Source organism: Schistocerca piceifrons, chromosome 1 (genome assembly GCF_021461385.2).
Source record: "Schistocerca piceifrons isolate TAMUIC-IGC-003096 chromosome 1, iqSchPice1.1, whole genome shotgun sequence".
In the NCBI taxonomy this organism is placed as follows: domain Eukaryota; kingdom Metazoa; phylum Arthropoda; class Insecta; order Orthoptera; family Acrididae; genus Schistocerca; species Schistocerca piceifrons.
In genome coordinates this window covers 717,691,050-717,979,407 of record NC_060138.1, presented here as the reverse complement: position 1 = coordinate 717,979,407, position 288,358 = coordinate 717,691,050, and the positions used below count along the sequence as shown (strand labels likewise).

At 40.7% G+C, this 288,358-nt stretch overlaps 1 protein-coding gene across 2 annotated transcripts; it reads right to left on the bottom strand.

The window, feature by feature from the left end:
- Positions 1-77,125: 77,125 nt before the first annotated feature.
- Positions 77,126-266,531, bottom strand: LOC124711018 (dosage compensation regulator). Of its 2 annotated transcripts, XM_047240969.1 has the most exons (25): positions 266,417-266,496; positions 266,166-266,331; positions 239,956-240,058; positions 237,628-237,797; positions 222,775-222,972; positions 202,021-202,160; positions 183,384-183,430; positions 172,123-172,352; positions 165,615-165,776; positions 156,624-156,821; positions 156,317-156,530; positions 155,898-156,137; positions 155,583-155,791; positions 146,295-146,409; positions 125,945-126,039; positions 124,803-125,015; positions 124,536-124,710; positions 122,242-122,418; positions 120,464-120,654; positions 118,002-118,163; positions 97,864-97,968; positions 96,640-96,755; positions 89,861-90,064; positions 86,887-86,987; positions 77,126-77,635 (listed from the first exon to the last, which is right to left on the bottom strand). In XM_047240969.1, the coding sequence occupies exons 2-25, from the start codon at positions 266,220-266,222 to the stop codon at positions 77,511-77,513; spliced, it is 3,747 nt and encodes a 1,248-aa protein (XP_047096925.1). In that variant the 5' UTR covers positions 266,223-266,331; positions 266,417-266,496; the 3' UTR covers positions 77,126-77,510. The 2 variants fall into 2 exon arrangements, with proteins under 2 accessions (XP_047096925.1, XP_047096926.1); XM_047240970.1 differs by lacking the exon at positions 266,166-266,331 and having other exon boundaries at positions 266,417-266,531.
- Between the last annotated feature and the right edge of the window lie 21,827 nt (positions 266,532-288,358).

Below are 288,358 nucleotides of genomic sequence, written 5' to 3'. Positions count from 1 at the left end.
CTTCAACTTGGCAGGTATAGAGTGGGAGTGTTATGCCATCAAAACTGGTGCCAGAGACAGGGATTCGAGTGGCATTGTTTTGGATGTCCTGTCTGAAAATTATCCTGATCAGATAGTTAGAGAACCAACTCATGAGGATAACGTCTTAGACCTGAACTTACCGAATCAGATAACATAGAGGAAGATATCAGTAATCATATGGCTGTGATAGCATATATGACAATGGGTTCTACAAGGAATGTAAAGAAAGGTAGAAAGATATATTTTCTCAGCAAGGGTGACAGGATACAAGTTTCAGAATATCTCAGCAGTCAGCATCAAATATTTGGTGATGAGGAAGAAGATGTGCAGAACAAACGGAAAAAAATTCAAAGGCATCATTCAATATGCCCTAGACAAGTATGTTCCGAGTAAGGTTCCAAGGGATGGGAAAGATCCAGCATGGTTTAATAGCTGTATTAGAAAAGCACTATGAAAACAAAGAGAACTTCATCTCAGATCCAAGAGAAGTAAAAACCTAGCTGACAAACAAAAGCTGAGCGAAACGAAAATGAGTATAAGGATCGCAATGAGATGTGTTCAATGATTTTGAAAGTAATACTTTGTCGACCGACCTGAGTAAAAACCCTAAGAGATTTTGGTTGTATGTAAAATCAGCAAGTGAGTCAAAATCATCTATTCATTCTCTCAGCGACCACACCAGCCGAAATACTGAATTCGGTCTTCCGAAGTTCTTTCACCGCGGAAGATCGTAACAGCGTCCCTCCTTTCAATCGTCGTACAAACGTCAAAATGGCAGATATTGAGATAACCGATCGCGGAATAGAAAAGCAGCTACAATTGCTTAGTAATGGAAAGGCGTCAGGACCATATGACATGCCTATAAGATTCTATAGGGATTATGCGAAAGAACTTTCTCCCCTTATAGCAGTAATTTTTCGTAGATCGCTTGAGCAACGAAAGGTACCTATCGACTGGAAAAAAACGAAGGTCATTCCCATTTTTAAGAAAGACTGTAAGACAAATCCACACAATTATAGACCTATATCGTTGACGTCAATCTGTTGCAGAATTATGGATCATGTTCTATGCTCAAGAGTTGTGACGTTTTTGGAAAATGAACCTCTCCTCTGTAAAAATCAACATGCATTTCGCAAACACAGATCCTGCGAAGCTCAGCTCGCTCTGTTCCTCCATGAGATCCACATTGCAGTGGGCAATGGCGTTCAGGTTGATACCACGTACCTTGGTTTCAGTAAGGCACTTGACACATTCCCGCATTGCCGTTTAATGAAAAAAATACGAGCTTGCGGAGTATCGGACCAGACTTGCAACTGTATTCAAGACTTTCTTGCAGGTAGAACTTAACACGTCGTCTTAACAGAACAAATTCTACAGGTATAAAGGTAATAATATCTGGAGTACCACAGGTAAGTGTGATAGGACCGTTACTGTTTACACCATTTATAAATGATGTAGTAGAAAGCGTCGGATGCTCTTTGAGGCTATTTGTAGATGATGCAGTTGTCTATACCAAAGTAGCAACGCCTGAAAATAGTAATAATTCGCAGAACGACCTGCAGAGAATTGATGAATGGCGCAGGCTCTGGCAGTTGACCCTGAATGTAAATAAATGTAACATTTTGCCCATACATAGGAAAAGAAATCCACTACTGTACAGCCACACTATTGATGACAAACAGCTGGAAAGAGCGTCTGCTGTAAAATACCTAGGTGTAACTATCCAGAGCGATCTTAAGTAGAATGACCACATAAAACAGACAGTGGGAAAAGCAGATACCAGACTCAGATTCATCAGAAGAATCTTAAGGACATGTAACTCATCCATGAAAGAAGGCTTTTGTTCACCCAATTCTTGAGTATTGTTCATCTATCTGGGATCCCGATCACGTAGGACTGATAGAGGAGATAGAGAAGATACGTTACAAGAGAGGCATTGTGCATCACGGAGAGATTTACTATTGAAATTTTGGGACACCACTTTTCAGGAGGAGTCGGACAACATATTGCTTACCGCCACATCCATATCGCGTATTGACCACGAGGAGAAAATTCGAGAAATTAGAGCCAATGCAAAGGCTTATCGACAATCATTCTTCCCATGCACTATTCGCGAGTGGAACAGGGTTGGAGGGATCAGATAGTGGCACCGAAAGTACCCTCCGCCACACACCATTAGATGGCTTGCGGAGTATGATGTAGATGTAGATTTAGATTGACATATACAATACCATAAACAACATAGCAGCAAGAGCTCCATGTTCAACATGGACGTACCATGTAGACAAGTGAATCAGGTCCCCTGTTGCTACCTAAATCATGTTAGCAATAGACATTTGTTTGGTTCTTTATGATACCACCAACCACAGAAATCTGATAAAAGTATTCATAAACTTGTAAGTTTTGCTCAGAATTCAGTAGCTTCTGTCATAATATTTTGAATAAAAGACTTGAGCCTCTTTCATAAAGAGATCCCAAAACAGAAAAACTTAATTGAACGTGAGACAAAAATCAAGAATATTCTCTGGACATAATATTCATATAAATCCATCAAAATCTCTTCAAAATACACCTGCTAAGCTTTGTATGCATCTTCTGTGTGTAATTTCTTTTAATATATTTTGGCATAACTTTAGGTAGTTGTCATAATAGTTCACTGAAATATAACTCTTTATACAAATGAATTAGAGTACTCCTTGGCAATATAGGTGATGTGTTAGATTCTAACCTACTCATGTTCCTTCTTTTGGCAGGTAATACACAAGGACGTGTCTGACATCCAGATTCATAATTCTCCATTTTCAAAGACCTCTTTCTTTTGTGAATCGCTCATTACTACGTTCATCTTCAGTGGCCTGTCGAGTTCTGCGCACAAATGCTTCACCAAGGATTGTAGAGTCGTCTGTGAGGAAGTATACGCAGTATGGAATACCAGTCACAGAGCACAGTTTCTGCCGTATGTCTGAGACCATCATCTTGATGGAAGTGGAAATGTTCTGAAATACCCAAGCATTTGGGAAATTTTTTGTAGGTGCTCTTACAATACATTCGTATTTCTACCATAATTAAAACTGTTCGTATCACATCACAAAAAAGGCGAATATTTCCTGGGTAGAGTGACGGATATAAAAGAAGGAAATTAGCTTTTCGAGTTATCTGGCAGCTTGAAAGACATTTAAATCAAAAGATCTTGACATATTCGGGATTCTTTACTTGTCAGTGTTAGTACACATGTCATGTGGTATAATGCATCGTATCAAGTAAAGCGACAAGATACATGATGTCATGTATAACAGGACACATGCCATCATGTGTTCCAAAATGGCATTTGTCATGTCATGCAGTATGACGCGATGTGTCCCCACTCTGGGATACTTCATGTTATACATGCACCTCCTCTCTCAGGTACTTCCTATTGTAGTGGCACATAAACTAGTGTCTACTTGCTCTTATACCTCTCACCATATATGTTACAGGGGGTAGGTTTTGGGGAGAAATCGTCCCCTCAGGGGGGAAAAAAGATCAACCCCCCTCCCGACCTAGAAATGAACTTAAAAAAATTTTTAAATGTCCCACGAGAAACAATACCAAGCCCATAAATGTTGCCCCCCGTCCCAGATGAACTTCTTTAGGAATTACATGTAGGCTCTACAGCTATATGATATTATATAAACAATATTGTTTACTGTGACTGGTGAACTTTTGGATTTAGGGCACAGGATCATGGACTTAGCATATAAATTGCAAGATGCAGATGTGCCAACACCTTGGAGCTGAGACAGTTCACTGTCCTATTTTTATTCGCACAAGTTTGAAACATAGAAGTGGCGTGCATGAAAAAACTCACAAAAAGCATGTTTTTTGCACGTAAAATCTGAATGAAACAAGATTTTTGAAAGTGAGTTTTCAATTTTATCATAAGAATGCATTTTTTTACTTATTTGATTCACTTTAAACTGTTTCTGCACATCCTGTTCATGTAAGAACATATTTTACGTGCTACATTTAGCTCGACTTTAAACCATCGTACCTCGACAACGGATAATGATTATTGGATAAAAAATTCGTATTTGACTTTACTTATTTATCTACGTTTGTGCAAAGGTTTAACCAATTCCTGCAAGTTTAAAGTGCAGAAGTAGGGCTCTGCAAAAGCCTCCCAGGAAACGTATCTCTTGCATGTAGAATCCGAATGGTGTGAATACAAATGGTGCCATTGCCTGAGCATTAATTTCAGCCCAATTAACATCTTTCGCAAAATGAATTAATAAAATTAGGCAATTTGCCTGGGCGCCAGCCCCAGTTTGTCACTCAAACCTTGCTTGAATATAGTGTAAAATAGCTACAGTAATACAGCTGTTGGAATAGCTATACAAACAGCCTCTGGTCCAGGCTAAACTGAAGGGTTTTCATCCCATGTCCTAGCTCAAATAGGAACTGAGCTACAAGAACCTCCCCCCAAAACCAGGATTCTGGACATCGTCTTTCGAGACATATTTGTTACTGCCCCAACTGGGGTACACAAACGCACATTATTTGTTACATGTACTGTGACTTTGTCCCATCCATCTCTGGCTGTACTTGCACATTTCTCTTGTAGTGGTTTTCCAGCCTCCTTCACACTAAAAGCTGTAGAGCATAACGACTTAAGTAACAGTTACTGAATACACAGATTCAGAACATTTTCACGAAGTGGTTACAATCTTTTCTTTGAAACTGAAATTCCATGTTCAACCACTTTTTTCTACAATTGCAAAGCAATTTTGACCTCATAAAAATTAATGAGACTTGCACTGCTGTTGGCATTTCATGCACTTTCACACACCTCCCAAGGAGGTTTTCCTCTGACATAGAGGAGCACAATATTTCTCTTCCATTATCATCTCTACCTTTTCCAACTTAATTCTATTTAAACAAGTTTAATTCTGTCAACTTGCAAAGTTGCAACCTCAGCTGACATGTGTTGCAGAAATTCCAACATGTTTCCTTCTACCAAGTTCCTTGTCCACATTGTATGCAGGTTTGAGAATCACAAGGAAACTAGTCAGTTTCAGTCATTTCAATTATCACTTTGAATGGCATGTTTAGCCCTAAAAGTAATAAACGTAATTTTTGTGTTGTGATTTATTACACATATTTGTATCCAATCAGGTATGGTAAATTGCATTCCATGTATGAATACTTTCACACATGTAATTTGTGAACAAGAAAAATGAGACAAAGTGTTCCACAAATTTGGACACCTTAGTACAATATCAGATAACAAAGGAACGGCAAACACTAGACAGTTTCATAAGTCATATGAACACACTATCAGCCACAAGTAGTGCCACTATCTTCACAGCTAACTGTATCACTAAACATTAATCCTTTTGTGCCCAGTGAACCTTGTGTGTCTGACATATAAATTTATCTTCCAGAGTTCACGAGGATAAGAAAGTCCAATATCTGTGTGGTGGTGCGATTTAGTGTCGAATGCAGCAACCGCGTGGAGCCAACAGGCTCATTGTTTGGGGTGCAATACACGATAAATCGATTAATTATTTCAGGCGTGCATTGTGTGCCTCGTGTTTTGGTGGTTTTATTCATTTATTTAGATTTTTTGTGTGGAGTCGTCAATATGATGGCGTTTGCAAACGTCAAGTACAGTTACAGACATAAAATACATTTAGATCTTAGCCTTACAGATAGTAATTAAACAGTAAATTGACGCTTGCCAAAATATATTACATTCTACACATATTAATACAGCAAATTTTTTTACACGTTATTTTACAGTTCTTAAACTTAACCATTTAAAATTCTTTGAGTGAATAGAGACACTTTTCACTTAAGAATTCTTTTAGTTTTGATTTGAATTGCTTTTTACTTCTGTTTTTCATGAACTCTGGCAGTTTAGTACACCATATCAGTCCATTAGCATATGGGCTCTGGTCTATCATTTTTAATCTTGTTCTTTGTTGGTAGTAATTGTCTTTGGTCCTGGTGTTGTGGTCATGTATATCACTAAATTTAGTTACTTCGGTTTTCTTGGAGACAAAAAAGTAATTAATTTATAATGATACAAAGAGTATATTGTGAAGTACTTGTGTTGTCAGAAAACATCACAAGAGTCTTTACAGCCTAGTCCATGTATACTCCTTAACCCTCTTTTTTGTAGCAGTAGTGGTCTGTTAAGATGAATGTCTGCATCACAACCCCATATTTCTATACAGTAGCTAAGATGGGGATAGATCGTGCCATAATACACAGTTTTAAACGTGTGGGTGCGCATCATTTTGGACAGTTAGCTAAGAAGATACAGCCTGTTGCTGACATTTTTACATACAGCGTTAATGTGGCTAATCCACCGAAGGTTTGAGTCCACATGGGGACCCCTAGAAATTTAAACTCGTTTGCTTCCACTGCACTATGCCGTATACCTCATATACACTTGTGTGGTGTGAGCTGCCAGTTCTAAATACTAGGGTCTGGGATTTATTTACGTTGACCTTTAATCCTTGTGCATGAAAATATGAACATAACTGTACTATCTCAGTACTTGCTGAAAATTTCAGTTCCTCACAATCTTTACCATCACAATCTTTGCCATGAAATAAAACAGAGGTATCATCAGTATAATTTCCAATGTGGGAGTTAATGGGGTGTACATCATCATTAATACACTACTGGCCATTAAAATTGCCACACAACGAAGAGCATTCACACAAGGTTGGCGCCTGTGGCGACACCTACAATGTGCTGACATGAGGAAAGTTTCCAACCGATTTCTCATACACAAACAGCAGCTGACAGGCGTTGCCTGGTGAAACGTTGTTGTGATGCCTCGTGTAAGGAGGAGAAATGCGTACCATCACGTTTCCGACTTTGATAAATGTCGGATTGTAGCCTAATGCGATTGCGGTTTATCGTATCGCGACACTGCTGCTCGCGTTGATCGAGATCCAATGACTGTTAGCAGAATATGGAATCGGTGGGTGCAGGAGGGTAATACGGAACGCCGTGCTGGATCCCAACGGTCTCGTATCACTAGCAGTCGAGATGGCAGGCATCTTATCCGCATGGCTGTAACGGATTGTGCAGCCACGTCTCGATCCTTGAGTCAACAGGTGGGGACGTTTGCAAGACAACAACCATCTAACGAACAGTTCGACTACGTTTGCAGCAGTATGGACTATCAGCTCGGAGACCGTGGCTGCGGTCACCCTTGACGCTGCATCACAGACAGGAGCGCCTGCGATGGTGTATTCAACGACGAACCTGGGTGCACGAATGGCAAAACGTCATTTTTTCGGATGAATCCAGGTTCTGTTTACAGCATCATGATGGTCGCATCCGTGTTTGGCGACATCGCGGTGAACGCCCATTGGAAGCGTGTATTCGTCATCGCCATACTGGCGTATCACCCGGCATGATGGTATGGGGTGACATTGGTTACACGTCTCGGTCACCTCTTGTTCGCATTGACGGCACTTTGAACAGTGGACGTTACATTCCAGATGTGTTACGACCCGTGGCTCTACACTTCATTTGATCCCTACGAAACCTTACATTTCAGCAGGATAATGCACGACCGCATGTTGCAGGTCCTGTACGGGCCTTTCTGGATGCAGAAAATGTTCGACTGCTGTCCTGGCCATCACATTCTCCAGATCTCTCACCAACTGAAAACGTCTGGTCAATGGTGGCCGAGCAACTGGCTCGTCACAATACGCCAGTCACTACTCTTGATGAACTGTGGTATCGTGTTGACGCTGCATGGGCAGCTGTACCTGTACATGCCATCCAAGCTCTGTTTCACTCAATGCCCAAGCGTATCAAGGCCGTTATTACAGCCAGAGGTGGTTGTTCTGGGTACTGATTTCTCACGATCTGTGCACCCAAGTTGCATGAAAATGTAATCACATGTCAGTTCTAGTAAAATATATTTGTCCAGTGAATACCCGTTTATCATCTGCATTTCTTCTTGGTGTAGCAATTTTAATGGCCAGTGGTGTATGTAGGTTGCTGTCTGGTATACTTTGGTGTATATGTTCGAGGATTAATAATGAATGGATGTACTGCACCGTCATCCAGACGGTACTCGCAAAGTAGAGGAGCGGCAGTTTAGCGTTGATACTGAAATTGGGAAGCATGCTGCCGTGTCACTGGTTGGCGTTGTAAAAAAACTGGTAAAATTTCTGAAATTGATCGCACTATCAACTGTGACACATATTACAGTACATTAGTGGTGTCTTTCCCATCCCATCTATCCACTGGTACGCTGCTGATTACCACATAATGATTGACTGACATCAGTCGTTTGAGATGGAGAAAGAGTCTTGGTGGAAGGGTAACACCTTCTGGGAATAGGTAACACCAAAACAGTGATCGCGTATGTGACTGCAATATGAGGAATCAATCGAAATGGAACACTGAGACATCAGGTATCTTATCACTGTGAAAGATGCGTTTAAATGTAGGGGTCGTCAGTCACCTTAGGACAGCAGTTTGGAACCGTTCCACAATGCTGCAAAACTATTCCAGTTTCCTTATGTTTTGATTGTCTTTTATTTCAATCATTCAAGGTGTGTGTTGTGGGAGCAGCAGCAACATGATTTACACCATGTAATGTCCAGTTTCTGCGAGAGTCAGTGGATCCGAACAAGTTAAAGTCAGTTTAGAACTTGACACAGACCTTGAAGTCGTGATGGAAAAAACAAAACATATGGCAGTGTACAAAGAGTGTTACAGCAGGAAAAAAATATGCATCATAGAACAAACAAGGACCCTCTTTGCGACTGATAGTCTGTGGGACATAGCCCTCCTACAGTACAGGTTACTTTACACTAGTCTGTGCAAGAGACTTCAATCACTGGTCACATGCTGCAATGGATCAATACCTGTATATTTAATAGGATCACCACATATGGCATGCAGACAGTATTTGTTTTCATTGTATCGAAAGAGAGAGATGCAGTAAAAATCTTATCGAGTTCTCTGTGGGATGAATTTAGCGGAGCTTTTGTAGTTCGTATTTTTTCTCTGTTGGATGGTACAAAATAACGATGATAGAATGTTTGTTTGACAGACGTGAATGCGCCCTGAGGGATGCAGATCTCTTTCGGACTAATGTACCCATACGTAGTTTGGGAACGCATTGCAATGCAGTAACAAAATTCTCGTCCTTCTTCCAGTTCCTGTCTTCCTAATTTTCCCGATAATAAACCCCACCATAACTAGTGTTACTGTCTTTCATACTACCTCGTGTTGCAGGAGAAAGCTTCGTTTTGGCGCTGACCTTACACATCGTACACTGTTGGTGGAGCTACAACAACATGTTCCCATTTCTAGATAACTTTCTTACCCTGTTACTGCAGAATTTATGTCTGTTCTGACTTAAATTGGAACGATCACATGCGCAAAGCTGCAGGGATGGCGTGGGGAGACTGAGAAGCAGTTACAAGATGCTTAGGAACTGTCTAAAACCGCGTTGGATTTTCACTGTAGCAGATAGGTTCGAAAAAGGTGACTCGTTTCGAGATATGAGAGTGAAACGAATACGACCTACTAGTGGGTGTAATTATCGAAAGACATTTCCATAGGATCCAACGCAGGTTCGTGGTTGAATGAAAAGGCTTGATTCCAAATCGCGTACAGCATTTCTATCAGAAAACGTAACACTACCAGCGACTCTAGTGTGTACCTGTAGAATCGAGACCACTTTTTATGCAGGGTGATGGTAACATAGTCATTGTGATCATGGTTTTAATAGCGCGCTGTTTACGCGTAGAGTATGTAGTCGCCAGTAGAATCCTTCCGCAATCACCTAGAAATGACGGTTCTCAATAATACTCCTAGAAAAGAACATCTTCTTCCTTCCAGGGATTCCCATTTGAACTAACCTGTGAGTGTAATCCGACCACTGAAAAAGAAAAATTACTCTCCATGCAAAGTGATCCTTATGATCAATTTAATTAATTAGCCTAACAATTTGATATCAGTGACATGCTGCCCGGCGGCTATACACGATGGCTGCGATATTTTTTAACGATGTTTCAATCTTCCAACTGTACAGGGAGAGACAACCATTGTAATAAAATCAGTTGCTTTACCGAATTTATTAAGTGATACAAAGTATAAAACTTATATTTAGCCGGCCGAAGTGGCCGAGCGGTTCTAGGCGCTACAGTCTGGAACCGAGCGACCGCTGCGGTCGTAGGTTCGAATCCTGCCTCGGGCATGGATGTGTGTGATGTCCTTAGGTTAGTTAGGTTTAAGTAGTTCTAAGTTCTAGGGGCCTGATGACCTCAGAAGTTAAGTCTCATAGTGCTCAGAGCCATTTGAACCACTTAGATTTACAACTTCTCTGTGCTGTTTCCTTAAGAGACTTCGTATGTGGCAAGGCATTTGATTACCTTAAGAGAGAGTTCGAAAGTGAGAGGGCGTTCTGTGACAGTGGTAGATCTTAGAGCTCCAACATGAGCCAAAAATGAGTTTGATATTCTAATCGTGTGATGCAAGACGTGACAGATAAGAAAAGATGTTTTTCTACATGATTAAAGAATACTTAGAGGGAATATGTCCTATGTTAAAGTCCTGTACAGGAGTTTCGCAACAAGTAACGACGCTTTACCGCTGTGAAAATGTGTGTATTGTCCGATTTCTTGTATCTTCGAAAATAACTCCTATAAACGGGAGGAATCTACATTTTGCGTGAGAATTTTAAGGTGTGTGGTGAACATCATTTCTTCGGATTGGGTAAAGTGGATTTTTTTAAACTGGGTGGTCTATGTCAGGGTGGAATTGTTTTCAACTACTGTATACACACAAGCTGCTGCTGCTTGTTTCGCAGTGCACTGTGGCTGCCTGCAAGGCCGGAAGTAATGGATTAGCTCAGCCTTTGACTTGTACAAAGAATGCCCCTACCTGTCTGATCTTGCCCTCGGCAGCGAGGGGTGGCGATGTGACCAGTGTGCCATGTGAGCGCGACAGAAGCGGATGTATGTGTGTTGCGTGAGAGAAGATTTAGAAATGATGGACGTTTGCGCTGAATGTTGGTGAGGGCGGCGTTTGAGCGGTTTGGCGCACCGTGTGTGGACGTCTGGGAAGTGAGTGAGAGGAATGTGCGAGTGTTTTCAGCTGTCTTCGACATCTAGCCATGACAGCTTATTGCTACGGACTGGATCGTGAATTAAGTGTATAATGTTTAGCGCTTCTCCATACATCGGCATGGACTCTGTGTTGCAGTGGTATTTGCCGTTTCTGTACTCTCACGCAGTAGAACCTTCCTCCCTCCTTCCGAATGTACTCGTAGAGGAGAGAATCAGTTTAGAAAGTCCATAGTACTTTTAAAAAACCAGTCGCGGCTTCAAATACCCAACTGATCAATTTATTGTTTCTGATAATTGTACTGCGTGCACACATGCGTTTGGGTGTGGGTCTGTCTCTCCCAGCTGGCGCAGATGAGGTTATCCTGCTGTCGGCAGTACTTACTTTGTGATAGCGAGTTTGTGTGATCGGCAGGATTTGTTTTCACTAGATTTGTTTAGTGGAAACGTTGTGGTGGAGGACTTCACGTACAAGACCCCAGATATATTTAGCTTTACAATCTGTGACGGAAATGTCATTACTTGATTTGCTTAATGTTTGCATATGATAGTCAAATGCTGAAAACTTGTCTTGTTATGAAGAATCATCGTAAGATGTAAATGAGTGTTTTACTTGATCTATTTGCCTCCTGTAAATTGTTAACAATTAAGTTGACAGAATAGTGCAAATGGATTATTTCTCTCTATTTTTGATATTGAAATTGCGTCAGTTTTTCCTTTGTCTCCAGCATTAGCCAATAGGAATAGAGCATTCTGAAGAGAGATGAAAACCCCCATCATCGTTTCTCGAGACGTTAGTTCACATAGACAAGCAGGGAGTGGCTTCTTGAGAGCGAGAGAGAGAGAGAGAGAGGAAGCAAGTCTGGAATTCGTCGATCAACAGAACGCTACCACTTGATGCTTTGTTTGTGTTCTGCAAGATCAAAGGAAGCCGATATCCCATCCATGGTCAGTGGTATTTAGTAATGTGGTCTGTAAATAGGACATTGGGTTGTATTGACCTTGCTAACAGCGGCCTGACGATAGACAGAGATGCAGCAGATCCCAAATGGTGGCTACTTCCTTTCCATTCCCTTGTGATTACAGTTATTGTGTCATGGGGAGCAAGGGGGGGGGGGGGGGGGCGGGTGCAGTCATGATGTCTACCTAAGTGTAGGAACCCCATCTTTCTAAAAAACTGATTAAATAAAAAATATGTATCAATATATTATCAACTTTGATTTGAATTTCATGTCATGAGATCCTTCTTCTCCAGGATAGAGTGAGTCTTTTTCCTACCAATTTCTTCTGGGACAAGTGGGGAAGGAGAGGGCGAGAGGTAAGGGGGTGGAGGGTCCTCTGGTTGTGGCACTATGCACTAGCTCAGTCGATCCCTGCTTTTGAAGATGAGTGCACACAGAAGAATTTTCCATTGAGACGACACTCCAATCTGCCACAGTGTAATTATATAATCAGTACATGCAGTTGCTGGACGTGAGCTTTTCCCGCCAAATAAAAGTGAGATCCACCCCATATAAACAGAATTTTATAAATAAACAGTATATCCTGTGCTATATAATTGAATGTCTTGTCATGAGATCGTTTCTATCCATCACAGACTGCAGATTAGAGCCCATGGCGGTGTCCATTCTCAGTCAGGAATTTGCCTCGAGTGTGACCAATGGCGCATGCAGGCCCAGCAGTGGCACGTTACAGAAGGAGAAATACAGAAAGGGCGCATGTTTCAATGGGAATTTCTCAGATTCTTTTGTCAGGAATTAGATTGACATCTTGTCTGTCAGTTGCAGGGCATGAGTGGTCACTCCTGGATATTGTTGTGGAACATCGCTTTGCTGAACCGCGAGCAAGCTGTGTGTGCAGTAACATGAGCAGGCATTGGGTGCGGTTCAGTGGACAGGAGACGGCAGACAGAGCGTATTTCATGATCGAAAGACTTTTAACAGTGTGATGGGTGTTTCATGACGGTATTCCTTACGCGATCAGTATGAAAAAGCATTGCGATTGTTTAAATGTTCCATATATCACCTGCCATCCCATAAATTGTTTAAATAAACAGTTTTCCACACAGTGTCTAAATTGCTTAAACAATATTCCATACACTGCAATCGATTTCCCTCCAATGGTCTATCAACAGAGTCTTTTTCCCACCAATTTTTGGGTGTGGGTGCGAGTGGAGGTTTGAGTGATTTACCAGAGAAGGAGGGGCTAATTAACTGATCAATATATTTAATTAGTCAGTCAAATTGATTTCAGGAGTGTGCCTGCATCGGCCAGGCGAGTTCCCAGAGGGATAGGGAGTGGGGGAGGAGGAGGCAGATGTGGAAGGGTGGGGGAAGAATACGTTAGGGACATGTCAACCAAAAGGAAGGCTTATCTCCAGGGGATCACAATTCACTTAGCAGAATGGTAGGTTAAGGAGCTGTCAGTCAAAAGAGAACAATAGCTATGCCCCTGAATATATGGTTGCTCCTGATGTAGGTAACCTGCAATGTGCACTAGAATGTACTTTGTCCTACTACTCCTCATACCTTGTCCACAACAAAAGCCTTTGTGAATTTTTGAACGATTTCGTACAACCTATTCTCTGTATTTGTTGTTACCAAATGCGTGCGGCATCTGAATTTGTCTGAAGTTCTAGGTGCATCTCCTACAAACTTTGATCCTCGCCAACTACACTCCTGGAAATGGAAAAAAGAACACATTGACACCGGTGTGTCAGACCCACCATACTTGCTCCGGACACTGCGAGAGGGCTGTACAAGCAATGATCACACGCACGGCACAGCGGACACACCAGGAACCGCGGTGTTGGCCGTCGAATGGCGCTAGCTGCGCAGCATTTGTGCACCGCCGCCGTCAGTGTCAGCCAGTTTGCCGTGGCATACGGAGCTCCATAGCAGTCTTTAACACTGGTAGCATGCCGCGACAGCGTGGACGTGAACCGTATGTGCAGTTGACGGACTTTGAGCGAGGGCGTACAGTGGGCATGCGGGAGGCCGGGTGGACGTACCGCCGAATTGCTCAACACGTGGGGCGTGAGGTCCCCACAGTACATCGATGTTGTCGCCAGTGGTCGGCGGAAGGTGCACGTGCCCGTCGACCTGGGACCGGACCGCAGCGATGCACGGATGCACGCCAAGACCGTAGGATCCTACGCAGTGCCGTAGGGGACCGCACTGCCACTTCCCAGCAAATTAGGGACACTGTTGCTCCTGGGGTATCGGCGAGGACCATTCGCAACCGTCTCCATGAAGCTGGGCTACGGTTCCGCACACCGTTAGGCCGTCTTCCGCTCACGCCCTTGGCATCGTGCAGCCCGCCTCCAGTGGTGTCGCGACAGGCGTGAATGGAGGGACGAATGGAGACGTGTCGTCTTCAGCGATGAGAGTCGCTTCTGCCTTGGTGCCAATGATGGTCGTATGCGTGTTTGGCGCCGTGCAGGTGAGCGCCACAATCAGGACTGCATACGACCGAGGCACACAGGGCCAACACCCGGCATCATGGTGTGGGGAGCGATCTCCTACACTGGCCGTGCACCACTTGTGATCGTCGAGGGGATACTGAATAGTGCACGGTACATCCAAACCGTCATCGAACCCATCGTTCTACCATTCCTAGACCGGCAAGGGAACTTGCTGTTCCAACAGGACAATGCACGTCCGCATGTATCCCGTGCCACCCAACGTGCTCTAGAAGGTGTAAGTCAACTACCCTGGCCAGCAAGATCTCCGGATCTGTCCCCCATTGAGCATGTTTGGGACTGGATGAAGCGTCGTCTCACGCGGTCTGCACGTCCAGCACGAACGCTGGTCCAACTGAGGCGCCAGGTGGAAATGGCATGGCAAGCCGTTCCACAGGACTACATCCAGCATCTCTACGATCGTCTCCATGGGAGAATAGCAGCCTGCATTGCTGCGAAAGGTGGATATACACTGTACTAGTGCCGACATTGTGCATGCTCTGTTGCCTGTGTCTATGTGCCTGTGGTTCTGTCAGTGTGATCATGTGATGTATCTGACCCCAGGAATGTGTCAATAAAGTTTCCCCTTCCTGGGACAATGAATTCACGGTGTTCTTATTTCAATTTCCAGGAGTGTAGTATTAAGTTTATGCAGTGGCGTCTCGTTTTTATCGTATAAGCACCCAGCACAGGCACAAACTTTGTCAAGTATCTGTTGGCTATATTTTGTCCAGAGAAGAGACCTGATGCTCTTGCATGCATAGCAGTTAAGTTTGATGATTCATCAGTGGCTGTTGCAGTTGAACACATCCATGACTCTGAATGGTTGCAATAAACCATTCTGCAACCATTCTGAAGGAAAGGAATTTGAGAGACGAGCCATCATAAAAATCTTTGTGCTTTGTGCTCCCAAATGATAACTGCGGGCATTTACTGTTTTGGGCTTCACCTGAGAAAGTGGCACAATGGAGGTGGCTAGTGTTTGCAAGGGTGGCCGACATTTATGCGCAGTCTGACAGCCGCTAGTGTCATTTAATAGCCGTTGAAAGCATTTAGGTAATTGTAAGGAGCTACACACTTTTGCGCTCTTACTCAAAAGTGATGGTGGTACCAGCACCAATAAATAGGCTTCATAGGATTTATCTGTACTTGTATTTTCGTCCTGTTGATTGTTAAATACATGATACCATGTGCTTTGTTTATGGCTTCCAAACACTGTACTTTTTGTAGTGCCCCTTGACGCTCTGCCAGCTGATCTGTAGCTGTCGCTGGTGTGCTGCTCGGAATGGTTGGCCCAGGACTGCCAGTATTCTTTCATACCTAATTGCCTTTTGGGATATGCCCCTAAAGTCATTTCAACAGTGGAATTTCAGTTATGACGATTCTAACTTAAGGACAACACAACAACCAGTTCCCAAGAGGAGAACGGCCGTGTACCGCAAGTAACAGCCGTGTACCGCAAGTTTCTAGAGGAACGGAAGGTTCCAAATGATTGGAAAAGAGCACAGGTAGTCCCAGTCTTCAAGAAGGGTCGTCGGGCAGATGCGCAAAACTATAGACCTATATCTCTGACGTCGATCTGTTGTAGAATTTTAGAACATGTTTTTTGCTCACGTATCATGTCGTTTCTGGAAACCCAGAATCTACTATGTAGGAATCAACATGGATTCCGGTAACAGCGATCGTGTGAGACCCATCTCGCTTTATTTGTTTATGAGACCCAGAAAATGTTAGATACACGCTCCCAGGTAGATGCTATTTTCCTTGACTTCCAGAAGGCGTTCAATATAGTTCCGCACTGTCGCCTGTAAACAAAGTAAGAGCCTATGGAATATCAGACCAGCTATGCAGCTGGATTGAGTTTTTAGCAAACAGAACACAGCATGTTGTTCTCAATGCAGAGACGTCCACAGACGTTACAGTAACCTCTGGCGTGCCACAGGGGAGTGTTATAGGACCATTGCTTTTCACAATATATATAAATGACCTAGTAGATAGTGTCGAAAGTTCCATGCGGCTTTTCGTGGATAATGCTGTAGTATACATAGAAGTAGCAACATTAGAAAATTGTAGCGAAATGCAGGAAGATCTGTAGCAGGTAGGCACGTGGTGCAGGGAGTGGCAAATGACCCTTAACATAGATAAATGTAATGTATTGTGAATACATAGAAAGAAGGATCCTTTATTGTATGATTATATGATAGCGGAACAAACACTGGTAGCAGTTACTTCTGTAAAATATCTGGGAGTATGCGTGCAGAACGATTTGAAGTGGAATGATCATATAAAATTAATTGTTGGTAAGGTGGGTGCCAGGTTGAGATTCATTGGGTTCAAATGGTTCAAATGGCTCTGAGCACTATGGGACTTAACATCTGTGGTCATCAGTCCCCTAGAACTTAGAACTACTTAAACCTAACTAACCTAAGGACATCACACACATCCATGCCCGAGGCAGGATTCGAACCTGCGACCTTAGCGGCTACGCGGTTCCAGACAGAAGCGCCTAGAACCGCACGGCCACACCGGCCAGCTGAGATTCATTGGGAGAGTCCTTAGAAAATGTAGTCCATCAACAAAGGAGGTGGGCTACAAAACACTGGTTCGACCTATACTTGAGTATTGCTCATCAGTGTGGGATCCGTACCAGATCGGGTTGACGGAGGAGATAGAGAAGGCCCAAAGAAGAGCGGCGCGTTTCGTCACTGGGTTATTCAGTAAGTGTGATAGCGTTACGGAGATGTTTAGCAAACTCAAGTGGCAGACTCTGCAAGAGAGGCGCTCTGCATCACAGTGTAGCTTGCTGTCCAGGTTTCGAGAGGGTGCGTTTCTGGATGAGGTATCGAATATATTGCTTCCCCCTACTTATACATCCCGAGGAGATCACTGATGTAAAATTAGAGAGATTAGAGCGCACACGGAGGCTTTCCAGCAGTCGTTCTTCCCGCGAACCATGCGCGACTGGAACAGGAAAGGGAGGTAATGACAGTGGCACGTAAAGTGCCCTCCGCCACACACCGTTGGGTGGCTTGCGGTGTATAAATGTAGATGTAGATGTACAATATCTCCGAACCAGCTGGGGATCGAACATATGCCTGTTCAGTTAGCAATCCACCCTGCTGACCGTGCAGCTACTAGGGTGGACGGGCTTCCAGTTGGCTCCTCCCCTAGTGTGTGCAGTTTGTCACCACCTGACGCTAGCTATGGCGCTATCAACATTAACTACATGCAATCTGAAAGAGCTTCTGACGTATATTATGGTGCCGTGAGAGGCATCTCTGTATCTGTGGCGACAACAATTCGCATATTTTTTGGAAGGCATTCTAGTCCAGCATCTGTCACGAATTTTCTCCCTAATGACAGAAGTTTTTGTAATAGCTTGTTGAAGGATCTGTTTCCCAGTTGATCATGTGTTAGTAACCGTTGCAGCCTTGCTGAAGGGGGTAGACCAGGGTAGAAATACATTTGTAAGCCTAATTTTTCCTATTGGCTTAAAATGTTCCATAGAGAGTCTATTTTTAAGATTTATGCATATAAAGTGTGCCATAAATCTTGAAATATGTTTAAACCGCGCTTTAATGCGTGAGGGTGTGGCGCATCCGAGCACTCTAATGCAATCGATGTAATACTAGTACTACAGTAGACAGACGGGAAAAAAATCACAACACCAAGAGGGAGTTGTGCGACATAAACGAAACATAGTAGACATGTTACTACTTCTCAAAGATGATCTCGATTCAAATTTCGCGCCAGTCGCATAGGAGTGACACTAATAGCACCCCCTATGAGGATGCAAATCAGGTTTGCCGTAAATACGCGCCGTAACGGCCGTGAGCATTAGTTACCTTTGAGTCTGGACTTGATGAGATGATGTTAATCAAGAATGCCTTTAAGGCGACAAATATGCCAATATCGACGACTCAGTGGGTTTGAACAATGTCATGTAATAGGGCTATGAGAAACTGGATGTTCCTTCTACGACACCGCCATTTGCGACTCCAGTGGTGTCAAGCGATAGCTCATTGGAAGGCAGGGTGGAGGTCTGTGGTGTATTCCGAAGAAAACTGGTCCTACCTAGGCGCCAGTGATAAGTGTGTGTTGGCTAGGAGGAAGTCAACTGAAGGCCTGCAACCAACCTGTGTCTGCGTGCTAGATACACTGGACCTACATCTGGAGTCATGGTCTAAGGTGAGATTTCGAGTAACAGCAGGAGCAAAGCATTTGAGAGGACATTTTCCAACAGGATAGCACTCGCCCACTTGCCGCCTGGCCTGCTCAATCACTAGACCTGTCTCCAGTCGTGCACACATTGGACGTCATCAGGTAACAACTCTAGCATCATTCAAAAATTGCAATAATGGTCCCTGTATGGATCGACCAAGTGCAACAAGCATGGAACCAAATCCCACAAACTGACATCTGGCTCCTGCACGACACAATGCATGCAGATCTGTGTGCTTGCATTCAACAGTCCAGTGGTTACTCCGGTTATTAATGTACCAGCCTTTCACGTTTGCCATGATTTATCTCGTGCTTACATCAATCTGCTATCTTGCAATGTTACTTAAATATGTTACCTAGACAAATGTATTCCTGAAGTTTCATTACTCTACATTTATTACTTTTTGGTGCTGCGATTTTTTCTGCAGCTACCGACTGAAATAGGTATCCTGTTACTTGCGTCTGCTTAACTTGTCATTTCGCTTGTTTTTTGTATGAATTAAAGCATAAGTGCATGAAAATGACAAATACACGTATTTATATGCATAGAAAAGGTTCAAATAAAAATCCCAGCTGCGCAAAAAACGCTTAGATTGGTAACTGGAAGCCAGTCAATCGATATAATTTGGAACATCATAATGATTTCGATATTGGCAAAAAATAGACCAACTGTGAGGTGAGGTGTTGGCATTACCAATTAAAGGTTCATGCAGTTTCAATAAAAATACAAGCTGAAACTTTAAACACTTGTTTTTCCACAACATTTTTCAGTTTGGTAGGAGTAATAACTGCTGAAATATATATGTAATTACGTTATTCCTTTTTGTAACTTTGGAATCGGCTTTTTTTATATCGTAGTAGTACAATTTTTGTGATATATTTTAATTTAAATTTTTGCTGCGCATTTTTATAACGATTTTTTTGTCGAAAATATTGACTTTCATTTCACAGTGCCACCAATTTCTTTAAATAAATATTATTTAAGTATCCCTAGATTCTATGTTAGATGATTTCATCAGTTTCACAGTTGTTCTTAAAATTTTGTTCTAGGTTGAAAATTGTGGCGTTCCGAGAGCCCACCAACTGCCCTCACACTCACTGAAGGCCTTTTGTTGATGTCGTGTAGCGCCCTTTGGATGCAACTTTTTTCCTCTAAAAGTACTATCTTAAGCATTCTTGAGAGGTGACTATCAACAGTCATCAAGTAACGTACAAAATGCATGTTTGACCATTTGCTGCTTTTATTTCAAACCCAAATATCGATCGGTTGCAGTCACAGACCATCTTCATGGATAAAGATTAAAACAGTTCAAGCCACAACATTACATCTGCCATTACTTAAATAATGGCCATGTCTCATGTGTACAGTGTGTCATGAATTCCAGTATACGATACAGGACTTTTAGAAGCAAACATACTAACAAGTGCAAACAGAGCTTTGTATTAGTATATTTGCTTCTAAAAGTCCCTTGTCATATACTAGAGTTCATGACATGGAGAGGGGGGGGGAGGGGAGACAGGGGATATCCTAGAGGGGGGGATTTCCCAGAGTGGGTGGGGGAGAGACCCACCAATAGGTTGGAGTTTTCCCTCAGGGGCAGGATTCGCCATCTTGAATAAATTAAAACTGCACCAAATTAGGCTTTGCACTTCTACTGGTGTTAAGTCAAAGTATTCTCATATTTATCTTGGTAGGCATTGTACTAGTAAATAAACAAAATTCTTCTAGTACTGAATACACAATCAGCGGTGGAAGCATCCTCTACAGCTTTTATTCACTAGTGTTTAGTGTGTACTGAACTTTCTTCCTCCATCAGGAATCAAATCAACTGTTTCCGAGTGGGATATCGTTGAACAAGCTTGAATTAGCGACGTCAGTTAAACAGTACTGTGTTGTGTCTCATTTCCAGTCATGTGCATGATGCCTGCTTTGCCATATCCTTACTGAAATAGTGTAGTGTTGTATGTTAACGAATAAAATCTATTCCCTTCAGCACATGGTGGACATGCACCTGATGTATGAGGTTGCAGATTATACTGCATCTGAGGCCACACGTTTGTATGCTGAAAGATTTCGCAATAGACATTTACTGCAAAATACTATCTTTTGAAGATTACATTAATGTCTTGTACGGACAGGCCCTTTTGAGAATAGAGCAAATGCTGTTAGAACACAATGTAGAATATCGAGTACTTCGTCATATTGAGCACAATAATGACAGCAGTGCCAAAGAAATAGTAGAAACTGAGAATGTGACAGCGTGGAAGTGTTGTGAGAACAACTACTTTATCTGTGCCATCTTCAGAGAGAGCAACATTAGTTATTTAGTTAATTAGTTTCATGTTCCATGGATCATTTTGCACCATGAATCGTAATAATGTGGAACAAATCATTTTGCATTCACATTCCAAGTTAATTAGTACATATGGTTATATTCTAAGTATTTCTAAATTGTTTTTCCTTTTTTTTACAAAAAGAAAAAAGATATACAGATATTGTGAGTTAATAAGTCCTACCCAACACCTTTTACACCATACAGTAACAGAAATACTTCTGTAGAACAGAAGGAGTTGTCAAGGAGAGACTTTCTCAGTTTGTTTTCAAAGTTTACTTTACTGTCTATCAGACATTTTATATCACTGGGTAAGTGATCAAAAAATTTTGATGCAGGATTGTGCATCCCATTTTGTGCTAAAGACAAAGCTTATTCGGAGTAATGAATGTTATTTTTCTTTCTGGTATTTTAATTATGTAGATCATTTTTCCTTTCAAACTGTAGTGGATTATTTCCAGCAAACTTCATGAGGGAAGAAGTATACTCTGAAGCAATAGTCAGAATACCCAACTCCTTAAACAGATGTCTACAAGACAGTTGTGGGCGAGCACCACATAGTATGCTTACAGCACTTTTTTGTGCAATAAAGGCTTTCTTTTTTAGAGGTGAGTTACTGTAGAACATTGTCCCATGTGACATTACTGAATGACAATAAGCAAAATGTGTCAGCTTACTGATTTGTCAGTCCCAAAGATTTGAAATGATTGTTTTAGGAGTTCCAAAATGTGCTTTTTCCTATTTAAATTTTCATCAATATGGGCACCTAAGAATTTTCAAGTTTCCATCATATTTACTATTTACTCACCATGTATTATATAATCATTAGTCTAGTAACACTAGACTGCAGAACCGAACATGTTATGCCTTTTTAAAATCGAGTATGAGACCATTTGAAGAAAAAAAGTCAATTATACTACTAAGAACACGATTTACCAATACTTCTGTTTCTGTATCTATGCTTGAATTGATTACAATACTAGTGTAATCTGAAAAAAGAATTAATCCTGCTTGTTGTGTATTAGATGGAAGAATGGTTACATATAAGATAACAATAGTGGACCTATGATTGAGCCTTGGGGAACCCCATATGTGATTTCTCCCTAGTCAGAGTGATGTTCCCAGTCTATATTGGTTGAACTGCTAAGTTCAACTTTCTGCATTCTTTTGGTTAGATATGAGATTATCCATTGATTGACTGTACCATCAATCCTATAAAACTTCAATTTATCTAGAAGAATACTGTGATCCACATAGTCAGATGCCTTAGATAGGTCGCAGAAAATACCAACTGTCACTATTTTATTATTTAATTCTTGGAAAATCTGGTGAGTGAGCACGTAAATGGCATTCTCAGTAGAGAAACCCTTCTGAAACCCAAACTGTGATTTATGAAGAATATTACTTTTGCTAAGGTGAACTACCATTCTAGAATACATCGCCTTCTCAAAAATTTTGGACAATGATGTCAGCAAGGAAACAGGTTGGTATCTGTTGACATCTCTCTTATCACCTTTCTTAAAGAGAAGTTTAACAATAGCATACTTCAGCCTCTCTGGAAAAATGCCTTGAGTTAGTGATGCATTTCATACTTCAGATAAGACTAGGCTTATTATATGGGAACAAATCTTTAGTACTACTGGAAACACCATCACAGCCAGATGAGGTTTTATTTTTGAGAGAATGTATAATTCTTTTAATTTCAGAAGGAAAAGTTGATGATATGTTCATATGATTGAATTTTATAAGAGTTACTGTTTGCTTTTATTCTTTCTGTTATATTTAAGAAATGTTTATTAAATACATTTGCTACCTGTGTATCATCATTTATAGTCCTTCTATTCAGTTCAATAGTGATGTTATCCTGTTCTGTGGCTGGTTGTCCTGTCTGTCATCTGACTAAATTCCATATAGCCATAAGTCTGCTGTCCATATTACTGATTTCTGACATTATGTGCATGTTCTTTGATTTTCTAAATACCCTTTCTTAGTAATTTTGAGAAGTTTTTGTACCACACACTTCTAAGTGCTCATCACTATACAATCACCTTGTCTCAATGTTTTTGAAATTGAGCAGTGTCTTAATATACCTTACTGCAACAATTTTCAATCCAGAAAAGCTTTTAGTACTTGATTTTCTGGGGTTGCAATCTCTGGTACAACACTCTCTGTCTCTTTAATATTCATTGGTAAAGTAAAGTTCGCGAGGAACAGAGTACAGAATTTTTGCAACACTCTCATATGGGTAAAAACGAATCCATTTGTAGTACTGAAAACAAGATGACAGCAGTTAAGCACTGGTGTATGGGCTATCATAATTGGAGGCAGATTAGTGTGACCTTCTATTTTGCATGGAATACTCACTGGAGCATCACACATGGGATTTTTAATGCTACATTTAAATGTTTTGCTGGAAGACGTTCATCTATACTTATGTCAGAACATATGGTCCATGTATGATGGGGGACCACATCATTTTGCTCTGCAAGCAAGAAAAATTTTAAATCAGCATTTCCCAAATAAATGGATAGGTGGTGGGGCAGGAATATACTGGCCTGCTGTATCTCCTGATCTCAATCCATTTTTATTTTTGGAGTCATTTGAAGGACATAGTGTATTCAAGACCTACTGCAAATGTTGAGATTCTTCAACAGCATGATCAAGAAAGGTTCCAGCAGATACAGCAGACAACTGCAATATGGGAGTGACTAAGACAATCTGTGATGCTGCATTTAGAAGCTTGTACTAAAGCTGTTGATAGACATTTTGAGCATTTCATTTAGCCAACAGAAGACAATGCTTGAAAACAAATAATACCTGTAGAACCAAGCTTGGAGGGAGGCGGCAAAAAACAAAGCTAATGTGTAACAATAAAAAAGTGTCTGTAATTAAGATATTAAAAAATTGACCACATGTTTATATGAACTTTTTTGCTACTTTTTAAGTCCTCTATCTATTCCCCAGAGCTTTTACATATATAACTTAATACTATTTAATGTATTGATTCTTAAATTTATTGTTGAAGGAGAAGGTTAATAATCAAATTCGTCTTCCACAGTTGGAGGGACAAGATAATACAGTTAATTGCATCTGTAAATATGAGTAGATTGCCATGTTTGCAATTTTGTGGTTGTAGCCCACTTGCTTCAATAATAAGACTAAATAGGGTCTACGTTTTGCATCTCCATTTTGCTGCTGCACATACTCAAAAACTTTTGTCTGTGTACTTGCTCTTTACCAACAATATTTTATACTCAGAGGCTTGCTTAGTCAACTTTGTGAGTTCAGACAAGTCTTGTGGAAGACGTGATAATTCATCAGCAGTCAGGTTATCTTTTCCTTTGACATAGATCATTGTAACCAATATTCCTCTAAGGTCTGTACCCACTACACCAGCTGGTCATGTAGCAGTTTAAAGATGAGCAAGAAACTCAGGGCCTGATAGTCGCAGAAGATTTGAAATTGTATACCATAAACATAAAAGTGGAACTTTTTCACAGCTGACATGATGGCCTCAGCTCCCAATTCGGTCACAGAATAAGAACTTTCACAACTCGAAAGTACATGACTTGCAAAATGTATAATTCTTATCTCTTCCAGAATACCTTTTTCCTCAATTTGGAATAAATATGATCCCAAACTGTACGAGGATATATCCATTCCTAAACAAAAATCATTTAACATATTCGGATGGTACAGAATTTTGACTTCAACAATGCCTGCTTAACTATTTCGAATGTATGTTATCATTCCACTGACCAAACCCAAGGCACATTCTTGCCTAATAGACATAATAACAAATCACTGTTGAGTATCCGGTCTTGCACAAAATGCCAGAAGAAGCATACTAACCCTATAAAAGCCTTTAAGGAGCTCCGGAACGCCCTATACTTGCAATGTTAAAATAACGCTTATAAATTACATCTTTCCTCACAAAGTATTTGAGGTAGTAAGTTGAACTTTTTACAGATTATTTATTGGAATATGGGCTACAACTTAACACAGGGATTTTACAAAATTTTAGTTCAGTTATTAAACATGATTTTTTTTCAATTGTAATGAAAATTCACAACATTTTTTTGCAATTTTTTATTTATATATTCAAAAATATACAGTTTTTTAGAAAAAGGCTGTGTTAAATTATGCAGAAGGTACTGTGTAACATATACTGAAAGTTTGAAACAAATATGTTTGGAAGATCCTTAGAAAACATGTAATTAGTATGAGAAAATAAAAGTTTTGGGAGTCAAGCGACAAAGATTGGATTAACTTTTTAGTGCATTCCAGGTCCATAGGATGGATTATCTTCATCCTCTGCAAACTCCTCCTCCAGCTTCCTCTTGTTCCTCCTCCTGTTTACTCTTGCTTGTATTTCTAGACTCTTTACAGCCCTGTCTGCAGCCCGAAGGCGTTCCTTGTCTAAAGCAAGCATCACTCGTTGTTGTGTTCATAGATTTTGCTACCATTTTCTTCAGTTGCAGTTACTGCAACACTGTTCCAAAAGGTGGTCATGTATGAACACTTATCACATTTCAGTTGTATTTCACTAGCAAGTCCTACGTGCTTTATTATGGAGAGTTCCAGACCAACTTCACTACAATGAATACATCTTACACAGTTTGAAAAAATTCCTTTGAGAACCGACATATCAAATATTTCATTCACATCCGATTCGCCCATAAAACATTCATAGTTTTCACTCATTCAACCAAGCTTCTTCTGTGAAGTATTTTCTTTCCCACTTTGACTGCTATGGGCAGGTGTACTTGAGAGGTTAGGTTCACTCACTTGGTTATCGTCTTTATTGTTTACAATTATAACACATACCTTTGGCTTTCCAACATTTCTTCTTTTCTTAAAAGCCTTCAGAGGATTTCTAATAACTTTACTTTTACTCATTATTATACTTCAACAAAACAGAGACTCAAGAAACAGAATTAATTACGAATATTTTCGAGATAACGACAGAGTAAATAAACATGAAACAATCGACAATCACACCAGCGATATATATTGAACCATCACAGGTTAGCCACAACACATACTTTATCTCACATCACTAAAATGTACCTGATGAACACGGACGTTAATAATAACACCATTTGACAGCAGTTTAACAGCGCCACAGTGGGTCACGCCCATGTAGAACACATTTCAAAAAAAATTTAAAAATAGTTGTAGTCTTCGGAATTGAATAAATTATATATCTATTAAAAGGTAATAGTCTGCAGATTCAGGAAACGCAAAAAAGTAAAAATTGAACTTTTCATGATTTTGAGCCTTTCCGGAGCCCCTTAACTGTTTTTTAGTCCTTGGCTGTGAGAATTTCTCAATTCCTTGGATTTTTTTTTTATCATGCGCTATTCCCAAGGGTAAAATTACGTGACCCAGGAATTTTATTTGTTCTCTGCCAAACTTCGACTTTTCTAAGATGGCAGTCACACCTGCTTCTGCGAATTTTTGCAGAACTCTCTCTAGTATGTGGATGTGCTCTTCCCATGTTTGCGATGCTATTAACAAGTCACCCACAAACAGAATGACTCTTTCCAAGAGTTCTGGGCCTAACACTGCGTCTAATGCAGTAATGAATACACTTGCGTTCACATTGAGTTCAAAGGGACACTTTCGGAACTGGTATCTCTTCCAGAAAAAATGAAAGCTGCGTATTTCTTTCATGATTAAGATAACAGCATCTACTAGAACGAAGATTTTAAGCCGATCGATGTTAAATACTCAACAACGAAGAATTTTTGGCTTTGTCTCTCCAGGTTCTCTGGTATGGTACATACTGGTACTATGATTTTATTGATATTTGTGGCGTCCAGAACTAATCTAATTTTTCCTGCCGCTTTTGCCACCAAAACTAGTGCACTGCTGTAAGGTGAAAGACATGGCTCGATAATTCCCCATGGGAAGAAAAAATTCGTGATGCTTACCTCAACATGAAAGAGGAAGCTCCTGTGAGAAAGAAGAGACACAACGAGGGACTAAAGAGAAGACACTATTATAATGTTGAAGATTTGGAACTATTGAGATCTCATTCAAGATCTTCACTTCAGGAGAAGTGTACCAAAAAGTGGCAAAGAATATACCATGAACCGTATGTTATTATAAAACTGCCACCTCCAGGTGTGTATCTGTTGGCATATCCAAAGACATTGAAAATAAAGGGTGTGTATCCTCATAAGGATTTAAAAACGTTCTATAAATAATTCTGTGTATTTTTTATATATATGTCATGATTTGTGTAACTGTATGATCTGTAAATGGTAGTTATTTAAGCTACATAATTTGTTTCTTATGATATGTGTATCGCCATTGTGTGCCATGAACTGGTGCTCTAAAATGAGTGAATTTCACTCCAGATGTAGGGATATAACTATGTGGTTTATGTATGGTTACTAACTCCATGCTTGATTTTCTTGTCAGTTGTCAGTACTTGTAGGATAATCTGCATATTGTTTTTTTTATGCTGTAGGTTATTCCATTTTTTGCAAGTTTCTGATTTTTTGTCTTAGTGTTAAGTGAGTTTCGTGGACTCTTTCGTCTGAATAGGATATCCTATCTCTTTTCCTCACCTATTGTCCTTTATTAGTTTAGTGTTCTAGTTTTTTTAACCCTTCAGATCGTTAGATTATGAGTATATGCATAACAGGTCACAGATGGTAACATTGTTGCTGTTTGACTGCAAAGGTAAAACTTGAAAATATTATTATGTACTTCTAATTGTTCTCTAACATTATGTGTTGTATTTTGCTGCGATTACTGTGTCTCATGCTAACTAGTGACTGTTCTGGACAGTATTCTTCAGAATTGTGTGAATTCGCCTTCAGCGGTATGAAGACAGTGAACTTTGTTCCTGTGACTTGTCTTACAATGAAACTTCAATGAAAGTGTTGTCGATTGACAGTGATGTTGTTTTTGTTGTGTTAGGCAGACTTGTATTACTATGGAAAGGCAGTGGTCCGAGCTGCTCAGTCGCTAGTACGCTTGTGACTGTTTGCACCAATCTTCTCTAAAGAGTTCTAGCGACATTTTTGAATGTACGAGGGCAGTTCAATAAGTAATGCAACACATTTTTTTCTGAAACAGGGGTTGTTTTATGCAGCATTGAAATACACCAGGTTATTCCCCAATCTTTTAGCTACACAACACTATTTTTCAACATAATCTCCATTCAATGCTACGGCCTTACGCCACCTTGAAATGAGGGCCTGTATGCCTGCACGGTACCATTCCACTGGTCGATGTCGGAGACAACGTCGTACTGCATCAATAACTTCTTCATCATCCGCGTAGTGCCTCCCACGGATTGCGTCCTTCATTGGGCCAAACATATGGAAATCCGACGGTGCGAGATTGGGGCTGTAGGGTGCGTGAGGAAGAACAGTCCACTGAAGTTTTGTGAGCTCCTCTCGGGTGCGAAGACTTGTGTGAGGTCTTGCGTTGTCATGAAGAAGGAGAAGTTCGTTCAGATTTTTGTGCCTACGAACACGCTGAAGTCGTTTCTTCAATTTCTGAAGAGTAGCACAATACACTTCAGAGTTGATCGTTTGACCATGGGGAAGTACATCGAACAGAATAACCCCTTCAGCGTCCCAGAAGACTGTAACCATGACTTTACCGGCGGAGGGTATGGCTTCAAACTTTTTCTTGGTAGGGGAGTGGGTGTGGCGCCACTCCATTGATTGCCGTTTTGTTTCAGGTTCGAAGTGATGAACCCATGTTTCATTGCCTGTAACAATCTTTGACAAGAAATTGTCACCCTCAGCCACATGACGAGCAAGCAATTCCGCACAGATGGTTCTCCTTTGCTCTTTATGGTGTTCGGTTAGACAGCGAGGGACCCAGCAGGAACAAACCTTTGAATATCCCATCTGGTGAACGATTGTGACAGCACTACCAACAGAGATGTCAAGTTGAGCACTGAGTTGTTTGATGGTGATCCGTCGATCATCTCGAACGAGTGTGTTCGCACGCTCCGCCATTGCAGGAGTCACAGCTGTGCACGGCTGGCCCGCACGCGGGAGATCAGACAGTCTTGCTTGACCTTGCGGCGATGATGACACACGCTTTGCCCAACGACTCACCGTGCTTTTGTCCACTGCCAGATCACCGTAGACATTCTGCAAGCGCCTATGAATATCTGAGATGCCCTGGTTTTCCGCCAAAAGAAAGTCGATCACTGCCCGTTGTTTGCAACGCACATCCGTTACAGACGCCATTTTAACAGCTCCGTACAGCGCTGCCACCTGTCGGAAGTCAATGAAACTATACGAGACGAAGCGGGAATGTTTGAAAATATTACACAAGAAATTTCCGGTTTTTTCAACCAAAATTGGCCGAGAAAAAAAATGTGTTGCATTACTTATTGAACTGCCCTCGTAGCTGTGCATGCTCGGGACAACGTATCTGGTGTTGCGAAGATATCTCAGTGTACATTGTGGACTATTTATATACAGGAGCGAGTTGGGTAGAATTGAACGCTTCAGATAGGCGCTACAATTAGCTGTTTTGTCCTTGCTCATTCCTTTGTACCTTGTTGTATGTCGCGAGAACTTCTATCTTGGCGCTGTGAAACCTTAGTCTTTCCATCCCAGCCTCCAGTCCTTCACTACAGCTTCGCATCTAACCACTTCACTAGCCATCACCACATCCCAAGGTCTTGCAGCTTCTCACCATCCCTGCTGTACCATTAGCATCGCACCGTCGATATCGTACCATTATCACCGCATCGTCAACGTAATATCCAGAACATGATTGTCTGTTAAATGAATCTTGTATTGTGTTAAAAACTCCGTTTTCAATTATTATAAACAGTCCTGCGGACATTTAAACGATTTTCTGTGTTTTTGTTCCATACAAACTAAGTAACATTTTTTTTTTTCAATATTCATGCTGAAAACCAATATATTTGATTCAAAGTTCCGGTGTTTTTGCTGAATATGATAATTATAACTGGTCTGGAGAGACCCATTGAGGAGTCTTGATTTCGGGATTCCTCCATCAACCGCGCCCGAATTGGTGGTCCTCATTTCAATTGTAAAATCCATTCCCGAGAAAGTTAGTATGATTATGTATGCCAACCAGTAATAAGAGTTGCTAAGAAAGTACATACAACTTAGTGATTTAATTTGTAACCATAATATTCATTAACGATTTAATTTCTAACCATAATACTCATGAACAAGCCGTTTAGAAACTTCAATACCTTGAAAATTATGTTATGCCAATTTATCTTTCTGAATAGATGTTGTAAACACATAATCATCTGAAAAAAAAATTTGCGACCAAAAGGGGGCATGTAATGTCCCTACATAATGTGAACTGACGGTTCTATGGTGTATAGTAATGTGCTTTTGTTATTTGCGTCATATCTGTTATATGATGCATAAAGGATGCTTTATTTATTCAATGTGCGTATGCAACACTGGCTCATAATTTTTTTATTGTTGTGAATGAAGAAAACGTATATAGATCTTAATAACGCAGCGGTGCACTCAACTAATATTATTGTAATATTCTGGCTGCGAGTACCACCAGCGCTATCGTAATTGAGACGACAACGCTCTTTGCTGCGAAAAAGAGCATCAGTGGCCTTTGTAATTTTGGACAGTTTTTTTGGGGTCACATACGCGTTTTGCCTATAGACGTAATTTGAAGTACAGAGGAGATACAACTGGTAATCGCAATTATGAAGAATAAAAAATTTAATTTGTGAAAAAGAAGGTAAACATTGTCTACGAACTTTTATTCGATGTTGGATCCCCGGACCTTCACAAAACGATTAGTATATTTAGCAATACAGTGCTTAGTGATTTCTTCGCAAATTAACAATACTGGGAGAATCTGCTACTATCGCGGTTCGAACGACGCGAAATATTTCGCTGTCAGTTTGTGTGCTAAAGACGTTCCCTAAGCGACCAGTTTGTTACTAAGAAGATATCATACTGCCACTGTTGTTCAACCTTCCCATTCTGAAAGCGTTTCCAGAAAATCTTATGGCGACTGTGAGTACTTTAGCCGCCACGAGAGGCGGAGTTTTCATCGTGAGTTGCATTTCTCCGACTTTGCCTCCGTTCTCTGAGAAAGGGAGAATCACAAACGTTCGATCGCGAACTCATCCGGTACCTAACCCGTTCTCTCCTTACAACAGCCACAAAGGAAACATATTCATCTACAGGCAAATTTTTTCGCACACTTTCATATTAGACAGGTCAAAATTTTGAAATCTACGCATCCGGGCAAAAAATCAAAAGAGAGATTAAACGGAGTACCTGTCTGATCTGTGTCAAAGTCAGAGGTCGAGTTAATTAATTTTTCTTTACGACGTAGCAGTTCATAATACCCTGTAGTCAATGGCGTTATGCAATTTGCAAAAACATAGGGTGGCCAACGGCGTGAAGGGTCGAGCTCCCATCATTTGAGCAATTTTAATTTTTACAGTTCACTTGTGTGAGTGCCATTATTTACTATCTGTTCGTCTCCCAGTAGCAGCAGTGAATGGCAAGGAAGAAGAAGCCTATCTGTAAGTATTTGTCAATTCTTTTTGCTGTAACAATTTGGTTGTTTGGAGTGCACATGTCACATCACTCCAAATTATACTGCTCCCATGTATGCGTATTTTACAGATGTTATTGTTGTTATTGTGACAGATGGGAGCGCATAGAAGTTCCTGTCTGAACTACGAGGTGCATTCAAGTTCTAAGGCCTCCGATTTTTTTTCTAATTAACTACTCACCCGAAATCGATGAAACTGGCATTACTTCTCGACATAATCGCCCTGCAGACGTACACATTTTTCACAACGCTGACGCCATGATTCCATGGCAGCGGCGAAGGCTTCTTCAGGAATCTGTTTTGATCACTGGAAAATCGCTGAGGCAATACCAGCACGGCTGGTGAATGTGCGGCCACGGAGAGTGTCTTTCATTGTTGGAAAAAGCCAAAAGTCACTAGGAGTCAGGTCAGGTGAGTAGGGAGCATGAGGAATCACTTCAAAGTTGTTATCACGAAGAAACTGTTGCGTAACGTTAGCTCGATGTGCGGGTGCGTTGTCTTGGTGAAACAGCACACGCGCAGCCCTTCCCGGACGTTTTTGTTGCAGTCCAGGAAGGAATTTGTTCTTCAAAACATTTTCGTAGGATGCACCTTTTACCGTAGTGCCCTTTGGAACGCAATAGGTAAGGATTACGCCCTCGCTGTCCCAGAACATGGACACCATCATTTTTTCAGCACTGGCGGTTACCCGAAATTTTTTTGGTGGCGGTGAATCTGTGTGCTTCAATTGAGCTGACTGGCGCTTTGTTTCTGGATTGAAAAATGGCATCCACGTCTCATCCATTGTCACAACCGACGAAAAGAAAGCCCCATTCATGCTGTCGTTGCGCATCAACATTGCTTGGCAACATGCCACACGGGCAGCCATGTGGTCGTCCGTCAGCATTCGTGGCACCCACCTGGATGACACTTTTCGCATTTTCAGGTCGTCATGCAGGATTGTGTGCACAGAACCCACAGAAATGCCAACTCTGGAGGCGATCTGTTCAACAGTCATTCGGCGATCCCCCAAAACATTTCTCTCCACTTTCTCGATCATGTCGTCAGACCAGCTTGTGCGAGCCCGAGGTTGTTTCGGTTTGTTGTCACATGATGTTCTGCCTTCATTAAACTGTCGCACCCACTAATGCACTTTCGACACATCCATAACTCCATCACCACATGTCTCCTTCAACTGTTGATGAATTTCAATTGGTTTCACACCACGCAAATTCAGAAAACGAATGATTGCACGCTGTTCAAGTAAGGAAAACGTCACCATTTTAAGTATTTAAAACAGTTCTCATTCTCGCCGCTGGCGGTAAAATTACATCTGCCGTACGATGCTGCCATCTCTGGGACGTATTGACAATGAACGCGGCCTCATTTTAAAACAATGCGCATGTTTCTATCTCTTTCCAGTCCAGAGAAAAAAAATCGGAGGCCTTAGAACTTGAATGCACCTTGTACAGCAGCAGCAGCAGCAACAATCACTGTCCACAGGATGCCTTCCCGACCTTCACATCTGGTGTCATTTGATTATGTCTCAGCACAGCCACATCTGCAGCATTTGCTGTCCACAGGATGTCTTCTTCCCGACCTTTTGAACCGTGCGTTATTCGATTATATTGTAGCACAGCCAAAGCAACGGCAACAACTACCAGAATTTGAATCTCATCTGAGTGCTGGCAGAATACTGCTATTCACCAATGCGTACAATTTAACTGCAAGTGGATCTAAGTGTGTGGATGTAGGCCTAGAGCCTCACAGTGACTTTAATGTGGTGACTGAGATAGAGAATGTTCAACATCTTGGCACAAGAGTGCAGTACTCGTGGTGCAAATGGGACTATTTGTGCAGTATGTAGAGTTCTTACACAGAAAGATAACAATGGAATACAACCCATCACATAATCCTATTAACATTAACATGTTAAAGGGTAAGGTATCAGTTGTCGATATGGATGGAAATGCAGTGCTTGAGCTGAGATCTAAAGATGCAGTCACATACATTAAACATTCAAATGTGGCGAATTGTAATAACCTGTCCAACACTTTACTGATTGTGGCAGACAGACTGAGCAGATGGTGTCCGTATGATAGAGCCACATAAGGGATTTTATTGACTAATTGCATGCACACAATGTAAATATAAATCAGTTGAAACGGTATGTGGATGACTGTGTTCATCCAACACCAAAATATGCATTTGGAAATCCTATAAAATCTGTGGAGGTTTAATTTACTGAAGAAATGCCTATGTATGTAATAGCACCTATAGACCTGGACATGATTCAGGCTGAATTAAAGGCATATCAAAAATTATTATTTGGAGAATATTGTAAAAATTGAGAGATTGTGTGTATATATGTGTAAATAAACAAAAATGTCCTACAAGGAAAAATTGTTCTTAGTTACCTCTACCGTGCAGTAACCTTCATAGCGAAAGGATTAGGGTCTTTTCTAAATGATAACATCGATGTAACAAATTAACATGTAGTTTATTATCATTGACAATATTATTTTTAAATTTTCAAAAAAATAGGCTATTTATACGCAGAGAGAGACATCACACTATACATGACTATAAGCATCTGATTGCAGAGATACATCATAGCAACACTAAGGGACAGCAGAATGATTTTTTATACAATTCATTTTTAATACACAACTACAAATGTCCCATTGCACAGGTATGTCATAATAATACAATACATGACAAACAGCATCTGATTCCAAAGACACGCTAATTCGAAGAGATATGGAAGAATTATCTTTTACATACATGGCTAGTAACGTATGATTGTGCAGATACATCATACTAATGCAATTCATTGTTTTTTACCATAGCATATTTTGCAAAATGGTGGTAAATATTAACACAACTTACTGTGACATTACGGTAAGTATGAATTCTACAAAAAATGTTGGTCCTCCAGGCAAACTGTATGTTTGACTAAATCTAAAAAATGGTAGCCAATATTAATAAAATTAGCACATTTTGTACCTAGTAGCAAAGTATTGGAGATTTTCTGTTAGCATTCAACAAATGTCGAGACTGTGTAACACTTTTACATCAAATATTTGAGTGCTGTGCGTATGGGTTATCGTTTTTGTATGTTAGAGTATTTCTTCAACACACATGTGGATTAGACAGCTGTTTTCTGCCGTGTGGATAAATGCGTATTTCTATTCAAGCCCCAGCTTTTCAGGACGAACATTCCATCAACTGCGGTGTATAAACCAGCATCAATGTGTTCCTAGCCCCAGTTAAATGATACCAGATCCCTGCAGTATAATTCAACTGATAGTTTGCCCACTCCTCTAGAGGAATTGTTAATTATGTGATCTACCCATCGACTCTTCAGCATTCTTCTGTAGCACCACATTTAGAAAGCTTCTACTCTCTTCTTGTCCAAACTATTTATCGACCATGATTCACTTCCATACATGGCTACACTCCATACAAATACTTTCAGAAACGACTTCCTGACACTTAAATCTATACTCGATGTTAACAAATTTCTCTTCTTCAGAAACGCTTTCCTTGCCATTGCCAGGCTATATTTTATATCCTCTCTACTTCGTCCATCATTAGTTATTTTGCCCCCCAAATAGCAAAACTCATTTACTACTTTAAGCCTCTCATTTCCTAATCTGATTCCCTGATTTAATTCGACTATATCCCATCTCCTCGTTTTGCCTTTGTTGATGTTCATCTTATGTCCTCCTTTCAAGACATTGTCCATTCCGTTCAACTGCTCTTCCAGGTCCTTTACTGACTCTCACAGAAGTACAATGTCATCTTCAAACCTCAAAGTTTTTATTTATTCCCCATGGATTTTAATTCCTACTCAGAATTTTTCTTTTGTTTCCATTACTTCTTGCTCAATATACAGATTGAATAACATCAGGGAGAGGCTACAGCCCTGTCTCACTCCCTTCCCAACCACTGCTACCCTTTCATGTCCCTCGACTCTTATAACTGCCATCTGGTTTCTGTACAAATTGTAAATAGCTTTTCGCTCCCTGTATTTTACCTCTGCCACCTTCAGAATTTGAAAGAGAGTATTCCAGTCAACATTGTCAAAAGCTTTTTCTAAGTCTACAAATGCTAGAAACGTAGATTTGCCTTTCCTTAATCTAGCTTCTGAGAGAAGTCGTAGGGTCAGTATTGCCTCACGTGTTCCAACATTTTTACGGAATCCAACCTGATCTTCCCCGAGGTCGGCTTCTAACAGTTTTTCCATTCGTCTGTAAAGAATTCGCGTTAGTATTTTGCACCGCCGGCGGCGGTGGTCTAGCGGTTCTAGGCGCGCAGTCCGGAACCGCGCGACTGCTACGGTCGCAGGTTCGAATCCTGCCTCGGGCATAGCTGTGTGTGATGTCCTTAGGTTAGTTAGGTTTAAGTAGTTCTAAGTTCTAGTGGACTGATGACCACGGATGTTAAGTCCCATAGTGCTCAGAGCCATTTTTATTTTGCACCTGTGACTTATTAAACTGATCTTCCCCGAGGTCGGCTTCTAACAGTTTTTCCATTCGTCTGTAAAGAATTCGCGTTAGTATTTTGCACCGCCGGCGGCGGTGGTCTAGCGGTTCTAGGCGCGCAGTCCGGAACCGCGCGACTGCTACGGTCGCAGGTTCGAATCCTGCCTCGGGCATAGCTGTGTGTGATGTCCTTAGGTTAGTTAGGTTTAAGTAGTTCTAAGTTCTAGTGGACTGATGACCACGGATGTTAAGTCCCATAGTGCTCAGAGCCATTTTTATTTTGCACCTGTGACTTATTAAACTGATAGTTCGGTACTTTTCACATTTGTCAACACCTGCTTTCTTTGGGATTTGAATTATTATAGTCTTCTTGAAGTCTGAGGGTATTTTGCCTGTCTCATACATCTCGCTCACCAGATGGTAGAGCTTTGTCATGGCTGGCTCTCCCAAGGCTGTCAGTAGTTCTAACGGAATGTTGTCTACTTCCGGGGCCTTGTTTCGACTTAGATCTTTCAGTGCTCTGGCAAACTCTTCACGCACTATCATATCTCCCATTTCATCTTCATCTACATCCTCTTTCATTTTCATAATGTTGTCATCAAGCCGTCGCCCTTGTATAGATAGACCCTGTGTATACTCCATTCAGCTTTTTGCTTTGCTTAGAACCGGGTTTCCGTCTGAGCTCTTGATATTCATACAAGTGAGTCTCTTTTCTCCAAAGGTCTCTTTAATTTGCCTGTAGACAGTATCTATCTTACCCCTTGTGATATATGCCTCTACAACCTTACATTTGTCCTCTAGCCATCCCTGCTTAGCCATTTGGCACTTGCTGCTTCATTTACTACATTTTTATATTTTCTCCTTTCATCGATTAAATTCAATATCTCTTCTGTTACCCAAGGGTTTCTACTAGCCCTTGTCCTTTAACCTACTTGATCCTCTGCTACCTTCACTATTTCAGCCCTCAAAGCTACCCATTCTTCTTCTATGGTATTTCTTTCCCCCATTATTGTCAATCGTTCCCTAATGCTCTCTACAACCTCTGGTTCTGTCAGTTTATACAGGTCCCATGTCCTTAAATTACCACCTTCTTGCAGTTCTTCAGTTTTAATCTACAGTTCATAACCAATAGATTGTGGTCAGATTCCACATTTGCCCTTGGAAACGTCTTACAATTTAAAACCTGGTTCCTAAATCTCTGTCTTACCATTATACAATCTATCTGAAACTTTCCAGATCTCCAGGCCTCTTCCATGTCTACAACCTTCTTTCATGATTCTTGAACCAAGTGTTAGCTATGATTAAATTATGCCCTGTGCAAAATCCTACCATGTGACTTCCTCTTTCATTTCTTACCCCCATTCCATATTCACCTACTACATTTCCTTCTCTTTCTTTTCATAGTATCGAATTCCAGTCCCCTATGACTATTAAATTTTCGTCTGCCTCAACTATCTGAATAATTTCTTTTATCTCATCATACATTTCATCAATCTCTTCGTCATCTACGGTGCTAGTTGGCATACAAGCTTGTACTATTATAGTAAGCGTGGGCTTCGTGTCTATCTTAGCCACAATAATGCGTTCACTATGCTGTTTGTAGTAGCTTACCCGCACTCTTATTTTTTTATTCATTATTAAACCTACCCCTGATTTTGTGTTTATAACCCTGTATTCACCTGACTAGATGTCTTGTTCCTCCTGCCACCGAACTTCACTAACTCCCACTATATCTAACTTTAATCTATGCATTTCCCTTTTTAAATTTTCTAACCTACCTGCCCAATTAATGGATCTGACATTCCATGTTCCGATCCATAGAACGCCAGTTTTCTTTCTCCTGATAACGAAGTCCTCCTGAGTAGTCCTAGCCTGGAGATCCGAATGGGGAGCTATTTTACCTCCAGAATATTTTACCCAAGAGGATGTCATCATCATTTAACCATGCAGTAAAGCTGCATGCCCTCAGGAAAGATTACGGCTGTAGTTTCCCCTTGCTTTCAGCCGTTCGCAGTACCAGCACAACAAGGCCATTTTGGTTAGTGTTACAAGGCCAGATCAGTCAATCATCCAGACTGTTGCCTCTGCAACTACTGAAAGGCTGCTGCCCCTCTTCAGGAACCACAGGTTTGTCTGGCCTCTCAACAGATACCCCTCCGTTGTGGTTTCACCTACGGTAAGGCTATCTGTATAGCTGAGGCACGCAAGCCTCCCCACCAACGGCAAGGTCCATGGTTCATGGGAGGAAGAATGGTACAGCAGCAAATGTAAAAATTTCGCATTTGTATGATGTGCTCGATGGTGTGAAAATGATTGTTTTTCATTTTTCTATGATACTTATTTACCTCTGTGGTATCAAACGATGGACATAGTCCAAATAAAGAAGATTTGGTTGTTCATTTTTGCCTAAAAAATTAAATTGTTATGTTTTCTTAATTTAAACAACTTTTATGAACAGTCTTTCATAAAACATCGATAATTAAGAATTTGTATTTGAAATGGAAACAAGAATTTCAGGCCAAATATGTAATTGGAAACAAGAAGACGTGCATTATTCATAAATATGATGATGAGTTTTATAATTACGAGATGTAGGTATTTCAGATTGAACGAGGAAAAAAATTATGTTGGGAGATTTGAACCAGGGCACGAGTATTTGATTCATACTCCATTTCGCTACCGACAGCGCTACACGTTCACTGTGGTTTTGATATTCAATTTCAGTATATACAGTACTGGGAAAACTTCAAAGCCGATTATGTCCGTAAATTTATGAAAAAACATTAAGAACAGCCTATTTCTCGGCACTTTTTAATCGTGTTCCACTCACGTGTTCACTACGGAACAGAAAGCAGCCTCAGCCATTTTCATATTGCGCATTACCAGATCGACAATCAGAGCACAACGCTGTAGAGGCTGTGACTGTACACGGTTTTTGAAATAAAAACTACGTAGCTACGGCGTGATTAAGAGAAACGTTGATAGTTGTTAATACATCTGAATGTCTTAATGTTTCATTCTACGTAACTTAGTAATAAGATATCTAATACATAGGTAGGACCTTCTTCCAAGAGCTTAACAACACCAGTGTACGTGTGCTACGGCTTCTGATCAATCATAGCGTTTGTGTTTTTATACATCAGGTTTATTATAGTAACAGTATTTAAATATGAACGAGGGTATACCGTACCTAAGTTGAAGTTGTATGCCACTTTGGACTAGGAAGAGGCAGGAATTAGCGGCTCTTACTAAAGCTCGAGAAGAGAAGTTAAAAAAATTAGGCGAACTATCTAATAGTATTACAATCATAGGGGAAGCTTTAAAAAGTTTATAAACAACCACATAATCTCTATCCAAGGAGTTACAGACAGAGATAATTCAACAGGGTGATCTAGTCAAGAACGAGGTAAAGAAGTAAACAATAACACAAAACAAACAGAGTAATTTTTAACCCATGAATAGAGGAGTATATAGTAGCAGTATTACAAAAAATTGTGTTGCACTTTATTATTTAGTGCTACTGTTACAGGACGTTTAGTTTAGAGTTAAGTTTATAATTTAAGTCTTTCTTTATTGTTAGTTTAAATGTACTAATGTCATGAATGATGAATTGCTTTGGATGAAGCTCACGTACATGAGAACTTGTTAGAAATAGCAGTGCTTGGTTCTGAAGATTTTGTAGTTCAGCAGCAACTCCGCTAAATAAATTCTCCGGTCCCCTGAGTCTACAAAGTTGCTTTACTTGTACTCATACAATCAATGGAGACTGCAAATCTGAAATTATAGTTTTACAATGAGACTGGATGAACTTTATGGCAGCATAGGATTTGATAAAAATAAAAAGCTGATAATGCTGTTTTCCAAGGAATAAATGTGTGTCCACGCAGATTCGGCCGTTGAAACACACAACAAACGTCGTTCCGAAAATACTACAGGTGTAGTCTATAGCCATAATAGTGTAACAGTCACTGTTTAAAGAAACAAACTGATTTTATACATTCTCACTAAAGAATATCTATCCTTAGTCCTTTACATACATTTTAGGGTGAAGTTTTAACTCACTGACACTAATTTCGCTGTTGAAACTAAAAAACTTTCAGCAACCTTTAATGGCTTCCAGCAACAATACGATTACCACACCAAATGAGACTATTACAAATACACGTACTATGTCAACAAAACCCAAGACAAAATAGAGTCTATCTATGATATTAACATAGCCATTGCATGCTCTCCATAGAGTAACGCTGGATTTCTAAATGCATCAAGCTCACTCACAGGCGAGTTCCATTTCGTATTTAACAAGTTAAAACGTTTTGACAGTAAAAAATCTCATTGGCTCTGCGTAATTTCATAGAAAGTCCTGTTTAGGTTTGTTAAACAAATAAATAACGTCAACACATTATGATATGGGAAGTTTAACTTAACAGACGGACTCCGTAATTCTAATTAATAACACTCTCTTGTCCTATGGGTGGGAATTTGTCCCTAAAGGCGGAAGACTCAGCAATGATCAATGGCATGAGGATGCAGAAGGCTATAGAAACCACTGCATTAAAGACACATAACATGTATCCATAGGGCATGGGGCCTATCATGATGATCTCTCTATTGGCAAACGATTCCGGAATGACACGTAACGGGTATCCACAGGACATGTGGCCTGTACTGAAGAAGTGTCATGATGATCTTTCCATTGGCAAAAGATTCTGGAATAGTTCCCCATTTGGATCTCCGGGAGGGGACTGCCAAGAGGACGGTGACCATGAGAACAAGACTGAATAATCAACGAAAGGATAACGTTCTACGATTCGGGGCATGGAATGTCAGAAGCTTGAACGTGGTAGGGAAACTAGAAAATCTGAAAAAAGAAACTCAAAAGCTCAATCTAGATACAGTAGGGGGTCTGTGAAGTGAAATGGAAAGAAGATAAGGATTTCTGGTCAGATGAGTATGGGGTAATATCAACAGCAACAGAAAAAGGTATACTGGGAGTAGGTAGGGCAGAGAGAGAGTTACTGTGAACAGATCAGTGATAAGGTTGTTATCGTAATTGACAGCAAACAAACATAGACAACGATAGTTCAAATATATATGCCGGCGTCGCGTGCTGAAGATGAAGAGACAGGGAAAGTATATGAGGATATTGAAAGGATAACACAGAATGTAAACGGAGATGAAGTCATGGGGGACCGGAATCCAGTTGTAGGGGAAGGAGTAGAAGAAAAGGTTACAGAAGAGTAAGGACTTGGGAAAAGGAATGAGAGAGGAGAAAGACTAATTGAGTTCTGTGATAAATTTCAGGTAGTAATAGCGAATACTTTGTTCAAGAATCACAAGAGGAGCAGGTAAACTTGAAAAAAGTCGGGTGATACGGGAAGATTTCAGTTAGATTACATCATGGTCAGACAGCGATTCCGAAATCAGATTATGGATTGTAAGACGTACCCAGGAACAGATGTACTCTCAAATCACAATATAGTAGTGATGAAGAGTAGTCTGAAGTTTAAGACATTAGTCAGGTAGAAACAATGCACAAAGAAGTGGGATACGGAAGTACTAAGGAACGACGAGGTATATTTGAAGTTCTCTAAGGGTATAGGTACAGAAATAAGGAATAGCTCACTAGGCAGTACTGTTGAATAGGAATGGACATCTCTAAAAAGGGCCACTTCAGAAGCTGAAAAGAAAAACATAGATACAAAGAAGGTAACTGCTAAGAAACCGTGGATAATAGAAGAAATGCTTCAGTTGATCGATGAAAGGAGCAAGTACAAAAATGTTCCGGGAAACTCAGGAATACAGAAATGCAAGTCGCTGAGTAATGAAATAAATAGGAAGTGCAGTGAAGCTAAGACGAAATAGCTGCATGAAAAATGTGAAGAAATCGAAAAAGAAATGATTGTCCGAAGGACAGACTCAGCATGCAGGAGAGTCAAAACAATCTTTGGTGACATTAAAAGCAGGTGCAACAGGAAACCCACTGTTAAATGCAGAGGTGAGAGCGGATAGATGGAAACAATACATTGAAAGCCTCAATGAGGGGGAAGATTTAGAAGAGATAGGGGATCCAGTATTAGAATCAGAATTCAAAAGACTTTGGAGGACTTAAGATCAAATAAGGCAGGAGGGATGGATAACATTCCATCAGAAGTTCTAAAATCACCGGGGGAAGTGGCAACAAAACGACTATTCACGTTGGTGTGTAGAATGTATGAGTCTGACAACATATCATCTGACTTCGGAAAAATATCTTCCACACAATTCCGAAGACTGCGAGAGCTGACAAGTGAAAGAATTATCGCATAATCAGCTTAAGAGCTCATGCATCCAAGTTTCTGACAAGAATATATATAGAAGGATGGAAAAGAAAATTGAGGATGTAATGGACGACGATCAGTTTGGCTTTAGGAAAGGTAAAGAAAGGCACGAGAGAAGCAATACTAAATAAAAATCAAGACACGTTCATAGAATTTGTCGACCTGGAAAAAGCGTTCGACAATGTAAAATGGTGCAGGATGTTCGAAATTATCAGAAAAATAGGGGTAAGCTATAGGGGAAAAGGGTAATATACACACATCAAAAAAAGTTTTGCATCACCCCGGTTCCCAGAACTCCTGAAGTTAGACGTTGTCTGTGCATATTGTATCACAGACACAGTCCCTTTGACTGTTCAGAGATGTCACTAAACTCGTCCAAAGACGTAAACAACCACGGATGAGCAGCGCCTATTGGATGGAGAGGGTCCGACAGCCGATCAGTTCCAGTCATTCCACCAGGAAGGAGGTACACGGCTCGTGTTGTCTGTAGTTCAACCATGCCTAGACGGTCAATACCGCGGTTCAATCGCGTCCGCATTGTTACTTTGTGCCAACAAGGGCTCTCAACAAGGTAAGTGTCCAGGCGTCTCGGAGTGAACCAAAGCGATGTTGTTCGGACATGGAGGAGGTACAGAGAGACAGGAACTGTCGATGACATGCCTCGCTCAGGCCGCCCAAGGGCTACTGCAGTGGATGACCGCTACCTACGGATTATGGCTCGTAGGAACCCTGACAGCAACGCCACCATGTTGAATAATGCTTTTCGTGCAGCCACAGAACGTCGTTTTGTGACTCAAACTTTGGGCAATAGGCTGCATGACGCACAACTTCACTCCCAACGTCCATGGCGAGGTCCATCTTTGCAACAACGACACCATGCAGCGCGTAAGATGGGCCCAACAACTTGCAGATTGGACCGCTCAGGATTGGCATCACGTTCTCTTCACCGATGAATGTAACATATTCCTGCAACGAGACAATCGTCGGAGACGTCTTTCAACCTGGTCAGGCTGAACGCCTTAGACACACTGTCCAGCGAGTGCAGCAAAATGGAGATTCCCTGCTATTTTGGGATGGCATTATGTGGGACCGACATACTTCGCTGGTGGTCATGGAATGTGCTGTAACGGCTGTACGATACGAGAATGCCATCCTCCGACCGATAGTGTAACCATATCGGCAGCATATTGGAGAGGCATTCGTCTTCATGGTCGACAATTCGTGCCCCCATCGTGCACATCTTGTGAATGACTTTCTTCAGGATGACGACATTGCTCGAATACAGTGGCCAGCGTGTTCTCCAGACACGAACCCTATCGAACATGCCTGGGATAGATTGAAAGGGGCAGTTTATGGACGACGTGACCCACCAACCACTCCGAGGGATCTACGCCGGACCGCCGTTGAGGAGTGGGGTAGACGGGACCAACAGTGCCTTGACGAACTTGTGGATAGTATGCCACGACGAATACAGGCATACATCAATGCAAGAGGACGTGCTACTGGATATTAGAGGTACCGATGCGTACGGCAATCTGGACCACCACCTCTGAAGGTCTCACTGTATGGTAGTACAAAACGCAATGTGTGGTTTTCATGAGCAATAAAAAGGGCGGAAATGATGTTTATGTTGACCTCTATTCCAATTTTGCGTACAGGTTCCGGAACTCTTGGAACCGAGGTGATGCAAATTTTTTTTTTATGTACAATATGTACAAGAGTCAAGAGCGAATAATAAGAGTGGACGGCCAAGAACGAAGTGCTCGGGTTAAAAAGGCTGTAAGACAGGGATGTAGCTTTTCGCCCCTACTGTTCAATCTGTACATCGAGGAAGCAATTATGGAAATAAAAGAAAGGTTTAGGAGTGGCCTTAAGATTCAAGGTTAAGGGATATCAACGATATGATTCGCTGATGAAATTGCTATCCTGGGTGAAAGTGAAGAAGAATTACATGATCTGCTGGGTGGAATGAACAATCTAATGACTGCAGAATATGGATTGAGAGTAAACCAAAGAACGACGAAAGTAGTGAGAAGTAGCAGAAACGAGAATAGCGAGAAACTTAACATCAGTGTTGGTGGTCACGAAGCAGATGAAGTTAAGAAATTCTGCTACCTAGGCAGTAAAATAACCAATGGCACACAGAATAAGGACATCAAAAGCAGACTAGAAATGGCAAGAAGGGCATTCCTGACAAAGAGAAGTCTACTACTATCAAACGTAGGCTTTTATTTGAGAAAGAAATTTCTGAGAATGTATGTCTGAAGAACAGAACTGTATGGTAGAGGAACATGGACTGTGGGAATACCGGAACAGAAGAGAATCGAAGCATTTGAGGTGTGCTACAGACGATGCAGCATTGTATGGTAGTGAAACATGGACTGTGGAAAAACCGCAACAGAAGAGAATCGAAGCATTTGAGATGTGGTGCTACAGACGAATATTGAAAATTAAGTGGCCTGATAAGGTAAGAAATGATGAGGTTCTGCGCAGAATCGGAGAGGAAAGGAATATGGGGAAAACACTGACAAGGAGAAGGGGCAGGATGATAGGACATCTGCTAAGACATGAGGGAATGACTTCCATGGTACTAGGAGGAGCCGTAGAGGGCAAAAACTGTAGAGGAAGACAGAGATTGGAATACGTCAAGCAAATAATTGAGGACGTTGGTTGCAAGTGCTTCTATGAGATGAAGAGGTTGGCAAAGAAGAGGAATTCGTGGCGGGCCGCATCAAACCAGTCAGGAAACTGACGGGGGGGAAAAAAGTAATCTGGAACTTCATGCCGTATCGCAACAAAAACGAGACAGTGTCACGATACCTCAGCTCTGGTAGACAGGATACAGGAGCTCCTCGCGCCAGTAAAACGCCTGGCTGCATTAACGTTTCAGACCGTAAACAGGAATCTCTTATTTAGCTGCTGTACATGCCTGGCTGTAACGACAGGTGAACAGCTAAAGCAGAACTCTATGCTCGAGTGCAATATGAGTGTATATTCATAGCTATAAAACTCGTGTGCTGCCCCTCAGTTTTGATCCCTGAGTTATCTGTATGCCCTAAACAAATTAGCGAGAATATTAAAACGGCTGACTGATATTAAAGGGGAAATATAGTGCTAATTACGTTATAGTTATGCTTAAGAACTTTTGCCTGACAGAAAGAAAGCGTATGACTGCTGTTTTTGTAACACGTGTGTGACCTTGTTGTAGGAGTGGACTGAAGGTTCAACAGTAGTCAACATTTGTTGTAACATAAATGATCAAGTTAATTATCATAATGCACTAAATATTGAGAAACATATTACGGCATTGAACCTTTTCTCGTAAAATTAATAAAAGACGATACCATATGCTACTGGCATGCTAGACATTACTGTAAACAGATTTATACAGATATTTTAAATGTAATCATTACTCTATACCAATAAATAATTCTAACACTGTATAATTATTTATCTGAGAGAAGTAAAAAACCTTTAGTAAATACTTCTCCATTAGTACTTTGAGTATGGAACGAAACTCTCATATTGTTCTAGGCGTTTGTACAACTGGCAACGGCAGTTTATTGACTTATCCATGCCAACGAAGTTAAAAATATTAATATTTATTCAGTCTAAAATCGAAATCTAGAGTACTACCATAAGCAGCGTCATGCCTGTATATATCACATCTTTGTGATAATGAATCAACTTTTGTTAGCTTTTGGAATAAGGCATTGTTTAGCGTACAATGATAATACAATTAATGTTATAAATCAGTGCGAAGTGTGGCCTATATGATACAGTTACATATTCAGTATTCCTTTGACAGCTCTGGTGGTTTTCTTTTTCCAGAAGCGTACTGTTAGTGAACGCCTAAGATTCTACAGAGACTAATACAAGAAAATTTTAACAGGCGGAAGCGCAGCATGTAGGCAACTGTTTTTCACTTACAGTTGTTCCTTATTTGAGAAGGATAAAACTACTTTTAATTGCTTGCTACATAGCTGCTGAGTGTGTGCCTAACATGCCAATTTGAGATCTAGGTGTATGGCTGGTCATCTGATTGAGCACACTTATTAACTCCGTCACTGAGTTTATAATGGGAAACATAAATAGCATCAAGTTCAATGTTATTTAAAATATAGATGTCACGTGAAAAGAACAAGGAAGAGTACCTATTATGCCTACCTCCTTTCCCACCTTAAATAGTGGGACGTATTCTGGAGTAATTTGGCAGCAGTTAAACAGGTATTCTACCTGTATCGTGTATTTGCATTATGGAGATGGGGTTTTTTAAAACTAACGAAAAGGGCAAGGGATAAAGACTATTTAAACAGTGACTACCGTCACCACAACAATGTTGTTTTTGTTGTTACTACTCTCTTCAGTTCGAAGACTGGTTTGATGCAGCTCTCCAGACTATCCTGTTCCGTGCAAGCCTCTCCAGTCTCCGAATAGCTGCCGCAACCTACATCGTTTTGAAGCCACATATTTTATCACTGTTAACATAAACTATATGAAAAATGAGTAAATTCCAGCGGCAAATATAAAACAAAGGAAACAGAAACAAAAGAAGCAAAGAAAGCAAGCGAAATGAGAACAAGTAAGCGATCTGGAAGTATGCAAGTGCAGCACACGTCTTCGCAGCTACTTTCTGAGCGGTAGAATCCACGCAGCCAGGTGTTTTTGAAGCCCGGTGGTTGTGATTACGTGATGTCGAATTCCGGTCCGAAACGTCATCGCAGCCAGGTGTTTTACTGGCGCGAAACACTCCGTCAGGATATGGCATTTCGTAGAGTTATCAGTCTTTACTGCACTCTGTTAGCAGTTTGATACACTACTGGCCATTAAAATTGCTACACCAAGAAGAAATGCAGATGATAAATGGGTATTCATTGGACAAATATATTATACTAGAACTGACATGTGATTACATTTTCACGCAATTTGGGTGCATAGATCCTGACAAATCAGTACCCAGAACAACCACCTCTGGCCGTAATAACGGCCTTGATACGCCTGAGCGTTGAGTCAAACAGAGCTTGGATGGTGTGTACAGGTACAGCTGCCCATGCTACTTCAACACGATACCACAGTTCATCAAAAGTAGTGACGCGTATTGTGACGAGCCAGTTGATCGACCACCATTGACCAGACGTTTTCAGTTGGTGAGAGATCTGGAGAATGTGATGGCCAGGGCAGCAGTCGAACATTTTCTGCATCCAGAAAGGCCCGTACAGGACCTGCAACATGCGGTCGTGCATTATCCTGCTGGAATGTAGGGTTTCGCAGGGATCGAATGAAGTGTAGAGCCACGGGTCGTAACACATCTGGAATGTAACGTCCACTGTTCAAAGTGCCGTCAGTGCGAACAACAGGTGACCGAGACGTGTAACCAATGGCACCCCATACCATCACGCCAGGTGATACGCCAGTATGGCGATGACGAATACACGCTTCCAATGTGCGGTCACCGCGATGTCGCCAAACACGGATGCGACCATCATGATGCTGTAAACAGAACCTGGATTCATCCGAAAAAATGACGTTTTGCCATTCGTGCACCCACGTTCGTCGTTGAGTACACAATCGCAGGCGCTCCTGTCTGTGATGCAGCGTCAAGGGTAACCGCAGCCATGTTCTCCGAGCTGATAGTCCATGCTGCTGCAAACGTCGTCGAACTGTTCGTACAGATGGTTGTTGTCTTGCAAACGTCCCCACCTGTTGACTCAAGGATCGAGGCGTGGCTGCACAATCCGATACAGCCATGCGGATAAGATGCCTGCCATCTCGACTGCTAGTGATACGAGGCCGTTGGGATCCAGCACGGCGTTCCGTATTATCCTCCTGAACCCACCGATTCCATATTCTGCTAACAGTCATTGGATCTCGACCAACGCGAGCAGCAATGTCGCGATACGATAAACCGCAATCGCATTAGGCTACAATCCGACCTTTATCAAAGTCGGAAACGTGATGGTACGCATTTCTTCTCCTTACACGAGGCATCACAACAACGTTTCACCAGGCAACGCCGGTCAACTGCTGTTTCTGTATGAGAAAACGGTTGGAAACTTTCCTCATGTCAGCACTTTGTAGGTGTTGCCACCGGCGCCAACCTTGTGTGAATGCTCTGAAAAGCTAATCATTTGCATATCACAGCATCTTCTTCCTGTCGGTTAAATTTCACGTCTGTAGCACGTCATCTTCGTGCTGTAGCAATTATAATGGCCAGTAGTGTAACTTACGAGAGTGAAGAAACACAATTTCCACCCTAGTTCTAATTTGATAAAGCCAAGTAATTAAGTTATTTGCACACCACAGGGGATCCTTCAATGTGCGAGGTCTACCTAATCCAAAAGCAGTATTCTTAGTAGACCCAGAGTCTGGCCAAAAAAAGGGATTATACAATATTGACACGATAAAGAAATTCATATGTGCAGGAAAATTTGTGATCTTTGCAGTTTCTGCGACTTGACATCTGTCGCGTACCATACTCGAGTTAAGTGTTTACCTGAAGCAGTTTCTTCTTCTGTTACTATCCTGTGGTCTTTAACATAAATCCGTTTACTACTGTCCTACCCTATAGGTAAATATAAATTACGAAATTTATAGACCTAGAAGGTAACAAAGTGTATTAGCATGAAAGTTATATATTAGTAAATGATGATTATAAATAACGAAAATTTAACATTTCTTTTAGAGTGTGACTATTTGAGATTAAGCACGCACAGTTGCAAGAAAACATCGCAAATGTTATGCAAGAATATTTCCCTTTAATAAAAATAGTGGTTGTGTTTATATTAACCTACTAAGGGAGGTTGGGCACTACAAGCGAACGAGTACAATGATACAGTTACTTGTTAAACAGTTTTTTTAGTTACTTCCAATCTTCAAGCTAATCATAGGGGTGAGGGTCAATTTTAGGATCAGTTTTCGAGGCATGTGTAGACAAAGCAAGTTCATTCTGTGAGGTATGTAGAACGCACTTCATCCTCTGGCATCTCGGTGAAGAACCCATCAGGGAAGGATCTTGAGATGTGGAGTGGTATGGGATTCTGCCTTGGGGCTCTATCGTCTTTCTCTCTCTGATCCCCATAAACCGAATTTTAACTTTCCTTTCTTACTTCTCCAAGAGAACTACCTATTCTATCATCGTCTTTCCACATCCATACGTTTCTGTACCTGAAACCTTTCTCTTCTTCAGACCACACGGTGGTAATTACAACCTACTAACGAAGTACATCGTGTATTATCCTGCTCATATGTAGGGTTTCGCAGGGATCGAATGAAGAATAGAGCCACGGGTCGTAACACATCTGGAATGTAACGTCCACTGTTCAAAGTGCCGTCAGTGCGAACAAGAGGTGACCGAGACGTGTAACCAATGGCACCCCATACCATCATGCCGGGTGATACGACAGTATGGCGATGACGAATACACGCTTCCAATGTGCGTTCACAGCGATGTCGACAAACACGGATGCCACCATCATGATGCTGCAAACAGAACCTAGATTCATCCGAAAAAAGGCAAACCTATGTTTCTAGCATTTGTAGACTTAGAGAAAGCTTTTGACAATGTTGACTGGAATACTCTCTTTCAAATTCTGAAGTTGGCAAGGGTAAAATACAGGGAGCTAAAGGCTATTTACAATTTGTACAGAAATCCAGATGGCAGTTGTAAGAGTCGAGGGGCATCAAAAGGAAGCAGTGGTTGGGAAGGGAGTGAGACAGGGTTGTAGCCTATCCCCGATGTTATTCAATCTGAATATTGAGCAAGCAGTAAAGGAAACAAAAGAAAAATTCGGAGTAGGTATTAAAATCCATGGAGAAGAAATAAAAACTTTGAGGTTTGCCGATGACATTGTAATTCTGTCAGAGACAGCAAAGGACTTGAAGAGCAGTTGAACGGAATGGACAGTGTCATGAAAGGAGGGTATAAGATGAACATCAACAAAAGCAAAACGAGGATAATGGAATGTTGTCTAATTAAGTCGGGTGATGCTGAGGGAATTAGATTAGGAAATGAGACACTTAAAGTAGTAAAGGAGTTTTGCTATTTGGGGAGCAAAATAACTGATGATGGTCGAAGTAGAGAAGATATAAAATGTAGACTGGGAATGGCAAGGAAAGCGTTTCTGAAGAAGAGAAATTTGTTAACATCGAGTATAGATTTAAGTGTCAGGAAGTCGTTTCTGAAAGTATTTGTATGGGGTGTAGCCATGTATGGAAGTGAAACATGGACGATAAGTAATTTGGACAAGAAGAGAATAGAAGCTTTCGAAATGTGGTGCTACAGAAGAATGCTGAAGATTAGATGGGTAGATCACATAACTAATGAGGAAGTATTGAATTGGATTGGGGAGAAGAGACGTTTGTGGCACAACCCGACTAGAAGGAGGGATCGGTTGGTAGGACATGTTCTGAGGCATCAAAGGATCACCAATTTAGTATTGGAGGGCAGCGTGGAGAGTAAAAATCGCAGAGGAAGACCAAGAGATAAACAGATTCAGAAGGATGTAGGTTGCAGTAGGTACCGGGAGATGAAGAAGCTTGCACAGGATAGAGTAGCATGGAGAGCTGCATCAAACCAATCTCAGGACTGAAGACCACAACAACAACAACAACAACAACAACACAACGAAGGACAGCTGGAGGAAGAAGGCACACATATGAGGAACTGACACACGTGCTGTTACCGTGAGACAGGCAATGTGTTTGGCGTTAAAATATGTTAGACACGTCACATAAACAGGGGGAAGAGGATGGAAAAGGAAACTACTCCCTAAGAGGATGACGACATGCTAACATGGAGGGGGCAGTGAGAGTAATAGTTTGGCGAGAGAACCGTAGCTGGGACTACCGTTACATCCGGTGACAGAGCACTGATAAATTGTTTAACAAGCGACACACGAAAATGATACAAAAGACCCAAATTATCTGTGTTGAGACAGCACTAATAAATAAATGACGGGAGCAAATGGAATTAAAGGTTATAGTCATTAATATATTTCATGGCTGACAAGTTTTCCCAAGTGAAATTCCCTGATTTTTAGACAAGTTTTAGCATTTTTCCCTGACAGATTTTGAGATCTAAAGGATTAGTAAAGACATAAATTGACAAAAAATGTAAGAACTTCTATATTTCTAAACGTGTGAGCAAAAATCGAAAGTGCTAACATCCACATCTTTTGTAATGAACTGGTTTTAGATGGAGAGAGCAACCAAATGGTATGTGTGTTTCATTAAGTCTACTGTCGTTTTTTATTTTAATAAAGCAAAACACATTAGGTGATAAAAATACGCATTTTGTTGGGGTTACAAGACAGATTTAAAATACCTTCACTGCTTTCAGAAATAACCTCAGAAAAAATGTAGGCTTCTTGAAAGAAATGTATAAGATGGGGAAGAGTTGTATAAACCAACACTATATGTGACTGGCAATAAAATGTTGGTTCTACTGTGTTCGTTATTGTCGGCTATTACCCGCTGTGTTATGTCTATTATTCTACAGCTATTGTGTGGTTTTTCTTTCAAGAAATACGTGAGTACATAGTGTACAAACTGCCAGCGACAGCCAGAATTTTCTTCTTCTGATCGTCCATACTTCCTAATATATAAACTACTTTCGAAGTGCTAAAATGTACTAGAATAAATAAAATGTCTATAAAATGCCACACTGTACAATGTACCTGCGGTGAGACAGTCGCAATTCCTGAAATGCATTGCCCGTGGCCGGCCGGCGTGACCGAGCAGTTCTAGGCGCTTCAGTCTGGAACCGCGCTGCCGCTACGGTCGCCGGTTAGAATCCTGCCTCGGGCATGGATGTGTGTGATATCCTTAGGTTAGTTAGGTTTAAGTAGTTCTAAGTTCTAGGGAACTGATGACCTCAGAAGTTAAGTCCCATAGTGCTCAGATCCATTTGAACCATTTGCATTTCCCGTGGCTACTGGTCTGTCGTGGAGCTCCACAGTCCTGGTTCCATGGATAAACCACAAAAATCCGCCGCATTACGTCACACACAAACATACCTGGCCTGTGGGCAGATCTGTGAGACCAGATCTGACGGGCAGGGCCCGTACTTTAGCGGGAAACGATAGGCTTCAGATCGGCAGGCCCGATCCGTTAAGAGAAACCCACAGAAATAGCCTGCAGTTCTGGCCCGTCATGGAAATCCACACGTGAGGTCAGCTATTCACGTCACAGACACCATGTTGATGAAACGAGACTGGTGATCAATCCATGCAACAGACAACTTGCTCGAATACTCGGAGAATCAATACTACGAGGATATGTAGCAACTCACCGTGAAGATGATTGCTGAGCCGCGCGGTCAGGCACAAGCACACTCTCACATCTAAATTTTTGACCATAACCTTTGTCAGAAAATAAGAGCACACAGGCATTGTCACAATCGCTCAAACACAACTCGTGCGTACATGACCGCCGTATCCGACTGCTGCGTCAACAGTCTCTGAGAATCAGATCCAAACAAACGACTCCTCGTGCTGTATAGGGACGTGGAAATGGATTAATAATTGCTTGAATAATTGGAAAAACTGATTGGAAAGAATAGTCGAGAAAATTATGAAGGTAATTTATGAATCTGTGCACAATCGTGGGTGAACTTTAACTGATACCATTATCAACAGATCTTTAATATCATTACGCTCAAGGTACATAAACATAATTTGCATTGAGTACTGCTATTTCCAGTAATGTGCGGTACCAAGTAATCACCGCAACTATTGAAATTTTCGATCTGTCTATACGTTCTTAAACACACGAAACGCAATATTTTTAGTATAAGTAAACCAAGTTTAATAGGTGCCTATCAAGTTTATGTCATTACCTTCACATTAATCCCGTGGTGTTTAGTCTAGAGTGTGACAATGTCGAGGCAGGAACGCTCTTACAGATACGGCATTAATTATTCTTGTCTGTACCGAACGCCTTGATGCAGGATCTCGGCGTCCGCCCCAGTAGCTGAGTGGTCAGCGTGACGGATTGCCGTCCTCTGGGCCCGGGTTCGATTCCCGGCTGGGTCGGAGATTTTCTCCGCTCAGGGACTGGGTGTTGTGTTGTGTTCATTATCATTTCATCCCCATCCGGCGTGCAGGTCGCCCAATGTGGCGCCGAATGTAACAAGACCTGCGATATGGCGGCCGGACCTGCCCCGCGAGGGGCCTCCCGGCCAATGACGCCAAACGCTCATCATCATCATCATCATCACCAGGATCTCGGCGGCGAGTGAAATGATGAACAGATAGGAGTTGCACTTATAACCGTGTGAATAAATATTCCCTTTCTAATAACTTTTTATAATACTTTTAATGGACGGTTAAAATACACATTTTTAATAATGCTGGTACGACGGGTCCAAGCTATACGTCCGCACGCTACCACTTCCCGAAACAAAAGGGTGAAGATACACAAATTAATAAATTGAAGAGCGTATTTTTTAGTTTGTTTCATACAGATATTTAACGATGTATCAAAACATTATTCTTTCCACAAAACAACTCGTTAATTTACTTTTGGCGTTCTTTGGTTTATAACTCATTCAGTTCACACATAGGAAAAGAAAACTAATATGATTCAATACAATGACTCCCTGCCTCTCGTCGGACTTGCGTCTCGCGACCCGCTGGTCGGCGGCTGCTACGCTAGCGGCAAGAAGTGGTGGCAGTGCTGACTGCAAGCTGAGGGGAGTGGTAGGAAGGGAAGAAGCAGGAAGAGCATGTCTATGTGGTAAGAATGAGGAACTAGGAAAGCGGCGCACGTACTCAGCTGCGACCAGCCTGCGACTATGCGTGACATATCAGTAAACAAATGATTTCATCCACTGAGACAAAAACGACATTTTTCCAGTGTTTCTTTTTTTTTTTTTCAAATTTCCCTGACACATTTGGAATTCCCTGATTTCCATAACTTGTGGCAACCCTGTATTTGCTTAAGAGACATAAAATCGGACTCATGAGCCATTAAGTAGATGTGTCTTAACTTATAAACATTGGAGAGATTAAGAGCAGTCTTAGAATTATTCGCAACAGAACTCGAGAAGCTAATTTTTAATACATACACCATAGCGAGTATTCATCTAAGGAAACGAAGAAAAAGTATGTTTGAGACACTGCTTTCCCGCGCCGCACTGTGCTTTTGTAATTTGTTTTGGTTGTAGTAGGAAGGGGACGGCTTTGATAATAAATATAATAGGAGTGAGTACAACCCTGGCAACAATTAATTATTGGAAGGTGAATACTACTTGGAGAGGCATGCAGGAATGTAATTATTAACTAGTGGTAGTACCCAACCTCCCCTATAAACGTTATATAAACCCAACCACTATTTATATTAAAGGGAAAGAAAATGTACAAAAATCCCTGATACAAAACATACAGGTTAACTCTTCAACAAATAATGCAAATTCTTGCAGAACGTTTGCTATTCTTTATTGTGTAATCCCTTTTCTTGACCAGACTCTGGGTCTACTAACATAAAAGGAGGATTATCATTAGGTGATTTAATAGAATATATGTAAGTTATGGCATAGCAAGTAGCATACATTAAAAGGTGCAAAAATGAATGTGTAAGGAAATATACATTTGGAATAACTGGGTAGAATCGATACGCTGCAGACACATTTCGTTGTTGAGAAGTATAAAGATAAGGGTAAGAGGCTGTACATACTGTCAAATATTTAGGATGGGGTGTACCCTATTTTATACAGGTATTGCAGAGAAGAAGGAAAGGCAACCCAGGGAAGAGATGGCCCAGTTCCTGTTCAGATGAATCCATACACAGAATGGCCTTAACTGTTATTTACATAGTATCTGCTGACAGGAGAAGGTGCAGGTGGAGCTCTTACAGAGGTAGGAAGCTGTACAATGTCTGTTACAGTGTAGTTGTATTCTACAAAATAGTTTAACAGACTTACCTAGGCACTGATGATTCTTTGCATTTACGTTCCCGCACATTTGACTTATTACACGTCTGAAATTTGAAATTTTAGATTGGTGTGGATTAAGATGCTATCATGTAACTCCTTGTCGTAAAGACGAATCTAAACAATCTCTCTCTCAATCACTGCACCAGCTCTCAGGTTTTCAAGTCTCACCTGATGCAGTCCCCAGCCATCAGTCTTTCCGTCTCGTCCCATCTGGTAAGTCTCCCCTCACCCAGCATGCTGGGGACTTTTCTGAACTCTACCCATTTTCTTAAACCTTTCCAGTTACTTTCTTTCACTCCTCTTCCTTCCCCTTCAACTCTCCCACCAGAAGAAGTAGCCACTGGCTCCAAAGGTTTGAATACGCAAAACCTTTTTCCATACGTGCAGTCTCCTGCCACAACTGGATGAGTAGGTTTTTTATTTATTCAATTACATAACATTGTCAAAAACTAACGCTAAGAGCTACTTAAGAGTGTAGTTTTCCTCCTCAGTAACAAACAAAATATGTATACATACAATAATTTTTAGGCTGAGCTTAATTCTAATTGACACTGGTGAATTTGTCCATGAACTAAGTAAAACTGACCACTTACTCAGGGGCAGAGGATTAAGTAGCACAGTCACTGCTGGGTTCGGAGATGTGAGAGAGGGAATGCTTTATTGTTTGTCTTCCAGCACCGACACCTCATGGGCATGTGCGAGTCGTATCAATTAGTTATTATGGTATAATGGATTCACGAATGCACATTATAAAGATGGCCATCTTCAAATGCAATACATATTTGTACCAAGAAATAGAAAATAAAACTGAAGGGTTTGCAACACAACAAAGTGAGTACAGAAAAAATTACAATTAAAACTTTTAATAAACATTTCTGATTACGAATCATATTGCATAATGGGTTTAAAAATAAGTAAGCCTACAATTACTCTTATTAATCAGTTAATTTCTCATTCTCAAAGACAATATGTCAAAACTTTGTCATGCAATTGCAGTGCCAAATTATGGTCGCTGAAGGTCTAAAACGGTGACTAGGCTACATGAAGTATTCCAAATGTTGCAGGCTTTTAACACTCAGATGAATTCGCAGTTGCGAATAATGACTACCATAGGCTGTAAAATGGAATGACGACAATGAAAACTTGTGCCAGATTTCCCGCTTATTGCGAGCGGTCACCGGACGTCCCATGAAGCTTGTTCAAGTTCATCATTGATCCACTCACTCAGTTTTTTTATTAGAGAGAGCAGCTAACCCTCTGAATGAATTTCTGATTTCATTTTGTAGAATGTTCGTTGCATCTGTTCAGGACGGACGTCCCATGACACCTGTTCAAGTTAACTTAGTTTTTTATTACAGAGGGCACCATTTGGCTATCCGTGCACGACTCACGGACAGACCCAAACTTCCATATTTTAGCAACCATACATCTATGATCTGTACTCTACACCCATCGTGTGTATTGCCGTACAGATCAGACGTTGTGCTTGGAAGTTGCATGCCCGGTATTGGCAGATAAATATGATATTGCAGTGCCTGTGTTATTCTGATGACGATACACTGCGGTGTTACAAAATATATCAGATGAATTCGCAGTTGCGAATAATGATTACCATTGACTGTAGAATGGAATTACGACAATGAAAATTTGTGCCGGACCGGGACTTACCTGTTAGGGAACACACATAATGGATGTGCGAGTACAGATTGTAGATGTATGTTCGACGACATATGGAAGTTTGGGTCTGGTTGTGAGTCGTGCATGGATAGCGAAATAGTAGCTGGCATGGTAAAAAAAAAAAAAAAAAAAAAAAAAAAAAAAAAAAAAAAAAAAAAACACGCAACATATTTTAACACTCAGTACTTGGGGACAAGTGTCCAGCTTATTGCACCCTTCTTACAGGTAGTCCATCAGGGGCTCATAACATACCAATTTATGTAGGTTACCAATTATAATAAGATTGTAACGTACAAGGCCAGAGGTGCTGCTGCCACAGTCAGTACTTTTATTTGATGACCACTGTACTAGACTATAGCAGGTAATGAACAATGGTATGGTTGAATACTGTATTTACCAGAGTATAAGACAACCTCCTTTGTGAGTAACCTCCTCTTTATCAAGAAGCTTCTTGAGAAAAAAATATTTTTAACATTCTCTTAACCAATCAAAATTTCAAACTGTTTTACCCAGAAAGTATCTGCCTAAAAAAGTTTAACATTACCCCTATTGTAAATTTATGCCATTAATTGATTGTCTACATTTTGATAATACATGCAGAAATAAAATAAACTGTTTATATAAATTTGCAGACCATTTCCTTTTCTATATTTTTTGCTTACCAACCCTTTCGTCTGTGGTATCACTATTTTTGATCATCATCATCCTAAAAGCACCATTGTGAAATTTTTATCTTTGTTGTCACGAACAGTTGCCTGTTTCTTCCAAATACATTTCGATTTTTGAGGTTGTGGTTACCATGGGACCTGAGACCACAGCTGTTTTTATACAAATATGAGATTCATTCAAATGAAACCTGGTCAGTGCGTCTACCTTTGCCTTACACGTAAGGTGGCACCATGAAGCTGCATGTATGATGGCGCCATCTGTTGGTAGAGAGACTGACACGTGCACACCGTTTGATGTTGCATAGTGCCAGTGTGGTTTCACGCCGAAGAGAAGTGGTCACACAAGTTATTGTCCACTACCAAACATGCAGGTGAGTAAGCAGGAACAGCGAGGAATGATTCGATTTTTGGCGGTGGAGGGAGTTGGAGGCCGTGAAATGTATCGACGGATGAAGGCTGTGTACGGTGAGTAAAGTCTGAGTTGTTCAAGAGTTGTGGAATGGTGCAAAGGATTCCTTGAGGGACATCAGTCACTGGAAGACAAAGCTCGTCCTGGACAGGTTCATCAAGTCATCACACAGGAAATGGTTGCGAAAGTGAATGCTTTAGTCTTGGACAACCGCAGAATCACTGTGGACCTCTAACACAAGCTATTTGCGGACATTGGTTCGCAACGGACGATGAAGTGTGTTACTGAGTTCAGGCCTGGATCCGACAGCAACCTACTAGCTTCTTCAAGGATGGAATCGACTGGCTGGTGTCACAGTGGGATAAATGTGCCAACAGTTTTGGTGACTATTTTTGAGTATGTCTACTGTGTATGACTACATTTTTGAGTTAATAAAATCGTTACCATTACTTTACACAAGTGACTGGGTTTCATTTGAATGCCCCTTATATATATCATAGTTTGCTTCTATATGATCCAAAAATGTTACTGTCTCTTGCTTCTAAGCATATTGTCGGCACACCACCTTTTACTCCCATCATGTCACTGGTGAGTGTCCACAACATTGCAGCATGAAACACTTAACAGAGTTGCCACAAGTTTCCACAAATGAAATCCCCTGATTTCCAGACAAGTTTTAGTATTTTTCCCTAGCACATTTTGAGATGTAAGTTGACAATCTGTCTTTGCAGCTATGGTACAAGCAACAATAGTGCAAATGAGGAAGTATCTAAAAAAAACTTGAAGCAAACGACATTTCCTTATGTGAGCAAAAATCTTAAGTACTAACACCAACACCTTTTGTAATGAACTGTTTTTAGATGGAGAAAGCAAGCCAAATGATATGCATGTTTCATTAAGATCACTGATGTTATTTTATTTCAACAAAACAAAACACACTTGGTGACAAAAACACCCATTTGCTTGGAGTCGCAAGACAAACTTAAAATACGTTCACTTATTTCAGAAATAACCTGAGGAAAAAGTAGGTCTCTTGAAAGAAGTGTCTAAGGTGGGGTAGAATTGTGTAAACCAACACTATAGGTAACCACCAATAAAATGTTGGTTCTACTATGTTTGTTATTGTCTGTTATTACTCACTGTGGTATTGTTGTTGTTGTTGTTGTCTTCAGTCCTGAGACCGGTTTGATGCAGCTCTCCATGCTACTCTATCCTGTGCAAGCTTCTTCATCTCCCAGTACCTACTGCAACCTACATCCTCCTGAATCTGCTTAGTGTATTCATTTCTTGGTCTCCCTCTACGATTTTTACCCTCCACGCTGCCCTCCAATACTAAACTGGTGATCCCTTGACACCTCAGAACATGTACTACCAACCGATCCCTTCTTCTAGTCAAGTTGTGCCACAAACTCCTCTTCTCCCCAATCCAATTCAATACTTCCTCATTAGTTATGTGATCTACACATCTAATCTTCAGCATTCTTCTGTAGCACCACATTTCGAAAGAATCTATTCTCTCCTTGTCCAAACTATTTATCGTCCATGTTTCACTTCCATACATGGCTACACTCCGTACAAATACTTTCGAAACGACTTCCTGACACTTAAACCTATACTCGATGTTAACAAATTTCTCTTCTCAGAAATGCTTTCCTTGCCATTGCCAGTCTACATTTTATATCCTATCTACTTCGACCATCATCAGTTATTTTGCTCCCCAAATAGAAGAACTCCTTTACTACTTTAAGTGTCTCATTTCCTAATGTAATTCCCTCAGCATCACCCAACTTAATTCGGCTACATTCCATTATCCTTGTTTTGCTTTTGTTTATGTTAATCTTATATCCTCCTTTCAAGACACTGTCCATTCCGTTCAACTGCTGTTCCAAGTATTTTGCTGTCTCTGACAGAATTACAATGTCATCGGCGAACCTCAAAGTTTTTATTTCTTCTCCGTGGATTTTGATACCTACTCCGAATTTTTCTTTCGTTTCCTTTACTGCTTGCTCAATATACAGATTGAACAACATCGGTGAGAGGCTACAACCCTGTCTCATTCCCTTTCCAACCGCTGCTTCCCTTTCATGTCCCTCGACTCTTATAACTGCCATCTGGTTTCTGTACAAATTCTAAATAGCTCCCTGCTCCCTGTATTTTACCCCTCCCACCTTTAGAATTTGAAAGAGAGTACTCCAGTCAACATTGTCAAAAGCTTTCTCTAAGTCTACAAATGCTAGAAACGTAGGTTTGCCTTTCCTTAATCTTTCTTCTAAGATAAGTCGTAAGCTCAGTATTGCCTCTCGTGTTCCAATATTTCTACGGAATCCAAACTGATCTCCCCCGAGGTCGGCTTCTACCAGTTTTTCCATTTGTCTGTAAAGAATTCGTGTTAGTATTTTGCAGCCGTGACTTTTTAAACAGATAGTTAGGTAATTTTCACATCTGTCAACACCTGCTTTCTTTGGGATTGGAATTATTACATTCTTCTTGAAGACTGAGGGTATTTCGTCTGTCTCATATATCTTGCTCACCAGATGGTAGAGTTTTGTCAGGACTGGCTCTCCCAAGGCTGTCAGTAGTTCTAATGGAATGTTGTCTACTCCTGGGGCCTTGTTTCGACCCAGGTCATTCAGTGCTCTGTTAAACTCTTCACGCAGTATCATATCTCCCATTTCATCTTCATCTACATACTCTTCCATTTCCATAATATTGTCCTCAAGTACATTGCCCTCGTATAGACCCTCTATATACTCCTTCCACCTTTCTGCTTTCCCTTCTTTGCTTAGAACTGGGTTTCCATCTGAGCTCTTGATATTCATACAAGTGGCTCTCATTTCTCCAAAGGTCTCTTTAATTTTCCTGTAGCAGTATCTATCTTACCCCTAGTGAGATAAGCCTCTACATCCTTACATTTGTCCTCTAGCCATCCCTGCTTAGCCATTTTGCACATCCTGTCGATCTCATTTTTGAGACGTTTGTATTCCTTTTTGCCTGCTTCATTTACTGCATTTTTGTATTTTCTCCTTTCATCAATTAAATTCAATATTTCTTCTGTTAGCCAAGGATTTCTACTAGCCCTCGTCTTTTTACCTACTTGATCCTCTGCTGCCTTCATTACTTCATCCCTCAGAGCTACCCATTCTTCTTCTACCGTATTTCTGTCCCCCATTCCTGTCAATTGTTCCATTAAGCTCTCCCTGAAACTCTGTACAACCTCTGGTTCTTTCAGTTTATCCAGGTCCCATCTCCTTAAATTCCCACCTTCTTGCAATTTCTTCAGTTTTAATCTACAGTTCATAACCAATAGATTGTGGTCACAGTCCACATCTGCCCCTGGAAATGTCTTACAATTTAAAACCATTATATAATCTGTCTGATACCTTCTAGTATCTCCACAATTCTTCCATGTATACAACCTTCTTTTATGATTCTTGAACCAAGTGTTAGCTATGATTAGGTTGTGCTCTGTACAAAATTCTGCCAGGCGGCTTCCTCTTTCGTTTCTTACCCCCAATCCATATTCACCTATTATGTTTCCTTCTCTCCCTTTTCCTACTGACAAATTCCAGTCACCCATGACTGTTAAATTTTCATCTCCCTTCACTATCTGAATAATGTCTTTTATTTCATCATACATTACTTCAATTTCTTCATCATCTGCAGAGTTAGTTGGCATATAAACTTGTACTACTGTGATAGGCATGGGCTTAGTATCTATCTTGGCCACAATAATGCATTCACTATGCTGTTTGTAGTAGCTTACCCGCATTCCTATTTTCCTATTCATTATTAAACCTACTCCTGCATTACCCCTATTTGATTTTGTGTTTATAAACCTGTAGTCACCTGACCAGAAGTCTTGTTCCTCCTGCCACCGAACTTCACTAATTCCCACTATATCTAACTTTAACCTATCCATTTCCCTTTTTAAATTTTCTAACCTACCTGCCTGATTAAGGGATCTGACATTCCACGCTCCGATCCGTAGAACGCCAGTTTTCTTTCTCCTGATAACGACATCCTCTCGAGTAGTCCCCGCCCGGAGAGCCGAATGGGGGACTATTTTACCTCCGGAATATTTTACCCAAGAGAACGCCATCATCATTTAACCATACAGTAAAGTTGCATGCCCTCGGGAAAAATTACGGCCGTAGTTTCCCCTTGCTTTCAGCCGTTCGCAGTACCAGCACAGCAAGGCCGTTTTGGTTAGTGTTACAAGGCCAGATCAGTCAATCATCCAGACTGTTGCCCCTGCAACTACTGAAAAGGCTGCTGCCCCTCTTCAGGAACCACGTTTGTCTGGCCTCTCAACAGATACCCCTCCGTTGTGGTTGTACCTACAGCACGGCTATCTGTATCGCTGAAGCACGCAAGCCTCCCCACCAACGGCAAGGTCCATGGTTCATGGGGCTAGGCACTGTGGTATATCTATTATAGAACACTGTGGTATATCTATTATTTTACAGGTACTTTGTGATTTTCCTTTTGAGGAATATATGAGGACCTAGCGTACAAACTGCCAGTGACTGACACGATTTTCTTCTTCTTGTCATTCATATTTTCAAACATATGAACTACTTTTGAAGTGCCAAAATGTACTAGAACAAATAAAAAATTTATAAAATGCGACACTGTACGACATTCTTGCAGTAAGATAGTCGCAATTTCTGAAATCCATCGCCCATGGCCACCGGCCTGCTGAGGAGTACCGCACTCCTGCGTCCAAGGATAAATCATGAAAATCTGCTACATTACGCCACACACAAATAGATCCGGCCTGTGGGCAGAACGGTGAGCCTACATTCGATGGACAGCACCTGTACATTAGTGGGAACAAAATGGCTTCAGATTGGGTCTTGCTGCACTAATTTATTCTAACAACAACAATTACATTCAGTTTAATATGATTTATTTGATTTGAGGGACATTTCATACTGGATTACTTTTCCTTCTTGTTTCACCTGAATGTCACCATCGAGTTTTAAAGCTGGTAAAGTTTTTTGCCCGATATTCTAACACATGAATGGTGATCAAATTTCTTATTTGAACCCACTTAGTAAATCATTACAGTCTCCCACAGCTAAACAAGATGATAGAATTTAGTGCTATTTCCTCCTGTGTTTCACAAATTCTGAAATTTTAAGCAGAGCAATAGGTTATTGTAGTGACTAGTTCATAGCTACTTGCATATCCCTTGCACTAGCACCATGTGAGTCAAATGTCATGCGACTGTTAGAGAGATGCTGATACTGTATTGAACATATTGGCATATTGAGCCTCTTCAAACAGGAATATCAATTGCCCAGCCCTTACGAATTTTTCAAAATAAATATACACATGACCTCAGTTGCCAAAGCTTCATCTATGAATGTAAGTTGGCCCCTATATACTATATTAAACAATGTAAAAATGTTAACCTCAGCAGCGATAGTTTAATCTGCGAATATATGACAACCCTGTATTTTTTGAATGATAATTTGGGAGAACTTCATCTTATAATCAGGTAAATACTGTCACAACTATTTTGAATGAAATATGTTAAGTATGAAACGAGGCGATTAAAGAGAGACTGTCTCATCTAAACATGCTAACTGATGTGATAAATATTTTTCTAAAGAGAAAGTGCAAAGGCAAGAGCTATTTTGAAAAAAGAAAGTGTACGTAAGAAATGATGAGTCAAAATATATGTTATGTAGAAAAGGAATGATAAAAGTGATTCTTGTAGTGCGCACAAATAGATATTGAAGAAGCACTTTGGGCGATAACTGTCAAGTTTATCATGGGAAACCTAATAATCATTGATTACAAGGACTGATGGTGGTGGTGGTGGTAGTAGTAGTAGAAGTAGTAGCAGTAGTAGTAGTAGTAGTAGTAGTAGTAGTAGTAGTAGTAATAATAATAATAATAATAATAATAATAATAACACAGGGTGTATACACAGACAACGGAAAAAATTCCCATGTTCCTCAGTTAAAAATAACTTTTTCCCGGATGAAAATACACTTTTTCTATGTTAAGTGACAGCATACTTTCCCTCGGAACTGTAAAACTTATAAATTCTTTGTATGGTTAAGGTTTAATACACCGGTATAGAACATCCCGGATCATGGGGGCGGGGTGTGGGGCCTTTTGGAAAAAATTTTTATGTGCAACATGTCCCCTGCATATTTTCGTATTACAAAAGTGTATATTCAAACTCCATCAAACACAGCACATTAATTTCTGAAGCACTGAAATCAAGATTGTGATGGGGTTTTGTAAGCCAGTCATAGTTCATGTCATGTTATCTCACCAGGTGATGGTAGCACATATTCAGACCATAGGACACGTGGTGTAGTCAGCCAACAGCAATATCAGTGTTCAGTAGCATGAACACACAAATAGGAAAAGTTTATAGTTTAAATTAATATACATAGAGTATCTTCCAGAAAAGCTAAACTTTCACGTATAATGTTGGTCTTTTGTGTGTGTGTGTGTGTGTGTGTGTGTGTGTGTGTGTTACACTCTAAGATACATAACACAAAAGTGCCAGTAAAATTTTAAGTAATGACATAAATGTCTGGTCTCTAAATTCTTCTCAGTGGCTGCCCCTCAAAGTGTTGAGTTTTAAATGAGAGTCAAACACTCTGCGATTTAAGAAATTCGAAGCACATTCTCGCACGTAACGTAATTCATCTTCCGTAAAATGCAGTTGACTTTGTATGTAATTCTTTTCAAACCACCACTAGCAATATTGTCCCACGACCTGTTAGAATTCATTTCAGCAGTTGTCACTGTGCCAAAAAACAGGCGTTACTGCGCATGTAGCTACAATAACGTAGGAAGCCTGTATGTTCGTATTTATATAGCATTAAGACATCTTATATTACGTCACAAATGAAACAGGATATCACAGGATACTCCAAGAGCATTGGAATTTCGTAAACCATACTGAAATGCATAATTCAGCTTAAAGTGCACATTCATATTCCCAGATTAAAAAAAAAAGTAGGCCCCAACCTTATACTAAGCTTCTAAGTGTGGTTTTTGGGATGAAAATTTTCTTCGAGTACCAGTACTGTATCATCTCGTTTCATTCTTTATTATGGCATAAAGCCATACGTGGCAGACAACGAAAATGTGCACTTTAAATCCAGCAAACTGTTGAAAGAAGCCAATAGTGTGGAATGAAACACTTCGTTACAAATAAATTGACTGCCTCTGTGTAAAAGTTTTTTGAAAATCGGCAAAAATAACTTCATTGTTCTGTAAGGCGATTAATGCTTTACTGCCAAAAACGAGGAACTAAAATAAAACCAGAAAAACTAACAACATATTTTAGCCTTCCACAATTATGTGGATGTATTTTAATTCACTTGATAGCTCCTGGCCATAGAAATCAGTCCCCCCCCCCCCCCCCCCCCCATTTGACGTGAGAGCTGTAAACAAAAATGTGCCACCTATGCACCCAATACAACTCAGACGGCTATGTGAACGCATGAATATGGCAGCTTGGGTGCACCAGAAAAATTTTGTTGGGTAGCATCTGGCTGCTTGTTGCTACTTCTGATACAGCTAACACCCATACTTCAAATAGCTTAATGTAGACAGTTGTGACGTCATGCTCATCAGAAGCAGTTTGTTGTTACGGAGTATTGCATAGTCTTCGTGCTAAGGCCTTTGACACATTCTGCTGTTGACAGACACTTGTGTGTGCACTGTGTTTTGTTGTTGTAAATGGAGTATTTCCTTCGCAACTGAAGTTTTATTTTCTCTAGTTTATGTTTTATTGCTGCAGTTGTGGGCTACAGTAAAATTCTTTGTTAGAGTATCGGTTTTTACCAGTCAGAATTACAAAAATATAACTGAAAACAAAAACAAAGAAAAATTCCCGGAATTCTAAAAAAATACACGGGTTTTTCCTGGCTTTCTCCTGGATGAAAAATTCTCGGGTTTTTCCCAGATTTCCTGGCTGTCCCAGGGTGTATAAACCTAGTAATAATAATAATAATAAATCCCGTGGAGTCCCGGGAAAAGAATAGGCCTCCGGTATGTTCTGCCAGTCGTAAAAGGCGACGAAAAGAACAAACCACTAATAGGGCTAACCCCCCTTTTAGTGTGATTAGTTGGTTCAGGACAGAACTAAAGAAGCCTCAGACAAGCGCCGTCATGGTCGGGACGATGCTTGAACCCTATGCCCACCCACAATGGTAACGACACTGCTAGCCAACTGGAAAATGATTTAAATCCAAATAGAGGTGTTTTGCAGGATATGCTTCCTGCAACCACCCTAGAAGGAAAACAAAGACAGAGGATGAGATGGTCAGATGAAGTTAATCGACACCTCATGTTCTGTTATTACCAAGCAACAAACCTAGGAACCAACACAACTGGATACAGATCACAAGTATACACAACATTTATTACCAGATACCCAGAATTAAAATTTTTAACAGAACAACGACTAGCTGATCAGATCCGTGTAATAATCAAAAATAACAGGATACCCCAGTCAGAATTAGAAAATATCAAACAACAAGTACAACAAATACTGGAACAAAATAATGTGCAATCAGAAGAAGAAGAAGAAAATACAGTAATGGATTCAAACATTCCAGAGCAAACAAACAAAGGACAACACGCATCAATTAAACAATCAGAGGAAAACGAAATCTTAAGACAGCCACCAGAACAAGCACAAATAGAACACGAAGTGACACACATGTTAGATATAGAAGAAAAATTTCAGCTGACATATATAGAATACAAAGACACAAATACAGACATTAGACCATTCTTGCATAGACCACCAAATAACCCACAAGTCAAAACAACAATAAAAACTATCAACACAATCATACACAACAAAATAAATGAAAACACAACTATGGAAGAGTTACAACTACTGGTTTATATAGGAGCACTCACTACACTAAATATACACACTAGGCAGAGATCAGAACCAACCAACACACAGAAGAAACCCACAAAACCAGCATGGCAACACAGGCTACAGATCAGAATAGAAAAACTGAGAAAAGACATCGGACAGCTAACACAATTTATAAGAAATGAAATGTCAGAAAAAAACCGAAAAAGGTTAGGTAAAATCTCACAACAAGAACGATAGAGCATTTAGATGAAAAGAAGCAGAAATTACAAGCATTGGCCAAACGACTTAGAAGATACAAAAAAAGTGAAAATAGGAAACAAAACCAAATATTCAACACAAACCAAAAGAAATTTTACCAGACAATAGATAACACACACATTAAAATACACAATCCACCAAACATAACAGACATGGAACACTTCTGGAGCAACATGTGGTCAAACCCGGTACAACATAACAGGCATGCACGGTGGATACAAGCAGAAACAGACACATACAAGATGATACCACAAATGCCTGAAGTGATAATTTTGCAACATGAAGTCACCCAAGCAATTAATTCTATTCACAATTGGATAGCCCCTGGAAAAGATAAAATAGCAAATTTCTGGCTAAAGAAGTTCACCTCAATACATTCACATCTAACTAAATTATTTAACAGTTACATTGCAGACCCATACACATTCCCTGATACACTTACACATGGAATAACTTATCTGAAACCTAAAGATCAAACAGACACAGCAAACCCAGCTAAATATCGCCCCATAACATGCCTACCAACAATATACAAAATATTAACTTCGTCATTACACAGAAATTAATGACACATACAACACAGAACAAAATTATAAATGAAGAACAAAAAGGCTGTTGCAAAGAAGCACGAGGATGTAAAGAGCAACTGATAATAGATGCAGAGGTGACATATCAAGCTAAAACTAAACAAAGGTCGCTACACTACGCATACATTGATTACCAAAAAGCTTTTGATAGTGTACCCCACTCATGGTTACTACAAATATTAGAAATATACAAAGTAGATCCTAAATTGATAAAGTTCCTAAACATAGTAGTGGAAAAATTGGAAAACCACACTTAATATCCAAACAAATTCAAATAATATCACATCACAGCCAATACAGATTAAGTGTGGAATATACCAAGGAGACTCATTAAGTCCTTTCTGGTTCTGCCTTGCTCTGAACCCACTATCCAACATGCTAAATAATACAAATTATGGATACAATATTACTGGAACATACCAACACAAAATCACACATTTGCTATACATGGATGATCTAAAACTACTGGCAGCAACAAATCAACAACTCAACCAATTACTAAAGATAACAGAAATATTCAGCAATGATATAAATATGGCTTTTGGAACAGACAAATGTAAGAAAAATAGCACTGTCAAGGGAAAACACACTAAACAAGAAGATTACATATTGGATAACCACAGCGAGTGCATAGAAGCGATGTAAAAAACAGATGCCTATAAATATCTAGGATACAGACAAAAAATAGGAATAGATAATACAAATATTAAAGAAGAACTAAAAGAAAAATATAGACAAAGACTAACAAAAATACTGAAAACAGAATTGACAGCAACAAACAAGACAAAAGCTATAAATACTTATGCTATACCAATATTGACCTACTCATTTGGAGTAGTGAAATGGAGTAACACAGACCTAGAAGCACTCAATACACTTACACGATCACAATGCCACAAATATAGAATACATCACATACATTCAGCAACAGAAAGATTCACATTTAGCAGAAAGGAAGGAGGAAGTGGATTTATCGATATAAAAAACCTACATTATGGACAGGTAGACAATTTAAGAAAATTCTTTCTAGAACGAGCAGAAAGTAGCAAAATACACAAAGCAATCATTCATATAAATACATCGGCTACACCACTGCAATTGCATAACCACTTCTACAACCCTTTAGATCACATAGCATCAACAGATACGAAGAAAGTAAATTGGAAAAAGAAAACACTACATGGCAAGCACCCGTATCATCTAACACAGCCACACATCGATCACGACGCATCCAACACATGGCTAAGAAAAGGCAATATATACAGTGAGACGGAAGGATTCACGATTGCAATACAGGATCAAACAATAAACACCAGATATTACAGCAAGCATATTATTAAAGATCCCAATACCTCAACAGATAAATGCAGACTTTGCAAACAACAAATAGAAACAGATCACATCACAAGCGGATGTACAATACTAGCAAATACAGAATACCCCAGAAGACATGACAATGTAGCAAAAATAATACATCAATAGCTTGCCTTACAACATAAACTTATAAAACAACACGTTCCCACATACAAGTATGCACCACAAAATGTACTGGAGAATGATGAATACAAATTATACTGGAACAGAACCATTATAACAGATAAAACAACACCACATAACAAACCCGACATCATACTCACCAATAAAAAGAAGAAATTAACACGACTAATCGAAATATCCATACACAATACAACAAATATACAAAAGAAAACAGGAGAAAAATTGAAAAACACATCCAACTGGCTGAGGAAGTCAAGGACATGTAGCATCAGGATAAAGTTGACATTATACCGATTATACTATCAACTACAGGAATCATACCACACAATATCCACCAGTACATCAATGCAATACAGCTACATCCAAACTTATATATACAACTACAGAAATCCGTAATTATTGATACATGTTTAATTACCCGAAAGTTCCTAAATGCAATATAACATATACCGTACAGTTAAAAGGAAGTCACGCTTGATCAAGGTCTGCGTCACTTTCCATTTTTGACCAGACATAACGCCTGAGAAAAGAAAGAAATAATAATAATAATATGAAAGTTAAAACTGTTGTTATTTAATAACAATTTTTAATGTTATGAGATTTCTATAATTAGTCAATTAAGTTGGGTTACATTTAATCTTCCATCTCGGTGGGGGAATATGTGATGTAACATGTTCATTTCTACTGAATAACAAGTTCCTCTTCTAACCACTTATGCCAAACTTGTACGTTTGTGGGAACTGGAAACGAAGTTAGATAGTTGTTAAGTGTGGAACATCCCCGGGTGCATGCTCTGGTTTGCCATATGCACAGATGTGGCGTAAAACGGGTCAGCTCAGAACACTGACAAAGTGCAATGTTGAGAAAGTACCTCTACCTGCTGTGATGGCTCCTTATGCTTCGGCATAGTGGAACCTTGGAAGCCTTAGGGCAAAGGGCACAGGTGATAATGTCAATACCAGAACATTTGAAGCTGGTAGAAGAACAGGGTCATTCTCTAATGTCAAATGAGTACAGAAGTGCATGTTATGATCTATTGTGAGCTACAAGTTATGAGAGATGTGATCACCCCACAGTTGTAAACAAAATTGCATGGAGGAAACATTGTGACTGTATTACAGAAGTGTTATCGCAAAACTGATTATGTCATTTTGGTAGCTTGAATAGGTCAGAGCTCTCTTTCAGCACCCGTGTTGTGTTGTGGTCTTCAGTCCTGAGACTGGTTTGATGCAGCTCTCCATGCTACTCTATCCTGTGCAAGCTTTTTCATCTCCCAGTACCTACTGCAACCTACATCCTTCTGAATCTGCTTAGTGTATTCATCTCTTGGTCTCCCTCTACGATTTTTACCCTCCACACTGCCCTCCAATACTAAATTGGTGATCCCTTGATGCCTCAGAACATGTCCTACCAACCGATCCCTTCTTCTGGTCAAGTTGTGCCACAAACTTCTCTTCTCCCCAATCCTATTCAATACTTCCTCATTAGTTATGTGATCTACCCATCTAATCTTCAGCATTCTTCTGTAGCACCACATTTCGAAAGCTTCTATTCTCTTCTTGTCCAAACTATTTATCGTCCATGTTTCACTTCCATACATGGCTACACTCCATACGAATACTTTCAGAAATGACTTCCTGACACTTAAATCTATACTCGATGTTAACAAATTTCTCTTCTTCAGAAACGCTTTCCTTGCCATTGCCAGCCTACATTTTATATCCTCTCTACTTCGACCATCATCAGTTATTTTGCTCCCCAAATAGCAAAACTCCTTTACTACTTTAAGTGCCTCATTTCCTAATCTAATTCCCTCAGCATCACCCGACTTGATTAGACTACATTCCATTATCCTTGTTTTGCTTTTGTTGATGTTCATCTTATATCCTCCTTTGAAGACACTGTCCATTCCATTCAACTGCTCTTCCAAGTCCTTTGCTGTCTCTGACAGAATTACAATGTCATCGGCGAACCTCAAAGTTTTTATTTCTTCTCCATGAATTTTAATACCTACTCCGAATTTTTCTTTTGTTTCCTTTACTGCTTGCTCAATATACAGATTGAACAACATCGGGGAGAGGCTACAACCCTGTCTTACTCCCTTCCCAACCACTGCTTCCCTTTCATGTCCCTCGACTCTTATAACTGCCATCTGGTTTCTGTACAAATTGTAAATAGCCTTTCGCTCCCTGTATTTTACCCCTGCCACCTTTAGAATTTGAAAGAGAGTATTCCAGTCAACATTGTCAAAAGCTTTCTCTAAGTCTACAAATGCTAGAAACGTAGGTTTGCCTTTCCTTAATCTTTCTTCTAAGATAAGTCGTAAGGTCAGTATTGCCTCACGTGTTCCAGTGTTTCTACGGAATCCAAACTGATCTTCCCCGAGGTTGGCTTCTACTAGTTTTTCCATTCGTCTGTAAAGAATTCGTGTTAGTATTTTGCAGCTGTGACTTATTAAGCTGATAGTTCGGTAATTTTCACATCTGTCAACACCTGCTTTCTTTGGGATTGGAATTATTATATTCTTCTTGAAGTCTGAAGGTATTTCGCCTGTTTCATACATCTTGCTCACCAGATGGTAGAGTTTTGTCAGGACTGGCTCTCCCACGGCCGTCAGTAGTTCCAATGGAATATTGTCTACTCCGGGGGCCTTGTTTCGACTCAGGTCTTTCAGTGCTCTGTCAAACTCTTCACGCAGTATCATATCTCCCATTTCATCTTCATCTACATCCTCTTCCATTTCCATAATATTGTCCTCAAGTACATCGCCCTTGTATAGACCCTCTATATACTCCTTCCACCTTTCTGCTTTCCCTTCTTTGCTTAGAACTGGGTTTCCATCTGAGCTCTTGATATTCACACAAGTGGTTCTCTTATCTCCAAAGGTCTCTTTAATTTTCCTGTAGGCGGTATCTATCTTACCCCTAGTGAGATAGGCCTCTACATCCTTACATTTGTCCTCTAGCCATCCCTGCTTAGCCATTTTGCACTTCCTGTCGATCTCATTTTTGAGACGTTTGTATTCCTTTTTGCCTGTTCACCCATTATAAAAGGTGAAGAAATCGCGTCACCGTCTAGTGGCACTGCATGGTATGTCCACTGAGGCACATAACTTCCAAGAAAGGCAACTGCAAGGTACTTATAAGGTAAAAATTGGCATACATATCAGCAGGTTAACAGATTGTGTATTGTGTGGAATGCAACATACTTAAACACACAATGTAATACACTACAAGAAATAAGGTAATAGATATGGGGCTGAGCCTGTCATGCCTGTGATTGATTAGCATTCTATGTTTTGATCAACAAAGTTCTATTTGTCATCTTCACTATTGCAGCAACTTCTCCGTAGCATCCTCAATATCTTCAGCGAGTCTCCTGGCCTGACTCACACCCAATGGTGTGTCCAAAGGCGGAAACGCTATGGGGTTGTACGCCCCTGCATTAAAATCGAGCTTTCTATGCAATGAGATGGCTGTGTTGGCAAACCACTGCCAGCATTCCGGTGCCCCAGACTGGACGGGCACCTACATCTCAGTGTATCTAGGGAGGTCACAGCTCAGGAACCAGCAGTGGAAACCGTGTGTCTTCAGGGACTAAAACCATGAACGTTCACGCTACTGTGCTGAACTTGGATGTGAACACAAGTCCTCTCTAATAGTACATGCAGAAGTTCACAGTGCATGGAGGATAGACTATGCAACATGTAAGGTGTCCTTCATCGAATGGCCTGCACTTGTGTGAAATTTAGAAAATTGAAGGTCACACCCTGAAAGGTGACCCTAAGTAATTATGCCAAAGAAGTTGAAAGAAAGGCTTTGCAATGAGCTTAAACTGAAGGGGGTCCTAATATACATGACCCCACCTGCCCAGAGACCTAGATTGATTCAACTTGTGAAAATATCACATTTTATAATTGAATATAATAGAAAGAATCATTCCACATGGGAAAAATATATTTAAAAAAGATGCTGTGACTTACCAAATGGGAAAGCGCTGGTTTCCCGTTTGGTAAGTCACAGCATCTTTTTTTAATACATTTTATATTTGGTTTGATGCACCAGAAGACGATTTCCTCTACTTTCTTAATCTCTTCATCTCAGAGTAACACACCTAACATCCTTAGTTATTTGTTGTTTATATTCCAGTCTGTCTTCCCCTACAATTTATGGCCTCTATCTATGGCTCCTTGTACTAATACAGAAATTAATCACTCATGTCGTAACACATTACCTACCTGTCAACAACAAGGATTGGGATGTTTAGAGGTTCCTAACTGAATAAGAACTAGAAGCAGCACGGCTAACTCGCTGCTTCACATCAGAGGACATAAGTCTGACTGTTGCCAAGAACAGACAGTCAGCTGTATGTGCCAATGCCCTCTCAGTCCAATTTCATGCTCAGAACGAGATTTATTGCTTCCCAATGAAAATGCCCTAAGTGTGGCTCAGTTTTGGAGAAATGTTATCTGAACACAGATTTGGTCATTTCCTTTGTCTTGTTAATTTATTTATTTTTGGTAATCTACCCATAAGTATGATTCTTATGTAATCATGTATACATTTAGTTGTATAAAGTATTTAGAATGCATCACAACACGAGAAATAAATAAAATAAACCTATCATCTTGTCCCTTTTTTAATTAGCAGTTTTTGGAAATTCCTTACATTGATGCTGCAGAGAACTTTGTTTTTTCATCTTATTTCATAAAATTATCAACTATAATTTGAATTTCAATTATTACATTTCACAGACTTACTCTAATGTATCTCGTACTTTCCTGTTTCTTGGTAGAAATTGGTTGCCCCATACTACAACAGGTGTAGAAGTAGAAGTACGAAACCGAAATTTGGTTGCAATAATTACACGTATGTTGTTTGCAACTGACAAACAATATTTCACTCAAAATGGTCCCCATTGCTATTTATATACTTCTACCACCTCTCTGGCAGGCTATGAATGCCACACCAAAACAACAGTTCTTCTTTTGAAGCAAACCAGTCAGCAAGCCCTTTCGATACATTTTCATACGAACTGAAGCATTGTCTAGTGAGAACATGTACCAGTGATGCAAACAGCTGATAATCAGTCCAAGCCAAGTCTGGAGAATAAGCCACATGACCTAGTATTTCTCAACTGAATGCCTTGATCGTTTCCCTGACCCGTTTTGCTGAGTGTGATGGGGCATATCATGGAGCAATATAACTTAATGCTGCCATTTTCCATATTCCGGTCATTTTTCATGTAATGCTTGATTTAAAGAGATTGATTGTGGTTGGTAGTGATCAGTGTTAACAGTTTCACCAGGCTTTAGCAGGTTATAATTGATGACACCCTTCTGATCCCATGGAACACCAGAGAACTGTCTCCTTTCCAAAGCGATTTGGTATTGCAGTAGATGTTGATGGTTTGTCTGGATTCACATGATTTACAACACTTAGAATTCTCAAAATATATCCATTTTTCATCACCTCTCACTGTTCGATGGAAAAACAACTTTCTTTTGTATCTGGCAAGCAGCATTTCACAAGTAGTCTTTCGATTTGCTTGCTGTCTTTCAATCAGTTCATGCGGAATCCATTTTCCCCACTTTCTGCACCTTTCCCATAGCTTTCAATGGAAGAGAAACGGCTTTCTGCATCACATTCAATTGTTCCACAGTTTCTGCTGAGTTAGTATCATCTTCATACAACAAGGCCCACAATTCGTTGTGTTCGAACTTTTTCGGTGGTTTCCCGGGGTCGTCAATTCTCATGTCAAAATCACCACTTTTGAATTTTTTGAACCACTTTAAACACTTTTTTCCCAAGAGCATGTTCACTGAAAGCTTTGATGAGTATTCAATGCGATTCTTCAGCAGTTTTCTTCAAATGATAACAGAAAAGCAATGCTGTTTGTAAATTGCAGTTTGTAGGTGCAAAACTCTACCAATTTACAGGTTTGACACAGATTATCGATATATGGAACTCATGTTACTGTGTGTGACATTTGTTGTCAGCACAGGAAGCAGATGGTGTTGCAGTCTCACGGGCTCTACACTGACGGCTAGCACCATCTATAGGGAAATTCCAGTTTCATACTTCTACACCTGGTACTTGCTGCTTTTTACACCATGTTGATCTTCCAAAACTCATGAAAGCTCTTGGAAGTTTGTGGGATGGCGAGCTTCCCTGCTAGCTAGCAGTGTGGGGTGATGGCTACCTAGCATGCTGAACCTCTCACATGGTGTATAGGTTGGCACAGGAAAGCAGGCTCACTTGATTGCATGGATGACAAGGTGCCTCTTCTGGCTGATCTGCAATCTTCTAAAACGATTGTAAAGAAACTATTCAGCAATAAAATCTGGTTGTCACACAGCTTGTAGCTTCGTTCATCAGTTTTACGATGAACTGCTTATCATTTCATTAACGATCATTGTTATTGTGAAAGATCAGTTAAGTCATGCAAGAAATTCTTAAAGCTTGCAGTGAAAAATAAGGGTCGCTATGAATTTTGCATTTGGTGTGTGTCAGGTCATATGTTGTAATGTCTCAAATGTAGCTAACATACTGAATTATTCTTTAAACTTGGACTGATATCACTATCACTTGTCTCCAGAAAAAATGGTTTGTAGGTAAAGCGTTTTATTCCAAACTAACGCACCAGGGAAAAATTCAGAATGAAATATTCATACCATTCCTCATATCTCAAATGGTTTAAGATATCTAAACAATATTTTGGGATACGAGTAATATGCAAAACTTCCACATTTAGCGTGATATCCAAGAAACTACTAATTTTTCACTGGGGTGCTGTACACACTATCCATTTTCTCAAGACTGGAGACAGACAGCAATATCCTTCCAAGTTTAAAGAACAATTCTGTATGTTGGCTATGTTCCATACACGACGACATACGACCTAACATGCACCAAACACAAATTCATAGCGACCCTTATTTTCCACTGCAAACTTCAACAGTTTTTGGCAGTACTGGAAAGTCTCAAAACATAACAGTGACTATGACCATTAATGAAATGATAGGTAGTTCTTCATGAAGTTGACGAATGAAGCTACAAGATGTGTGAGAATCAGATTTTAAAATTGTATGAGAAAGATTGCACATCGCTTGGCAGGCATGTAACATTCCATTTCATCTCTAGAGTTAATTGGAGTTGTCTGAGAGCTCCTGCCCAGCAGACTGACATCAGATGCCAAATAGAACTCCTGATTGGCCAGTACATGTAGCATTTAGGGAACTTTACAAAGACTCACAAAGAAAACAGCACTCTAGATATCACAACCAGCTAGCAGATGACAGAGCCCGCAACAGAACCACCACGAAAGCCAGAAAGCAAGCTTACAATGAATCTTACTCTGCATGAGATTTTACCCCACGTTCAACTATCCTTTGTTCAAGCTTCACATAAATCATCAAAGATGAGGCAATAACAATTTCTTTTGGTTTATCATTCCGCTACAACAGCTGAAAAAATATTATTTATATGTTAATGGTCTAGTAATATGAAATAATGTTGTGGGAATAGTACAAATATATGCATATTACATATTTAGTAGTAGTGGATTGAATAAATAAAGTCTAAAATGGGGAGATTGAGAGGCAAAAACAGTTGTTAGTTTGTCAAAATAGGTGTCGGGTGTGTGTTACAGACTGTAATTAAGAACATGTATACAGCATGTAATCATTATATATAGTTTAAAAGCAATTTGTGTTACATACCCTCAGTGGAAAATCTGGTAATTTTATAGACTTGGTACAATATGAAATTAGGTAGTTTTTTATTACAATTAAATGTCATATTACATGATATTAATGTCAATAAATAAAATATAATTTTCATGGGAACTTGCAGTTCAAAATTATTTTTAAGTAACCTACATCACAATGGAGCAATTTAGTTTAACTTAAAGTTCAGATACAGCACAGTTAATTCTTGAAATGTCATGATGAACATTTACACTATTATTGTATACAGACAACACAATGATGATTGGAAGCCACTTTCCCCTCACCGAAGGGCAATGCGGCTTTAACAGCATTAGCATGAGGGAGGAAGAATCCATGGGAATGTTTATTTTAGAATATTCTTGACATCTGATTTTCAGAACATGGATTGGCTGGTTTACATCAGATGTCTGATCAGCGATTTCCAAAATATCCTCCTCGGCCGCCTCTGAAGCCCCCTCTGTCTGGGCCTTGGAACCCATAGCCACGACCTCTGAAACCACCACCGCCACCTCTGTAGCCACCTCCATACGGACCACCTATGAAAATAAATAGAAAGTGAACAAACCGATTTATTTACACACACCAACACATGAAAACTGCATAGTTTTTACAGTAGAAACATTTAGCAAAACTTAATACTTTTTGCACACCGGGAGATGTAACATTTATCATTTTCAATGGGCCACAAACAATGCTTCAAAAGGTCGATAAGAAAACTACTCACAGTACAGAAGTAAGATCTGAACAGAAACGAAGCACATGCACAAAGAATTGATCATTATAGATAAAATTCTGCAAACACCCACACCCATGCAAAGTATCTACTACTTAACACTGCCTCTATATGATGAATGGTTGCTTCACCATACCACTGTTTATACTCAACCCAAGGTCTCTCATTACTTTATTAAATATTACCATGCAAAAGATGTAATTACATTCCTCATTAATACTTCTAACTTACCGTTGTTTTACTGCATGCAGTTTCAAATGTACGGTTTACACTTTCTTCTAAAATTTTGTATTCTGGAAGAACACTTATCATATTACAAATATTTGTCAAAGTATGCTAGATATTTAAAAACATCTTTCAATTCTATTTTTAGTCAGTTTGTAACTTCACAAATGAAGCTGCTAAAGGGCAGCGTCAGCTTTCAGTGAGTAGCTAATGTACACAGAAGTACTTCTGTGGAGACTGACTTTCGCACCAGAGCTCTTACTGTTTCCTTAAAATTAAATTTAACATCAGTTTCAGGGGGTTTCGTACAACAAGTAAACTGATTAACTGGCATGGTTGGGAAAATCTGATGTTTTAATTTTTCTTTAATCTGAGGTTTGTACACTGGGCAGACCTCCAATAATTCTTTGCGCATATTATAGTCCTTCCTCTAACACCTCCACAACAAATTTGCAGTGGCTGACCATTCCATGGATTATGGGAAAGTTCAAGATACAAACCACTGCCTCATCCTATTGGGATACAGTGGTCAAAGAAGCTGTGGAAATCAGTAGACTACTTTCTCAATCAAGACGAGTATTTCCAGCTTATCTAATCATATAAACTACTCATTTCATGTCCATGCTCTCAGTGCAATTGTTGTTTTGTGTCTTCACTGCCTGTCATACCAAGATGTCATCAATTTTGATTACTATAGCTGGGCCACTGAAACACGTTATTTCAAGCTCACTTTACAAATGACTTTAAGTTCACGTTATGATTGAAAAACAAGGAACACGATGTGCTGCATCTTTTGAACTAATTACAGCATAGCAACGTAAGTCAGTTCCAACATCATTTTCATGTTGCCGGTTTCCATGTCCACAAATAAGTTTTAGCGTGTACCTCAAAAACTCTACGACCCAGTGACTATAATAAGGAAAGTGGTGCCTGCAGAGAAAACTGAGTATTTTTAAATACTCCTGGAAAGAAAAAAGCTGCCTTGCCCACTTACAGATCTTTATTCTTTCCAAACCAATTCATTTTGTCAGCATATTTATGGATATTACAGTAGGAAAGATAGCAAAGTTGTTTGTTAATTTTGTTATTTCTTTAAACTTTTCTCAGGCGGAAAATATAGCTTACAATGGTGTCAAAAACTATGGACTTCTGCTTTAAAAAGTTAGACAATGACTGTTGTTCAAAAAAGTTCATGTTGGCATTGCTTGTAGTACCTTCTTAAATAAAATTATAGGAAAAGATATCATTTCAATAACATGGTTACATGAAACCTGGGTCAATGCTGGAGAGAGAGAGAGAGAGAGAGAGAGAGAGAGAGAGAGAGAGAGAGAGAGAGAGAGAGAGAGAGAGATATGATAAATGCTGGAAAGTGGAGACTCCGAACAGCAGTGGTTGTCAGCCAATGGGAAGAGGAGCCAGATTAATTATGGCCTCTACATGTTCTTCAAATGGTCTTGGGCAGGATGGATTTCTAGTTTTTCAATTTAAAAGACCTGCATTTGTCATGAAGATATGGACCATCCACGATTTCTGCAATGGTTTGAAAACTTGTTGCTCCAGTTTAGGGTTCCAACAGTGATTCTACTGGATAATGAACTCTTATAACTAATGACCGCAAAGAAATAATGGTCCAGTGATTGTTGGCAAAAGGCAATGCTGCAGACATTCATTTTTTGAAACAAAATAAGCCTATGACACCTATGTATGTTGTAAGTGAAGTTGCAAACGAACAGGTTCACATGGTAATTACACTACTGCCTTATAATTACCATTTTCAAGCAAACTGAACTGGTTTGGGGGTACTGTTAACACTTTCTACACCGAGACAGTACACAATACATTTTTACAAACACAGCCCTTTGAACAAAGCCCGTATTCCGTACATTCCTCTGTTTCCCACACTATTTAATACAATCAAAGGTACGCTATACGTTTCTTCATTCAAACTGGCAGCAAGCGTAGTTTATGTACTTTCCAGAAGAGATCATTGCAAGTCTGTAGCTTGAGTGTACCAAACACACAATCAATTTGTGTGACCGTGATCGATGACCTCTGACTTGGGCTTAGTTCACTTTGTGGCTAAGTTTTGCTTTAGCAACATGGATTTTTTGATGGTTCTTATGGATAAGAAGAGGAAAACTGAGACTACATTGATTACAAACCTTCAGACGTATTTTGTGAACATTCCAACAGTTCAGGCAACAAACATGGGTTTATATAATTGAAAAATAGCGCTACAACATTACATGTATGTTACTATAAAAAATATTTTATACTGTTCTTTTGACTGTTTATATGGTTTTTTTTTTTTTAAATACATGAACAGACGAAGGTGAGGGTTCGAGTACTGCTGCTTGTTCTGACACATCACCAAACATGATTACTGGTGTGACCAAATGGTCCAGAGTTGACAATCAGCTTGATTTACCAGTGTTCAATAGTGCTAGTAGTGTAACTTTGCAACTGTATGAACACTGTGTACTGAATTTGAATGATTCTCAGCATTTTTCAATAATGAGAAGATCAAAACAAAAAAAGCTGAAACAAACATGAATGCAGGATTAAAATTTTTTGAAATGAGTAGGTAGTAGCCTACGAAGAGAAATTCTGTGTAGCATCAATGGTCAATAGTAAAGATACAAGAAATATACTTTTTTTCCTATCATTTTGCATATGAATGTAGTGAAGCTGCCAAAAATAAGTGACTATTGGTCAAAGGATTCATTACTTCAGTGGCATACAGGCTGATGAGTTGAGACAGATTCACTTCCATTTTGTTTATGTTGCTCTTTAACGACAACATGAAATTCATAAAGCTAGGTCAGCTAGGACATCACCCCTGCACGAAATCAGACATTTCTTCATTCTTTTGTCACAAAGTGTATGAATAATTTCAACCATACTTGAATCTCACAACTGATTAAGGAATATGCAAAGTAGAGGCTGAAGAGGATTTAGAGCTTATATGAAAAACAAACCAAATAAATATGTAATCGAACTTCATTTACTATGCGACTGAACAACAGTTTATGCTTTTAATTATGAAATTTACACAAGTAAAGCAACAACACAGACAACTGTCTTGTCTGTAATTGGAAGGCCTTAGGTAAACAGCTACATAGTCGTGGTGGTGTGGAAGGGCTCCAGTATTCAAAAGTTGTGTGTGTGTGTGTGTGTGTGTGTGTGTGTGTGTGTGTGTGTGTGTGTAAAAAAGTCTCTGGTGCGCTTTATCAAGGCCTTAGGTAAACAGCTAGGTAGTCGTGATGGTGTGGAGGGGCTCCAGTATTCAAAAGTTGTGTGTGTGTGTGTGTGTGTGTGTGTGTGTGTGTGTGTGTGTGTGTGTGTGTAAAAAAGTCTCTGGTGCACTTTATCACGGCCTTAGGTAAACAGCTAGATAGTCGTGGTGGTGTGGAGGGGCTCCAGTATTCAAAAGTTGGACCATCACCAAGAGTAGACAGTGTTTGAAAGGCACTTCCCAGAAAAGATCCCAGCTACAGCATTTGAACGAAATGTAGCTTGGTGCTGTAAAGTCTGTGGGCAGATAAGGGGAAAAAAAGAAACTGGGGAAATTAGTAAGAAAAGAAACGCAATGGTGGTGTAAACAGAGTGAGGTGGGTCTCTGTGTACACGACAGTTTCAAGGAGTATCATGTTCGAATAAATGCTGCTTGATAAAACAAAAACTGCATTTCTGTATTGAATTTTTTTGGTATGCTTATATTTATTTCAATAAAATATGTTCTTCTGAAAATGCTTATTTCTTGCAAATATTCATAGGAATGAGTTTTGGAAGTTTAGTTTTTATTTTCTGGAAAAGTGTTCCACTTTCAAAACTGTAGAGAAAATACCATTTATTTTCAGAAAAAAGTGAATAAAAGCATTAGAACAAGGAAGGTCCAACCTTTAATGTAAAAAGTTTTTATATTTTTTTTCATGACTTCTTTAAACAAAAATCTAGAAAATTAGTTGAGAAGTGTCAGTTCACAGAGACAAAATTTGTGTACATGGCTCAGTGTGGAAAACTTTAAAAATAATAACAAGCCTTTTACTGTAACAGAAGAGAAAAGACTATTACATTAAGGTCTTCCTACTGTAGACGTCACCTCACGGGAGAAGCGAGCAGACTATGTTTGTAAGCTTATTAGAGAAAGGCAGACTATAGATAGCGTTATAAATGAGAATGAACAACTAATGATTTCTCTTGACAATGATGATGATGATGTGGTGGTGGTGGTGGTGGTGGTGAAGTCGAGTTTTGGCAGTGATCTGGATGATAGTGGTGATGGGGAACTGGATGGAATTGTGCCATTGTCACCACAAATTTGCTTATTGTCCAGAGCATGTTTCAAGAATTAATTCTTTTACTCTGCAACAGAGTATATGCCTAACTGTTTATTTCATTCTACAACTGTCAATAGCATGTTAGGTTTACATTCATGTTATGAGGTTTTATATGCAGCTATTTTGCCCTATTTTTCCCTGTAGTAGTTTTCTCCACAGTCAGAACACGTATTCTGTTATGCTTAGATATACATTGTGATGTGACGAGCTGTGTACATGGTGACTATATCCTACATTTACAAAACAAACATGGGAGCTATCAGTTGTGGGTGTGTGCAGCGAAAGGTATTGTAGCCTCAACTGCACAACTGCAGTGTAGCTAATTACACCTGAGCTGTCAAATGATACATTCAATGACTTGGGTATAACCACGTAATTGTTAAGCACTGTGGATTTGTTGACACAGCAATTGCAATGTTTTATTCTCAGATGCATGAAGTTTTATCTATGACTGACACTTGTGTGGTAACTGTCTTATGTATGCACACTTACTCCGTAGTATACCACCGCACCTACTGGTTGTATTTCAGTCGTGGTAATCAATTGAAATATCACAAGATGAAATACTGCTGTCCCAGATTCCTACTCAAAAGGTGATGGAATATCCCATCTGCAAAGAAAACTCCAAGAAACACAATTCCAGATTTGTCTGTGAAATGCTGTGCTGTATCGGACAGTTGCAGAAACTGATCTTGCACAGAAGTGCAAAGTTTCCACTGACCCATGACAGTCTAGCCAAGTGTGTAAGTTATATGACTTGAATGCAATAACTGTGTGCCACTCATTGTGATCTTTATATCTTTTTTTCTGTGCGCTACTGTGATTCTCACAAGTACTTCAGGAGGTAAACTCAAATAGCAGTACAAGATATTGGAAACAGCAAAAATCTTCTTTTTCATCCTTAAAACCATGCACAGGTGCTACTCAATCAAGTAGGATAGGCCATCAATTGAAAGCATTCTACCCTCTACCTGGAGCTAGCTAATAAGGTAAAAAGTTCAACGTATTTACACTGGGACAGGCACACAATGTGATACTAGGGATTAATAGCTTCTAATGCTGGTAAGAGAACAACTTTATAAGAATTATGTAATCTAATCATGAAACCTCAAATATTTTAGATTTCAAAGCCCTGCAATGATATTGAAAATTTGGGGTATAATAGGGAATGAGATGGGTACAAACAGAACTATATGCATTGTTTTAAATGGTGATAATCAAATGTGCAGCCATGAATTGATCACAGAACACTAAAAACTGGTAATTAAATGAAACAACAAGTTTACTGTAACCAGTCACTGTTTTTTTTTTATCTCCATGACACATTTAAAAGGTTTAAACCTACATCATCAGGTTGATTTACACTTGTTAGTATGAAGAGTGTGTGTGTGTGTGTGTGTGTATGTGAATGTGAGTGTGTGTGTGTGTGTGTGTGTGTGTTACGTTACGATTTTTTGGAGGAACTTGTGGTACTTCCTCTAGTGGACACAGGTTCCTTTCACTGTGACTGGAGACAGTGCCACAAGTATCTTCAAAAAATCTTAACATAACATAACATAACACACACACACACACACACACACACACACACACACACACACACACACGTCATACTAACAAATGTAAATCCACCTGATGATGGAGGTTTAAACCCTTGGAATGCATTGTGGGGATAAATAAACAGTGACTAGTAACAGTAAACATGTTGTTTCATTTAATGTCAATAACAGTCACAGTAAAGCCTAACCTAAAATGTTTGGGGGAAAAAAAAAAAAAAAAAAAATTGTACTGAGCAAATAGTCCATGGCTTCTCTCTTTTTCTTTCTTTTTTTTAACCCCTTCAGTGGGCGCCCCTGTGGCAGATAGCCGCAAGATGTAGTTTTCTATTAGTATCACAGATAGCGTTACAGTTGCGTCCACATCCAGATACATATCTGTTGTTCTCAACGGATGTCACCACTTACTACATTTGCGCTATTCATGCGTTTAACAGTTTGGTCGCTATTGTTGTTTGAAATGTGAGTGTCGCGTTTGCCCGCTACGCACCTTTTGATGTAAGTATTTTCTATACTTGGGATTTTCTTTCACCTCAAGGCAATCTCTCTTTTATATTAATACAGTAGAGCATCAATTATCCGAAGTAATTGGGGGACATGGGTGTTCAGAAAACTGGTTTGTTCGGATAATCGAACTGTACAGTAAATTTATTCATAAAAACAGGAATCTCTTTTAGTATTACAAAGTATGTGTTCCGAGTTTCCTGTAGACACAGTTGTGCTGTGGTACGGTTAAAAGGCACTTCACAATAAGTGATAAAACAATGTAGCAACTGGAAACTTACTCCAGTTTTAAAGTATGTGAGACAGTACAATTCTTGTGGGCAAAATGTCAGAATTGCACACACATTCACCATGAAATTCAGTTGGCATAGGGATCAACTGCAATGTCAGATCCAGGCATAGTAAAATGGTGCCAACAATTTGATCATGGCTACACAGACATGGGTGATGCTGATTGGGAAAAAAAGGTCATCAACATTGAACACAGACAACAATGTCCATGAAATCGGTGAACTGGTTTGCAAAAATCACATTTTCTGAAGATGACGACATTCACACAATAGTTCCTCAGTGGCTCAATGACCAAGATGCAAATATCAATCATTGATGAATGACTGTTGTTTAAAGAGAATTTGTGAATCCGCTGAAAAATAGTGTTATGTGCCTGTGTCAATTTGGAGTTCAGTGCAGCATTTAATAATAGTTTCTTGGCCAGCCATAATAACGCACATCTTATTTTTGAAGTACCCTCATACTACTTTTGATATAATGATTAATCATTTATCTTTCTGATCAACAATTTATTAATGGAGAAGAGGAAACATAACAGTTCTCTCAAAGAGAATTAGCAACAATTTGTTTGTAAGTGACGCACATTTGATTCTTAGCAGTTCTCGTATGATTTTCTAGTTTACAAATAGCAATAGCAAAGCATTATGAATTCAAGCCAGAGAACTAACATCTTGGCAGCAGATTCATTTACAACAGAGCATACATCCTCTTCTGAAATGTGATATTTTCCCACTACTTGTACCTCATCTCCTAAAAAATAATGTAAATTATCAGCTAAACCAATACTCACCTACATCGACACACTATAAACTACACACAAGCACCTGCCACAGGGTTCATCGAACCACATTCACAATAATTCTCTATTATTTTATTCCCGAACAGCACACAGATAAAACGCACATCTATATCTTTCCACGTGCGCTCTGATTTCCCTATTGTATTGTGATGATCGCTTCTTCCTATGTAGGTCAGCATCAACAAAATATTTTCACATCTGGAGGAGAAAGATGGTGATTGAAACTCAGTCGGAAGATCCTGCCACAATGAGAAACCCCTTTGTTTTAATTGCTTGTGTGTGTGTAGTGCTGCTTGTGGGGCCACTCAGGGACAGGGTGGATGTATGGGACAGGTTTTCATCTAGGTCTATAGCAAGAATGTGAGCTATAAAGCAAGGGGTTACGAGCAGGAGTGGAGTAAGGGTGGACAAGGATATTATACAGAATCAGTGGGATGCAGACTACCAAAGTGGGAGGGGTGGGAAGGATATTGGGTGGTGGGAATGGGGGACATAGTAGGTGACTGGAGAGAGAATGCACAGGATATCAGTTTCTGTACATGGTTGGGAGGGCAGTTTTGGTCTGTGAAGGCCTCGGTGAGACCTTCGATATATTTGGAGATGGACTGTTTGTCACTACAAATGCAATGGCCACAGGTGGGTGGGATGTATGAAGTGACTTCTTGGTATGAAATGAATGGCAGCTGTCAAAGTGGAGGTATTCCTGGTGGTTGATAGGGTTGAGACAAATGTTGGTACTGATGTAGCTATCTCTGAAGTAGAGGTCTACATTGAAGTAGGTGGCTTCTTGTGTTGAGGAGGACCACGTGAAGTGAAACTTTGGACTTTAACATTGGCTTTGGATTGCATTGATTAGTACAGTTTGCAGTGGGAAAGTGTTTCCACTGTAGAGACTGGAAGGAGGAGAGAAGGTCTTTAATAAGTCTAGTATGATAGAATATGGGAATGGGATAAAAGATAAGGCCTTTAGAATGGACTGATACTTCTGTGGGAGTAAAGCTTTTGCAGGAAAAGTTCATAACTGTGTTTTGGGTCTGTTTAGGTACTGGATTCTCTATGGTGGTGGGAGAGTGTTTCTGAGAGTGTGATAAATGTAATAAGGCTATTGAAAACACGGACAGTGGTAGACCAAGGTGGGAACAGGTGGTGAACAGTTTGGAGACACTTTTGAGATGGTGATGTGTATGCTGCTTTAGTTCCTCAAGAGTTTCAGTGTGAGAGACGAGACAAAGGAATTCGGGATTTCACAACAGAAGAAGTCTACGTAGGTAATACATTCTTATGGATTCAGATGGATGTTGTATTAAAGCATGTAAACAAACTATATTTTGAAACCTACCTCTAGACATGCCACCATTGTTGAAATTACCACGCATCATTTTTGGTGGTGGCCCATCAAAACCAAATGTGTGACCACGAGGTGGTCTTCTAGAAGGCACCCTGGAAAAAAGAAAAATAATTACTAAGGCTTTTCCTCTGCATAACATTAGGCTTGTGTCTTGTTATGAGTACATTCCACATGAACCCAGAATTCTAGTTAACAATATGAGCCAATGAAGACATTGTTGGTAAGTTTTAATATTGGCTGAGACCAGAAACATATTTATATTCTCATATCTTGTCATGCCGTGTTAACCAGACCAAATCTAGATTGACTGACCTTTTTGAATCTTATTCATTTTGCATCAACAGATTTAACACAATTCTCTCTCTCTCTCTCTCTCTCTCTCTCTCTCTCTCTCTCTCTCTCTCTGTGTGTGTGTGTGTGTGTGTGTGTGTGTGTGTGTGTGTGTGTGTGTGTGTGTGTGTGTGTGTGTGTGTTTTCTCTCTTGGAATATGACATCAAGAAGTAAATTCAACACAGCAATATTTGTGGAAGTTTGGAGGCAAATACAAGCTTCGTAAAGGAGATTTTGAAACATTATATGAATATAAGAAAATTTGTATGTATGACACACAGGTATTGTGTATTTTCACTAGAAATTAATATATTTGTTTATTTACATTATAAAGTTTTGTAAATTGTAAATATTCTGTAATGAATTTGTTATTATCATCACTACACTATGTGTATGTAGTGGAGCAAATACGATCAGAGAAGCAAGACAAATCTTAAAGGAGACACCATTGCAAAGGGGATCTAGAAGAGTACAGAGCTAGTGATGTAGCTGAAAAGATTAGTGAAGACTCTGGAATAGCTGTGCCTACTGGCAAGAAGCGTCACACTGTCTTCATCCTTCTAGGTAAGTATGACATAAAGCCCATAGTGTGGGTACACAAAGCTCTATCGACTATGGAACTAGTGGGTATCTTCCAACAGACTACTGAAGCTAAATGAAACTATGTATATATGTATGAGCTGTCCACGCTCTTTCTGAAGTGGTGCAGACAATAAGTTGAAGACAGTGGTTCTTCATTTGGAAAATGTCATCACTGACACTGTTTTGTCTCAACAAAAATCATCGCGTATACGAATGACAAATGCATTACTTCTATCATCATGAAGACAGTATCAAAATCAGTAGATCATAAACAGACTGGAATCCATGAAAATAGTGAGTTCAACCCAGAATGCATTACAGAAATGTGCAATTAAAGTACAAGTAGAATATTCCTTACCAGGTGCACAACATGTACTGGAATGGTTAAACTCTTACAAATAACAATACCGCTAGGTGTGTGAATGTTTAGAAGCTCACTCAGCTTAAACGTGACAGTTTACTGCTGACAGCATTGAAAGGGCAAACTGGCAGTGTAGCAAGCATTCTCTTTTTCTCTCTGCACAGAACACTTCACTCAGCCGCCATCTTGCCTGTACCCCACTATAGTGTGATGCGAACACTATAGTCAGGCCATTTTGTGCTAGCAAGAAGTACAGAAGTCTGTTGCACTGCACATACTCATTAAGTTCCTCATGCAACAAGGACCAAACCCTCAGAAATTTTCATGAGGGTCTGCACACAGTTTGAGGAAGAAAACCTTTGAATGACTCAAATGTATGAATGATGTAAAACTTATGGAAAACGTACTCCACCAATGATAACCACAGATGAGAATCACACCAGACCACATCATGCCATGTGTGACTTTTGCAGTCTGATACCTGTCTTTAGGTATGACTGTAAGATACTTTTAGTTATATCTCTGAAACCATGAGTTTCCTGTTTATCACTTATCAGTTCATGAGATTCGTCCAACACAGTGATAGATATAGGAACAATTTCATTAATACTGTAGGGTCTATGCTCCATATCACATATGGCAAATGATTTTGAGGAGCCTTTCCTAAAATCGTGTTCAGTTTCTCTTAATCCTTTTGTTAAATTTGCCTTCGGCCATCATATTTAACTGATTTGGTTGAGCTTAAAATTTTTTGCAACACACTAAACACCACAAACATCTAGATGGCAAGTACAGTACCGTAATTTAGGCAGGGAGAACTAACAAACTGCTACAAATGATGTGAAATGCAATTGGATACAGTGTTAAGTGTTACCTGTGATGTAAACATACTCAGCTTCCAGAGTGCCCGGACATCCATGTAAAATAGCAGTACATTGTGAATTAAGATGCGATATTGTGATTACTGCCCAGTTTATTAAAAACCCTCAATTAAGTATTGCACAAGATAGGCATTATACACAGTGGATTTCGAAATGTCTTGGTTTACTACAAACTTTCTGGAAGAAAGCAAATGTAATGGAATTTACAGCTGACTAACAATGAATCAACTAGTATGGTTAACCATCAAAAGTGCTGATCCTCAATTTTGACAGTTACAACACAGAACTGGACACATCACATCGCACCACATCACATCACATCCGGAATGGTTGCCCTCATACTAGGTATCAAAGAACGATAGTTGGAAGGGGGAAAGGATGTGCGCAGTAAGTTTTAAAGGGAAAAACTATTACCATGATTCCATGACTGATTTTGGGCATTGCCAGTGTCAACAGTATGCATCCAACAGAAACTGTATAATGCACTGGGAAATTACTTATTTTTGACAACTATTACAATGATCTTCCAAACAGGCATGGTTGTTTCATGGATAAGCTCAAGATCTAGTGGGCAATACAAGTTTTGCTTTACAATACAGGATTTTAAAATAATGTGTGGGAGACAGAGAACACGGTTCAACATCAGAATCTTAAAACTGTATTACAGAATCAGAAAAGTGAAATCACATCTTTTACTCTGTTCACTGCAAAATACTGCATGAAGACGAACTCGAATTTTTTCCTTTAATTATCCATGAATACAAGCTGACACGTCTGTGTCTGAGGCAAGGAAAAATAGGATAAACATACCCGCCAGTTGACACTTGATCCATGTTGTGACGACCAGCATTCATCCTACAGAGCTGCTTAAGTACATTCATCACCTTCTCATCAAGTGGTGACAATTCTGTAATTGTTTCTGGATCTTTAGCAGCTCTTACCACTAGGGCTTCCAATGCCGGCCGCAGTGCAACAATTGCAGCAGCTATCTCTGGTTTTATCTTCAAATTAATCCTAGAACAGAGAAAAAAAGAAAAAAAAACTATACTCAATATATAAAGATCAATCAATCACAGACCTGCTACATTACAGTAATAGTATCTTCGCAATTCAACTGTAACTCAGCAATTTCCCAAACTGGCATTATGTTCTCTTTGAACAATACAGTAACAAACGGCAAAATGTGGACACACTTGAGTGTACTATGGAATGAATACATCATTGTAACCTCAATCCTGGAAAAGCACAATTTTAACCCTCTGGCTGCTACCCCATTCCATAGTGACCACAGCTTTACCACCACCTTACACTACTACCTGCGACAAGGCATGAAGTAGCGGCTGCAATCTGTGTATTTGTTTAGCTTCACTGTCTAGCCTCACCTGTCCTTAACATTCTTGGAGCGCTGTGTGTGACGACTTCATCTGCTGCTCTGGGTCTCACCACCCCCACAGAAAATAAATACAGTTACACTGACAAGTTTTTGTTTTACTTTAAAGCTGTTCTAAAAATGAATTACTGCGTAGACAAATGCACAGTCATGTAAATATTGTTTCGCGATCAAGATTTACATCTTTCCAGGAGTTTTTAGTACCATTTCAGAAGCCTATGACAATAGCGAGGTGCCACTCTGGAATCACCTCAGTAAATTAATGGGTTCTTTAATAGTTACTCTTCCATTATAACTGCTGTCTTCCATATATTCATAACCATAACAACTCAAGGGAAGGCTGAATCATCTGTGTTATAGCTCTCATATGCTGATAGTAGTTGGAAAAGGTAGTAATAACTTTCTTTGCTCCAAGTTTGTTGATTCTGTTTGTGAGACGGCTTTGATAATTTCATGTATTTGTTTCGTATACAATAACCAACTGAACCTTTGGTCACAGGAGGTCAGATTGCCAAATGATCTAATGATAAGTGGTGTGATATGATAACGCTGTTCTGTGTGCGCAGCACAACCGTGTCATTCGAACTGTCAGTGAAGCGCCGGAGCAGACATATTGGCTGCTATGAAATACTTATCCCCTGATTTTAAAGAAATTATTTTGTGAAAAAAAAAATTGATTCTTCCACATCTTACAGCCTGATATCTTTGCTCAATGAGTCACAGGAATTTTTTTTGTTTTCCATTATATTTATTGTGCTGCATCAAATTAAGTGAAGCAGTGCACAAAACTTAAAGAATTTTGCAGTGACAAAAACATGCATAGACTGTACATGTGGTTCATTTTAGGACATCCACTGCTGTGTATGAAATGTAGTCAACAAATAAAGATTGTATTGAAAGCTGAGAGCAGAACAATATCGATCACTGATCTCAAGATTTACTTTTATATATATGGGAGGGTTGCATGCAGTGCATCTAGTGTTCTGGCCAAAGATAACAAAATAAGGCTTTTTGCAAATGATAGCACACAATGAGGTGTGTATTTTGCCATATGATTAATACTCTTAACTTTTTGACTTGTCAAGATATGGAAGTAACTATAGATTTCTTCATGGAAAGGTGTATTTCTTTTAACATCATTGTGTTTCTACATTCCACTTCTCAACTGTAACAGCAACAACCTTTGATCATCCTTATTATTTTACCAGAATACCAGATAGTCTCCGGATTAGACTTCCGGACGCTTAAGTATTCCAGAGCAAGCATTTGCATAATTTCAACAAAGTATGGATGAAATTTGTCCATGGCCTTCAAAATCTGTATCACAATGGTCACTGGTTTAACTAAATGCAGCTACTCTCAATGATAAAAATCTGGTAAAGTTTCTTTTATTTCCTTCAAGAAAGTTTTCTTAAAAACCTATCAGAGTGTTGTTTCAATCCTATGACAGCTTTCTTGTGTCTTTCTTTCTATTCCACTAGATTATACATGGCCAGAATACTGTTACTGGGTGTCTGAAATTATGGAGGATTTAGGCAGATAAAGGTGGTATGTGCCTCTGCGACACAGCATGTTAGTGCACGATAGGTATGAGTGTCACCTCAAGTGGGCTCTGTGGGTAGTTGTAAAGAATGCAACACAAGACATGAAGAGCGCACCATCATATGGCGAAGAGATTTTGTATCATTAATTATGACTGAAGAGATGACTGCTGAGCTTGGTGGGAAAGATGGCTAATTGATCTTAAATAATTATTCACGACAAAGACATGTACAGATCCATATAAGCTACTGAAAACTCAAATATATAATTTTAAAGATTTTTCCTGCATTGGTCTATTTTGTGCTACAATTACTATAAATATCATCAGTGATAGAGCAATTAACAAAACAGTGGAACTGATATTTCTCAGTAATGTCAACAGCAGGGACCAGAAAATTCAGCAATATTTTTGGTAAAATTTGTGTGTATTTTTTTTGCAAAATTTGCATAAATTTTTGTTGAAATACACACTATTTTTATTGTTAATGATTAGAAGTGCAAATTTCAAAGATTGTCACACTATGCGAGTGATGAAAGACGCCTTAGCTCCTTGAAATTGGCTGTTAAAAAAAGTGCTGAGTGGGAACTTTTGACTGGAGCTTCAACAGCTTCTTTTAGCCCGAAATGATCTTTGCATTTTTGTTCAGCTGCATTTACACTTTCAACAAATCAATGTTCTGAATTTTCCCATTGCTGAACCAAATATATGATTGATTTAAGATGTTTCTGGTCACCATTTGTCTTTTCCTACCCAATCCAATGATCACAGAATCTGCAAAACATTAATTTTAACCTTTTGTGGGCATTTGTTGTTGTGCGATCTATGCTCGACAGCCTACAGGCACAACTGGAAAGGCATTTAGTGTAGAAGTAGAACCTAAAGTGAATATTAAACAATGGAAAATCCAGGATGGAATAATGACAATCTTATGAGAAGGGACAGATCAGGATGGAATAATGACAATCTTATGAGAAGGGACAGATCAGGATGAAATAATGACAATCTTATGAGAAGGGACACACACACACACACACACACACACACACACACACACACACACACACACACACGAAAATGTGCGGGTGCACGAGACCACACACTCTGGCCACTGAAACAGGTTGTGTGTGTGTGTGTGTGTGTGTGTGTGTGTGTGTGTGTGTGTGTGTGTGTGTGGAAGGGGGGGGGGGGGGCGGCGGCATTCGCCCGCTATTTCAGGAGGAGGCCTTTTTGCATGAAAGTTTAATTTTTTACGAGTCTTTTTGTTGTGTCTATCTGCGACTCAACATCTCCACTATGTCTACAGTGATTCTTGCAATTTTAGGGAAAGAACTTTAAGTTTCAAATTGCTACAGCACAGAGTGCTATATAGTGGCAGACAGTTGCAAGTAGGCTTTTAACCATCAGAGGAGTGAGGAGCAGTGTGGTGACACAAGTCATGCTTCCCTTTCGCAGGGCACCTACTCCAACTGTGTCCTAAGAAAACAGAACTGACACACTGTCACATGAATCACTGCTATTTTCCGTTGTTTTATGGTCATAACCAAAATTCATGAAGGTTCAGGATGTCTCTTCAGTCATTTCAAAATAAGAAAAGAGAACAATGTGAAACATGCAATACAAAGCATTCAGGAATCTAGTGGCATTCTAGACAACCCTAGTTCAAAACATTCCCCATGTTAGAAGTATCCACATTATACCAACTTTTTAATTGTAGATAACAGATGTACGTGTTTCTTTGTTATAAAATGTAAGGTCCCACAGCTGAGTACTACTTCTATCGCATTGTGAGAACCTTAAATAGATCATTCAACCACACACAATTGGTGTGGCACTACCAGAGCTTCGAATGCACAGATGTGTCACTGTGTTCGTACACTTTTCATTTTGCAAACAGGTTATTATGCACTTTATTTTTCCAAACTGGGCGAACCAGTACCAGTAATCAACAATTGGTTACACTTTCAATATTTATAAGCAGAAAATAAAGCTATTTCTACCTCTGAAAAAATTGTTCATCTGGATTCAATTCGCTGTGATATAGCATATATTAGGTATTTCATATTTTGAGGCAGAATTCGCATCCCTTTAGCATTTATTGCAAAATGTGAATTTTTCTGGTCCTTAGTCATGAGGTATGACGAACAAGGTATTAGGAGTTCTCTCACATAAAGCTATTATGGTTGTCAGTAAAACTAATTAATTAGTCTACAATTAATATGCTTGCAAGTAAAATCACAGCAGCACAACACAGACTTACGCAATTCCTATATGAAACTATAATACTGTATGTCTAACTCGAGCTAAGTAGTGCTGGAACCATGAAGAAACAACGCAGAATGACATGACATACATTTGATGTTTGTTTTCAAGCTTCTTATTTAACATACTAATACTTGCCGAAAGGAGTACAACATGTATTACTTGTTTTACAAAAATGTACTGAGCTACAAGAAATAATTCCGTACCTCAGATGTAAAGTAAAGGGGCAAAATTCGATTTCTGCAATTTTGACTTAAAGTGTATTTTAAATATAAAGACACTGCTTAATTGATGGAAAATGGGCATCAGTCCTGCACTAGTTCACGTATGATTTACGGAGTGTTAAGGGAGTACATGTCTATTGAACATGTCTAAATTGGCCATGGCTGGAGCAGGACCAGTCTTACTTTTACAAATGATGTAGTATCTGACTATTAAAAATATGTTTTTACATGAAATCTGAAGAAATAGGACTTGTGGCACTTGACTTCTCAGGTAATGAATTCTGATTGGGCTAAAATTTTGACTGGCCAGTTACAACCTGAGTGAACTGACGAGGATTGTCATTGTAAATAGTAACAGGTGGAAGATAACACTTATGACAGTTCAGTTTTCACAGTTTTATGGCATCCTACTTATCCCTCTGCTCAGTGGACCTGCTTCAAACATATAGCCACCACAGGCAGTTTCCTAGAATGAAAAACAGCTAGTCCTTTTCCTTCACACCATCAACAAATTTTGAGCACTTCACAGTCAAAGGGACCAATGACCAAACAGTTTCGTCCTGTAGAACAATAGTAATCATTCAATGGCGTGAAATCTGTAGGCATGAATGGCACTTTGGCAGTACAGTGATTCATTTATTTATGCAGCGCATTCAGAATACTCGGAAAAAGAGTGGTTTGTTGATTACAGACTAAGAAAATTTCGCAACAAACAACATGAACTTATGATTCTTTGGAGCGAAGATTGGAATTATACGTTTTGGGCAGCTCACCACTGGACTGATTATTTTTGTGTGTGGAGATTTTAATTTTATTATTTATTAATTAGTGTTACAAACTTGATTCATTTTTCATGCATTGGCCATTGGAATTGTTACAAAACTTTAGGGGGGACTTTCTGAACTATGATATGAGACTTGATTTACAGGGTTTTATGATGTGACAAAGCAGTCATATTTCTAAGTTATTTATATGAGAGACTAAACTATTTCATTGTCATCATTCCTCAGTCAGGAAGTTGGCATTCACTTTTGGTGACATAAACTGTTTACAATTTTAACTTCAGCATCAAATTTACGGAAATTGATATGTAGCCACCCCTCAACCTAATGATGAGCTTACATTAGTCAATCATTCTCATCTGCCGGTGCATCAAGTATAGTTCTGTGCAGTCATCAATAAAGCCAAGCCTTGTTAGGCAAAGGCACGGGTTTGCTTATAATGCAAGTTATTAGAAGATTATACAGTCACTCGAAATATGACACCGCTTCTATCATTCTTCAGTACAAGTCATGTCTTGAGAGTAGTATACAAAAATGAAAAATAAATAAAAAAAAATTAAAAAAAAAAACGATTATTCCTATACAGCAGTACAAATGTAGATAATGTAACACATTCAAATGATACTACCAGTATTACATATGAACAAACCTGAAATTTCACTGTGTTGGATAAACCAACTTTAACAACTACAGCATTTATCATGTCAGGGTGTAATAAAATAATCAAAGAAGAATTAATGAGGATCTCCTAAAAGAATTATACGGGATATGTAGATTAAAGACTGCAAGCCAATGAAATATTTTGGAATGTGGGTGAGCTATTTTTTTTTACAACTTCCAGCACAATTTGTGTAATTACCACAATCCATGAAGTTCCATTAATCTAGAATCTACTGCTATAGGTTTGCCATCATCTGACTCTTTCGAGCTTCCAATGGGAGACAAAATACTACATGGGCACAGCACAACATTAAATATAAGAAAGAAAATCTTTATGATGCCCACTATAATGCTAGAAGAAAACAGTTCCAAACAATATTTATTTTATCTTCAAGAAAAAATTATGTTAACATTACATACTTAATAGAAATAAATTTTGATGTCAAAGTTTAATAAACATGATTAACATCTGCACTGCAAACTGTTTCCAGAATGTATCCTTACTATGCAGCTGGGTGTGTGCTACTGATTAAAATTATATGCCAAGCTCGTCATTGCATTCACCATCACCAAACTTCACAGATAAGCTTGAGATCATCTATAAGTTTGAAAAATAGAAGAGATGTTCTAACAGAATTACCTGTGATAGGACTGGATCCACAGTCAAGTAGCTGTCCAGATCACAGTTGAAATCTGTCAGGAAGTTTTACAATGATGGACACAAAACTTACCAGTTGTCTAAGCGTATGATGTTCTCGACGAATTCAACCTTTCTGGATCCAAATAACAGCAAGTGAATAGGTGTCACCATGGTCGTCTGTTTACATGAAACAGCCCTTGTTCGAATCTGCCAATTAAAAATAAATACAATGTTATTAAATTTTATTTTCTATTTGCGCTACAAGTTCTTCCAGCAATACTGAAATTATTAAGAGAAAAGATCAGATTTGGCAACTTAAAGCAGGAAGTACCAGTTCCATTTGATGAAAAGTGCATCAAAATTTATATTTAAACGAAGTTTCCGCAAATAATGAGACATGATTTCATAAGCACTATTTATTAAGTCTAACAGTTTAATTGTTACATGAAGTAAAAATGCAAGTAAATTTAAACAACAGAAAATTCAGGATGGAATAGTGACAACATTATGAAAAGGATAGATTGTCTACTCTGCATGTAAAGGATATGTTGAATCGCAGACACACACATTGAAAAGACTGCTATACACTTAAGTTTTCGCCCAAATGGCCTCCTCCTAAAGTAGGGGGGGGGGAGGGGGGGAAGTAAAGTAAAGTAAAGTCTCTAGCTGCAAAGGCCTCAGCGGCCTGAGACAGTGGCCACATGTGAGAGTTGCGCTTGTGTATTTTCAATTTTAGAAGAAGGCCTTTTTGCCAAAAGCTTAAACGTGTACCAGTCTTTTTTTTGGTGCCTGTTTGCTACTCAACGTCTCCTCTATATGGTGAGTAGCAATCTATCCTTTTCATAACACTGCAAGTAGAATTATTGGTTAACTGCCTGTTTGTATTGTGTAAAGATTGAGAATCTGTTTATGAAAACCATCCCAAGGTAAAATCCAGGATGGGGTAACAGTATGGAAAGATCGCTATTCACCACTTAGAGGTACAAAGAGAACAAATGCTATCCATTCCCTATTGTTGCTATACAATTGCTGGCATTGTAGATCCTCCATTTTTCACTATTTGGCCATACTCTATTAAAATACCCATTTCTTATATATGTTTAACATATAGAAATTAAATAATACTTGGCTGTACCAATTGGTCAGTTAATCAGCACTCTCATGGAAGCAAAAGTAAATTGGACCACTCACGATGATTTGCTGATGTAATGATTGATATGCTGTAATGATTACATGCAAGATTAACTCAGATCATCAATGGTAAGGTACAATGGTATTTAGAAACAAATCATTCAATGCCAGTGCACTCACATACCTTTTCTCCAAATACAAAGAAAGGGAAAGGAAATTTCTGTTCAAAGTTGCTGCAGTTTACTGACGTCTTATGGATAAGAGCAGCTTTGGATTCAGTTGTCAGTACCTGCAAAATAAATGAGAACAATGTAATTTAATGATCATGTGAAATACAAAACAGTACATTACAGAATCTTAATGACATGACTAGTGAGAATTTAGCACTATACTAACACTGTAAAGCATATGCAAGTCCACACTGGCTGGGAGTCCTGAAACACTATACACAAAATAATAACCTCATACCAGCATTTTTTCTTACAAAAGGAGTGAAAGACTCTCATTTCAATATTCTATCTCTCGTCTGTGTGTCAACAATCTGCTACATCCATTACTTAATTTCCATAATGTTTTGTTGATATGGAAAATAATAAAACAATAACCTGGTCAACAATATAGAATCCTTGAAACTTGGTAAGAAAGCAATTAGTGCATGTCCAGACATGAAAATAAGATCACAAATAATAAATTTTTAACAGCCAGATGAGTGGGAAGAGTGTCCTATTCACTTACTCAAAGACCAAAAACGGAAATTTATGAAGAACTAGTTGTGCCCCGCAACGTTAATGCTGAAACTCACTATCCATGTGTATGCACCATCTCAAAAGTCATCTCTCTGAGGTATTGAGGCAGGCCCACTTATGGTACACCAAACTGCACGACTGTGTGTGTGTGTGTGTGTGTGTGTGTGTGTGTGTGTGTGTGTGTGTGTGTGGGGGGGGGGGGGGGGGGATGTACCACGAAATTTTGAGATGATGGGAGAAGCTGACACAATCCATGTCACTCGCAACTCAATCTTTTACTTAAGGAAAGGGAGTAAATAATTTCATGTCTGTTTTTGACAGACCTAGCACAGAAAAGATCATAATTTTCCCAGTTTCTGGTGTATGGAAAGCCAGAAATCTACTGTAAATAAGCCTCTGTAAACAAAGTTCTGAGACTTCCTGTTCTTTGTGTATTTATAGAGATTTCTGGATCTCTATACATGCAAGAAGCCAACGTAGAGCTGCCTGTGCAAAAAACATGGTGTGGCCTTATGAATACCTGCCACTTTTAACATGTCCTTGACTCTTTATTTACAGTGATCGAGAAGGCCACTTTCAAAGGGAATGCCAAGCATCTGAACTGAAAAGGCAAGTTTTTTGGAATGATGATAATTCATGGTATTATCAGCATCATCTCTCCTTTGGGTCCACTGATGGTTATGGTGGCTTGCGCAATATGCTTTCTCAGCTCTGTCATGTGTAACCTGGGGCCACAGCACAGCCTTGGTGCACCCAGGTTACGCATCAGTGTGACAGGCATCCATGGTCTAGGGGTAGCATCTTTGACTGTTAACCAAAACCTCCTGGGTCATGGGTTTAACCTGCCACTGCTTAATTTTTGAATAAAAATCACCAGTAAAGGTGATTGAAGACTTTTGACAAGAATTCACCCCTGTTCTACCAACAGCCTTGTCAAAGAGGGTAGAGCAGTGGACAGAGGTTCACAGAACACACTTGTCCTTGGAATGGACAACTGCCCCTAAAAGGTGGAAGAGTCCACAATGATCAATGGTGTGAGAATGCAGAAGGCAATGGAAACTACTGCATTAAAGACACATAATGTGTATCTACAGTGCATGTGGCTCGTAACTGAAGAAGTGTCATGATGACCTCTCCACTGGCAAAGGATTCCAGACTAGTCCCCCATTTGGATCTCCGGGAAGTGACTGCCCAGGGCGATGTGACCATGAGAAAAAGACTAAATAACCAACAAAAGGGTAACATTCTATGAATCTGGGCATGGAATGTCTGGAATGTCACAAGTCTGAATGTGGTAAGGAAAACTGCAAAATCTGAAAACGGAAACGCTAGGGCTCGGTCTAGATATAGAGGTGGTCAGCAAATCGAAATGGAAGGAAGACAGGGATTACTGGTCAGATGAATATAAGGTAATATGAACAGCAGCAGAAAAGGTACAACACGAGAAGGATTTGTTATGAACACGAAGGTAGGGCAGAGAGTGAATTATTGTGAACAGTTCGGTGATAGGTTGTTCTCATCAGAACCAAGAGTGACAACAATACTTCAGGTATACATGCAGATGTCTCAAATAGAAGATGAAAAGAGAGAGAAAGTATATGAAAATATCGAACAGATATTCAGCACATAGATGGAGATGTAAACCTAATAGTCATGAGGTATTGGAATGCAGTTACAGGGGAAATAGTAGAAGAAAGGATTATGGGAGAATATAGGTTTGGTAGCATGAATGAGAGGAGCAAGACTAAGTGAGTTCTGCAATAAATTTCAGCTGGTAATAGCAAATATGGGAAAATTCCAGTTAGATTACTCCATGGTCAGGCAGAGTTTCTGAAGTCAGATATTGGATTGTAAGGTGTACCCAGGAGCAGATATAGACTCAGGTCACAATTTAGTAATGATGAAGAGTTGGCTGAAGATTAAGAAATTAGTCAGGTTCAAATGGCTCTGAGCACTATGGGATTGAACATCTTAGGTCATCAGTCCCCTAGAACTTAGAACTACTTAAACCTAACTATCCTAAGGATGTCACACACATCCATGCCCGAGGCAGGATTCGAACCTGCGACCGTAGCAGTCGTGTGGTTCCGGACTAAAGCGCCTAGAACCGCTTGTCCACCGCGGCCGGCGATTAGTCAGGAAGAATCACTGCGTAAAGAAGTGGGATTCGGAAGTACTAAGGGATGAAGAGGGACGCTTGAAGTGCTCGTAGATTTTAGATACTGAGATAATGAATTTTCTGTAGGTGGACCAATATGAGACAAATGGACATCTCTAAAAAGGCAGTCACAGATGTTGGAAAGAAAAACATAGGTACAAGGAAGGTAACTGCAAAGAGACCATGAGTAAGAGACCATGAGTAACAGAAGAAATATTTCAACTGACTGATGAAAGAGGGAGGTAAAAATGTTCAGAGAAATTCAGGAATACAGAAATACAAGAAACTTACAAATGAAATAAATAGGAAGGGCAGAGAAGCTAATGTGAAATGGCTGCATGCAAAATGTGAAGAAAAAATAAATTACAGTAGTTCAAAGGAAAAACACCTTTTGCAAGTTGCACATTAAGTTTTATTGTTTATCTTGTGCACCCAGACTCATTTTGCCTTGTTGTTGTGGTCTTCAGTCCTGAGACTGGTTTGATGCAGCTCTCCATGCTACTCTATCCTGTGCAAGCTTCTTCATCTCCCAGTACCTACTGCAGCCTACATCCTTCTGAATCTGCTTAGTGTATTCATCTCTTGGTCTCCCTCTACAGTTTTTACCCTCCACGCTGCCCTCCAATACTAAATTGGTGATCCCTCGATGTCTCAGAACATGTCCTACCAACCGATCCCTTCTTCTAGTCAAGTTGTGCCACAAACTCCTCTTCTCCCCAATTCTATTCAATACCTCCTCATTAGTTATGTGATCTACCCATCTAATCTTCAGCATTCTTCTGTAGCACCACATTTCGAAAGCTTCTATTCTCTTCTTGTCTAAACTATTTATCGTCCACGTTTCAATTCCATACATGGCTACACTCCATACAAATACTTTCAGAAACGACTTCCTGACATTTAAATCTATACTCGATGTTAACAATTTTTCTTCTCCAGAAACGCTTTCCTTGCCATTGCCAGTCTACATTTTATATCCTCTCTACTTCGACCATCATCAGTTATTTTGCTACCCAAATAGCAAAACTCCTTTACTACTTTAAGTGTCTCATTTCCTAATCTAATTCCCTCAGCATCATCCGACTTAATTCGACTACATTCCATTATCCTCGTTTTGCTTTTGTTGATGTTCATCTTATATCCTCCTCTCAAGACACTGTACATTCCATTCAACTGCTCTTCCAAGTCCTTTGCTGACTCTCACAGAATTACAATGTCATCAGCGAACCTCAAAGTTTTTATTTCTCCCCCATGGATTTTAATACCTACTTCGAATTTTTCTTTTGTTTCCTTTATTGCTTGCTCAATATACAGATTGAATAACATTGGGGATAGGCTACAACCCTGTCTCACTACCTTCCCAACCACTGCTTCCCTTTCATGCCCCCTCGACTCTTGTAACTGCCATCTGGTTTCTGTACAAATTGTAAATAGCCTTTTGCTCCCTGTATTTTACCCCTGCCACCTTCAGAATATGAAAGAGAATATTCCAATCAACATTGTCAAAAGCTTTCTCTAAGTCTACAAATGCTAGAAACGTAGGTTTGCCTTTTCTTAATCTAGCTTCTAAGATAAGTCGTAGGGTCAGTATCGCCTCACGTGTTCCAACATTTCTACAGAATCCAAACTGATCTCCCCCGAGGACAGATTCTATCAGTTTTTCCATTCGTCTGTAAAGAATTCTTGTTAGTGACTTATTAAACTGATAGTTCAGTAATTTTCACATCTGTCAACATCTGCTTTCTTTGGGATTGGAATTATTATATTCTTCTTGAAGTCTGAGGGTATTTCGCCTGTCTCATACATCTTGCTCAACAGAAGGTAGAGTTTTGTCAGGATTGGCTCTCCCGAGGCTGTCAGTAGTTCTAATGGAATGTTGTCTATTTCGGGGCACTTGTTTCGACTCAGATCTTTCAGTGCTCTGTCAAACTCTTCATGCAGTATCATATCTCTCATTTCATCTTCATCTACATCCCCTTCCATTTCCATAATATTATCCTAAAGTACATTGCCCTTGTATAGACCCTCTATATACTCCTTCCACCTTTCTGCTTTCCCTTCTTTGCTTAGAACTGGGTTTCCATCTGAGCTCTTGATATTCATACAAGTGGTTCTCTTTTCTCCAAATGTCTCTCTAATTTTCCTGTAGGCAGTATCTATCTTACCCCTAGTGAGATAAGCCTCTACATCCATACATTTGTCCTCTAGCCATCCCTGCTTAGCCATTTTGCACTTCCTGTCGATATTTTTTGAGACGTTTGTATTCCTTTTTGCCTGCTTCATTTACTGCATTTTTATACTTTCTCCTTTCATGAATTAAATTCAATATTTCTTCTGTTACCCAAGGGTTTCTATTAGCCCTCATCTTTTTACCTACTTGATCCTCTGCTGCCTTCAGTACTTCATCCCTCAAAGCTACCCATTCTTCTTCTACAGTATTTCTTTCCCTCATTCCTGTCAATTGTTCCCTTATGCAATTTTGCCTTAATAGGTGAAAACAGTACATTAGAGGCCTCTACGAGGTGAGGGCTGTCAGATGAAGTGATGGAAGTAGAAACGGAAGTCAAAAGGGATGAGAGAGGGGATCAGCATTAGTCAGAATTTAAAAGAGCTTTTGACAACTTAAGATCAAGTAAGGCATAAGGAATAGGTAACATTCCATTAGAATTTCTAAAGTCATTGTGGGAAGTGGCAACAAAACAACTATTCAAGTTGGAGTGTAGAATGTATGAGACTGCCAATATACCAGCAGAATTTTGGAAAAACATCACCCACAAAAATTCTGAAGATTGCAAGAGCCAACAAGTGCTATAATTATTGCACAATCTGTTTAACAGCTCACATATCCAAGTTCCTAACAAGAATAATATATAGAAGACTGGCAAAGAAAATTGAGTATATGTTAAATGACAATCAGTTTGGTTTTAGGGGAGCTAAAAGCACCGGAGTGGCAGTTCTGATGATGTGGTTGATGATAGAAGCAAGACTAAAGAAAATTCAAGACACGTTCAGAGGATTTGTCGACATGGAACAAGCGTTCGACAATGCAAATGGTGCAAGATGTTCAAAATTCCAAGAAAGATAGGGGAAGATACAGGGAAAGGCCGGTAATATACAATATGCACATGAACAAAGATGTAAACGATAAGACTGGAAGACCATGAACAAGTGCTTGGATTAAAAAGGGTGTAAACATGGATGTAACCTTTTGCTCCTACTGTTCAATCTATACGTCAAAGAAGCAACAATAGAAATAAAAGCGAAACTGGAGAGTGAGATTAAAATGCAAGGTGAAAGAACACCAATGATTTGCTGGTGACATTGCAATCCTTAGTGAATGTGAAGTAGAATTACATGATCTGTTGAACAGAATGAACAGTCTTATGAGCACAGAAAATGGATTGAGAATAAATCAAAGAAAGATGAAAGAGAATAGTCAGAAACTAATCAGATTTGGGTATCACAAAGTAGACAAAGTTAAGGAATTCTGCCACCTAGGCAAAATAACACATGATGGATGGAGAAAATAACACATGATGGATGGAGTAAGGAGGACATAAAAAGCAGACTATCACTGGCAAAAATGGCATTCCTGATCCAGTCCACTAGTATAAAACATAGGCCTTAATTTGTGGAAGAAACTTCCGAGAATGCACGTTTGGAGCACGGCATTGTATGGCAGTGAGTCTGAGTACAGGAAATCTGGAACAGAAGAGAATCAAAGCATTTGAGATGTGGTGCTACAGACAAATGTTGGAATATTAGATGGACTGGTAAGGTAAGGAATGAGGTGGTTTTCAGAGAATCGACGACAAGAAGAAGAGACATGATAGGACATCTATTAAGACATCAGAGGTTAACTTCCATGGAACTAGAGGAAGCTGTAGAGGGTAACAACTGTAGAGGAAACTCAGGACATTTTGCTTCCATGCCACGATGCGTCACCACTGTTATCCATGCCATAGACAGACGTACCAGCTATTAGGTAGGTGGTCGTAATGTTCTGGTTGGTCAGTGTATGTCGTCGTTGGCTTGTGCTGTCCCTCAGTACTGGTGTATGATCTCTTCAGATAATGTGGTTTTATATTTGTTCCAAAAGTGTAATGGGATCTGAGAGACTGCAGATGCTCAACATGATAGCAAAGTGCTCTCTCATCTTGGCTGGCGACCAACACTATATGGCATCTCCATCGTAGCATCTGAGTGGCCATCTTAAAAAAGTCCTACTGCCCCATGTACTTCCTGGAACATGGCTTTTTCCTATCCATCGACTGTTTTCAGGGCCTGAAAACTGTCCTGACACAGGTCAACAGCAACCGTATACCACAGCAATGCACAGTGTAAATTCTGCCCAAGTCTCTCTTTGACACGGAAGCCCTACACACAAAGCTTCCACTCTTTCCGTGACATGTTTCATGCATAATACAGGGTGAGTAAATAAAGTTTCAAGGCTGGTCTCAGAAAACAAAATTTATTGAATATTTTCATATATCAGACTAAAATTCTACAAAATAGGTGCCTTGAGAATCTACACACTGCTGCCAACAAGATTCCCATGGCTGGTAAGCTCCATGGAACTCCTTAACTGGAATGCTGTTCAAAACCCTCGTTGAAGCCTTTTGGGTCACTGTGATGCTATCAAACCGCTACTCTTTCAGGTCTCTCTTCATCCGGGGCAACAAAAAGAAGTCACTGGGTGTGAGGTCAGGGCTGTAGGGTGGCTGCAGCAGCACTGTCACATTGAACCGGGTCAACACTTCAGTTATGGTGAAGCAGGTGTGAACGGTTGCGTTGTCATGGTGGAGCACCCAGTTGTCTTTCTTCTCTGGGCAGACTCACCTCATCCGCAATCATCCTGATGTTGAGATGTCGGTCACTGTTTAAAACTTGACGCACTTTGCCCGGATTTTCATCAGTACTGCCCGTTGAAGGTTTTCCAGAGTGCTCATCATCCTACAAGTCCTCGCGGCCATTTTTGAACCTTTTGCACCACATGAAAGCCATGGCACGTGACATGGCGTATTCTTTATAGGCCTCTTGAATCATTTTAAATGTTTCCTTATTGGTCTTGTTCAGTTTACACAAAATTTAATCGAACACCGCTGCTCCAAGAGGCACTGCATTTTGGACACTCCAATTTCTTGATGACATTTAGGAACAGACACTCCCTGCACTCGTGATGTTTTCACTCCAGCATTTTGCTGGCGAATGACGATGCTTGGCTCGCTTAGCCAACACCCACCACCACCTGGTGCAGGCGATAAGACCAGTGTGCGTGCGCACTGCTACTCAGGAAAAAATCAGTGTTGAAACTTTATTTACACACGCTGTATTTTTGCACTTCTCCGTACAACACGGCTTCGGTAAAGTCTTCCGTCTGGCACAGGCCCAAAAATGCAGTGAGGATGACAGAGTCGTGTCACTACTCGAGTGCGTAAACTGGCCTCCATACAGTACATGTACTCACCATTGGGAACTGACTGATTGATTAATTAATTAATTAATTGAGGAGGGGTTATGGAACCAAACAGCGAGGTCATCAGTCTCGCAATTCCAAAGTTACACACAGAAGAAAGAGGGTCTCCTAAAACTGGACAGATCCAATCAGAGGAGTCAAACTATAAAATGAGTGAGTTAAAATACACACAGTAGAAGGTATTAAAGGGTAGCTCAACATTAGAAACTGGGAAAACAGAGGGATAAAAAAGCGGTCTTTGCAAGGGGGAGTTGTGATGGGTCCCAGACCGAGAGGTCCCAACCACAACCACACTGACCCCACTTCAGGAGTAAAGCAAATCTTATATCTTAAATGTAAACCACTTTTACGGAGGAAACTGAGGACCAGTTCAACCATCTGTGAATCATTGCTAATATTAAATTTAAGGAATCTGGAAGGCTACACTTAGTACGAAGGGCCAAAAGAAGGGGACATTCCACCAATATATGGGATACTGTTAGTCGGACTCCACAACCACATTGTAGGGGTGGTTCAGTATGCAACAGGAAACACTGAGTGAACCTGGTATGACCAATGCACAGACAGCATAAGAGAGTAGACTCCTTCCGAGAGGAGTGGAAAGAAGAGCATCAAATCACAGTAGACTCCTTGATTGTGTGGAGTTTTATTACTGAGAGCGGTAGTGCACCGAATGTCATGTCACTTTTCGGCAAAGAGAGATCTGACGTAGGTCCGCATATCTGCAGTTGGATTCATGGAAGGGAATGGGGATAAGTATCTGAATCTCTAGCCAAATGGTCAACCAATTCGTTCCCTCGGATGATCCCGTGACAGGGGACCCAGGAAAGACAACTGAGCAGGCAGCATGGCCAAGGGCAGAGAAGTCACGGATAACAGAGACCAAAGGGTGACGAGAGTAGGATTGCTTGATAGCCTGCAGGCAGCTCATTGAGCAGGTACATTTTAAAAAACTGTGGGACGAGGCCTGAGAAACAAAATGTAGGGCCCTGCTGATGGCTAGTAGCTCTGCTGTGAATACAATACACGATCCTGGCTGTAAATAAATAAGATGTGTCACTGTTCCATGCCTCTAGTGAAGCAGCAAGCTCAATATCCGTCATGCCACTTCACTGCTGCTCAAAGTCGCACTATGATATGGCAGTCAGTCTGTTTCTGCATGTCCATCAGTCCTTCCCTGATATTGGTAAAGGCTGGTTTGTATGTGGAGATGATTAAGTCTGATTGGCCATAGCGTCAGACAAAGGAGAATGCATCCTGCATATATTCGTGGACGTAAGATGAAACAGTGTTCACAGACCATCAGGTGAAACATGTAGAAATCCCTGCACGTCACTTTTCTCTTCAGGTTTGGTTGCCCAGTGCCCATGTGTGTTTGAGAAATGATATCCTCCTTTTCATTTCCAAAACATAATGGGATACTAGTCGACACTCGCAAACGCAGCCACGACTTCAGCTGCGGCTGGCACATTGTAGTGGCGTGCGTGCTGTTCACTCGGCATGTGATCCTCATGGATCACCACCTTGCAGCTCTCATGGGCATGCTCTCAAGAGCTGTATTAAACTCATACATCAATACAATGTGATTATGCAGAACTTTTGTGTATTTTCAGTACTGTTACCCATTCAACTCCCTGAGTAATTTGGTAATGTCTATCAGTCTCCGCCTCATCATCTTCCATAAAGTAAAATAAAGTTAACCTGCAGAACTTGTGCTTGACCATTGGTTGGAGGTAAAAGGGATCATGTTGTTGTTGTGGTCTTCAGTCCTGAGACTGGTTTGATGCAGCTCTACATGCTACTCTATCCTGTGCAAGCTGCTTCATTTCCCAGTACATACTGCAGCCTACATCCTTCTGAATCTGCTTAGTGTATTCTACTCTTGGTCTCCCTCTAAGATTTTTACCCTCCACGCTGCCCTCCAATACTAAATTGGTGATCCCTCGATGTCTCAGAACATGTCCTACCAACCGATCCCTTCTTCTAGTCAAGTTGTGCCACAAACTACTCTTCTCCCCAATTCTATTCAATACCTCCTCATTAACTATGTGATCTACCCATCTAATCTTCAGCATTCTTCTGTAGCACCACATTTCGAAAGCTTCTATTCTCTTCTTGTCCAAACTATTTATCGTCCACGTTTCAATTCCATACATGGCTACACTCCATACAAATACTTTCAGAAACGATTCCTGACGCTTAAACCTATACTTGATGTTAACAAATTTCTCTTCTTCAGAAACACTTTCCTTGCCACTGTCAGTCTACATTTTATATTCTCTCTACTTCGACCATCATCAGTTATTTTGCTCCCCAAATAGCAAAACTCCTTTACTACTTTAAGTGTCTCATTTCCTAATCTAATTCCCTCAGTATCACCCGACTTAATTTGACTACATTCCATGATCCTCATTTTGCTTTTGTTGATGTTCATCTTATATCCTCCTCTCAAGACACTGTCCATTCCATTCAACTGCTCTTCCAAGTCCTTTGCTGTCTCTGACAGAATTACAACGTCAATGGCGAACCTCAAAGTTTTTATTTCTCCTCCATGGATTTTAATACCTACTTCGAATTTTTCTTTTGTTTCTTTTACTGCTTGCTCAATATACAGATTGAACAACATCGGGGAGAGGCTACAACCCTGTCTCACTACCTTCCCAATCACTGCTTCCCTTTCAGGCCCCCTCGACTCTTATAACTGCCATCTGGTTTCTGTACGAATTGTAAATAGCCTTTCGCTCCCTGTATTTTACACCTGCCACCTTCGGAATATGAAAGAGAGTATTCCAGTCAACATTGTCAAAAGCTTTCTCTAAGTCTACAAATGCTAGAAACGTAGGTTTGCCTTTTCTTAATCTAGCTTCTAAGATAAGTCGTAGGGTCAGTATCGCCTCACGTGTTCCAACATTTCTACAGAATCCAAACTGATCTCCCCCGAGGACAGATTCTATCAGTTTTTCCATTCGTCTGTAAAGAATTCTTGTTAGTGACTTATTAAACTGATAGTTCAGTAATTTTCACATCTGTCAACATCTGCTTTCTTTGGGATTGGAATTATTATATTCTTCTTGAAGTCTGAGGGTATTTCGCCTGTCTCATACATCTTGCTCAACAGAAGGTAGAGTTTTGTCAGGATTGGCTCTCCCGAGGCTGTCAGTAGTTCTAATGGAATGTTGTCTATTTCGGGGCACTTGTTTCGACTCAGATCTTTCAGTGCTCTGTCAAACTCTTCATGCAGTATCATATCTCTCATTTCATCTTCATCTACATCCCCTTCCATTTCCATAATATTATCCTAAAGTACATTGCCCTTGTATAGACCCTCTATATACTCCTTCCACCTTTCTGCTTTCCCTTCTTTGCTTAGAACTGGGTTTCCATCTGAGCTCTTGATATTCATACAAGTGGTTCTCTTTTCTCCAAATGTCTCTCTAATTTTCCTGTAGGCAGTATCTATCTTACCCCTAGTGAGATAAGCCTCTACATCCATACATTTGTCCTCTAGCCATCCCTGCTTAGCCATTTTGCACTTCCTGTCGATATTTTTTGAGACGTTTGTATTCCTTTTTGCCTGCTTCATTTACTGCATTTTTATACTTTCTCCTTTCATGAATTAAATTCAATATTTCTTCTGTTACCCAAGGGTTTCTATTAGCCCTCATCTTTTTACCTACTTGATCCTCTGCTGCCTTCAGTACTTCATCCCTCAAAGCTACCCATTCTTCTTCTACAGTATTTCTTTCCCTCATTCCTGTCAATTGTTCCCTTATGCAATTTTGCCTTAATAGGTGAAAACAGTACATTAGAGGCCTCTACGAGGTGAGGGCTGTCAGATGAAGTGATGGAAGTAGAAACGGAAGTCAAAAGGGATGAGAGAGGGGATCAGCATTAGTCAGAATTTAAAAGAGCTTTTGACAACTTAAGATCAAGTAAGGCATAAGGAATAGGTAACATTCCATTAGAATTTCTAAAGTCATTGTGGGAAGTGGCAACAAAACAACTATTCAAGTTGGAGTGTAGAATGTATGAGACTGCCAATATACCAGCAGAATTTTGGAAAAACATCACCCACAAAAATTCTGAAGATTGCAAGAGCCAACAAGTGCTATAATTATTGCACAATCTGTTTAACAGCTCACATATCCAAGTTCCTAACAAGAATAATATATAGAAGACTGGCAAAGAAAACTGAGTATATGTTAAATGACAATCAGTTTGGTTTTAGGGGAGCTAAAAGCACCGGAGTGGCAGTTCTGATGATGTGGTTGATGATAGAAGCAAGACTAAAGAAAATTCAAGACACGTTCAGAGGATTTGTCGACATGGAACAAGCGTTCGACAATGCAAATGGTGCAAGATGTTCAAAATTCCAAGAAAGATAGGGGAAGATACAGGGAAAGGCCGGTAATATACAATATGCACATGAACAAAGATGTAAACGATAAGACTGGAAGACCATGAACAAGTGCTTGGATTAAAAAGGGTGTAAACATGGATGTAACCTTTTGCTCCTACTGTTCAATCTATACGTCAAAGAAGCAACAATAGAAATAAAAGCGAAACTGGAGAGTGAGATTAAAATGCAAGGTGAAAGAACACCAATGATTTGCTGGTGACATTGCAATCCTTAGTGAATGTGAAGTAGAATTACATGATCTGTTGAACAGAATGAACAGTCTTATGAGCACAGAAAATGGATTGAGAATAAATCAAAGAAAGATGAAAGAGAATAGTCAGAAACTAATCAGATTTGGGTATCACAAAGTAGACAAAGTTAAGGAATTCTGCCACCTAGGCAAAATAACACATGATGGATGGAGAAAATAACACATGATGGATGGAGTAAGGAGGACATAAAAAGCAGACTATCACTGGCAAAAATGGCATTCCTGATCCAGTCCACTAGTATAAAACATAGGCCTTAATTTGTGGAAGAAACTTCCGAGAACGCACGTTTGGAGCACGGCATTGTATGGCAGTGAGTCTGAGTACAGGAAATCTGGAACAGAAGAGAATCAAAGCATTTGAGATGTGGTGCTACAGACAAATGTTGGAATATTAGATGGACTGGTAAGGTAAGGAATGAGGTGGTTTTCAGAGAATCGACGACAAGAAGAAGAGACATGATAGGACATCTATTAAGACATCAGAGGTTAACTTCCATGGAACTAGAGGAAGCTGTAGAGGGTAACAACTGTAGAGGAAACTCAGGACATTTTGCTTCCATGCCACGATGCGTCACCACTGTTATCCATGCCATAGACAGACGTACCAGCTATTAGGTAGGTGGTCGTAATGTTCTGGTTGGTCAGTGTATGTCGTCGTTGGCTTGTGCTGTCCCTCAGTACTGGTGTATGATCTCTTCAGATAATGTGGTTTTATATTTGTTCCAAAAGTGTAATGGGATCTGAGAGACTGCAGATGCTCAACATGATAGCAAAGTGCTCTCTCATCTTGGCTGGCGACCAACACTATATGGCATCTCCATCGTAGCATCTGAGTGGCCATCTTAAAAAAGTCCTACTGCCCCATGTACTTCCTGGAACATGGCTTTTTCCTATCCATCGACTGTTTTCAGGGCCTGAAAACTGTCCTGACACAGGTCAACAGCAACCGTATACCACAGCAATGCACAGTGTAAATTCTGCCCAAGTCTCTCTTTGACACGGAAGCCCTACACACAAAGCTTCCACTCTTTCCGTGACATGTTTCATGCATAATACAGGGTGAGTAAATAAAGTTTCAAGGCTGGTCTCAGAAAACAAAATTTATTGAATATTTTCATATATCAGACTAAAATTCTACAAAATAGGTGCCTTGAGAATCTACACACTGCTGCCAACAAGATTCCCATGGCTGGTAAGCTCCATGGAACTCCTTAACTGGAATGCTGTTCAAAACCCTCGTTGAAGCCTTTTGGGTCACTGTGATGCTATCAAACCGCTACTCTTTCAGGTCTCTCTTCATCCGGGGCAACAAAAAGAAGTCACTGGGTGTGAGGTCAGGGCTGTAGGGTGGCTGCAGCAGCACTGTCACATTGAACCGGGTCAACACTTCAGTTATGGTGAAGCAGGTGTGAACGGTTGCATTGTCATGGTGGAGCACCCAGTTGTCTTTCTTCTCTGGGCAGACTCACCTCATCCGCAATCATCCTGATGTTGAGATGTCGGTCACTGTTTAAAACTTGACGCACTTTGCCCGGATTTTCATCAGTACTGCCCGTTGAAGGTTTTCCAGAGTGCTCATCATCCTACAAGTCCTCGCGGCCATTTTTGAACCTTTTGCACCACATGAAAGCCATGGCACGTGACATGGCGTATTCTTTATAGGCCTCTTGAATCATTTTAAATGTTTCCTTATTGGTCTTGTTCAGTTTACACAAAATTTAATCGAACACCGCTGCTCCAAGAGGCACTGCATTTTGGACACTCCAATTTCTTGATGACATTTAGGAACAGACACTCCCTGCACTCGTGATGTTTTCACTCCAGCATTTTGCTGGCGAATGACGATGCTTGGCTCGCTTAGCCAACACCCACCACCACCTGGTGCAGGCGATAAGACCAGTGTGCGTGCGCACTGCTACTCAGGAAAAAATCAGTGTTGAAACTTTATTTACACACGCTGTATTTTTGCACTTCTCCGTACAACACGGCTTCGGTAAAGTCTTCCGTCTGGCACAGGCCCAAAAATGCAGTGAGGATGACAGAGTCGTGTCACTACTCGAGTGCGTAAACTGGCCTCCATACAGTACATGTACTCACCATTGGGAACTGACTGATTGATTAATTAATTAATTAATTGAGGAGGGGTTATGGAACCAAACAGCGAGGTCATCAGTCCCGCAATTCCAAAGTTACACACAGAAGAAAGAGGGTCTCCTAAAACTGGACAGATCCAATCAGAGGAGTCAAACTATAAAATGAGTGAGTTAAAATACACACAGTAGAAGGTATTAAAGGGTAGCTCAACGTTAGAAACTGGGAAAACAGAGGGATAAAAAAGCGGTCTTTGCAAGGGGGAGTTGTGATGGGTCCCAGACCGAGAGGTCCCAACCACAACCACACTGACCCCACTTCAGGAGTAAAGCAAATCTTATATCTTAAATGTAAACCACTTTTACGGAGGAAACTGAGGACCAGTTCAACCATCTGTGAATCATTGCTAATATTAAATTTAAGGAATCTGGAAGGCTACACTTAGTACGAAGGGCCAAAAGAAGGGGACATTCCACCAATATATGGGATACTGTTAGTCGGACTCCACAACCACATTGTAGGGGTGGTTCAGTATGCAACAGGAAACACTGAGTGAACCTGGTATGACCAATGCACAGACAGCATAAGAGAGTAGACTCCTTCCGAGAGGAGTGGAAAGAAGAGCATCAAATCACAGTAGACTCCTTGATTGTGTGGAGTTTTATTACTGAGAGCGGTAGTGCACCGAATGTCATGTCACTTTTCGGCAAAGAGAGATCTGACGTAGGTCCGCATATCTGCAGTTGGATTCATGGAAGGGAATGGGGATAAGTATCTGAATCTCTAGCCAAATGGTCAACCAATTCGTTCCCTCGGATGATCCCGTGACAGGGGACCCAGGAAAGACAACTGAGCAGGCAGCATGGCCAAGGGCAGAGAAGTCACGGATAACAGAGACCAAAGGGTGACGAGAGTAGGATTGCTTGATAGCCTGCAGGCAGCTCATTGAGCAGGTACATTTTAAAAAACTGTGGGACGAGGCCTGAGAAACAAAATGTAGGGCCCTGCTGATGGCTAGTAGCTCTGCTGTGAATACAATACACGATCCTGGCTGTAAATAAATAAGATGTGTCACTGTTCCATGCCTCTAGTGAAGCAGCAAGCTCAATATCCGTCATGCCACTTCACTGCTGCTCAAAGTCGCACTATGATATGGCAGTCAGTCTGTTTCTGCATGTCCATCAGTCCTTCCCTGATATTGGTAAAGGCTGGTTTGTATGTGGAGATGATTAAGTCTGATTGGCCATAGCGTCAGACAAAGGAGAATGCATCCTGCATATATTCGTGGACGTAAGATGAAACAGTGTTCACAGACCATCAGGTGAAACATGTAGAAATCCCTGCACGTCACTTTTCTCTTCAGGTTTGGTTGCCCAGTGCCCATGTGTGTTTGAGAAATGATATCCTCCTTTTCATTTCCAAAACATAATGGGATACTAGTCGACACTCGCAAACGCAGCCACGACTTCAGCTGCGGCTGGCACATTGTAGTGGCGTGCGTGCTGTTCACTCGGCATGTGATCCTCATGGATCACCACCTTGCAGCTCTCATGGGCATGCTCTCAAGAGCTGTATTAAACTCATACATCAATACAATGTGATTATGCAGAACTTTTGTGTATTTTCAGTACTGTTACCCATTCAACTCCCTGAGTAATTTGGTAATGTCTATCAGTCTCCGCCTCATCATCTTCCATAAAGTAAAATAAAGTTAACCTGCAGAACTTGTGCTTGACCATTGGTTGGAGGTAAAAGGGATCATGTTGTTGTTGTGGTCTTCAGTCCTGAGACTGGTTTGATGCAGCTCTACATGCTACTCTATCCTGTGCAAGCTGCTTCATTTCCCAGTACATACTGCAGCCTACATCCTTCTGAATCTGCTTAGTGTATTCTACTCTTGGTCTCCCTCTAAGATTTTTACCCTCCACGCTGCCCTCCAATACTAAATTGGTGATCCCTCGATGTCTCAGAACATGTCCTACCAACCGATCCCTTCTTCTAGTCAAGTTGTGCCACAAACTACTCTTCTCCCCAATTCTATTCAATACCTCCTCATTAACTATGTGATCTACCCATCTAATCTTCAGCATTCTTCTGTAGCACCACATTTCGAAAGCTTCTATTCTCTTCTTGTCCAAACTATTTATCGTCCACGTTTCACTTCCATACATGGCTACACTCCATACAAATACTTTCAGAAACGATTCCTGACGCTTAAACCTATACTTGATGTTAACAAATTTCTCTTCTTCAGAAACACTTTCCTTGCCACTGTCAGTCTACATTTTATATCCTCTCTACTTCGACCATCATCAGTTATTTTGCTCCCCAAATAGCAAAACTCCTTTACTACTTTAAGTGTCTCATTTCCTAATCTAATTCCCTCAGTATCACCCGACTTAATTTGACTACATTCCATGATCCTCATTTTGCTTTTGTTGATGTTCATCTTATATCCTCCTCTCAAGACACTGTCCATTCCATTCAACTGCTCTTCCAAGTCCTTTGCTGTCTCTGACAGAATTACAACGTCAATGGCGAACCTCAAAGTTTTTATTTCTCCTCCATGGATTTTAATACCTACTTCGAATTTTTCTTTTGTTTCTTTTACTGCTTGCTCAATATACAGATTGAACAACATCGGGGAGAGGCTACAACCCTGTCTCACTACCTTCCCAATCACTGCTTCCCTTTCAGGCCCCCTCGACTCTTATAACTGCCATCTGGTTTCTGTACGAATTGTAAATAGCCTTTCGCTCCCTGTATTTTACACCTGCCACCTTCGGAATATGAAAGAGAGTATTCCAGTCAACATTGTCAAAAGCTTTCTCTAAGTCTACAAATGCTAGAAACGTAGGTTTGCCTTTTCTTAATCTAGCTTCTAAAATAAGTCGTAGGGTCAGTATTGCCTCACGTGCTCCCATATTTCTACGGAATCCAAACTGATCTCCCCCGAGGTTAGGCCAGATCAGTCAATCATCCAGACTGTTGCCCCTGCAACTACTGAAAAGGCTGCTGCCCCTCTTCAGAAACCATACGTTTGTCTGGCCTCTCAACAGATACCCCTCCGTTGTGGTTGCACCAACGGTACAGCTATATGTGTCGCTGAGGCATGCAAGCCTCCCCACCAACGGCAAGGTCTATGGTTTGGAGGGGGATCATATTTCATGGTATACTTACTCTTGCACTGCAAAGGTCAGTGAAAACCCAAGCATGGTGAAAATTCTACCAGTCTCTCAGGAGGTCATGTGAAAAAATAAATTGTATTTTATTATAAAGCTAGGAACCTCAGTGACACATCAGACTTGCCAAAACATAACTCCTTTAAAGGATAGACCGAGATCCTACAAACCAACAAAATCACCAAAAAGACTGCGAATAACTCAAATGTAACAGAAAAGCCACTTCAACTTATCTCTTCGCTAATGCATTCATTTGGCAGTTAAGTTTCAGTGATTATGTTTTATTCGTATTACCCTTCTCACAGAGACAGTTTTTCTTTTTCGAATAAAAGGTAGCCTGGGTGTTGGGTGAATGGCTAACAAACATTCTCACACAAACTTTCACATTTACAACATATATGGGATTAGGTACAGTGCCATATATTTGTGATCCTGAGATTGGTTCTACTGAGTGTATAATATTTGAGTGCTCCACAGATGTAGTAAAACAATGTTCCTTAATAGCAATTCTGTAAGAACAGAGGATGACCTCAAATAGTTGGAGGAAATGAGTAACAGTGGCTTCAGTATGAGAACATGGTGGCATCAGGTTGTATTTATATGTAAGAGGAAGATGGATTACTAGGAAAATAAAAATAAAACTAGTGTCATTATTCCACTGGCACACCGTTGCACAAAAAGCATTACTAACTAGGATGGAACCAATTGCCTGCCCAGTCTGGAATGTGTTGTCCCTCTTGGAGTGGGAATGGTCTGTCAACAGAGTGAGATTAATGGGATTTATTGTGTACAGAAATGAAATAAAGCCTCTGTGTGACACAGATAAGAGAACACAGTGATGAAGGTGGAGACACACACCCATGAAGAAAGAGAATACAAAGGAGGTTCACCATGAGAAGACTCAAATGTAATATGAAGATTGTAAAAGTGACCATAAGAATAATGTCAATTATTTTGTAAACGAGCTTAGACAGCTATTATTTGTATTAGCGGAAATTATTTTTATTAATGCTTATGATGAACTTTTAGGTACTTTAAAAATCTGAATTGGAGTGTAAGGTAACTATCAGAATTAATGTAGTTAAATAACCAGAAGTGTGTGAGCACTATGGGCAATACAAGAATGAGCAATATTGTAACATCTTGCCAAAACATTCTTGAGGTGGTCATGAGTAAGGAATGTATTAATGGGAAAAGTCTTAAATGGGAAGCAATTTCTGGCATCATTACAGCAACTTATGCAATAAGTAATATAAATACAAAATTAGTTTAATTAGTGCAATAAAATACAAGTTTGTTTGGCAACACAGTTTTCTGAACTCTTATTTTAAGAGTAAAGATTAGGTTGTGGGGGTTAAAGCGGACAAACTACACGGTCATTGGTCCTCTACCCATATGAATCTTCATGTAAACTTGTGACAAAGAGGCAGTACATCCATGCGGCAAAAAGGCACTTTAAATGAGCAATACTTAAAGAGACAGAGAGAAAACAAAACACCTTGTGGAAGCTTTAAGGGTCTATAATCAAAAACACATTTTTCACAGAAAACTTTTTGTATGGGAGTATCCCTATGATGGTGTATTTTAATTACTAAAGGACACATTTTATTCCTATAGAAAAACAAGTATCAAATCACAAATAGTGGATTGCAGTACCTTTACTGCATCCCATGTAAATGTAATCAGGAACTCTAAATCCTGGTGAGATACTGGTTGAAGTAAGATAATTAGAATCATTACAAAATACATTGGAAGTGTCAAGTTTTTCATTTCTAAATCCATTTCAATGTTACTTCAAACTTCCAGGAACATATAAAGCTACTGATAATGTAGAAATACAATAGTACCAATAAGTTTAATGGACTAGGACTAGTACTGTTTCAAGCAAATGTGTATATATATATATATTGAGAATTCACATTTGGTAGTTTTCCTCTTATCTAGACAATGTATTTAAATTTTTTTTCAGACATCAGAAAGTGAATCAAATTAAACATACCTTCCTCTTATCCTTATGATAGCATACATTTGGGTACAGTCCCATACACATCAGGGCTGTTACCATATCAAGTTTTGGGTCTGGTCCACTGAAGTTCAGAGGCTGAGGGGCCATTGATTCCTCTGGAAACCCAATTGACTGCAGTAAATCCTTAAGCTGATTCTGGAAATTTAGTAAGTGATTGATGAAAAGCAAATACACTGAAGTAAATTAGAATGCTAAAAAAAATGTTTTGGCATGTTTAGAGTTAAACAAACATGTAATAGAAAAGTCAAACCTACATCATCCTAACAAATTTCCCCAATAGTGGGGGAGCTTGCTGGGAACCCAAGACTCGCCACCTTCTCTGCCCTCACAACCACATCTTTTCTGCCCTTACGACCACATCTTTAACAATCTTATGGCCCAGTCCTCTCTCTTATGAATGCTTCCCCTTCTACTCTTTTCATTCACTTTATAACTTGGCCTTCCCTTTGGTCTCTTGCCTTCCATCTTCATCTTACACATTTTTATAGCCATCCTCTTCTCAAACACTCTTTACATCCTCAAATAATTTTAACTTTTTCACTTAATATTACCTTGCTGGTGATCCTTATGTGCTCCCTTCCTAACATTTTCATGGCTCATCTTTTCTATTTTGTTACACATTTCTGACTTCTTGAATATTTTACTTCGCTTATTTGTCCCATGTAATTCCTCTCAAACTCTTCATACAGATTTCAACTTGCCTTGCAAACTCACTCACTTTTGCCATTTCTTTCGTTTTCCTACTTTATCTTACTCAAGTACTTTAAATTTTCCACCATTTTCAGCTGCTCGCCTTCAAAGTCATGTTTACTGTAGGTCTGTCCTTTTTTCCTTGTCGTGCCTACCAGCTCACAGTTCTGTGTGTTAAATTTTAGGCCACACCCTTGCACTTCTTACCAAACATCAATTTTTTCTATACTGACCCATAAATTAAGCAAAAACAAAGCTGCTTCCCATCTCTCTTGCCCCCTTGTGTCATTACACCATACTCTATGGCTATGGAAAGTAATAAAGATAGAGCACTTCCTTGTTTCAGACCATTTGTCCACTTCCACCATCCTGTTCTCTTCCCTCCAACAATCATAAACAACTTACACTTCCCTCATACAATAATTGTATCCTCAGTGCCATTTGCTTCTTCTTGCCTTCTTAAACAGGGAACTTCCCAGTGGTGCCATCCATGTTTTGAAACCATCTTTACAGTTGTGCAGGTTAAGGCCCCCATGTGTCACATCCTGCAGCTGCTCATTCTCGTGGGCCCTCATTTACAAATAATTAAAAAAAAAAATAATCAGAATTTTGCATGATGCTCTACAGCTTTAAAAAAAGGAATGCTGTAAGGATGGATTGTATAGAGTAATGGATTGAGTACAGTCCTTGCATGCAGAATATTGTGGGTTTGAATTTCATCAAGTGCTTTCAATTTTTTTATTTGAAAACTTTTATCGAAATGACAATGATCCTTATTTCTATTCAGTTAATTAGTTTAAATTATTTCTATTGACTAGCACATCATTTTAATCATCATATTAACTTTTTCACCTGCCCTCATTTTTATTCCTAGAATTATTTTCCACTTGGAAGTTTTGTGCATGTGAATTTCACTATTTTTACTTACCTATCATAATATTTGAACACTTAATAATGCTGATCTATCAGCCAAAAACACAACGATCAAATAACCTATCTATACTGACAAAGCAATGGTGACAAAATTTATTTTTAGTTACAATATGTATGTTTTTTTGGATAGTAATCATCATACAAACACTTAAAACAAATTCCTATTGCACTGGGGACAAAATAATGCAGATGAATTCTCAACCAAAAGAATGCATTATAAGCAGAATGAAATTCAAGCAATATGAGAAATAGAAATAAATAAAGCAATTACATGGATGAAAATACAAGATGATGAAATAAATAAAATTAAATCAATGTTAATACATAAAAATAATTAAAATCACATGAACAAAAATTCCATGTGGAAAAAGAAAAATGAGAGCAAATGGAAAGTTAATATAATGATTATAATTACATGACAAAGAAAGAAAAATAAAAAACTATTTAAATGAATTAACTGAATAAAGTCAAACAATGGAAAATCTAAGATGGAAAATAACAATATTACAAGAAGGAAAGTTTCTACTCACCATATAACAGAGATGCTAAGTCACAGATAGGACAACAAGAAGACTCTCACAATTAAAGCCTTCATCAACAACACACACACACACACACACACACACACACACACACACACATGGCAGTGTGTGTTTTAGTTGCCTGAGATAGCAGTCGTGTGTGTGTGTGTGTGTGTGTGTGTGTGTGTGTGTGTGTGTGTGTAAGGGGGGGGGGGGCTATACATTTTAGCTTTTGGGCAAAGGATCTGCTTCTCAAGTACACACACACACACACACACGAGAGAGACTCACCTTTGCCTCCCACGTTACACGTAATGTGGGCATTGACAACAACTTGTGCTCACAAAAAGCGATTTCAGCTTGTTCACCATTCATGCGTACATCTTCCCATGCTTGGAATGCATTGAGCATAGCAATATGATCTGAATGCCTACCACCAGCAAATGCTTTTTGTTGGTATGTCAAACGGCGATTGTCCATGCCTGAAAGTAAAAGACCATTAATCTGAGAGGCTGCCAGTAATAAGAAACTGCACATTATTTAATACTTTTACAGCATACAAAATTTATCTGTAATACATAACAACTCATACTTTCTCTACCAACTACCATGAACAGAAACATTTCATTAAAAAATACTAAGCATTAAAAAGTACTTGTTGCATCCCCTTTCTAAATTATTACTGTATACAAGAAACATGTAATTTCATCAAATTTTTAGAGCTATTTAATTACTTGTGAGGCACAAAAGTCAACAAAACATAAGCACACACTTCATAAAGGTTGTTACTCATTGAACTAGTCCCTAAAATTCCATGGAGTTTGGCATCGTCATCCACTTCTTTCTAAAACTCTGTTGAATAGTTTTCTTTCAACTGTGATGACTGAACTAACTTCTTACTCAACCGAACATCTATACAGACAGAAGTCACCTTATTACTTCCTGAATAAATTTTGCAGTTTCTTTGCAACAAGTGTAAAGCCAAGTTTATTACTATACAGGATATACATAATTTCATTCTTGTCTTATATTCTTGTGGACTCATTGTCACAGTGATGCGAACTGAACATCCACAAGCTAGAGTTGTGAAAATATGACTTGTCACATATGTAAACCTATTCCCTCTTTAATTTTAATTAATTGTGATAAGACATTTACACTGAATAGTAAATCCCAAACTATAGACTAAATTTCACAAGAAACAATGAAAACCACTTTCTGCTAGAAATCATGATAGTAGTTATCTTGTCATGCTGAGCTTGATGGTGACAATTATCGGCCAGAAGATACAAATCAGTGTGAGATAGATTCTTATAAATGGTCTGTCAACCTTCCCCCTGATCAACACTACAAGGAAGGCAAGGCAGCCATTCTTTCCCACCTGCATCATGAAAAGAATGTTTGGGTGGATTCAATTCAAATTTTCCAAAAGTCTGTTTAAATTCTCACTTCCATGATGTCAAACAACACATAGGTTTCAATGGCAGTGACTCCAGTGCACAGTCTTTGAAATCTTCCGTAAAGAGATTGGCAATAATAGGTGGCAAAGGGCTCCCCATTGGAACTCCACATTTTATACAGCTCTCCACCATTCCTAAAACTTGCATAATGAAATCAAAGACCTCACTCTCTTACATGCACAATGTTTTTTTCTTTGTAACAGTGCTGCAATTAAGATTTAACCAAAGCCAAGTAGAGCCAATGGTCGTTCAGCTTCCCAATGAACTTGATACAAGAGAAAGCATTAAAGACAAAATCTTAGACTCTCAACATCACGGTCAACAGAAACAGCTCAACTGGACGAGCAGATAATTGGCAGGTCTGTAATGGAGAAGTAATTCTGGCATTTTTCGCTGATTTGAGGAAACTGTAATATATCTACATTAGTATAACTGAACAAGGATTTGTAAATTAAATCTTCTGAATAAGCTAGACGAAGTTCTAGTGAATATTAGAAGAGAATGTAAGTTATAATGAAACTTTAATGTTACCTTAAACAACACATCAACAGGTAACATCAGTTAACACTTTAAAAAAATAAAAAAATAAATAAATAAATTAGGGCTCACCAGTAACAAACACTTCTGGGAAGGTCGAGCTGTTGGCAGCCATGGTTGCTAGTGCATCACCACAGAAAAACATATTCCCCAGTATCATCATCTTACCAAGTCTTGGCTCAATAGGCAACTTAGCCAGTATTCGGCCCAATGGAGTAAGTTCATCATTTTTATCTAAGCACTTCATTTCTGGAACAAAAATATGGTCTCTTTTTAAGATGAGCATATGTGAGGAAATAAGGGACTTGCTACAACATATTTTTACTTAATAGTATAGTGAAAACTACACTGGCTACGAAAGCAGTCAAAGTTTTAATTATCATTTCATTTACTCATCTCAAGGAGCAATCAATTGGATATCAGTCGTAGTAACTGCATCAAATATTAATCCAGCCTCTTTATAGATACATTACTTGATAAGTGCAATAAGAATAATCTTTTAGCTTCTGAAAATAATAAATATTTGGCAATATACATATTTTTTAAACATGCCTTTTAACCTTTTCCACATTAATAGCATTCACATAATAATGTAATTTCAGTGGCTGAATTCAATGTGTTACCACTATTGCTGTTATCATTACTTTTTTGGTTCATGTGGTTTTCATTCATGTTTTTCTACAGCATGGATGGTTACCCAAAAGAAGTGAGTAAGCCGTTCTGATAACTGCTCTTTATAATTTTTTAAAACTTTGTATTTTTATTTTTACTACATTGCTATTTGAGGACACTCCTATTACTTTGAATGTAACCATAGCATACACTGCTACAGATTGAATTTTACATTTAAATTTTTAAGATATGTAAAATTTAAATATTTTAATGGCTTTGTACTTGTGTCTGTCGTTTTTGTAAACTCTTAAATCTTGTGTTAAGGAACCTATTGTATATCAGTTTGTGGTAACTGTACCAAACAAATGCAGCTTCTACATAGGGACATTGTAAAACTAGTGCTACAGGAGTAAGTTTTAGTCTGTTTTAATTATAAATTGGCAATAATTTTATAAACGTGTTTTTAGATTTATTTTTATCCTAGCTAGCACATTGTAAGCTAATCACGTAAATGATTTTAAGTAAGGAATACATGTTACACTAGCGACACCTGTCAGTCCACTTGTCAATGCCTATCCTTCACTGATAACCGCTTGCCAGTCCAACAGCACCCTGGCTGCAATGGTGTATTCTGTTGTAAGTGACACAATATAGTTGTATGTGATTAATAACTGTGTGTATAGTTGTTTTAATTTTGACATGCCAGTGCATCAGCCTTCTCATCTGTTACATACCTGCCAATTCATGAGATAGGTATAGGTTATTCTGTTGTTTTCTTTCATACTGTATCTAATACTGTGTATTACAATAGCTTTGTATGTAGTCACACTGTTTAAAAACTATCCAGATCTGAAGATGGTAACACTGATTACCGAAACCGGTTATCAAGAATAAACGTTATTATTAGAGATCTTGGCAAAGAAGTTTATCTTCTCAAATGTTTTAATTATCACATGAACAACTGAAGTTACACAATGAATTTTTTGTTTGTTTCAAGTTAACTTTTTGTAGTCCTGCTGCACAATGAATCCTACATGCTGCAGTACGAAGCATGCCACTCAAGGAACCAAAATAAAACTGCACAACCTACCGATATAGTGCTGTATTGTGGAGCAATTAGTTTTCAGGAGGAGCAAAAACGTTGTAACTGAGTTAGGTCAATTCAAATCATGCCTTTACCCAAACAGATTGGCCTTAATAACATGACTACAACATTTCTGCTGCTGCCAAAAATGAGCTATCATACGATAATCCACTTTATCAATGGGTAGTGCCATTTTGTTTTTGCCACTGTAAAAGTGTGCTATGGTACTGTGGCATGGAGATTCCAATGTTACCAGGACTGCAGGCATGTACTTGCAAACAAAAACTTAATTATATATGTTTATTTTCTTTTGAGGTCATCATTTAAGATTTATGATTACCCCTCATACTAGCTACAATGGTGGTAGTAATACAATTCTTATAATTCACAACTGGAAGTTTTCACAATTTTGATGCTCATCAGATGATATGCTTTTGTCAGTATTCCTCAGATTTTTCTCCAGGGGATAATATGGAAAAGACTTCACAAAACAATGTGAACAATGACAAAACATGAAAGGGTGAACATTTCACTTATTAGTTAAAGAAACAAGATCATCTCTGCACTTACAGTGAGAAGTTCATAGCCTTGTGGAACTACATCATAGACAGTTATTAAATTATTCTGAACATATTTTTCCTATACTATATTTATAATATTTATTACCAACCTCTAAGCAAGACTTCAGCTTCAATTACAGCATCAATAGGTGGAGGCTGAATTGCCTTGCTAAGAAACTGTGCTATTGCTCCCAAACGTAGTAGTTTTATTGACAGTGCCAACTCGTGTAAAGGAGTACGGAACATTTCTGGTGTCATATGCTCATCCAATTTTTCAAAGCGAGCCTTTATCATTTTAAAAAAGAAACTGAATTAATAACAAAAATATTGACAATTAGTGAATGAGACTAAATTCTGCAGAAAAATTTAGTAATTACCTTGCTCAATAAATGGAAGCAGAAGCCAGGTCGAACACGGCCAGCTCTTCCCTTTCGTTGCTCCAAATTAGTTTTCGATGCCCAAACAGTTGCATAGTTAGTCATATTATTATGTGACGTAAATAACTTCATTTTTGCTTTGCCACTGTCAATCACAAATACGACATCATTAATGGTGATTGATGTCTCTGCTATGTTCGTTGAAAGAATTATCTGCAGACAGAAAAAAGAACACATTATTTACTGTGTGTGTGACCTGATGGCACCTGCATGGTTGATATAAATACTTACACACACTTTACAGTATGAGTAATAGTCATGATGAGCTTTATCAATGAACTGTTGTTTCTGTATCCTCTTCAGGGTGTATCTTTTCACATTATTAAGCTCACTGGACAAATAATTAGTCATCCTAGAGAAATCATAACAAGCTTCATTTAATATAATGTAATTCCACCCTTGGACTAGGTTAGGAAGGGGGTCCACAAGGTTGCACAGGTATGTTGCATCAAAATTAAGCCACTTGATGGGAACTTAGTTTCACACATTTGTTATTGTCTGTTACTGCACTAGTTTTTAATTTCACTATGTCCTTTGTTGTTCTTGACTACAATTTCTCAGCCAATTTAACTGTTAATGAGCTACTTAAAACAATGAAAAGTTCAGGTTGGGATATCAACAACATTATGAGAAGAACACGCGCAAACACGCGCGCGCTCTAACACGCGATCGCGGTCTCGTGCGAACACACGAGCACACGCACCCACGCAAATACACACGACTGCTATCTATGGCCGGCTTCTGGCCAGACACATGAAGTGTTCTTGCTTGCTTGCGTGTGCATGTGCTTATGTGGGCACGCGCACATACGTGTATGTGTGTTTCCTTTCTGAAGGAGGCTTTGACCAAAAGCTCAATCTGTAACAGCCTCTTCATTGTGTCTATCTGCAAACCAACTTGTCATCTTTATGGTGAGTAGCTATCTATGCTTTTCCTAAAAAGCTTCTTTAGTTATTTAGCCACTTTCACTCACAATGAACTGATCTGTTAAACACTAATTGTAAAACCCACTCTATCTGCTGCAGCCTCCACACCTCTCTCTAAGCTCCCCAAAAATTAGGCACAGAAAATGTTTTTCTTACCTTTGTAACACCATCTGGAACAGGCTCAAATACACGCCGCTGGTCTTCTCTTGGCAGCTGTGAGTGCAACGGTATTATTGAATATGCAGAGCCGCCTGGAAAACAAAATATTATGACATTAATGCAATATTCCAACAAAATATTATATGTAGCATGTCACAACAGGGTCAGCCTTGCTGTGAAGGATACATATCTCATATACCAAAGGATTAAGCCCCTTGGTTAACTAGTGCACAGATCTATCTTTCTGTGTTTCGTAATCTGTCAGCCATTTTTTCATCTGCAGTTCACCTAACTTCCATATTGGGCGTATAGATTTCGTTCACATCAATTTTTGTGCAATTTTCTGAGCTAGTGTTTCTCATCAACTCAACATACCTATGTTTGACTGTACCATTACTGTCTTCATCATACTGTTGGAAAATATGCTGGTATTTAAAGTGCATGATTGTTGAAGAAACATTTCTGGGCTGTTCTCTGATGAGAGTAATTGGCTTGATTGTACTTACTGTTCTCCTACGTGCAGCTACAACGAAATCTGCAACACATTTAGCTATCGGCATGTCATCTCCCAAAAACCATTCTGTCAATGGAGAAAATATCTTACTTGATGGAACAATGAAATACTTGTTCAAACGCAAGACAATTTGACAAGAAATGTACAAGGAGAGAAACACACAATTTGTGTGAAGCCTCCAACGTTCCTATTTGGATAACACCTTACTTCAGGAAATACCACACAGTAAAAATCTCTTAACAATGAATACACGAAAAGAAAGAAAACACACAGAAATTTGTGAATATAGTTGTTTTTTCTTACAGTATTATATATGATATAATAATAATAATAATAATAATAATAATAACAACAACAACAATAATACCACCACTTAGAATATTTCTGAAGTCAGATACGGGGTTAAGCTGGTATTACATGACACACCTATAATGTACAAGTCATGTGTAGATTTTCTGGCACCTGGTGGCAGAATGAGTGAACCGGAAAATTTGCCATTTCAGCAGACTGTTTATCCATTGGCGAGAAACAGAAGCCATTCTATTCTGTCGTGGATCTGCGCATGACCAGTAGAAGAGGTGTGTGAGTGCATGCCCAGAAAGCAGTATTTCGTGCAGGCTTTCTGTTTGTTATTGTTTTTACTTACACTCAGCAGACATGTCTTGAAGACACTTTTGGCTATTGACAGATATAATCTACATTTTTTCTGTAAATTTTTATAAACACGGCAATAAAAAAACAAAAATCCTCGTTTTTTGCATTGCCTGTGAGAAAAGCTGTCCATCTGATGATAGGTACTTATCTTAGAAATAGAATAAAACAAAGAAAGTACAAATGTGCTTATTGAGATTTACAGCAAGGAAAGATGTTTAATCTTAAATCAGATCCTTTAGATACTCTTTTCCACTATAAAGTATGTCTACAAATGTTTTATACTGAGTCTATATGTTTCATGTATTTGTGTGCACAATTTTACTTTCATTATGTGTATGTATCAGCTCAATTGGTGAAATTACTGCATGTGCTTGATTTGACTGCATCTTTTGTTTTATATAGCATTGACAGAATAGCTGCAAGAGCCAGGGCAGCTGTGTCGGCCACGACCAGTGAGGACTGTAAAATCAATTTTCCATCTTTGAAGTCACACGACTGTGAAACAGTTTCCCTCATTACTGTGTCATCACAGTCACAACCCATCATATATGATCGGCAAGGCGCAATCGTTCTGACGAACTTCCTATTTTCCTGTGGATCTTCAAGCCTCAACTCTTTCATTAATGGCGTGTATACGTCCCTGCCTTTGTCCCTTTTTTTCAGCCAGGGTCATCCAATTCCTTCCTGGCATTACGTCGTCACTCTTCCGTTCTCCTAACAACTAAGGCAGACACTGTCATGACAAATGCAGCATAAATAATTACATCCATGTCTAAAACACTGTGCAATGTAAAATTCGATACTAATTTGCTTGTACCAGTATGACATAAAATGAATACATCAGTCAATAATTCTGTACAATCATAACATAATTTCATTATAACTACACAAAAACAACAATAACTGCTTAAGTAAGACGGTAAAGCTCTTAGAAGTTTCAATGTGAGTAAATAGCAGTTTTAAAAAAAAAATCAACTTTCACACCCAATGACATAACCAATGTAAACTAATTAGCCTGTGGTTCCAAGTACGTATTCCTGGGGCGCTGGTTTTACAAAAATATCGACCTTCACACTCAATGATGTGACCAATGTAAACTAGTCTGTGGTTCCGAGTACTTACTCTTGGGGTGCTGGTGTAGACTTGTATACAATAAGTCTGTTGTCTAATACTGGCTTTAAGTACCTTCAGATATGTGACCACATAATGACAGCATCAGGTCAGTTACGACAGAATCAATATCCTTCTGAATAATTTAGGAGTAAAGAAGACTACTCACTGAAAAACAAAAGTAAAACACACACACACACACACACACACACACACACACACACACACACACACACACACACTTGCTCCCTTTGTGGTGGCAGCTGGACTCTCAGTGCCAGGATTGAACTTCGGCAGGTGAACTGGGGTGGAAGGGGTTTGGGTGTGTACAGGGGGAGAGTGGTGGGTGGCAGATAGAAGGGTTTGGGGTGGGCAGCTAGTGGGTTGGACGGAGGTAGCCTATTAGGTAGCTAGGAATGCATGAGGAATGGTGGCAACTGCAACAGTTAGGTATGTGATTTATGGATGTCACAACAGGTGATGAGTGGTGCATGATGAAGGTGACACGCAGATGTGAAGTAGGACGGGGAGACAGGGCAGAGGAAGGGGAAACTGTTGGGGAGGAAGGACAGTGGGTTAATGGAGACTGAAGCCAGGAAGGTTATGAGAGTAAAGGACGTGTCACATAATACCGGTTTAAGGACCTCTAGACATGTGACAACATAACGACAGTACCAGGTCGGTTATGACATAATCACTACCCTTTTCAATAATTTACAAGCAAAGGAGACCACACAATGGGAAAAACCACACACACACACACACACACACACACACACACACACACACACACACACACACAAGGTGCCAGCTGAACTCCCCAGCACCAGAATTGCAGTTTGGCAGGTGGGCTGGGGGTGCGGTGAGTACAGGGGAAGAGCAGTTGGAGGCAGGAAGAAGGGCTTTGAGGTGGGTAACTAGTGGGTTGGAGGGAGGGTGGGGCGCCATTTGCCAGCTAGGAATGCAGGAGCAAAGATGGCAACTGAACCAGTCACCAAAAAGCAGAAGCATTGAGTCGTAGACAGGCTCACAAAAAAACTTGGTATCTTCTGGAAGTAATCCTTTCTTGTGCTAAAGTACATACACACGCATGCACACATCCATATTCCTATGTCCCTATATGGTGCTGGCTGTATTCACAGTTGGAGCATTCAGCAGGTGAACCAGAGTGAGATTGGTAGAGGGAGAGAGAGCAGGAGATAGGAAAATGGATTGCAGGTGCGTAGATGGCAGCTCACAGAGAGGCAGCCAGTTTGCGGACTAGGAAAGTGGGAGGGATGGGTGGCAGATGCACTGGTGTAAATGCCAGTGGGGAGCAGCGCACAATAAAGGTGACATGGGGACACAAATTGGGTGGGGTGGTGGGACACAGGAATGGGAAACAGTTGTGTGGAGGAACATATGATTAATGGAGATTGAGGCCAAGAGGGCTATGGAAGCAAAGAATGTGTTGTAAGGATAATTTTCATTTGTGTAGTTCAGAAAAGCTGGTGATGGATCCAAATGGCCCAGTTTGGAAAGCACTCACTGAAACAGAGCATCTTGTGCTCAGGTACATATTGTGTGACTGGCTGGTCAATTCTGTTCTTGACTGCAGTTTGGTCGTGGCCATCCACTCAGATGGACAGATAGTTAGTTATCATATCGACATGAAAACCGGTTCAGTGATTGCAGCTATTTACACTAATGTACTTGGTCCAGCATATTGCAATGCCAACTCTACACCATCTTGAAGCTTTTACCATCTGGATCCCTTCTCAATACTGCTGATGCCATCTCCAGGGTGTACACGACCCGGGAATTTTTCATTGTTTTAGTTACCAGTTAAATTTTTGTGATCTTGACTGGTAAGAACCAATACTCTAACGAAGGATATTACTGTATCTTGCTTCTGCAGAATAACACTGCAGGGGGGGGGGGGGGGGGGGGACCTTAAGTCACAAAGGAAATGCGCCATATACAACAACAAAATACAGTGCTCATACAAGCGTCTGTCAACCAAAGTGTGTCAAAGGCTTTAGGAAGAATATGCAGTGCTTCCTAACAACAAATTGCCTCCAATGAGCGTGACGTGACAGCTGTTTACATTAGATTCATTTGAGCAGTTGCGGTCGGGCTCTTGTGCATGCGCAGTTGAGTTGTGTATGAGTAGTACCTTCTCCCGCTTCTGGCTACAGATGTGTGGCTGGGCGCCACTGTCTAAATTTCTCCGGTTCGGAAATATCGTAGATCCAGGGCTGATCCACAGAGCACTAGAGCAGTCTGAGATGTAGTGGGGAGGTGGGTAGTCTCCATGTGACCTGTGTTTACGTTTAGTGATTTTGCTGCTTCCTCTTCGATTATTGCTCTCACATTAAATGAAAACAAAACGGACTTCTGTGGCCGGGAGCTACCACATGAATTAAAATACATTCGCATAATTACGAAAGGCTAAAATATGTTGTTAGTTTCAGATTTTATTTCCACCTTTCTGACAGTCAAGCATTAATCGCCTTGCAGAACAATGAAGTTATTTTTGTCGGTTTGCTAAAGAGATTTGGCTTTTATTAATCTTTTGCGCAGAGACAATCAATTTATTTGAAACAAAGTGTTTAATTTCACACTGTTGGCTAGTTTCAACTCTTCGCTGCATTTCAAGAGCACGTTTTCCATCTTCTAGCTCATATGGCATTATGCCATAATAAAGAACCAAACATGAGATAATACAGTACTGGTACTCAAGAAAATTTACATCCGAATCTGGACATAACGATTGTGGACTTTAAGCTGAATTATGCATTTTAGTATGGTTCATGAAATTTCGATGCTCTTGAAGTATCCTTAGATGTCTTGTTTCTTTTATGACATAATGCAAGATCTTTTAACATTTTACATGTACGAAGATGCGGGCTTCCTGCGTCATCGTAGCTGCGTAGGCGTAGTGACACCTGTTATCTGGCGCTCTCTGGCAACTGCTGAAACGAACCAATTTCTAACATGTCACTGGTAAATATTGCGAATGGTGGCTTGAAACGTTATACTTTCAAAGTAAATTTCCTTTTACACAAGATGAACTATGCGTGAGAATGTACGATGAATTTCTTAAATCACAGAGCGTTTAACTCTCATTTAAAAATCAACTCTTTGAGGAAAACCATCTAGAAGAATTTTGAGCCCAGAAGATCAGACATTTACATTGTTATTAAAAATTTTACTGGCGCATTTGTGTGATGTATCTTAAAGTGTAACACACGCAAAAAGATCAGCATTACATGTGGAAGCTTAGCTTCTCTTGCAGCTTAATCTTCGAGACCAATATCATTTGTGAAAGCTTTGTTTTTCTTGTAGCAACACTATGAATGTTAATTTAAACCATTAACTTTTCTTTTTTGTGTGTTCGCGCTACATACAGGGTGTTTCAAAAATGCCCGGTATATTTGAAACGGCAATAAAAACTAAACGAGCAGCGATAGAAATACACCGTTTGTTGCAATATGCTTGGGACAACAGTACATTTTCAGGCAGACAAACTTTCGAAATTACAGTAGTTACAATTTTCAACAACAGATGGCGCTGCGGTCTGGGAAACTCTATAGTACGATATTTTCCACATATCCACCATGCGTAGCAATAATATGGCGTAGTCTCTGAATGAAATTACCCGAAACCTTTGGTTGGTTGGTTTTGGGGATTAAAGGGACCAGACTGCTACGGTCATCGGTCCCTTTTTCCAAATACAAAGAACACCCACAGAGAATAAAAACGAGGAACAGAATAGATCACAGACGATAGAGAACAAGAGAAACTGAGACAAAGAAAAGACAAAACGAACTAAAACCACACAGAGTGTGACAGTGGTTGGCCGACCATAGAAATAAAAAAGGAAAAGCCAACCACTTAGAAACACATTAAAAAAAGCAGTTTAAAATCATAGGCCAAAGGCCAGAATCAACACAAAACAATAAGAGAAAACAGAAACACTCAGATTAAATGATAAAATCCCGCTGCCCGAATAAAACGTAAAACTAAGTCAGCCATAGTGGAGTCGTCTGCTAAAAGGGCAGGGAGCGTAGCAGGCAGCGCAAATGTCTGCCTGACCACAGCTAAAAGGGGGCAGGCCATCAAAATGTGGGCCACTGTCAAAGCCACCCCACAGCGACATAGAGGAGGGTCCTCCCGGCGCAGTAAATAACTGTGTGTCAGCCGGGAGTGGCCAATGCGGAGCCGGCAAAGAACTACTGAGTCCCTGCGAGTGGCTCGCAGGGATGACTGCCACACAGCCGTCGTCTCCTTGACAGCACGGAGTTTATTGCGCATTGTCAGTTCGCGCCATTCATCGTCCCATAGCGCCAAGATTTTGCGGCGGAAGACTGCCCGCAAATCAGTCTCTGGGAGGCCAACGTCCAGAGATGGCTTACTGGTGGCCTCTTTCGCCAGGCGGTCAACATGTTCGTTACCCGGGATACAGACATGACCGGGGGTCCACACAAAGACCACAGAGCGGCCGCAACGGGCAAGAGTATGTAGAGACTCTTGGATAGCCATCACCAGACGAGAACGAGGGAAACACTGGTCGAGAGCTCGTAAACCGCTCAGGGAATCGCTACAGATAACGAAGGACTCACCTGAGCAGGAGCGGATATACTCTAGGGCATGAAAGATGGCGACCAGTTCAGCAGTGTAAACGCTGCAGCCATCCGGCAAGGAACGTTGTTCGGAATGGTCCCCTAGAGTGAGCGCATATCCGACACGACCAGCAACCATCGAACCGTCAGTGTAAACAACACCAGAGCCCCGATACGTGGCCAGGATGGAATAAAAGCGGCAGCGGAAGGCCTCTGGAGGGACTGAGTCCTTAGGGCCATGTGCCAAGTCGAGCCGAAGGCAAGGGCGACGAACACACCATGGAGGTGTATGCAAAGTAGCCCGGAAAGGAGGTGGAACAGTGAAACCCTGAAGCCCAGAGAGAAGCTCTTTGACGCGGACCGCTATTGTACAACCAGACCGGGGCCGACGTTCTGGCATACGGACGACCGACCGCGGGAACAGGAGACGATAGTTTGGATGCCCGGGCGAGCTTAGAACATGGGCAGCATAAGCGGCCAGCAAACGTTGGCGTCGGAACCGCAGTGGAGGTACACCTGCCTCCACTAGTACGCTGTCCACAGGGCTGGTGCGGAAAGCACCAGTGGCAAGGCGTATCCCGCTGTGGAGAATTGGGTCCAGCACCCGTAGTGCAGATGGGGATGCTGAGCCATAAGCCAGGCTCCCATAATCCAGACGGGACTGGATTAACGCCTGGTAGAGCCGCAACAGGGTAGAGCGGTCGGCGCCCCAGCGGGTGTGGCTCAAGTATCTCAGAGCGTTTAGATGCCGCCAACACGTCTGTTTAAGCTGCCGGATATGAGGCAGCCAAGTCAACCGGGCATCGAAAACCACCCCCAAAAACCTGTGGGTCTCCACCACAGCAAGGAGTTCATCGGCAAGAGAAAGCCGCGGCTCAGGATGGACTGTTCGGCGCCGGCAGAAATGCATAACGCGGGTCTTGGCTGCCGAAAACTGAAACCCATGCGCTACAGCCCAAGACTGCACCTTACAGATAGTGCCCTGTAGCTGACGTTCAACAGCTCCAATGCCAGTAGAGCTGTAATAAAGGCAGAAGTCGTCAGCATACAGGGAAGCGGAGACAGAATTTCCCACGGCCGCAGCAAGCCCGTTAATGGCTATTAAAAACAGACAGACACTTAAAACAGAGCCCTGTGGCACACCGTTCTCCTGGACGTGGGAGGAACTATACGAGGCTGCGACTTGCACGCGGAAGGTACAACACGACAGAAAATTGCGGATAAAAATCGGCAGAGGACCCCGAAGGCCCCATCCATGAAGCGTAGAAAGAATGTGATGACGCCATGTCGTACCGTACGCCTTCCGCATGTCGAAAAAGACAGCGACCAGGTGCTGACGGCGGGCAAAAGCAGTATGGATGGTCGACTCCAGGCTCACCAGATTGTCGGTGGCGGAGCGGCCTCTACGGAACCCACCCTGAGACGGAACCAGAAGGCCCCTAGACTCCAGTACCCAATGCAAGCGCCGGCTCACCATCCGTTCAAGCAACTTGCAAAGAACGTTGGTGAGGCTAATGGGACGGTAGCTGTCCACCTCCAGAGGGGTCTTTCCAGGTTTCAAAACGGGGATGACAATGCCTTCCCACCTTTGCGACGGAAACTCCCCCTCGACCCAAAGACGGTTGTAAAGATCGAGAAGGCGCCGCTGGCAGGCCACTGAAAGGTGTTTCAGCATCTGACAGTGGATGCCATCTGGCCCAGGAGCGGTATCAGGGCAAGCAGCTAGGGCACTGCGAAATTCCCACTCACTGAATGGAGCATTGTAAGATTCCGGGTGGTTGGTGCGAAACGAAAGGCTCCGACGTTCCATCCGCTCTTTAATGGAGCGGAAAGCCTGGGGGTAATTCGCAGAAGTGGAACTCATAGCAAAATGCTCTGCTAAGCGATTTGCAATGACGTCGGAGTCAGTACAAACGGCTCCATTCAGTGAGAGCGCAGGGACGCTGGTAGGGGTCCGATAGCCGTAGACGCGTCGAATCTTGGCCCAGACCTGCGAGGGAGTGACATGGAGGCCAATGGTGGACACATACCGCTCCCAGCACTCCTTCTTGCCTTGGCGGATGAGGAGGCGGGCCCGCGCACGCAGCCGTTTGAAGGCGATAAGGTGGGCTAAGGAGGGATGTCGCTTGTGACGCTGGAGCGCCCGCCGGCGATCTTTAATCGCTTCAGCGATCTCAGGGGACCACCAAGGCACAGCCTTCCGCCGAGGGGACCCAGAAGAACGGGGAATGGCAGACGCGGCGACAGTAACGATGCCGGTGGTGACCGATTGAACCACCGCATCAATGTCATCAGTAGAGAGAGGCTCAAAAGCAGCAGTGGAGGAGAACAAATCCCAGTCAGCCTTATTCATAGCCCATCTGCTAGGGCGCCCAGAAGAGTGACGCTGTGGTAGTGACAAAAAGAGCGGAAAGTGGTCACTACCACACGGGTCATCATGCACACTCCATTGGACAGACCGTAAGAGGCTATGGCTACAGATGGAAAGGTCAATGGCGGAGTAGGTGCCATGCGCCACACTGAAGTGTGTGAAGGCACCATCATTTAACAGCGAGAGATCGAGCTGCGACAAGAAATGCTCAACGATGGCGCCTCGACCTGTGGCCACTGACCCACCCCACAGAGGGTTATGGGCGTTGAAGTCGCCCAATAGCAAGAAAGGTGGCGGCAATTGGGCGACCAGTGCAGCCAGGACATGCTGCGACACATCACCATCCGGTGGAAGGTAAAGACTGCAGACGGTAATAGCCTGTGGCGTCCACACGCATACAGCGACAGCCTCTAAAGGCGTCTGGAGAGGGATAGACTCGCTGTGCAGAGTGTGAAGGACATATATGCAGACGCCACCAGACACCCTTTCATAAGCTGCTCGGTTCTTATAATAACCCCGATAGCCACGGAGGGCGGGGGTTCGCATTGCCGGAAACCAAGTTTCCTGCAGAGCAATGCAAAGGAAAGGATGAAGGCTGATAAGCTGGCGGAGCTCAGCTAGATAGTGGAAGAAACCGCCGCAGTTCCACTAGAGGATGGTATTGTCCATGGCGGAGAAAGGCGTGACAGGACGGGGAAGGCAGATTACGCCGCTGGGTCACCTGCTGCCTCCGATTGAGCACCCGTGCTAGTGCTATCCATGGCGTCTGAGGGACCGGCGAGATCTAGGTCCTCAGCGGACGCCAGGATCTCCACCTCGTCCTCAGACGCAGAGCTGGAAGGTGGCGGTGGGGTGGCTGCCACCGCGAGTTCCTTGGGCTTAGAGCTCTTCTTCTTTGATTTCTCACGCTGCTCCTTGGGTTTAACTGGCTGGGAGGGCTTCACCGATTCAGTCTCCGGGACTGAGGAGGATCGTGAAGCCCGTCGACCAGCTGATTGCGGGCACTTACGCCACTGTCGGTCGTCAGCCTTCCCACTGGTGGAAACCTGGGAAGGGAGGGACCCGAGGGACCCCTTGCGAGCGTGAGAAGCCGAAGCAGGGACAGACGTCCCTGATGGGGGGGATGGTGGCGCAGGAGCAACCCGGTGGGTAGAGCCCCCCACTGGCAAGGGGGCAGGAGGAGTTGTACCACTCAGCGATCCGGCCGGAAGTCGTGAAACTGATGGGGCGAGCACAGGTGTTGTATCGGCGGCGTAGGATGACGTCATTCGCACGGGATGTAATCGGTCATATTTCCGTTTGGCCTCAGTATAAGTCAGTCGGTCCAGAGTCTTATATTCCATGATTTTGCGTTCTTTCTGGAAGATTCTGCAGTCTGGCGAGCAAGGTGAATGGTGCTCCCCGCAGTTGACACAGATGGGAAGCGGGGCAGATGGAGTATCGGGATGGGACGGGCGTCCGCAATCTCGACATGTGAGGTTGGAAGTGCAGCGGGAAGACATATGGCCGAACTTCCAGCACTTGAAGCACCGCATCGGGGGAGGAATATAGGGCCTGACGTCACATCGGTAGACCATCACCTTGACCTTTTCCGGTAACGTATCACCTCGAAGGCCAAGATGAAGGCACCGGTAGCTATCTGGTTTTCCTTCGGACCCCGATGAACGCGCCGGACGAAATGTACACCTCTGCGCTCTAAGTTGGCGCGCAGCTCGTCATCAGACTGCAAAAGAAGGCCCTTATGGTAAATAACTCCCTGGACCATATTTAAACTCTTATGCGGTGTGATCGTAAAAGCAACATCCCCCAACTTGTCACAAGCAAGTAACCGTCGTGACTGGGCAGAGGATGCCGTTTGGATCAGGACCGATCCAGAGCGCATTTTTGACAAGCCCTCCACCTCCCCAAACTTGTCCTCTAAATGCTCGACGAAGAACTGAGGCTTTGTGGAGAGAAAAGACTCCCCATCAGCTCTCGTACAAACTAAGAATCGGGGCGAATAATTGCTACTGCCATCCTGAGATTTACGTTCCTCCCACGGCGTGGCCAGAGAGGGGAACGTTTTCGGATTGTACTTTTCAGCATTAAATTGAGCCCGAGAACGCTTAGAGACTGCTGGCGGCTGGCCGCCAGCGAGAGATGATGTACCACGCTTCATTGCGGGTCATCCGCCCTGATGCCACCTACTCCGACCAAGGGCCCTCCCCACGGGCGCCACCCAACCGCAGCAAGAGCCACCTGGCAGGACGGCCATTGCCGGGAGTCCTGATGCCCCAAGGAGATGGGCACCTACCCCTTGGCATACGTGGGGAGTTAACGGCGCAGGCATCAGTAGAGCGATCCCTGTGTTGTCAGGGGGCTACAACCAAGAGGGTACATGGCGGCCCCACCACAACGGGCTGGCTACTGTGCTGGATCTTAGGTGCAAAAATGGCCAAGGTCGTCGTCGCAGTTAAAAGAAACACTGCAGAGTGCAGCGTGGTAATCGCCCAAGAGATCGAAAACGAGCAGGACACCATTGCAACGACGAGAAAGACGGCTAAAGGTCTAATTGCACGACGGATACAGTGCACCATGTAAGGCGCCCTTCCCCAATTGGCTCGCTCTTCGGAATAATTTAGAAAGATGGAGGTCAAACCCGAGAGGGGACCATCACATAAGGCCGAAACATGTGAGACTCCTTTTAGTCGCCTCTTACGACAGGCAGGAATACCACGGGCCTATTCTAACCCCCGAACCCGCAGGGGGGCCCGAAACCTTTGACAACATGTCTGGCGGAATGGCTTCACATGCAGATGAGATGTACTGCTTCAGCTGTTCAATTGTTTCTGGATTCTGGCGGTACACCTGGTCTTTCAAGTGTCCCCACAGAAAGAAGTCACAGGGGTTCATGTCTGGCGAATAGGGAGACCAATCCACGCCGCCTCCTGTATGTTTCGGATAGCCCAAAGCAATCACACGATCATCGAAATATTCATTCAGGAAATTAAAGACGTCGGCCGTGCGATGTGGCTGGGCACCATCTTGCATAAACCACGAGGTGTTCGCAGTGTCGTCTAAGGCAGTTTGTACCGCCACAAATTCACGAAGAATGTCCAGATAGCGTGATGCAGTAATCGTTTCGGATCTGAAAAATGGGCCAATGATTCCTTTGGAGGAAATGGCGGCCCAGACCAGTACTTTTTGAGGATGCAGGGACGATGGGACTGCAACATGGGGCTTTTCGGTTCCCCATATGCGCCAGTTCTGTTTATTGACGAAGCCGTCCAGGTACAAATAAGCTTCGTCAGTAAACCAAATGCTGCCCACATGCATATCGCCGTTATCAATCCTGTGCACTATATCGTTAGCGAATGTGTCTCGTGCAGCAATGGTAGCGGCGCTGAGGGGTTGCCGCGTTTGAATTTTGTATGGATAGAGGTGTAAACTCTGGCGCATGAGACGATACGTGGACGTTGGCGTCATTTGGACCGCAGCTGCAACACGGCAAACGGAAACCCGAGGCCGCTATTGGATCACCTGCTGCACTAGCTGCGCGTTGCCTTCTGTGGTTGCCGTACGCGGTCGCCCTACCTTTCCAGCACGTTCATCCGTCACGTTCCCAGTCCGTTGAAATTTTTCAAACAGATCCTTTATTGTATCGCTTTTCGGTCCTTTGGTTACATTAAACCTCCGTTGAAAACTTCGGCTTGTTGCAACAACACTGGTGTTCTAGGCGGTGGAATTCCAACGCCAGAAAAATCCTCTGTTCTAAGGAATAAACCATGTTGTCTACAGCATACTTGCACGTTGTGAATGGCACACGCTTACAGCAGAAAGACGACGTACGGAATGGCGCTCCCACAGACTGCGTTGTCTTCTATATCTTTCACATCACTTGCAGCGCCATCTGTTGTTGAAAATTGTAACTACTGTAATTTCGAAAGTTTGCCCGCCTGAAAATGTACTGTTGTCCCAAGGATATTGCTACAAACGGTGTATTTCTATCGCTGCTCGTTTAGTTTTTATTGCCGTTTCAAATATACCGGTCATTTTTGAAACACCCTGTAAGAGTGATCTTGCTATTGGTTGACTACATCACGTGTCCTATGCTGTCATCAGCTGGTGAGATCACGTGACATGAGCCATGACTGGCTTACAAAAGCGCATCGCAATCTCTATTTCATTGCTTGGGAAAGTAACATGCACTGTTTGGTGGAATTCAAATTTATACCTCCGTAACACGAAAAAAATGCATCGTAGATGTTGCTGCACATCAAAGATCTTTCCAAAACGTGTTTTTTCTCACCTGGGTTTTGTTTTCTAAAATGCCAGCAATTTCTACCTCTGTGTAGAAAACCATAAACATTCTAAGGATTGATAAGTTTTACAGTGCCGAGGAAAAATATACTGTCACTTAAAACGGAAAAAAAGTGTATTTTCACCTGGGAGAAAGTGTATTTTCAACCGGAAAATCCGGGAATTTTTTTTCCTTCTCCATGTATACACCCTGCCTCTCCCTATACTAGGAAATCCCTCGTGGCCATGGACTTGCAACAATCGAACACTACCTCCCCAATGCACTTCAGACACCAAACCACATCACCCTTTCTTCATACATTTTACCGACTCTATCTTGAAAAATTCTCCTTCGAGCATTGTAATATTTCTGGCTTTGCAGCCATCATATTCGGCCACAAGCAGCTCTTTTTAGAGCAGCTGAGAAGGCAGCAGTTGGTGTGAGGTACTAATGACATATGGTTTGTTCGGTACAGGTATAGTGAGAAAAGACTGCCTAAACTGTCGCCCTGCTCCACAATTGGTTGCTGTGTTCGGAAGTTGGGCACCAAATTGGCAACCTTCTATTATTAATATCTGAAAAATTAAACAGCATATTTACTTGAATTTCAAATTAAAGCATCTTTCAATAGTGTGTTACCATTCCATTATTTCATAAGTACTAATAACCAGCAAAATAATAAACTGCAAAACAAAAATGCAGACTAAGCACATTGGTGATCTTCGGATGGTGTCCAACTTGGATGGCGGGTGAAATGGTTCGGCTCCTTGATTAGAGCTCATTCGGCAGTCTCTGAGAATGAACATGTTGTCTGCCGCTGTATCCGTTAAGACTTAACTTACAATGTCTGGTTGAGAACAGTGTGACTGTAATTACAGAAATACACAGTTAATTATTTTGTTGAAGAATGGAAAGTATCTGTGGCTCTAAAGCGGAACGTAATTCTGCAGTTTCTCGTGTTCTGCCAATAAAAAGCGAGTGGCATCCCTTATAAACAAACTGATTGGAAATTTAATTATTTCTAAAATAACAGTTCTATGCTAAGAGTTTCTTACCGAATAGGCACCTCAAGTGTACTGCAATCTTAGCACAAATGAGATCAGTGACACGTCACCTGTGATAGCACAGAGGAGGTATTTATGTTTGGGGAGCTGTCTATCTACCTACATTTATACTCTGCAAGCCACCCAAAGGTGTGTGGCGGAGGGCACTTTACATGACACTGTCATTACCTCCCTTTCCTGTTCCAGTCGTGTATGGTTTGCGGGAAGAACGACTGCCGGAAAGCCTCCGTGCACGGTAGAATCTCTCTAATTTTACATTCGTGATCTCCTTGGGAGGTATAAGTAGTGGGAAGCAATATATTCGAAACCTCATCCAGAAACGCCCCCTCTCGAAACCTGGACAGCAAGCTACACTGCGATGCAGAGTGCCTCTCTTGCAGAGTCTGCCACTTGAGTTTGCTAAACATCTCCGCAACGCTATCATGCGTATCAAGTAACCCTGTGACGAAAGGCATCGTTCTTCTTTGGATCTTCTCTATCTCCTCTGTCAACCTGCCCTGGTACGGATCCCACACTGATGAGCAATACTCAAGTATAGGTTGAACCAGTGTTTTGTAACCCACCTCCTTTGTTGATGGACTACATTTTCTAAGGACTCTCCCAATGAATCTCAACCTGGCACCCGCCTTACCAACAATTAATTTCATATGATCATTTCACTTCAAATCGTTCCGCACGCATACTCCCAGATATTTTACGGAAGTAACTGCTACCAGTGTTTGTTCCGCTATCGTATAATCATACAATAAAGGATCCTTCTTTCTATGAATTCGCAATACATTACATTTGTCTATGTTAAGGGTCAGTTGCCACTCCCTGCACCAAGTGCCTATCCGCTGCAGATCTTCCTGCATTTTGCTGCAATTTTCTAATGCTGCAACTTCTCTGTATACTACAGCATCATCCGCGAAAAGCCGCATGGAACTTCCGACACTATCTACTAGGTCATTTATATATATTGTGAAAAGCAATGGTCCCATAACACTCCCTTGTGGCACGCCAGAGGATACTTTAACGTCTGTAGACGTTTCTCCATTGAGAACAAGGTACGAAAAAGAGAAATGTTTATCATCACTTCTCTCTCTCTCTCTCTCTCTCTCTTTTTCAATCTGCCATACCATGTGCACCCACAATGCACCATTATATGGACCTTCTAGAGGAAACCTTTCTAGCTTCCCAAAACCCAAGCCACTTGTCTGAATCAGGTTCACTGATATCTTCACAATATGGACTCAGGGCCAAGATACCCTCTACTCAGTCCTTCACAATCTGAACACCTTCTCTCATATCTGCTTCAACCGGTCCTCCTCAATCCCTCCACACCATGTTTCTGGACACTGTGCTCCATCTTTCAGATGGCTTCATCAACAGATCTGTCTACACTAAAGCCACTAACCACCAACACTATCTGCATGTTGGCAGCTATCATCTCTTTCACACCAAGAAATCACTTAAATACAGCCTGACCACCTGGGAACAGCATGTGATGAGAATTATCATGCCCAGTATGCTGAAGGTCTCACGAGGGCCTTCACAGACAGGCACTACTCCCTAATAACCCCATCACTCCCGAGAATCAGTCACAAAGCAGCGTCCCTCTCATCACCCAGTATTGCACTCTGGGCTGGAGCAACTGAATCAGAGCTTAGTATCATCATACCCCGAAATGACTGAGATCCAACACTATCCTCCCCACCCAATCCATGCAACTTCTTAGACCATCCACATGTCACTCCCACTCCCAACCACTTGCCAATGTGATCATATCCCTGTGGAAGACCAAGGCCCAAGACCTGCCTAATCCACCCACCCAGCAGTTCCTACTCCAGCCTTGTCAGAGGCTTATCCCCCCCCATCAGTGATAGGGCTATCTGCGAAAGCAGTCGTCATACACTGACCCTGTCGCAGTCACTGGACAGCTTTATATGTCGGTATGACAACCAACCAGCTGTCCATCAGAGTGGATGGCCACCACCAAACTGTGGTCAAGGATAAAATTGACCACCCTGACTCTCAACAGGCAGCTGAGCACAAGATGCTCAGTTTCAATGAGTGCTTTGCAACCCGGGCCATCTTGATCTTTCACTCCACTTCCAGCTTTTCTGAACCATGCAGATGGGAGTTATCCTTGCACATGCCCTTTGCTCCCATAACTCTCCTGGTCTCAATCTCCTTTAACCCTCTGTTCCTCCACCCAACAGTTTCCCATTTCCGTGTCCCATCATCCCTATCAATTCATGCCTCTGTGTCACCTTTATTGTGCACTGCTCCCCAATGGCATTTACACCAGTGCATCACATGCCTGGCCTGTGCACCCGCCACCCCTCCCTCTCACATTCCTAGCCAGCAAACTGGCTGCCTCTCTCTGAGCTTCCATCTACCCATCTGCAATCCTTTTTCCTGTCTCTTGCCTCTCTCCCCTCTACCAATCTCAATCCATACCACCTGCTGAATGCTGGAATCTTGAGTCCAGCCAGCACCATATACGGGTACAGAAACATGCACATATATGTGTGCTCGTGTGTGTGTGTGTGTGTGTGTGTGTGTGTGTGTGTGTACTTGACCAATTACCCTTCTCAATCCTGCTCAATGCCTACGAGGCATGCTGTAACAGGTGTTAACATTTGTAACACGCCTCATTACTGAACACTGTGAGAATTAGAGACAGACACTCAACTTTCAATTATTAGTGTTGCAAACCTCAATTGGAAAGAAATGGAACCATTATAGGATCACCTTGTTGTCCATCTGCCTGTCTGCCTGTCTTTCTGTCCAACTTAAAAATCCTTTTCTCATGAATGGATAGACATATCAAGTTGACATTTGTGTCATGTTCTGATGTCTATAGTCCCTTGGTGGTGTAACAAACTGAAGCTTCTAAATCAATGCAATCAAAGGATATGGCCATTTATGTCACATATTTTGATACTCGCAAACTCACTCATTGAAACGTGTAGAGTACTTCCCTTTGGTCTAGAATCAAGAAATTTGGCAAAAAGTAGGATTCACATTACAACCAAAGGCAAAGAATCTGAAAACTGTAAATCTGTAATTATATCGCACATGGGTGGTCCTTTGTTAACTGACTGAATTTGTCCATCTGTTGAGATCCATTGCATACATGCGCGCGCGCGCGCACGCACGCACGCACACTTGAAATAAAAAATCGGTAGTTCTGCATTCAGGCTGACTGGGTCCCAACTGAATTCAAAACTACTGATTACAATAATAAGTGTTGCCTGCATTTCACATGACTTTATCTGTATTATTGACATTAATACATTCTGAAGTCTTGAAAACTCTGGGACCGATATCTTGCCAGTATAAATATCAATAATAGGCCAAACAGAAGGATATTCTTCCATTCTCCCATTCCCAGAATGGATGAACTGTGTATGTGTACAATCAAGCTTGTACGGAACCCTCAGTGCGCAAGCGCTATTCGCGCCTGGGTAGTTTTTTATTTTATTTTCTAATGTGAGAAATATTTGAGACATACAAAGAAACTTGACTATTAGCCAAAAGCTGGAGTGAACTGATGATCTGAGAAGTAGCAATGTTGCAGCGGCAGTTGCACATAGAAAAGAATGTCAGAAAGAACACTCTACTTGGCACAGCATTTTGTCGTACAGAATGTTTTGAGCATTTGTTTAAAAAGATAATCTTCCATTTATTTTTACAGAGTGATCAGCACTAAACCTGTTGGGCTTTAGAGAATGTCTAACCACTTCAAACATTCAAAATTTTCATACCGCTTTTTGTTACTGTATATCTATTATTCTGTAGCCTATACACTCGTTCTCTCACATGTTGAAGACCTTGTGATGATTCCAAAAACTTTGCCATGGACACTACCAGTATTGCACAGATCACAGATCAGTCAACACAATTAACATTAATTTGTTGCTAAGATTTTTGACACAACTGAACGTCACGCATAAAAGGTGGTACTAAAATCCACCAGATAAATAATGCATACAACGCTGTCAAATGCACATTATCTGATACGGCCATATGATTTTCAGTTTGTACTTCTGCGAAGTATACTTGTGACTGTGTCAATTTCTGGCATCAGCAAAGCTTTACACAAAGAAAAATTGTTCTGTGGTCAGAGATGCCAAACGTGGATAGCAGTTCTACGTGTGCACCAGGCGATCCTGTGGTGACTGTTGGACTGGATGACAGAGGGCAGAGTAAGCCATGTAGCAACAGTTGGGCACATGCTAGTTGTGGATTGCAAGCGCGGGAATGCTACAGCATTGTCCGAATGATGGGTCAGCGGCCCAGTTGCTGTTTACTCAGTGGATAGCAAGGAGCACATCACATTGGTATTAGTGCTTTGGACTCTTTCAGATTTTGGTCAGTGTCAGCATTCAAATTTGAATTTAAACTGGACCATTCGCCTTGGCTAGATGTAGCAATTCATCTGTCTGATCGACTCCAATTGTATGCAGGTTTATTCTGTAAATTGAGCTGTTTTCGGTTAGCAAGTCTCGGGGGCATTTTTCTTATTTCCTATGGGACACGTCATGTGGGATGTTGTGCTGAAGAGCGAGTTGGGCTACTCATTGACTGTAGTGTCATAAAATTGTACCGTGGCACTGATCTGCAAATTTCCATGTATATGTGGTTAATTGGATGCCTTTCTGATTTAGACTTTCCGGGTGTGTAAATCATGCTGAACTGTGTGCATGATATTCTTGAGAAGTGATGTGAGCTTCAGGGCACTTAGTGATGAGGGTACAAGTTTGCAGGTTCCACTGGCCGAAATTTGCAATTGAGGGAGTTAGTTAATTTCTGTGATTACAATCAATCCTATCAAGGTGTTAAACTGTATTTGCTCCAAATTGCCTCATGTTCAAGCGGCACGGTGAACGTAAAGTTAGTTAAGACTGAAAGTGATAATTTGTTGTTTATGAGTTTGTCCTTAGCTTGGGACTGCAGTAAAGTGAGCCATGTACTGATGAAAGGAGATGTGTATGCTTCAGAAAATTACAATTAAATTTGTTATTAGTTATTCTGTAACTACTGTAACCTTTGCTTTCTCACAACCAGATTGCTTGACTGGCATGAAGTCATTCACAACTGAATATCCCTGTGACCAGTTATGGGGCACTAAGTGAAAGAGTTTCTGAACTTAAGCTTATTAGGTTTAGAAAGAAAACCTTGGATGGTTTAAAATTTTTGAGGATATTGGCTTTAATGTTTAAACGAAAAGGAAATCTGGGCAATCTACAATTTTGGTGATTATTCTAAATACCTTGGATCACTATAATATTTTGTTTAAAAGTTATTAGTTCTAAAGTTAAAATGAAGGGAAATTTTGGTTAATTTAGAATTTCAGAAATTACTTTTAAATATTTTAAAAGATGTTATGTTATAATATTTTTGCATGATATTAATGTTTTAAGGATTATTGGTTTTAATATTTTAAGAAAAAGAAAATATGAATTTTCTGTACACCAGTGTAAACTAAGTAAACCAATAAATATTCAGTTACTGTGCTTAGCCGCTTACCACACCAGATCCGTGCGTTCTAGCTTGACCAGCTCCACAGGTTAGCTTTCCCTTCTGAACTCTAAGAAAATTTATCAATTTCTGAGATGTCAAAGTTAACACAGGTTTCTGCACCTTTATCACATTACTCTTCTGCCACTGACGTTTTTATTTGTACTTGTAAAAATGTTTACTGTGAAACATTTTAATTACTGTAAATTCATTAAAATGTAATGCTTATTTCAAGACACTTACCAAACACAGGATGCTGCTGCAAATGCCGCATCAGAGCAAATATTAAATTCCATCCAGGAAGAAAAATTAATACAGCTCCAGGAATATCCAGTCCTTTAATGTATTTCAGCAGTCCCTGTTCGTGAAAAGTGAAACAGCAATTTTTAACAAAACATGACATTATCATACAATCCAAAGCATTAATTTAAATTTCTTTGTGAGGATTCATTGGTACCAAGTTACACTCAATCAGCAACTGTATGTCATAAGAGAAGAAAATTCTTTCTGATGAAATATTAAGCAAATGACAGTCTTACAAAAAAGCACAGATTCAGTTTTAAATTACTTCTTGAGAGCACTGAGTACACAAACCCTCCTTATTTATGTGCCCACTGTTTGATCAATAATACTGTCTGCGTTTTGTCTCTACACAATATCCCAGGAGGAATGGTCAATATTCAAGGATATGACACGAATGCTAAAAATGGCTCTGACCACTGTGGGACTTAACATCTGAGGTTATCAGTCCGCTAGAACTTAGGAGTACTTAAACCTAACTAACCTAAGGACATTACACACATCCATGCCCGAGGCAGGATTCGAACCTGCGACCGTAGCAGTTGCGCGGCTCGGGACTGAAGCGCCTAGAACCGCTCGGCCACCGCAGACGGTCTGACACGAATGATCAACTGAAGGAAAGAACTTCATATGTTCATATGCCCTGTTCTGAATGCTTTCTGAGATAGAACACATTTAATGTACATTTGTTTTTTGTCTACTGGCACACACATTCGTGTGTTACCCACCCTACCTCTTGGTCACTGCAGTATAATTAACTAACCATCAAGATCGCCAGACTTTATGCCATCTGATTTTTGTTTATGGAGTCAGATAAAGTCCAAGACATACAAATGAAAGGTGAATAAGCAAGATGAACCACTTGGTCGCATCATGGAAGTGCTGCCCTTATTAGGGAATGTCCAGAGGCCCTCACACGAGCAATGCAACATCGTCTCACAAGAGTGCACATATTCACTGAAGTTGTCAGTGGGATATTTGAACATTTATCATTAACTGTACAACAGCTGTAATGTGAAGAGTATGATAATGCTTTGAGGTGAATGTGTTGAAGATTCGTATTTTTCTATTTATACTTTGCAAAACACACGCTGTAATGTTTACTCACTAATTTACATGTGTACACCTGAAAATGTATTGAGGAATACACAAAATAAACAAAAACGTATATCCCAGTTAATGTGTTCTATCTCTGAAACCATTAGGAACAGGGCATATGCCATATGAAGTTTTCTGTTTCAAATTATTGTTTGTATCATATCCCTGAATATTGACTATCCTTCCTAGGACCCCTTGTATACCAATTCCAATATTCCAATCAGGGTTCTTATTGTAATACAAGAAAAACTCGTTATAAAAATGTAGTTTAATGGCTGTGCTGGTGCAAAAATGGATTGATAAGTTTTGTAAAGTATGGAAAATATCTTTTACAAAAACAAAAATTTCTCCAAAGATCCTTTAGCTCAATGCATTTGGTTCTACAACATCCAAATTTTTTATTACTTCAGAAAAGCATTTACAGTTTTTGTAACTATGAATAAAACAGAATCTTAATATGACAAAAATTTCTTCTGCCCAAAAATTTTATAAGAACTGGAGGCAGAATCTTGCTAATGTTATACAGCAGTGAATCTATGAAAAAGGGCAGGTAAGAAACTGTTTCGAAGCATGAGTTTGTCAATGCAAAGACCAATGCCTCAACTTTTTTTATTTTACTGATCTTTACTACTACTACTACTTCAACTCTACTAAAGCTTTCTGTAGCACAGGTGGTGAAAGAAGATCAATGACACTAGCAGTGGGCTTGAAGTGGCTGTTTCCTGTGTCTACCTTAAGCCATCAACCAAACTTGTATAAGTCCCTATGGCACGGCCTCAGTATCTTCATAATTCTGTAAGACTATTCTTTCACCTTGCTTGCCCCCATTTGCAATTCACAGCTGAAAGCTGGCTTCACAGCTGAAAGCTGGCAACACAGCTGCCAGCTGTGGGAGGTGATCTTTCACTGACTCTACTATGTAACCATTTCACCAGCTGACAAAGAGTGAATTATGAAAATATCTCGTCAGTCTTCAAATCAGACATCATGGTATAATGGTTGGTTCACACACTGTCTTTAACACATGACATTTCCAGAGGTCCTACAGAGTATGCCCATCCATGTTACCAGAAGTGACCAGAATTAACTGATAAAAATGGAAAGGAATGTTAGTTTTTGAGACAACAGTTCAACAGCATTGTGATCAACAATTGGGGAAGACAGTGCTACTATTCCCTTCCAAAAACCACATGCTACTGAAACTGTTCACATGTATCAACAGTCTCGGCAAGGTCCTCAAGACTCGCCACTTACGGGTGTTCACAGAATGTAACTGGCAGTAAAAATTAAAACATGGCAGTAAAAATTAAAACATTTCCTAACAGCAACTTCAACTGCAATTTTCATATACCTTAAATTATTAATGTTTGTGACATGGTATCACTCTAAATCACTCATTTCCAGTCTTCACTGTCCAGTGGCATCACCCTTTAAACCCTCTCAAACTTTGCTTACAACTAATAAGGAAATTTGTAGCTTTTTAAGGAGCTGCTTGACCTTGGTACCCCAGTATTTTTCACACCATACACACTATTACTGTGCTAGATTGACTGGTGGTAGCACTCTGGCACTCATGAGTGATTCTTCCCCCTGATTTCATGTGATATTTTTTAGAACCTCCATGCCCCTTTCTTCTGTACGTAAGGTCTGCCTGGTATTGGTTTACGTGCGGTTTTTCCTTAATTTTCAGTTCCCAATCATACTATCAACAGTCAACTTGGATAGTTTTAGAAGGATTCAAAAATGTTATGGATATGTTACTCGGGCAGTATACAAAGACGAGTCAATGTTCGAAGTCACTGAACTCTGTGGACCAATTTATTCTGCTGTTACTGCTTCTCTATTAATGACATAATACTCTCCACTTCCATTTATATTGCTGGCTACACCTCTCATGACACATAATGCTAAATTCCACATTATATAGCTGTGTCTGGGCACTTTTGAGTACGTAGTGTGTATTTCTTACAGTCTAGAAGTAATCATAGTACCAGGCTGAATCATGGGTGACATCCAACGCATGCTATGTATGCAGTAAACCCTCAGTAACCAGTCAAAAATGAATAATAAGCCTTTTGATTTGCAGTTACAATTACATAATGGGAACCAAGAAACCATGCCACACCATTACTTGCTGGAACTTTGGTTATTTCTTGGTGCAAATCAATGCTGAAACATATGTCAAATTGGGGTATGACATATGGCAGAGCCTCTGTGGAAGTTTAACAGGTTTAAATTACTGTTGTTGCTACATATTGTTTAGCAGTATCACGAAGAACAAAAATTATTGCCTACAGGATAATTTAGCGTTACATGGTGAAATATTTATTAGTAGTGCTAATTTTTAAGCATTATCTGGTTTTGGCTTTAAATTCTCTACTTTTCTCTTTGAAAGAGCTCAGTGCAAAAGCAGATATAGCTACAGTTGTGGCCACTGAGGGATTGTGATGAAAGCTTCGTTTGCTGTTCGCAAATAGATGGAAGCTACATTGACCAATTGTATTGGTGATGGAAAGAACAAACTCCTGTTGCGAATATGCCAGAGAGCTTGCCAGCTGTCATGTTCCACAGAGAACGTTGGTCTGGCACCAAGTCATCACACCAATAGTGGGTGGTGAACTGTTCCAAGACATGAAGCTATTTTGCAAGTAAGGATGTGGCCAATGACCAACAAGACAGTCTTACACTTTTAACAAACAGATCTGAGGCATTGTCTCCCAAAGATGAGACAGAGTCATTTAGATTTGCATCTCCTGCTAGTGTAACAGTCTCTCCTCTGTCAAAGACAGGGCACCAAAAGATGGGAGAAAGGGGCTTTTAGCAGTAGACTGTACCAATGTTAGACCCATTATGGGCCCTCCTACAGCAATTGTGCCATGAGAGGACGATGAATCAAATGTGTACCAATTGTGTATCTCGGGAGGAGTGCCTACTGATTGGAAGAGACCATCCCATGATCTACTGGAAGCACTGGTTGCCATCAGTTGCTAATGTCATCACCAGTGACGTTTGCTTGCGTTCTGATGTCATTCTTGGTTCTATCCAGAGAATTGGTGATGACAGCTAGCTTCATTTGTGCAGTCTCAGCACATCATTCTGAGCACTGATTAGAACCCTCTGACCTGGAGCTGAGTGGAGCGTCTAAACCAGAGATTTCACTGATTCTATAATAAGTTCAGCTGTAGACTCCTCAATATATATTATTCAGTGGAGACTTGGAAAGTTGCACTATACAGGTAAGGAGTGTGAATCACAGTGTGGTGATAAAACTGCAGACAGAAAGCAGACATACTAAATTCACTTTAAAACATGTTCTTTGAAAGAGTAAACAGCCATTTGACTGTGTATTATTACATTTCTGTACTATTTAGATTTTTGGCTTTTCTGCCATTATCAAGAACAATGCTAAAAGCTACTGGGCCATTATTATGTCATATTTGTTAAGGCAGTCCAAAGCAGGTAATCAAGCCTAACATATCTAAGATGTAATGTAATTGTACCAAGTACAATGCTAAATTCACTAGACCACTATTACGTCATATGTGTTAAGGTAGTCCAAGATCAAGATGTGTTAGTCTAGTTCGCCTGCTTTGGACTGCCTTAACAGATATGACATCATTATGATCTACCAAGTTATTGGTAATGGCATACAAGCAAAAATCTGGATAGTAAAGCAGATAAATATAGTAACACAAAGTCAAACGACAGTTTACTCTTTTAAGAAGTACTGCATGACTGTGGCTCAACACCATCGAAAACTTTTTAAAACCTGTATTTGAATACCACCAAAGCAATGTGAACATTACACAGACCAAAAAATTACATATTGGTAATAAGCATGACTGATGTTGAAAAATGATCTATACTATTTGAAGTGAACAAGTGAAAGAGGCACTGATAGAATTCCATTTAGATTTTATACTGGTTGCACTCTGGAGTTGGCCACTTTCCAAGTTTGCATGTATCTCGCATAAACAGCAAACAGTCCCACATCACTGAAAAAAAAAATAGTACACTTCTCCTGTTTCTCAAAATATGAAAAGAATTATCTGGGAAATGTCACGGACATGCAGAATAAAATCACTAAAATCTGCCCACTGCAGGATCCTTGAGCATATTCTAAGTTCAAATATTGTGATGTGCCTGAGAGGGGAAAATAATAATAATAATAATAATAATAATACTTACGCAAAACACTGATTGCCTTTTTCTATATATCTTGCAAACAGTAGATGCATGTGAAATTTAAATTACATTTTCCTAGATTTCCGAAAGGCATTCAACCACAGTAACACATTCTTGATTAACAGCCAAGTTATGATCACAAAGTCTCTTTGCAGCTATGCTGTTGGCTCAGTGAATATTTGGCTAATAGTATGTTACACTGGATGACCAATGCTCTGTTACTGAGTGTACCCAGAGGAAGCATAGTAGAATCCCCCTAGTCTCGAAATACGTTAACTTATTTATCAGATGCTGTCGGTAGCACCATAATATTCCTCGCTGATGAACTACGGGAAAGTATTGTTGGCAGATAATTAAGAGGAAATGCAAAAATTTCCACCAACTGAAAAAAATTGCAGCAGCTCTGGTTAATACTGAATAGTTCTAAACTGTTACAGAGAAAATCAGCTGCTTAACAACATTTCCAGCTGCAGAAAATCTTAAGCATGTTTACAGTAATTAATAATATTTACGTTAAGGAACAATTTGTACTTCCTTCTTTAAAGTTAAGATGAAATGAGTGGGTACCTCCCTATGTTATGTCATCAGCTTCCAATAACTATCAATTTTTTTTCTTTTTTGAACTTCGTTATCTCTCTGATACAGTTATGTAAGATGTTGCAGGTACATGAAAACCTGCAAATCAGTTATCAAGCAAGGTTCAATTTAAATTCATTGTTCAGTTTATTCTTCTCACTGTACTGATTCCACTAATATCATTTAGTTTGATTATAGATTATGTTGATTAAAAGTTACAGATCACTGAAATTAATACCACATCTCAGTAAGTGCCTAATAAGCAGAATCCAATACAATGGCCAACACCATTCAAAATTTCAATCTTCCAGCAACATTTTAAATTACCTGAAACTGATTACCTTCTGAAATAATTAAACTTTTAAGTTCTGAGCTATTACCAATTTTCATTGCAGTTTTTCCCTAACCACTGTTAGATTCTACTCTTTAAGTACCTACTTTTAACTTAATTTTTCTGTACAATATAATGCATGGCACTAATTAATTAACTCACTAATTAATAGTTTCATTTAATTTACTATGATTTTCAATATGGCACTCATACATCCAAACAAGGCGATTCACACCCCACAAGCATAATGGAATCTATAAATTTTTCTAAATTTCTAACCAGTAACATTTTCATAAGCCAGATTTTAGTTAAGGGTTGCAGTTCAGTCAAAACCAATCAAGCCCATTTTGAGAGTATTACACAGTTTACATAAAACAGTTTGTTCTTACAACTCTGTTGATTGGTACAGCAAAGTTCACTACAGCCCATCCAGTAGAGGGAACAGTTCAACAGAATGTACAATGCCGAAGTCGGGTATGTCCAGTCATATGTTTTTTAGTAACTCAATGACACTACATTCTAGTTACTTCTTATTGTGAATCTTCATGTTATGTGGTTGACTGTGTTAGATCTCAACAATGACCTACCAGGACAGCAATAATCAATGAGAACATATGTTTACAGTGTAATATTCTTTAATTTTGGTGTGTCTGCTCAACTTGAAAATCACTGTGTTATTCCAGTGGGGCAGTGCTGCCACTTTACATAGCATTTAACTCTGGATCTATGAAGATCATGATCATGATGATCATCATCGTCATCGTCATTCCATACTAAACATTACTAGTTATGTGGTTGAGGTTAGGTTTACTACACTATAACTTTACAGCAATAACTATGAATAAGTGCAGTATGCAACTATTCGTTGGCTTGCATTTAAAAGAATCTAGTGTGTCTGTAACTAGCCATTAACAATAACCTTTAATCACATCAAAAGTGAAAAATTCAACTCTATATACTGTGTGAGCTACATTAATGGAATTATCCTTCTATCAGCATCTCATTTTCAGCCAGTTACAACAATCAAAGGAAGAGGCATCAACTGCTGAAAGCAATGAAGCAGGTGAAGTGAACTGGTTAAAAATCTTGTTCTCAACTCAATATATTACTTTGATAAAGCAATGTTTATATAACCTCATTTTTTAAAAAAAAGAAGAAAAATTGGTCTACAGGAACAAAATTTGTGAGAAAGCAACAATTCTTTTTCACAAAATGTTTCACCACGAAGCATAAAGCGCGTTCAATGTACATGAAGGAAAGGGGATTCCATGCTTCGTAACTTCCTTATGCAATGCTGGGAATACAGATTATCTTGTTTCTTCATGTTTTCATCACAGAATATGTTAGAAAGAACAAATAATATTCTTGAGGTGAAATGTTCTCATCTACAATTACATGTTGTTCTGTTTGGATTCTTCTTCATGTACATCAGTATCTGGAATATGATTTGTGGTCATTCAGACTTCTTCAGTCTGCCCTCATCCTAAGTCTTCTGCACTGAAATGTGATATCCAAGGCAATGATATCATTCCTTGTCCTTGAAGTAACACAGTGACTCAACAATGAAAGCTTGTTTGAAAACAAAACTACTTTGAACTGGCACACTGAAAGAACTTTCAACTAAAACTTGAATGAAAGTGCCCACTAATTTTTTTCAAACATTCCTTGCTTGACCTCCCCAAAAATTCCTTCTTGAACATAGTTTTCCTCATCTATCAGGACTGTAAGTTGCTATCTTCAAAGTATAATTCCTATCAACTTCAAACCACACCTCTCTATGCAGATAGAACCAAACACATGCATGACAACATGGGTCCGCTGCAAAGATTAACATCCCCCCCCCCCCCCCCCAATACATACAAGCCACATATTCTAGCTGCCACCTCCTGCCAAGTAACGAATCTGAGGTCTTGCACCACATAAGGAATTTGCAGTGCCTGGAAAAGGCAAAGCATAATCCAAAGCATCTCTGGTGCCTTCATGTGACTACAGAGTGGATCCAACATTATACACTGAAGACAAGATAGCCCTCAAAACAGTGGGTCTTGCAAGTCATACATGTCACTACCAAAGGATGAACAATGAACTAAAAGTAAAATCTATGCAGCATGGAAAACACAACCAATATATGAGGGGAAAGCAAAATGTAAAGGGACTTTGGCAATTTCTCCCTGTAGGGCTTGGTAACACTGCTGGTATCCAAGACTGAAGTACAGTTGTCTACAACAATTCTATGTAACATATCATTCTTATTCCCATGTTAGTCACCCTACTGTAGCAGACCACAAAACACTGCAGCTCCGTTGTCAATTTGCACCAAAAACAAGGAAATGAGGGCAGTGATTCACTTTTTGGTTCCAGAAGGCACTGCGAACAGTGAGAACTATTGTAATGTGCTGCAAACTAATCTGAAACCTGCAATCACATCCAAATGTCACGGAAAACTGTGAAAAGGTGTCATCCTGCAGCAACATAATGTTCAGCCACATTCTGCCAAAGGTATGGCTGAAACAATCAAGGAGTTGGGATTCGAATTGCTGGAACACCACCATACAGTCCAGGACTGGCTCCAAGCGATTTCCACATGTATGGACCACTGAAGGAAGCACTCGGAGGAAGAAGATTTGCAACCGATGCAGAAATCACTGATGCAGTGTAAAATTGGTTACAGGTGAAACCAAAAAACTTTTGTTCAGACGAGATCAAAAATTTGTGAAACACTGGAGAGCGTTTAATGCAGAGAGATTACTTAGAAAAATACTGTACGTTTCAGTTTTCTATCATTAGAATAAATATTCATTTTCTCAAAGGTCCCTTCACTTTTTGACTTCTCCTCATATAACAGTATAATAATGTATAATTTTGTTCCTACAAGTGAAAAAAAGTGAGTCAGTAGGCAGACAGTAATTATCATTCTGCAGTTCTCACACAGCAATAATCTTACACTTACCCTTTAATCCTCAAAGCAGTACTAAATTTTCTAAGCAGTTCACAGAAACATTAAATACAGTTACAACTACATCATGAAAGAACCAACATACCTCTATAAGTTCAAAACTTATTTCCTTCTCACTAAGCTGTGCCATAGCATTCCGTGTCTGTGGTGAGTATTCATTTGATATCACTTTATTTAAGTTTTCATCCTGATCCTCGCCAGTTAATTCAGAATCATCTTTGTCTTTACGTTTCTTGCGATTGTCCAGTGGTGGAACAAAATTTAACATTTGTATGCTATCCTCAAGGAAATACTCTGAAAAAAGCAATGCAACTATCAGAAACTGTCTCCCCCACAGGTTCTATGAGTTCAAACTATTTCAAAATGTCTTAGCAGCCATCCTATCATATTTTAACATTACCTTGTACTGGGTAAGCTCGCCCAGGAATTTCAATTACTGGACAGTTGTTGAAATACTCGCTAAAAAGTGTTGTATCAATCGTTGCTGACATGAGAATAAGTCTGAGATCAGGGTATGTATGGATCATGTCCCTTAACACAACCATTATGAAGTCTGAGTTGACATCTCTTTCATGAATTTCATCAACAATTACATGAGATACACCTCGCAGGCCATTTTCCAGCTTCCTTAGCAGAACTCCTGTTGATGGAAACAGAGTCTTTAAATATTACATATATTGCATATCAAACAATGGAAAAACCAGAATGGAATGTTATATTACACACAGAATGGAATGTTATATTACACATTGTAGGTAAATACTGCTATTATGTAGATGAAAACACTAACATTGATGAAACTCAGTGAAGTAAACTTACCAACTGTACAGAACATAATTGCTCCATATGGACGAGGCAGACAGGATTCAAATCTCACACTATAGCCAACACTATTTCCCAACGGTTCTCCTCGTTCATTAGAAACACGATCTGCTACAGAAACAGCAGAAATTCGGCGAGGCTGGGTTATAACTATATTACAATATGCTCCCTGACCTGCCTGAATATAGTCATCCAGAATATACTGACAAACCTGAAATAAAATGGTAATGGGGAAACCTGTTATACAATATTCAATTAGAAGGAAAGAACTTATGAATGCGACAATAAGTAAAAAACGTTTCACCTGTGTGGTCTTTCCACAACCTGTGTTGCCCCTAATAATGACCACAGGATGTTCATTAATGGCCTCCATTATCTGAGATTTACATGACGCAACAGGCAATGTGTTACGTTCTTTTACCATATTCTGTAGAGCAGTATCATTTTGCATTCTTTCCCGAAAACTTTTCTGTAGGTCTTCACTCACTCCATCCATGTTAGCCTGTAATGTCAAGAACATAAAATTTACTCCATGTTTCTTGCCAATAACACAAATTAACTTGACTTAATTGTAATCTGCACAATCACTAAAAAAATTCACACAGAATTTGCTTCCTTGTTTGGGGTTCAGATTGAGTCTCGGTATCCTAGTGAGAAGAAAAATAAAAACTTCAACAAATTTTGTGTCAGCTGCTTGGTCAAAACCAGTATCCATTGTGAACAGGGATTTGGGGCACACACGAGTGTGGTTTTATACTGCAAAAAATACAGTCATTCCAAGATGGTGATAAGTTCGGAATAACAGACACTCACATATAGCTGACTGATGGACAGCAAGCGCAAACACGCGCGCAAACACACACACACACACACACACACACACACACACACACACACACACACACACACAGTGCAGGGGCTTAACCCTACAGCACACAGAGTTGCCGATTTGATCCATTTCTTCCTCCAATCATGCTGCAACAAAGTTGGACTAACTGGTGAAGTTACGCTGTCAGAACATTTTTTTATGATATCCTGTTTACAATCTGTAGCACAACATGTGATGTCTATGAACTACTCTTGACTGCCATAGTTTATCAAAAGCAGATGCTCCACCAGTATCTTTAACAAGTTTTATATGCAATGTATTCACTAGTTATATGTTACCACATAAAATTTACACAAATATTCTGGAATTCCCCCCCCCCCCCCTCCAGCTTTATATTATTGTATCGATTTCACAATCGGCATCTTGATCACACTTGTGTACCAATAGCTGCTCCATTGTGTATGGTCCTGTATATATTCTGCTTTGAGTTATTTCTACATAAATAAATTAAAGTCACCTTTTCACTAATAGGTACACTGTTTTACGAGGAAGGTTTGTGTGCATAATCTGTAACTATTTTACACAAATTGGCTGAAGTATAATGAACTGAAGTTACAATGTGAAAATAATGCCATTGCCACCTAGCAAACAGCCGTCCTAACTCTATAGAGAACCGCAGTGACTTCAGATGCTTCAAGTATGACCGGATTTGCAACTGGTATGGTGCTCTAAGGATACAGTATGTGGCTGGATGTGGAGACTCGCTAGAAACTAAATGTAACTCATATTCCACATTACACTATACCACCACCTTTCCCAGTTGGATAACTGATCAGAGATATGCAAGCCACCCAAGTGACAGCCAGTTGACTGCAATCATTTCAGAACACAAATGGATAGCGTAAAATGTGCATTCAAAACCTTTGGTTTTCAATTCGTAATGTTGTTGTTGTTGTTGTTGTTGTTGTTGTCTTCAGTCCTGAGACTAGTTTGATGATACTCTATCCTGTGCAAGCTTCTTCATTTCCCAGTACTTACTGCAACCTACATCCTTCTGAATCTGCTTAGTGTATTCATCTCTTGGTCTCCCTCTACGATTTTTACCCTCCACACTGCCCTCCAATGCTAAATTTGTGATCCCTTGATGCCTCAGAACATGTCCTACTAACCGGTCCCTTCTTTTTGTCAAGTTGTGCCACAAACTGCTCTTCTCCCCAATTCCATTCAATACCTCATCATTAGTTATGTGATCTACCCATCAAATCTTCAGCATTCTTCTGTAGCACCACATTTCGAAAGCTTCTATTCTCTTCTTGTCCAAACTATTTATCGTCCACGTTTCACTTCCGTACATGGCTACACTCCATACAAATACTTTCAGAAACGACTTCCTGACATTTAAATCTATACTCCATGTTAATGAATTTCTCTTCTTCAGAAAATCTTTCCTTGCCATTGCCAGTCTACATTTTATATCTTCTCTACTTCGACCATCACCAGTTTTTTGCTCCCAAAATAGCAAAACTCCTTTACTACCTTAAGAGTCTCATTTCCTAATCTAATTCCCTCAGCATCACCCGATTTAATTCGACTACATTCCATTATCCTAGTTTTGCTTTTGTTGATGTTCATCTTATATCCTCCTTTCAAGACACTGTCCATTCCGTTCAACTGCTCTTCCAAGTCCTTTGCTGTCTCTGACAGAATTACAATGTCCTCGGCGAACCTCAAAGTTTTTATTTCTTCTCCATGGATTTTAATACCTACTCCGAATTTTTCTTTTGTTTCCTTTACTGCTTGCTCAATATACAGAATGAATAACATCGGGGAGAGGCTACAACCCTGTCTCACTCCCTTCCCAACTGCTGCTTCCATTTCATCTCTCTTGACTCTTATAACTGTCATCTGGTTTCTATACAAATTGTAAATAGCCTTTCGCTCCCTATATTTTACTCCTGCCACCTTCAGAATTTGAAAGAGAGTATTCCAGTCAATATTGTCAAAAGCTTTCTGTAAGTCTACAGATGCTAGAAACATAGGTTTGCCTTTCCTTAATCTTTCTTCTAAGATAAGTCGTAAGATCAGTATTGCCTCTTGTGTTCCAATATTTCTACGGAATCCAAACTGATCTCCCCCGAGGTCGGCTTCTACCAGTTTTTCTATTCGTCTGTAAAGAATTCGTGTTAGTATTTTGCAGCTGTGGCTTATTAAACTGATAGTTCGGTAATTTTCACATCTGTCAACACCTACTTTCTTTGGGCTTGGAATTGTTATATTCTTCTTGAAGTCTGAGGGTATTTCACCTGTCTCATACATCTTGCTCACTAGATGGAAGAGTTTTGTCAGGACTGGCTCTCCAAAGGACGTCAGTAGTTCTAATGGAATGTTGTCTACTCCAGGAGCCTTGTTTCAACTCAGGTCATTCAGTGCTCTGTCAAACTCTTCACGCAGTATCGTATCTCCCATTTCGTCTTCATTTACATTCTCTTGCATTTCCAGAATATTGTACAAGTATGTCGCCCTTGTATAGACCCTCTATATACTCCTTCCACATTTCTGCTTTCCCTTCTTTGCTTAGAACTGGGTTTCCATCTAAGCTCTTGATATTCATGCAAGAGGTTCTCTTTTCTCCAAAGGTCTCTTTAATTTTCTGTAAGCAGTATCTATCTTACCCTAGTGATATATGCCTCTACATCGTTACATTTGTCCTCTAGCCATGCCTGTTTAGCCATTCTGCACTTCCCGTTGATCTCATTTTTGAGACGTTTGTATTTCTTTTTGCCTGCTTCATTTACTGCATTTTTATATTTTCTCCTTTCATCAATTAAATTCAATATATCCTCTGTTACCCAAGGATTTCTACTAGCCCTCGTACTTTTTACCTACTTGATCCTCTGCTGCCTTCAAGTACTTCTTCCCTCAAAGCTATCCATTCTTCTTCTACTGTATTTCTTTCCCCCATTTGTGACAATTGTTCCCTTATGCTCTCCCTGAAACTCTGTACGACCTCTGGTTTAATCAGTTTGTCCAGGTCCCATCTCCTTAAATTCCCACCTTTTTGCAGTTTCTTCATTTTTAATCTACAGTTCATAACCAATAGATTGTGGTCAGAGTCCACATCTGCTCCTGAAAATGTCTTACAATTTAATACCTGGTTCCTAAATCTCTGTCTTACCATTATATAATCTATCTGATACCTTCTAGTGTTTCCAGGATTCTTCAATGTGTACAACCTTCTTTTATGATTCTTGAACCAAGTGTTAGCTATGATTAAGTTATGCTCTGTGCAAAGTTCTACCAGAAGGATTCCTCCTTCATTTCTCCCCCCCCAATCCATATTCACCTACTATGCTTCCTTCTCTCCCTTTTCCTACTCTTGAATTCCAGTCAGCCATGACTATTAAATTTTCGTCTTCCTTCACTACCTGAATAATTTCTTTTATCGCTTCATACATTTCATCAATTTCTTCATCATCTGCAGAGCTAGTTGGCATATAAACTTGTACTACTGTAGTAGGTGTGGGCTTCGTGTCTGTCTTGGCCACAATAATGCGTTCACTATGCTGTTTGTAGTAGCTTACCCGCACTCCTATTTTTTTCAAATAGTTCAAATGGCTCTGAGCACTATGGGACTTAACTGCTACGGTCATCAGTCCCCTAGAACTTAGAACTACTTAAAGCTAACTAACCTAAGGACAGCACACAACACCCAGCCATCATCCTATTTTTTTATTCAATATTAAACCTACTCCTGCATTACCCCTATTTGATTTTGTATTTATAACCCTGTGTTCACCTGACCAAAAGTCTTGTTCCTCCTGCCACCGAACTTCACTAATTCCCACTATATCTAAATTTAACCTATCCATTTCCCTTTTTAAGTTTTCTAACCTACCTGCCTGATTAAGGGATCTGACATTCCACACTCCGATCCGCAGAACACCAGTTTTCTTTCTCCTTATAACGACGTCCTCTTGAGTAGTCCACGCCCGGAGATCCGAATGGGGAACTATATCACCTCCAGAATATTTTATCCAAGGGGACGCCATCATCATTTAACCATACAGTAAAGCTTCATGCCCTCAGGAAAAATTACGGCTGTAGTTTCCCCCCTTGCTTTCAGCCGTTCGCAGTACCAGCACAGCAAGGTCATTTTGGTTAGTGTTACAAGGCCAGATCAGTCAATCATCCAGACTGTTGCCCCTGCAACTACTGAAAAGGTTGCTGCCACTCTTCAGGAACCACATGTTTGTCTGGTCTCTCAACAGATACCCCTCCGTTGTGGTTGCACCTACGGTACGGCCATCTGTAACGCTGAGGCACGCAAGTTTCGGAACCAATGGCAAGGTCCATGGTTCATTGGGGGAGGGGGGGGGGGGGGCATTCTTTATGCATTAAGTAAATAATTTTGCGGAAATGTACGTCAGTGTGAGATGCAGGTTTGCTTCATTTATATAAAGAAAGTTTCAAAGCAGTGTGACAGATGACTTCAACTTCCTGCTTTCCTTTAAACATAGGGGTGAATGTGATTCATTGTGTGGTGGGGGAAACAGATTATTTGTTTAGACACTTCCAAATTGTACAGTAGATTGGTAAATGAATCTCCACTTGGTGAGAAAGGCATTTAGGCCTTTTAAAGATCATAAACACATGGGCACAATCTTCCTGAATGAGACTCAGATATTTATTACGGATGAACAGACAGGATTTCAAAATGGTTCCACAGACAGTAGAGTAACGCATTTTGAAATATGACGACAATTTACGACTGCCAATTTCTGTTTCCCTAAGATTAACAATCTCTATTCACACTCTCAATTCACTGCAGATTCGTAGAACAGTGGACAGTGAGTTACTGAATTTTGAAGTATTGTAATAAATATGATCAATAATGAAAAGATAACCACCTCATCATTCCACTGTAATTTAAGACTTATAATTTGAAATAATCAAATATTTTTAACCAATATAGAACACGAAACATTCATGCCACTGGACAAATTTCCTGGTGTGACCTGTTCAGACGCCTTAAGTTGTTAGGAAATGGTGATATTCCTTTAATTGAAGTTGTTCTCTGAATTTCATTCATAACTCTAAGCAGTGTCCTGCAAACAAAATATGCTACACCAGATAAGTTGTCTGGCCACAGATAGATAGTGGTACCTGTGTGAAGCTGGGTTGGGTCGGTAGTTTTGCATGTATAAGCAACATGAAAACATTGTAAAAGGATATTACTTGCATTTTGTGAACAATGGTGAGTCAAGAAAACCACTCACAGAACTGATTATTTTTTGATAGCGATTAGTAACTGAATTTAGTGACAGATTATCTTTGTGCGCTTCAAAATACATTTTCAGCAAATTAGACAAAAATCAGTGACATAGAGACATGTTGCAATGTTGAAAGCATCTGACAGTTTAAGTTACAGAGCTACTGATTCTGTAGTCAAGCATCATGATGCTTTACATACTGCAACAAATAATAGATTCAAGACTAGTACTCTAGATCACATCACATCAGAAACAGACTGCCTGTCCAATTCCTCTTACACGCAGCCAAAAGTGTCTTGCCACAGTCTCGAATCTGTGAAGAACAACTGTTTCTGAGGCAGTGGGACCTGTGAATCGGATCATCATGCTGAGTGCCTGCAAGTATATGAACTGTGGAAAGAACAGACACAGAACATCTGAACTAAAAATGTTCCGATTTCTTGTCAAACATGAAGAAAGGTTACAGAAGTGCAGCTTGAATTCAGATGGAAGAATACATAAATTGTAATTAAGAATTAATAAAGAATCCTAAGTATGGGATCCTCTCTATATTTTGTAGCTGTTAGATGCAGGCATAACAGGGTAACTGTGCTTCCTGCACAGGAAGCTATGACGTACCTTTTGCATTCCTTGCTTCTGTTTTCATTTTTTTTCAAAAGCAAAGAGTAAAGGTGAAGCGGTAGCCCAGCGTAGAGCAATGTAGTTTTGATTTTCTAATGTTAAAAAACTTTAGATGTTTTTCTTGTTTTTCGGTAAGAGAAAGATCTCGCTCTCTGTTAATGAATGAAGGTAGACACACATTATTTTACAGCGAAATTGGCAGTAGCCATTATGGTCATGAGAATAAGTAAAAAGTCTATATTTGGCACTACATAATATATAAAAATCCAAGAAACTCACCCGTGTACTTTGGAATTATTAAGATAAGGGAGATCACCAGTCTCATGGGATTAGAGAAGGATGGGGAACGAAGTCGGCCGTGCCCTTTCGAAGGAACCATCCCAGCATTTGCCTAGAGCAATTTAGGGAAATCACGGAAAACCTAAATCAGGATGGCCGGATGCGGGATTGAACCACCGTCCTCCCGAATGCGAGTCCAGTGCGTTAGCCACTGCGCCACCTTGCTCAGTCAAGGGGTTGGGAACGGGGTCGGAATAGAGATGGATAAGCATACTGCATGCATCCAGTGGACGACAGAATACCACTGAGGGTGGGATGGGGAGGATAGTGAGCAGGATATTACTCATTTCAAGGCACGACAAGAGGTAGTCGAAATTCTGGCACAAAGTGTTTCAGTTGCTCCAGTCCTGGGTCGTACTGAGTCACGAGGGGAATGCCCTTTGTTACTTACAGTGTGAATGTGGGAGGTGGTAGGTGGTAGGTGGCAGTGCATGGGAGATTGTTTCTGGACAGGGTTGGGAGGGTAATTTCAGTCTGTGAAGGCCTCAGTGAGACCCACCGACATATTTGGGCAGGGACTGCTCATCTTTACGGATGTGACAACTTCGGATGGCTAAAATGTATGTAAGGACTTTGGAATGGATGGCAGCTGTTGAAGTGGAGGTGGTATTGGAGGTTAGTAGGTTTGATGTGGTTAGAGGTATTGATGTAGTCATCCTTGAGGTGGGGGTTAACAATGAGAAGCTGGCATGTTGGGTTGAGGACCAGGTGAAGTGACTGGAGTAGTAGGTGTTGAGGTTCTGGTGGAAAGTGTATAGGGTGTTCTCACCTTTGGTCAAGATCACAAAGGTGTCATCAGTGACTGTGAACCAGGCGAGGGGTTTGGGATTTGGTGTAGTTAGGAAGGATTCCTGTAGATAAGCCATGAAGAGGATGGCATAAGTTGGTGCCATGCTGGTGCCCATTACGGAACCATAGATTTGTTTGTGGGTGATGCCTTCAAAGGTGAAATAACAGTGGGTGAGGATATAGCTCATTATGGTGAGCAGGAAGGAGGTTGTAGGCTTGGAGTCAGTTTGGTACTGTGAAAGTTAGTGTTCAACAGCACAAAGGCCATGGGCATTATGGATGATAGTGTAGAGGGAGACTGCTTTTATAGTGACCAGCATGGTGCCAAGTGGTAAAGGAACAGAACAGTGAATAATCTGTGGAGGAAATAGTTGGAGTCTCTTATGCAGGAGGATAAGTTATGGGCAATAGGCTGAAGGTGTTGATCCATGAAAGGAGGGATTCTCTCAGTGGGATCACTGTAGCCAGCCACAATGGGGTGTTCTGAGTGGTAGGGTTAATGGGCTTTAAGGTCACTGTAGCAGGATTTGTAGGTGGACATATCTCACAGCTGGCGGAGTCCCACTGCCATGTACTCCCTGTTGTTCATAACCACAACGGTGGAGCCTTCGTTGGCAGGTAGGATTACACGGTTGGGATCAGTATGTAAGTTGTGGAGTGTACTTCTTTCTTCAGATGTTTGGTGAATGAGGGTGAGGCAAGGTTTGAAGTTAAGAAATTTTGGAATGTTAACAGGGAGTGATTTGCGCACACAAAGGGTGGATTACAGTTGGATGGAGGAGTGAACCGAGTCAGGCAGGGTTCAATATTGGCTTTGGGTTGAATCCAATTGACAGTTGGTGGTAAAAAAGTGTTTCCACTGCAGGGAGACGGAGAGACAGAGTCTCTAAGCATATTTGAATTTGGGAGTGGGACAAAAGTTATGACCTTTGAAAAGAGCTGACCCTTCTGTGGGACTGAGGCATTTGGAGGACAGGTTCATGACTGGGTTTCAGGTCTCTTTAGATGTTGGTGGGAGTGAGTTTCAGAGGGTGTGATAAATTTAGTTATTGTACGAGGTTTGATTTTGTCTAACACTTTTTCCTCCATTCCATAAACTCTCAGTTTTCCTTTGTTTCTATTCTCTAATGCATTACTTTACTCAATGTCATCCTTTTCTTTCTCTTCTTTCCAGTGTTTTACTGTCACCTTATAAATAGCACATACTGATTTCCAAGCCAAACTGGATCAACAGTCTCATTTGTGAGACACAATCTGCTATGTGATCACGCAGATCGATTGTGCACCATCTCGTGTCGTGACTATAAGGAATTTATAATGCAGATGAATGAAAACCTTGGTATGCACGAGTAAATGCTTGTAAATGTACATCAAAATAGTTCTTTAGTCAGAACAGAATTCATTATTTCTATTTTGCTTAAAGTAACAGCTTAACAACACTACTTACAGTTGCTAAGGGTCCTTCATCAATATTACAGCTGGTCCAGGCATTCCAATTTGGTTGTGGTGGAGACCAAGGCACTACACCAGCGGACTGAGGTTTTGCAGTAATGAATTCTTCAAGAACATGATCAGTAACCAAGGACACAGGATTTTCTGAACTTGCAGGCTGTAAGTTATTACAGATTTATTAAATTCAGACCTAGAAAGTTATGAAATATAGTATTATTCTATTTCTAGTTGTAACTGAAGCTGGCACTTGGTGCTTATTTCTACTGTGCATACTTAAGTGAGAACGATATTTCAGTGGGAAACTTATATATCACACCAGAAATAACTGAGGTCATATGTTACGCACATGAACTTCGTAAAGATATAAGAGAACTACAAATGTAACTTAATATATATTTTCAAATAATACAGAAACTGTACAAAATTAGATGATCCCAAATCATTTTTAAAGTGCAAAAGATCAAACTCATCAGTTGGGAAATCAGAAGTGTAGAAAAGAATTTAAATGTTGGGAGGTGTACTAGATTATATTCAACAACAAGTTCAATATCTAGAGAGAGACACACAACAAAAGGTTTACTACTGAACAGAAGCACAGTGTGTTTCTACATTAGTTACACAATAGAAGCCTTTAATTGAGAAATAGGTATGATGCAGAGGTGCTCAGTGTTGTTTATAGTTTCACGAATCCAAATCCACTACTACAGTTTATAGACGATTCAGGACTACATACCACAAGCCACCAGCTCAAAGACACTGTTATTAATGACGTCATCATCAAGTTGTCATGTATCTCCACAGGGATGTGCCAACTTTGACTGGACATGGTGGAATAATATCCTGGCAACCATAATCACCTGGTTTAAACCCAATGGACTTCTGTGTAGGGGGTTACATTAAAGACAGTGTGTTTGTTCCTCAACTTCCGGAAAATATCGATAGGCTGTGACAATGGGTAACACAAGCAGTTGTCATCATACATCAAGACTTGCTTCTTGGGATATGGAAGGAAACTGATCACAGATTGGATATTTATTGTGTTACAAAAGGTAGCCACATACAATATTTGTAAATAAAACTTGAAGATATGCTACATTCAGTGCTGTACCAAACATTTCTGCAAGTTATTTACCTTTTCCACAATTAATGGTTACTTTTGTATAAGTAATTTATAAATACCCTGCATTGGTGCAAACAGCCAAAAATGATGTACATATACAGAGAGCAAAGTAAAATAAAATACTGAACAGAACGAGGCAGCTATTAAACAGATGGCAAGAGTTTCATTAAACAATAAGAATGAGTATGTCGCTCCTGTCTGGAGGAACTCTGCACATTCTAGTCATGTTGTTATGGCTCTCTATGAGAAAGGCTACATAGTCGCAGAGTGCCTAAGACAAAGTCCCCTAAATAATATCTTTCAATTGGTGGTAGCACTTCAAGACGTATGATGTCACATAGCATTAGAGATCAAAAGGAAGTAGCAAGAAACAGATTCACAGCGGCACTCTTGCTTTCCTATCATGCCTGAAACCCAGAAAAAGCTTCCTTCTTACAACAGCACTAATTCCAACTATAGCAGAACTCCATCAAACTGAGATGTGGAGACAATGTCTTGTGAAGGATTACAGACAGCAAAAAGGAAGCAACCAACCAGCTGTCATCTGTAATAAGGGACTCGAAAGACCCTCGACAGACTGACAATAGCAGTGATAAAGTGTAAAATTAACTTTGAAGTAATGGGGTATCAGTAATGAACTTTGTGAATGTGGGGCAAGGCAGGGCTGTGAACACTAGTTGGTTTGGAGTAATCAAAGGGAAGCCTATGATGTGGAAGAATCGTTTTCAGTGAATGACCATGTCATTCTGACTGCTGAACATCTGACTCACAAAGTGTGAATTCTCTTAATCATTAATATTAGATCATAGTTTTAAGATTATATTGTATTGTTTTGCACTGATAAATGAAAAAATTATGAGAAATTTAGAACTGAAAGAGCAGTCAGACTAAGAGGTTCCACCATGAAAACTATTTGCAGCAGTTGTAAATGAATTTTGCAGACCTTTTAGCTGGAAAAAAAGAAGGAATTCATCTTAATGGAATATGCCTGAACTACCTTTGTTTTGCTGGTAACATTTTACTGTTTACATCTACTGCAGAAAAACTTTCAACAATATATCCATAACTCAATAAATTAGTTTTGAAAGCATATCTGAAAATCAATTACAGTAACATTAAAGTAATTTATAGCTAACACACAAAAATAAAATATGTACAAGTTAACAAGGTATTCATAGATAAATTGATGAGCATCTACTTTTATGTCATTTCAACTCAGCCCCTACAGGGGCAGTTACAGAGTTAACTGGAAGAGTAAATATAGCATGCAGTACTTTTGGATAACTGAACACTATTTTCAAAGCTAAGTTTATGATGTGGTTGAAAAAGAAAGTTTACATTATTAGTGTAAGCAGTTTTGATTTGTGGTTGTAAAACATTTAAATGCAAGAAATATTAAATAACCGAGGAAATGCAAGAAATATTAAATAACCGAGGTTTCTTCAGTGAGGAACAGAGATGTGCACATGGGGACTTATTAAGAAACAGGAGAATGAATTGTAATGTGGCACCACAATGGGAGCCATGCTCCATTCCAGCTCATTTCATATAAAATCATTGCATATAAGGAAATCTTGTTGCCCTCACGCCACAGACGTTTTTGAAAAATTGGTGTAAGAAGTAATGAAAGTTAAAAGTATTTTTTCCTGAATTTGTCTTCATGAACTGGCGTTGGTAGCAAAGGTGGGTTGGTTTCTAAAATTTCTTTCTGCGCTCCCCCCCCCCCCCTTTTTTTTTTTTTTTGCAAATTTCAGGAATTTTTTTGCCGAGTTTCACCATCTTAATTTCTGTTTCACATAATGCCTACTGCCATTTTCAACATAGAAATATGAGAAAGTGGTTTGTTCTGTTTAGTAATTTCAAACAAAGAACATAAAAGAATATTCATTTCATTTTGTGACTCTTAGCTAGTGTACAAGAAATTACTTTCAGTTCACATAAAATATACCCGTAACATCCTAAGAAGTGTTCATTGTTTTAAAGAAGTTATCAATGGAGAATACAGAATCTGATCCGAAAGTATATAAATGATTAGTGCTTGTGCTACGATCAGGCAAGGTCATTATAACCACAAACTAATAAAAGTCCACTTGGTCTCAGGGATTTGATCTTTGCATCTCAAGAAATTTCCAACAGCAGAATTGGTTATTGCAGATAGCGGCAATGAACATTTATTCTTTATGCGTAATGAAGGTCCAATGCTTGACAGTAACATTTTCAAAATCTTGGAAGGATTTCAGCTCCAGTAAAAACTGAAGCATTTCACATTCTTTGCGGCACTCACAAGGGAACCTCACCATCGCACCCCCCTCAGATTTAGTTATGAGTTGGCACAGTGGATAGGCCTTGAAAAACTGAACACATATCAATCGAGAAAACAGGAAGAAGTTGTGTGGAACTATGAAAAAAATAAGCAAAATATACAAACTGAGTAGTCCGTGCAAAACATAGCCAACATCAAGGAGAGTGGAAGTTCAGGAGTGCCGTGGTCCCGTGGTTAATGTGAGCAGCTGCGGAACGAGAGGTCCTCGGCTCAAGTCTTCCCTCGAGTGAAAAGTTTACCTACTTTATTTTCACAAAGTTATGATCTGTCCGTTCGTTCATTGACGTCTCTGTTCACTGTAATAAGTTTAGTGTGTCTTTTGCGACCGCACCGCAAAACCGTGCGGTTAGTAGACGAAAGGACGTGCCTCTCCAATGGGAACCAAAAACATTTGATCGCAAGGTCATAGGTCAACCGATTCCTCCACAGGAAAACACGTCTGATATATTCTAAACGACACTGGTGACGGCATGTGTGTCACATGACAGGAATATGTTGTCGACCCACCTAACTTGTACACTTGGCGAATGGGTAAAAAGATTCTTCTACCTTGCCCGATTTAGGTTTTCTTGTGGACATGATAATCACTCCCAAAAAGTGATGAAAACATAAGAGTTTGTCACATAAACTGCAACAAATGAATGCAACAGTTTCACAGTCGCACAGTTTTCCCTGTGCTCTGTCAAAACATATGTTTTTAACGTTTTCAAATTTTTCCGTGTGTAGACCGTCAAACCCTGCATATGTCCAGGCAAATCTGAACATGTCCTGAAATTTTGGAGAGCGAAGTTACGTGAGTGCCTGAACTTTGATAATTGTCTGAAAATAAAAAATAAAATTTTTCACTGGAGGGAAGACTCGAACCAACGACCTCCCGTTCCGCAGCTGCTCACGCTAACCACGGGACCACGGCGCTCCTGAGCTCACCCTCTCCTAGATGTTGCCTATGTTTTACATGGACTACTCAGTTTGTATATTTTGCTTATTTTTTTCATAGTTCCACACAACTTCTTCCCGTTTTCTTGATTGATCTGTGTTCAGTTTTTGAAGGCCTATCCACTGTGCCAACTCATAACTAAATCTGAGGGGTGTGCGATGGGGAGGTTCCCTTGTCAGAACAGAGGTGCAGCATATGATCCTCATTTTCCAGATTGCAAACAAATTTCTGTAAAGAGTCAGTATATGATCCTTTTCCATATACAGCGTGCATAATCAGTTTTACATTTTAGCAAAAAATGCATACACATATGCTATGCAGTCTGTGACTGCTTACTGTGACATTTTTCTGGGTGAGGCTCACAAAACTTTGATAAACCAATTTTATCAGAAGGAAACTTTAAACTTTTTGTCTCATACACTCTTTTGCAATTTTCTGAAGGGACAGATAGATGTCTGTTTTATTAACAGAAATTCAACTTATATTATCATCACACTAAGAACAGTCTGGATATTTGTTTCTGCAGCCTTACCTATTCTGCTTCGCATTTTATAGTTTCTTTTTGACAAAATACCATCATCTTATTTTTTAGTAGTTCCCGCAACTTCTTTATCATATATTGAGTAGGATAAAAAAATATAGGATTCTTCTATATTCTATGCAGTTGATGCTAATGTTGGTGCTAACATTAAGTATTTGTGGCGTTTTCCTTTAACAAAAATTCTACTAAATGTCTCATTTTTTAATGTTGAATAATATGATAATATGGATTAAGTGACACACAAATTAAGAGGGTGAAACTTGATTTTGGTGAAAAATTCCTTGGAAAAAATTTAATCACACTATATCATAGTTGACCATTTTATCTTTTCAATGACACCAAATTGATTAAATTTGGTTCACAAATAAAAAAGTTGCACCCACATTCTATGCAGGATACACAAATGTCTTTTTCTGAGATAATTTATAGTAATTTTGGTTGTCTGAGCACAGGTTAGTTGCTTATGCAATAAGTTATGTATTCATCCTAATCGTTTATTAGACAAGAAAGGAATAGAATCTATTGGAGTTGTAAAATAAAAAAAATGTTCTTAGAACAATTAATGGAAACTGCAAAAAACCTACAACTGTATGTGCAGAAATGGATCTGAACCCTTAGTCTCCTGAATGTAAGTGCAGGTTCTTAAGCAATGCATGCACTATCTCACTTTGTTCTGATAGAAGGGACAACAGGCCACTAAAAAGGAAAAACCAAGAATAACAAGCGAATCATGTGAAGACATGGGTTTAAATTCAGGTAAAAGAATAAGAAAGAAGATCTTCATTTTATAATCTCTTTTCGAGACACATTATATTCTATTCAACTAATTTTCCAAATCCTTTACTGTCTGACAGGATGGAATGCAATTGGAAAACCTTACACCTGAAACTTCCTGGCAGACTAAAACTGTGTGTCGGACCGAGACTTGAACTCGAGACCTTTGCCTTTCACGGGCAAATGCTCTACCAACTGAGCTACCCAAGCACGACTCATGCCCCGTCCTCATGGCTTTAATTACACTGCAGAGTGAAAATTTCATTCTGGAACCTTACACCTTTTTAGTAACAGATACTGTGCTGGTTTTGCACAACATACAAAGAAAAAGGGTTTGTGCCACGATTATAAACACTGAAGACTGGGGCAGGAGAATATGAAAGCAGCTGAACATTGAACTGTAGTCAGATGTTGTTAATGATTTTCTAACTGAAGATTTAAATATGCATTTCACCAATTCAACCAAATGCATACAGCATAAATAAAAATACATATAAAAGCAGTTATTTGCTGTATAATGACTCATTTCTTCTCCCCCAGCTTTAATTTCTTTTACAAGTTTCTCCTCTGTTTCACTTATCCCTGCTCATAGTACATGCTGTACACCACCATGGCAGACTACTTTATTTCTATCTTGTCATACTTTCTTTCAATTTCTTCATCTGTGGAGCTAATAAGTGTATAAGCTTTTACTACTGACAACTTGTATCTATCTTGACTAAGATAATGCTTTAACATGCTGCTCATACTAGTTCACAGTTTTCTGTGTAGTAATTAATTGGTCACCGAATAAATAATGTGTACTTACTAAATTAACTGGTTTTATATTTAATCCATCAAGAACATCAAAGATCTGAGATTCCAGCTCAGGACTGATATTAACTTCATATGGTGGTAATTGTTCTGTTTCTTTATTTCTTTTAAGTGTCCCACTGAATGCTTCGATCACACCCAAATGGAATAGCTGCCGCACAATAGACAAGGCACAGCTTTTGGAAGCCGACTGTTTGTTTGATCCTGTCTCTCTTCCTGTAACAGCTAAAATACACATCAGTTTATTAAAACCCTTTTTACATTCTTGCACAACAACTTGATGTTATTTTGACTTAATTCATAATAAAGATGTTGACTAAAACATTTAATAGAATTATAAGGAGTATACACAATTATTAATGACTGTAATGTGTGTGAGGATAGATCAGCAGTCACGCAACTGAAGAACTGCTGCAGAGACACCCGGTTTGTATAAATGACAATAAATTAATTTGATTCAAGACAACTTTTTGCCCAATAACAAAACAAACATTGCTGTCCATCCACCACACAGAACTTTTTCTATTTGGTGAGAAGGATCTATCTATCTTCACACGTGTAATATGTTCTACATGAATTCTCCGTTGTTATTATAAATGTATTTCTTCTTCCTTTATTAAAAATGATATTAAGAGAGAAAACCCTACATGCCGTTATATTTGTATTACTTACTATTTATAACATACTTGTCATAACTGTGCTGCCATCTGAAATAACTAGTCCCTAAGTAACTATGGACTGGCCACCAATTGGCATTTCCTGACATCCTTCTTGGTGTGAGGCCACATCATGATGTATAAAGAAAAATTGTATTTCTGTTCATGCAGCTCCTGTAAGTGTGACAGCCTAGGATTCTTATACACCATGTAAGTGTGACAGCCTAGGATTCTTCTACACCATATCCGGGCACCCCCAAAATCATACGTTTTTCATATAAGGTGCATTGTGCTGTCACCTAATGCCAGGTATTCCACATCAGCGACCTCAGTAGTCATTAGACATCGTGAAAGACGAGAATGAGGCGCTCCACGGAACTCACGAACTTCGAACGGGGTCACGTGATAGGGTGTCACTTGTGTCATACGTCTGTACACGAGATTTCCACACTCCCTAAACATCCCCAGGTCCACTGCTTCTGATGTGATACTGAAGTGGAAAAGTGAATGGACATGTACAGCACAAAAGCCTACAGGACGACCTCATCTGTTGGCTGACAGACCGCCGACAGTTGAAGACGGTTATAATGTGTAATAGGCTAACATCTATCCAGACCATCACACAGGAATTCGAAACTGCATCGGGATCCACTGCAATTTAGGCAGGAGGTGAGAAAACATGGATTTCATGGTCGACTGGCTGCTCTTAAGCCACACGTCATGCCAGTAAATGCCAAACGACACCTCACTCTGTGTAAGGAGTGTGAACATTGGACAATTGAACTGTGGAAAAATATTGTGTGGAGTGACGAATCACGGTATTCAAGGTGGCGATCTGATGGCAGGGTGTGGGTATGATGAATGCTCAGTGAACATCATCTGCCAGTGTATGTAGGACCAACAGAAAAATTTGTAGGCAGTGGTGTTATGGTGTGGTCATGTTTTTCATGGAGGGGGCTTGCACCCCTTATTGTTTTGCATGGCACTATCACAGAACAGGCCTACATTGATGTTTTAAGCACCTTTTTACCTCCTACAGTTGAAGAGCAATTCGGGGATGGCGACTGCATCTTTCAACATGATCGAGCACCTGTTCATAATGCACGGCCTACGGCGGAGGGGTTACACGACAATAACATCCCTGTAATGGACTGGCCTGCACAGAGCCCTGACCTGAATCCTATAGAACACCTTTGGGATGTTTCGGAACACCGACTTCGAGCCAGGCCTCACCGACCGACATCGAAACCTCTCCTCAGTGCAGCATTCTGTGAAGAATGGGCTGCCATTCCCCAAGAAACCTTCCAGCACCTGATTGAATGTATGCCTGCGAGGGTGGAAGCTGTCATCAAGGATAAGGGTGGGCCAACACTATATTGAATTCCAGCATTACCAATGGAGGGCACCATGAACTTTTAAGTTATTTTCAGCCACGTGCCCAGATACTTTTGATCCCCAATTGTATTCAACCAAAGTTTAGCATACCAAAGTGTTATACAAACTTCGTACATTGGTGGATCCTTTTGTTGGGACACAGACTTCAAGGTACAGTACCTATTGAGAGAAGACATTTAATCTCACCAGAGGGGGCCTGAAAGAAGGCTTGTCATTGCTGGGCTGTTAGCTTCACATCATCTTCAGCCTTCAGTCCCATACTTTCAGCAACTCACATGGCCCTACACATCAACAGCAATATCACTGCATTTAGAGGGACAGTAAATTGAACCACAACATGGATTCCAAACTATCCATTAGCTGTCACATAATTATTTTCACTGAATTTCTACACATCTCAATACTCTGTCCTTAGCCTTTCTCAGACTGAGAAGGCTGGCTGTGTTTCTCTGGGTCTGGGTTAATGAATAATATATAGCTTTAAGCACACTCAAGAACTGAATAGTGGAAATTTGTTCCACGAATACATCTCTTTCACTCCAGTCTTCCAACAAATGTCTGACTGTCAGCCATGCTTAATTCGTCTGCTAACTGGATTTTCAGGACAACTGGAGAAAAAACCCAGATCAGCCAAGAATGTTGTCATGTGTGGACTCGTGCATATCTTCATGTAACTGCAATTCTCAATAAAACAGTGATTTCAAACAGGCTGTAGTATGTTCCCTTTTACTCCTGTAACTGAACTTTATATACAGATGCAAGCCAAGCCTTCCGGATTCACTGTTCACAACACAAACGACACCTGTGCAATGCCCTAAAGACGTTGCAAGTGTCATTCATTATTGGAATAGTGTTCTGTGTCTTTGTGAGTGCATTATGTTAGTGCTAATTGAATTTGAATATGGGCTAATTGTCAGAGCCAATATTGGGGGTGCTTCTGTAACCAAGGTAGCCCAAGTGTTTGGTGTTTCAAGAGGCACTAAATCAAAGAATTAAACTACATGCAGGGAAAGCAGAGAAACATCTACTAAGCCACAACACAGACGGAAGTCTCTTATGAGTGAGCATGAGGGTTGGACATTGAAGAGGATTGTAATGAAAAATAAGGGGATGGCAGCTGCAAGAGTCACTGCAGTATTGAATACTGCACTATGGAACCTTGTCAGCACCAAAACAACATGCAGGAACCTCCATAAGCAGGGAAATGCAGGACGAGCTGTAATCCCAAAACAACTCACCAGTGATGAAAATGCCTATAATGGGAAAATGTGGTACCTAAGCCATAAAACCTGGACTGTGGAACAATGGAAGGAAGTCATATTTGGTTGGATGAGTTTTGTTTCACACTGTTTCCAACTTCTGGCTGAGTTTATGTCCCAAGAGTGAAGCATTGTGGGCGTTCGGTGATGATTTGTGTAGCCATATCACAGTATTCTATGGGCCTCATTGTTGCACTGCAAGGTTGCATTACTGCCATCAATTATGTGACCATTCTGGCTGATCAGTTCTATACCATGGTACAATGTTTGTTCTTTAATTGTGACTCTAGTCTTCCAAGGCAATATGGCCTCTGTTCATACAGCTCACATCGTACCATACTGACTTTGTGAGCACGAGTGTACATTGTTGCTTCTACCGCAGCCTTCAGTCACCAGATCTCAATGTTATTGAGCCTTTGTGGTTTACTTTGGAGAAAAAGATGTGCGATCACTATCCACCTCCATCATTGTTACCTGAACTTACCACTGTTTTTCAGGAAGAATGGTGTAAGATTTTCTTGAGAACCATACAGTGCCTGTATTTATCCATTCCAAGATGACTGGAAGCTGTTTTGAATGCTAGCGGGTTTCCTACACTGTAACAGGCATGGTCATGTGTTGTGTTGCGGTTTTGGTGTTTCCGTATTTTGTACACCCTCTGTATATGGATAAAGGAGCTTTTGAGGGGGTGAGAGATCTGTTTACAGCAAAAGGAATTCCAACAGAAATAAGAAAAATATTCTGTGAATATTTTGTCTAGAGTGCAGTATTATACAACAGTGAACCATACACTGACAGAAAGAGGAGAAATACTTGGGTAATTCTGAAATGTGGTTGAGGAGGAAAATGTTTAAAATGAAATGGACTGACAGAGTGATGAATGAAGAGTATTTCTGAGAATGCGAGAGATAAAAAATGATAAGAATGAGGAAAATAACTATGGCAAGTACCGCAAAGAAATCACCTCCAATGAATAGTCAAAATAAGACAAAGAGGAAGATTTTGAAAGCTGTATGACATCAAAAAAGAACCAAGTTACCAAACTACACAGAGTGGGGAGTGTCCAGTCAAAAGATAGATATACTAAATAAAAAAAAAGTGCCATGAGATAATGTTTTCTACACTCCCAAAAGACCTTGTTGTTCACAGGTGATCTATCAAAATAATTAGTGTAGTATGATAACGAATATCATTGAGTCTGATAGTTGTGGGAGCAGTTCAACTCCAAAAAACTACTGCAACCCACTATCTTCTGAATCTGCTTACTGAATTCATCTACTGATCTTCCTCTATGAGCTACTGAAGCACGACTCACACCCGGTCCTCACAGCTTTACTTCTGCAGTATCTCGTCTCCTACCTTCCAAACTTTACAGAAGCTCTCCTGCGAACCTTGTAGAACTAGCACTCCTGAAAGAAAGGATACTGCGGAGACATGGCTTAGCCACAGCCTGGGGGATGTTTCCAGAATGAGATTTTCACTCTGCAGCGGAGTGTACACTGATATGAAACTTCCTGGCAGATTAAAACTGTGTGCCCGACCGAGACTCGAACTCGGGACCTTTGCCTTTCGCGGGCAAGTGCTCTACCATCTGAGCTACCGAAGCACGACTCACGCCCGGTACTCACAGCTTTACTTCTGTCAGTATCTCGTCTCCTACCTTCCAAACTTTACAGGTTCGCAGGAGAGCTTCTGTAAAGTTTGGAAGGTAGGAGACAAGATACTGGCAGAAGTAAAGCTGTGAGGACCGAGAGTGAGTCGTGCTTCGGTAGCTCAGATGGTAGAGCACTTGCCTGTGAAAGGCAAAGGTCCCGAGTTCGAGTCTCGGTCGGGCACACAGTTTTAATCTGCCAGGAAGTTTCATATCAGCGTACACTCCGCTGCAGAGTGAAAATCTCATTCTGGAAACAGCTAAATTATTTAAATTTAAACCTTTTCAAATAGCCTGTGAGAAGAGTACGTATGTGGGGGTCATAAACCCAGATAGCTGTGTTTCTTAATTTTTACGACATGGACTGCAATATTTTTGAGTAATTACTGAAAGTACACTGCTGGATATTAAAATTACAACACCAGGAAGGATAGCAAGTAACAAAATATTACTTACTGTGCATATACACTATAGTAGGAAGAATACATGATTAAATTTGTAGGTGATTTAAAGTAGACCAGGTATGAAATTTAGTACACAGAGCTGTTACCTAAGGCACCACTAATGGCTCTAGCCCACCTGGCACTGAGTAAAACTGAGCTTGCATGACAAATTGTTGAATTAATCCATGCCACTTCGTGCCAGAGTTTTTCACATGCAGTAGTGAGTAGGCGTGGTGTGATAGTCTCTCAGCAATCCATGACCAAATGTTTTCAATGGGCGAGCGATCTGGACAACTTGCTTGCCAGGGTAACAGTGAAACACACATTGTGTTAAGATAGGTCAGGACATTACAGGCAACACTGTGTTATGTTGCTGAAAGGTAATGGCCCAGAGTCCTGCCTGTAAGATAGAGGACATCCAATGGCCTTCAAAACATCAAATGAAGTGGCTGCTATTTAAACTAAGAGCTAAGCAAACCAAAAATGATCAGGTTGTATACACAACGGCACACCAACCGGTAGGGGCATTATCCTAATAAAATTTTATGTAGGAGATTATTTGAATAAATAGTTAAACCTAAAAACTTTATTCAAAAATAAAGGTCTTATTCATCTTTATGAACATAATTATTTATTATTCTTTATTAGTAATTTTAACTAATGAATAATGCAGACTACCACTGCACATTCTTGTTTACTTCTTGATTGGCATTCTCTTGCGTGTAAGAACTGTTTGTTCCTGTCGCTCAATGTGGTTTCTGTTTCATAAATAATTTAATAATGCTTTACACGAAACTGTGGCTTGGTGGCTCATTGTGCAAGTGGCTGCCTACATACTGAAATATCCGTGGTCCGATCTCTGGTTGGTGCACATTTTTTCTGTCACTTATCACTTCTTTCACTTATGGCATAGCAAGCAGGAGACAAAGTGTGCTGAAGCCTGACATATTAATGCAGACGGCATAGGACAAGTGGTGTTCCCACGAACTATGAACAGCACTGTCATTTGAGACTCAATTTGACATGATTTTGCTGCATCGGAAGGTGTGTGTTGCTATTGTCATAGCTTATTTTGTGAGTTTGATTATGACAATGTGGGTAAATCTTGAAGAGTTGAAGCCTGCAGTGAGAAGTATGACTAATATTTAAGGCATAATAAGAACAACAATAAATGCAATAACCATTTTTTAGAACTCCATAAAAACAAAGTAGAATTTTAAAAATTGGTGACAGCAATTCCTTGGAAAGACAGAGATCTGACTCAATTGTTTTCTGTGCCATTCACATTTCGGTGAGCAGACCTGTTTGTCATCAATGATGAACAAGTTAAAATTCCAAGAGAAGTGTGGTCTCTCAAAGCAATAGTGGTTTTGTTATTATTTCCCAATTTACCAAAATATTGATTAAAAATATTACAAGAAAGAAAATCACCAGTAAAGCAGTCACTGAAGTCCTGACAAAGAAAATGGCAAACAAAAAGTTACATCATCTCCCAGTGTTTCTTCTGTCAAGGAAAATGTACGAAATTAATTTATAATGGATGCAGCAGTAATTTCATTGAAGAGAGCATTGAGTTGTAAGAAACTGGAAATTGTGTAATTACATAATAAATGAAGAACAGAAAATTATGAAATCAATCTGCTGTGAAAGCAGCTCTCAGACAAAAACTGTACGAGTTTGATCAAATCCCCCACATCACTCAACTCAGTAAGAAACAGATAAAAGTAGAAGACACTATGATACAGAAATGCCCATTGAAAAATAATAGAGGAATGTGGTACACTAACAAGCTTCTTACGGAGAATGTGCTCTTAAAAATTAAGTCATCCAAAGGATACTGTTGTTGTATAAAGTGTGGATTATTGCTATTTCCTTCCGAAAATTTTTCGAACTTAATAAAAACCTCAAATGCTCATGTGGAATGAATATCCACACTGTGAAAGCAATTAATAATTATTTTTGGAATGAACAAAATAAAAAACAATTAGGTGTGCTGATTTTTGATGTAGATAATTAAGCTCCAAGAAGAACTGCATTTCAATAACACTTCACTGGAGGTTGATGGGTTCATCTATTTAGGAAAATATATTCCAGACAAAAAGAATAAATTTGCAAACCATGCTCTTGTGCTTATGTTTGTTCCTCTGCTGCGTAACTGGATCCAACCTGCCGCTGTGTGTGCAACTTGCAATGCAACTCCTGGTGACACCATCTCGCAGATATCTCAAGCAATTATCCAGCTTGGGTAAGCCCGAACAAGAATTATCGCAATTCATTTCTAATGGCAGACCACCAAATATAAAGGTCTGGCAATGTCTAGGAATTAGTGGCATAAAAGTCATGTTACTTGCTCTAAATCGAATCCAATTGACGAACCTCAAGGATTTGGGCACTTTCAGTTGCAATCCATGTAATAAAATGAATAAGAAATAATGTTTGTGATAAAACTCATGCTGTATTTTATAATGATGAGATCAACTATAATTTTTACAGAAAAGCCGATCAACTAGATAATTCCCCAGAAGTAACCAGGTTAAAATTTTGCCATATGTTAACTTCCACCCGCTTGGATCTGATGTCATTTTAACAAATGAATGTGAGATTAGTTCTGCAGTTATTCAGTAACACAGTACCCAAAGGCATAAAACTTTTCAGAAAAATTTAAGGGATAGAATGCAAAGGCAATGAATCAATGGAATCATTTCTAGATGTATGAACAATTTAGTGGATGGACTTAACTCCTCATTTCTGAAGGATATTTTGCACAAAAACTCAAAGGCACACTACAAGCTGCTGAAATGGAGATGCATTCATGCCGAGGAAACTAACAGCTTTGCTTCCAAAAGAACTCTCCAGTCTCTAAAACCAACCATTGAAAGTACATTAGTAATATCTGAATACGAGTGGGGAAAGAGGTTTCAGAAAAATTTAATCAGGAGAAACCTGAATGTCACTTCAGCATCACAAAATCTCTGAGTTGCAATGACCATCCATCAGTAACAGACTTCCTCAGTTTGCACGTTACAGTGTGTTTACGTTCCTGTTAAACTTTTTACGTTCCTGTTAAACTTTCATTATCTTCTATGGGAACTCTGAACATAAATGGATTTTCCTCGACATCATACATAAGCCAAACGCTGTGTTAGATGGAGATTTGTACCAAAAGAAGAGTGTTTTGGAACTGGAAGACCTAATTGAAAAAATTCTGTGGCCAACATAACATCACACAGGCTCAACCCAATGGATGCTGCAGAGTCTTGGAAGCATCTCAGCAATGTAATATTTATTTTATATCTGACAGGTTATGTGGTACATAAAGTATGATGAGTCACAAAATGCCCGATATGTTCGTGCCTTTGAAGTGGCAATTCATCTGACGTGCCAACATCTTTGCTTACATCTGTTGGATATTATGGCTATTCTATATGAAAGAAATTGCTCATGTAACCACCTTCCATGTTCTTAGGCAGGTGGAAAATATTGGCACTGTAAGCTCCTTGATGGCAGTTTATGGGGCAACATCTTTTATGAACATTCGAATAGTTTGGAAATATCAAACATTGGATGCTGCACAGATCGTATATCGGACACTGTTCCCGAACCGATTCTTCATTACATGAAATTCTGTTTTTTCACGGGCATTAAAAAAATTCAAAAGGAGCCAAAATCTTCAAAAACTTCCAAAACTGTGCAGAAATTATCTAAACTAGCTGACAACTGATGTCCATGTGGTAAGCTAATTAAGTCCACATACTTTTCATTTCATTATATAAATTTCAAGAATGAGTCAGTCTGTGTGCTGCGTAACACAGGTCACAAGCAGAGTAACTGACATCTTACAGTAGAACTGGTGTACTAGGGGTGTGCACACTTTCTCTTCTATTCACTATGCCTACAGTAATTTTTTTTTAACATGAAAAATGTCTAGTTGCACTAATTTTCCATGTTCATGTGAAACTGTAGACACCCCTACTTATGTTGCATCAGTCAGTTCTAATGACTGAGGCAGACAATGGCATACTACCTCCAATAGAACCACCCTAGTACAGCTCCGTGAAATACAAACAACATACCTACAGGTTGAGCAGTTATACTTATTTTACAATATAACACATATAAAAGTTTTTCATAGGAAAACAGCCTTAGCAGTTGTACCACTGACACAGTCCAGTTCAAATGATTTGCACTTGCTAGCGCTCTCCCCTGCCCCACAGAAAACCCAGCCCCACCAACAAGCAGAAGTACTGTTACTGCTAATGGATTCTTTTGCTGCAATTATGCAGTTCTCTCATATCCGTAATGCTACAAAATAAGTTAACAAATTAATGAATTGGATGCTAGGTAATAGTCAATGCCTTCCAGCTGTTTAGATGAAGGATAGAATGAACTCGCTTTTACAATGTTGAAATTGATGTTTTCCTTCTAGCAGTCCCTTCAAATCATCTATATTCATAATGTTAATTCATACATGTTTCAGAATTATGACAATTATAAATTTGCTGCCATTTACACTTAATGAAACAATTCTAATTGAGAGATAGGAAAACAAGAACAATCTAATTGACTTAAACTGACAGTGGCAAGATATTGGCTTTCAATTAGTGTTTACAAACATCATGTAATTAACTTTCTTGAACCCTGGGCTCCCTAGTTCTGAACCATAAGAAGTCATTAAACGTCAAAACAATTCATGTCATTAGTGCTTTGTCTTCTTACACTGTATATCTAACAATAACTATGTTGTGTGTAGCGTGGATCATAGTTGCATCATTGGCAACAACTGTTGTGTGTAGTGTGGTTCGTAGTTACATCACTGACCAAGGTGTTGGGTAGGGCTTAGCCTGAACAGGTGGTAAGTTGCCAATGATAAACATTAAGTTTTCAGTTGGAAAAACAGTCTAGGTTGCAATAATTACAGCAGAACCTTTATTGACACCTTCCACCTTATTGAGGCATCTTTAGAATACGTTTAGGAACTGTAGGTAACACATGAGACATAAGTACCAAAAACTTTTTGTATGCACCTTCGGTGAAGGCATGCAGGTATTTGAAGATAAGGCCACACTTCTAATCTCGACAAACAGAAACTGGAATACAATTACCACAGGAAATTGAAAAACTACATGTCTAGGATTTTTGGTAAAAAAGTATGAACCAACCATGTAGTCATGAAGTGTAACACTTATATAAGACCACGGGTTTCAAATTAAATGTCAACCCAATTTATATAATTTAAAAAGGACATGCTTAAAAATTAATTTCCACCAATCATATGTTCCTATATTTACACCATTTTTAAAAGTTCCTTGAAAAGTGTAAAAAGGGGATTTTTCACTATAGTCCAGTCTTAATATGGTTCACCACTATCACTGACATTACTCAATAGCAAGTTTTTCAGGTTTCATATTGGAAAGTTGGAACTCAAAATGTGTTGTGGCAATGTGTCTGAACTTTCCATCAAACATTACTTGTATTAAGAAATGTAAAAATTCAACATAAAACTTTCTAAGCCACTTAAAATGAAAGTGTGCTTCAGACTCAATACCTATTAGTAACACCACAGAAATATCAACTGCCTTAGCAGTATCAACAAAAGTTGATAACAAAATAGGTGTCATTTACCACTCAACCATGATATTATTCCCCCTCATCCATTTTCGGAAACATTCTGTGGTTACAGTAAACAAGCACAGTGGTGAACAAGGAAAACACATCACATTGTCAATGCTTTCAGACCTGCAGTGCATATGCTACCAACCCCAATTACGCATTGACTAATAATGATAAGCCAACCAAAGCGCCTCACTCCCAGGTGCAAACACAGATAAGCCAATAGAATTTAATGAACTTACTTCGGCCAAGCTGCTTCACGTAAAAGCTCATCTCAGCAACGAAACTCCTAAAAAATAGAAAAATGCAATTAATACTTTATTCAGGTTCATAATTTGTAATGGGATGTAAGAAAGTTTTGAAGAAAGAATCAACATCTGAAGAAATATAGTGAAAACAAAACACTTACCATAAATTTTGGAGTGGTTATCAGTAGCCAGGTTCAGGCTGTATAGCACTGAAGCTCCTGATCACTGCAGTGCAACACCATGAAAATACTTGGTATATCTTCATACGGATAACATTGGAAAATTTAACTGTACTTAAAAAGAGAATGAAGTTACAAGTTAACTGCAATTTCAAAATAACATTTATTGGTACAAGTTTTACTTATAAAGAAATATTCTGTGTGGTTTCTGCAATATGTAACTTGTCAGATTCATATCAAATGTATGACAACTGGTTAATTTAAGATGCTGCAAAATGTGTGTGTGTGTGTGTGTGTGTGTGTGTGTGTGTGTGTGTGCGCGCGCGCGCGCACTGTACTAGCTGTTCAAGAAATTCTTTTCTTTTGATATTAAGTACAATACTTACTCTCTAGTATCTTTCGCATTGCTACAGTGATTATTCTGAAGTGAATCCTACACACTTGCTACAAAACATTGCTGCAATACCAAATATTTCATGATACAGTGAAAATAAATGTAACTGGATAGATAAAAAATCACAAAGCCGCAGCAGGAAAAAACACACATATACACTGAAGTGTCAAAGAAACTGATATATGCATGCATATTCAAATACAGAGAGATGTCAAAAGGCAGAATATGACACTGCAGTTAGTAATGCCAAAGACAACAAGTGTCTGGCACAGTTACTACTGCTGCAATGGCTGGTTATCAAGATTTAAGCGAGTTTGAACATGGTGTTATAGTCGGCGCACGAGCAATGAGACACAGCATCTCCTAGGTAGCGATGAAGTGGGGATTTTCCCGCATAACCATTTGACGAGTGTACCATGAATATCAAGAATCCAGTAAAACATCAAATCTCTGACATCACTGCGGCCGGAAAAAGATCCTGCGAGAATGGGACCAACAACAACTGAAGAGAATCGTTCAATGTGACAGAAGTGCAACCCTTCTGCAAATTGCTGCAGTTTTCAATGCTGGGCCATTAACAAGTATGAGCGTGCGAACCATTCAACAAAACATCATTGATATGGGCTTTTGGAGCCAAAGGCCCACTCTTGTGCCCTTGATGACTGCACGACACAAAACTTTATACCTTGCCTGGCCCATCAACACTGACATTGGACTGTTGATTACTGGAAACATGGTTCCTGGTCGGACAAGTCTCGTTTCAAATTGTATTGAGTGTATGAACCTCTTGATTCCCTGGTCCCTGCGTGTAAGCAGAGGACTGTTCAAGCTGGTGGAGGCTCTGTAATGATATGGGGCGTGTACAGTTGGAGTTATATGGGACCCCTGATGTCTAGATACAACTGACAAGTGACATATACATAAGCATCCTGTCTGATCACCTGCATCACATCCCACACGTCCAGAATTGCTACAGAGTGGACTCCCCAGACATGAACATTATTGAGCATATCTGGGATGCCTTGCAATGTGCTGTTCAGAAGAGATCTCCACCCCTTCATACTCTTACGGATCTATGGTGTCCCTTCAGACATTACTCAAGTCTATGCCACGTTGTGTTGTGGCACTTCTGCATGCTCACAGGGGGCCTACACAATATTAGGCAGATGTACCACTTTCTTTGGCGCTTCAGTGTATAAAAGTTAAGGAAATTTGCAATCTTTCAGAGCCAGTGGCTTCTTTTTCTGGCACGAGGGTTGAAGCAAGGAGGGAGAAGAAGAAGACTGGCAAGGTTCCGGAAATGGAGAGAGTTTGGAAGAGTCACCCAGAACTCTAGGTAAAAGGACACTAACCAGATGGGATGAGAAGGAAGAACTATCGTGGCAAGAGAGGAGGTTTGGAGTGTTAGAGATGGTTGCAGCAGCAAAACTAAAGCAGAAGGTGAAAAAAGGAACCCAAGCAAAAAAATGGGAAAAAGTAGAAAAATTCTAATGAAAATCATGATTACAGACAAGTGAAGAGAAGATATAATGAGTGAGCAAGAATTGCTCACCAGAAAATTGAACTATAAGATGTGAAAAAATTTTGGTAGGAAAATTTTATAATAATAAACTGTGGTTAGAGAAGTTCATGGAAAATCTGTGAAAACAGACAAAAGTTTAAAAACACAAAGGTGGTGGTGGTGGTGGTTGTGATTATTTCAGAGAAGTAAATGTTTATCTTTGAAAAAACTAACTAAGTAATTCATAAATACCACAGAATGGCATACTGTTTCCACTATTAGTGGAGTTCATCCATTACACTTTATGACTGGCTGTATGAAAAAATTTCACATAATTACGAAGTGAGAACCATGTAAATGTGTGTCATTACTGGCAATGTGTGAGACACAGACTTCAAAAACTTTGAAGCACTGGTAGCAACAATGACTGCTTTACAGCAATTATGTAAGAGGGCTTTAGTGCAAAATATAGCTCTAGAGGAAGAGCCATGTCTCCCTAACTTGGTCTCACAAGAGTGTAGAGCACTAACTGGGTAGATGTTGACTATAGCTCTCACACACAAATGGATACTATTACAAGAAGCAATCTTTCTTCTCTCCAAAATTGTGTTTCTTGTACTGGTGTCAAGACCAAGCTCTAATTTACTTTCACTCACTCTAGTATTATGCAGTACACTACCACTCTTTTCCAGCCATTATCTTTAGCTCACAATGGAAGTCTAAACTGTTTTGGGAGTCAGTTTGCTCAAAACCTTTGGGTCCTATACTTTTATTGGTCCATTACATAAGTGCCGTTTTCATTATACACTTATTAGACACTTATTTAGTGTTATCTACTGGCTCCAAGGTAACTTTTTTGTTTGTTTGTTGTTTTGGTATGAACAAAAATGTTAATTGCTATCTTCCTTGTGTTACCTGTAACACTGCACATACACAAGTGGCTGAATGGAACCTATTACAGTTACAGGCAATTGTAATACATGTTTATACAGGCAATTGTAATGTATGTTTATACAGGCAAACAAGAGCAGCAGACATTTATTGAATTCACAAAATGAGCTAACATTATTAGATCTTTTAACTGGAAAGATCCACTCAAAGGTCTTATTTGCATTACATAAAAATAGAGCCAGCTATTTACCATACTTTGTGTTCCTCCTAGTAGCTTGTTAACCAGACACAGTTGTCTTACTAATCTGTCACAAATTCTGACCTGGTTAGCGTGTTACTGCAAACAGAAATGAGCATAATACAGCATTTACTATTGCTATATGCAGTAAATTTCTGTACTTATAAGTTTGGTTGACATACAGGGTCACAACAGTGTTTTAAATAAACAGATTTTATAATACAGATCCAATGTATAATTTTTTAATGAACCTGCCAGACCAATGTTCTTGTGAAGAATTAACTTTAATCTCAACAACTCACCTCTCATTTCAGCCCCATGACCACAATATCTGAAAATGCTATGCAGGAGGGGGTGGGGGTGGGGCTGGATAAAAACAAACCACTGGCAGAGTATAATAATAAACTACAAGGGCTATTCAGAAAGTAAGATCCAATTTCTTATAAAACATAAACCACCACAGATTTTTTCAAAAAAAGTTTTTATTTAATGCCTTACATCTTCATTTTTCTACGTAGTTCCAATTTCTATGATTGCTTAAACATTTGTCATAGCATTCTACAAGCTTTTGTATCTGTAAGTCATAGATGTCTCTCTCTTGTGAGGATAACCAGTCTGTAACTGCTTCCTTCATTCGTCATCTGTTGCAAAGCACTTGCTGCTGAGAACCTACTTTAAGCAGGAGAACAAGTGAAAATCACTCAACACCAAGTCTGGATTCTACAATCGGTGAACAATCTGTTCCCATCCAAAACATCTGATAAGATTTTGAGTGTTAATGTTAGAATGGGATCTGGCATTTTCAAACAGCAAACAAATTCCAGACATCAGCAGGCCATGTTGCTTATTCCATATTGCACAAGTAAGTTTAATCAATGCAGTGCAGTAGGGAAAATGGTATTGTTATCCCTTGCAGCATAAACTCTACTAACTAGACTCCATGTCTATCACAAAACTTCATTGTGATAACTTTGTGTGTTGTGATTGTTTGCTTGACCTTGACTTTGACGACGTTGTGTGACTATTCCACTGATGGCATTTAAGACTCTGCAGTCATGTGGGAAACTGACGTCTTGTCCCCTATGATTATATTCTCTAAAAATTTATCACCTTCTTTATGATTTGGGTCTAAATAATCAAGAGCACAAGTTGTTCTTTCCATTTTGCGTTTTTCAATAAGTAGCCTGGGAACACGAAGTGCATACAATTGTGGAAATGCAACTTTTCTGAGACAATTTTGTGTAATGTTGTTCTACCCACATTCAGATATTCCAGTGCTGAAGCTGAAATTGCAAATTGTCTGTTTTCACATCTTTGACCAAATATTCTGAGGTCACTGATTGCTGTTCATCATGCACATTTTCCTGTCTGCCCTTGGAAACTCTCACTCACTTAAGCACTTCGCTCTGTCATCGCAATGGTGCCATACACCTAACTAATCTGTCAATTTCTGCTGTTGCAACATTCTCCACAGCCGAAACCCAGATTACTGAGCAAATTTCACAGTCAATGGGTTGATCAATAGTTTTAAATATACTGAACTGACATTGTGAACAGCACACTGCTACAATACCAATGCAGATGGCATTGACGAGCAAGGCATGCCGGGAGTCTGTGCGCATGCACATTTCAATGTGTGTGCGACGTTCGGTTGGTTTCATATCTTACTATCCAAATAACCCTCACATATTGCAGAGACAGAAATTGCTGAAGTACCCCTCAAGACTATATGATGCTACTGAATTCACTGAAATCAAATACATGCCAACACTGAGCAATGTTTGGTTACCAGTTACTTGTATATTTTACACATACATTAAACTAGCATGGGAAAGGCAGTGCTTAGGGTGGCAGCGCCATGGATATTATAGACGTTAGGACAAAGAGACATGGCATCACCTGTGACAAGCAAAGCACCGGGACGTACAGGGATGGGAACTGTGGAGAGTCAGTAGAGGGAATAGTTAGTGTCATAGTGTGCTTCACTTCAATGACCGACTGCTTCACTTCAATGACCGACTGCTTCACTTCAATGACCGACTGCTTCACAGCCCCTGCTGTACAGATTCTTCCTAACACACTCTCTCTCTCTCTCTCTCTCTCTCTCTCTCTCTCTCTCTCTCTCTCACACACACACACACACACACACACACACACACACACACACACACACACACACACACACACACACCTTCTGACTCCAAAACCTCTCGGTACAATTGTCAATTGTCGTAAAATCGGTGGGAGGACTGTTCCGTAATGGGTCTCAGAAGCTTACTGAATAGGATATTTTGGTAAAGAACCAAAAATGACGTCACTACAGAGACTAACCTACTACACCGATCGGTATGAGCGATACAGAATAGGGGCCCTCCCCTCCCCCTCCCCCAGTACAGCCTGCTTGCCAACAATGCACTTAGCAGCCCACTATCCTATCCCCATCACACCCTTGCACTCTCCTTGTGTGTTAATGTTTTTCTAAATCCGAAGGAAGATTGTGCCCCATAGCCCCCACTTCGGCAATCTATTGGGTGTTTGTATTTGCACCTTGGTTCAGAGTCCATGTTGAACTGTAGGTCCCTGTAAATGGATGGTTGAGTCAGATAAAGGACAATGGCATACCACCTTAAAAGAAGATACTTAATAGCCCATTAATAATATACGAAATTTGCAATGCTATAAAATTCATAACAACCGAGTTACTGTACCACAATAGAGACACTATGTGCAAATGTCTGAAACGAGAGCTCTAGGCTCTTGAAAGCTGGTGACATCTATGAGCGACTGCTGTAAATGATAAACTGCCAATTTTGAGTCTAGGTACACATCTTAAAATTAACATTATTACATAAAGACTATTATGCATGAAAGTATGTTTATTAACTGAGAAATGATTTAGTACTTAAATTGTGGTGGAAACAAATATTGTGTTGTAAAAACACCTAAATGTAAGAGAGAGAGAGAGAGGGGGGGGGGGGGGGGGTGGCAGGGGCAGGGCAGGCACTGTGTGTGTAATATGCAATTATGGAGATGGCTCTTGGAGGAATCATCTTGCCTACAGTTGCGTAAAATGCTACTTTCGTACCACTAGAAGTGATGCAGAATTATGTCATCCTTGCATATAACAGTGACCAAGTATCCTACAATTACTTAATACCCAACTTCCACAATGCTGATATGGACGCCACAGATTGTGCTGGTAAAGTTACTGGTTAACCATACAAAGGAAGCATTGACTTTTGTGGAATCACGTATACTGGACTCATAAATGTTGAAGCTGATGCAGCAGGTAGATTTTTGTAGTGCAAGATAAAAATGTAACAGGTCTCCAGTATTATTATAATAAAAATAGTGTTGAAAGGTGAATTGTTCACGGAATATTACTATGCAAAGTTAAGTACTAATTGTAAAGCCAAGCTCTCTCTAACATGTGTATCCTGGTTTCAGTAATTACACTGGTTAAATTCAAAATCTATCTAAGTTAAAAATAGAATTATTCATTTTGATGTGAAATGAACAAATATAATTTTTGAAATGTTTACTTAGCTCCCATTTCGTAAAAAAAATAGGGGTGGGAAAGAGAAAGAGAGAGAGAGAGAGACAGAGACAGAGACAGAGAGAGAGAGAGAGAGAGAGAGAGAGAGAGGGGGGGAGGGGGAGGGGGGATTAATTTTATGGTAGACAGAAATTTTGCAATGTTGGTAATTTCTTTATTGTTACATATAAAGGCTGTCAATACTGAGTGTGCCATATTTTGTCCCTAGAGAAGCCACAGCGTTTACAAAAATATCTCTTGTTGTGCTTCAAGAACCTATCTGCTCAACTTTCTAGCTATTTTCTGCGTCTGCAGTTAAATTTCCACTGCTAAGTAAGAACTAAAACACAAACATTCATTTACCTTCATGGGTGCATATTCATAATCTTAATTTTCTTAAACAAATTTACTTTGTTAACATTTCAGGTTAATTCAACTTTAACATGCCACATACATATGTTAACAGTGCAAGTAACTTTTGCTATACATGCACAGAAGTGACTTGCTTCTCAATTACGTGAATTTACTCCATCAATACAAACAGCACATTACTATTATTTTTACTGTAAAATAAATGAGGATAAATCCTGGGCACCTAATATTTGCTGTAATACATGGGCCTCAAATCTCTGTTGTTAGTTAAACAAAACAGTAAACTCAGTGCCACTCACAGTACTCATGACATAGTGAGAACCTTCAAACCGTGTCAGTGAATGTTGTTTTTGAGTGGGGGTGCCTCTTATTTAAAATGAGATATCAAGAAATAAGAAGTGGACCACAGCATATCCAAGTTTGACATAAGCTACATGATCAGTACCACATGGAGCAGATCTGTTTTTCCATCCCTCTGTGATGTTATGTCCAAGAATATGATTAAGGTGTGCAGGGTAAATGCAAATAACAGTCTGAGTCTACAGCAAAATCCGGACTATAGATCAGCATCGGTCTTGCCCCGTAGACCAAACAAAATTTCTCAAAAACAACTTAATGATTTAATTCATGATCTGGAGTTACCAAAAAGCAAGGTCAAACTTCTTGGCTCCAGGTGTCAGCAGTGGAAACTCCTAGGAAAAAATGTGAAATGCTTGTATATAGACATCGAGCAAGAGATGTAACACCCTTCTTTGAAGTGGAAAACAACCTTTTTGCGTGAAATGATGAAAATGGTCTTACAGCATCTTTGAGACTGGAGGATAATCTGAAAGACTGGAGACTTTTCACTGACTCCTCTAAGTGAAGCTTGAAAGCTGTTTTGTAACACAATGGATAAACAGTGACACCTGTTCCTGTACATCAAACTGTACATAGGAAGAAGAGCTATGAAAATGTAAAACTGCTTCTTAAAAATTAAATTATAAAATCTATCAACAGCAGAAATGTGCGGATCTAAAGGTCATTAATATCATACTCAAAATGTGGTTAGGACATACCAAATATTCCTAATTAATTTGTAAGTGGGACAGTAGTGACAGAAAATCACACCACAAACAAAAAATCTGCCTGAAAGGAAAATGATGGAGTCTGGGCAAAAGAATATACACTACACTCCCTTTCCCATGACAAAATCTTCTTGCCACCTTCACACATGCAATTAGGACTTCGAAGAATGTACTTAAAGTGATGAATCAAGGAGATGCTCTTAAGTACTAAACAGAAAATTCCCAAATTTCAGAGATGATAACACCGAAGAGGGAATCTTCGTTGCACCACAGAGCCGAGAACTATCTAAAGATAGAATTTTTAATAGGGTCACTGAAGGACAAAATGAAGCAGCTCGGCAAGCCTTCAAAAATGTTGTTCACAATTTCTTCGAAAATCGAAGAACTGAAAATTACATTTAAGCTATTAACGAACTTCTGAGGATGTACCACGAGCTAGGTTGTAATAAGTCACTCAAGATCCACTTCTTGAACTCTCATCTTGACTTCTTTCCATGCAATTGTAGGCTGTGAAAAATGCGCATGAAGAGCACTTTCGTCACAACATTTCACCGTTGGGAAGAGGATATCAAGACAAGTGGAACTCGCCTACACTAGCAGACATGTTGGAATGTTGTAATAGATGTCTCAGAAGTAGAATACAAACAAAAACAAAACACAGAAACACTCAAGTGAATAACTAAATAGGTAAGAGACCAAGGCAAGATGTTATAAACATGAATGCGTAAATATAAATGATTTTGAACCAAGAGCTAACACACAATTCCTGGCGTCATATTCTCATTTTTCAACCTCAATTTGGTGGGTGTGTGTGTGTGTGTGTGTGTGTGTGTGTGTGTGTGTGTGTGTAAAGCTTACGGGCACACAACAGCGATGTTATCAGCGCCCTTACATGCACTGAAACAAATGAATGCGGATAAAATCTCATGCATTCAAACTGACCAAACACACACACACACACACACACACACACACACACACAATCACACTATATCTAACACGCACTAAAACAACAGACAATTTGGTTGAAACTATTTTTGTAAATGATAGAGCCAATTAACTTTTTTACAGACCACTGTTATTTATGTGAAAAGTGCTTCTGCTATGTGTTCTTACAACCTGTCAAGTAAGAGTGTGGTTGGTATTACACACAGATGGTAAAAGATATCGCCTTAGTTCTTTCACAGTCCAATAGAGGGAAACTTTGTTGTTCTTGCAATGTCCATAAAGCATTAGCTTACTTTGAATCCTTGACTGAGATACACAAGAAAACATACGAGCGCAGTTTATGCATTGCATTTTGAGATTGTGTTTCTCTGTAACCACCGCAAAGATCCAAAATTGAGTCATGCCACCGTGTACAAACATATGGGGAATCAAAGTCATTTGTATAAAAGTTGGTAACACGCTATAAATTGGTTAAAAATGTGGATGATTTTTTGAAGAATGTGGCTCAATCAGTAAATTGACTCCAAATGTGGAAAAAATGAACACAAGCAAAATTCGCTATGAAACTGCTGTCACTGTAAATTTGAGGCATTTGAAGGCCTCTTCCATGTAAATACGGGGAAAACTTGGTTTCAAGCACCCCTCAGAGGTGTCAGCTATTATTGATGCAGCTGCTGACGACTTACTATTTACTGTGATTGTATTTTTCTTTTATTCCTATATGACGTTATGTATACATATTAGTTTGTTGTCGAATACATTTTTTCTATAGATTAATCTCACCACGATTTTACTTAACAGACTGCATTCTTCAATTAGTGAACTAATCTCAATCCTCCGCCTGGACTATATTCTACACTAAAGCAACAAAGAAACTGGTAAGGCATGCGTATTCAAACACAGAGATTTGTAAACAGGCAGAATACGGTACTGTGGTCGGCAACGCTTATATAAGACAAGTTTCTGGTGGAGTTGTCAAATTGGTTACTGGTGCTGCAATGGCTGGTTATCAAGATTTAAGTGGGTTTAAACGTGGTGTTATAGTCGGCGCACGAGCGGTGGACACAGCATCTCCAAGGTAGCAATGAAATTAGGATTTTCCTATACGACCATTCCACCAGTGTAATGTGAATATCAGGAATCTGGCAAAACATCAAATCTCCGACATCACTGCAGGTGGGAAAAGATCCTGCAAGAATGGGACCAAAGACGACTGAAGAGAATTGTTCTCTGTGACGGAAGTGCAACCCTTCTGCAAATTGCTGCAGAGTTCAATCCTGGCCCATCAACAAGTTTCAGCATGCGAACCATTCAACAAAACATCATCGATGTGGGCTTTTGGAGCCAAAGGCCCACTTGTGTACCCTTAATGACTGCACAACACAAAACTTTATGCCTCGCCTCGGCCCATCAACACTGACATTGGACTGTCGATGACTGGAAACATATTGCCTGGTTGGACAAGTCTCGTTTCAAATTGTATCGAGTGGGTGGACATGTATGTCTATGGAGACAACCTCATAATTCACTGGACCCTGCGTGTCGGCAGGGGACTGTTCAAGCTGGTGGAAGCTCTGTAATGGTGCATGGAGTGTGCAGCTGGAGTGATATGGAACCCCTGATACGTCTAGATATGGCTCTGACAGATGACACATACATAAGCATCCTGTCTGATCACCTGCATCCATTCATTCGATTGTGCATTCCTACAGATTTGGGCAATTCCAGCAGGACAATGTGACACACACACACACACACACACACACACACACACACACACACACACACACACACACACACGACTACAGCCTTTGACAGCTGGAGCCACACTCAGTGAAAAAGAGAGAGAGAGAGATTGGTTGGTTTGGGGGATTAAAGGGACCAGACTGCTATGGTCATCGGTCCCTTTTTCCAAAGACAAAGAACACCCACAGAGAATAAAAACGAGGAACAAAAGAGATCACAGACGATACAGGACAAGAGAAACTGAGACAAAGACAAGACAAAACGAACTAAAAGCACACAGAGTGTGACGGTGGTTGGCCGACCAGAGAAATAAAAAAGGAAAAGCCAACCACTGGAAACACATTAAAAAAGATCAGTTTAAAACCGGAGGCCAAAGGCCAGAATCAACACAAAACAATAAGATAAAAACAGAAACACTCAGAGTAAAGAATAAAAACCCCCTGCCCGTATAAAACGTAAAACTAAGTCAGCCATAGCCGGGTCATCTGTTAAAAGGGCAGGGAGCGAGTCAGGCAGTGCGAACGACTGCCTGAGCGCAGCTAAAAACGGACACTCCAATAAAACATGAACCACGGATAAAACGGAGCCGCAGCGACATAGAGGCGCATCCTCACGGCGCAATAAGTGGCCGCGGGTAAGCCGAGTGTGCCCAATGCGCAGCCGGCAGAGGACAACAGACTCCTTGCGAGAAACCCGCAAGGAGGAGCGCCACACACCGGTAGCCCCCTTGATGGCCCGAAGTTGGTTGCGTGAAGGCAGGGCGCGCCATTCAGTGTCCCAAAGGTCCAGAATTTTGCGGCGTAGGAACGCCCGCAAATCTGTCTCCGGGAGGCCAACGTCCAGAGATGGTGCACTAGTCGCCTCTTTCGCCAGCCGGTCAACATTCTCGTTGCCGGGGATCCCAACATGTCCTGGGGTCCACACGAAGACCGCAGAGCGGCCGCAACGAGCAAGAGTATGCAGGGACTCATGGATAGCCATCACCAGACGGGAACGAGGAAAACACTGGTCGAGTGCTCGTAAACTGCTCAGGGAATCGCTACAGATAACGAAGGACTCACCTGAGCAGGAGCGGATATACTCTAGGGCTCGAAAGATGGCGACCAGCTCAGCAGTGTAAACGCTGCAGCCAGCCGGCAAGGAACGTTGTTCGGAATGGTCCCCTAGAGTGAGCGCATACCCGACTCGACCAGCAACCATCGAGCCGTCGGTGTAAACAATGCCAGAGCCCTGATACGTGGCCAGGATGGAATAAAAGCGGCGGCGGAAGGCCTCTGGAGGGACTGAGTCCTTCGAGCCCTGTGCCAAGTCTAGCCGAAGGCAAGGGCGAGGAACGCACCACGGGGGTGTACGCAGAGGTGCCCGGAAAGGAGGTGGAACAGGGACAAGCCCAAGCCCGGAGAGAAGCTCCTTGACGCGTATGGCGATCGGACAACCCGACCGGGGCCGACGTTCCGGCAGACGGACGACTGACTGCGGGAACAGGAGACGATAGTTAGGATGCCCGGGCGAGCTTAGAACATGGGCAGCATAAGCGGCCAGCAAACGTTGGCGCCGGAACCGCAGTGGAGGGACACCTGCCTCCACGAGTAAGCTGTCCACAGGGCTGGTGCGGAAAGCACCAGTGGCAAGGCGTATCCCGCTGTGGAGGATTGGGTCCAGCACCCGCAACGCAGACGGGGATGCTGAGCCATATGCCAGGCACCCATAATCCAGACGGGACTGGATTAACGCCTGGTAGAGCCATAACAGTGTAGAGCGGTCGGCTCCCCAGCGGGTGTGGCTCAAACATCGCAGTGCATTGAGATGCCGCCAACACGTCTGTTTGAGCTGCCGGATATGAGGCAGCCAAGTCAACTGGGCATCGAAAACCACCCCCAAAAACCTGTGTGATTCCACCACCGAAAGAAGTGCGCCGTTAAGAGAAAGCTGCGGCTCAGGGTGGACAGTACGTCGCCGGCAGAAATGCATAACGCAGGTCTTGGATGCCGAAAACTGAAACCCATGCGCTACAACCCAAGACTGCGCCCTACGGATAGCGCCCTGTAGCTGACGTTCAACAGCTGCAATGCCAGTAGAGCTGTAATAAAGGCAGAAGTCGTCAGCATACAGGGAAGCAGAGACAGAATTTCCCACGGCCGCAGCAAGCCCGTTAATGGCTATTAAAAACAGACAGACACTTAAAACAGAGCCCTGTGGCACACCGTTCTCCTGGACGTGGGAGGAACTATACGAGGCCGCGACTTGCACGCGGAAGGTACGACACGACAGAAAATTGCGGATAAAAATCGGCAGAGGACCCCGAAGACCCCATCCATGAAGCGTAGAAAGAATGTGATGACGCCACGTCGTATCGTACGCCTTCCGCATGTCGAAAAAGACAGCGACCAGGTGCTGACGGCGGGAAAAGGCAGTACGGATGGCCGACTCCAGGCTCACCAGATTGTCGGCGGCGGAGCGGCCTTTACGGAACCCACCCTGAGATGGAGCCAGAAGGCCCCGAGACTCCAGTACCCAATTCAAGCGCCGGCTCACCATCCGTTCAAGCAACTTGCAAAGAACGTTGGTGAGGCTAATGGGACGGTAGCTGTCCACCTCCAGAGGGTTCTTCCCAGGCTTCAAAACGGGGATGACAATGCCTTCCCGCCATTGCGACGGAAACTCCCCCTCGACCCAAAGACGGTTGTAAAGATCGAGAAGGCGCCGCTGGCAGTCCACTGAAAGGTGTTTCAGCATCTGACAGTGGATGCCATCTGGCCCAGGAGCGGTATCAGGGCAAGCAGCGAGGGCACTGCGAAATTCCCACTCACTAAATGGAGCATTGTAAGATTCTGGGTGGGTGGTGCGAAACGAAAGGCTCCGACGTTCCATCCGCTCTTTAATGGAGCGGAAGGCCTGGGGGTAATTCGCAGAAGCGGAACTCATAGCAAAATGCTCTGCTAAGCGATTTGCAATGACGTCGGAGTCAGTACAAACTGCTCCATTCAGTGAGAGCGCAGGGACGCTGACAGGTGGCCGATAGCCGTAGACGCGTCGAATCTTGGCCCACACCTGCGATGGAGTGACATGGAGGCCAATGGTGGACACATACCGCTCCCAGCACTCCTTCTTGCCTTGGCGGATAAGGAGGCGGGCCCGCGCACGCAGCCGTTTGAAGGCGATAAGGTGGTCGAGGGAGGGGTGTCGCTTGTGACGCTGGAGCGCCCGCCGGCGATCTTTAATCGCTTCAGCGATCTCAGGCGACCACCAAGGCACAGCCTTCCGCCGAGGGGACCCACAGGAATGGGGAATGGCAGATTCGGCGGCAGTAACGATGCCGGTGGTGACCGATTGAACCACCGCATCAATGTCATCGGTAGAGAGAGGCTCAAAAGCGGCAGTGGAGGAGAACAAGTCCCAGTCAGCCTTATTCAGAGCCCATCTGCGAGGGCGCCCAGAAGAGTGGCGCTGTGGTAGCGACAAAAAGATCGGAAAGTGGTCACTACCACACAGGTCGTCATGCACACTCCATTGGACAGACGGTAAGAGGCTATGGCTACAGATTGAAAGGTCAATGGCGGAGTAGGTGCCATGCGCCACACTGAAGTGTGTGAAGGCACCATCATTTAACAGCGAGAGATCGAGCTGCGACAATAAATGCTCAACGATGGTGCCTCGACCTGTTGCCACTGACCCACCCCACAGAGGGTTATGGGCGTTGAAGTCGCCCAATAGCAAGAAAGGTGGCGGCAATTGGGCGACCAGTGCAGCCAGGACATGCTGCGAGACATCACCATCCGGTGGAATGTAAAGACTGCAGACGGTAACAGCCTGTGGCGTCCACACGCGTACAGCAACAGCCTCTAAAGGCGTCTGGAGAGGGACAGACTCGCTATGCAGAGTGTGAAGGACATATATGCAGACGCCACCAGACACCCTTTCATAAGCTGCTCGGTTCTTGTAATAACCCCGATAGCCACGGAGGGCGGGGGTTCGCATCGCTGGAAACCAAGTTTCCTGGAGAGCAATGCAGAAGAAAGGGTGAAGGCTGATAAGTTGACGGAGCTCGGCTAGATGGTGGAAGAAACCGCTGCAGTTCCACTGGAGGATGGTGTTGTCAATGGCTGGGAAAGGCGTGACGAGACTGGGAAGGCAGATTACGCCACTGGGTCACCTGCTGCCTCCGATGGAGCATCTGTACAAATGCCATCCATTGCGTCCGAGGGACCGGCAAGAGCGAGGTCCTCAGCGGACGCCAGAATCTCCACCTCGTCCTCAGAGGCAGAGCTTGTAGGAAGCGGTGGGATCGGTGCCACCGCAATACCGTTGGTCTTGGGGACTTTCTTCTTTGTCTGCTTGTCACGCTGCGCCTTCGGCGGTTCAGGCGGCATGGGCTTCACCGGGTCAGTCTCAGGGACAGACGACGACCGCGAGGCCCGACGACCAGGGACTGGCGGTTGAGAGAGAGAGAGAGAGAGAGAGAGAGAGAGAGAGAGAGAGAGAGAGAGAGAGAGAGAGAGAGAGGGGGGGGGGGGGGCGGGCGCATTGAGAGAGGGGGGGGTGCATTGTTGAATGGGCAAAGGCCTTGTTAGCTGAAAGCTTATATTGAGAGTGTCTCTCTGTGACTTGGCATCTCCACTATATGGTGATATGCAATTTTCCTTTTCACAATATTGTTATAGTCTAACATACGATACATACTGTAGCATGACATTTCAACCTGTGATTATTGGTGTTTCTATCTGATGCCCCACGGTCTAGTCAACATCATTACTAATTTGGAATGAATGAAACAACAGAAAAGAAGCGGTAGCATCACAACCTCTAATGGGATTAGACCTAGTAAAGCACTGCACAGTTCAAACAGATGTTCAGGTTGACGATTGCTTTACATTCCCGTGTTAATATTATCTTGTACAAAGAACTACCTAATTTTTTGGCAACATACAAAAAGAAAAGTTTTTATATCAATGTCAAACTCCTTGACAACATTTTTGCTGGCTCAAATATCATTCACTGATCAAAATTCTCAATACCACAATCATTATCAATGGAATTACCTAGGAAAAATACTCACTTAAAAATGGGAAGAGAAACTGAAATAAACTAATATAGACAACAGAAGATCTTTTTATGGAGTCATGTGAACATATTTAGGAGAGAACTACCTCACAAAGATGATCATTTAATAACAAGAAAATTAACTACCAAACAGCAAAGAAAATACATCATTTAAGCACAAGAACTGCAAAAATTGCAGTAGTGTAGATTTGAGTAATGAAGTATAGCACCACTTCACCAAGCAAAAATACTGATAGTGAAGATAAATTGTAGCAAATATTTTACTGATTACTTGTACACAAATATTTTGCAGCTGCAATCCATGTGGAATAATTGCAATATAAAACCATTATTGTGCAACAGCATGCAGCACTTTTATTATTGATATCTCAGTATATATCCAGCTCTGTGGTGATGAATTTCACATAAGGCATGAAGCAGTGGAAAGATTACGGGTAGTTATGAACACATACAGACTGTACCAATGATATCCTTCACAACTTTGTCACAGATTTAATGGCCAACTAAATTTCATTTCAATGCAATCAATTTTTTTTTCTAATAATGGGAATGGAAAGAAACTGTAAGTATGCAATGGTTGGAAGCTACATATCGTATATCAAGCAACCAAGCAACTTTATGTAGGCTTCTTGCTGGATGGGTGCACATATAGTACTCTGGAGACTACACATCACAAAGGCAACAACATATGAAAGTATCAAACACAATTTATGATCCAACAGCAACTATTCCATGCAGAAAAGAACATGAAAAAGTCAAAAACTATAGCCAGTTTAAAACAAGGACTGTACAGGAAAAACCAGAGTTGTCAAAATATTCTACAATGAATAATTCTCCCAAGTAGATCATCAAAGACCTAGGATTCATGTTTTTGTATTATTAAATGTTATTGCTTGTTCAACTTACTACTGAGCAGAGTCAAGAAACTTTCCAGACTGCTTTCTACCAACAATAAAAAAACTCAATTTCTGTAGGCACTACTAGTAAAATACATGTACTTCAGTCTTATCATGGCCATGGTAGTGTGTGTGTGTGTGTGTGTGTGTGTGTGTGTGTGTGTGTGTGTGTGTGTGTGTGTGTGTGTGTACACACCACTATTGCTAGAAAAAAGCTAGTGGTCAAAAGGTAGTGTGAATGCTGTTTTCTGTTAAGTTTTTCTCTCTGATGTTCCGCTACAAGTGAAACCTTTTGCAAAGAAAAGTGAAAAATAACAGATAATATGAGCACTGAATTGTGATATGTGGCTAGAGTCACATCAGCCCCCTAAAATGCATAAAGGTGATTTCAAGTAATTATGTGGCCTTTGTATATGACGCAAGTACTGATGATACAATATTCTCAACTGCTGTCAAATCAGTTCCAGTGGTTTTGAAATATACACACATTGTTTAAGGACTACTTCATGCTTTTGTTAATTGTGATCGTATGGTAGGCAGTATAATAAACTGTATGGGACATAATAGTGATCACATATACTGCTGAAATGTAATTATTTGGTTGTCAAAGTTTTATTATGTTCAATGAACTACACTTCAATAAATTGACTACTATTAAGTAACAGCAAAGCTGACCTAAATCCAATACTTTTTTGAACAATGCAGAGTTTTACTACACATGATCCTATTGGAGATAGTATGCTTTTGCCTCCATCTCTCCTTTAAATCTTTTGAACTGACTGCTCACCCACCTACAAGTAGAGAAGTCCAAACCGTTGTGCAACCTGGCTTTTTCGTATTAACAAATTATTGTCATATCAAAGAAGCAATAACAGACCAAAAAATCATAGCACCTACATGAGATTAAAACACACCCCATTAGAGTTGCATTTATTACTCACTAAGCTACTGACCCAATGTAAACATTGTAATGTCATTAGTAAAGGTCCTTAATCAGTTTCTACTTAAGTTTGTTAGTAGGAGATTTCTTTCCTTTTTTTTAGTGCAATAGTTAGAGCCAAATTTCTCAATTTTTCCCCTTTAAGGCACACGAAAGCATGATTCAAATTTTCTCGACACCCCTACATGTGATTTTTTTCCCTAGACGCAAAAAGCAAACACATGAATTATGTACATTTTTTATTGTGGAATGAGTATGATAAACAAATTTTTCAAATTTATTACGTAAGACTCTTGAAAAGGAACTTATGGACATAGGCCAGGAAATAAAAGAAACTTACTCTTGCAGGAACATAAAACAAACTCTCATGACACACCTACTATTTATTTGTTAGTTATCAATGTGTTGTGATACGGTGTTTGAGTAATGCTAGAGAGAGAGAGAGAGAGAGAGAGAGAGAGAGAGAGAGAGAGAGAAGCAAATGACAAATCAAACACAAATTTTTAATGAACTAATATCTGGTCTACAAAATTAAAAGATGGCCACAGCTGATCATTATAGGCTGAGAAATTGTGTACGATTAACATCATGTGTCAATTGAAAAATTTTCATTTACATTGCATGCTAACAAACAGAATTAACACATCTATGAGACTGTTTCCATCCCTCCAGCGACTCTGCTGAAGGGCTGGAAATGCAATGAGTATGTCATACAAATTGCAACATGACCCAGCAGTTCTACACTTGCTGGATTATGTTTAAATAAATTCGTTATCATGGTGTTGCACTGCAGTTAGTCATTAAGGAGTCCTGAACCTGCTGAACACTATGTAGGGAAACACTTGAAATAATGTATGTATTACCTTGTATGATCTGGTCCTACAGGAGTATATTTATAGTCTGCTTGAAGTCGATTCATCTGCAAAAACTGATGAAGTTTTGATTTTGCATTTTCCAGAGTCCAGTTCCCATGTATGCTGGCATTGACATCCAATTCCTCGGCCTGTGACATACAAATATGGTTTTCAGCACTATTCAATGCAATAAGTTTTCCAACAAATATACCTAACAATAAAAATAAAAAATATTATTTACATAATTTAAAAACTGATGACTTAAAAGCTGGCAAATAAAACATTTCCCGAAGCCATTAAAGTGTAAAATTCTAACATTAAACATTATTTTTTCATTGCTTAAGTGTGCTGGGCAGATAAATACCAGTATCTTATCTGCATGAAAGTTATGACATCTCATTTTCATGTTTTAAAAGGGCTCTTAATGTTTTTTTTATCTCACTGTCAGTAATGGAAAAAGAATGCAGAAAGATTCAGTAATGTTCAAAGTATGTATAAATGTTTACGTAATTTGTTACTTTTGTATTTCATTAGAGATGAAAACAAGAACAGAGCGGCACACGAGATGACATCATCTGACTAGCAACAGAGCCACCTAAAGTAGGGAAAAGTGAGCTGTAATTACGGCAGCCTCCAAGTTTCAGAGAATAATTCATCCTGCTATGAAAAGAAAAATAACAATAATAATAAAGCTGCCCTCAAACATCACTGTAAATGCTTATGAAATTATGTCTGCCATTGTAAAGAGGAAAAAAAAATGTTGTTCCTTTGTTTAGTAACACAAAGAGTTGGTTTTTATCTGCCATCCAGAACTGGCACATGTTCAGAAAGCAGCTGCATTTTAGGACAAATTATACCAAATAACAGCATTTTTCCAAGCCCAAGTTAAGTGGATAACACAAGAGAAATTTCATTTGAACAAGAGTCATGTTGCTTGAAAAGAGAGTAGCCAGATCAAAGTTGAAATGTAACAGATACGAGGGCTATCCACAAAGTACATTATGTTTTGGAATTAATAATAAATAAAGTATAGGAAATTTTTTTTATTATATACAGATGAAAGCCACACTTAAATACTACTTTTCTACATAGTTGCCATTTAAATTAAGGCACTTATCGTAGCGATGGACGAGCTTGGAAATTACTCTGTCGTAAAATTCGGCCGCCAGCGCCTTCAACCATGTGGTTACCTCTTTTGGGACAGAAAAGGTGTGATTTTTGTGGATTTCCTGGAAAGAGGCACTACAATAAACTCTCAAAGGTATTGCCAAACTCTGCACAACCTCAGAAGAGCAATACAAAACAAGTGCAGGGGAAAGTTGGGCTCAAAGATCTTGCAGATTCACGACAACGCCCGGGTCCACACAGCAAATGCCACTCACGAAGTTCTCGAATCTTTTACGTGAGAGTTGTTTCCTTATCAGCCGTACAGTCCCGACCTGGCACCGAGCGACTTCCACTTATTCCCAGCAATGAAGAAGTGGTTGGCTACGCAGCATTTTGATGACGACGCACAGCTTCAAGAAGAGATAACCACGTGGTTGAAGGTGCAGGCGGCCGAATTTTACGACGAAGGAATTTCCAAGCTTGTCCATCGCTACTATAAGTGCCTTAATTTAAATGGCAACTATGTAGAAAAGTAGTATGTAAGTGTGGCTTTCATCTGTATATAATAAAAAAAATTTCCAATACTTTATTTATTTTTAATTCCAAAACGTAATGTACTTTGTGGATAGCCCTCATATAATTTTTGTTTAGTAGGGCAAAAGTAGTGCTCTGAATAGTATACTGTTATTATCCAGTTGAATAATATACTTTTATTATTCATTTGAATAGAATACTTTCATTATTCATTTTTCAGAAAAAATCTAGTTGAAGACTGTAGCTAAAATGAAAAGGAACTGTATTTCAACTTCTGCAGCCAAATTTATATGTTTTGTTTGGGGAGGGGTGGGGTGGGATGGGGGAATACTGTGTTGCCATGGTAGTTTGAATTCCCAAGAAACATAAAATTAGCTGGCAAATATCAATAGTGTGGCTCTATTCGAATTATTAATGATTTGAATAATTTTAAATTGAGAGCCTACATCATAAAATAAACAACGAGAAGAATAAAAGAAAGATCCACAAATTAATATTGAGAAGAAAGAAAGAGTAAACAAAGTAAACCTGAGTTTGAATATCCATAAAATGTTGCCATTAAACGATCTGTAACTGCAGGCACTGTGATTTTTAAAGTTCGCAACCAAACTGATATTAATCACCAAAGTTAAAATATTCTTACACTGTGATTCATAATTACAGTGCTGGAACTTTTGTCTACAGTTAGGATGATTGGGTCAGGATCTATTTTCAGGTTGTGTATGACTGTTCTTTCTTGTACTGAAAGGTTGGCATTCTTATGAAGTGACTAACAGAACTGAAATGATCGTAGACCGCCAGTAATTTAGAGTCTCGCGCGTCGAAAGCGAGTGCGCTGGCATGAGATGGCCAGGGCGTGCATCCTGATGCCATCTCTTGGCGAAACCTGGAATTAGTGCGAGCTGAGGCCAGCGAGAACGAGCAAAAAAGAATTGCCACGCTATCTGTCAGCCAACACACTACCGTATTTACTCGAATCTAAGCCGCACATTTTTTCCGGTTTTTGTAATCCAAAAAACCGCCTGCGGCTTAGAATTGAGTGCAAAGTAAGCGAAAGTTATGAAAAATGTTGGTAGGTGCCGCCACAACTAACTTCTGCCGTCGAATATATGTAGCGCTACACAGGCATGCTTTGCAGGCACAAAGATAAATACTGGCGCCAAAACCTCTGCATCAGTATAAAAAAAAAAAAAAAAATTGAAGGTGGAAGACGAGCTTTTTTCTCCGCCCCGAGTATCGACCACTGCATTTTCATACATTATCCAAAGAAGTAAATACAAATTCCGTATTGTCCATCTTCGAATGTAGCAGCATTTCATTTCAATGTACTACGAAAATCCGACTGGCAAGACCATTTTGGATGTTTGTCAATACGGCCAACTTTACGTTCTGAATTTTTTCCTACCTGTGAGAAGAGATGGTTGCTAATAGGAAATTTTATGAATTGTGAATCACATGCAGTATTCTCTTCACCATAAGAATAACACGAATATAAACATTTTGCCATGTATTCTTTCGTGTTTGCTGCTATCTCATTTAAATCCTGTCTGCCTAATAAGCTACGAAACTATAGTAGAGTGAGACAACAGCAAACGTGGAAGAATATACATATCATGTCATGTTTATATTCATATTATTCTTATGCCTAATAGTGATACAGCCAGAAATGAAGCACGGCAATTGACAAGATTTTTAAATCTGAGATGACACTAATTCCTGTGTAGAATGTAATGTACTAAAGAGGCGTTTGCAAAGATTTTCAAACAGAGAAAAATTTTCTCTGAACTCATTCAGAACATCTTCTATCATATGCAGTCTATTACTTGGTTCTTATTGATCATTATCAAAGAAAGCAGCAGTGTAAGTAACAACAAATAGCAGTCTCTTGCCATTGTTTCGCTCATGAGACAATTCCTCTCTTTTTTTTATTGTAAGCGGCGGTAGCGCGCACACAAAGTAGGGGACTGCCTATAGGGGCGATGTACAGCGGGGACTTCGTGTGCCCCAGGACCACTACGGTAGCTGGGAAGGCCCTATGGGAACCCTGAAACGTGACGGCTAACGGGGCTCTGGTGAAGCTGCGATAGGCCTAGCAAGCCAGTAGTGGATAAATCAACTGCTTTCAAAAAGGGAACATGCCTCGGATCACGGAACGGATTTAAAGGAAACCGACCAAGCAATGGAAAAGGATTACGAGATGGTTTACGACTGGGCACCTTAAACGTAAGGACTCTAACTGGGAAGTTAGAAGAAATTGTAGAAATGATGGAAAGGAGGAAATTGGACATCTTGGGACTTGCTGAGACTAGGTGGAGAGAAGTTGGTGAAAAAACACTAAGTAAAGGATGTAAACTGTACTGGATAGGGAATGAGAGGGGAAGAAATGGAGTGGCAATAGTGGTCAGAGAGGGTCTGCAGGAGGAGGTGGAAGGTATCAATGATCGAATTATGAAAGCCAGAGTACGAGTGAAAGGAAAAAGCATTGAAATCATCCAAGCATATGCCCCACAGGTGGGGTGTACAAAAAAGGAGAAGGAGGAATTTGAAGATGACATGCAAAAGCAGCTAAATGGAGGTAATCAGATTATAATAGGGGACCTCAATGCACATGTTGGCACAGACAGGAAAGGATTCGAGGAGATAATGGGACCAGAGGGCTGGGGGAACCGAAATAGAGAAGGAAAATTGTTGCTGGAATTCTGCAAGAGGAATGGGTTGGTGATCGCAAATTCCTGGTACAAGAAGAGAAGTAGCCACAAAATAACTTGGTACAGTGGAGACTGGTCCCAAACTTCAGTAGTAGACTATGTACTAGTGGATAGGCAGATGATGAGCAGCCTCACAGACGTTAAGGTCATTCCATCTGAGGCCTTAGACAGTGACCATCGGCTGTTGGTAGCCACCCTGAGAGAGAAAAAAGATATGAGGGCAACAGACATATAGGAGAAAAGGTTAAAGACATGGACGCTGAAAGAGGATGAACGGAGGACCCAGTACCAGACACTGACCAGGAAGAAGCTGCCAAACGAAGATCAGAGAACAGTGGAAGAAGAATGGGGAGATTTTAAGAGGGCTCTAGTTGAGGCAGCTGAGACTGTGTGCGGAAGAACTAGCACAAAGAGGAGAAGTAAGGAAACACCATGGTGGAACAACATATGTAAAGAGGCAGTACTTCGAAAGAACAAAGCCTTCAGAGAATGGTTCCAGACCCGAACAGAGGAAGCTAGGGTAAAATATAAGGGAAGCAAGAAAGCGGCACAGACCATAGTAAGGGCGGAGAAGAAGAAGTGGATGGAAAAATGGACAAGAATGTTAGAAGAGGACAGTGAAGGGAACAAAAAAAGTACTTTACACCATGGTAAGAAATAAGAGGAACGACAGAAGCGAGTGCCTGAGGATCATGGATAATAATGGAAGAGTTGTGGAGGAAATGCATGAGCTCAAAAAGATTTGGAAGGAGTACTTTGAAGATCTGTTGAATGCCGTCAAGCGGGTAACTAACAGCGATGAAGAGCCTAAGGCAGCAGACGATTATAATAGTGGGGAAATTGATGATTTAACTCGGAATGAAGTGGAAGAAGCCATAAAGAGGATGAAAGGGGGCAAGGCACCAGGTTGGGATGAAGTAACAGTGGATATGATACGAGCAGCAGGAGAAGTAGGAACCCAGTGGCTATACAGAGTGCTGAGGGTGGTGTGGAAGGAGAACAGAATTCCTGAGGATTGGAAGAAGGGAATTATAGTCCCGATCTTCAAGAAAGGGGATAAAAGGAGATGTGAGAACTACAGAGGGATCACCCTGCTATGCCACTGTGGAAAAATCTACGAAAAGATCCTGGAGAAGAGAATAAGAAGCAGTATTGAAAGTAGACTGCAAGAGGAGCAGTATGGTTTCAGACCGGGAAGATCAACAACGGACCTCATATTTGCGGTAAGGCAACTGCAGGAAAGGCACTATGAGTACGGGAAGGACTTAATCATGGCCTTTTTAGATATTGAGAAGGCATATGACAGTATCTATAGGGACAAGCTCTGTGATGTGCTGAACGCAAAAGGGATAGATGAAGAGATAACACGAAAAGTCAGAAAAATGTATGAGGGAAGTGAGAGTTGTGTGAAAGTGGGGAGGGAACGTACTGCATGGTTCAAGCTGGAAAATGGGCTGCGACAGGGAAGTGCACTTTCGCCTTTATTGTTTATTAGTGTTATGGATGAAATCCTACAGCAAGTATCAGATGCAATTGGAGATCATAAAATGAAAGCAGTGCTTTTTACCGATGACCTGATGTTATGGGGAAATTGCGAGAAGGAGGTGCAAGAGCAGTTAGATGTATGGGAGGCAACGGCAGCACAATATGGAATGCATTTCTCTGCAAAGAAAAGTGAAATAATTGTCACAACAAGGAAGAAGAATAGGCCAAATGTGGATATAACTTGTGGAGGGGAAAAACTACAAGTGGTAGAGAACTTCAAGTACCTGGGAAGCATGATTGAAAGTAAGGGGGGAAACGCAATGGAAATAAATGAAAGGTGCAGAAAAGCAGGGCAGTTCTTCAAATGCATTAGGGGGCTTATTTGGAGCAAGGAGGTCCCACAGAAATCCAAGGGAATTATATACCAAACCTACTTTGTCCCCATATTGGCATACGGAAGTGAGACATGGGTAATGCACAAAAGCGACAAAAGTAGAATACAAGCTAGTGAAATGAAGTTCCAGGGGAGCAGGTTGAGTGTAACAAGACGAGGCAGATTGCGAAATGTGTATGTGAGGGAAAGACTAAAGGAGGAACCAGTACAGGACAGGATAGAAAAATCAAGACTGCAGTGGTATGGACACATGAAGAGAATGGATGAGGGAAGAATTCCAAAGAGGATGTTTGATCTGCAACTGGAGGGGAAGAGGCCCAGGGGAAGACCAAGAGATAGATGGGTGAAGGGAGTGAAGGAATGTGTGACGAGAAGAGGAGAGAACTGGACGAAGGTGGAAGAGGGGGAATGGTGGAAAGACAGAACACGATGGAGAGGCTTGTGTTCCCGACAGACCCAGCCAGTGTCTGGAAACTGTCCAAGATGATGATGATGGTAGCACGCACAAAAGCAAGCCATGCCGCGAGCGGCGACAGGCCGTAAACACTCATTATCAGAATGCGACAAACAATGCATGACACAGTACAGTAATGCATTTTCAGCTTAGAGTGACAAACACCTATAATAAAGACTACGGCACTTATCAGATCGAAGAAAAATAAGCAATCAATTCAAACCAGATGAAGCATGTGAAAAAGGAAGGGTACCCGTAAAAATACAGACGGAGCGCCTGACGCATAGCAATGGCTACCTGGTAGAGCTTAACTGCTAAGCTTACGACTCGAAGCAAACTACTGTGGCTCCATCGTCATTCATTCGACCTAAATTGTGTGTCATATTACAATGGACCAACTTTGTTTCGATTTGGAGGTGTGGCCTAAAACTTTTCTCTCCCCTTGAATTTCGAGTCTCAAATTTCAGGTGCGGCTTAGATTCGGGAAAATATTTTTTCCTTGATTTCGAGTCTCATTTTTGAGGTGCGGCTTAGATTCGAGTAAATACGGTAAGCTCTCAGACTTAAATGTATTCTTTTTGTTGTTAATTGTAAGTTATTACTGTATAATTTAATGTTGTTAAGCACTAGTTGGTGAATCATTATGACTGGTATTAACTCCAGGGTAATAGATATAATTTGCTTAAACACTAAATGATTTTGATAAATTTGTGGAAGGGTAAACCGTAGTCACCACTTTATAGTTGACTTAAATTTTTGTGAGTAACTTTTCGAGCAACTTTTCTTAAATAATTCTATATTAACTGTTCCAAGAGTAATATCCAAAATCATTACATAAAATTGAAAGATAGAATTTTGCTAAGCCAAGCTGTATAAATTTCCATGGTAGTAATTATCAAGTCAACAAGCAGAAGTTGAAAGAGTATTTGCTTTGTTGATTCATCTTGACTGATCAGTAATAGAAATATTCAAAATTAAGTTTAAATTTAACTCAAGCCGTTTCACTTTGAAACTAGCACAAAATTGATTTATTCTTTTGCTCCTTCAGAGTTGGCGACCATAGTTTTATATATTTTCAGGAGGCTTTGACGGTAAGTCTGCTGCTCTCGTCGTGCTGGAAGGATTACCCACTGCTGCTAGCAGTGATCATTGGATACTGAAGCTCACTACAAAGTTAAGTGGGTCAGGTAGGCAGTGTTTCCATGTGAACTGTAGGGCGCTGTAGGCCGTGGATCAAACACATTCAATCATCACAGCTCTTTGGGTCATAGTCTGGTTAGAAGTGTGCTTTAATCCTTAGGTAAATATTGGCAAGTAACGGTCGAAAAGTACACGCAAGTGAATTTAGAGGTTTGCCGATGACATTGTAATTCTGTCAGAGACAGCAAAGGACTTGGAAGAGCAGTTGAACGGAATGGACAGTGTCTTGAAAGGAGGGTATAAGATGGACATCAACAAAATCAAAACGAGGATAATGGAATGTAGTAGAATTAAGTCGGGTGATGCTGAGGGAATTAGATTAGAAAATGAGACACTTAAAGTAGTAAAGGAGTTTTGCTATTTGGGGAGCAAAATAACTGATGATGGTTGAAGCAGAGAGGATATAAAATGTAGACTGGCAATGGCAAGAAAAGCGTTTCTGGAGAAGAAAAATTTGTTAACATCGAGTATAGATTTAAATGTCAGGATGTCGTTTCTGAAAGTATTTGTATGGAGTGTAGCCATGTATGGAAGTGAAACATGAACGATAAATAGTTTAGACAGGAAGAGAATAGAAGCTTTCGAAATGCGGTGCTACAGAAGAATGCTGAAGATTAGATGGGTAGATCACGTAACTAATGAGGAGGTACTGAATAGAATTGGGGAGAAGAGGAGCTTGTGGCACAACTTGACTAGAAGAAGGGATCGGTTGGTAGGACATGTTATGAGACATCGAAGGATCACCAATTTAGTATTGGAGGGCAGCGTGGAGGGTGAAAATCGTAGAGGGAGACCAAGAGATGACTACACTAAGCAGATTCAGAAGGATGCAGGCTGCAGTAGGTACTGGGAGATGATGAAGCTTGCACAGGATAGAGTAGCGTGGAGAGCTGCATCAAACCAGTCTCAGGACTGAAGACCACAACAACAGCAGCAAGGTCCAAGTGGCACATAGTTAATGTTGCACAATGGCGAGGGTAGTAGCAGAGTAAAAGTGAACTGAGAGTGTGGCAGCTCTGCTGTATTCAAATATTAACAACTTGAATTCACTACTATCTCTTACCATTAGGACCATGCTAATTACTGTTAATACACTTAGCAATAAGCACAAAAGCTTGATAGCTACAAGTCAGTATTTGTGACATACATACAGAATTAGGAAGCGGGTCATTCTGTCAGTGGAAGGGGCAAAACAACAGAGTCGGTTGAAAATATACCTTTTTTACTAACAGAGCAATCCGGCAGTTCGGTTGCATGACCCAGGGAAGGATGAGAACAAGATGGAGGTAAGGAATTACTGGAATGTGATAAGGAATTTGTCATGTGGGATGGAAGAGAATCACAGTTGACTGGTGGTGTATGAACTATGGCAGGCAGGGGTTAATATTGGGATTAAGTTGGCTTTGGTTGGAGGTATTGGTGGCAAAGAAGTTTTCACTGCAAGGACCAGGAGAAGGATATGTCTTTGACAAATTCAATATGCATAAATTTGGGTGTAGGACTGAAAGTGAGGCCTTTGAATACGACACACTTCTGGGGCCCTAGGATTTTGGTAAGAAGATTAACAGCAGTTAAGGCAGCATTAAAAGAACAGAATGTGGAGCTGGTTTTAGCCATTGAAAGGGATCCTGTTCTGAACTGGTGCAGAAAGCTGGAGCAGACGTCCATTGTGGCAGGTATGGCACCGGGGAAAAGGGAAGTTACGTAGGAAATGTGCAAATGAAAGAATTAGGTGGTTGTGAGGGGAGCTGGATAACAGAAAAAGACATGTAAAATACGTACAGGCATGCAGAAATATGTACAAATACATAAAAATGCACAAATATGTAAGAACACGCACAAATATGCCAAATATTCCAAGAACTTCCTCCACTGAATCTCCACCCCTTCACTCCCTGGACACCAACACTGTTCATGCTCACAATGTTGAACAATACCTCTGCCAATGTCCTTCAGACTCCAAAGCCACTACATCATTTCTCACGTACACCATACTGTACTGCCATGGGCACCCTGAAGCAATCCCTCCTATACCAACCTATTTATGGGCCATCTAGAGAAAATCTTCCTACCCTCCCCAAACCCCCAATCTTGTTCAGGTCTACTGGTATCTTCGTGATCTGGACTCAAGGAAAAGACATCTTATCTGCATTCCTTCACAACCACAACATCTGCTCTCCCATCCGATTCACCTAGTTCTCCTCAACCCAGTGTGCCCCCTTCCAGGATGTTGACCATCTCCACTCTGATGGCTCCATTCACAGCTTTGTCCACATTAAACCCACCAACCATCAACAGTAACTGGACTGTGGCAGCTTCCATTCCTTCCATACCAAAGAAGTCCCTCCCATACAGTCTGTCCACCTAGGGACAATAAATCTGCAGTGACAAAAACTCCCTCACCCAATATGCTGAAGGTCTCGCCAAGGCCTTCACAGACAGGCACTATACCCCAGATCTAGTCCACAAACATAGTCCCCACACACCGCCAAGAACCAGCCACAAAGGAGCGCCCCCTATGACACAATGTAACACACCACACTGAAACAACTGAACCACACACTTCATCAGGGCTTTTATTTACATGGGGGATATTTGCCAATGAAACTTACCGCCTCCCCTAAAGTGGTCTTCCATTGCCCAAGCAACCTCCACAACATCCTAGTCCATTGCTACACCACCCCCAATCCCAACTCATTGCCACAAGGATCATATCCCTATGGAAGACCGACGTGCAAGACCTGCACAATCTATCCACCCAGCACTTCCTATTCCAGTCCTGACACAATCTTCCTAGTTTATTATTTAAATTTCACAGATTCATAAAAAGAACTACAAATAAATTTTAACATTTCGAACCCCATCACCGGCCGTGCCACATGTAAAGCCATATCATATACCAGATCCACTGCTATCGTTGCACAGCTTTTTGTACTGAAGAGACTAGCAATAAGCCGTCCATCAGGATGAATGGCCATTGCTGAACTGTGGCCAAATGCAAAGTGGACCAACTTGTGGTTCAACATGCAGCTAACTGCAACATGCTTGATTTCCATGGCTGCTTCTCAACCCAGGCCATCTGCATCCTCCCCTCCACTACCAGCTTTTCTGAACTGTGCAGACAGGACTGATCCTTATGACACATCCCTGTACCTGAAATTATCCCAGCTGCAACCTAGAGTAACCTACAATCCCCATCATTTCCATTCAATAGTTTCCACCCCCTCTGTCCTATCACCTCCTCCCAATTCATGTCCCCTCACCCTCATTGTACATTGCTCCCTTCAAACACATCCGTCAATCTTTTCCCTTCTGTGCTCCTCACCTTTACCACTCCCTTCCCCTCCCAGTGTTGCATCTGGTGTAGCCTTGACCCCCCCCCCCCCCCAGTAACCTGCCACCTGTCCTAGATATGTACGAGAGTAACTGTCTTTTCATGGAGCCTACCTGTCATATTTATGCTGATAGAAATCTGTCCATTTCATAATATTGTTAATCAGTACATTGTGACCTCTATGTGACAAAAATTACCTACTGTGGAATTTATAAATGAATGGAAACTTTTATCTTACACACTGAATTGGGGATAAGTTTAGTTATGTGCACTGTCATTCCATATTGTTTAAAACAAAAGTTCAAAATGAATTTTATTCTTTTAATTATTAGCTCATTAACAGAATAGAGCAGGAATAGTTACAAGTATCTTGTTTTGTGTATTTTTATGAAAGTCAATTTTTTTCTCATAATAATTTAAGACATATTTAATACATTGTTCAATAATCTGGTGCACTGTGTAGGCCAAAACTTTATTATTATTCATGGAAAATTTTGTTTTTATAGTTCTAATATTGGATGAGAGAATGATATGTAAGTATGCAAAAATGTTGATTAATATGGAAGAATTTAAAAACGCTGGAATGGGAAACAAACCTGACTCTCATATCATTTTCTTCTAAATAAAAACACGTCAAAACATTCCAGTTCCATAATCTTGTTGATTTTAAGTGTCCTTTTCATCTTCTTCAGGTTTCTTTATTTTGCTATTCTGGCCTCCTTTGTCATGCTTTCAGCAGCTTTTTCAGCTTCAGCAACATGTTGCCTGTCCACTCATAGAAGCCCATTTTTCATGCTGTCCCCAGTTTTGATGCCTAGTGTGTTCATGGTTTCTAGTATGCTTATTAATCTATCATTAAAAATATTACAATATCCATCACACCAATCTGAAAAGCTGACATGTCAACAAAAACAATTTTGGCAAATGCTCTCAAATGCAAATATTGAAACTTTCATTTGGATTCTGTGTTTTGCCATGCAAATATTTTTACAGATGTTTGGAATGTGAAACATCTCTATACATTGCATTAGTTCTATCATGACAGTTTCTGGCACAGTCGAGTGCATGTGTCTGTTTTTGTCTACTTGATTCACAGCTATTTTACTCGCACCATAAAGTATTTCCTTTTGGGCAGACACCGTACTGTGGATGCTCTTCAGTGGATATTCTGTGAAACAGAGCTTCTCAAATAACTTTTCTCTTCTCACTGACATTTTCACTGTTTCTCCTGACAGCCAGACCATAACAATCTGTGAGGTTTTCTATTTCTGATTTGGTGAGTGTCTTGTTCACCAGTTGCTTTCCCACCAGAGAATTTTATTCCAGTCATACCCTTGTACAGTTTTCCAAGTCTTCCCCCATTCTATTTGGCACATAAAAAAAATCAGTTTCACCATATGGTTTAGCAGACACTATTAAAGTCTTTAGAGTCACCATTAAAGGCACAGAATGCATCACACACCAAGTTAAAAAAGAGACTGCCCATTGCTTTCAATACCACCACTGAAACCTTCAAAGTTTTGTCACATTTGTGTTCATTTACCTTCTTGGAACAACTGTGGCAGCGGTTTATCAGCCACTGATAGACCAGCACCTCCATTCAGATACATATAGCCTCTTCTGCAAAGAAACCCCCAATGCAGCAGCAGTATCAGCAGAACGACATACCTACAGTCCATTTTTTCTGCAAAAATGCTTCAGCGACTTCTCTTAGGGAATTAAACATACGTTTAATAATACACCTCCAACTTGATAGGTGGCAGTGGAAGATCCATCATAGCACAGAATATCTGCACTGTGTCTGCTTTAAAAAAAGCATTTAAACATGAAAACGATGAAGGAACATACATGCAGAATTCATTTTTAGAATCGGAAAAGACCACAGAATGTTAATGAATAAAAACAGACTCCCGTTTCTTTAGTCTTATGACGCCCAAGTCACCTTACATGTATATTTTCTTATTTGTGGCTTAAGTAACCAATTTATTCAATATGCTGTTTTGTGTGTATTATGGAAGTGACTTCAAAAAGCTATACAGAAGCACAGTTCAGTTACTACAGACAACAATGAAATTAACAAGAATGATGGCTTCCTGTTTGAATTTTACTTCCGAAATCTTATTACGTAATCAGTCAAGTAACACTGGCACCTCAACATAATGTTTTTTCTTCAAGTACTGGGAATTTTTGGGAAGTTACCCATTACATAACCTGGTCCAAGGCCCCTGTCTCATGATACAGCAGCAGGCATACCAACTGCAAGCCTTTGGAAATGTTTGTTTCAACAAGTGTGGTGGTGGTGGTGGTGGTGGTGGTGGTGAACAGGGGGAAATGGACATTGACTTCTAGTGGTGTCATGCCTTGAGGGCATTGTAAGGTAGGAGTGGTGTTAAAAATGTAACAATGCAGCTATGTATGTTGAACTCTTGAGGAAATTGCTGCCTTGATAAGATATAGGTTTGTCATTATTTCCACAGCCTGTTTAATCACAGACTTCCACACCCCACTGTCATGACAAAATACCTTAACCAGTTCAAACACGCCTTTTGTCATGGTGTACTCTGCCACTGCAGGCTCCATCTGGCAAAAGCAGATATTTCTTGTGTTTTCCATGTAGTGCTGTCCTTGATCTTGCACTTTCTGTGAAATATTGTCAATGATGTGTTAATCCAGGGGCTTAGCAATTTTGTTCTTCCATAGTATTGTATACAACAAGAATGACAGTACTATTTGGCTATGACGTTACACTGTTATCTCCACGCAATCATTACTGCCACCAGTTTCACACAGGTGCTGTAGGTGTGTTGGAGTGCACAACTGGTGGTGGTGGTGATGGAGTTTGCAGAACATGTTTGGCGACACTGTCTCTGGCAGGTCGCTTGTATTTGAGTACACAATGGCCTGATAGGCTAACTTCAATGCTAATTAACTCTGAAATGGTGCAACACACCACATTTTTCTTTTTTTTTTTTTTTTCTTAACAATTACTTCTCAACACAACCAGGCCTGCAACACTCATCAGCTTTTAACACTGTTTCTGATCACCCAGTATATATTCACATGGCATGTCTTGCGATTATTGATTTATCAATAACTTTTGATTGCACCACCCTATATGCTCCTTAGTTTTATTCCTATTTGTTTTTGTAGGGGCAACAGTCTGGATGATTGACTGATCTGGCCTTGTAACACTAACCAAAATGGCCTTGCTGTGCTGGTACTGCAAACGGCTGAAAGCAAGGGGAAACTACAGCCGTTATTTTTCCTAAGGGCATGCAGCTTTACTGTATGGTTAAATGATGATTGCGTCCTCTTGGGGAAAATATTCCGGAGGTAAAATAGTCCCCCATTCGGATCTCCGGGTGGGGACTACTCAGGACCATGTAATCATGAGAAAGAAAACTGGTGTTCTACAAATCGGAGTGTGGAATGTCAGATCCCTTAATCAGGCAGGTAGGTTAGAAAATTTAAAAAGGGAAACGGATAGGTTAAAGTTGGATACAGTGGGAATTCATGAAGTTCGGTGGTAGGAGGAATAAGAGTTCTGGTTAGGTGAATACAGGGTTATAAATACAAAGTCAAATAGGGGTAATGCAGGAGTAGGTTTAATAATGAATAAAAAAATATGAATGCGGGTACGCTGCTACAAACAGCATAGTGAACGCATTATTGTAGCCAAGATAGATATGAAGCCCACACCTACCATAGTATTACAAGTATATATGACAACTAGCTCCGCAGATGACGAAGAGATTGATGAAACGTATAATGAGATAAAAGAAATTATTCAGATAGTGAAGGAAGACGAAAATTTAGTAGTCATGGGTGACTGGAAATCGGTAGTAGGAAAAGGAAGAAAATGAAATGTAGTAGGTGAATATGGAATGACGGTAAGGAATGAAAGAGGAAGCCGCCTGGTAGAATTTTGCACACAGCAGAACTTAATCATAGCTAACACTTTGTTCAAGAATCATGAAAGAAGGTTGCATACATGGAAGAGGCCTGGAGATACAAGTAGGTTTCAGATAGATTATATAATGGTAAGACAGAGATTTAGGAACCAGGTTTTAAATTGTAAGACATTTCCAGGGGCAGATGTGGACTCTGACCACAATCTTTTGGTCACGAACTGCAGATTAAAAGTGACGAAACTGCAAAAAGGTGGGAATTTAAGGAGATGGGACCTGCATAAACTCACAGAACTAGAGGCAGTAGAGAGTTTCAGAGAGAGCATTAGGGAACTCTTGACAAGAATGGAGGCAAGAACTACAGTAGAAGAAGAATGGGTAGCTTTGAGAGATGAAATAGTGAAGGCAGCAGAGTATCAACTCGATAAAAAGACGAGGGCTAGTAGAAATCCTTGGGTAGCAGAAAATATATCGAATTTAATTGACGAAAGGAGACAATATAAAAATGCAGTAAATGAAGGAGAGAAAAAGGAATACAAACACTCAAAAATGAGATCGACAGGAAGTGCAAAATGGCTAAGCAGGGATGCCTATAGGACACACGTAAGGATGTAGAGACATATATCACTAGGGTAAGATAGATACTGCCTACAGGAAAATTAAAGAGACCTTTGGAGAAAAGAGAACCACTTGCATGAATATCAAGAGGTCAGACGGAAACCCAGTTCGAAGCAAAGAAGGGAAAGCAGAAAGGTGGAAGGAGTATATAGAGGGTCTATACAAGGGCGATGTACGAGGGCTATCCACAAAGTACATTACGTTTTGGAATTAAAAATAAATAAAGTTCGGAAATTTTTTTTATCATATATAGATGAAAGCCACACTTAAATACTACTTTTCTACATAGTTGCCATTTAAATTAAGGCACTTATCGTAGCGATGGATGAGCCTGGAAATTCCTTCGTCGTAAAATTCGGCTGCCTGCGCCTTCAACCACGTGGATACCTCTTCTTGAAGCTGTGCGTCGTCATCAAAACGCTGCATAGCCAACCACTTCTTCACTGAAACTTCCTGGCAGATTAAAACTGTGTGCCCGACCGAGACTCGAACTCGGGACTTTTGCCTTTCGCGGGCAAGTGCTCTACCATCTGAACTACCGAAGCACGACTCACGCCCGGTCCTCACAGCTTTACTTCTGCCAGTATCCGTCTCCTACCTTCCAAACTTTACAGAAGCTCTCCTGCGACCTTGCAGAACTAGCACTCCTGAAAGAAGTAAACTTCTGTAAAGTTTGGAAGGTAGGACACGGATACTGGCAGAAGTAAAGCTGCGAGTACCGGGCGTGAGTCGTGCTTCGGTAGCTCAGATGGTAGAGCACTTGCCCACGAAAGGCAAAGGTCCCGAGTTCGAGTCTCGGTCGGGCACACAGTTTTAATCTGCCAGGAAGTTTCATATCAGCGCACACTCCGCTGCAGAGTGAAAATCTCATTCTGGCACTTCTTCATTGCTGGGAATAAGTGGAAGTCGCTCAGTGCCAGGTCGGGACTGTACGGGGGATGAGGAAACAACTCCCACTTAAAAGATTCGAGAACTTCACGAGTGGCATTTGCCGTGTGAGCCCGGGCATTGTCGTGAATCAGCAAGATCTTTGAGCCCAACTTTCCCCTGCGCTTCCAGGAAATCCTCAAAAATCACACCTTTTCTGTCCCAAAAGACAGTCGCCATCACCTTCCTTGCCGACATTGTCTGCATGCATTTCTTGGGTTTTTGGGGGGAATTTGTGTGTCCCCACTGCATTGACTGCAATTTTGTCTCGCAGTTCACATGCTTAACCCATGTTTCGTCACCAGTAACGATGCGATCGAGTAATGAGTCGCCATCTTTCTCGTAAGTGTCCAAAAACGTTAACGCTGCAGCCATTCGCTGATTTTTGTGAATCTCTGTCAAGATTTTTGGTATCCATCTTGCACAAAACTTGTGGTAACCAAGCTTTTCGGTAATGATTTCGTGCAACAAACTTCGTGAAATTTGTGGAAAACTCATAGAGAGTTCCGTTATTGTGAAATTACGGTTTTCACGGACTGAGGCATCGACTTTTTCGTCAAGTTCGGCAGTCACTATGCTGGGTGTTCCACTTCGCTCTTTGTCGTGAACGTTAGTTCGGCCATTTTTAAATTTTATGACCCATTGATGGACTCCACCTTCGGTGATTATGTTGTCCCCATACACTTCACAAAGCAGCCGATAGATTTCTATCGGTGTACAGTTTTTTGCAGTCAGAAACCTTATTACAGCACGCACTTCACACTTCGCGGCATTTTCAATTAATGCTGACATTTCAAACTGTCACAGCAACTCAACAGAGTACAGCACGAACCTCTCACTAGCACGGCAGGATGCCGACTGAGCGGCAGAATGCCATGACACCAAGATGGCCGCACTAGCTCCGCCCCTAACGGACACAAACGAAAACAAAATGTAGTTTGTGGATAGCCCTCGTGCTTGAGGACAATATTATAGAAATGGAAGAGAATGTAGATGAAGATGAAATAGAAGATATGATACTGCGTGAAAAGTTTGACAGCGCACTGAAAAACCTAGTCGAAACAAGGCCCAGGGAGTAGACAACATTCCATTAGAACTACTGATAGCCTTGGGAGAGCCAGTCCTGACAAAACTCTACCATCTGGTGAGCAAGATGTATTAGATAGGTGAAATAGCCTCAGACTTCAAGAAGAATATAATAATTCCAATCCCAAAGGAAGCAGGTGTTGACAGATGTGAAAATTACCCAACCATCAGTTTAATAAGTCACAGCTGTAAAATACTAACGCGAATTCTTTACAGACGAATGGAAAAACTGGTAGAAGCCGACCTCGGGGAAGATCAGTTTGGATTCCGTAGAAATATTGAGACACGAGAGGCAATACTGACCTTACGACTTATCTTAGAAGAAAGATTAAGGAAAGGCAAACCTACATTTCTAGCATTTGTAGACTTAGAGAAAGCTTTTGACAATGTTGACTAGAGTACTCTCTTTCAAATTCTAAAGGTGGCAGGGGTAAAATACAGGGAGCGAAAGGCTATTTACAATTTGTACAGAAACCAGATGGCAGTTATGAGTCGAGGGACATGAAAGTGGTTGCGAAGGGAGTGAGACAGGGTTGTAGTCTAGGCCTGATGTTATTCAATCTGTATATTGAGAAAGCAGTAAAGGAAACAAAAGAAAAATTTGGAGTAGGAATTGAAATCCATGGAGAAGAAATAAAAACTTTGAGGTTCGCCGATGACATAATTCTGCCAGCGACAGCAAAGGACCTGGAAGAGCAGCTGAATGGAATGGACAGTGTCTTCAAAGGTGGTGGTGCTGAGGGACTTAGATTAGGAAATGAGACACTTAAAGTAGTAAAGGAGTTTTGCTATTTGGGAGCAAAATAACTGATGATGGTCGAAGTAGAGTAGATATAAAATGTAGACTGGCAATGGCAAGGAAAGCGTTTCTTAAGAAGAGAAATTTGTTAACATCGAGAATAGATTTAAGTGTCAGGAAGTCGTTTCAGGAAGTATTTGTATGGTGTGTAGCCATGTATGGAAGTGAAACATGGACGATAAATAGTATAGACAAGAAGAGAATAGAAGCTTTTGAAATGTGGTGCTACAGAAGAATGCTGAAGATTGGATGGGTAGATAACATAACTAATGAGGAGGTATTGAATAGAATTGGGGAGAAGAGGAGCTTGTGGCACAACGTGACTAGAAGAAGGGATCGGTTGGTACGACATGTTCTGAGACATCGAGGGATCACCAATTCAGTACTGGAGGGCAGCGTGTAGGTTAAAAATCAAAGAGGGAGACCAAGAGATGAAAACACTAGGCAGATTCAGAAGGATGTAGGTTGCAGTAGGTACTGGGAGATGATGAAGCTTGCACAGGATAGACTAGCATGGAGAGCTGCATTAAACCAGTCTCTGGACTGAAGACCGTAACAACATAACAACAACATATTTTTATTAAAACTCATGTATATGTAGCAGGGAACAACTGGCTTGAGTTCATTTTTGAAACATTTTTTTCCTCTTATAACTTTTGATAACCAGTTCACTACAGACTGTGAAATTAAAAGCCCAATGCACAGTGAATAACTGCTAATTTTTTCTTTTTCAAGTTTTGATTTGATCTTGGATAAGGAGACTCATTTCTTTTATCTCATTTCACTGAAGTAATGAAATGATTTAAAGTTACTGAGCTAACACTTAACATGGACTACTGGTAGAGAACGAGTGACTACTACCTGTGCCTCCAAACCCATTTATTCTTATGAAATGACTTCTTTAATTTGTTTTTCATTGGAATTGATAGTTCTGAAATGCATTTTTCATGGATATTTCTGATTGTATTTTAATAACAAGCCACATTTCTATTTCGAGATATGTAACTTCCATGTCAATATCTTACTTACACTTTTCTTTACAGTTGCACAACAAAAATATCATCTCTATGTTCATGTTCTGTTGAAGCATCAAGCTAAGTCTGATCTAAGAACAAATAACAATTGATGCAATCACTCTGGATATTACCCAAGCGAGTATCATTGCCAAGCACTATTCCAGTAAGTTTTTTTTACTTGTTACATTCAGCTGAATCTGTGGGTTGTCATTTATGTGGACTCTGGATCACATCCCTTCTTTTCCAAGGGAGTTGCAGATGGAGTATACCTTGCTTTCAAAAGGTACTGGCATAATCAGTGGTTGGGATGTGGTAGTGGGTGAGAGGGGTGTTTCTGCAAACCATATTGTTCACTGATGCACTACTAATCAGAAGTGTTTTGTGTGGCCTATGTACTGGGAGTCATATTTGTATCCAATACTGTAAATGTAAGTTGCCAGTTGACTTTATAGGTCTTTAACGAAGAATATGATCTTAATGTTATGTTTGCCTTACACTGTAATCTTCTATTTGTCAGGAGAACACATTGTACTTGCTATCTGAATAGCCATTCTTGTTAACGGTCTGACAGATATTGTAGGATGGTGGACTGTACTCTTGTGATAGAAGCAACTTATCAGAGAAAGTGTCGTCAAATAAGTTCTGTACTTGGCTTTCTAAAACCAAACAAGAAAAGATACAAAAATTGGACAGTGGACGGTGACAAGGATCACACCTGAACCAGATGCTGAAAAGTCAAGTATGCTATCATCTATGCTATGATAACACCTGACATCTTATGTATCTGGAGAGCCACTTGAATTTGCACATGTAACTAAGCAACTTCAGCTTGGAAATGGCACAATGTATCAAATTTTTTTCATAATATTATTTCTCAGCACAACCTAGCCTGTGACACCCTCACAATCTTGTAAGACTGTTGTTTACCATCATATACACTAACTCCTCTAACATGATGCCTCTTTTACTTGAAACTGACGCATGCTCCACATAAGCTGGCAAATCCTCTGTCTTTTCATCCTCCACACACAATAGTGACCACACATTGTTAAGTAACTATCATTACATTATCACTCACTGCAATGTGTGTAGAATAACTGTGCTGTAAACTTTTGTCAAAATAATAATGGTTTTTATAAAATTGTGTGCGACACTTGAAAATTATTTCATGACAATGGAGAAAATGAACTCACCTCTTCAACTTTTTTCTGCTCAGCTATCCTGTCAATGACAGTGAAAGGACCTTCCCTGTTGTAAGGCCTGTAAGCCTCTCCAAACTCACTTGGACCCATTCCTGGCTGGAAAACTTGGTGAACTGGACCAGCAGGCTGCTTCTGTCCATCAGCCTCATCCTTCACCTCTGCAGCTGCTGCTGCTGCAGGAAGGCCAACCTAAAGTTGATCAATAAATTGTCAAAGCTATTAGAAAACAAAGTCAAATGATGAAATTTACAGTCCATTGAAGAGCATCATTATATTTTTGAGTGTTTGAAATGAGACATACGAGTAATAAAAAAGTAGATGGTATTTCTGGTGTGTGAAATTAAAAGAATTATTCTGAAATGTCTTTACCAATTAAAGTGTCCCCCAGTAATATTTGAATACATTAATTTTCCATTCAAAATAAATTTTGAAGATGATTCTGGTAGTTTATATGTCATCAACCAAATTAACTTTGTGGTAATCAGTACTGTGTGCAGTTTCTACTTTACTGAAAATATTAAAATGTGAATTCAGAAATTACAACGAACTTTCTAAACCATCTAACTTTAAGAAAAATGAAAAACCTTGATTTTTATTATGTATGTAATATTCAGAACCAAGTAATCTGGCAATGTTTTCAGGGGGAAAATATTAGCATATAACTGAATGCAGTAAAAAACCACACATGCAGATTTTGTTAGAATTTAAGCATTTGTCAGTGACAGCCTTATGGTGTAAGATATTTGTCATTTTCTGTATTCTGGGTTCCTTAATTTTCTCATGCATTGTGAACTGACATGCATGTTGCACAACAAACATAAATCATGTTTATCACAGAGATCAAGAGAAATAAAGAATTCTATGAGTATACCAACATTTTGTGTTCTAAAGTGAGGTGTCCTTGAGGCAATGAATTAATGCAGGAAGTTTACGTATAAAATGGAAACTTGCACCATCGCAAATGTCACAATTAAATTGATTTCACATTAAAACTCAACATTTTATCCTTTTCAACAGACGAGGACGAAATGTTGGGGTTTAAGCAAAATCCGTTCAAACACGGCATAATATATTTGAACATTTTTCAATTGTGGAAGTTTGCATAGCATTAAATCACAAAAGGGAGAGGAAAATAGATAAGGAAAAAAGGGGTGGGGCAGGGGAATGAAAAGAGGGGCAGGGCAGGGGAAATAAAGGAAGAAGAGGGGCAGGGCAGGGGAGGGGAAGTAGAGGAATAAGAGGGGCAGGGCAGGGGAGGGGAAGTAGAGGAATAAGAGAGGCAGGGCAGGGGAGGGCAAGTAGAGGAAAAAGAGGGGCATGGGAGGGGAAGTAAAGGAATAAGAGGGGCAGGGCAGGGGAGGGGAGGGGAAGTAAAGGAATAAGAGGGGCAGGGCAGGGGAGGGGAGGGGAAGTAAAGGAATAAGAGGGGCAGGGCAGGGGAGGGGAGGGGAAGTAAAGGAATAAGAGGGGCAGGGCAGGGGAGGGGAGGGGAAGTAAAGGAATAAGAGGGGCAGGGCAGGGGAGGGGAGGGGAAGTAGAGGAAAAAGAGGGGCAGGAGAGAGGAGGTAGAGGAGAAAGAGGGGCAGGAGAGAGGAGGTAGAGGAAAAAGAGGGGCAGGAGAGAGGAGGTAGAGGAAAAAGAGGGGCAGGAGAGAGGAGGTAGAGGAGAAAGAGGGGCAGGAGAGAGGAGGTAGAGGAAAAAGAGGGGCAGGAGAGAGGAGGTAGAGGAGAAAGAGGGGCAGGAGAGAGGAGGTAGAGGAGAAAGAGGGGCAGGAGAGAGGAGGTAGAGGAGGAAGAGGGGCAGGAGAGAGGAGGTAGAGGAGGAAGAGGGGCAGGAGAGAGGAGGTAGAGGAGAAAGAGGGGCAGGAGAGAGGAGGTAGAGGAGAAAGAGGGGCAGGAGAGAGGAGGTAGAGGAGAAAGAGGGGCAGGAGAGAGGAGGTAGAGGAGAAAGAGGGGCAGGAGAGAGGAGGTAGAGGAGAAAGAGGGGCAGGAGAGAGGAGGTAGAGGAGAAAGAGGGGCAGGAGAGAGGAGGTAGAGGAGAAAGAGGGGCAGGAGAGAGGAGGTAGAGGAGAAAGAGGGGCAGGAGAGAGGAGGTAGAGGAGAAAGAGGGGCAGGAGAGAGGAGGTAGAGGAGAAAGAGGGGCAGGGGAAGTAAAAGGAGGGGCAGGGGATGGGAGGTAAAGTAAAAGGAGGGGCAGGGGATGGGAGGTAAAGTAAAAGGAGGGGCAGGGGATGGGAGGTAAAGTAAAAGGAGGGGCAGGGGATGGGAGGTAAAGTAAAAGGAGGGGCAGGGGATGGGAAGTAAAGTAAAAGGAGGGGCAGGGGATGGGAGGTAAAGTAAAAGGAGGGGCAGGGGATGGGAGGTAAAGTAAAAGGAGGGGCAGGGGATGGGAGGTAAAGTAAAAGGAGGGGCAGGGGATGGGAGGTAAAGTAAAAGGAGGGGCAGGGGATGGGAGGTAAAGTAAAAGGAGGGGCAGGGGATGGGAGGTAAAGTAAAAGGAGGGGGCAGGAGATGGGAGGTAAAGTAAAAGGAGGGGCAGGGGATGGGAGGTAAAGTAAAAGGAGGGGCAGGGGATGGGAGGTAAAGTAAAAGGAGGGGCAGGGGATGGGAAGTAAAGTAAAAGGAGGGGCAGGGGATGGGAGGTAAAGTAAAAGGAGGGGCAGGGGATGGGAAGTAAAGTAAAAGGAGGGGCAGGGGATGGGAGGTAAAGTAAAAGGAGGGGCAGGGGATGGGAGGTAAAGTAAAAGGAGGGGCAGGGGATGGGAGGTAAAGTAAAAGGAGGGGCAGGGGATGGGAGGTGAAGTAAAAGGAGGGGGCAGGGGATGGGAGGTAAATTAAAAGGAGGGGCAGGGGATGGGAGGTAAAGTAAAAGGAGGTGCAGGGGATGGGAGGTAAAGTAAAAGGAGGTGCAGGGGATGGGAGGTAAAGTAAAAGGAGGTGCAGGGGATGGGAGGTAAAGTAAAAGGAGGGGCAGAGGAGGGGAGGTAAAAGAAAGAGATAGGCAGGGAAGGATAGGAAACACGGGGAGGGGAGGTGAGGCGAGGCAAAGGAGAGAGAAGGAGAGAGAAAGAGGGGAGGCGAAGGTAGAGTTAGAGAGGGGAGGGGAGGCGAAGGTAGAGTTACAGAGGAGGGAGGGGAGGCGAAGGTCGAGTTACAGAGGGGAGAGGGGAGGCGAAGGTAGAGTTATAGAGGGGAGGGGAGGCGAAGTAGAGTTAAAGAGGGAAGGGGAGGCGAAAGTAGAGTTAGAGAGCGGGAGGAACGAAGACAAAGAGAGGGGAGGAACGAAGACAAAGAGAGGGGAGGAACGAAGACAAAGAGAGGGGAGGAACGAAGACAAAGAGAGGGGAGGAACGAAGACAAAGAGAGGGGAGGAACGAAGACAAAGAGAGGGGAAGGAAGGAAGACAAAGAGTGGGGAAGGAAGGAAGGCAAAGAGTGGGGAAGGAAGGAAGGCAAAGAGTGGGGAAGGAAGGAAGGCAAAGAGTGGGGAAGGAAGAGAAAGAGTGGGGGAAGAAAGAGAAAGAGTGGGGGAAGAAAGAGACAGAGAGGGGGAAGAAAGAGACAGAGAGGGGGAAGAAAGAGACAGAGAGGGGGAAGAAAGAGACAGAGAGGGGGAAGAAAGAGACAGAGAGGGGGAAGAAAGAGACAGAGAGGGGGAAGAAAGAGACAGAGAGGGGGGAGAAAGAGACAGAGAGGGGGGAGAAAGAGACAGAGAGGGGGGAGAAAGAGACAGAGAGGGGGGAGAAAGAGACAGAGAGGGGGGAGAAAGAGACAGAGAGGGGGGAGAAAGAGACAGAGAGGGGGGAGAAAGAGACAGAGAGGGGGGAGAAAGAGACAGAGAGGGGGGAGAAAGAGACAGAGAGGGGGGAGAAAGAGACAGAGAGGGGGGAGAAAGAGACAGAGAGGGGGGAGAAAGAGACAGAGAGGGGGGAGAAAGAGACAGAGAGGGGGGAGAATGAGAGAGAGGGGAGAATGAGAGAGGGGGGAGAATGAGAGAGGGGGGAAGAAAGAGTGAGGGGTGGAAGAGAGGGGGGGAAGAAAGAGTGAGGGGTGGAAGAGAGGGGGGGAAGAAAGAGTGAGGGGTGGAAGAGAGAGGGGGAAGAAAGAGTGAGGGGTGGAAGAGAGAGGGGGAAGAAAGAGTGAGGGGTGGAAGAGAGAGGGGGGAAGAAAGAGTGAGGGGGGGGGAAGAAAGAGTGAGGGGGGGAAGAAAGAGAGAGGGGGAAGAAAGAGAGGGGGGAAGAAAGATGGTTGGTTGGTTTAAGGATTAAAGGGACCAAACTGCAGAGGTAATCGGTCACTTTTTCCAAAATACTAAAAATACCCACAGAGAATAAAATATGTTCAACAGAATGGGAGACAGACGACACAGAACAAAAGAAACACAGACAAGGACCTGACAAAACAAAATAAAATCACACGGAGTGTGACGGTGGTTGGCCGATCATAGGAACAAAAAAAAAAAAAATGGAAAAGCTAACCACCAAAAACACATTAAAAACTTAGTTTAAAACCGTAGGCCAAAGGCCAGAATCAACACAAAACAATAAAATAAAACAGAAACTCTCAGATTAAAGAATAAAAACTCCCTGCCCTAATAAAACGTAAAACTAAGGCAGCCATAACAGGGTCATCAGATAAAACGGCAGGGAGCGTATCAGGCAGCGCAAATGTCTGGCTGACCACAGCTAAAAGGGGGCAGGCCAACAGAATGTGGGCCACTGTCAAAGCCGCCCCGCAGCGACATACAGGAGGGTCCTCCCGGCGCAGTAAATAACTGTGTGTTAGCCGGGAGTGGCCAATGTGGAGCCGACAAAAGACGACTGAGTCCCTGCGGTTGGCTCACATGGATGACCGTCACACAGTCGTCGTCTCCTTAATGGCACGGAGTTTATTGGGTGTGATCCGATCGCGCCATTCAGCGTCCCAAAGCGCAAAAACTTTTCGGCGGAGGACTGCCCGCAAATCAGTCTCTGGGGAAGAAAGAGAGAGGGGGGAAGAAAGAGAGAGAGGGGGGAAGAAAGAGAGAGAGGGGGGAAGAAAGAGAGAGAGAGGGGAGAAAGAGAGCGAGGGGGGGAAGAAAGAAAAAGAGAGGTGAAGGAAAGGAAAGAGAGGGGAAGGAAAGGAAAGAGAGGGGAAGGAAAGGAAAGATAAGGGACAGAAAGTGAAAAAAGGGAAGCAAAAAGACAGGAGGGGAAGGTAAAACAGGGGTGGCGAATGTTATAAAGAGGGGAGGGGATGGAAATGTGAAAGTGTGGAGGGGGAGGGAATGAAAAAGAGGGGAGGCGGAGGGAATGAAAAAGAGGGGAGGCGGAGGGAAGGGAAAAAGAGGGGAGGCGGAGGGAAGGGAAAAAGAGGGGAGGCGGAGGGAAGGGAAAAAGAGGGGAGGGGAGGCGAAGGGAAAAAGATGGGAGGCGAAGGGAAAAAGAGGGGAGGCGAAGGGAAAAAGATGGGAGGCGAAGGGAAAAAGATGGGAGGCGAAGGGAAAAAGATGGGAGGCGAAGGGAAAAAGATGGGAGGCGAAGGGAAAAAGATGGGAGGCGAAGGGAAAAAGATGGGAGGCGAAGGGAAAAAGATGGGAGGCGAAGGGAAAAAGATGGGAGGCGAAGGGAAAAAGATGGGAGGCGAAGGGAAAAAGATGGGAGGCGAAGGGAAAAAGATGGGAGGCGAAGGGAAAAAGATGGGAGGCGAAGGGAAAAAGATGGGAGGCGAAGGGAAAAAGATGGGAGGCGAAGGGAAAAAGATGGGAGGCGAAGGGAACGGAAAAAGATGGGAGGCGAAGGGAACGGAAAAAGATGGGAGGCGAAGGGAACGGAAAAAGATGGGAGGCGAAGGGAACGGAAAAAGATGGGAGGCGAAGGGAACGGAAAAAGATGGGAGGCGAAGGGAACGGAAAAAGATGGGAGGCGAAGGGAACGGAAAAAGATGGGAGGCGAAGGGAACGGAAAAAGATGGGAGGCGAAGGGAACGGAAAAAGATGGGAGGCGAAGGGAACGGAAAAAGATGGGAGGCGAAGGGAACGGAAAAAGATGGGAGGCGAAGGGAACGGAAAAAGATGGGAGGCGAAGGGAACGGAAAAAGATGGGAGGCGAAGGGAACGGAAAAAGATGGGAGGCGAAGGGAACGGAAAAAGATGGGAGGGGAAGGGAACGGAAAAAGAGGGGAGGGGAAGGGAACGGAAAAAGAGGGGAGGGGAAGGGAACGGAAAAAGAGGGGAGGAGAAGGGAACGGAAAAAGAGGGGAGGAGAAGGGAAGGGAAAAAGAGGGGAGGAAAAGGGAACGGAAAAAGAGGGGAGGAAAAGGGAAGGGAAAAAGAGGGGAGGAAAAGGGAAGGGAAAAAGAGGGGAGGAAAAGGGAAGGGAAAAAGAGGGGAGGGGAAGGGAAGGGAAAAAGAGGGGAGGGGAAGGGAAGGGAAAAAGAGGGGAGGGGAAGGGAAGGGAAAAAGAGGGGAGGGGAAGGGAAGGGAAAAAGAGGGGAGGGGAAGGGAAGGGAAAAAGAGGGGAGGGGAAGGGAAGGGAAAAAGAGGGGAGGGGAAGCGAAGGGAAAAAGAGGGGAGGGGAAGCGAAGGGAAAAAGAGGGGAGGGGAAGGGAAGGGAAAAAGAGGGGAGAGGAAGGAAAAAGAGGGGAGGGGAAGGAAAAAGAGGGGAAGGGTAGGAAAAAGAGGGGAGGGGTAGGAAAAAGAAGGGAGGGGTAGGAAAAAGAGGGGAGGGGTAGGAATTAACTGGGTTACAAAATGTGGGAACTTTTTATTTTAGAGGTACCATGGATTTGACTAAAAAGGTGGATGCCACAGGAGGAAGCTCAAGTGTCCAGTGTTAAAGTCTCTGATACCTAAGTACTTCACATTATTGAGACAGAGAAAGGATGGAGACCCCAATCCCAGTCAACTATTCAAGCTTAGCACACAACATTTATGGAAACAGGTAGTATTCTCCATGAACAACAAACATGAAAATGTTTCGGATGCCAATGTGGACAAGATGCAGCAGAGATTTGAGTGCAGCTTATCAAAATCAGTGTATATGGCAGCCACAGTATTATAAATGTGATAAGGAACAGTGCACAAAGTAACACATTTTTATTTCTACAAGATGCAGCTGCAGCGTGCACTAAATCCAACAGGTAAGACTCAATGCAAAAAGTGTGCTAGCCACAATTAATAAGAACAATAACTTTTTGGGAAGATAAGTTTCTCCGATGAGTCAATTTTCGAGTATCCAGGAAACCAGGAAACTCAGCCCTCGAAGTCTGCATATGCGGACCAGTGTGTTCTCATGTTACTCATTACATGGAAAAATAGTCCAAAGATCCTTGTGTTGTTAGACTTTTGTACAGTATCACTGGTCCATTCTTTTACAGCAGGTCTACCTTACAAGAGTTTGCTGTGTCATAACTAACACGAGCAACCTGACATCATATTCAGACCGAATGGGGACCACACCACTGGTCTCTAAGAATCAATTTCTGAATGACAAGTTTTCGGACAAGATGTCTGATTTGTTGGCTGCCACTAGACTAGTCACTATGGGGTGAAGTATCAGATGAACCAAAGCAAAGTTACAGACATAAATGACATTATGTATACTTGCAATGCATTTGCACATTTTTTGCCATGAAATTCCAGGGTCACACACAGACAAAAATCTAATACCAACAAGGTTTTGTCCATGTCACTTGGAGTGCATGCACTGACACGTATGAATGATAGAAAAGAACTATGAGTTAAGTTGTCTCATGTTGACAACCAGTTACTGCCTAGTATAGTCTTAAAGTTATTTAAAGCTAAAACTGTATGTAAAGGCAATTTATGAACATTCTGCATTACTCAATAAAGCAAACTGAATATTCAGCTGTAGTGGATACTTATCCAGTTGCTCAACAGCCTCATTCCAGTTCAAAGTCATGTGCACTGTTATGTATGTGACACTGTAAATATGAAATATGATCATGGGAAAATACCTTCGTCGGCAATTGCAGTAGCCTGTTGTTGTTGTTGTTGTTGTTGTCTTCAGTCCTGAGACTGGTTTGATGCAGCTCTCGAAGCTACCCTATCCTGTGCAAGCTGCTTCATCACCCAGTACGTACTGCAACCTACATCCTTCTGAATCTGCTTAGTGCACTCATCTCTTGGTCTCCCTTTACGATTTTTACCCTCCACGCTGCCCTCCAATGCTAAATTTGTGATCCCTTGATGCCTCATAACATGTCCTACCAACCGGTCCCTTCTTCTAGTCAAGTTGTGCCACAAACTCCTCTTCTCCCCAATTCTATTCAGTACCTCCTCATTAGTTACGTGATCTACCCATCCAATCTACAGCATTCTTCTGTAGCACCACATTTCGAAAGCTTCGATTCTCTTATTTTCCAAACTATTTATCATCCATGTTTCACTTCCATACATGGCTACACTCCATACAAATACTTTCAGAAACAAGTTCCCAACACTCAAATCTATACTCAATGTTAACAAATTTCTCTTCTTCAGAAACGCTTTCCTTGCCATTGCCAGTCTACATTTTATATCTTCTCCACTTCGACCATTATCAGTTATTTTGCTCCCCAAATAGCAAAACTTCTTTACTACTTTAAGTGTCTCACTTCCTAATCTAACTCCCTCAGCATCACCCGACTTAATTCGACTACACTCCATTATCCTCATTTTGCTTTTGTTGATGTTCATCTTATATCCTCCTTTCAAGACACTGTACATTCCGTTCAACTGCTCTTCCAAGTCCTTTGCTGTCTCTGACAGAATTACAATGTCATCGGCGAACCTCATAGTTTTTATTTCTTCTCCATGCATTTTAATACCTACTCTGAACTTTTCTTTTGTTTCCTTTACTGCTTGCTGAATATACAGATTGAATAACATCGGGGACAGGCTACAACCCTGTAGCACTCCCTTCACAACCACTGCTTCCCTTTCATGCCCCTCGACTCTTATTACTGCCATCTGGTTTCTGTACAAATTGTAAATAGCCTTTTGCTGCCTGTATTTTACCCCTGCCACCTTCAGAATTTGAAAGAGAGTTTTCCAGTCAACATTGTCAAAAGCTTTCTCTAAGTCTACAAACACTGGAAACGTAGGTTTGCCTTTCCTTAATCTTTCTTCTAAGATAAGTCGTAAGATCAGTATTGCCTCTCGTGTTCCAATATTTCTACGGAATCCAAACTGATCTTCCCCGAGGTCGGCTTCTACCAGTTTTTCCATTCGTCTGTAAAGAATTCGTGTTAGTATTTTGCAGCTGTGACTTATTAAACTGATAGTTCGGTAACAGTCAACACCTGCCTTCCTTGGGATTGGAATTATTATATTCTTCTTGAAGTCTGAGGGTATTTCGCCTGTCGCATACATCTTGCTCACCAGATGGTAGAGTTTCGTCGAGACTGGCTCTCCCAAGGCCATCAGTAGTTCTAATGGAATGTTGTCTACTCCTGGGGCCTTGTTTCAACTCTGGTCTTTCAGTGCTCTGACAAACTCTTCACGCAGTATCGTATCTCCCATTTCATCTTCATCTACATCCTCTTCCATTTCCATAATATTGTCCTCAAGTACATCGCCCTCGTATAGACCCTCTATATACTCCTTCCACCTTTCTGCTTTCCCTTCTTTGCTTAGAACTGGGTTTCCATCTGAGCTCTTGATATTCATACAAGCGGCTCTCTTTTCTCCAAAGGTCTCTCTAATTTTCCTGTAGGCAGTATCTATCTTACCCCTAGTGAGATAAGCCTCCACATCCTTACATGTGTCCTCTAGACATCCCCATTTAGCAATTTTGCACGTCCTGTCGATCTCATTTTTGAGGCGTTTGTATTCCTTTTTGTCTCCTTCATTTACTGCATTTTTATATTGTCTTCCTTTCAATATTCCTTCTGTTACCCAAGGATTTCTACTAGCCCTCGTCTTTTTACCTAGTTGATCCTCTGCTGCCTTCACTATTTCACCTCTCAGAGCTACTCATTCTTCTTCTACTGTACTTCTTTCCCCAATTCCTGTCAAGTGTTCCCTAATGCTCTCCTCAAAACTCTGTACAACCTCTGGTTTGGTCAGTTAATCCAAGCCCCATCCCCTGCTGATAATGAACATAAATTTATTGGTAATTGTAAGGAGAAAACAATGACAATGCAAATGTGAATCCACGTGGAACATGCAAGCAAAATTTTAAACCTGAGTAAGTTGATGTTCCTCAAATTACAGTAGGAGAGACATGTTGCTGAGATGAGTAGAACTGAAAAGCAGCTAAGTGCACACAATAAATATGCCATTGATGAGAAAAATAAATGTGTTACTAGGCAGCAATTACTATGACATTATAACAATGCAAGGAAATATTAACTTTGCAAAAAATGCACAGATTGTCATATAGAACATGACTTCAAGGCTAGCAAATAAACTCTGACATCGGGAGCACATGACACTGAGCATGGGAATTGGAGAACAGACTGAATGGTGACGCAATTAAAGGTTCCAGACCTAGGTCTGTCACTAACGTAACTTCATTGGTGAAGGAACTGTGTAACTATGTTTCATGAGGTGGACTTTTTAGTCACGAGGATGGCTCAGTAATTGTGTTAAGAAAGAATGGAGCATTTTTGTTGCGCCTTCTGTTCTGCAAGCTTGATTAATCCTAGGATAGCATAAAGAATTTCAACAATGTACAGCATACAGTTCATTGACAACCATATGAGTTGGTCAGTGGGTCGACTGCAAGTGAAAATGGAGGAAACAGAGTTTCGTGCTGTTATTTAACATTTTAATTGGAAATTGGATGAAGTTTGTGCAACTCTGCACCATTTACTTTTGGGTTAATGAACTTAAATGAGGTCAGACAAGGACTGAAGACTAAGCCCATACTGGCCATCCAATTGCGGTCACCACGTAGGAAACCATTCACAAAATCCATGATATGGTAATGCAACATCATCGAATAAAAATTTGCCTGATTATTAAGAAAGTAGGCATCTTAACTAATCCAAGTGCATAATACCCTGCACAGACAATTGGCTACAAAGAAGCTGTGGGCGTTATGTGGCTGCCGTGTTTGCTCACAGTAAACCAAATGCTCATCCAGGACAACATTTCAACACTCTGGTCAGCAATGTTTACTTGCGATCCACAGGACTTTTCCAGCCAATTTGTGACTGTTGGTCGAACCTGGATCCATCATTACACACCAGACTCAAAACGACAATCAAAACAACGGACAAAGGCCGATACAAAGCCCATTTTGTCAGCTGGTAAGGTGACTGCCACTGTTTCTCGGGAGTCCCAAAGAATAATCCTTACAAATTCCTTGGAAAAAGATAGAACAATTATTGGACCCTATTAAGCTACAATGTTGGATCATTTGAAACTTGCACTGGCTGGAGGGGAAGAAAAGGACCAAGGTTGGCACACAAAAAAGTACTTTTCACCAGGATAATGCACCATCCCATACATCAGCAATAACAATGGTGAAAAGTGCATGAACTGGTTCCTCACCCACTGAACTGAACACACTCAGCCGCCAAGTGACTACTTTGTGTTCCCAAACTTGAAACTTTGGCTTCCTGGGAAGAAATTTGCATTAAATGAATTAGTGATAGTAGCAACCAATGAGTATTTTGCAAGTTTAACAGAAACTATTTTTCAGATGGGATGAAAAAGCCGGAGGATCACTGCATTAAGCGTACATCCCTTAAACACCATGTCAAGAAGTATGGTGAGTTGTTTATGAAACAAACATTTTTTTCTTACTTTTCACCACGCTTATCAAAACCCCTCTTACGTATTGATTCTACTACATTTATAATTTGCAACCGAGTTGGAGCATGGCTTTAGCAGTGAATGGCAGGACATAGTATTAGGACATACCAGTGCAGAGCAACTTATGTTTTGTAAAAGCCATCATTTATGAATGTAAATATTTGGCGAAATAAACCAATGGTTGTAAATTTTATTTACTGCATTTCAGTGCTTTAAATGAATATTATTGAACTTTTGTGTGAACTTGCAGCAAGACATTGTGGCCTAGTACTACATGTGCTCTCAACAATTTGCTGAGCCTACACAACAAGGGCATGCACGCTGCCCCGCCCCCCCCCCCCCCCCTCCCAAACTCCAAACAAGGATTATCAGGGGCGTAAAATCACACTGTCTAAGGAAAATTTTGTTTTTATTCTTTATCTTTATTCTTCCTCTATTTTCACTTTTGGTAACAGCTAATAATCACTTTCATAATATTGGTTACAAAATAACTGACACAGAAATAAAATACAATTTATTTCACATTGAATTAGCAGCAGGTGACTAATTATTTATTATATCGTAACTTGTAATTTTTAGAGTGCCAGCTGTCACAGAAACACTAGAAACCTAAACTGTCCTTGTATCATGAACACTGCATGGAGGATGCCTTGTCAGAGTGGCATTTCATTTTCAATTAATTTAAAATGAAACAGATGTCATTAACATTCTGTAATTTTTTTCATATATTAATTCTGCTGCCACAAACCAGACTCTTCTCTACATTCAACTGTCTTCTGCCTTCTTTTTGATCATATACACCAATGCTTTTTAACACTGTACGAGTCCCATCTTCCTTTAAAATTTCCTGAAGTCTGACTGCAGCTTGAGTCGGACAAGACCTCCGCAAATACCAGATAATCTTCATATGAGGTCTGTTAAAAAAATTCCGGGACTTTGTCTATAAAATTTTTCTACCCTCACCTTTTACTTACTGTGCATAGTCTACTTCAAAATTATCTCCTCTACAAATGATATCCCACTCCCAATGCCATTTCCACTTCCGTGAGAAGTCTTGGTACACCTCTTGCTGGATTATGCTGAGCACTGTACGCAAATTTTCTTTCATCTCGTCTATGGTTGCAAATCTTCATGCTCTCCAACTTTGGAAATAAAAAAAAGTCTGTAGGGGCCAGGTCTGAAGAGTTCAGAGGATGAGGCAGCACAGTGATTTTGTTTTGTGTGCATTAGTCACACACCAACAAGGCCTTGACTCATGAACCATGGGACGAAATTGGCAGCAACGCAATACATTCTTAGATGCTGTATCCGGATTTCACGACATGATCCAACTGAAATGTTACATTCTTCTGCAATCTCTCTGACAGTGAAATCCTCAATTTTGTTGATATTCCTGAATAAGCATCATCGTTAGACGTGTAAAGGGGGTCCTGAATGAGGAGCATCTGTAACTAATGTCCAGCCACTTTAATACAGAGTACAGCTTAAGCACTCATCACAGTAGGCTTTCTGCATCATTTGGTGTGTCCTTGTAAAGGTTTTATTGAGTTTTACACAAAACATAATGCAGACGCACTGCTCCTCTAACTCTGCCAACTCTAAATTCACAAACAGTGCAACACAACATTCTACTCAATACAGCACTGAACAATAACTAACAGCATATAACAATGGAATTTCCAGCACTAACACATTAAACACAGGCATGTGTGCAGGGATGCCAACCGGATTTCCCTCCAACACACCACTGGTGCAAAATTACGGATATTCCAGAACTTTTTGAACAGACTCCATAGCATAAAATTGACTACAATGTGAAAGGCCAAATGTCAAACACTGACTGGATTTACTATCAGCAGGAGAACTCATTTATAGTATTACACTAGATTTTACAATCTGGTGATTCTGTACAGTCTCTATGCAGACTGTCTCATGTCTTGGGACATACATCAAAGACATGTTGATTATTGTTGGGAAGCCCAAACCACAGAATTTCACCAGGGTCTCCATGACAAAGCATAAGGCATTGCAGACTAAGGAAGTACTGGTGATGTTGCAAGCATGTCGAATAGAAACTTTGCGTTGTCACAATAAGTTCCCGGAATACCTCAAACATAAAATATACGACCAACTGAAACCAGAATCTTACTACTATTTCGATTAATAAAAAGTAACTTCACTGTGATGAATCCCAATTTGAACTCTGTACACTTGCTGAGGGAACTACTGCTGTCCAAAATTTTGTGTATTTCATCAAATGCCCTTATACCTTCACAACTGACAGAACTAAAAATTACCACACGATTTGTGCCGAACCCAACACCCCTAGCATGCCAGTCTAATACCATGCTTTCATGGCTATCTCATCTTTCCAAAGATCAATACATTTTAGTGGATGGTCAGTAAACCATTGTGTCTGCTTTTTGAGAATGTCCCCTGTATGAAGGTCCACCACAGTAAATGGTTTTACTGAGAGATAGCCAACACTTTAAACTAACCACCAATAAGTTCTTCCTCTAATCCCCTGAATCGAGTTGTTTTCCCCACATTGTAAGAAAAAATTATTTAAAGGTGCCAGAATACACAGTTTTTCATGTATGAATGAGGAATCAGTTTTAAAGAAGGCAAACTACATCAGATTTGTATCAAAAATTTAGCATAAGATTTAAAATTGTCAGTGGTTTATTCAGACAAAATGTGGATTCCCACTTAATGCACAGCAAATGGTGACAAAGTAACTGTGAGTATCCATCTACAATTAGTTATGTACAGCATTGGCATGTAAATGTGTGCATGCGAAACTGTTCCACTTGTAAAAATGTGGGCTCATATGCTATTACTGGTTCCCTTCCCTGTTTCAAGAGTGTAAACACACCATGTCTTCAATTTCTTTTGCCAGGTATTATCTAATGCTACTTTAGTTTTGGACGAATGGTGGTGTTTACACACATTATAATAAGGCACTGCACCAATGCTTCTCTAGTTTCATTCTTACCACCTCCTGAATGGCATGCGTGTGCTTGTTCTTAAACGTTGTTGTTAAACTCTGATCTCTGTTTCATTATTTCTTTATAAGAATATCATGGTGAGCTCTCATACTTACATCTGCAGGGACATCCTTTGCATTTACAATTCCTTGACGTACTAAGTACTGTACAAAGTCTCTTGCAGCGTTAACTTGTGCATCTTTCTTGTTTGTTGAGTTTCCAGCACCAACATAATCAAATCCCTCAACACGGACTTCACAAAGAAACCTTTGCCGGTGCCTAGGTCCTGGAAGACATCAAACATCAAGCAGATTAGATTAGATTCACTTTCAATTCTATAGACCCAAAAGTGAGATGATTCGCATGGTCGTGGAACATCAGAAAGTATAACAGAAAAAACTTAAAACATCTTAATATAATACACACTTCCCTGATCATTGATCAGGAGATAGTAAAGATATGTGAATACATTACCATAAACTGGAACTGCTAATATTTACAGAGGTAATACATCAGAATAAAACACGTTATGCACTTTCAATAAATTTATCATACACAAAATACCTAATCTTGACTGTTGTGACCAAGGCTGTCAAAACTGATATCCAAAAGACATTTTTACTTAAGTTGGTCTAAGGGTTGCTGTCAAGATATTCATCTATAGAGTAGGAGGAGCTGCCTACCAAAAAGTGTTTCAAACTATGTTTAAACTGTGCTTTACATGAAACTAAGTTTTTTATGGTTGCTGCCAATTTTTTGAAAAAGTATGCTCCTGAATATTGAACCCGTTTCTGGACCAAAGTAAGTGATTTAAGGCGGGCTTGCAGAGGAGGAGTGAGGGGAGGCTTGCTGGGGAGGAGTGAATGGGGGGAGGCTTGCTGGGGAGGAGTGAATGGGGGGAGGCTTGCTGGGGAGGAGTGAATGAGGGGAGGCTTGCTGGGGAGGAGCGAAGGGGGCATGGGGCTGAGAGCGAGGGGGTGATTGGAAGCATGGAGGGTGATGGGGGCTTGGGGGGGGAGGGGGGGTGATGGGGGCTGGTGGGGGGTGATGGGGGCTTGGGGGGGAGGGGGTGATGGGGGCTTGGGGGGGAGGGGGTGATGGGGGCTTGGGGGGGAGGGGGTGATGGAGGCTTTGGGGGGGCGTGATGGGGGCTTGGGGGGAGGGGGCGTGATGGGGGCTTTGGGGGGTGATGGGGGCTTTGGGGGGTGATGGGGGCTTTGGGGGGGTGATGGGGGCTTTGGGGTGGGAGTGAGGGGAGATTTGGGGGGAGCGAGGAGGGCGTGGGAGCGAGGGGAGATGTGGGGGGAGCAAGGGGGGCGTGAATGAGAGGAGATGTGGGGGGAGCAGGATGCGGCATGGGGGGCGCAAGGGACGGCATGGGGGGGAGGGCGCGGGTCTGAAGGAGTGATGGCGGAGGGGGGACGGAGGTATGGAGGGGCGGTGCAGACTGGGCAGCAGACGGGGTCTGGTGCAGACAGGGTGGGAGAGGGGAACCTGTACTGGAGGGGATAAGGTACTGAGGGGATCCGATACAGATGGGGGTCAAGGTATGGGGGGGGGGTGGAGTACGGAGGGTGTTGGAGGTACAGATGGAGGGATGAGGTAGGGATGAAGTTCGGAGGGGGGGAGGAGGTACCGAGCAAGGGGTAGGTACAGGGCAGGTATGGAGGGGGGGGGGGGGGGGGGGGGGGAGTTGGGGAGTGGGTCGGCGAGGTATGGAGGGGGGGCAGGTGTGGAGGGGGAAAGATATGGAGAGGGGGGAAGGTACGGAGGCGTACAGCGCACTTGAGGGGGTAAATTTTGTGAGAAAATTTATAATTATATTTATCATATTGTTGGGCGTCAAATAGTTAGCGCCCTCAAACGGAACTGACAAACCAAACCAGCTTGTGCTCTATGGTATAAATTTGATTGTTGCTTGTTTGGAAATAAAAACGCCTTTTTTCGCTGTACTTTGTTTTATTTTCCCAGATGTTTTTTGCCATTTTTACTTTAAGGCATGGTCAGTGGGATGGTTGTTCCTGTTCTTAGTTGGCATCAATGTTTCCTCTGATCTGGTGACATGGAGGTCGCAGTACCGCTGTATTTATGAAACATATGCATGTTTTTCTGCATTTTGAACGTTATTCTTCCCACATTTCATTTTATTTGCAGTAGTTGTTTTAACGCATTCTCAGTCTTCTGTCACTAGTATAGACATAACACTAACGTTCAAATCAAGCAATCACCTGTGTCCTTCACCCAACTTGCTTAAGAGCAACCCTTCCTCAGATTTACACCAATATAACAGAGTCAAATTAACAAAGATATTACATAAAACTACTAGGCAGCAAGGAGACTTTACCTGTAAGACGCAACATATGATCTGTTTTGTTACAGTATATCAAATCAAAGTAATTCTGCAAATTTCAACAAGCAACGTAAGTGTAAAAGAGTGTATGTACCTGTTAACCTAACCTCAAACTGAGGTTCAGTTTTTCGCTTGTTGCACAAATGATGAAGAAAGGATTTTATGTCCATTGTTGCAATTGCAGATGCCTTAAGTGCCTAAAAGAGAGAAAGCACAATTAGAAATGGTCATGACCCAAATTATGTAGCTGTTCCAGCAGCTGTTCTTATATGTCACATACACTAACATGCATAAACATGCATCATACAGATAAATGAATGTAACTTTAAACACAGAAAATAATTTTTCACCAAGTTGATATTCAATACTAGCACTAATGTGATTTTTAAAGATCTATAAGCATACATATCACAGTTTTAATCTGTCTACTGCTGAACATAGCAAATGCTCTAAAGAGTGAGACATTTAGCAGTCTTCAAACTGAATTATGTCTAAAGCCTGGTGACACAAATGACTTATCATTATCAACCAACCGGGCCATTACATGACAAGTGATCTAATTTCGGGAAAGTTCCCACATAACCATCACAGATTTTGATGAAATTTTGTATGAACATTCGCACCTGTTCCCAATGAACATTGGAAAGTTTTACATTCACCAATTTCATATCAGCTAAGATACAGCCATTTTTTTTACTATAAAACGCAGCTATCAGCAGTGCCCCCATGAGTTTTGAGACATAATATCTCCAGTAGTATTTTCTTGAAACAAAATTACGTAATCTTGTACAACTTTTTGCACTCTCTTAAGCAAAATAATAAATATTTCATGAGCAATTTGCATACGGATAATTGGAAGCAAAGTCGGCTAAAAAAACAGACACTCTAAAAACCTGAGAACTTTACCTATTTACATCTCTGGAAGTCATTGTGGGAGACACATGAAACTTTGTATATAATAACTTACTGATACAAGGTCTTAGAATATAAAATTTCATTCTCCTACTGTTTTCCAATAGTTTACAAACTGGAAGGCAAAAATGACAGTTTTCTAAAAATTGTCACAAATGACAGTTTTTAGCCCATTTTTTACAAATAATAGTCTTCTGGAAACTCTTATAAACAGTTTTCATTAGAAAGACCATGTTCTACCCCACCTAAAAAGCTACTTGGTTTTGCAATGCAAGAATGGAAGTCCCCCCCCCCCCCCAAAAAAAAAAAAAAAAAAAAGACCACCACCATGGAGGTGTGTTGAAAATGGGCCCACATTCCGTAGGTACTCAAATCTGAAATTTTTTATTATTTTCTGCAACTCTTTAGTACTCCGGGGTGAGGAAGGCAATATCAAAGGTCTGATGACATCTCAACAGCATTCAGCTCTACAAGTGTGCAAAGTTTCAGGTTTATCCCACAATCACTTCCTGAGATGCAAAAGCTACATTTCACATTTTTTTCAAGTGATTATTTCGTGGCCTACTTTGCTTCAAATTATCCATACGCACATTGCTCAGGGAATATTTGTCATTATTTTGCTTAACAGAGTGTAAAAAGTTGTAAAAGACTACCTAGTTTTGTTTATTTATAAAAAAAATTACTGGAGACATTATGTTTCACAGTGGCTAAAAATTTGTGGGTTCAATGCTGATAGGCTGCACTATGGGGTCAAACAAATGACTATGTATCCGTGAGTATTGAATTAATGATCATGAAACTTTACCAATGTTTATAGTGAACATGTGTGATTGTTCATACAAAACTTCATAAAAATCTGTAATGGCCGTAAGAGAACTTGTTAATACATTAACGTTTTAAAGAGTCACAGCTTTAAATCAAACACATTGTTGGCAAACACAGGCACTTTACTAATACAATATCCAACTCCGAAGAACACTTTTCAAACTGTAAACCTTAAAATTTTCATAGACTTATAAAAACTTAAAAATACCACAACAAGATCCTAACTCATGCCACAAAAAATCTTTATTTATTTAGAAACAGGCATCTATTATAAAGCATAGAAAAAGGCAGCAATGCTAAGCTCTACGAAACAGCAATTGTGCTCATATCTTATTGACAGGTTGCAATATTAAAATGTTCAAGAGACCATTTTCCATTAATTCTAACTGGCGTGAAAAAATGATCCTCCTAGAATTTGGGAAGGTATGTATTTACATAAACAAGGGCAACTACAGCCATGAAAGAACATTTCATTAAAGTGATGCTGTTTCGAAATAATTTCTTTTCTAGTGACCCCGCAACATGCATGAGGTCAAAGAATGGCGTATTTTACGCAGTTTGGAATACTCTGTTATCTATGTAGAAGAAAAAATTGATAACGACTGGTGAGTTCACATTGTCAACATGAAGATTAGGAATGAGAAACAGATCCTTGACCTCCAACACAAAATTATGTGTTACCTTGAATAAAACATTTCCAGGTAGGTAATTATGTCTATAAAACTAACATACTGGCCACTCATGCAAGTGGCCTTCATCAGGTATTTTTTACTGCTGGGTCAGTGCCAGGCTCATCTTATATAGGAGTAATTCCATTCCTCTGGTAGAGTCAGTTTGTCAGGAAGATCACTGGATTATTTTGATTGGATGACTTGTACGGAGGCAGGAATTGGCAACTTTAATTGATAGTGACTTTTATTTTAATTCTTATCGGCTGGTAGCCGCAAGTCTACAACCACACTGAACTACTATGTTACAAATGTGGTGGCAGCTGGCATCCGAAACAACTTTGTATGTTATGTGCCTTTGGATGCTATGTATACTACTGCAATTGGTGGGGCACCTCACGAATGTTGTTGGTCCACAGGCGTGCTACTGCTGGCAACCAAGATGACTAGTGCCAATACCAGTTGACAAGACTCTGCTGAGAGGCTTCTTTACAATTTCTAACACCTCTCATATCTTTTCATCACAAAAGTGCAATGAAGTAGACCGAGTTCCAGACAAATAATTGAGGCCTACCAGATGATAGAGTTTTTTAGTTAGTGTTATCATCAGCAGGTAGGTCTCCACATGTATGTGATAGATTTGTTTGGTTAAATTCAATCAAGGACACAAAACAGTCGTCAGTGGTCCCTGCCCCATGTTGCCTGCACAAAAATTATGTTTATTGTACGGTATCTCACTCCGCCATTCTACTAAAACCAGCCAGTATCCTTTAATAGTAGTAAGAAACCCAATACTAGGTCTTTATTAGACACATTCTATTCAGGAATTAGTGACCGAAATATTCCTTTGTCTTTTCATCTCCAGTTTTTGACATTGGAAGATTAAATGTGGTGCAATTTCACCCCCCACACCACATAGTCTGCATTTACCAGCTTATTTCTCTAAAGTGTCGAGTGCCCATGGCTTGTCATTAGACCTAACATGAGTTCAATCTGTTTCTTTTTCAAGCCCAATATTACAGACTTTCTCTTAAAACATCATTCTGCCACCAGTACCTTACTGTGTTCTTGTTTTTGGATTTTAGTTCAATATTCTACACGGTGCCTCCTGATCCAGCAATGGAGTTTAAATTTTACCATCAGCGCGGTGATTGTTAAGACATGTTCTATTCCAATGAATGCAGATGTAAATTTATGGGCTTAGAACATAAACTTTCAATGGCATGTTGCAAGTCTCCCTTTTGGGACTTGCATTTCCCTAATCTACCCCAGTCACCATTTGAGGAGAGAGGTCCTTTCTGGCCAATCTCCACATTACTGAGAAATGAATGCTAGGTTAAAGGCAGACAAAAAAAAAGTGGTCCGACTGGGATTCGATCCAGAGACCTTTTGGTTTCCAGCGCACACTACCACTACACCACCAGGCCCAATTATGTTGTAATCAGTCATGCCCATTACAATGGCAGAGTTGCCCTTGTCTGCTTGCATCATAACTATACCACAGTTGTACATCAAAAAATGTAAATGACAGGTCAGAATATCAACAATATAAGGAAAAGATAGATTTCTACTTACTGCAAAGATGACAGATTAAGTTGCGAACAGGCACAATGAGAACACACACACACACACACACACACACACACACACACACACACACACACACACACACAAGTAAGCACACATTACACATAAATGACCGCTATCTCCACCAACTCGGGCCAGAATGCATTCCGGTCCGGAGATGTCGGTCGTGTGCGTGAGGTGTCCCTGCTTATGTGAATGAAGGTGTGTGTGTGTGTGTGTGTGTGTGTGTGTGTGTGTGTGTTTCCTTTTCTGACAAAGACTTCCACCAAAAGCTGATGCGGGAGTGTCTTTTCATTGTGACCGACTGCAATTTAACATGTCATTTTTATGGTAAGTGGCAATTTATCTTTTCCTTATATTGTTCACAGTTGTCTTGTCAGTTTCACATCATTTTGGCCTCCTTTTGTGAGGCTAGCTTTGGTAGATTTGTGCGAGTCACGATTATCACAGTGTCTTGACAAACTTTTTCTACCTCAGCTTCAGAGGTGGTTTAATGAAGATTCAGTTGGTAACATATCATGTTTAGAAAAACATTTAGATGCTATGGTGAAACTCTCACCCTTGGACAGGATTTCTGTGGCAATGTCACTAGGAGTATAGCTAGAAATGTTAACACCACTGTCCAATGCTTGTCTAACTTTAGTACTTTGCTGCTTCATCTTCCTGTGATGAAAAAGTGCATCTGTTTTTGACATCATTATTGGAGTGTATACGACGGATGCTTCCCTGCAGAAATGCATTTCTTGGTCTGTAAGCGACAAAGTCATTTTGTTAGGGACTCCACTGCATTCTAATTCTACAAGACTAGCATGTCACCTCTATGGACCTTACGCTGTGGTCATAGTGGAGAGGCATGGCACTACCAGAGCAGCACTGGCGTAACAAATCAGTGCTATTAAGTGTGCATTATTACAGTAGTGCTGTAAGCAGAGCAGTGCAGTTCTGAGAGTGGTGATCAGAGAGTTCGGGCTACTCTGGTTGCATTTGGGCAACAACGGCAGCATTCAGCTCTTGCTGAAGTCAGTACCATTGTGGCACTCGTGTTTCTTTTCTTGTACTGCTGAAAAAAATGCAATCAGCAGAAGCCTTTATAGCAGCTGCTTTTACTTGGCATCCTTTGCGCAACCCATGAAAAAATTATCAACTAATTCATTCTGGACAAGTTATGTAATGAGGTGCAGCAGAATTACAAACTACAATCACATACATTTCCTTACTCTCTCATTTCTTTCATTGTTTTAAAACGAGAGGTGGTAACAAAGTTGCAGTACATAGCTGATATGCACATGAAAATCTTGTTTCATTATCTGAGAAAAAGTTTTCAAAATCGTCTCATTCCGACAGCTTCATAGAAGCCCTGTTAAAAGTTTCATTCTGTCTGATAAGTGCCTTGCATAGCATGCTCGATTTCAACCGTATGTTGCTCATCAACACTGACAGATCCTTCTAGGTCAATGACAGTGTAATAGAGAACATGCACGAATTACAATATCATCAGCAAATTTGGTGAAGTTTCTACTGGCTTCCAAAATATGCTCCACTTAGTGCTCATTAGTCCAAAGGGACATTCAATTAATTATAGGAGTATGGAAAATCATTTGCTGAGACGTTCTTTCATAGACCTAAACCATGTCGACTGTAATATTTGAAACAAATGCCTCAACAATGGATTGCCTAATCTCTGGATATGCCTTATCTTTAATGTATACAAAAGGCAACACAACTGATGCCTTTGGTAGTGGGGAGTCTGGCTTTATATTTAAAGTTCCCCTTCTTGCACCACATGATACACACTAAACTGAAATCTACCACTTTCGCTTTCCTTCCCCCAACATCGATTATAATGAATTTCCTGTGGGAACCTGCAACTACTTGTAATACGACTGAAAGCATTTATAACTATATAACATTGTACCAGAATTTTCTGGGCATATTAGACAAATGTATTTTCTGTCAACTTCACTGACTGTATCTGGAAAGTTCTGTATGCTACATAAATAATTTACAACACTTGGAAAACAATTTTTGAAACAAATACTAACAAAGAGATAGAGGGGCTGGCCAGTACTTACCTCAGCTCAGTACAGCCGATAGATACACATTTATGTATATTTATGTGTATCTATCGGCTGTACTGAGCTGAGGTAAGTACTGGCCAGCCCCTCTATCTCTTTGTTAGTATTTGTTTCACATCTTATATGAGATTTTCCATTAATCATTTGGAAAACAATTTTTAGAAGACACTCTCATGTGAAGTGGGTGGAGGCAATCCTAAGCTTTGGTAATTGACTCCACAATTCTTACAACAGCTGTGAATCCTATTGTGAATCTTTCTAAGAACCTGTAACAATTTTCATTTCACCAGCTGTCAATGACCCTTAGAAAAATGCATTATCCTGACATACATCTGCAGCACCTTGCATTTTACTGCACTAGGTGAGGAAGTTACACATGGTAACCATACGGCAACCTACTCTCCTTACTGCCAAAATCTTGTTTCAGTACCTCAAACCATTTATGAGATACAAAAGTGTTATGATTATTTCATTCTTGTGTTACTGTGTGGGCATGTGAGTGGAATGGAGTGCTATATGCAATCCATTTTCTCCAGAATGGAGTGAGTTGTAGATTTCATCCACAGTTTATAAAGAATAGGTTCAATATCTCAAATACATTTGGTACACGGCAACATATGACATAATGAGCACCGAACGCAAATTCACACCAACCTCTACTTTTCAATGCAAACTATTTGGCTTTCTTGCAGTAGTTTAATGTAACTATGATGATTAACAAAATGATACACAGTTCATCGTGCAGGCTAATGAATAAAGCTATGAGAAACTAATTTTTTTGACCATGCAGTGTCATTAATATCGTTTGAGAAAGGCCACTGATTGGCCGGCTTGCACATTTGCCATCCACGCAGTGATGTGAACTTGCTGGCTGCCACACTGCTCCATGACCCCACTGTAACTGGGCACAAAGCAGCACTGTGGCACCTGCCAACTCACAGCTTTCATCTGCTAAGTTGTGCTGCTCCACTATAATCCTGGTCTGATAGTTTGCTTCACCATCACATCCATGTTCAGAAATGTACCAGTAGAGGAGACTGTCAATACTCCACAGTAATTTACGACCTCTGACATCTGTGAGATTGAGCATCACTGCCTTGCAACAACCTATTTCAAGTGGAAAACAAAATTTTTATGAACAGAGAAATGGTTGAACTATGGAATCACCATTCCCACCAGTAGCAGTAGAAATCCTTGGGGAAGTAGCTGAAGGATCAGTACACCACCAGGTCGTATTGTTTTGCCCCAAATACTGTCTTCAGTAGGTAGATGCCATTTTTGTTACCTTTTCAAAGAGTGAAGAAGAGATGCACAACATCCACTGTCACCTCAATCTATAGCACGCCAACATCCAACTCACTTTGGAAATTGCCTCTGCATTTTCACGCAACACAGTAAAATGCCAAAGACTTATGACAGTCAGTGCCATCTTGGCCACCAAAGAACAAGCATCCAGCACTTCTCCATTCATTTTGCAAAACCGACAATACACAAATTAGTTCACACTTAAAACTTCCTAAATGCAATCTAATCACATGAACGCCAGAGAGGATTTGGAAGTTTAAAGAAAACACACATTCCTTCAACAATGGCGTAAAAATGTTTTGGCAATGTTTTCAACACTGTAAATGTAAAAAAATTCAATAATGAATTTACAAAACCATTTGGGGGTAATGTCATCCATACAGAGGCATGCGTTTAAAATTTAACTATATACTGAAGCTTAAAGCATTCTCTTTCAGGATATAAGATGAAAAAACACACAGTTGAGATATGGGCCCCCAGAACCATGCAAAATGTTTTCATCAAATCTGCAGGTGCATACATTTTCACAGAAGACGACAGAGGTTACTGTACAGAAAGCACAAGAAGGCAGCATAGCTGTGTGTTAAATTACCAATTCCTGGCTGAATTTGCCCACAAAATTATGATTTATTGCTGGTTATAAATGACCTCTCCAATGAATTTTCTTCCATTTTAAAGAAGTACAACTGTCACCAGATGCATTTGAAAATCTAAACAATAATATATTATTATTCAGCACAAAAGCTGTGTAAGGATACACAAGCAGTGGCTTGTAAGTTAAGAATGCCTTTCATAAAAGTTATCCGAAGTTCGAACTTTGGCTAGGGCTTAGGAGGTACAAACTTGGGGCCCATATCTCCTACAGGCTGTATAAATAGAACCAAAGGAGATATCAAGCAGGAACTTTGTACATGTCCATTCAAGACATTGTGGAGCCTTACCATAAAATTTAATTAGTTTCAGAAATGGTCAAGTGGGAACCCCAGGTCCACTTGCATGGAATGACCCTAATGTCACGATTTCAGGAAAACAAATTTAGTAAACTCAGACTTCTTAGGATTTCTGGTCAGATTAGTTAGTTAAATTTTACTTTTGAATTCACTGAACATTTTTCACACTGCTCTCCTTATGATTACTTTGCTTTCATTTGGCTATTGTTTGTCAACCAGACTGATTTGCCTAAAGCCTGACACAGGTCTCACTGCACTGGAGCAATTTTTTAACATAGCTTATTGAACCACAGTGTGTCATTCCAAGCCCTGATAATCTTGCTTGGCATATACCAGGCTACGGCACATTTCACATAGCTTTCAAATTTTACTTGTTTCTTCTTAAGATCTTTACCACAACTGAATATTTAATGGTGTCGCCCAGATACTTTGCAAATTATTTCCTGCCACTCTTGCTAAGTCAAAACATTTTAATACCTCCCTCAACATTTCTTGTAACAGCTATACTCACAATTATGTTATAACTGCCTCATGAACACTAATTATCTACAATAACTGTTTCAAAAAGTCCTTGACAGTTACATGAAAGGTAATAACTGTTTCAAAAAGTCCTTGTCAGTTACATGAAAGGTAATAACTGTTTCAAAAAGTCCTTGTCAGTTACATGAAAGGTATAAGATGCTGCCTTCTAGTCAGTTGTGTAGCTGATCTAAGTGTTTTTCAGGAGAAAGTATATCATCACATGGACCAGTTCTGATCTTGTCTCTCACATTCTTCAGCTTGTACATTCTTCAGCTTGTCAGCTTGACAGCCCCCTATTAAAGCAGCACTGTCACAAAATGTACCCATGATATTTTAAGTTCCCTCGTAAGTACTCTGCCACTACAGATCCTGTGGTAGGTAGTGTACAAAAACCAACTGATTATTATGTTTGTCCCACACTTTATGCTTCCAACACTCAGATTCTTTTTCATTTAGACTCTGAAATAACCTCAACTACACACTATACCACTGGCTACCACAGTGGTTGTCAAGACAGCGACCCACAGTTCGCAGCCATATTTGCGACTAACAGCTCAATCCATAAGCATCTACTAATGTTGAGAACTTCGTAACAGTGTAGTTTTCCTGCTCAGTAACAAACAAAAATACTTGCAGTGATACACTACACAGTGATACATTACTGGAAAATGAAAAAAAAAAGAACAACTTGGCACAACTGCCATCAGGCCACATGATGACTTGACAACAAATTAGGGACATAGAGCAGTGTGAAAAATGTTCAGTGAATTCAAAAGTAAAATTTTACTAACTAATCTGACCAGAAATCCTAAGAAGTCTGAATTTGCTACATTTGTTTTCCCAAAATCGTGGCATTAGGGTCATTCCACGCAAGTGGACCTGGGGTTCCCACTTGACCATTTCTGAAACTAATTAAATTTTATGGTAAGGCTCCACAATGTCTTGAATGGACATGTACAAAGTTCCTGCTTGATATCTCCTTTGGTTCTATTTATACAGCCTGTAGGAGATATGGGCCCCAAGTTTGTACCTCCTAAGCCCTAGCCAAAGTTCGAACTTCAGATAACTTTTATGAAAGGTATTCTTAACTTACAAGCCACTGCTTGTGTATCCTTACACAGCTTTTGTGCTGAATAATAATATATTATTGTTTAGATTTTCAAATGCATCTGGTGACAGTTGTACTTCTTTAAAATAGAAGAAAATTCATTGGAGAAGTCATTTATAACCAGCAATAAATCATAATTTTGTGGGCAAATTCAGCCAGGAAATGGTAATTTAACACACAGCTATGCTGCCTTCTTGTGCATTTTGTACAGTACCAGGAGGGGGGGGGGGGGGCATTCTCAACCATTTCCATGAAGCAGGGCTATGATCCTGCATGCCATCAAGGCATCTTCCACTCACTCTCCAACACAGTGTAGCCCGCCTCCAGTGGTGTCACAATAGGTGCTTATGGAAGGACAAATGGAGACTAGTTGTCTTCAGTGATGAGAGTCATTACTTGCCTTGGTGCCATAATGATTGTACATGTGTGTGGCACCATCATCCGGAGTGTATACGACAGAAGCACAAAGAGTCAACGCCCAGCATCAGAAGCCGTATCTTAAAATGGTCCCTCTCCTCTAGTGATGAGAGGAAACCTTGAACAGTGCACGGTACATCAAAAATGTCCTTCAACCCATCACGCTACCATTCATGCAGCAACATGGAGAGATACTTTTCCAAGATGACATTGCATGTCCACAGGTATTCCATGTCACCCAACATACTCTCCAAGGTGTACGTGAACTACCCTGTCCATCACAATCCCCATATCCGTGTATCCATTGAGCTTGTTTGGCACTGCCTGAAACATATGCAAGACAAGACAGGCGAGATCTGGTCCAATTGAGGCACCAGGTGAAAATAGCATTGCAAGCAATTGTGCAAGACTACATTTGTCATGCTATGATTGTCTCCATTGTAGAACTGTATCCCACATTACTGCAGTATTGCAAAGGAGGATACACAGGTTACTAGCACTGATATTTCATATGCACTATTGACTGTATTCAGATGCATATGAATGTCGGAGTGATCATTTGCTGTATACATCTTCAATACAATTTCTGTCGGGTTGATAAAATTTTCATTTTCCAGTAGTGTATTTTAAGACGTGCTTAATTTTCATTGACATTGGTGAATTCAGCCATGAGCCAAGTAAAGTTAACCATTTATCTCAGGGACAGAAGGGTAATCAGTACAGCCACTGCGAGCTTAGAGGATATGAGAGAGGGAATGTTTTATTGTTTGTCTTCCAGTACCAATAATTCACGAGTGTGTGCAAATCATAGTATTCAGCTGCTGTGGTATAAAATTTTGCACTTAATATAAAATGGCGGTTTGAAAAGTTCTCAGAATCCCTATGAAAGGTCAGCACTACCGCAACGAGTTGTTTATGTGATATTCACTGGACTGTTGCCTGTTAAGCACGTGCCACATCAGTGCTCTTGGAAGAGAGCTGTGGCAGTGACCTGGCTCTGTTGTTGTTCCTAAGTAGTGATTTGCAAAGATTGCTAAAAAATAAAATAAAAATCGAGATTCGAGTAGTGATTAAGTACTTCATAAAGAAAGGTACGAAAGCAAAGGACATTCATACCAATTTCCAGAATACACTGAAGGCCCCTGCTCCTTAATACTCAACTGTTGCCAAGTGAACAAATGAATTTAAATTTGGTCAGGAGAGCTTAGATGATGATCCACGCAGTGGTCAGCCATGATGTCCCACTATTCCACAAATCATTGTAAGAGTGCACAAAATGTGCCATGGAGGCTCACCAACTGAAAGTGCATGAAATTGCTCACACTTGCCAGATGTCATCTAAAAGGGTATATCACATTTTAACTGAAGAATTAGAAATGAAAAAATTATCTGCAAGATGGGTGCGTGACTCTTGACACGCGCCAGCACATGATGCCGCCATGGCAAAATTACACGAACTAAGGTACGAATTGTTGCCACACCTGCCGTTTTCACCTTATATGGCTCTGTCAGACTTCGTCTCTTCCCAAAACTGAAGTTTCTTCTTGGTGGATGAAGATTCTCTTCAAACGAAGAATTGATGGCCAGAGTTGACAACTATTTTGCAGACCTGAAGGAAACTCATTTCAAGGTGGGATCAAGACACTGGAACATCATTGGACACCAAGGCATTAATCTACAACGAGACTACATTGAAAAATAAAAAAGTTTCAGTGATGTAAGTACTTTTTTCCTATTCCGTTCTAAGAACTTTTCAAATCACCCTCGTAGATTCATAAATGCACTTTGCCGAGATGGTCATCTTCAAGAGTGGTACTTATCTATACCAAGGAATTGTAAACAAAGATAGTTATATAATAAAACACAATTAGTAGACGAAAAATGACATTCAAAACATTTAGTGAACATGTAATTCTGTGTCACATTTCATAATGCATTTAAATGTAAGCAGACTTACTGTTATTAATCAGCCATCGGCTCACACAAACAACATAACACACCATCAAGCAATTACAGTATCACAACTTTTGCAAAGTGTTGCGAATGGCGCTGACTTAACAAATCAGCATTTGGGGGTCAGTGGCCAACTTAGAGCGCCCTTACTATAGCTAGTCTGTTGGGGGCTCATAAAGCACTAATTTATCACAGTTACCAATAAAGAGTGGTACACATGTGGCATGAGGTGCGACCCTACAATGCCAGTACTGGCTCTTGAGCAAGAATGTTCAATGAGCATTGGGCTAGATGCTACTGGTTAGCAACGTATATCATAAAGAACTTAATGCTGTTCTCAAACACGGAATGAGCTGGTTAATGTTCATAAGCAGCTGGAAATTGCCCTGGCTACTGTCAGACAATTGACAGCTGCTACGAATCAGTATGTTTGAAAAGCTCCCGAGAATCATGTACCTGTGATACCTGTACCAGGGATATCTCAAGTACTATCGTCTCCTGTGGATCCTGTCTCCTCTGCAGAAAGTACAGGATCCGCCATTGCTCATCCAAATGACTGAGTGGAGAGTCACTGGTAGATCTAGGCGTCCTTTACAGGGTGCAGAGGGACCAGAGAGAACTCAATGTGTTGTACCGGCCCCCTAACCAACAAATCTGAGGTGGTGTCTTTCACTGAAACTGAGCCAGTGGGACTCACTTCACCTGTTTAGTGGAAACCTGTTTTATCCGCTACCAGGAGGCGGCAAATGCAAAAAGGTAGTGGTTTATTAATTGTCGGCAGTTCAAACATACGGCGAATGATGGTAACCCTTAAGAAAATGGCACAAGGACAGTAAAGGACACCAGCTGCACTCAGTGTGTACACCCACCCTCATTCAACATGCTGAAGATGCTATTCTGGCAACCACTGACAGAGAAGGATCTGGGCTCCAAAGTTTTCTTGGGTCATTCCAGTGACTGGCAGAGAAGTTTGAGAAGATCAGCCTTGCGCGTGGAGTTTCAACAAGCTCAAAATTTGTAGCATTGTCCCTAGAACTGATCGTCGCCCTTTGGTTCCAAGATGAGTAGGAGGACTGAACGAGAGATTTCTAAAGTTCCGTGAAAAGCTAGGCTGCAACTTCCTGGACTTGTGTCATAGGGTTGAGAACTGTAGGGCCCCCTTAATAGGTCAGGTGTGCACTACCCATCAGATGCTGCTACTCAGGTAGCAGATAGAGTGCTGGGTGCACACAACGGTGTTTTAGATTAAGCGACCCTCCACCCAATTCATGTAACAATAGCTGTACAAAATCCAAGAGAATCGGCGTAAGATTGCAAGAAACGCCTTCCGCAGACCAGAGTATTAAAATCATAATGGTAAACTGCCGAAGTGTTCGCAACTAAGTGACAGAGAAAACTTCAGTTCACCTGTACCTAAGTTCTCCAATCATTCTGTAATCATCAGTGGGGGCTTTAATCATCCTACAATTAATTGGGAAAATCCCAATTTTGTTAGTGGTGGGCATGACAAGACATCTTGCGAAGCTTTATTAAATGCCTTCTCTGAAAACTAGAACAGGCAGACAGGAATCCAACTCATGATAGAAATATATTGGATCTAATGGTAACAAATTTGAGGATGTCCACATCAACACTGGTAACAGTGATCATGATGCAGTTGGGGCAACAATGACGGAGGTCAACTAACAAGCAGAAAGATATGTATGTTCAGTAAACTAAATAAAAAATCAGTAATGCCATAGCTCAATGAGGGGTTTGAAACTTTCAGCACAGGTCAGGAGCACAGAGGAACTCTGGCGCAAGTTTAAAAGAATAGCTGACCACGCACTGGACAGATATGTACCAGTAGAACAGCTCATAATGGAAAGGAATCTCCACGGTATACAGTCACTGTAAGGAAACCTCTACAGAACAGAGATTACTGTTATAATAGGTGTAGAACAAACTGTAGGGCTATAGTGAGAAATGCTGAATGAAACACATTTGGCTATCAATAGAGAAATGCTTGGTGCCTTCAATGACTACTGCACCAGAATACTGTCAAATGACATTTCACAAAATCCAAAGAAATTCTTGTTGTATGTAAAGGCTGTTAGCAGCACCAAAGTTAGGGTCCAATCCCTAGCAAATGAGACAGGAACTGAAATTGAGGGTAGTAAAGCAAAAGCTTGAAATGCTTAACTCCTTTTTCAAATGTTCCTTTACAAAGGAAAACCCAGGACAACTGCCCCAATTTAATCCTTGTACCACTGAAAAAATGAATGAAATAAGAATTAGTTTCAGTAGTGTTGAGAAACAGTTGAAATCATTAAAACTGAATGAAACTCCACACCCCAATTGAATCCCTGGCCACAAAACTACCATCCAGTACACTTCACATCAATTTGTTATAGAATCTTAAGAGCATTTTCTGAGCTCAAACACAACGAGGTATCTTTAACAGAATGACCTCCTCTATGCCAACCAGCATCGTTTTCAAAAACACAGATCATGTGAAATCCAACTTGCACTTGACATACTGAAAGCTTTGGATTACGGAAACCAGGTAATTTAAGTGTTTCTTCATTTCTGAATAGCATCTGACTCAGTATCACACCTACGCTTATTGTCAAAAGTACAATCATATGGGGTATCAAGTGAAATTTGTGACAGGGCTGAGGACTTTTTCATAGGGAGGACACAGCATGTTATCTTGGATGGAGAGTCATTGTGAGATGTAGAAGTAACTTCAGGTGTGCCCCAGCGAAGTGTGTTGGAACCCTTGCTGTTTATGCTGAATATTAATGACCTTGCAGATAATATTAATAGTAAAATCAGACTTTCTGCAGATGATGCAATTACTATCTGAAAGAAGCTGCATAAATATTCAGTCAGATGATTTCAACATGATGCACATATTGGCAACTTGCACTAAATGTTCAGAGAAGTAAAACTGTGCACTACACAAAACAAAAAAACATAATATCCTACAATAACAATGAGTCACTGTTGGAATCAGCCAGCTCATACCAATACCTGTGTGTAACACTTTGTATGGATATGAAATGGAATGATCACATGGGTAAAGCAGGTTGTAGACTTCAGTTTATTGGTAGAATACTGAGGAAGTGCAATCAGTCTAAACAAGAGATTGCTTACACATCACTTGTGCGATCCATCCTAAAATATTGCCGAAGTGTGTGGGACCTGTACCACATACAACTAACAAGGGATATTGAACATAAACAGAGAAAGGAAGCACTATGGCCAAAGGTTATTTTTTTAATCCCTGGGAAAGAGTCACAGATACCGAAGGAACTGAAATGGAAGACTGTTGACAACAGATGTAAACTATCCCAAGAAAGTCTATTAACAAAGTTTCAAGAACTGGCTTTAAATGATTACTCTAGGAATATATTGTGACCCCTTACATATCACTCGTACAGGGATCATGAGGAAAAGATTAAGAGTAATTTACTGCATGCACAGAGGCATTCAATTAATCATTCTTCCCACACTCCATACATGAATGGAATAGGAATAAACCTTAATAACTGGTAAAATGGGACATCCCCTGTCGTGCACCTCTCAGTGGTTTTCAGAGTATAGATGTAGATGTAAAACTTTACAGAATGATTACAGCAGAGTAGAGGACTTTGAAAGAAAAATTTTCCGATAAACACAGGTTAGAAATGCAACATTGTGGAACTATGGCCATAAAATAACAAGAGTGCAAAAGTTTGTCCAGTAAGCAAACATGTTTGGGTGCATGTTACAGTGCAGAATTTTCAAGAGAGTGTGCCAGTAATTTCTCTCAATGATGTAGAAATGTTGGATGTAGGAATTTCAAGCATTTGCTATAAAAATGTGATTTGAGAAAGTATGTGTTTAAAATTTAATTTTTGTTTTCTTTTTCCATCATTGTCTTAGTTCACACTTACTGATCTTCACTTGTTTTAATTCTCTTTGTACATCACTAAAAATTACAATAATTCACTGTCAACTACATTGTACCTTACAGTATCAAATGTCAGCAATCTTCTTAGAGCATTGTTTCTGCAATACAACTTCCTATCATAACTATCTTGGCACCTGCTGCTGCGGCCATGTAGATTGTATAACCTGAAGAGGTTTTTTTGTTTTTATTTAATCAAGTTTTTATGTTTTTCACAAATTGCCACACCTCACTATTTAAGGCCATAATAAGCACGGTCTTTTCCAAAATGTACTTTAGAGCAAAATCCCATTCTGGTAGCTAGAGTACAAACTTTTTGTTAATCATGCCTTCTGCATTCTTGTGGAGATATTTCCATAGCAACTATCTTCTCGTAACAAATATTTCTTTATATCTAACTGAGAAGTAAAATAATTTTCATAAATTTACCTTTAACATTTTTTTTATGTAACAAAATATTTTCTTACAAATTTTCACCCTCTAGTGTACTCCCTTAGGGGTTGAATTTCCAGAAACAATGGAACATATAGTTTTTTCCATCTCTAACTGAGAAGCCAAACACCAATTTTCAAAGATTTAGCTTTGAAAATGCTTTCACAATGAAATATTTTCATAAGATGTTTCACACCCTATTTCACCCCTTTCCAAATACAGTAAGTGTACATTTTATTTCTAACAGAGAAGCCAAATACAAATGTTCACAGATTTAGCTTCAAAAATGCAATCACAATGAAATATTTCCATAAAAACTTTCAGCTCCAGCTTCACCCCCACAAGGGTTAAATTTCCAAAAAACAGTGAAACACTTTTTTTTTAATTTCAACCTGAGAAGCCAAATTTAAATGTTCATAGATTTGGATTTTATAATGCTTTCACAATAAAATATTTTCATAAAAATTTCATCCCCTATTTCACCCCCTTCAGGTTTCAGTTCCCAAAATCACAAACGCATTTTAAAAAAAAATCTGTAACCAAGCAGTAAAAACCAATGTTCATAGATGTAGCTTTAAAAATACTTTAATAGTTCTTTAATAATGATATATTTCAAAAAGAAAAAAAGGTTTCTCCACTATTTCATCCCCATGGGTTCAACCTTCCAAAAATGCTGAAATGTGTATTTCTTTTTTTTTTTACCAAGAAACCAAACACCAATTTCTGTAGGTCTAGCTTCAAAATCGCCTTAATAGCGATTTTTTTTTAACTTCATCCCCTATTTCACCCCCTTAGGGTTCGAATTTCAAAAAATCCCTTCTTTAACTATGTCTGCAGTATAACATCCAGACCTTCTCCATATTTCAAGTTTCTACCCTTAGTGGTTCAGGCTTGGCGATAGTGAGTGAGTGAGTGAGTCAGTCAGTCAATCAGTCCAGAACATTGCCCTTTATATACAGTGTATTTCTGCAAGAGCATATAAAAATGTAAGAGAACATAGAGAATGAGCCACTGGAATCTGAGGTGGGGAATCTGGCGTTGGAAAAGCCAGCTTAAAGAGATACGGAAGTAAACTTGTCTACTGTTTTGTCTAGCATTACTGATTTCCAGCTTATTTACAACAAACATGCGTACAAGTTAACACATCATGTGCTGCTTATTTACATGTACATTCTTTATTTCCCGCAAGAAAGAAGAAGACGACTTGATTACTAGGAAGTCATGATGTACGTTTCATTTACTTTACTTGTCCATAAAGTGGTCTGTTGTATCGTAATTACATCCATGGCAGAGCATGCTACAAATCAACGACAGACCCAGTTATTATTCAGTGCTATTCAAAGACGTACAGTACAATGTGATGGAGCAGTGCTGACGCAGTTTCACAGAACCCAATGACATCACCTTGTGTATGGAGAAGTACATCGCAACACTCTCACTGCTGAAAGGCTGCTCTCGCTGCTGAAAGAGTGCACAGGTAATGATTTCCTAACAGGCATCATCTGTCACAACAAGTTTTTATTTCTCTCTATTGATAAATGCGGGAGACTGGTTCATTGGAAAGAAGAAACAATGGACCTGGCAATATATGGTCCACTCGCACACTCGATTTTGAAGAGGTGGTGCTGGAACATGTTGCAGCGGACCCAACAAAGCTTCATTTGATAGTGACGGTATTTCTAATAGCAGGAATATCCATGTGGTGGATAAGGAAAACCCTCTCACTTTGTCACAACATCAAGTATGCTTTGCTGTGAATATCTGGCCCGGCCTTGTAGGCAACAATCTCATTGAGCCATATCTTCTACCTGGCCATCTAAATGGCCACCTGTACTTGAAGTTTGTGCAGAGAGCTGTTTGCGAGAGGATGTTGATACAGCATGACTGTGCACTGCCTAACTTCAATGAGGATGTCCACAACAATCTCAATGCTGTAGTTCCTAGTCACTAGATTGGAAGGGGAGATCCTATTCCATGGCATGCAAGGTCATCTGACCTGAATCCCCTTGATTATTTCCTTTGGGAACATCTTAAGTCACTTGTGTATGATAAACCAGTGGATATGGAGATGGAATTAATTGCTGGTATGGGAGCTCCATGTGATATGATATGAAGCACACCAGGGATATTTGTCAGGGTAAATCAGAATCTTGTTTGCCAATGTCATGCTTGCATTGAGGTTGATAGCCATCAGTTTCAGCACATTTTGAAAGACACAGCACAAACGGTACATTCATTGTGCCAATGATGTTATTTGCAGTTAACTGTAACTAACATAAATAAAAAAGTACACAGTAAAGTGATTTTATTCCTATTATCTCTTTAAGTTGGCTGCTCCAACCCTTGGTCCCCAGCCTCAAATTGTTCAATGGAGCATCCTCTACATCCTGTTAAACTTTTGCATACTCTTACGGAAACAACCTGTATAGAGATAAATTAATGGCATTACAGTGTTTATAGCTTCAACTGGTAAACACCGCAGAAATGTGTGTCTAATGTACCCAACTGTGCAGAAAATTTAAAATTTGCCTACTCTTGACTGTCCAGCTGAAACCATTATCTTCAAGTATGATCTTTAGCACAATAGGTATTAGCCTAAGCAACTTGATTCAAATGCACACACCTCTCAGTACTCATCGCAAATTCGCGGTCATTTTATGGAAGTAGCTCCATAGCAGTTCATTTCTGTGACATCAGAAAATTTTGCATATTTTGACATCTCCTTCCCTGCTTTGCCCATATTACGAGGTGGTTTCCTCCACCCTGTATAGTATCTAGTGATATACAGCATGTAAGAGATAACTAATCTACAATGAAAAACCGTGGTGTAGCATAAATTGAGGTTAACAATTTGATACAGGGCACTTTTGAGATGCGGACATGGTGGAGGATGGAAAGAATAAGTTGGATGGACAGAGTAAAAAATAAAGAAGTACTGAGGAGAGTGGGAGAGAAGAGACAGTTACTAGATGTAATAAAAAGGAGAAAAAGAATTTGGATTGGGCATATATTAAGAAAGAACGAAGGACTGATAAAAAGAGTTTTAGAAGATTATGTAAAAGGGAAAAGGAAGCGAGTAAAGGAAGAGATTTCAGATACAGGATGACGTGATGGACAGTACAACATACAGCAGCCTTAAGAAGGAAGCAATGGATCGCAGAAAATGGAGACGCAAAGAACCTGCTAATATAGCAGAAAACTGATGATGATGACTACCTGCTACCTATTGAGTTGGGAAACAAGTCTCACATTGACCTGCAAAAGCCACCAAGCTACAGTGCACACTTGCCATGTGAGATTTTCATTATCCTCTTGCTATCTTACACCACCAGATTTTTTGGCTATTTCATTGACATTATTCATCTACAGGTTCCCTGAGTATAATGAAAGAAAACAATGTTTGTAAATATTACACAAAAACTAATTACATTTACAATGCAATCCAAACATAACCGTGGCTTTAGTGGGCCAATTTTTGACAGTCTCCCTGGCTTGATAGAGCACAAGTATTCTGTATCAATGTGTTCGTCCTTATTTCACCTATGTCACAATAGTACAGTGTCAACAGTTGTCACTGACACACTGTATATTCCAATATGAATTCAATATTTTGTTACTATTCACCTGATGACAGCTCTAGAGCATGGTCAGTGTCCTTACAGATATCAACAGACAGATCTTGTAGTTTAACAGTGGCTGTTTTCGCAAGCCAAATTGTTGTTGCGATTCCCCACAAGCACACGTAAGCTGTTTCCTTCACAATGCCATGCTATGTCGACATGAATGTGAGGTTCATCACTGATAAAACCAATTTGTCAGCTTGTCGTGTAACCACCAAACATTTCAAATGTATGTCCTTGTAACAATGAAAATATTCAGCTAACTTTTTCACAGCGGTAGTTAATTAGTGCCTCCACTCACTAGTGTCTTTGTTGCCGAAGAAAACTGCACTGATCTGACATGAGATGCTACTTACTGGAACAAAAATCAATGGCATAAAATTGCTAAAACAACTTGTTACATGTAGATGGCTGTCCACTTAATAAAAAAAACAGAGGCCTAGCCCCCTAATCATGGTTCTTGTACATCCTCTGTTCTGCACATTAAGTAGAACACTCAACACATCACAAAATTTTGAATTATTTCTTACACTATTCTGTTGTTTAGTATGGTAGACAGATCTCCAGGCAAGCTGAGGGTTGCTGTTACACCAGCATATGAAACAGTCAAAATATGTTATACAGGAAGTGTATTCCACACATTGGTGAATCACCCTACTATCAAAGGACAGAGTCCTACAATCAAACTGGTGAGCATCACATCCTTCCATTGGTGTGGCTGGCTTAAATTCACCACATCCAAGTGGTCGATTGGACTGACTGCAGTTAGTGGTTTACCACCTCCAACCACGTTTCTTACCCCTACACATGATTCTTCTCTCAGAAAATGAGATGGCAGTGTCCAAGCAGTTGACACTGAATCACAAAAACCTTAACTACACACTTCCTTGTCTGCTATGTTAGCTACATCAATTCCTCACATTCTGATAGTCACAGTTCCCTGAAGAGGACCACCTCCTTGCCTTTGTTTTGCACCTGCCATTAGACAAGTTGGAGAGTTTGAATTTTTTCTACTGAGTATATCTTAATACAAACTGCAGGGTACCGAAAAATTAAGAGAAGGTGAGAAACTTTCTATTGTAACGACTCCTTATCTGCACTGTGACAAATCCTCATGTGTTACTGTTCTGGGAGGAAACTCTTGAAAACACTACCAGAGAAAACAGCTCACTAAATGAGTCTATTCCCTTGCTTAGACCCATCCGTACATGTGACTAACTTTTGATAATCTCTTACAATTGAAGAAAAGTAGCTTAAAAATGTATTCCAGAGTACGAAATTTCTTGCATCCCGTCAAGTTTAAAAATCACTTCTGGTCTCTGAAGACAAGAAGATGAGAGTTTTTTCCATCCCAGGCTACGGAAATACGTAAGGGTCTGACCCCGCCCGTCTGCTTTGACCCATGACGTCACAAAGATGGCGGAAACGACCATAAACCACAATTCCAATATGGCACATGTAAAGACGTTGCGTACACATTTTGAGGACAAAAATACATTGAAAAACAAACACACACACGTTCCACAAAAAGCCTAATGACACTAACGGTTTTTTTTGGGTGGGGACAAACTAAATATAAACAAATTTTGACAGCCACCCCCATATCAAAGCACGCAAAAGACGAAAAAACCGACATCACAAAACTCCCCAAATACCACTAAACACAATATCATCTGGAATCGAACACTTCCCTTGACCTATATAGCTCAACAGCAGCTATCAATCCCATAAATTGGGATCGAACACTTCCCTTGACATTATACAACAACCCCATGCCCCCCCTGCTTACCCCTGTACTTAATGAACTCTGAACACACTTCATGGCAAAAAGAAAACATATCAAACACACTCCTCTCACTCACACGAGTCTCATGTGCGCAAAAACTGTGTGGGGATCTATAACAAAAATAATTCGCCAGAACAATCTCGCGCATGCCCAACCTAGACTTCTCGAACCAGGAAACACGCCGTATGGAACGCCAAATGTCATCCTTTCGACAGCGCCACATATAACCGTCCCCTGGTCCGAGATGCCGGAACTTTAGCCAACTTCATTTCTCGACAACAAATAAGAGCACGTCATGACCTCGGCAATGAAACCAAACAGCTGCAAAAACTTTCAGTTATAAAGCAGTGTTCCCCATCATATCCCTCAGACACACACTATTGATTTTATCCGTCATATCCATTCCTGAACAAAAACAACAACCAATTAATTTTACTAAAATTACCACACGACGTACAGCGAACAACACTACATTAACCTTCACACAAAACCACAAAATCGTTAACTCACTGAAACGAATTCCACTACAAACACAGCCAACACTCGAACAATTCTGGATAATGAGCCAAGAGCAAACAGCCCATTACACCACACAAACGAAAGCCCTGAACATACCACCAGAGGGTACAACAAACCACAACACGATGACATCTACAAACATGCCACATTCACAAACCAAACTCCGCGCCGTCATGACGTCACACCACAACACCCTTACGTCATGGGTCAAAGCCGACACGTGGGATCGGACACTTCTGTCGAGCCCAGGCTCCTTACCCTGATGTCTGATGAATCCCGATCCACAAGATATTCTTTAGTGCGGATCCTGAATGGCTTGGTGATATGTGACCTATTCCTTAACTGCTCAAAGCCTAAACAATTGACAAACTGATACCAATGTCTAAAGTAATGCTAGTATCTACGAGGCCTGTCATGCCACGAGGAGCTATCACTACATTTGGAGTGGAGATTACACAACTGCTGCACACAGATTCAAAACTGGGCCAGTCTGTGGGCCACATGTCACAACCTGATACTCATGACATACAGCTTCTAGCATCTTGAGGTATGAGGCTCGTGTGGATCCATAAACAAGGAAGCCACAATCCAACCAGGATCTTACACATGTCCCAAGAAATGCAAGAATGAGACCTGCTATTCAGTTCTGGTTTCAGCCTGCTTTCTTTTCCGACTGCTATCCTACTTTGCGGATTGCTGAAGAATTGGATAAAGTCCATCGGCTTTTACCAATGATGTCAGAAGTTACCACAGATGATGTATTGTACAGATTTAACAGCAAAGATGAATGTTGAGAAACAAAAGAATGCAGGAAAGAGAAATCAGATGGTAGAAACATATCAAGTACATTCATATTTTAAACATTAAGTATATCGCTTCTTTGAGTCCTAGTATCCTATACTTCAGTTGAGCTACATAGCTCAACTTAAGAATGAGATATTAATGCAAATAAGAAAGAAAAAAATAGGGACAGAAGTAATGTTAGCATGGTGTGCCTTAGTTGACATATATGAGTTGGGGTCAACTGAAGAATAGGATACTAGTCCTAGTGAAGGTGAAAAATTCGACGCAAGAAAAATTTGTATCCCATACTTCAGTTGACCTACATCTTGCTGGCAAAGGTGAAAGTAGCGACATACGTAAGATTTGTGTCTCGTACTTCAGTTAACCTGTATAGGTCAAATGAAGAACAGGATACTACCTTCTTAGTTCAACTAAGATACAGGATGCCAATGTTACGTATGTCGCTTTTTTCATCTTTGCTAGCATTAGTATCATATTCTTCTGTCAATCTATATAGGTTGACTGAAGTATAGGATACAAACTTTTAGTATGTTTGTCTTTTCGCCTCCAATAGTACAAGTATCAACTGAAAGATATCTCAGCAATAGCAGTGCTAGGAAAGGCGAAAAAAAGCGACAACTGTAAAATTTGTATTCCATAGTGCAGTTGGCAAACCATGCTTCTAAAGCCTTCCATATTCATAGGAATGGATAAATCCATACTGACAAACAAAAACACAAAAGTAAAAATTGTCCAGAATGAAAAACAATTCTTCCAAAATATCTCAAACTCATTAAGAATGAAAATAAGTACCGAATGAATTGGAACAAATGACTTAACACAAGCAACAAAAATTGTACACAACATCTAGCCCTATCTTTTAAAAACATATTCATTTTTTACATTGTCAATGATGACGCTATACCAGAGAAGATGAACGATTTATCATCTACAGCTCGGGAATAAAGACATTAATATCTATAAGTAAACTACGACATCACTGGTGAAAGCCAATGGGTTGTATCAAATCAATTCAGTTTACCCCTACTTTAACATGTTTACCTTCAGTAACATAACGCAACATGATATCAATCTGCAAGAATATACATTCTTTTCCAAGAGTAACAGGGCAAATCTTTCTCTGATCTTCAAAATTACACATTTTGAGAAATTGCATCCGATATAATCGCAAGATCATTTGAACCTCTTTACAACATACTTATCTCCAAACCACAGGACTGTATTCGATACACAGTGTGACGCCATAAACAGTGAACCATATGACATTAGCTACCATCACCCGTTCAACCATCTTTCTATCCCTTGCTTAAGAGAAAATAATTGGCAGTCAAACATGGAAGTGGGCGACATTTGATATTCGCCTTGTCCAGTAAGCACAATACAGTTGCAGCAGTAACAGTTGTGATTTCAGTTCTGTATAAATTCACATGCTTCCTGTCACTGCGCAATATGAAGTTTGCTTGCCAGGAAGGTTCTATCAAAATCAATCTGTTGCACATTTATGCAACTAGCTTCAGGCTTTACCTCGCACAAAATACACACACACCATACAGAGAAACAACACAATCACAACTAATCACATTGTTACATTACTGTTGCCTGCAACTGGCTATGGTAACCAGCTTTTGAGGTAGCAGAGAGATATGACAATTCACTGAACACAAAAAGGCACGGCCAAACTTACGTCTTATTGTTTGCTGCTGTGGTAGCTCTCCATTAAACAAATATCTGTTAATAACTGTTATTGCCAATATAGGTAAAAAGGAATTTAAGATCGTATCAGAAACTAGGAGGCAAGCATGATTCATACAAACAAGAGCTACAAGAAGCATCCAGTTCCACTCAGTGCATTCTATAGTTGCTGGCAGACACACGCCCACATCTGACATTACACCTTCCGGCAAATGTTCCAAGTACACACATTGTCTATATAGAAAATGTTTGTGAGAAATAATTTTATTTTCAAAAAACAAGGTGAAGGCCTTTAATCTGATGAACCACTATTCATCTAGGAAGACAACTATACACGATTATGAGACTGGAAATAGTTAACTTTTCGAACTTTTGACATGATTCATATATGCAATGCTACGCAACACGGAATAGTATGAAAGAGTAAAAATGGAATAGTATGAAAGAGTAAAACTGTTAGTGTGGAAGGTGAATCAAGGACTTCAATTTGTTGAGAATATTCTAGAAAAGTGCAGTGCATCAGTGCTAAATCACAAATTGGACACACGTGCTACCAATTATAGAATACTACAGTGTTTGGATTCTTAAACCACCATGCATGATAGCAGATGTTTAAGTATGGTTCTGAAAACAAACCAAGATAATATAATTCATACGAAAATGTGAACAGACGGATAGATAAAATCTTTGGGAAGAATGCGGCATTTTCGTAAAATTTGGAGAACAGGTGAAATTACGCACAAATTACTGTTTGTCCGATATACACTAGACTGGCTTCTGGAGGATGACGTGAGATTTAGGCATATACAGTCATTTTTCCTCGCCCTATGTACAAATTGGAACTAGACCAACGGGTAAAACCTGTAAGTAGTACCCTACACCAATATACCCATTCCAATAAAAACACAACAAAATGGCTGATTATTTTAAATGTAAGGCCTGGCACACAGTAAAACATTGGTATCGAAAGTGTAAAAAATCTCTAAATTTCAACGCGAAAGACTTCCCTTTTACAATGTCTGACAGTTAAAAAACGGCAGGTAATATTGAAAATCTTTACCGCATAAGGATATACAATTTCTGGCAGAAAAAAAATAAGCTATGGTTCGGTTAGTCATGCCAATGCCTCTACAGTAATCCATGAAAGCGGCTAACATCAAATTGTTTTCCTTCCACTCAATGCTGACATAATTACCTTAGATGTAAGTTTCTGGGGCGCACCCTCATTGCTGCTTACTTCTGATGTACTCATTTACAGTTTATTTTTACCTGTAACTTAACAATAATCAAGCAGTGTACAGGAGACCGGATCCGCAGATCCTGCTATTCACAATACAACCTGTCGACTTATATGGTAGAAGCTGAAATAATAAACTTAATAAGATGATAATTCTACCGCTTACATCACAAAGATGTATTTGTTTATATCAATTACATAATACTTACACAAATCACAATCTTAAGCCGCAGTACCTAACAAGCAACAACGCTACAGCAATCATCACCACACTTCAAAGAGGTCATAAATAAAGATGACACGCATGCGTCACCAATGTTCTCTACCTCGATCACTGGTGGAAATCAAGGATAAACAGCAAGGAGAAAACCTTTAACGCCTATTTTTATTTCGTAATGCAAGTGTTAAAGTAATTGTTTGTTCAAAAGTCTTACAGCACAATAACGATAATACGACGTCTTCTTTACCGTAACTTTGTATTTACGAAGAACATACGACGATTAAGTAAAATTTTAATTTTCTGTACACTCATAACTTGTTTATTTCTGGAGGCTTGTAAACACGGCAACTTGATGAATATAACGGCACATGAAGCTACGAATAGAAACAGAAACAATAGTCGCAAAGTGGGATAACGAGATTCGGCTTCCCGCCTTGTAACGCCTGTTTTTGTTGACCTTTATCAACGTAGATCACCAGAACTGAACATAGGTCGTACTCTCACATTGAATCATGATGTAAGACATAATAAATAAGTCAAATGTCGAAAATCATGAGATTTAACACAAAATTTCGTAGGAAGGTCTTCGGAACGAAATGAAATAATAAGACGAATATATCGTTTTCCTTACTGTAATTTTATGCCATTCGAAAGCTACTTTAATAAAATTTATCAGCTAAATGAATTTCCCACAAGAAAAGACACAAGGTACAATACACCCTTTTATTAACAGCGATCGAATGACAAATCCAAACTAGCTACCACAGATTTAGCATGGCATTCGAAATTCAGATTTTTGATCATAGGTATGAATCACACTCTGGTAAAAACAAAATTTTAAAGTGACTGTAAATACAAAACACAGACATTAGAAAAAAATTGTCGTTGCTGTTATCATCAACGTTATTGGACATAGATATCAAAGGTGAAACTGAAAAATGGCCAACACTTTCAAAATAAAATGCGGAAGACCCATTGTGATAGTCAGGAGGAAAGAGAGTGTCATATCGTTTCATGAGACAGAACAGCTGATGTTCAGATAAGCATTAGATATATTGCTAATGATTATCTCCTACAGTAAGTTTGCATTGTTATAAGTAGTGTTCGGATCGATATGCACTTAACGCCCACGAAATATGCGCCAAAACTCCTCGAAATATGCTGTTAAAATAGGCTCTTACTACCAGTATATGCCTTTCAATATGCAGATAAAATCCTTTAATTATGAGTTTCTCTTAGATAAATTCTTTAAAATAAGCATCTTACTTGAGAAAATTAACGAATAATCATCAATTACTTTCTATAATGGCTATAAATCAATAAATAAAATTAAGTATAACATATGTACTTCCACGATCTGTTTGGTAAACTCTAAAAACTAGAATTTGTTTGACCTACTGACATTTTTCCATATTCTCTATATGAAATTTTTTTCTGTGGTCAGATAATAATATTTTCAATCTTGAAAATGATCGTTCAACATCACATGACACTACAGATAGAAATTAAAGAGCAGCGGCATCAGACGACGTGAAACCATTTAGATTTTCGGAGAGTTTCTCTCCTTCCAGTAACTGAGTGATCTTCCGAATCGTAGGCCAACCAGGATTTCTATGAAGAACTGCGTCCAATTTTCTTATAAGTCTCTCAGCAATCAGACCTGGTCAACTCTTCCTCTGTGTCCTGATTCATTCGACGAGAGCCACTGCCTTCCATGTTACTAGTCTCATGTTTCTCAATTAGGTCTGGAAGGCCACCCAAGTGCGCTCGGATGAAAAGTAGGCTGGAATTCTTCAGAGCATCCTTGGCTTTTTGTATGGCTACATTTACGGTATCTTCAAAGCCCTTTAGGAACTGGAACAAGAAAGTAGTAATCTAGTGAATGTTGGTTTCAAGCTGAAAACTGCTGTACAGAGAAATAAGCTTAATAATGGAATTCTGTGTTGTTTGTTTTCTTTGCTTATTCAATTTATCCAGAACTACAGACGCATCCATACCTCTTCAACTTTTCTGTGGTTTTCTGCATAATAGTTTGCAGCTGAAATCCATGTTCCCCACCTCGTCAAGACTGGTTCATTGGCAGATGACAGTCAGGTGAGAAGTCTTGAAGATTATCACTCGACTTAGTGCCTTGATGAAAACCTTGTTTGCCGAAGATATAAGGCTGTTGACCTCTTGCAATGTGCCTCAGAACTCTTCAGCAACTCAATAGATGCCATGAGCCAGACACATGAGGTGAATAATTTTAGGGCCAAACACCCAGAGACACTCTGCGGCCTTCAGCATATATATAGCACTATCTGTCAGAATAGCCCGCCCGGTTGGCTGTGCGGTCTAACGCATGGCTTTCCGGGCGGGAAGGAGCACCTGGTCCATGAATCCGTCTGGCGGATTTGTGTTGAGGTCTGGTGAACCGGCCAGTCTGTGGATGGTTTTTAGGCGGTTTTCCATCTGCCTTGACAAATGCGGGCTGGTTCCCCTTATTCCGCCTCAGTTACACTATGTCAGCGATTGCTGCACAAACAAGTTCTCCATGTACACATACACCACCATTACTCTACCACGCAAGCATGGGGGTTACACTCTTCTGGTGTGAGACGTTCCCTGGGGGGGGGGTCCACTGGTGGCCAAACCACACAATAACCCTGGGTTCGGTGTGGGGTGGCGGAGGGGCGAATTGGACTGTGGTAGTCGTCATGGGGTTGTGGACCACTGCAGCTGCGGTGGGGTCGAAGCCTCTCCGTTGTTTCTAGGTCCCCGGTTACCATACAATACAATACAATACAATCGGTCACAATAGCCAAATCCTTGTTCTCCCCACGTTTCTGATCTTCACTTCTCCAGAGTGCACCTTGAAAGAAAATCAAAAGATTTTAAAAAATTTTTGTTATTTTATTATTGGCTCGTGACATGATGTGAAAAACTAATTACTGGCTCGAGATATGATGTGAAAAACTATTATTTGAAACTATTCAATATTGGCATAACTTACACACCGCTTCCTGCACTGTGCATGCAGTTGTGGCGTGTGTCGTTCATTCCACTTCTTTGCACAGTACGAGGGTGTCCTCGTGCAGCCTCGTCAGCAGAGTGTTCCAACTATGATGTGCTCCTTCTCAAGTCATTTCTTCATTTGTCTTTTCCTTTCTTGAAAAACTTCACTCACTTTAAACTTATTTTTTTTACATTCAAGTACCAAAATAAACACTCAAACATAATTTAAATTTATTTTTCGAGTTTTTTTTAAATTAAACGACTATTATTTTGGCCCATGTATATGCCAAATTATATCCACTGGCTTTCACATACCTAAATTCATAAAAATTACCGAAAACCTTACCTTTTCATAGAATGGGTCCACATAGTTCATTCTGAGTGTTCACTCCTGAGGAATATCTTTTCCTGTGTATTGACCTCCAGCTTATTCAAGGGGATGTTTGCTTTTATTAAAGCCTCGCAAAGATCTCCATTGAACTCATTTTTGTCGTCCATATGCTTCGAAAATGAGCAGGTCAATGGTTGCTGTGAAGTTCTTAACCGTGTCTTGGTTACTTTGTTCCTTTATGCTCATCCAGTTAAAAATTTTTCCAACCTAAAGCGTTGGAGAAGTGAATAAACATCAATAAGTACAAAAACGTAAGAGAACAGTGTGTACCTGCAAGATAGTCTCTCAAAAAAGTGAATTAAGGCTGCAAATAAGTTTCTGAAAATTGGAACTTCGATCCTCTCACAACATTCAACATTTCTTTTTTTTTAATCTGCAAGAACGCCCAAAGTAAGTCCTAAAGGTTTTTTTGTTCCTTCCCTTTTGTACATAGAAACGTGCACGAAAATTTACAAACGAACTTAATAATTGTTTTAATTTCTTGGAAAATTGTAGAAAAAGAAAAAAACAAAATTGATCTTACTTCTTTTCACATAGTTGGCAGAATATTATTTTTCAATCTGTTGTGAAAGCACAATCGCTCCCAATCCATTTCCATAAATTATTGGTTTTTGGCCTGCGTATATTCGTAATTTGAAGAAGGTAGAAAATAGTCGATGTGAACAGCACGGAAACACATGCAAGAATGATTCATATTCCGAAATGTCAACAGTAACTAGTAGGACATTGTTGGCGCACTGCAGAGATCAGATGAGCGACCTGAACACACATTAACTGCGGGCAACAAATACCGAAGCACGTTTCTACTCTGATAACCCATCTTGCAACAGTGGACAATCACAAGTCTTTAGCATCCTTATCCAAGAGACTAACTAAGTGGAAAAACAAGACTATGTCCCTCCATAAGCTACCCACGTTTACCTGAAAGGCTTTTATTCTGATGGCTTGTCCCATACTATCTCATTTTGGGAATTTATTGGCCTAATACTCTGGCAGGTCCTTGGGTTGTCAGGGAACAAAATGAGCCTCATTATGATCTCTAAATGTTAAAAATATGCATCTTTACGGCCATTTCCTCTAAATATAGCAATAATATGCTCAAACGCCAAAAATATGCAAATGTATGCTTTTTAAATTTGAATTTAAAGTAACCTAGAACCTCCAAAATATCATAATTCGTAAAGACAAAACACCAGGTACTGTAATAAAATGATACGCAAAATCCGAACTCTAGTTATAAAAGATCAGAAAGGGAGAGAGTACAAGTCTGATGTTCGGGCTGTATACTTAAAAGATCAAGGCGCCGCTATTGCAGCAATGCGAAGAGTCTTCCTGCATTTCCTTCAGTCTGCGAGAAAGATGCGTCTGACAACTGTGGCGAAGCAGTTGCTTCATACTCGTCGACTCACATTCTTACTGCAGTCGTGACTTATTGTTAGTATTGTAGATGAGTACACGATCTTGCTGCAGTGAAATAGCACTGACAAGGAGAAATGATTGATTATTGGGATCAGATGGTCTTTAACCCTAGAACGCTAAAGTTTGAGAGGGAAGGAGGCAATGTTAAATTACCACTAAACCATTGTAACTTTTACCACTCTATATTTTATTCAAACGAAGTCATAGTTTATAACTTATGCTCTAGTTGATTAATATTATAAAGTTTCTGATAGTATGTCACTTACAAAGTAACTACATGTTCTGTGTTACACCCTGTATTAACAAAGCAGATTGGTGACAACTGTGAACTGGTGCCATAAACTAGGCGACTTTTGGCCCACTTTTTGTGGTTTTTAAATAGTGAAGTTTTTATGTCCTTCCTTTTCACTCCCAAAAATGCAAAAAATTCTTTCGTAAAAATGATGGTTTTCTGTGTATGTATTGATACAGAGGGCATGATTAATGATTATTGTTTGGAAAAAACCTGTGTTTTCCTAAATGGGCAAATGCTGCTCCACTGTAACACAACTTTAGCACTTTCACACTTTTATTTTTTGGAAAATATTTTTTGATCTATTCATCAAAATTATTCATAAGCTATAAGGAAGTAACATTAATGCAATTTCCTTAAGATAAGGTAAAGCAGGAAAAGAACAGTTAATGTTAATGTGCGGGTACTTCACTGAATATTTTATTGAATGAAAATGTTATACATAGAATTGTAACATAAACAGGGGAAATATCTTTATGAGTTTGGTAAAGAATAAAGCTAGCCAGTACCAAAACAGAGTAATATCCTCTCCTAATTGGTCTGGGTTCATTTATTCTCCTTTTTATATCTGAAAAATCATTGTCATTGCATCTTGTTTCCCTTTTGCTAGCCACTTCCAAAACTCTGTAGTTTTGTCAATGCATATCACTCTAACTTTCTTGGTTCCATCTTCAGTGACAAAACCATCCATCTGCCTTGACCAATGATGCCATCACCATGCCAAAAACCCCTATTTCAAGAATATCAAATATGGCAATCAAAACATCGATCATAACACCTACAAAAATACCACGTGAATCAACACACTGACAAAATGCAATGAAATTTGCGGGACAACTGCAGGAAAAAATGGGGTTATGGGCAGGGGAAAACTAAAAATTCATTTACAGAAACAACACCTTTCAAGATGCAACATTCTGAAAAAAAACAAAATTTTCGAAATTGCGAAAAAAACGACAAACCATACAAAAACATTATATGAACACAGTGTCCCAGTCTCTAGTTAACCTATATAGCTCAACCATACATCAGGATACTAATAACCCCCTCCTCCACAACTACAAAATCTAGTATCCTAATCTCCAGTTCACTTATACATCTCAACCCTAGTACAGACTAGGACACCAATAAACCCTCCCCACAAATACAAAATCCAGTATCCCGGTCACCAGTTCACATACATAGCTATATCCTAGACCAGGATACCAATAATCACACTCAACACACACACACACACACACACACACACACACACACACACACACACACACACACACACACACACACAGCTACAAAAGCCAGTATCCCCATCTCCAATTCACCTCCATAGCTCAATCCTACACCAGGATGCCAGTAAATCTCCCCTCTTCCCCCCTCCCCACCCAGCTACTAAAAATGGTATTCCAATTTCCAGTTCACCTGTATACCTTAACTGTACAGTAAAAGTGCATTTATGGTGTCGGTGGCTTTTGTGTTGTGTGTTGCAGTTAGAAATTGTATGTATGGTTAATGGTGGGAAGTTAATATGAGAAATGATGAGTCGGGTAGTACAAGAAGGCAGAACCCAGGAAAAAGCAGTTTTCTATAAAACATGACAAATGGTTCAATGTTTTTGTAATTAAATCATGGAAGAAGGTAGGTGGATCAATTTTTCTAATTAAATCATGGGAGAAGGTAAGTGGATCAATGTTTCTAATTAAAACATGGGAGAAGCTAGAGGGATTGATGTTTCTATTAAATATGGATGAAGGTAGGTGAATCATTGTTTATTAATAATTGAGTTACATGTTTGATATATTAATAAACATTTATCCACCTACCTTCTACCACGATTTAATTAAAAACATTTATCCACTTACTCAGTGATTATGCAGGCACCTAAGAGTACACTTAAAATTTTATAAAATGTTCTGTTTTACATAATAACATCCTACACAATATATTCGATTGTGCTACCACACAATTTCGTGCACTCCACATCATGACAACTGTAGCATACTAAGTGACAAAATAACATATCTCCCAAACACATTGCCACCACATAACTGAACTGCTAGACCATGCCACTTCTTTGTACACTGCGCACTCTACAACATTTCACTTCCACTTGAAAACAAACACACTGTGGCTCGATGACAGTGTGCAACACACTGTGGCACAGTGCAACTAAGTCATGGGTCAAAGCAGACAGGTGGTACCCAACAACTAAGTATACCTCTGACAGCAATATAGCTACTTTCTTTCAGGTCTTCTTTCCATGGTTCATAGGCTTTTTGTGTAGGGTTCTCATTACAGTCACAGTCCTCCTCACCACAGTCCACTTCATCACTTGTAGAATTATGAACACTGAAGTCAGACTCCTCATTAAAGGAGCTGATACACCAGTGATTTTTTCTTAGCCTTCTTACCTTTGTCCTCTTCTTATTTACAGGTGAGTCAAGCGCTTGCAGTTCCAAATTTGCAAGGGTGATTTCTTTTTCAGACTCCACTCTTACCAATATCATTTTTCTTCTTACAGCCGGTGTATCCTTTGCTCTCTTACTAATTATCATTTCAAGGAGTGCTTCACTGTTACATTTAACATTCACAGACATTTCAGTAGCAGGCAATCTTTTCAGAACTCCTTTTGTATCAAAAGGATATATACCACATCTAAACTCTAAAATGTTTTCTTCATTGCCTTGAAGCAAGCTTGGAAACACATCCTTAAGCAGTGTCTTAAAATATTCTCCACTTGAAGTTTGCACCATGAGTACGTGCCTAACTGTATTTAATTGAATTTGGGACAATTTTGACATGGGACAAAATTATCCAAGATAACATATTCATAACATCAAATGTAAGTTCGAAATGTTGTACAAAACTACACAGAAATTAAGCTTTATTAAAGGGATAATGCTGTTTTATTTTAAATAACGGAGAGAAACTGGCACTTACTAGAATTTTAAAGGTGATTCACAGATAAGAAAGTTGTTACACTACTTTACCATGGCAAGAGAGGGAGTATTACTTGTAACAATGCTCCCAACACGAAAACACAGTTGGAAAACAGTGTGACCGACTTAGATTACTAGCAAAGAGTAAAGAGCACCTGGATTTTAAGCATCTTCAGCATAATTTCTGGAGGAAGATAATTTATTTTTTTTCCTGTGTGTGGCACAAAGTTGCCCTAATGGAGTAAAGTTCACCCAGTTTACAGTACCAACTGCAGTCACAAATTTTACAGGCTTAGTAATATAGAATTAGGTTGGTTTGCAAAACTGTAGTTTGTAAGATGAAAATTAATTGACACAATGTACACAAATTCAAATTTGTTCCATAACTGGTGGAGTGATATCCAGAATAAGTTCCACACTATAGTTCTTGATACAGATGGAAAGCCTACAAATTTCGTCCAATGCAAACAACATAATTGTATTCTTGTTTATTCCACCCCCACCACGAGAAAACATATGTGCTGCAGCAAGCAAATAGTGGACACAGAGCAATGTCACTGTTATATCACTGCAACAAAAAAGTGTACTATTTCTATATTCATTTGGTCATGCAAACTTGCTTTTATGGACTAACGACGAGTTGTATAGCTTATGATATGTTTCTATATTTTATTTTAATAGTGAACCACCACTTAGAGATTGTATTTCATCCTCATGTCATGTTTTATGGTGGTAATAAACTAGGTAACATCTCGAAAGTGTGTATATGTTGAGAGGCACCGAAATGCCTTGCTCATACTGTGGCATCAAGCAGTCAGGTCTGCAAGATGAGTGGTCTGCCAAGCGAGTGGATTTTTTTTTTCTCGAGTAATATCAATGACTGATTATGAGCTCTAGTACCCACAATTAAGCTACAAATTATTCTCCTGTTTGAATATTACGCAACGGAAACGGATAACGCACTGCTGACTATTAGTAATTTACACAACTCTGATTGCCCACTACGCTCTGGCAATACCACATTTTTTTTGTTCAACACGTGGCCATCACACTGAATTTGAATGGCGCACACATTATAAATTATGGATATCATTACTACACACTATTCGAAGAACAAGGCCACAAATCTTTTTCTTTTCATTATCTTTTTTATTCGGATAAATTCTATTATGATTCAAAGATAACCTAAACACACCATTACATTTTAAACAACAATTACACATGAGAAACTCCTCCCAGTGGGCATGGCTTTGCATTGGTGGTTCTCTATCTTATGGCCTCGCAATTATCTAACGCTACAGTGCACTTTCTGGATAGGATGGTGGATCTTTTGCTATATCTCACGCTCTGACTCTCACACCTATCATCACGAAAATTTCCTCCAGACCGAGCGGTACGAAAAGGAACATGCATAACCCACTGCCTCTGAACCTATCTTGCTACTCTCCCATGCAAACCACACATGCTTAAATTACATGAAATACATCACACTGGCAACATAGAATACATCACAGAGAATAGTCACAACGCTAGAATCACTTCACTTTAAGCTTTCCCACTTCAATTAGTATTCAACCCAGTTTCACACGACACTGCCCCACTTCGTAACTTTTCTTTTCTACTACGAACTCTGGAAGATATATACACGTTTTCCTGTGCAATTCAATCCAATTGGCGTTGCTGGATAGACGGCTGACTCACCTTGCTTCTCTCTCAGAGTATTAGAGTTTGAATCTAACATCACACGGAAACATAACACGCAAAGTAATATTACGAACATATTCGTCACGCACATGAGTCCTCAACTGATACCTTGGACGAGAACTTATCTTTATCCTTTGTCTCATACACAGATTGAGACTCACGCAGTACTCACCACGTGGAAGTACTCATCTCTAATTTCAAGTCCTGCACACGCCATTTCTTAAATATTTCAACTTATAGTACACACGCTAGTAATTCAGCTTAACTTAAGCACACGGAAGTATTTCAACTTATTGCTACATGTGGTTTCATTGTGACCGTTGGTCACTTCTGAAGATTACTACGATCCCCTTAATATTACCTGCCTGACATTTAATTCTCCCCCCAAAAGTTCCTGAAATAAAGAAATAATTATTCCAAACTACTCTTAAGTATTTCACATACATACCATTGTCTCCATTCTTTTGTCTTTACGGAGCACACCTAAGACCGGTCTTACCAACACAAGATTCAGCGCCAGAGTGCTGAAACATGGCCATTCTTCAGGTCATCTCACACCTCTGCCAAGTTGGGGGAGCACCTTGCTACCATATTGGTCAGCCACATTTCAGGTGCTCAAAGCTCAGGTAAATTTCAGCTCTTTGGTTCCACCAAAGGTGACCAAAGGACCGTCTCAGAGACGATCATATATTGCACATTCACCATCTGCGGTTAGCAGACGACCATACATTCATTCATTTCACAGATCTCACCAAATTAGATGTAGGGATTTATTTTGTGGGAGTGCACATGTGATCAACTAAATAAATAAATAGTCCTTCTTTCCTAGATTGGTATCCGGCTGCAGTGTATTAAGTGAAATTGAGTTACTATTACAAAAAATAGTCGTTTAGTCTAATGGCGAAAATCTCTTTCAAAACGGTTCCATATGCAGTGGGAATGCTGTAGGTCTGCAGTTATAATTGCAAACTCATGTACTCACTCTCCTTTATGATCAAGTGGAATCCATTTGTACCCACCAACAGACTCTAGTGACAATTGGGTTGCAGCAGAGACTCATGAGTCGAGTTTACAAGCACAGGATGTTGGCGAATTCCGAGGTGACGTCACAGGACTCACTGGCGAGTACACAGACATCATTTCTGATCTTTAATTGTTAATTCTTACTCAGTCGAAATAATAGTTATAGAGTTTTCTCGCCAAACGTCATAATACTGAGTAGAGAACTGTACTGGTGTTGGTTGTCTTCGAACTCATAGGATGCTGAGAGGGTAAAAGGAAGCATCCGATCCTCTCTCTGTCAGGAAATTATAACTTGAACATTTGTCTTATACACAGAGACTGCGAAAGAAGGTATTTTACAATACTGTTTTGTTTGTCTGTTTCAGAAATCAATGTTGAGCTTCATGAGGCCAATCTTCTGGTCAGTGGAATATATGCTATTGCGTATTTGTAAAAGTTGTTGACCAAATGTGATCACAGCTACGATAGCTGTTAATAGGATGACAATGAATATACAGCGTGAGATAACACTCTAATCACATCTGGTGTCATTTTACATGCCTGGTGTCAGATTATACACTTGGGCTCATTGGTACCCCACTCTATCTACCTCAGGGAACCACTGGGAATTAATCAAGATCACAAAAGGGAATCCCTATAGGCAACTGTGAGACTTATAATCAATGTCATGACATAACTCTATAGGTGTTACATGTACTAAAAATAGCGGAAACCCCGTCTCCCTCTCCCCTACCCTCTGGAATAATGAGGATCGATCACCTCCTCCACACCTCCAGCTTTTATAAGTGGGACACTTGAGTAGGATGGGTTACTCAGAAGATGGGCAGCACAGGCAGAAGTTGTAGGAAGCGTCTTTTTTTTATAACAAACTGGCTGGGGTACCTGTCTTCATTCAAGGAGTTAATATAAGGTTGTGTGGTAGTTGAAATAAAAGGATAAAATTTAAAGTATAAGAGGTAAAAAAATTATTGAAAACATATTCTATTTACAGTGCTTGTTAATGTATAAGAGGTAATAAAATTTTATTGAAAACATTTTCTAACTACACTGAAGAGGCAAAGAAACTGGAACACCTGCCTAATATCGTGTAGGGCCACTGCGAGCATTCAGAAGTGCAGCAACATAATGTGACATGGGCGCAACTGATGTCTGAAGTAATGCTGGAGGGAACTGACACCATGAATCCTGCAGGGCTGTCCATAAATCAGGAAGAGTACAAAGGGGTGGAGATCTCTTCTGAAAAGCATGTTGCAATGCATTCCAGATACGCTCAATAATGATCATGTCTGGGGAGTAACACTCAGAGGAGTGCTCCTGGAGCCACTCTGTAGCAATTCCGGGCGTCTGGGGTGTGGCACTGTCCTACTGGAATTGCTGAAGACCGTCGGAATGCACAATGGACGTGAATTTGAATGCAGGTGATCAGACAGGATGCTTACATAGGTGTCACCCATCAGAGTCATATCTAGATGTATCAGGCTTCCCAAATCACCCAATCGCACATGCCCCACACCATTACAAAGCCTTTACCAGCTTGAACAGTCCCCTGCTGAGAAACAGGGTCCATGGATTCTTACAGTTGTCCCCATACCTGTAGAGGTCTATCTGCTCGATAGAATCTGAAACGAGACTCGTCCTACCAGGCAACATATTTCCAGTCATCAACAGTCCAATTTTGGTGTTGATGGGCAGAGGTGAGGCGTAAAGCTTTGTGTCGTGCAGCCATCAAGGATACACGAGTGGGCCTTTGGCTCCAAAAGCCCATATCGATGATGTTTCTTTGAATGGATCCCACATTGACGCTTGTTGATGGCCCAGCATTGAAATCTGCAGCAATTTGCGGAAGGGTTGCATTTCTGTCACATTGATCGATTTTCTTCAGTCGTGGGTGGTCCCGTTCTTGCAGGATATTTTTTGGCCACATCGGTGTCGGATATTTGAAGTCTTACCAGGTTCCTGGTATTGACAGTACACTCATGAAATGTTCATACAGGAAAATCCCTACTTCATCAGTACCTCGGAGATACTGTGTCCCATCGCACATGCGTCAGCTATAACACCATGTTCAAACTCACTTAAATCTTGATGACCTGCCATTGTAGTAGCAGTAACCGATCTAGCAACTTGTATATAGGCGTTGCCCACCGCAGTGCCGTATTCTGCCTGTTTACATGTCCCTGTATTTGAATACACATGCCTATACCAGTTTCTTTGGCGCTTCAGAGTATTTACAATACCTGTTTATGATCAACATTTTGTATCTGGGGTATGTATGCACAAATTTTAGGAATTTACTACCCAGGAGCAAGCTGCGTATAGTTACCATGAGAGAAGCAGGAGTCTTTAAGATTGATGCCACAATATTTTAAAGCTTGTCCTTGCACTTTGTTACTGTAAAACTGTAGGATAATTTGATTGGAATTTGCAGTCTTTTATATTGGAATGGCAGTTCAGTAACAATCAGTGGTATTCTGCATATAAATAATGTGTTCTTCATACCTTCCAGTCATAAGTTTGACTTCGACTGTGTCATTCAATGCCGGCCGCGGTGGGTGAGCGGTTCTAAGCACTTCAGTTCGGAGCCGCGTGATTCCTACGGTCGCAGGTTCGAATCCTGCCTCGGACATGGATGTGTGTGATGTCCTTAGGTTAGTTAGGTTTAAGTAGTTCTAAGTTCTAGGGGACTGATGACCTCAGATGTTAAGTCCCATAGTGCTCAGAGCCATTTGAACCATTTTTTTGTGTCATTCAATAACTGTTTTACGATCATCCTTGTTCCTTTACATAGTTTTGTTGAGTTGAGATTTCTGAGTAGTATTATCGGAGAGCCAATTTCAAGTTGAAGACAGTTTAATGGCATTTCTGGTACTTGCAAAGAATGTAGGTATTCTGTATCGAAGTTCATACTTTCTTGAACATTTACGATCTTTTAAGATATTCTATAGGGAAGTGCACACTTCCTTCAATGTTTGCCACCACGTCGATCGATTTGTATATTCCCTCTTCACCAGAAATTTTCATTTGAATATTAAAGCCGATATCCACGACAATATTATTTTAGTTGCCAAAATTACCCTTTCATATAGCCAGTCTGGATTGGTATGGTTGTGAACAGTGTCTGGATAAATTTGGTCAATGAATTCGTTTTCAGCAGTGACTATTGATACGTGTTACAAACCGGACACAATAGGACGGACCAGGCGCTTTTGCTTTTTTTCTTTTATCACTCGTTTATTACATCAGAGAAATACACATTTTAAGACAAAATTTAACTACATGAAATGTTGTTCCCAATAAAGGTTAACATAAGCAGTGACAAAACTTAGTTCTCTTAAGGGTTTCTGCTGGCAACAAATTTTAAGGAGGCAATGTAAGGTTTATATCAATTTAGCTCAAACACGACACAGACACTTTAACAATTTCGGCAACAAATAAATAGCATGGATTTGTACTCACAGTAACCAACTAATCAACAGCCTTGCCATTGAATAAGTAGTAGGCCATTTGGAACGAATTAGCAACACCCAGCAACTAGGAGAGTTAATACCAACAGTCTTTAAATGTCTTACTCCCCATTATTAAACAAACTTACAGTAATTAAATGAATAACAAATCAAACACACTACGCTCCACTCAAACTCTTCAGTGGAAGCCTAGCCAAAATGAAGATTCCGTTAACTGACTAGTACTGAAGTCACACTAAAGCTCTTCTCTATGTTCCCAGACACACCTGGGGCAAACTTATACAGGACAAGATTTTGAAGAGAGCACATCAGTAAAACCGGTAGTGGAGCTAACTCGTGCCACTGAAAATTAAGGTACTAGACTGGGGCACAAGGTGGTATACAATGAGGTTGCCTTAGTGCTATACTGCGCTCCAAAATATTAATTCAAATGGCCAATTCAAAATTAAGTACACTTAAGCCAGCATTAATTAACGAGGAGTGACACCAGGTTACTCGAAAGGATGACAACACTTAATTGAAAAGACGATTGCCGGAGGCGGCAGTGACATTAAACACCTTCTCCGAGTTTTAATCAGGTGTCACTTCCCACTATACAAGTAAACATTTAACCAAGCACAAGGAAGGAACCCCAAAGTGAAAATTCAAATAAAACCCCCAAAAGATTATAAGGACAGGGAACCCCAACTATTTAAATTTAAAAGAATTAGCTCTCCCCAATGGCAGTGTAAACGCTAAGCCCACACTTAAGAGGCCACCAAAATTGGTTACAAAAAGTCTTATACATTTGCTCCTTTTCTTTAAAAGAAACACAGGGCTGCTTAACTTCTGCTGGACGTCCGGTATGGCTCGTGTAGGATACACCAGGCAGCAACCCAAGCTAGGAGGTCTCTAGGCACGGCGAGCAAAATCAGGAGAGCAGACAGGCAGGCAGCCAACACATATCATCCATCCTGAATGGGTAGACCGCATTCAACCAACTCCACATATACGTGGTTGCTTCCCACCTCATACCTCGCGGCGTCTCAGCAGGTAACCAGAGCAAACGTCAACTGCCAATCGGCCCGCGAATGCGGAAACAACAAGGCAAGCAAAGATAAGAAACATCAAAGGATCGATAATGGACATCCAAGAGACTGGCGCGCCAGTAACAAGCGCCACGGCTCAACTATGTTGCAGAAATCGCTGTTGAATTTAAAGAGGCCGGTCGTCCGATCAGTAGAATATGTGCCTTCACCTATTTGTAGAAGATGTTGAGAAAAATGTACTGTTGTTTCGCCTTCGATAGTTCAGCTCTCATATCTTTTGTTAGCCAGAGTAGTTGCGTGTTTGGCCAGAGATATGATTTTTTAAAGCATGCATTGATCTCATCTGCGTGTGTTGACTTGTGGATAGATGGAAGTGTTTGTCGAACATCTCCTGATAGTATGAGTAGAGCTCTTCCCGTTACTTGGGAGTTTCCTCGCAAATCCAGTGATGTTCTGTCCATGGCTCTGAGTGACTTTTATGTGCCATTGTGCATTTGTCCCAGAAGATAAATTAAGCTTGCTTTAGAAGTTCACCCCGTCCTGATGCTCTTGAGATTTTACATACGCGGGAATTGTTCTCCGGATATTCAACGGTAGTTGTAGGGCGGAATGGGCTTTTCGTCCTCCTTATATAAATGTGGCAGCAACGCCTGATAATGTCAGTGGAAGAACGATGTGTTGTTTAGCAGGTACTTCCGCCAGCAATAGATTTATTAGAAACGTTTTCCAGGTGCCGCCTTGTGCGTAAAAATAAACAATTACGCCAGTGTGATTCTTCAGTTTCTCCCGGCGTATTTGTTGCTCGAACAGTCCACGGGTATACTGCCGGTTCATAGTGTCCCAACGGTTACAATATTTCTGCGATCAGACATGTCGCCATCGTCAGGCAAGACTCTCAGCAAGAAGTACGAACTGGCAACCAGGGCGGACGTAGCAAGCCCATCGACGCTATGACAGATTCTGACGCCCACGTCTTTGCGACCGCCGGCGCGCGGGCGCAGACGACGAAGAGAGCGGCAGACGGGGGGAGGGGATTTAAATCGGCCGCCCGCCCTCAGGAGCTCTCTTCGTCAGCGCACCTGAGGATGGCGATATGTCAGATCGCCGAAATATTGTGCCCGTTGGACACTATGAACCGGCAGTATACCCGTGGACTGTTCGAGCAATTCCGACAGTGTTGTTGTCGATCCGATTGATAATAACGATGTAAATTTCCTTTTGATTGCCATTCAGGAGTGGTTTGTTGTGAACAATGTATTGAAGTAGTCCGTCGATGTAGTTTTTTCCTTTGGAATTTCGAAGCTAAACATACTGATGGCATCTTTTCGTGGTGCTTGCATCCCAAGCTGTACTAAAGTCTGGTTGTTTATTGTTAAACATTTGGGATGAGTTAGTCGGATTTGGTTCAGTATGTCATCACTCATAGTTTCTTTGAAGAAGTCCCACAGCTGTTTTGCATTCGATAGGTTACATGTTGTTAGAATTATCGCGAATAAATCTCTCATTTGTTCAAATGAGGCTGTGAGTGAGTCTTCTTGTGTTAATTCCCAGTGGTTGTCGCTTTCCAGTAATCCTAAGCGTTGGCATGCTTCTCTGTACGTCAGGCATAGATAACTGTCAACACTCTTGAGATCAGTGAAACTTGTTGGTCCACGTATTTCGTGTAGCAACAACTGGAGATAGAAACATTCGGCGTTATTTGGCTGTACGGTATATCCTCGGCCCAGTGCGCCAGGTTTCATGATTCCTGGATGGTCTTCCACTGGAATTCCTTGTTTTCGCAGTTGAAAGATTTTTCTTGTTGTGTTTCGCGTATAACAGTTAGGGATGTCGACATACAGTAATGTTTTCGCGAACGGATCCGTGTGACACAGTTGGTAGAGAGCTGTTAATGTTGTGTTCTGAGGTGGTTAGCTTGCAATTTTTCTGGCGGCGTCTTTTGCAAAGTAGATTCTCTGTTCAGTCTCCAAATGTTTTGCTAGATGTTGCAAAGATGATTTGTGTTCGCGTATGGGAAAACAGGAAATGCACCACACTGCTTCGTTACTGTTGATGTATCTTTCCGTTTAATACATAAGGATCTTGTCATTTCTCTTTTGTTGTTCGCTGTCCTTGGCTATTTGAAATACTGTTCTGGCACTGCCTTTGTTCACATACATACCTATTTGGTGGATTTCACTGAATTGCACTATTATACGTTTATGTGTGCCTGGAACCTTTTGGAAAGTAGTGTGTTATATGGTACTATCCATTGAGTATCTACACTCCTGGAAATGAAAAAAAGAACACATTGACACCGGTGTGTCAGACCCACCATACTTGCTCCGGACACTGCGAGAGGGCTGTACAAGCAATGATCACACGCACGGCACAGCGGACACACCAGGAACCGCGGTGTTGGCCGTCGAATGGCGCTAGCTGCGCAGCATTTGTGCACCGCCGCCGTCAGTGTCAGCCAGTTTGCCGTGGCATACGGAGCTCCATCGCAGTCTTTAACACTGGTAGCATGCCGCGACAGCGTGGACGTGAACCGTATGTGCAGTTGACGGACTTTGAGCGAGGGCGTATAGTGGGCATGCGGGAGATCGGGTGGACGTACCGCCGAATTGCTCAACACGTGGGGCGTGAGGTCTCCACAGTACATCGATGTTGTCGCCACTGGTCGGCGGAAGGTGCACGTGCCCGTCGACCTGGGACCGGACCGCAGCGACGCACGGATGCACGCCAAGACCGTAGGATCCTACGCAGTGCCGTTGGGGACCGCACCGCCACTTCCCAGCAAATTAGGGACACTGTTGCTCCTGGGGTATCGGCGAGGACCATTCGCAACCGTCTCCATGAAGCTGGGCTACGGTCCCGCACACCGTTAGGCCGTCTTCCGCTCACGCCCCAACATCGTGCAGCCTGCCTCCAGTGGTGTCGCGACAGGCGTGAATGGGGGGACGAATGGAGACGTGTCGTCTTCAGCGATGAGAGTCGCTTCTGCCTTGGTGCCAATGATGGTCGTATGCATGTTTGGCGCCGTGCAGGTGAGCGCCACACTCAGGACTGCATACAACCGAGGCACACAGGGCCAACACCCGGCATCATGGTGTGGGGAGCGATCTCCTACACTGGCCATACACCACTGGTGATCGTCGAGGGGACACTGAATAGTGCCCGGTACATCCAAACCGTCATCGAACCCATCGTTCTACCATTCCTAGACCGGCAAGGGAACTTGCTGTTCCAACAGGACAATGCACGTCCGCATGTATCCCGTGCCACCCAACGTGCCCTAGAAGGTGTAAGTCAACTACCCTGGCCAGCAAGATCTCCGGATCTGTCCCCCATTGAGCATGTTTGGGACTGGATGAAGCGTCGTCTCACGCGGTCCGCACGTCCAGCACGAACGCTGGTCCAACTGAGGCGCCAGGTGGAAATGGCATGGCAAGCCGTTCCACAGGACTACATCCAGCATCTCTACGATCGTCTCCATGGGAGAATAGCAGCCTGCATTGCTGCGAAAGGTGGATATACACTGTACTAGTGCCGACATTGTGCATGCTCTGTTGCCTGTGTCTATGTGCCTGTGGTTCTGTCAGTGTGATCATGTGATGTATCTGACCCCAGGAATGTGTCAATAAAGTTTCCCCTTCCTGGGACAATGAATGCACGGTGTTCTTATTTCAATTTCCAGGAGTGTATTTACAGTGAAGTGCTGCCTCGTATTCGGATATTTGCTGTGAAGCCACCGTTTCGGGTGATCGTCTTCTGTGATATTTAAAGATTTCCCGGCGTACTGATTGTTCCATAAAAACACGGGAGAACTGCCGGATATCAGTAACTGCCTGCCACGATATATCGGCGCAGAGTCTTCCGGCCATCTTCAGGTGAATGCCACTGTAGTAGTACTGGCGAGTACAGTCAGTCGGTCAGTCGTCTAAATCACGGACGTGATCTGTCCGGAGATGGTGGAGGCTGAGCAGTAGTGCTGCTATTCCTCCTTTGTCAGCTCTGTTGTCGTCAGTGTGGCCTCTCGTTGGAATGGGCCTCTGGCTACCTCGCTGAGTTTAGTCTAGCGAAGTGGTCGATTGCTGCTTGGTCTTCTGGGGCAGGCTGACGCCTGCCGGAGCGCCACTCTTCCTTCACCCACTTCTCTGTGACCTCATAGATGTGGTCCCAGTCAGAAGGGGTGAAGATGGGGCGGCTATTCAGCAGTATGAGCTCCTTCCTCGCCACCGCCTCGCGCAACATGCCACACGTGTGGCGGAGGTCGCACGGTACGTGAGGGAGTGGCTGTTTCGCGTGCGCCGGCGTGAAGGGGTACGGGTTGTCCCCGTGAGGGTACGTCCCGTCCTTCAGCGACGCCGCGATCTTCTTCAGGTAGGGCTGCACACTCCGCTCGTCTGGGAGCGGAAGGGGCAGCCCTTCGTCGGTGTCCGTTTCTTCATCGTGCGAAGAAGCGGTCGGCAACTCTTCCTCGGTTAATTGTTCTTCTGCATCTGTCTCCAGGTGAGAAGACAGTGCAGGCGTCCCGACGTCAACTTCCATGCGAGACGCCGCCTGCATTGCTGCAGGAGGCGAGTCGGTGGACGTCTGGGTGGCGGCATCTACCCCCAATGGCCGCCTCACAGGGGCGGGGGGAGCTGGCACAGGCGGCGCCTTCTTGAGAAGCCGCAGCTCCTTCCGCAGCTGTTGAAGCTGTCGGTGGACAGCCACTAGTTCGTCCCTCGTTGCGGCCCTTTCGGCCGCAAGGGCTGCTTGTAAAAGTCGGCCAGCGCTTGGTCAGTGGCCGCTTCGACGCGGCACGGCGCGCGCCCCTCGCCGGAGCGGGGAGGCAGTGCGACCGACTTGGCGGCAGGCACCACAGGACTTGGTGTGGTGTACTGCCGACGGTAGCTACAGCTACGCGAGTTGGCGGCGTGAGGACCGCCGCAATTCGCGCATCTGTTGGCTGCTCCACGTGGTTTGGGGCAGTTACGGGTGTCGTGTGCCGCCGCGCATTTCAAACACGCGACTGCGTTCCGGCAGACACCCGCCACATGCCCCAACTGCTGGCACTTGTAGCACTGCACGTGTCGCAGTGATCGCTGCTTGTGCTTCGGCTTCTGTTGTCGTCGCCTGCGGCCGCGGGAGCTCCCCAAGGCAGTGATGAGGTGATCCAGCGCGGCTGCTAGCTTGTTGCCTCTGCGTCCTGCCATAACTTGTGGTTGGAACAAAGGCGTGCGCGAACAATCTGATGATGTCGCCATGGGGAGTCCTTTGTCTCCCCTGGTGGCCAATCTTTTTATGGAGGATTTTGAGGAGAGAGCACTCGACTCTGCCACTTTTAAGCCGACAGTATTTTGGTAGTACGTTGACGACACTTTTATAGTGTGGCCTCATGGTCTGGACCGTCTCCAAGAATTTTTACGCCACATGAACTCCATACATGAAAACATAAAGTTTACCATGGAGATAGAGAGAGATGGTTGTCTGCCATTTTTAGACGTCTTGGTGCGACGGAAGAGTGCTGGCACACTTGGTCACTCGGTGTACAGAAAGCCCACTCATACAGACCTGTATCTACAAGCTACTAGTTGCCACCATCCAGCACAAACAATGGGCGTTCTCAAAACCTTGGTCCACCGTGTCCTACTATCTCTGACGCCGACAGTCTTCAAGCGGAACTGGAACACCTGCAAAAAGTATTTTTGAAGAATGGCTTTTCACCTAGGCAAGTGAACAGAGTGATGAAGACCTACAAACGACGGAACAAGGAAGAGGAAGAGGCCTTCAGGTCGACTGTTTATCTACCATTTATTGGGAATATTTCTTCACAGATAGGCAGAATATTGAGAAAGTATCAAGTGAGAGTCATCTTTCGCCCTCCTTCCAAAATTTCATCACTGGTGGGATCCGTTAAAGACGACCTGGGCCTGCGTAAACCAGGTGTTTACAAAATTCCGTGTGAATGCGGCAAATCATATATAGGGCAAATAACACGAACTGTGCAGGAACGCATTGTGGAACACCAACGGCATACTCGCCTTCTCCAACCCACAAAGTCCGCAATCGCCGAACATTGTATTTCCACAGACCATTCCATGAATTACAACGACACAAAAATTTTGGCCCATACATCAAACTTTTGGAGCTCGATTATCAATGAATCTGTGGAAATAAGATTGTCTGACAACGAGACTCTCATCAATCGAGATAGCGGTTATCAGCTGAACTCTGCTTGGAATCCTGTTATAGAGAAACTTCGTAGTCGACGTAGTTATCTGCACAAAGATGGAAATCGACCTGACACCGATACGCTAGGCTTCCACAGTGGAGGGCGCGAGGCGCAGCGCACGGAGCAGTTATGAACGCGCACACTGAGCAGCGGATGCGCAATGTCACCTCAGAAGGCTTTAAATAGCGGAGCTCAGCGCGTACTCGCCAGTACTATAGAGGTGGGCCAAACGGTTATTCTGGAGTAACCGTTATCACAGTTCCAGTTATTCTTTGATAACCGTTATCGTTAACGGTTATTAATAACTGCCAAGTTATTTTTCGCTAGCGAATACCGATAACTCCGACAGTTAAATAATGACATAGTTGGAATCCATCAGTTTAGTTATCAGTATAACTGCGAGTAGTGTGAAATAGCAGGAATGTCGTATGAATCGTGTCATAATCTTAGCCTATTAACTCCGGGTACATTTTAGTTG

Bases quoted from the DNA above. Each gene is read 5' to 3' on its own strand.
- LOC124711018 (XM_047240969.1), bottom strand. From the start codon at position 266,222: ATGAGTACATCAGAAGTAAGCAGCAATGAGGGTGCGCCCCAGAAACTT. The intron at 156,531-156,623 runs GTGAAACGTTTT...ATTTTATTTCAG, and splicing joins GTTGTGGAAAGACCACACAG to GTTTGTCAGTATATTCTGGA. The intron at 146,410-155,582 runs GTATGTTGGTTC...TTTCACGAACAG, and splicing joins TAAGTTTTGAACTTATAGAG to GGACTGCTGAAATACATTAA.